This window comes from Crinia signifera, chromosome 4, assembly GCF_055691185.1.
Source record: "Crinia signifera chromosome 4, ASM5569118v1, whole genome shotgun sequence".
In the NCBI taxonomy this organism is placed as follows: Eukaryota; Metazoa; Chordata; class Amphibia; order Anura; family Myobatrachidae; genus Crinia; species Crinia signifera.
This window is the reverse complement of record NC_139220.1, coordinates 338,664,536-338,912,199: the sequence shown is the minus strand read 5'-3', so window position 1 is coordinate 338,912,199 and position 247,664 is coordinate 338,664,536. Positions and strand designations below refer to the sequence as shown.

Below are 247,664 nucleotides of genomic sequence, written 5' to 3'. Positions count from 1 at the left end.
TCAGCTCTCCGGTACAGCACAAACATGAGGCTGGGCCGGGCTGATAAACATGCAGTCACTGGGAGCAGGACAGGAGAGCCCGGTCACCTGTCACTTACATGTCCCCGCATCTCCCAATCATACACTAGACAGCAGCTCTCCGGTACAGCACAAACATGAGGCTGGGCCGGGCTGATAAACATGCAGTCACTGGGAGCAGGACAGGAGAGCCCGGTCACCTGTCACATGTCCCCACATCTCCCAATCACACACTAGACAGCAGCTCTCCGGTACAGCACAAACATGAGGCTGGGCCGGGCTGATAAACATGCAGTCACTGGGAGCAGGACAGGAGAGCCCGGTCACCTGTCACATGTCCCCACATCTCCCAATCACACACTAGACAGCAGCTCTCCGGTACAGCACAAACATGAGGCTGGGCCGGACTGATAAACATGCAGTCACTGGGAGCGGGACAGGAGAGCCCGGTCACCTGTCACTTACATGTCCCCGCATCTCCCAATCACACACTAGACAGCAGCTCTCCGGTACAGCACAAACATGAGGCTGGGCCGGACTGATAAACATGCAGTCACTGGGAGCAGGACAGGAGAGCCCGGTCACCTGTCACATGTCCCCACATCTCCCAATCACACACTAGACAGCAGCTCTCCGGTACAGCACAAACATGAGGCTGGGCCGGGCTGATAAACATGCAGTCACTGGGAGCAGGACAGGAGAGCCCGGTCACCTGTCACTTACATGTCCCCGCATCTCCCAATCACACACTAGACAGCAGCTCTCCGGTACAGCACAAACATGAGGCCGGGCCGGGCTGATAAACATGCAGTCACTGGGAGCAGGACAGGAGAGCCCGGTCACCTGTCACATGTCCCCACATCTCCCAATCACACACTAGACAGCAGCTCTCCGGTACAGCACAAACATGAGGCTGGGCCGGGCTGATAAACATGCAGTCACTGGGAGCAGGACAGGAGAGCCCGGTCACCTGTCACATGTCCCCACATCTCCCAATCACACACTAGACAGCAGCTCTCCGGTACAGCACAAACATGAGGCCGGGCCGGGCTGATAAACATGCAGTCACTGGGAGCGGGACAGGAGAGCCCGGTCACCTGTCACATGTCCCCACATCTCCCAATCACACACTAGACAGCAGCTCTCCGGTACAGCACAAACATGAGGCTGGGCCGGGCTGATAAACATGCAGTCACTGGGAGCAGGACAGGAGAGCCCGGTCACCTGTCACTTACATGTCCCCGCATCTCCCAATCACACACTAGACAGCAGCTCTCCGGTACAGCACAAACATGAGGCTGGGCCGGGCTGATAAACATGCAGTCACTGGGAGCAGGACAGGAGAGCCCGGTCACCCCTCACATGTCCCCGCATCTCCCAATCACACACTAGACAGCAGCTCTCCGGTACAGCACAAACATGAGGCCGGGCCGGGCTGATAAACATTCAGTCACTGGGAGCAGGACAGGAGAGCCCGGTCACCTGTCACATGTCCCCACATCTCCCAATCACACACTAGACAGCAGCTCTCCGGTACAGCACAAACATGAGGCTGGGCCGGGCTGATAAACATGCAGTCACTGGGAGCAGGACAGGAGAGCCCGGTCACCTGTCACATGTCCCCACATCTCCCAATCACACACTAGACAGCAGCTCTCCGGTACAGCACAAACATGAGGCCGGGCCGGGCTGATAAACATGCAGTCACTGGGAGCGGGACAGGAGAGCCCGGTCACCTGTCACATGTCCCCACATCTCCCAATCACACACTAGACAGCAGCTCTCCGGTACAGCACAAACATGAGGCTGGGCCGGGCTGATAAACATGCAGTCACTGGGAGCAGGACAGGAGAGCCCGGTCACCTGTCACTTACATGTCCCCGCATCTCCCAATCACACACTAGACAGCAGCTCTCCGGTACAGCACAAACATGAGGCTGGGCCGGGCTGATAAACATGCAGTCACTGGGAGCAGGACAGGAGAGCCCGGTCACCTGTCACATGTCCCCGCATCTCCCAATCACACACTAGACAGCAGCTCTCCGGTACAGCACAAACATGAGGCTGGGCCGGGCTGATAAACATGTAGTCACTGGGAGCAGGACAGGAGATCCCGGTCACCTGTCACTTACATGTCCCCACATCTCCCAATCACACACTAGACAGCAGCTCTCCGGTACAGCACAAACATGAGGCTGGGCCGGGCTGATAAACATGCAGTCACTGGGAGCAGGACAGGAGAGCCCGGTCACCTGTCACATGTCCCCGCATCTCCCAATCACACACTAGACAGCAGCTCTCCGGTACAGCACAAACATGAGGCTGGGCCGGGCTGATAAACATGCAGTCACTGGGAGCAGGACAGGAGAGCCCGGTCACCTGTCACATGTCCCCGCATCTCCCAATCACACACTAGACAGCAGCTCTCCGGTACAGCACAAACATGAGGCTGGGCCGGGCTGATAAACATGCAGTCACTGGGAGCAGGACAGGAGAGCCCGGTCACCTGTCACATGTCCCCACATCTCCCAATCACACACTAGACAGCAGCTCTCCGGTACAGCACAAACATGAGGCTGGGCCGGGCTGATAAACATGCAGTCACTGGGAGCGGGACAGGAGAGCCCGGTCACCTGTCACATGTCCCCGCATCTCCCAATCACACACTAGACAGCAGCTCTCCGGTACAGCACAAACATGAGGCTGGGCCGGGCTGATAAACATGCAGTCACTGGGAGCAGGACAGGAGAGCCCGGTCACCTGTCACTTACATGTCCCCACATCTCCCAATCACACACTAGACAGCAGCTCTCCGGTACAGCACAAACATGAGGCTGGGCCGGGCTGATAAACATGCAGTCACTGGGAGCAGGACAGGAGAGCCCGGTCATCTGTCACATGTCCCCACATCTCCCAATCACACACTAGACAGCAGCTCTCCGGTACAGCACAAACATGAGGCTGGGCCGGGCTGATAAACAAGCAGTCACTGGGAGCAGGACAGGAGAGCCCGGTCACCTGTCACATGTCCCCACATCTCCCAATCACACACTAGACAGCAGCTCTCCGGTACAGCACAAACATGAGGCTGGGCCGGGCTGATAAACATGCAGTCACTGGGAGCAGGACAGGAGAGCCCGGTCACCTGTCACTTACATGTCCCCACATCTCCCAATCACACACTAGACAGCAGCTCTCCGGTACAGCACAAACATGAGGCTGGGCCGGGCTGATAAACATGCAGTCACTGGGAGCGGGACAGGAGAGCCCGGTCACCTGTCACATGTCCCCGCATCTCCCAATCACACACTAGACAGCAGCTCTCCGGTACAGCACAAACATGAGGCCGGGCCGGACTGATAAACATGCAGTCACTGGGAGCAGGACAGGAGAGCCTGGTCACCTGTCACTTACATGTCCCCACATCTCCCAATCACACACTAGACAGCAGCTCTCCGGTACAGCACAAACATGAGGCCGGGCCGGGCTGATAAACATGCAGTCACTGGGAGCAGGACAGGAGAGCCCGGTCACCTGTCACATGTCCCCGCATCTCCCAATCACACACTAGACAGCAGCTCTCCGGTACAGCACAAACATGAGGCTGGGCCGGGCTGATAAACATGCAGTCACTGGGAGCAGGACAGGAGAGCCCGGTCACCTGTCACTTACATGTCCCCGCATCTCCCAATCACACACTAGACAGCAGCTCTCCGGTACAGCACAAACATGAGGCTGGGCCGGGCTGATAAACATGCAGTCACTGGGAGCGGGACAGGAGAGCCCGGTCACCTGTCACATGTCCCCGCATCTCCCAATCACACACTAGACAGCAGCTCTCCGGTACAGCACAAACATGAGGCTGGGCCGGGCTGATAAACATGCAGTCACTGGGAGCAGGACAGGAGAGCCCGGTCACCTGTCACATGTCCCCGCATCTCCCAATCACACACTAGACAGCAGCTCTCCGGTACAGCACAAACATGAGGCTGGGCCGGGCTGATAAACATGCAGTCACTGGGAGCAGGACAGGAGAGCCCGGTCACCTGTCACATGTCCCCGCATCTCCCAATCACACACTAGACAGCAGCTCTCCGGTACAGCACAAACATGAGGCCGGGCCGGGCTGATAAACATGCAGTCACTGGGAGCAGGACAGGAGAGCCCGGTCACCTGTCACATGTCCCCACATCTCCCAATCACACACTAGACAGCAGCTCTCCGGTACAGCACAAACATGAGGCTGGGCCGGGCTGATAAACATGCAGTCACTGGGAGCAGGACAGGAGAGCCCGGTCACCTGTCACTTACATGTCCCCGCATCTCCCAATCACACACTAGACAGCAGCTCTCCGGTACAGCACAAACATGAGGCTGGGCCGGGCTGATAAACATGCAGTCACTGGGAGCAGGACAGGAGAGCCCGGTCACCTGTCACATGTCCCCACATCTCCCAATCACACACTAGACAGCAGCTCTCCGGTACAGCACAAACATGAGGCTGGGCCGGGCTGATAAACATGCAGTCACTGGGAGCAGGACAGGAGAGCCCGGTCACCTGTCACTTACATGTCCCCGCATCTCCCAATCACACACTAGACAGCAGCTCTCCGGTACAGCACAAACATGAGGCTGGGCCGGGCTGATAAACATGCAGTCACTGGGAGCAGGACAGGAGAGCCCGGTCACCTGTCACTTACATTAGTGTTGCTCTGGGTTACTCCCTGTAATGACACAGGAAGTGACTATTCCACAGGGAGGGGTAATTACTGTACCAAAGGAGCACCTGGCACACCACTGAGGGGTGATGTGACCCCGGTGAAGCGGGCCCCTGATATGGGAGGTGGCACAAAGCGGGGTACCAGTGCAGCAGGCAGCGATCTGAGGTTCCCTGATGTGTCACCTGTAGTTATCAGGGCCGTAAATGCAGATTTCTATGACTCACTGGTTGTTTACCCGCAGTGAGATTATTCCACCCTCAGGGCCATTCCTGTATCTCTCTCTGCCGTGACTAATGTGGATGGGAGCCAGGTAACGTGCTCGATACGCCGGAGTGTCAGATCTGGTTCATACTACCTGTCCTATGTTACCAGGGAAGGCCAAGAACAGAGCTTGTTCTCCCTCACATAGAGGGTCAGGTCGGCTAGTATGGTCTGTTTTGCGTCCCCACAGATGTGTATATTAGTTATATGTACTAACAATGATGTGAGAATAACAGAAGAAGACGCTGTAGGACATGTTAGTGAGGCAGGTGCAATAATCTGTGCTACTTACTAGCAGTCACATCTAGGCGCCGGATCAGATATCCGGGGGTACATTTATTAGGGTCCCTTGTGTACGAGTGAGTGACCGCAATACTCGGAAACGTATATGTAACGATCAGATCAGGTGATCGATCAAATTAACGTATGCCTCCTGTTATGATTATCTGTGCAATCAATGTATGTCTGGTATGTTTGGTAAAATCATGCCGCCTGTGATTATTATGTGGGAGATCAGAACATGTCATGTATTATGTGTGTGGACTATTGGTGACCCAGGGAGTGTAGCCATCTGTGGACTCCTCTGGAGTTAGGATGTAAGATAAGATCTGAGACCCCTCATAAACCAGATTGGGGGGGAGAGCAATAGTGTCCAGCCAACCGGCCAAAGTGGCTCTGGCCCTGCACTAAATGACCTCTTATCACTTGAGGAATGTATAAGATCTACTTCAAAGCAGGGCCAAATTCTTTATGGGAAAGATCTAGGGACCTTCACTAGGCTCAGCAAGGGAATGGTTAAAAATCCCAAGGGTGGGAGGGATGAGGGAGGCTGCAGATAAAACCTCTGTACCTTGGGATAGTCAGTGTCACTACCTGGGGGTCGAGCAAAACAGGCTGTAGGCGACGAGAGATTTCTTGTGGAGGATCCCCCCACGTCAGGATCTGTATTTAAGTGTAAGATAGGTTCTGTCTTTTTTCCCTTTTTATTTTTGAAATTGCATTTAAAACTCGTGTGTACTTTTAAAATCTCTGTAAAATCTTGTAACTGTTTTCTAAAGCTCTGTAGTTTCTAGGAATAAATAATACATATTCTCAGTCCTGGTTCTGTGTTCTTAAGACTCATTAGCCTCAGAAGAGAAAGGCTGGAAAGCGTTACCATTGTTATCTTGTATTGTGTGGTCAGGGGCGAGCCAAGCCGCCCCTTGCGCAGTTTCAGGCGCTAAAATCAGGTTTTGGCTGGTGGCAGTGTACCTCAAGGAAAGGACCCGAGTGTCCTGAGTGAACCCCAGTCACGGCCGGCGCTGCTCAGATTGACGTATCGGAGCAGGCGACCGGTGGGTCCGTGACAGTATAGATTCCTGTTTGCACATACATTAGCGGATTGGGCATAATCAGACCAAAATGCATTTTTGTAATAGACTCCGGTGGCCCTTTAATGCCCTGCATGCTGAGACTTGTGGTTCTCCAAGTCCCTCCATGCAGTGCAGGCTTGTTGGGACTCATAGTTCTACAACAATGCATGATACAGTAGTTCAATTCTATTTTTTACACTGCGATCAGCCCAGTGGACACCAGGGACAGCCCCAGACTTTGGGCTGGGCAGGGTTAATTCTGGAGGGGTGGACCCCTTTATTTGGGGGGTACACACTCCCCCAGGTCCCTGCCTGGCCTGCTTAGCCACAGGGTGAATGTTTTGGCATGGGGAACTAATATAGTCTCCCCCGGCTTGACATTACCCTGCTGGCTGGTTGGGCTTGGTGCTGGTTCTCGAAATACGAGGGACCCCTAGCCATTTTTTCCCCTGTTGTTTTGAAGCCAGGGCCCCATTTTTTTGGACCCTGAATTTCTAAAATTCTAAAAGAGCTTTTTTTAATTATTATTTATTTTCTCTATTTTTACACTAATGCCCCGGGTGGCCTGAAAGGGGCGTGCCCCATTGTATTTGGAAACAGGGCCATTTCAAAAAGCTTGGGGCTGGTTATAGTCAAGGGGGGGGGGATAACACAAAGGTTTTTTTTAAATAGCTGTTTATTTACTTATACACATAGATGTCAACTATGTCGACCAGTAGCATTTATATCTTATTGCATCCCATCAGGGTTTACTGTCCTGTAATCTGGTGGGACTGCCATGCTATGGAATACTATCTTTGTGTGTCCCTCCTATTATCCCTATAGATTGTAAGCTTGCGAGCAGGGCCCTCCTACCTCCATGTCGGTTTGTATCTACCCAGTTTGTTTAATCACTGTTGTTGCCAATTGTAAAGCGCAACAAAATATGCTGCAAAATAAGAAACTGTACTAAATAAATGGTTACCTGTAATCTTGGCAGTGGAATACAAATTACTTCACCATTGGAAAGTACAATTCCTGAGAAATTGACAGCTTTGTAAATAAGCCGCAGTCTCAGACTGGAAACACCCCAGTTACTGTTCGTAGCCATCAAAATGGGTAATCTCAGTAACTTCCCCTCTCACTATGGCCCTTATTCTGGTTCAAGCGGTAACGGCCGCTTGCGGCCGTTCCGCCGATGTTTTCGGTCTGCGCATGTGCAGAGGGCACTCTGCGCATGTGCAGCCGAATTCGCCGTACACGTATTTTGTCCGCCGCAAAGGGGGTGGATAGGGGCGTGAGGGGCTACGAAGCCTCATTTGCATATGCATACGCCCCGCGTTTCATGGGCGTTCCCATGCAAACGCGGGGCGTACGCATGCTAATGAGGCTATGACGCGTGGGTACAGGGCGGGCATCTGACATCGCCGGATGTCAGCTGCCCGCCCCCATACAAGCTTTCACACGGACGATTGTCCGTGTGCTCTAAGCTTGCGTGAGCTGGTGGAGCGTGCGGCCCTGCCTTCGATGGTCGCCGACCATCGAATGCAGGGGGCAGCTCCCACCATGGTGGAGGCGTACGCCCCACCATTTTCATGCGGATCGCCAGCCGTCCGTGTACGGACGGCCGTGGCGATCCGTATTGTGGGCGGGGATTGGTTGGTGCGGCCGGAGCACCGTATGCGGCTCCGGCCGCACCGATCTGAATAAGGGCCTATATACTGTACATGAAAAATAAAGGCAGTGGTGCCCCCTAGTGTATGAAATTAAAACCTCATTCTATGAATTGCTAAAAAAGGAAACATGTAATCTACATAAGTATAATTGAACGATGTGTGTGTGTGTGTGTATGTTTGTGTGTGTATGTGTGTGTGTGTGTGTGTGTGTGTGTGTGTGTGTTCCACGATAACTCACAAATGCATACCTCCCAACTTTCATGCTGTAGAAATAGGGACACTCGCGAGGCAAAGCCATGCCCCCACAGCGGCAAAATGGGGGGTGTCCTTGCAGGAGAAATGCAATTCATAGACCATGCCACCTAACCACCAGGCCACACCCCCAAAATTCAGGTGTGCACCTTCGGCGTATGCGACTGTCCTGTCCAACTCATTTCTACAGTTGAAGGGTATGGAATCAGCACAAACCATTATGCTGGGGGTCTGTGAGCTTTATAACACATTGCTCTTCCCACATCCCCATGAGCCCAACATCGGTTAAGACAAGGTTTGGAATCGATCAACATCAACAAAATCCACCAACAACCAGCCAACATTGACTGCAAGTAAATATGCCCCTAAGTATCCCTGCATCCATCACCGCTGGCCAACCGCCACACATGAGAATTACTGCGGTGATGCATGTGCAGTATTAATGGAGGTCACTCATCCGCACAAACATCGATGATGTCTCCAGAGCGGAATCAGACCTCGGATGTCTTGTTCACTCCCCCATTTCATTCTGCTGTGCAGTGTGGTTGGGGTATGTCTGGACAGGAGGGTATGACCGGCCCCCTGTATAGTGTCTATTAACATGAGGGGGTGGGGGGTGGGGGGGGGGGGAGAAGCTGACACCAAATCTAGTTTTACTACATATAACTCTGAGGTCATCTGCCATCTAGTGGTGACAATATGCAATGCAACTGATTCATACTCAGATTGTGGGTACTACCATGACATGAGTCAGGGCAAATGACATCATTGCCCGCCCACTATCGGCCAGAGGAGGGGGTAGGTGGCCGTCTCCAGGAGACTTGTCTTCTTACTCAGGCTCTTCTGCACCATTCTGGGAGAGTCATGAGAGCTGTATGGTATAGAAGAAACTGCTGGTTACAGGGGAGATATCAGCCACTTGGCGCGTTTATTAGAAGGCCGAACCGCTGATGAATAGTAGTATAATTACATCATTGCCCCGCCCACTATCAGCCAGAGGAGGGGCTAGATGGCCAGGAGACTTGTCGTCTTATTCAGGCTCCTCCGCACCATTCTGGGAGAGTCGGTGAGAGCTGTATGGTATATTAGAAACTGCCGGGTACAGGGGAATATCAGCCACTTGGCGCGTTTATTAGAAGGCCGGACCCCTGATGAATAGTAGTATAATTACATCATTGCCCCGCCCACTATCGGCCAGAGGAGGGGCTAGATGGCCAGGAGACTTGTCGTCTTATTCAGGCTCCTCCGCACCATTCTGGGAGAGTCGGTGAGAGGCCGAAGCGTGCGAGCATAGCAAGCCCACAAAGGTACAATGCAGCTAAAATAAAACAAAATAACCGACACCTACGTGAATTACAGATAAAATACAAAAGGGCATCTAACAACTTCTGCCCACACGAACATCACATCCTGTACACAAACTGGAGGGGATCTAGTCTCTACCATAGTGCTATAGGCGCTGCGTTCCACATAGTTGGAACGCATGACACGCTTCTGCCATGCGTTCCAGGAGCTTGAGGCGCGTGATGCACTTCCACCCATATTGAATAGGGCACTTCCGCCATGCGCCTCATATGGTTGGAACGCATGACATTTTCTCCGTTCCGGCACAGATTAGGGGCAGAGATGAGAAGGCCGCCGTGATGCCAGAAAGGGATTAGAGACACTTCCAGCAGATACGGAATCCACAGAGGTGATACGCACGCCAGTTACAAAAAGCTAATAACGGTGGTTATGTTGATTCAAGATACAAGATACTGAGGACATGATGTGAATGATTCTTATAGAAAGTATCCCGTTATTAGATTTCATAAAAATAAAAGTTTATGATACTTTAACGGCCGTTTCCGGGTTGATGGTGACCACTCCCCTGGGTAAGGGCGGTCCCTGGCCCAGTAGGTATAAAAATGGGTCCAAGGGAAAAGCACATATACACACCTCGGTGTTTGATAGGAGGGGAAATGTCCTGGCACATAAAGATCTACATATGGCGAGCTAGCCCGGGTTTATTACGCCTGTGTATTTCTGGTTGTATTTTAACATCTAGATGTGATACCCAGTTTTTATAGAGTTTTTTTACACAAATAAATTGTTGAAAATATCATCATTGAGAAGTTGCATCGCTGCACGCCGCCTCTGTGCATCGCTGCACGCCGCCTCTGTGCATCGCTGCACGCCGCCTCTGTGCATCGCTGCACGCCGCCTCTGTGCATCGCTGCACGCCGCCTCTGTGCATCGCTGCACGCCGCCTCTGTGCATCGCTGCACGCCGCCTCTGTGCATCGCTGCACGCCGCCTCTGTGCATCGCTGCACGCCGCCTCTGTGCATCGCTGTATGCCGCCTCTGTGCATTGCTATGATGGGATCCGGACAGCGGAGTGACCGTGTTTACAATACCATGGTTGGCCACCGGGAGTCGGCAGCACCTAGTTAGATGCCTATACTTATTTGTCAGTGACGCTAGATTAGCAGGAGGAAGGCAGCGAAGGGAACCTGGTCAACAGTAGCAAACGACTAAAACCTGTGTCGACCTTGCTAGTGTCATCCAGGTTCCTGTCGATGCCTTCCTATACATCATATATGAAGTTTTGTCATAATATTGGCCAATAGTATGAGCCTGCCCACCAAACCTAAAGGAAACCTCTTCAGGTAGGTCTCTAACATGGGGGCAGATGTATTAAGCCTTAACAAGAGATAAATGCCAGGGTGATAAGGAGAGATAAACGCCCAGCCAATCAGCTTCTTACGGACATGTTACAGGCTGTGTTTGAAAAAAGTCAGTAAGGAGCTGATTGGCTGGACATTTATCCAGAGTGTGTGTGTATATTTTGTGAAGAAAGCGGCACTCGACAGACTTAGTATGGTGAAGTAAAAAAGCCTTTAATCCGACGGCGTTTCGGGAAATGAACCCGTTCTCAAGGACATACAAGTGCATAATGATACAAACACAGTATAAATAGTAGATAAATCCCACCCCCAGAGTAATCAGGTAACACCTGAGCTTACCGGTCTCGCCGAAAGCAGCTGCAGTTGATTGCGTCCGGGAGCGAGCACCCGTCCATCATGTCGCAGCAGAATGACGCACCACGCTACAATAACGTGCACACGTCACCCCGCCGTACACCATGCACAGTGTAACCCGCCTCTGAAGCTGATAAAATCTTATCCAGTCGTCGATTGGAAGATGATGGTCCCAATATGTCGACTGATTTGCTGTTTAAACAACTTATAAAGCTCAAGCAACGTGAATGTGATTTTCTCTATCATGCTATCACGCTTTCTGATTATTACAGACTGAAGCAAATTCCACGTGGCTTCCGCATTAAAAATTGCCCCACTATCGGTAAGTATAACATCGGTTTCTGCCGTCGGTGGATGGGAGTCCTCAATAAATGTTCAATGGACTTGATCTTACTGGTAGTGGAGGAGGCAACACGCGAACAGAAAGTTTTTGAGCAAAAAATCCTGAAGTTCGAGACCCTACACAAAGATACCCTGGCAAAAGATGTGGGATCTGATTGGTTGGACCGCATACAAGTCCAAATGGAGAAATACAGAAAAGACCTCGTGACCTTTAAAAGGGAAAAAATGAGGAAGGTCCAGGCGGACTATGATCAAAAACAAGTCTACAATTGGATCAACCCCCTGCAACAGCAGGGCAATGAGAGAGGCAAATTCTTTCGCCATAAACGTAGGGGACCTATTCGACCCCAGGATACTAGCACCTCTCAGAGTGAGAACGAATCCCTCCCGTCAAGTGTGGGTGAAGCAAGCGGCCCTTTAGGGGTCGATCCCCGCATGAAAGTGGTCCCCCCAAGAGAAAGAGGACGAGGAGGGCGGGACAGAACCGCCGACAAAACAAGGTACTGTCCTCCCCGCAAAGTAAAGAACTGATATTTAATTTATCTAAAGTTCCACTCACTACAATTGAAGAGCAGGTGCTGTCATTAGGACTATCTTATATTCCTACTACTAAGATGGATCCTTTTAGATGGCAAGTCGATACGTTCAAATTTAATCGTACTTTAAAATTAAAAGAACATTTTGGGAAACAACCTTCTAACCCAAGGAAAAAGCTTGGGGTTCATTTCCCGAAACGCCGTCGGATTAAAGGCTTTTTTACTTCACCATACTAAGTCTGTCGAGTGCCGCTTCCTTCACAAACTTCTATATTGGAGCCACAGCTGCTACCTAAGAAGGCACCCCAGCATACATTTAACCCCTTCACGACATTTGACGTATATATACGTCATGGCTTCAAACTGTCACTGCGTCTAGAGACGCGGTGACAGTTTGGAAATGTCTGCTGTCCCTGACAGCAGACATCCCCCCCTCGCCGCCCGGGGGGGGCAGGGATGCCCCCACCGGTCGGCGATCGCTGTGATTGGCTGTTCAAATGTGATCAGCCAATCACAGCTATTTCTGTGTTACCGGCGGCTAAGCCGCTCGGTAACACAGGGATCGGCGGTGATCGGTGCTGGCACCGATCACCACCGATCCGCAGCTCTCCCTCCCACCCGCCCGGCAGTCGCTCTCCCTCCCTCCCACCCGCCCGGCAGCTGCTCTCCCTCCGGCAGCCGCTCCCCCTCCCTCGCTCCCTGTCATCAAGAAGCAGCCGCAGCGCTCCCCCCCAGCTCCAACCCCCCCGCATGTAAAAATCTTAAAAATGTATAAAATGAAATCATATATATATATATATATATATACACACATATATATATATATATATATATATATGTATGTATATGTATATATATATATATATGTATATATATATATATGTATATATATATATGTATATATATATATGTATATATATATATATATATATATATATATATGTATATATGTATATATATATATATATATATATATGTATATATATATATGTATGTATATATATATATATATGTATATATATATACACATATATATATATATGTATATATATATATATATGTATATATAGACAGATAGATATTCCAGACATATGACGTATATATACGTCATGGTCGGGAGGTACTTCCCGACCGTTGACGTATATACTGTATACGTCATGGCTTTGAACTGTCACCGCGTCTATAGACGCGGTGACAGTTTGGAGATGTCTGCTGTCCCTGACAGCAGACATCCCCCCTCGCCGCCGATCGCTGCGATTGGCTGTTCAAATGTGAACAGCCAATTGCAGCGTTTTCTGTGTTACCGGCGGCTAAGCCGCTCGGTAACACAGTGATCGGTGGTGATCGGTGCTGTTAAGTACAGCACCGATCACCACCGATCGCCAGCCCCCCCCCCTCCCACCCGGCAGCCCCCCCTCCCACCCACCGGCAGCCGAAGCGCCAGCACCCCTCCCACCCCCCACCAGTCGCAGCGCCAGCCCCCCTCCCCCACCATTCATTCCACCACCAAATATCACTCCTTCCCTTCTGAGTCCTGCCATGCACCCAACTGGTATTTTTTGGTCACATATGAGGCATTGCCGTACTCGGGAGAAATTGGGGCACAGATTTTGGGGTGCTTTGTCTCCTTCATTCCTTGTGAAAATGAAAACTTTTGAGCCAGATCTGCATTTTTGTGTAAAAAAATTTAATTTTTTACACAAAAATGCAGTACTGGCTCAAAATTTTTCGTTTTCACAAGAAATGAAGGAGACAAAGCACCCCAAAATCTGTGCCCCAATTTCTCCCGAGTACGGCAATGCCTCATATGTGACCAAAAAATACCAGTTGGGTGCATGGCAGGACTCAGAAGGGAAGGAGTGATTTTTGGTGGTGGAATGAATGGTGGGTGCTATGTCGCATTAGCAAGACCCCTGAAGCACCCATACAGTGGAACCCCCCCACAAGTGACCCCATTTTGCAAACTACACCCTTTAGGGAATTCATCAAGGGGTATAGTGTACATTTCAAACCCCCAGGGGTTTCACCAATTTTGATACAACTGAGCTGTGAAAATGAAAAATTAAATTTTTAAATTTTCACAGCCCAGTTGTATCAAAATTGGTGAAACCCCTGGGGGTTTGAAATGTACACTATACCCCTAGATGAATTCCCTGAAGGGTGTAGTTTGCAAAATGGGGTCACTTGTGGGGGGCTTCCACTGTATTGGTGCTTTGGGGGTCTTGCTAATGCGACATAGCACCCACCAAAATTCCACCAGAATCTGAGCTGCAAAATCCCAAAATCACTCCTTCCCTTCTGAGTCCTGCCATGCACCCAAATGGTATTTTTTGGTCACATGTGAGGCATTGCCGTACTCGGGAGAAATTGGGGCACAGATTTTGGGGTGCTTTTTCTCCTTCATACCTTCTGAAAATGAAAAATTTTGAGCCAGAACTGCATTTTTGTGTAAAAAAATGTAATTTTTCATTTTCACTGCCCAGTTGTATCAAAATTGGTGAAACCCCTGGGGGTTTGAAATGTACACTATACCCCTAGATGAATTCCCTGAGGGGTGTAGTTTGCAAAATGGGGTCACTTGTGGGGGGGTTCCACTGTATTGGTGCTTCGGGGGTCTTGCTAATGCGACATAGCACCCACCAAAATTCCACCAGAATCTGAGCTGCAAAATCCAAATATCACTCCTTCCCTTCTGAGTCCTGACATTTTTTGGTCACACATGAAGCATTGCCGTACTCGGGAGAAATTGGGGCACATATTTTGGGGTGCTTTTTCTCCTTCATACCTTATGAAAATGACAAATTTTGAGCCAGAACTGCATTTTTGTGTAAAAAAATGTAATTTTTCATTTTCACTGCCCAGTTGTATCAAAATTGGTGAAACCCCTGGGGGTTTGAAATGTACACTATACCCCTAGATGAATTCCCTGAAGGGTGTAGTTTGCAAAATGGGGTCACTTGTGGGGGGGTTCCACTGTATGGGTGCTTCAGGGGTCTAGCTAATGCGACATAGCACCCACCATTCATTCCACCACCAAAAATCACTCCTTCCCTTCTGAGTCCTGCCATGCACCCAAATGGTATTTTTTGGTCACATGTGAGGCATTGCCGTACTCGGGAGAAATAGGGGCACAGATTTTGGGGTGCTTTGTCTCCTTTATTCCTTGTGAAAATGAAAAATTTTGAGCCAGAACTGCATTTTTGTGTAAAAAAATGTAATTTTTCATTTTCACTGCCCAGTTGTATCAAAATTGGTGAAACCCCTGGGGGTTTGAAATGTACACTATACCCCTAGATGAATTCCCTGAAGGGTGTAGTTTGCAAAATGGGGTCACTTGTGGGGGGGTTCCACTGTATGGGTGCTTCAGGGGTCTAGCTAATGCGACATAGCACCCACCATTCATTCCACCACCAAAAATCACTCCTTCCCTTCTGAGTCCTGCCATGCACCCAAATGGTATTTTTTGGTCACATGTGAGGCATTGCCGTACTCGGGAGAAATTGGGGCACAGATTTTGGGGTGCTTTTTCTCCTTCATACCTTCTGAAAATGAAAAATTTTGAGCCAGAACTGCATTTTTGTGTAAAAAAATGTAATTTTTCATTTTCACTGCCCAGTTGTATCAAAATTGGTGAAACCCCTGTGGGTTTGAAATGTACACTATACCCCTAGATGAATTCCCTGAGGGGTGTAGTTTGCAAAATGGGGTCACTTGTGGGGTGGTTCCACTGTATTGGTGCTTCGGGGGTCTTGCTAATGCGACATAGCACCCACCAAAATTCCACCAGAATCTGAGCTGCAAAATCCAAAAATCACTCCTTCCCTTCTGAGTCCTGCCATGCACCCAAATGGTATTTTTTGGTCACATGTGAGGCATTGCCGTACTCGGGAGAAATTGGGGCACAGATTTTGGGGTGCTTTTTCTCCTTCATACCTTCTGAAAATGAAAAATTTTGAGCCAGAACTGCATTTTTGTGTAAAAAAATGTAATTTTTCATTTTCACTGCCCAGTTGTATCAAAATTGGTGAAACCCCTGGGGGTTTGAAATGTACACTATACCCCTAGATGAATTCCCTGAAGGGTGTAGTTTGCAAAATGGGGTCACTTGTGGGGGGGTTCCACTGTATGGGTGCTTCAGGGGTCTAGCTAATGCGACATAGCACCCACCATTCATTCCACCACCAAAAATCACTCCTTCCCTTCTGAGTCCTGCCATGCACCCAAATGGTATTTTTTGGTCACATGTGAGGCATTGCCGTACTCGGGAGAAATTGGGGCACAGATTTTGGGGTGCTTTGTCTCCTTCATTCCTTGTGAAAATGAAAAATTTTGAGCCAGAACTGCATTTTTGTGTAAAAAAATGTAATTTTTCATTTTCACTGCCCAGTTGTATCAAAATTGGTGAAACCCCTGGGGGTTTGAAATGTACACTATACCCCTAGATGAATTCCCTGAGGGGTGTAGTTTGCAAAATGGGGTCACTTGTGGGGGGGTTCCACTGTATTGGTGCTTGGGGGGTCTTGCTAATGCGACATAGCACCCACCAAAATTCCACCAGAATCTGAGCTGCAAAATCCAAAAATCACTCCTTCCCTTCTGAGTCCTGCCATGCACCCAACTGGTATTTTTTGGTCACATGTGAGGCATTGCCGTACTCGGGAGAAATTGGGGCACAGATTTTGGGGTGCTTTGTCTCCTTCATTCCTTGTGAAAATGAAAAATTTTGAGCCAGAACTGCATGTTTGTGTAAAAAAATGTAATTTTCCATTTTCACATCCCAGTTGTACCAAAATTGGTGCAACCCCTGGGGGTTTGAAATGTACACTATACCCCTAGATGAATTCCCTGAGGGGTGTAGATTGCAAAATGGGGTGACTTGTGGGGGAGCTTCCTACCTTTTAGCACTTATGGTGCCTAGAAACCTACATGGTGCCTAAAAAAAAATCTCATAAAAAGGAGGCTCCAAAATCAAGTAGGTGCTCCTTCTATTATGAAGCCTGTGGTTTGGTCAACGTGCACACTAGGGCCACATATAGGATATTTTTGAAAACAAAAGAATTGGGGGAATCAATTTTTAGTCACATTTCTCTAGTAAAATCTACTGTATTCGTTAGAAAAATGTATTAAAATTGAAACTCTGCAAAAAAAAAGAAATTTTGAAATTTCACCTACACTTTGTTTTAATTCCTGTGAAACACCTAAAGGGTTAACAAACTTCCAAAATGCTGTTTTGAATACTGTGAGGGGTGCAGTTTTTGAAATGGCATCATTTATGGGGGTGTCTCACATACAAGTCCCTCAAAGTCACATCAGAACTGAACTGGTCCCTAAAAAAATCAGTGTTTGAAATTTTCTTGAAAATTTGAGAATTTGCTAGTCATATTTGAAGCCTCCTAGTGTCCAAAAAAATGAAAAGGAGGTTGAAATAATGATTGCAACATAAAGTAGACATATGGTCTTTGTTAGTTATTAACTATTTTGAGTGGTATGATTATTTGTCTCACAAGCAGAAAATGTGACATTTTGCATATTGCTAAATTTTCCATTTTTTCACGATATTTTGGTATTTTTCACAAAAAAACACAGACTGTATCGACCCAAATTTACCACTAACTTGAAGTACAATGTGTCACGAGAAAACAATCTCAAAATCACTGGGATAAGTAAAAGCAAAAAAAAGTTATCCCCACTTAAGTGAGACATGTCAGATTTGAAAAAAAGGGCTCTGTCATGAAGGCACAAACTGGCTCTGTCATGAAGGGGTTAAAAGGAATAACATTGAGTGCCGGGCCTCCTACCCATATATATATATATATATATATATATATATATATAGTTCGTGGGTAAGACCGCACTCGCACTATCTCTTAGTGCAACAATCTGGGGTGCCAGACAAGGGGAATGTGTTTTAACACACAACCCCAATTGTAGTCCGGGGGTATCCTCTACAGTTTCTTGCAGGGGATGTCGGGCACTCGCCTTTATAATTCAGACATAAGACTGATTATAAAATCCAATTTGGGTATTTTTATTTCATCCAAAAAAAAGTTTTCAATTAGACAATGGTCATTTTTGTTTGTAAATCCATATATGCCCCGACGTTTCGGTCCATATGGCGGACCTTTATCAAGGAGCCTATAGATATATGGAAAAGAGCATCTTAGAAACCTACAAACAAGGTCCAAAAAATGCCATACAAAACATAATTTATACATACAAAAAAACAAAAAAACTTATAATATAATACATTACTTGGTAATAAAAGGATTACAGCAATCAACGAAGCAGCAGGAGACCCATGGTGAGAGGAGCAGCAGCTACCTCACACTGCCCGGGCCCGGCATTTATACCCTACACATAACGCTAGTTAATGAGGACGCCGCCTCCTAAACAGCTGTAGAGAACTTCCGGCAAAACCGGAAGATCGAGAATCCGGAAGTGTCAACTAGTGACACGCATAGATGGAACGCACAGACTTCCGGGGTTTCCGGCCGCTGTGACGTAGCCATCGCGCGTTGCTGGGTTACATGGACGCTGTGACATAGCCGTAGAAGGCACCAGGAGTAACGTAACGATACAAGGGTTGCTAAGTAACATAAACGCTGTGGCAGAGCCGCAGCAAGCACCAATGGTAGCGCAATTATGCCGGAGGTGTGCGCGCTACAATCTTCTTTTGAGCAGCAGCGGCCTGAATAATTAGTCAACTATTTGTTAAATAAATACACTAGGGTATGCGGGAAATGTGTGGGTGAGCCGGGATCGTAAAGCCTGGCGCTATAGGGCACAATGAGTGACTGCAGAATACTGCAGATAGAGTGAAAAATATTAAAAGAGGTTTTAACATGATATATATAGTAAATACACTATTGCTGTGCCCAAAGCTAACCAGGGTTTAAAATGGAATGTAATAGTCGGATATGCTTTTTATAAAGTATATGGTACTAAGATCTATTTAAATGCCATCTAAAAAATCTTTTAAAGATATAAGACTAGAGACTATCTATCATTATTCCTATTTAATTAGTTTCATAATTATTGTTTTTATTTTTATTTTTATTTTATTTTTATTATTTATTATTTTTTATTTATTATTTATTATTTATTATTATTTTAATCATTCTGGAAGAAATGCTACTAAATGAAAAGAGGGGTCTATAAAGAGTTTCTAGCAATCGCTCAGAGGGTAAACTCGCTATATGCACACATACATGAATGTCCACGTGAAGATGGGCACATACATATAAGTATATGCACGTGACCATCCCAGACGGGACACATACTGTATAGATATTTTTATATTTTCTTAAACACATAGGCTAAACTGATGTAAAAAAATGAATGAAATAAGGTATATCTTTCTCTGACAAAGCACTGCTTAGCAGTGAACGAATCCTTTGAAAAAGTGGAAAAAAAACATTATTAATTTAAAAAAAGGTGGAGAAGGAGAAACAAGGTAGTGGGCTGGGCTGAAGACACTATTAGGAGACTGCCCAAAACATTGTGTGTATTTTTGCCACTAATCAGTTATGTCCAAGAGAGAGAAAAAAAATTTTCAAAAAAGTTTTTCAAAAAATTTTGTTACTTAAGAAAAATGTTCAGGGGGTTGTTCTCATTCAAGCCTCTGGGGGCCAATGTCCCGAGCTGAAAAATCCATCGGCTTTCTTTCTTCTTGAGCATCAGAGTTCGGTCGCCTCCTCGAGGGGGTGGTGGGACCCAATCTATCAAACGACAGCGTAGAGTGGATATCTGGTGATTCGCTTGTAGAAAATGCCTAGGTATTGGCAATTCGGCTTTACCCGTCTCAAATGCCACACGTACAGAATTGCGGTGGTTAGCCATGCGCTCCCTAAACTTACGGGTAGTCATCCCCACGTAAGCAAGACCGCACGGACAATTTAATAGATATATCACGTAGTCCATTTGGCAATGTAACCGGTGCTTGATTTTAATAGCTTTGCCCGAGTGTGGATGTGGAAATGTGGCACCTTGGGCCATACTGTTGCATGTTGTGCAACCGGTGCAGCGAAAACACCCTGGTCTTTTCGTATGTAACCAGGTGGTATTTTCTTTGGTAGTTGGTGTTGCCATTGGTCTCATCAATATTTCCTTAAGGTTTGGGCCCTTCCTGAAGGCCATCATGGGCGGTCCATATCTTTGTAATTTTAGAGTATTATCAGTTGCCAAAATGGGCCAGTGCTTTTTTATGCTCTTTTGAATGTTCTGTGAACCATGGTCATATGTGTTCACAAAGATCATTCTCTGTGATGTTTTTGGTCTTACTGAGGTGTCCATTGCCTGCTGGTCTTTGTTCATATTTCGTCGTGCTTTTAGAAGACATCTGTTGAGTGTAATTTTTGAATATCCTCTCTCGAGAAATCTTGAGGTCATTTCTTGCAGTTGCTCTTCAGTTTTAGAAGGCATGGTGTTATTTCTAATGACCCTCATGTATTGCGAAATAGGCAGGTTCTCTTTTAGGGCCGGGGGGTGCTGGCTTTCCACTGATAATAGTGTGTTACGGTCTGTTGGTTTCCGAAACACACTTGTCTGCAATGCCCCATCAGTTAAAGTTACTGTGATGTCCAGGAAATTAATCTCTCTACTGTCAATTTGGTGGGTCAGTCGAATCGGATGTTCAAGAGCATTCAGGTCTTGTACCATGGTAAGGAATTGATCTTCGGAGCCAGACCAAATTACAAAGATATCATCAATAAAGCGTTTGTAATATCTGATGTATTCTCCGTACTTCGTTAGTATATGAGTGCTCTCGTAGTCGACCATATATAATCCTGCATACGCTGGGGCTAAATTTGAGCCCATGGCGGTACCCGACACCTGGACATAATATTTGTTGTTGTATAGAAAATGATTGCAACTCAAGATCAGGGCTGCCATATCTGGACGTTAGCTCACTTTACACCGTGATCCCGCACTCCGATGGTCTTAGAGTGTTAAAAGAAAAATTAAGCGAAAGATCTGTCCAAGTACCACCAACTGCCTTTTTGTGTGATATGGCAGCCCTGATCTTGAGTTGCAATCATTAAAATAAAAATAAAAACAATAATTATGAAACTAATTAAATAGGAATAATGATAGATAGTCTCTAGTCTTATATCTTTAAAAGATTTTTTAGATGGCATTTAAATAGATCTTAGTACCATATACTTTATAAAAAGCATATCCGACTATTACATTCCATTTTAAACCCTGGTTAGCTTTGGGCACAGCAATAGTGTATTTACTATATATATCATGTTAAAACCTCTTTTAATATTTTTCACTCTATCTGCAGTATTCTGCAGTCACTCATTGTGCCCTATAGCGCCAGGCTTTACGATCCCGGCTCACCCACACATTTCCCGCATACCCTAGTGTATTTATTTAACAAATAGTTGACTAATTATTCAGGCCGCTGCTGCTCAAAAGAAGATTGTAGCGCGCACACCTCCGGCATAATTGCGCTACCATTGGTGCTTGCTGCGGCTCTGCCACAGCGTTTATGTTACTTAGCAACCCTTGTATCGTTACGTTACTCCTGGTGCCTTCTACGGCTATGTCACAGCGTCCATGTAACCCAGCAACGCGCGATGGCTACGTCACAGCGGCCGGAAACCCCGGAAGTCTGTGCGTTCCATCTATGCGTGTCACTAGTTGACACTTCCGGATTCTCGATCTTCCGGTTTTGCCGGAAGTTCTCTACAGCTGTTTAGGAGGCGGCGTCCTCATTAACTAGCGTTATGTGTAGGGTATAAATGCCGGGCCCGGGCAGTGTGAGGTAGCTGCTGCTCCTCTCACCATGGGTCTCCTGCTGCTTCGTTGATTGCTGTAATCCTTTTATTACCAAGTAATGTATTATATTATAAGTTTTTTTGTTTTTTTGTATGTATAAATTATGTTTTGTATGGCATTTTTTGGACCTTGTTTGTAGGTTTCTAAGATGCTCTTTTCCATATATCTATAGGCTCCTTGATAAAGGTCCGCCATATGGACCGAAACGTCGGGGCATATATGGATTTACAAACAAAAATGACCATTGTCTAATTGAAAACTTTTTTTTGGATGAAATAAAAATACCCAAATTGGATTTTATAATCAGTCTTATGTCTGAATTATAAAGGCGAGTGCCCGACATCCCCTGCAAGAAACTGTAGAGGATACCCCCGGACTATATATATATATATATATATATATATATATATATATATATATATATATCCTCCTGATTAGGTGAAACTGTGTCTATTGACTGGAACTAGAGGAACAGGTTATTTAACACTTCTTCAGCTTCTTTTGTTTGACTACACGACACACACGCAGCCTCCATGGTTAGAAAAAGATACAAACTATTCACACAAACGTATAATGGCAGTGAAAACCCAAATCAGGATCTGATTAACATTAATATGGAGGTGAATGAGACGTATAACAATGAACGGTTATGTCACTCTTACCCTCCCCAGAGACACTAAAACCCTGGCAGTAATTATTACTGTCTGTTATTAATATCATTATTATTTATAAGGCGCCACAAGTGTTTTGCAGCGCCGCACAGTACATGTAGCACATACCAGAACAATACATAATAAACAGAATTAAAGATAAGAGTAACTGGGGAACTGTTGCACCTCCATTTGATTTTAACCCACGGTCTGACCATTGGAGCTTCCAGACAGTGTTCCTGCTGTCGCTGAGTCATGCATACACGCAGAGGACTCAGGATGAGAGGATATGGCCGGGTTTAAGGGTCAGATAAAGGCAGAGGAGATTGACACTTCTGCTATTAGCAAATCAATACCAGTTATTAATAACCAGTCAAATTTGGTATGATGTTGTATTGTCCTAAATTTTCTTATTAACGTAAAAAATTAAAAGTTACATTTTTCAGGAGTGCCCCCCCAAAAATGACTTTCAAGTAAGATTCGGAGGTGCTACTTACTGCTTAGATATAAACCTGAAGCAATGGGATGGGTGCACTAAGAGTCTTATAATGAAAATATAACTTTTATTGTTTTTGATAAAAATTTGTGAAATGTTAAAATACATTAAGTGAAGAAAGAATGAAAAAAGTCTGTTACAATATAAGTGGCCACTGCCTATATTCTGTATATTAGGGGTATCCCCTACAGTATATGTGCTTAGTGTCTCCTATTATTACTGTATGTTAATAAATCCTGCCCAGTTACTCAGCGCATCACACTGTTTTATTACTCTAGATAATGTGTGTAACGGTGTCAGTATCTTCCATGACACATTTTAGCAGGATAACAGTATCTATTCATTATTCTATTATCTATCTATTTTCTTTGGCTCTTCAATATGCCATAGGACAGTGGTTCCCAAACTGTGTGCCGCAGCTCCCTGGGGTGCCGTGGGTTGGTGGTTCAGGACCAATTCAAATCATTTATGGCTGGTGCAATAGGCAAAACCACTGCCGGGGGCTTCCAGTCATAAAATATGCGGACAAGTAGAAGGGGATCCTTTCTAAATATATTTATTGACGTTTTTTTATTTGACAAACAAAAATAACAATGTAAGTTGGGCCTGATTCAGACCTGCTCGCTGAGGGCCGATTGTTCGGAGCCCAGCCAGCAGGAACCCGCCGCCCCACTGAACACCCTGCACTTCCCAATATCTGCGCGCGGCTGCGAAGGCGTAGACAGTCATGCGCACATAGGGAAATCATTCACCATCATATTATTGCCCCCTGCTGGCCGCTTGAAGTAAGCCTGGACTTGCTCGTCACTGTGAAGGTCGCGGGGAGAAGAAGGCTGCTGCTGACCTCGGCCGGGAAACGCCTGTGTTTTCTGGGGGACAGGGCCGGCGCTACCCACTCAGCAGCTCCTACAAAGCAGGGAGGCGCCATGCTGAAAAGGCGCTGTCTCCCTCCCTGCTCTGCTAAAGCTGCCTCAGCCCTCACTGTCACTGCCTCCTGCACGCCGCGCGCAGCGCCTGTCTGACAGCGGGCGGCAGTATGGAGAGGCTGAGCAGCTCCCTGCACCGCGCACACACTGTCCTCCTCCTGCGACCTGCCCCCTCTTCCTCACGGACACTTGCTGAGGCATGTAGTGCTGTCTGTGAATGCCTGGATGACATGTCATGTCCGGATCGGCCCACTACACATTGCTCCCTGCACCTGTCAGCTGACAATCAAATGACGAACAGGCAGCAGCGCCGCCTCCCCTTCCTTCCCTCGTCTCAGTGTGCTGTGCCAGTGCCACTGCCAGTCCTCAACACTCCGCCCCCTCTATCTCCTCCCCTCTTCTTCCATCTCCTCCATCTCTCCCCTCCTTTCCCCCTCAGTCACAAGAGGGGTGTAATGGCGTCCTAGGCATCCTGCCTACGCAGATAGAAGAGGAGGGACTGCACAAGAGTTAAACAGCAAAAGAACAGTGAGTCTTTTATTATACATGTTTATAACAATTGTTTTAATAATTGTAGATTTTTTTTAGATTAATTTAGACACTTTTTAAATAATGGGCTGGGTTATGTGCCTAAAGGTGGCCATACACGCTGCAATAGCAGTGTGCGATGTGATGTGCGCTCCTGCGGGCATGCTGCACCTGCTGGGGGATGCCCCCAAACGCCTACAGGATGTCAATCACCCTGAGAGCAGCGTGACGGCTAGCCCCCACTCACTGCCTTTGGTCTATGGCTCATGCATGCGTATTGTGTATGGGGCCTAACGTCTCGTAAGACAGAATACACCGAGGTAGGAGCGTTTCATATACAAAGTGACCCGTAACAATTCCAAAGCACACTTAGGTTAATAGAATGAAAACTTTAGGTAAAAAAAAACTGTTTCATTTCAATAGTGTTCAGATCGTCTCTATGAGGTAATGCTGGTGGGTTCACCCTTCAATATCAGTCATTCCGAATTGTTAATGTTCATTTTGTAGCCCGAGTAACTACTGAATTGATGTAAAAGGCTTAGTGCAGCGGAAATGGAGTGCGGCACACAGCGTTCTACATCATTACAGTCACAACTTCTTCATCGTCATTCACGCCGTGCTGGATGCCGCCGCCTGTCGTCTTTTCTCCTCCTGATGCAGAAGGTCCTGGAATGGGCAGAAAAAAACATCATCCTGCAGGAACATTTTCTATATTTGTATTTTCAAAAATGAAGTGGAGAGTAGGGAGCCAATCAGATCACTGGGAACCAATAACTGCTTGTGATGTCACTCATGGCTTTGTGACTGGGAATATGGTCACTGCATGCAGGAAACTAACTACCAACATGATGTCACTGGTCTGGGACATCGCCGAGACCTCTGTCTCCCCCTATCCCAGCTTAATTAGATCCACATTGTGACCTTTTGGGGCCAACCTGGATCCTCTGATCCACACCCGATGGGCACCTATACATGTGGACCCTTAGTACTTTGGTCTGAGCCAATCCCTGTGTGGTTAGTGTGGTCGCAGGGTGTTATTACTCACAATGAACATGGTGCAGGCCAGCAGCAGGGCTTTCATAGTGACATCCAGGTCCCCCGGACATTGGACAACGTAGTGATCGGAGAGGCTGAATACTTCCTTCTTAAATCCCCGCCACACGCGTGTGATTACACCCAAAGTCACCGATTTATCGGCTGACATCACCTGTAGAAGAAGAGACTCAGTCATCATCCCAGAGGGTCTCACCCCAGACGGCCAGCATCAGAGTCACCACCAGGAATACGATGGACGCCAGCACAGAATGTCTGACCAATGGCAGATTGAACAGAAGAGATAAGGTTAAAATGGGCACCAGGTTTCCTAGAAGTTACACATAGTGTAGTGTGACCATTTGTTTGTGAAAGTAGTAAATGTCTGTGAGACAGAACACTCAGCAGTACAAACATAACTAGGACTATGGGGAAACAGGACACACGAGCGGACCGCAGGACAAACATAACTAGGACTATGGGGAAACAGGATACACGAGCGGACCGCAGGACAAACATAACTAGGACTATGGGGAAACAGGATACAAGAGCGGACCACAGGACAAACATAACTAGGACTATGGGGAAACAGGACACACGAGCGGACCGCAGGACAAACATAACTAGGACTATGGGGAAACAGGATACACGAGCGGACCGCAGGGCAAACATAACTAGGACTATGGGGAAACAGGATACACGAGCGGACCGCAGGACAAACATAACGAGGACTATGGGGAAACAGGACACACGAGCGGACCGCAGGACAAACATAACTAGGACTATGGGGAAACAGGACACACGAGCGGACCGCAGGACAAACATAACTAGGACTATGGGGAAACAGGACACACGAGCGGACCGCAGGACAAACATAACTAGGACTATGGGGAAACAGGACACACGAGCGGACCGCAGGACAAACATAACTAGGACTATGGGGAAACAGGACACACAAGCGGACCGCAGGACAAACATAACTAGGACTATGGGGAAACAGGACACACGAGCGGACCGCAGGGCAAACATAACTAGGACTATGGGGAAACAGGATACACGAGCGGACCGCAGGACAAACATAACTAGGACTATGGGGAAACAGGACACACGAGCGGACCGCAGGACAAACATAACTAGGACTATGGGGAAACAGGACACACGAGCGGACCGCAGGACAAACATAACTAGGACTATGGGGAAACAGGACACACGAGCGGACCGCAGGACAAACATAACTAGGACTATGGGGAAACAGGACACACGAGCGGACCGCAGGACAAACATAACTAGCACTATGGGGAAACAGGATACACGAGCGGACCGCAGGACAAACATAACTAGGACTATGGGGAAACAGGACACACGAGCGGACCGCAGGGCAAACATAACTAGGACTATGGGGAAACAGGACACACGAGCGGACCGCAGGACAAACATAACTAGGACTATGGGGAAACAGGACACACGAGCGGACCGCAGGACAAACATAACTAGGACTATGGGGAAACAGGACACACGAGCGGACCGCAGGACAAACATAACTAGGACTATGGGGAAACAGGACACACGAGCGGACCGCAGGACAAACATAACTAGGACTATGGGGAAACAGGATACACGAGCGGACCGCAGGACAAACATAACTTGGACTATGGGGAAACAGGATACACGAGTGGACCACGGGACAAACATAACTAGGACTATGGGGAAACAGGACACACGAGCGGACCGCAGGGCAAACATAACTAGGACTATGGGGAAACAGGACACACGAGCGGACCGCAGGACAAACATAACTAGGACTATGGGGAAACAGGACACACGAGCGGACCGCAGGACAAACATAACTAGGACTATGGGGAAACAGGACACACGAGCGGACCGCAGGACAAACATAACTAGGACTATGGGGAAACAGGACACACGAGCGGACCGCAGGACAAACATAACTAGGACTATGGGGAAACAGGACACACAAGCGGACCGCAGGACAAACATAACTAGGACTATGGGGAAACAGGACACACGAGCAGACCACAGGACAAACATAACTAGGACTATAGGGAAACAGGACACACGAGCGGACCGCAGGACAAACATAACTAGGACTATGGGGAAACAGGACACACGAGCGGACCGCAGGACAAACATAACTAGGACTATGGGGAAACAGGACACACAAGCGGACCGCAGGACAAACATAATTAGGACTATGAGGAAACAGGACACACGAGCGGACCGCAGGACAAACTTAACTAGGAATATGGGGAAACAGGATACACGAGTGGACCGCAGGACAAACATAACTAGGACTATGGGGAAACAGGATACACGAGCGGACCGCAGGACAAACATAACTTGGACTATGGGGAAACAGGATACACGAGTGGACCACGGGACAAACATAACTAGGACTATGGGGAAACAGGACACACGAGCGGACCGCAGGGCAAACATAACTAGGACTATGGGGAAACAGGACACACGAGCGGACCGCAGGACAAACATAACTAGGACTATGGGGAAACAGGATACACGAGCGGACCGCAGGACAAACATAACTAGGACTATGGGGAAACAGGACACACGAGCGGACCACAGGACAAACATAACTAGGACTATAGGGAAACAGGACACACGAGCGGACCGCAGGACAAACATAACTAGGACTATGGGGAAACAGGACACACGAGTGGACCGCAGGACAAACATAACTAGGACTATGGGGAAATAGGATACACGAGCGGACCACAGGACAAACATAACTAGGACTATGGGGAAACAGGATACACGAGCAGACAGCAGGACAATTAGAAATTTCCTGGAATGATGAGCTCCCTTGAGCCCACCTGAGCATTCAGGCCAGTCACCAATGGTAACATACTGACAAGAACAATACACATAAATAATAAAAGGGAATGTTTAAAATGTCAATGGTGAAATAAATTGGTACAGTGACCTAAATGCTTGGATAGTCACCCGTTTATCCACCCGTACTGGGGAAGTCCGTCCAAATTGTATGGATATGGCATGGAATTGATGGTATCCTTGCGGAATGGGGTTCCTCTCACTTTCAAGGAAAAAGCCGCATTAAGCGGTGAAACGCGTAGGCACTTGCACCTTCAATTTAAATCATCTTGGATACAGAACCCACTGCATTGAACTACTGCCAATACTCCAATCCAGCGGACATCACCCTCGGCAACATTGCACCAGAGGTATCTTCCTTCATTCACTCACCGTGGCTCAGAGATCTTCTGGAGGAACGCCACCTCCTAAGGACCCTAAGTAGTGAGAGGAACCCCATTCCGCAAGGATACCGGCAATTCCATTCCATATCCATACAATTTGGACTGATGTTTCTATGAGACTATAGAGACACAATTTTTTATATCAGGAGATTAGATACAAACTCTTCCACTGAGAGGTGACCATACAGTGATGGCGGCAGGAACACTGACCTGATAGTTGACGTCAGACATAAAACCATTCCCCCATCCTGGATCTTTTACTGTGAGACAGACTTGCTGAAATGCGTTCATGATGGTTAAACTCATCCACTTCTGTTCTATGTAGCCGAGGAGAATCCCAGAGGAGTCCAAGACCTGCAGCTGGTTACACAAGGAGCGGTCACCAAAGATCAGTGTACACCCATGGACACCCCACATCATACAACCTGGTACCTGTATCTGCATATCGCCTGTCCGTACATATTATATCTTACCAGCGACATCCATACGCTCCTCAATAGTGACTGGTCGGAACATGTGTACTGTACACCATGATACGTGTCATAACACCTCACCCTGTAGATGACCAATCCTAGGTATCTGACGTCCGATATCACCAACATCCACCCAGACGGACATACTAGTCCAAACGGCTGAAGCATTGATGCTTATACACTGCTCTAATGGGTAAATAATATATGGGTGCACCCTTATTAATAACTATATACATTATAGTGATAAGAGAACTGGAAGGACATTTCCCAGCAGGTATATTTGGGTTAAGGTTACGACGTACGTGTCTCCATCCCCAGGAAAGGACTGTAGTAGAACTGATGACTATAAAGGGTCTTAGCTTAGTCTAAAAGCTGACACTCATGTATTACACAGCGTCTGTTGCTATTGACTACACACTGGCATTTCAAATTGCAATCAGCCGCAAAACTTGCGTAAAGCAGGAACATTCCGGTATAAAGTGACAGTGTGGCACGCTTGTGAATAAGGGGTCCTGGGTTATGGATGCAAAGTGAGGCAGGACGCCATCCATTTGGGTCTTTGTCAGGGCTAGGGTTTATGCTAAACATCCATCCGCAGCCTGTGTGGGCGAACCCGCTCTGTGAAGGGGGGGGGGGACATTCGGCGGGTGGGGTTTGGCGGATTTGCAAGGCTGCGAATCCACCAGAATTACCCCCTATGTCTGGTGTCTTGCGGTTCCTCACTCACTATAGTCTTACAGCTGCAGCCCTCATATGGCAGAAGCAGGTGGAGGACATTGTAGCCCTGGGTATTGCAGACTTTCACATCCATCCGGGGACCGCAGCATGTCCGTTCCTCCACGCCATGGTATATGGGAACGCCATCGGCATTGAGCAGGTCATAGGTGCAGTGGGACTGGAAGACGCTGGTCCCTGGAATGACAGATGATTATATTCCTCCCCATACATAAATACAGAGCATGGAAGTATCATCTGAGACGCTGGGGTACAGAGCAGGTGACGGGGGACACTGATCAGGGGCGACACTGGGCGTCCCATGGGAAAGTGGGCTGGGGCGGAGGTCAGTGGAGACGGATTTATATTGGCTGGATGAAGACAGGGCGGGCCTATGTAAGTAGGCTCATGTGATGCCAGCCGCCTGCACCCGGCACACTGCATTACCACCTCATCTGCATGGGAACGCCCACGAACCGACACGCCCCCATATGCCAACCTGGATGAGGTACCTTAGAGCAGGCATTCCCAACCACGGTCCTCAGGGCACATCAACAGTGCAGGTTTTCTAGACATCCAGGCTTGAGCACAGGTGACTAGTACCTAAGTGATTCTGATGAAACCATCTGTGCTGAAGCCTGGATATCACTAAAACCTGCACTGCTAGTGTGCCTTGAGGACCGTGGTTGGGAATGCCTGCACTAGTGGTCGGCAAGTATCCCTGTCATTATCATAGCACAGCAGTTATCAGCTGATTGGTTGGTGCATTATCCCTACTTTATCACCCTCCAAGCGTTGCTGCATATGCCCCTTATGTCAGACATGGCACGCCAACGAGATGCCCATTGTAGACAGGGGCGGGCAGTGAGCAGGTGCCCTGAGTGGGGGACGGGGGGTTTTCTGCATCATTTATGTGGACAGTTAGGGGTCAATCCTATGAAATGCAGACGGTGCGATATGTCGCTACCACAGTAACAGCACCTATGTCACACATCGAATTTGCACAAAATTGGACTTTACAGCCGGTAAATTCCGCAATTTGTGACCAGTAGGATTAACCACTAAATCTCCATCTGTGTCACCTGAAGCAGGAAATCTGTGTGTTGCCCCCGGTTACAGCAGCAGGCGGCATTGCACCAATAAGCCCCCCACCAAACTAATCACCTGGATGTGTCACAGTCACCACAATGTGTCCTGAGACCCTCACTCTGTATATGTAGGACTAGGGCCCTGGTCCTGCGTTGCGCGGGTACATGGCTGACCACCGCTTTACCGCCGGCTTTATACACTGAGCTGAGCCGCAAGCGCAGGATCCGTCAATAATAAACGTGATTCACTCAAATCGGTATTACTCGGCTCCCATACGGGTTAGGCCGCTGGGTAATATCCTTCCTCGAGAACTGCGCTACATAATAGTGACAACTGCACAAAAATGCGTCCGGTGGTTTTTGAGACTGGCCGGGCATGCACATGGTACGCAGTACGCAGGTGTGAGCCGTCCTTTTCATCACAGCCAGTGATGGCTCTGCTCGTATGCAAGTTGACAGTCACTGGACATTTGGGGGGTAACGCCAGCATTTTCTAGTAGTGCCCCAGAAAACGCAGACAGCTCTCGGCCATTGGGAGGGACAGGGCCATCTTTAGGGGGGTTTGTGGGGACTGGAGTCCCGGGTCCTGGCAGACAAGGGGGCCCAGGGCTCAGCGGTGTGCATAGGTGGTGATTCCATGGTGCTTCCGGTCCCAAGAACCAAAGGAAAATGTTCAGCACCCACGGGCCGCCCAAACCCCGCCCATGCACTTCCTGTGCTCCTGCTCCTGTGCGGCTGCACAAATTTCAGGCGCGTTGTATACGGGACTGCCGCTGTCCTCCAGGCCTGTCTGTCGGCCTAGAGAGTGCGCTCACTGTACTGTTACATTGTTCTGAATGCGGAAGTGCCAGCCCGGGCAGCAGCATGGGCACCCCCCCACATGCCATGATTACCAGGCCACGGCATTCACCAGACATGGGGACAAGAGTTCAGCATATGAGGAGGACAGGAGTGTGTCTGCCAGCCCAGAGACCTTCACATCCTGAGGGGACCGCTCCCAGGATAGGTCACATAAGTAGGTAAATAGCAATCTTACCTAATATCAGAGGGGTGTAAAATATTTGTGGAGGGAATGGGTGTCTGTATGTGATAGACATAAGGCATATGAGGGGCTGTGGGGTGAATCACATAAAAAATTTAAGGGGAAAAACAAAATTCTAAATCAATGAGTGTGTGCATCCTGTACCTCTCCATCCCCATAAAGTGATATTCGGCTCCTAATGTGCAGCGTAATGTGATATTCGGCTCCTACTGTGCGGTTTAATCTGATATTTGGCTCATACTTTGCGGCGTAATGTGATTTTGGCTCCTACTGTGCGGTATAATCTGTTATTTGGCTCCTACTGTGCGGTATAATCTGTTATTTGGCTCATACTGTGTGGTATAATCTGATATTTGGCTCATACTGTGCGGCGTAATGTGATATTTGAGTCCTACTTAGCGGTATAATGTGATATTTGGGTCCTACTGTGCGGCATAATCTGATATTTGGCTCCTACTGAGTGGTATAATGTGATATTTGGGTCCTACTGTGCGGTATAATCTGTTATTTGGCTCATACTGTGCGGTATAATCTTATATTTGGCTCCTACTGTGCGGTACAATGTGATATTTGGGTCCTACTGTGCGGCATAATCTGATATTTGGCTCCTACTGTGCGGTGTAATCTGATATTTGGCTCATACTGTGCGGCGTAATATGATATTAGCTCCTACTGTGCGGCATAATGTGATATTTGGGTCCTACTGTTCGGTATAATCTGATATTTGGCTCATAATATGCGGCATAATGTGATATTTGGCTCATACTGTGCGGTATAATCTGTTATTTGGCTCATACTGTGCAGTATAATCTGATATTTGTCTCCTACTGTGCGGTGTAATTTGATATTTGGGTCCTACTGTGCGGTATAATGTGATATTTGGCTTCTACTGTGCGGTATAATGTGATATTCGGCTCCTACTGTGCGGTATAATCTGATATTTGGCTCATACTGTGCGGCGTAATGTGATATTTGAGTCCTACTTAGCGGTATAATGTGATATTTGGCTCATACTGTGCGGTATAATCTGATATTTGGCTCATACTGTGTGGTATAATCTGATATTTGGCTCATACTGTGCAGCATAATGTGATATTTGACTCCTACTGAGTGGTATAATGTGATATTTGGGTCCTACTGTGCGGTATAATCTGTTATTTGGCTCATACTGTGCGGTATAATCTTATATTTGGCTCCTACTGTGCGGTACAATGTGATATTTGGGTCCTACTGTGCGGCATAATCTGATATTTGGCTCCTACTGTGCGGTGTAATCTGATATTTGGCTCATACTGTGCGGCGTAATATGATATTAGCTCCTACTGTGCGGCATAATGTGATATTTGGGTCCTACTGTTCGGTATAATCTGATATTTGGCTCATAATATGCGGCATAATGTGATATTTGGCTCATACTGTGCGGTATAATCTGTTATTTGGCTCATACTGTGCAGTATAATCTGATATTTGTCTCCTACTGTGCGGTGTAATTTGATATTTGGGTCCTACTGTGCGGTATAATGTGATATTTGGCTTCTACTGTGCGGTATAATCTGTTATTTGGCTCATACTGTGTGGTATAATCTGATATTTGGCTCATACTGTGCGGCGTAATGTGATATTTGGCTCCTACTGTGCGGTATAATCTGTTATTTGGCTCATACTGTGCAGCATTATCTGATATTTGGCTCCTACTGTGCGGTATAATGTGATATTTGAGTCCTACTGAGCAGTATAATGTAATATTTGGGTCCTACTGTGCGGTATAATCTGATATTTGGTTCATACTGTGCAGCACAATCTGATATTTGGCTCCTACTGTGCGGTATAATGTGATATTTTAGTCCTACTGAGCGGTATAATGTAATATTTGGCTCCTACTGTACAGCATAATGTGATTTTTGGCTCATACTGTGCGGCATAATGTGATATTTGGCTCATACTGTGCGGTATAATCTGATATTTGGCTCATACTGTGCGGTATAATGTGATATTTGGCTCCTACTGTGCGGTATAATGTGATATTTGGGTCCTACTGTGCGGCGTAATCTGATATTTGGCTCCTACTGTGCGGTGTAATCTGATATTTGGGTCCTACTGTGCGGTATAATCTGATATTTGGCTCATACTGTGCAGCATAATCTGATATTTGGCTCCTACTGTGCGGTATAATGTGATATTTGAGTCCTACTGAGCGGTATAATGTGATATTTGGGTCCTACTGTGCGGCATAATGTAATATTTGGGTCCTACTGTACGGCATAATGTGATTTTTGGCTCATACTGTGCGGCAAAATGTGATATTTGGCTCATACTGTGCGTTATAATCTGTTATTTGGCTCATACTGTGCGGTAAAATCTGATATTTGGCTCCTACTGTGCGGTGTAATGTGATATTGGCTCCTACTGTGCGGCATAATGTGATATTTGGGTCCTACTGTTCGGAATAATGGAATATTTGTCTCATACTGTGCGGTATAATCTGTTATTTGACTCATACTGTGCGGTATAATCTGATATTTGGCTCCTACTGTGCGGTGTAATCTGATATTTGGGTCCTACTGTGCGGTATAATTTGTGAGATTTGGGTCCTACTGTGCGGCATATTCTGATATTTGGCTCCTACTGTGTGGTGTAATCTGATATTTGGCTCATACTGTGCGGCGTAATGTGATATTGGCTCCTACTGTGCGGCATAATGTGATATTTGGGTCCTACTGTTCGGAATAATGGAATATTTGGCTCATACTGTGCGGTATAATCTGTTATTTGACTCATACTGTGCGGTATAATCTGATATTTGGCTCCTACTGTGCGGTGTAATCTGATATTTGGGTCCTACTGTGCGGTATAATTTGTGATATTTGGATCCTACTGTGCGGTGTACTCTGTTATTTAGGTCCTACTGTTCGGTATAATCTGATATTTGGCTCCTACTGTGCGGCGTAATCTGATATTTGGGTCTTACTGTGCGGCATAATCTGATATTTGGCTCCTACTGTGCAGCGTAATCTGATATTTGGGTCTTACTGTGCGGCATAATCTGATATTTGGCTCCTACTGTGCGGTGTAATCTGATATTCAGCTCATACTGTGCAGCGTAATGTGATATTGGCTCCTAATGTGCAGCGTTATGTGATATTTGGGTCCTACTGTGCGGTATAATGTGATATTTGGCTCCTACTGTGCGGTGTAATCTGATATTTTGGTCCTACTGTGTGGTATAAAGTGATTTTTGGCTCATACTGTGCGGCATAATCTGTTATTTGGCTCATACTGTGCGGTATAATGTGATATTTGGCTCCTACTATGCGGTATAATCTGATATTTGGCTCCTACTGTGCGGCGTAATGTGATTTTGGCTCCTACTGTGTGGTATAATGTGATATTTGGCTCATACTGTGCGGTATAATCTGTTATTTGGCTCATACTGGCCCTTATTCTGATCGATGCGGATATTCCCGCTTGCGTACAGGCCGCCGATGTTTATCTTCTGCGCATGTGCGGAGGTCACTCTGCGCATGTGCAGGCGATTTCGCCGCACGGATTCTTTATACGCCGCACAGGGGGCGTAGAGGGGCGTGAGGGGCTACTTATCCTCATTACCCTATGCATACGCCCCGCGTTTCATGGGCGTTCCCATGCAAACGCGGGGCGTATGCATGGTAATGAGGCCGTGACGCGTGGGTACGGGGCGGGCATCTGACATCGCCGGATGTCAGCTGCCCGCCCCCATACATGATTTCACACGGACAAGTGTCCGTGTGGTCTTGTGTTGCGGGACCTGGTGGAGCGTGCGGCCCTGCATTCGATGTTCGGCGACCATCGAATGCAGGGGCTGCTCCCACCATGGAGGAGGCGTATCCCCGTCCAATTTCATGCGGATCGCCACATATCCGCGTACGGACGGCAGGTGGCGATCCGTATGGAAGGCGGGGATTCGCCTGCACGGTCGCGGCCGCATATTCTGATCGGGCCGCACCGATCAGAATAAGGGCCACTGTGTGGTATAATCTGATATTTGGATCCTATTGTGCGGTATTATCTGATATTTGGCTTCTATTGTGCGGTGTAATCTGATTTTTGGATCCTACTGTGCGGCATAATGTGATTTTTGGCTCCTATTGTGCGGTGTAATCTGATTTTTGGATCCTATAGTGCGGCATAATGTGATTTTGGGCTCCTACTATGCGGTATAATCTGATATTTGGCTCCTACTGTGTGGTATAATCCAATTTTTGGATCCTACTGTGCGGTATAATGTGATTTTTGGCTCCTACTGTGCGGAGTAATCTGATGTTTGGGTCATACTGTGCGGAGTAATCTGATGTTTGGCTCCAACTGTGCGGTATAATCTGATATTTGGCTCCTACTGTGCGGCGTAATGTAATTTTGGCTCCTACTGTGCGGTATAATGTGATATTTGGCTCATACTTTGCGGTATAATCTGTTATTTGGCTCATACTGTGTGGTATAATCTGAAATTTGGATCCTACTGTGCGGTATTATCTGTTATTTGGCTCATAGTGTGCGGTATAATCTGATATTTGGCTCCTACTGTGCGGCATAATCTGATTTTTGGATCCTACTGTGCGCCATAATGTGATTTTTGGCTCCTATTGTGGGGTGTAATCTGATTTTTGGATCCTACTGTGAGGTATAATGTGATATTAGGCTGCTACTATGCGGTATAATCTGATATTTGGCTCCTACTGTGCGGCATAATCTGATTTTTGGATCCTACTGTGCGGCATAATGTGATTTTTGGCTCCTATTGTGCGGTGTAATCTGATTTTTGGATCCTACTGTGAGGTATAATGTGATATTGGGCTCCTACTATGCGGTATAATCTGATTTTTGGCTCCTACTGTGCGGAGTAATCTGATGTTTGGCTCCTACTGTGCGGTGTAATCTGATATTTGGCTCCTACTGTGCGGCATAATGTGATTTTTGGCTCCTACTGTGCGGCATAATCTGATATTTGGCTCCTACTGTGCGGTATAATGTGATTTTTGGCTCCTACTGTGCGGAGTAATCTGATGTTTGGCTCCTACTGTGCGGTGTAATCTGATATTTGGCTCCTACTGTGCGGCGTAATCTGATGTTTGGCTCCTACTGTGTGGTGTAATCTGATATTTGGCTCCTACTGTGCGGTGTAATCTGATATATGGCTCCTTTGTGCGGTATAATGTGATTTTTTTATTCCTACTGTGCGGTATAATGTGATATTTGGCTCCTACTGTGTGGTATAATGTGATTTTTGTATTCCTACTGTGCGGTATAATGTGATATTTGGCTCCTACTGTGCGGTATAATGTGATTTTTTTGCTCCTACTGCATGGTATAATATGACATATCGCTCCTACTGTGCGGTGTAATCTGATATTTGGCTCCTACTGTGCGGTGTAATCTGATATTTGGCTCCTACTGTGCGGTGTAATCTGATATATGGCTCCTTTGTGCGGTATAATGTGATTTTTTTATTCCTACTGTGCGGTATAATGTGATATTTGGCTCCTACTGTGCGGTATAATGTGATTTTTTTATTCCTACTGTGCGGTATAATGTGATATTTTGCTCCTACCGTGCAGTATAATGTGATTTTTTTATTCCTACTGTGCGGTATAATGTGATATTTGGCTCCTACTGTGCGGTATAATGTGATTTTTTTGCTCCTACTGCATGGTATAATATGACATATCACTCCTACTGTGCGGTGTAATCTGATATTTGGCTCCTACTGTGCGGTGTAATCTGATATTTGGCTCCTACTGTGCGGTGTAATCTGATATATGGCTCCTTTGTGCGGTATAATGTGATTTTTTTATTCCTACTGTGCGGTATAATGTGATATTTGGCTCCTACTGTGCGGTATAATGTGATTTTTTTATTCCTACTGTGCGGTATAATGTGATATTTTGCTCCTACCGTGCAGTATAATGTGATTTTTTTATTCCTACTGTGTGGTATAATATGATATTTGGCTCCTACTGTGCGGTATAATGTGATTTTTTTGCTCCTACTGCATGGTATAATATGACATATCGCTCTTACTGTGCGGTGTAATCTGATATTTGGCTCCTACTGTGCGGTGTAATCTGATATTTGGCTCCTACTGTGCGGCATAATGTGATATTTGGCTCCTACTGTGCGGTATAATGTGATTTTTTTGCTCCTACTAGAGATGGGCAAAACGGATCATTAAGCTGAGCTGGGATCCGCCGGATCTCTCAGTGAAAAAATACGGATCTTTTAGGCGGCTTCTCGGCTCACATAAAAAAAAAAAGAGGGGGAATATACATGACCGAGTAAAAACACTGATCGATGGCTGGGTGCAGAATCACCATCGATGGCAACCATCGATGGCATCTGCACTGATGGCCATCCCTAGCAGCAGCAGCTAATCTTTCTATCACTTGTAGTCACAGCACTGTTCTCAGTCTACAGAGGTAGTACATCTCAGCCACAGGTGGCAGCACTGAGATCAGGAAAATGCATTGTAAAATGAAACGGATCACCTTTTTTTTTTTTTTTTTTGGATCGGCAGCTCATTCGTTCTTGAATGGGATCCGTTCAAAAGATCCGGTTCGTTCGCGAACGACCCATCTCTAGCTCCTACTGCACGGTATAATGTGACATTTCGCTCCTACTGTGCGGTATAATGTGATATTTTGTTCCTACTGTGCGCTATAATGTGATATTTGGCTCCTACTGTGCGGTATAATGTGACATTTCGCTCCTACTGTGCGGTATAATGTGATATTTTGCTCCTACTGTGCGGTATAATGTGATATTTTGCTCCTACTGTGCGGTATAATGTGATATTTTGCTCCTACTGTGCGGTATAATGTTATATTTGCTCCTACTGTGCGGTATAATGTGATATTTGCTCCTACTGTGCGGTATAATGTTATATTTGCTCCTACTGTGCGGTATAATGTTATATTTGCTCCTACTGTGCGGTATGTGATTTTTTTTATTCCTACTGTGCGGTATAATGTGACATTTCGCTCCTACTGTGGTGTATAATGTGACATTTCGCTCCTACTGTGGTGTATAATGTGATATTTTGCTCCTACTGTGCGGCATAATGTGATATTTTGTTCCTACTGTACGGTATAATGTGATTTTAGAGCTGTCCCGTCTGCATGTGCGTCCTGGGAGTTGGGCTGGCAGTTTGCAGGCTGTGCAGTGGCTGAGGTCGGCATTTACACTTTTATTAAGACGTGATTATGCACAAATTTTTACCCACCCCCATTGTAGCTCCTCCTACCTCTGCCCCCCACGGTCCACCTATGCTCCCTGGGAAAGGGGGCCCCTGACAATTGTGTCAGTCCTGGGCCCCACAGTTTCTGATGGCAGCCTTGGGGAGGGAGAGATACTAATGTCATCACTATCAACTACCCCAAGAAGTGGCAGGCCGGGCCGGGGGGCAGAGTGCCCTGTGCACTCAAAGCCCTGGAAAAACGCAATGACAAATGGTTCACTAAAATCGTTATTGTTCAGCTCCCATACGGGATGGGCTGATGGGTAATATACTTAAACCTTCCGCAAGACCTGCGCTGCAAGATAACCACATTCAGACAGACAGACAGACGGACGGACAGACAGATGGATGCGCTTGGAGGACTTACAGGAACTATACTAGTAAGGGTTTTACAGTAACGGTAAGAACTTACGCTTCTGATTAACAAGGAACTGTCTGCCCTGTAATATAAGAGAATCCAGATTACAATACATCATTACATCTCCTCTTATCACTGGTACTACTAGATGTATAATCACCGGTGGTTGGGTTCCCGGCAGTCAGAATACCAACATCAGCAACCCGATAGACTAGAGGGAATCCCGCCCGGTGTGAGCTAAGACACTCTGCAGAACCAAGTCACATCATTGTGCAATAAGAAGGACTATTTAACTATTTAACATATATTAACATAACTCCTTCCCATACCCTAAGGTCAACTGTACCTGTAAACATGTTACCTCAAACCATATTTAATCGATATTTTTTTGTAAGGATATCAATATGCCTATCCCAAGCATGTTTACATTGTACTACTGTATTTGCGCCTACCACCTCTGATGGGAGGCTATTCCACTTATCTACTACTCTTTCTGTGAAGTAATTCTTCCTCAGATTTCCCCTGAATCTTCCTCCCTCTAGTGTCAGTGCATGTCCTCGTGTTCTGCTGCTCCTCTTCCTGTGACTGATGTCTCCCACCTGTACCTTCCTCCCCCCAGTGTCAGTGCATGTCCTCGTGTTCTGCTGCTCCTCTTCCTGTGACGAATGTCTCCCACCTGTACCTCCCTCCCTCTAGTGTCAGTGCATGTCCTCGTGTTCTGTTGCTCCTCTTCCTGTGACTAATGTCTCCCACCTGTACCTTCCTCCCCCTAGTGTCAGTGCATGTCCTCGTGTTCTGCTGCTCCTCTTCCTGTGACTAATGTCTCCCACCTGTACCTTCCTCCCTCTAGTGTCAGTGCGTGTCCTCGTGTTCTGCTGCTCCTCTTCCTGTGAAGAATGTCTCCCACCTGTACCTTCCTCCCTCTAGAGTCAGTGCGTGTCCTCGTGTTCTGTTGCTCCTCTTCCTGTGAAGAATGTCTCCCACCTGTACCTTCCTCCCTCTAGTGTCAGTGCATGTCCTCGTGTTCTGCTGCTCCTCTTCCTGTGAAGAATGTCTCCCACCTGTACCTTCCTCCCTCTAGTGTCAGTGCATGTCCTCGTGTTCTGCTGCTCCTCTTCCTGTGAAGAATGTCTCCCACCTATACCTTCCTCCCTCTAGTGTCAGTGCATGTCCTCGTGTTCTGCTGCTCCTCTTCCTGTGAAGAATGTCTCCCACCTGTACCTTCCTCCCCCCAGTGTCAGTGCATGTCCTCGTGTTCTGCTGCTCCTCTTCCTGTGACGAATGTCTCCCACCTGTACCTTCCTCCCTCTAGTGTCAGTGCATGTCCTCGTGTTCTGCTGCTCCTCTTCCTGTGACGAATGTCTCCCACCTGTACCTTCCTCCCTCTAGTGTCAGTACATGTCCTCGTGTTCTGCTGCTCCTCTTCCTGTGACGAATGTCTCCCACCTGTACCTTCCTCCCTCTAGTGTCAGTGCGTGTCCTCGTGTTCTGTTGCTCCTCTTCCTGTGAGGAATGTCTCCCACCTGTACCTTCCTCCCCCTAGTGTCATTACATGTCCTCGTGTTCTGCTGCTCCTCTTCCTGTGAAGAATGTCTCCCACCTGTACCTTCCTCCCTCTAGTGTCAGTGCGTGTCCTCGTGTTCTGTTGCTCCTCTTCCTGTGAAGAATGTCTCCCACCAGTACCTTCCTCCCTCTAGTGTCAGTGCATGTCCTCGTGTTCTGCTGCTCCTCTTCCTGTGAAGAATGTCTCCCACCTGTACCTTCCTCCCTCTAGTGTCAGTGCATGTCCTCGTGTTCTGCTGCTCCTCTTCCTGTGAAGAATGTCTCCCACCTGTACCTTCCTCCCTCTAGTGTCAGTGCATGTCCTCGTGTTCTGCTGCTCCTCTTCCTGTGAAGAATGTCTCCCACCTATACCTTCCTCCCTCTAGTGTCAGTGCATGTCCTCGTGTTCTGCTGCTCCTCTTCCTGTGAAGAATGTCTCCCACCTGTACCTTCCTCCCCCCAGTGTCAGTGCATGTCCTCGTGTTCTGCTGCTCCTCTTCCTGTGACGAATGTCTCCCACCTGTACCTTCCTCCCTCTAGTGTCAGTGCATGTCCTCGTGTTCTGCTGCTCCTCTTCCTGTGACGAATGTCTCCCACCTGTACCTTCCTCCCTCTAGTGTCAGTACATGTCCTCGTGTTCTGCTGCTCCTCTTCCTGTGACGAATGTCTCCCACCTGTACCTTCCTCCCTCTAGTGTCAGTGCGTGTCCTCGTGTTCTGTTGCTCCTCTTCCTGTGAGGAATGTCTCCCACCTGTACCTTCCTCCCCCTAGTGTCATTACATGTCCTCGTGTTCTGCTGCTCCTCTTCCTGTGAAGAATGTCTCCCACCTGTACCTTCCTCCCTCTAGTGTCAGTGCGTGTCCTCGTGTTCTGTTGCTCCTCTTCCTGTGAAGAATGTCTCCCACCAGTACCTTCCTCCCTCTAGTGTCAGTGCATGTCCTCGTGTTCTGCTGCTCCTCTTCCTGTGAAGAATGTCTCCCACCTGTACCTTCCTCCCTCTAGTGTCAGTGCATGTCCTCGTGTTCTGCTGCTCCTCTTCCTGTGACTAATGTCTCCCACCTGTACCTTCCTCCCTCTAGTGTCAGTGCATGTCCTTGTGTTCTGCTGCTCCTCTTCCTGTGAAGAATGTCTCCCACCTGTACCTTCCTCCCCCTAGTGTCAGTGCCTGTCCTCGTGTTCTGCTGCTCCTCTTCCTGTGACTAATGTCTCCCACCTATACCTTCCTCCCTCTAGTGTCAGTGCATGTCCTCGTGTTCTGCTGCTCCTTTTCCTGTGACTAAAAAGGAGCGAACGGCGAATAGCCAGGAGAGACCATAAACTATAAGTCTGGGCTACCAAGGCCATGAAGTGCTCCCATTGTCTAGCTGTTATCAGGATGGGGGCAGGGAGGTAGCAGGAACAGTATAGGGGGTAGGAAAGAGAGAAACAGGTAGTAGGTGCCTCCCCATGGGAGTAGACCCATACTTAAGGACAGGTATGGGGGAGGATCAGAGAGAGCAAGCAGTGCACGCAGTAAGGATTGTCTTTATCCAGCAAGAACATTCAGAATCCCAGATAGTGAACCAGAAATATTAGGATAAGTATCTGGGGATAGTTATTTGGGGTATATCTTGGGATATTTATTTGCAATTGTATTCCTTCTTATTCTTTTACTTAATTCCATATTAGGCACCCTGCTACCCTGCTACAAACTCCCAATGTCTCTGTAATTTTATGAATTCAATCTTTAATGCAGCAAGAATTTTATCACGTGTTTATATTATGCCGGGTAACATTCCCCTAAGGAATAAACGCACCTAAGTCAATGCACAGTAGTTTAAGGCCAAACAATAAGTACTTATGGATTTATTATTATACTTGCTGCAGCCTTTAGAAAAACAGCAAAGAATTAGGCCCAAAGAATTCAGGCAAGTTGCAAACAATGTCCCCTTTCCCCCCTCCCCCTAATTAAATTACTGAGGGCATGTTTACATAGCATAGCATGCAGAGATCATGACAATACCTTCACCTACCCGCCCACCAGGCAGAGCATACATTGGCTGCCCAGCAATGTAAAACATATTATTTTTATTATAGTATTATTTATATGGCGCCACAAGTGTTTTGCAGCGCCGTACAAACATGAAATGTATGATTACAGAGCTGAGTTATTTCAGATCACATGTATAGGGGAATTACATAGTTTTAAGTAACATAATATAATATTGTGCAGCACTGTTATTAGGATATGGCAAAGCATAAGTTTACATAGGCAGAATGCAAATATGGGAACACATGGTTTTGTTTTTGAAGTCAATATAAGGCAATATAAGGCAAGAAAATTCATTATGTGGTGCAATTTTCAGCGTGCAAGGCATCATAGGGGTATAATAGACAGTATTATAAATATGTTGCTGAATGGGGGAATGATAAATGGTAACAGGTTACATTAAGCTGCAGTCAGTAATATAATATGGTGTCACATACAAATTAGTAAATTCATTGTTACATGCGTGTATGTACAATAAGAATAGTAGTACAGGAGATCAATAAGTGAATTCATTACGGTTGTGCATAAGCATTTTACTTCATATTAGACTTTTATATCTTTGGCAGATCCAAACTTACTGTTATTTCATGAAAAGCGCTGGGTTAATCTGCTGCTGTATACAAAATCTGTTGCTGTTAGAATTTTGTTAAGTCAATTCATGTACAAGAAATAATGAATATAATTAGGGCACAGGGGTGGAACCATAGTTCTCACAGCAACTAATGCGGGGTACACACCAGGACGACCCGCTCACGATGCACATCGTGAGCGGGTCGTCAGTGTCTCGTCCGACCCGCTCACGATGACGCGGGAGGGCACGACCCGCTCACGATGTGCACCGTGAGCGGGTCCGATCCGATGGCGACCCGCACCCGGTTCTATGGTCGTCATTGAGATCCTACCTGCAGCAGGTAGGATCTCAATAACGACCGACCGACCCGCGGGACCGCGCATCGGATCGGAATCGCTCCACACCAGGTCAGAAAAGGGCCCAATCAGCACACAATCTACATCCGATTGATCGGAATTGGATCTAGATTGTGCTGATCGGGCCCTAGTCGTCCTGGTGTGTACCTAGCATAAGATTGTAAGTTAAGTTTTTAAGGGGTACATGCTTGGCCTTAGCAGGGCAGTAATACTGCTGATGCTGGGTGCAAAGTAGATGGGCCCTTTAACAGATTATACATTAAAAAAATAAAATGGGTGCACAGTACAGGTAACCGCTCAGTGCACGTTAGCTTGCCAATTAGGCGGAATGTGCTGGAAATTCGTAAAAGGAATAAGCAAAGCAGAATAATCACAGTAAAATGAAAGTCATTTTGTGTAACATGGGTGGTAAACAGCTTAGTAAAATGTCTAATGCCAACGGGGCTTCATGGGATGTTACAAATTTCCATGGGGGTAGCTATTCAGTCACTTGTATAGAGGCTCCTCTTCCTGTGAAGAATGTCTCCCACCTGTACCTTCCTCCCCCTAGTGTCAGTGCGTGTCCTCGTGTTCTGCTGCTCCTCTTCCTGCGAAGAATGTCTCCCACCTGTACCTTCCTCCCTCTAGTGTCAGTGCATGTCCTTGTGTTCTGCTGCTCCTCTTCCTGTGACTAATGTCTCCCACCTGTACCTTCCTCCCTCTAGTGTCAGTGCATGTCCTCGTGTTCTGCTGCTCCTCTTCCTGTGAAGAATGTCTCCCACCTGTACCTTCCTCCCTCTAGTGTCAGTGCATGTCCTCGTGTTCTGCTGCTCCTCTTCCTGTGAAGAATGTCTCCCACCTGTACCTTCCTCCCCCTAGTGTCAGTGCATGTCCTCGTGTTCTGCTGCTCCTCTTCCTGTGACTAAAAAGGAGCGAACGGCGAATAGCCAGGAGAGACCATAAACTATAACCTTCACCTACCCGCCCACCAGGCAGAGCATACATTGGCTGCCCAGCAATGTAAAACATATTATTATTATTATTATTATAGTATTATTTATATGGCGCCACAAGTGTTTTGCAGCGCCGTACAAACATGAAATGTATGATTACAGAGCTGAGTTATTTCAGATCACATGTATAGGGGAATTACATAGTTTTAAGTAACATAATATAATATTGTGCAGCACTGTTATTAGGATATGGCAAAGCATAAGTTTACATAGGCAGAATGCAAATATGGGAACACATGGTTTTGTTTTTGAAGTCAATATAAGGCAATATAAGGCAAGAAAATTAATTATGCAGTGCAATTTTCAGCGTGCAAGGCATCATAGGGGTATAATAGACAGTATTATAAAGATGTTGCTGAATGGGGGAATGATAAATGGTAACAGGTTACATTAAGCTGCAGTCAGTAATATAATATGGTGTCACATACAAATTAGTAAATTCATTGTTACATGCGTGTATGTACAATAAGAATAGTAGTACAGGAGATCAATAAGTGAATTCATTACGGTTGTGCATAAGCATTTTACTTCATATTAGACTTTTATATCTTTGGCAGATCCAAACTTACCGTTATTCATGAAAAGCGCTGGGTTAATCTGCTGCTGTATACAAAATCTGTTGCTGTTAGAATTTTGTTAAGTCAATTCATGTACAAGAAATAATGAATATAATTAGGGCACAGGGGTGGAACCATAGTTCTCACAGCAACTAAGATTGTAAGTTAAGTTTTTAAGGGGTACATGCTTGGCCTTAGCAGGGCAGTAATACTGCTGATGCTGGGTGCAAAGTAGATGGGCCCTTTAACAGATTATACATTAAAAAAATAAAATGGGTGCACAGTACAGGTAACCGCTCAGTGCACGTTAGCTTGCCAATTAGGCGGAATGTGCTGTAAATTCGTAAAAGGAATAAGCAAAGCAGAATAATCACAGTAAAATGAAAGTCATTTTGTGTAACATGGGTGGTAAACAGCTTAGTAAAATGTCTAATGCCAACGGGGCTTCATGGGATGTTACAAATTTCCATGGGGGTAGCTATTCTGTCACTTGTATAGAGGCTCCTCTTCCTGTGAAGAATGTCTCCCACCTGTACCTTCCTCCCCCTAGTGTCAGTGCATGTCCCCGTGTTCTGCTGCTCCTCTTCCTGTGACTAATGTCTCCCACCTGTACCTTCCTCCCTCTAGTGTCAGTGCGTGTCCTCGTGTTCTGCTGCTCCTCTTCCTGTGACAAATGTCTCCCACCTGTACCTCCCTCCCTCTAGTGTCAGTGCATGTCCTCGTGTTCTGCTGCTCCTCTTCCTGTGAAGAATGTCTCCCACCTGTACCTTCCTCCCTCTAGTGTCAGTGCATGTCCTCGTGTTCTGCTGCTCCTCTTCCTGTGAAGAATGTCTCCCACCTGTACCTTCCTCCCTCTAGTGTCAGTGCGTGTCCTCGTGTTCTGCTGCTCCTCTTCCTGTGACTAATGTCTCCCACCTGTACCTTCCTCCCTCTAGTGTCAGTGCGTGTCCTCGTGTTCTGCTGCTCCTCTTCCTGTGACTAATGTCTCCCACCTGTACCTTCCTCCCCCTAGTGTCAGTGCATGTCCCCGTGTTCTGCTGCTCCTCTTCCTGTGACTAATGTCTCCCACCTGCACCTTCCTCCCCCCAGTGTCAGTGCATGTCCTCGTGTTCTGCTGCTCCTCTTCCTGTGACTAATGTCTCCCACCTGTACCTTCCTCCCTCTAGTGTCAGTGCATGTCCTCGTGTTCTGCTGCTCCTCTTCCTGTGACTAATGTCTCCCACCTGTACCTTCCTCCCTCTAGTGTCAGTGCATGTCCTCGTGTTCTGCTGCTCCTCTTCCTGTGAAGAATGTCTCCCACCTGTACCTTCCTCCCCCTAGTGTCAGTGCGTGTCCTCGTGTTCTGCTGCTCCTCTTCCTGCGAAGAATGTCTCCCACCTGTACCTTCCTCCCTCTAGTGTCAGTGCGTGTCCTCGTGTTCTGCTGCTCCTCTTCCTGCAAAGAATGTCTCCCACCTGTACCTTCCTCCCTCTAGTGTCAGTGCGTGTCCTCGTGTTCTGCTGCTCCTCTTCCTGTGACTGATGTCTCCCACCTGTACCTTCTTCCCCCTAGTGTCAGTGCATGTCCTCGTGTTCTGCTGCTCCTCTTCCTGTGACTAATGTCTCCCACCTGTACATTCCTCCCTCTAGTGTCAGTGCATGTCCTCGTGTTCTGCTGCTCCTCTTTCTGTGAAGAATGTCTCCCACCTGCACCTTCCTTCCTCTAGTGTCAGTGCGTGTCCTCGTGTTCTGCTGCTCCTCTTTCTGTGAAGAATGTCTCCCACCTGTACCTCTCTCCCCCTAGTGTCAGTGCATGTCCTCGTGTTCTGCTGCTCCTCTTCCTGTGAAGAATGTCTCCCACCTGTACCTTCCTCCCTCTAGTGTCAGTGCATGTCCTCGTGTTCTGCTGCTCCTCTTCCTGTGATGAATGTCTCCCACCTGTACCTTCCTCCCCCCAGTGTCAGTGCATGTCCTCGTGTTCTGCTGCTCCTCTTCCTGTGACTGATGTCTCCCACCTTTACCTTCCTCCCTCTAGTGTCAGTGCATGTCCTCGTGTTCTGTTGCTCCTCTTCCTGTGAAGAATGTCTCCCACCTGTACCTTCCTCCCTCTAGTGTCAGTGCATGTCCTCGTGTTCTGCAGCTCTTCTTCCTGTGACTAATGTCTCCCACCTGTACCTTCCTCCCTCTAGTGTCAGTGGATGTCCTCGTGTTCTGTTGCTCCTCTTCCTGTGACTAATGTCTCCCACCTGTACCTTCCTCCCCCTAGTGTCAGTGCGTGTCCTCGTGTTCTGCTGCTCCTCTTCCTGTGAAGAATGTCTCCCACCTGTACCTTCCTCCCTCTAGTGTCAGTGCATGTCCTCGTGTTCTGCTGCTCCTCTTCCTGTGAAGAATGTCTCCCACCTGTACCTTCCTCCCTCTAGTGTCAGTGCATGTCCTCGTGTTCTGCTGCTCCTCTTCCTGTGAAGAAAGTCTCCCACCTGTACCTTCCACCCCCTAGTGTTAGTGCATGTCCCCGTGTTCTGTTGCTCCTCTTCCTGTGAAGAATGTCTCCCACCTGTACCTTCCTCCCTCTAGTGTCAGTGCCTGTCATCGTGTTCTGCTGCTCCTCTTCCTGTGACTAATGTCTCCCACCTGTACCTTCCTCCCCCTAGTGTCAGTGCATGTCCTCGTGTTCTGTTGCTCCACTTCCTGTGAAGAATGTCTCCCACCTGTACCTTCCTCCCTCTACTGTCAGTGCGTGTCCTCGTGTTCTGCTGCTCCTCTTCCTGTGACTAATGTCTCACACCTGTACCTTCCTCCTCCTAGTGTCAGTGCATGTCCTCGTGTTCTGCTGCTCCTCTTCCTGTGACTAATGTCTCCCACCTGTACCTTGTTAAAACCAGGGTTGCCAACTTGCAAATTGAGGAGACTTTCATTACCCGTTCGGGGGCGGGGCTTGACCGTGACATCATTAAGCCCCGCCCCCATTACGGGAAACAGTCTAAATTACTGATCTCCATGGAGGGGGCGGGGCTAAAATGACACAAGTGTGTCATTTTCGCTCCGCCCCCTCCTCTGAGACCTGCGGATTGCGGCATTTAAATGCCGCGATCGGGGGGCTCAGTGGGGATCCCCCTGATTCTGGGAGGGTTGCCCACCCTTCCGGGGGACCGGGAGGGGGACCCGCTTTTCGGGATACTCCCGGTAATTCTGGGAGGGTCGGCAACCCTGGTTAAAACCCTTGATATATTTGAAAGTTTCTATCATGTCCCCCCTTTCCCTTCTCTGCTCTAAAGTATACATGTTAAGATCTTTTAGTCTTTCCTGGTACGTTTTGTGATGTAGGCCATGCACCATTTTAGTTGCCCCTCTTTGTACAGTCTCTAATGTATTTATATCCTTCTGGAGATATGGCCTCCAGAACTGAACACAATACTCTTGGTGAGGTCGTACCAATGACCTATACAGTGGCATTATTACTTCTTTCTTTCTACTGCTGATACCTCTCCCTATGCAACCAAGCATCTGACTTGCCTTCTTCATTGCTTTGTTACATTGCCTACCTGCTTTTAAGTCCCCTGAAATAGTGACACCTAGATCCCTCTCTTCCTCAGTAGTTTCCATTATAGTGCCATTTATACTATATTTAGTCTTTGGATTTCTGAGACCCAAGTGCATGATTTTGCATTTTTGGCATTAAACTGTAGTTGCCATGCTCTTTACCATTCCTCTAGTCTACCTAGATCCTCAATCACTTGTTTTACCCCTCCTGGTGTGTCTACCCTGTTTCATAACTTTGTGTCATCTGCAAAAAGGCACATTTTACCCTCAATTCCATTTGCAATATCACCAATAACGATATTAAAAAGCACCGGTCCAAGTACAGATCCCTGGGGTACTCCACTTGTAACCTTTCCCTCCTTTGACTGTACTCCGTTTACTACAACTCTCTGTTTTCTGTCCTGCAACCACGCTCTTATCCATTCAACTATCTTAGAATCCAATCCCAAGCTTTCAAGTTTATTTAACAGTCTGCGATGTGGGACAGTGTCAAAAGCCTTACTAAAGTCTAGATAAGCTACATCTACAGCCCCACCTCGATCTATTACTTTAGTCACCCAGTCAAAAAAGTCAATAAGATTTGTTTGACATGATCTTCCCCCAGTAAACCCATTCTGTTTGGGATCCTGTAAATTGCTGGTTTTGAGATATTCTACAACTCTTTGTTTTAAGAGTGTTTCCATCAATTTCCCTACTACTGATGTAAGGATCACTGGTCGATAGTTGCTTACCTCTTCCTTGCTTCCACTTTTGTGCAATGACTACATTTGCTGTTTTCCAGTCCTCTGGGATTACTCCAGTAGCTAGTGACTGGTTGAATAATTCTGTTATTGGTTTTACCAGCTCCCCTTTAAGCTCTTTTAGTATCCTTGGATGTATCCCATCTGGCCCCATTGATTTATCCACTTTCAGTTTTGAGAGTTCTGTGAGGACTTTCTTCTCTGTAAATGTACTTGTCTCTCCCTCAGTTTTCTGACTATACTTGCAACTTAACTGTGGCCCCTTCCCCTCTCTTTCAGCAGTGAATACTGAGCAGAAATAAATATTTATTTAAAATGCTGGATGTTCCCATGGTCCAGCACCATCACTGCCCCTGGCCCACCCTCCCTGCAATGAACAGCCCTACTGTGTGTAAATATCGGGTAACACTGTGTTACATAATATGAACAGCTAAGTGGTATAACATGAATAAGAGCATTATTGTGTGGTATAATATGAATAAGAGCAGTATTGTGTGGTATAATATGAATAAGAGCATTATTGTGTGGTATAATATGAATAAGAGCATTATTGTGTGGTATAATATGAATAAAAGCATTATTGTGTGGTATAATATGAATAAGGGGCATTGCTGTGTGGTGTAACATGAATAAGAGAACATGAATACGAGCATTAATGTGTGGTATGATATGAATAAGAGCATTATTGTGTGATATAATATGAATAAGGGGCCTTGCTGTGTGGTATAATGTGAAAAGGGGCATCATTGTGGGCATTACATGAATAAGGGGCACAATTGCTTGGCATTACATATGTTGTGGAGACTCCTATATGGCATAATGTGAACTGTGAGTGTTATGTGGTGTAATGTGAGTAGCGAGTGCTATTGTGTGGCATGACTAATCTCTGCAGAACGTCATGTTCATATCCCAGCTACATCTCATATCTTCAGAGCATCACTCTCATATTCTACCCTCTTCTGTCCTCTGCAGAGCATCATTCTCATACCCAGGCTATGCCTGATCTCTGCAGAGCCTCACTTTTATATCCCGCCCATGCCTGATTCTGATCTGCAGAGTACACTATCATATGCTACCCCTGTCTGATCTCTGCACAGCATCACTGTTATATTCCACCATCTGATTTCTGCAGAGCATCAATCTCATATCCCACCCATGCCTGATATCTGCAGAGTATTTCTCTCATACAGTGCCCCTGTCTGATCTCTGCACAGCATCACTTTCATGTCTATTTCTTGAACGATAGCTAAACATCCATTTCCTGCATGTTCTCTGCAGAGCATCACACCAAGTAGAAAGACACTTAACAGCAGTCTCACCTGAACCAGATGCTCCAAACCAGGGGGTGTAATCGCAACCCTGGCCATGGTTACCTGCAACACATACATATGTACTAAGCCTCTATATATAGCAGCGTCCCCATACACCAGTGGAGAAATATACCAATATTGTCCTTCTCAGCCAATCCCACGTGTGACTGGGAACTAACATACTGTAAGCGGATGGGAAATAAGGGGTGAGAACTCGGCTAATTTACCAAGCTGCGGAGTTCCCAGGATGTATATTGACCAACGCTGAAGAGTTGCACGGATCAGTGGGATCAGTCAGATCAGTGCGATCAGTAAGATTACTCAGATCTGAGCGATCAGTCAGATCTCAGCATTCAGTCAGATCTGAGCATTCAGTCAGATCTGAGCAATCAGTCAGATCTGTGCATTCAGTCAGATCTGTGCGATCAGTCAGATCCATGCGATCAGTCATATCCGAGCGATCAGTCAGGTCCGTCAGATCAGTGCAAACAGTCAGATCCGTGCGATCAGTCAGATCCGTGCAATCAGACAGATCCATGCAATCAGTCAGATCAGTGCAATCAGTCAGATCAGTGCAATCAGTCAGATCTGTGCAATCAGTCAGATCCGTAAAATCAGTCAGATCCTTGCAATCAGTCAGAACCGTGCAATCAGTCAGATCAGTGCGATCAGACAGATCAGTGCGATCAGTCAGAACTCTGCGATCAGTCAGATCTCTGCGATCAGTCAGATCTGTGCGATCAGTCAGATCAGTGCGATCAGTCAGAACAGTGCGATCAGTGCAATCAGTCAGATCTGAGCGATCAGTCAGATCTGAGCAATCAGTCAGATCTGAGCAATCAGTCAGATCCGAGCATTCAGTCAGATCCGTGCAATCAGTCAGATCCGTGCAATCAGTCAGATCCGTGCTATCAGATCCGTGCGATCAGTCAGATCCGTGCGATCAGTCAGTTCCGTGCGATCAGTCAGATCCGTGCGATCAGTCAGTTCCGTGCGATCAGTCAGATCCGTGCGATAAGTCAGATCAGTCAGATCCGTGCGATCAGTCAGATCCGTGCGATCAGTCAGATGAGTGCGATCAGTCAGATCTGAGCGATCAGTCAGATCTGAGCAATCAGTCAGATCCGAGCATTTAGTCAGATCCGTGCGATCAGTCAGATCCGTGTGATCAGTCAGATCCGAGCGATCAGTCAGATGCGTTACATCAGTGCAATCAGTCAGATCCGTGCAATCAGTCAGATCCGTGGGATCAGTCAGATCAGTGCGATCAGTCAGATCAGTGAGAGCAGTTAGATCCGTGCGATCAGTCAGATCCGTGCGATCAGTCAGATCCGTGCGATCAGTCAGATCCGTGCGATCAGTCAGATCCGAGCTATCACTCAGTTCCGATCTATCAGTCAGTTCCGAGCTATCAGTCAGATCTGTGCATTCAGTCAGATCTTTGCATTCAGTCAGATCTGTGCATTCAGTCAGATCTGTGCGATCAGTCAGATCTGTGCGATCAGTCAGATCAGTGCGATCAGTCAGTTCCGTGCGATCAGTCAGATCCGTGCGAGCAGTCAGATCCGTGCGATCAGTCAGATCCGTGCGATCAGTCAGATCTGTGCGATGCTTCTTAAATAATTTTTTTATAACAAGTATCGGGCTCCAACAGCCAGCGGTGTCATGCCACCCAGTACAGACACTACTACACCATGCCATATATACACACAGCCCAGCACAGACACTACTACACCATGCCATATATTCACACAGCCCAGTCCAGACACTACTGCACCATGCCATATACACACAAATCCCAGTACATACACTACTACACCATGCCATATATACACACAGCCCAGTACAGACACTACTGCAACATGCCATATACACACACAGCCCAGTACAGACACTACTACGCCATGCCATATACACACACAGCCCAGTACATACACTACTACACCATGCCATATACACACAGCCCAGTACATACAGTACTACACCATGCCATATATACACACACAGCCCAGTACAGACACTACTACACCATGCCATATATACACACAGCCCAGTACAGACACTACTACACCATGCCATATATACACACAGCCCAGTACATACACTAGTACACCATGCCATATATACACACACAGCCCAGTACAGACACTACTACACCATGCCATATACACACAGCCCAGTACATACACTACTACACCATGCCATATATACACACAGCCCAGTACATACACTACTACACTATGCCATATACACACAGCCCAGTACATACAGTACTACACCATGCCATATATACACACACAGCCCAGTACAGACACTACTACACCATGCCATATATACACACAGCCCAGTACAGACACTACTACACCATGCCATATATACACACAGCCCAGAACATACATTACTACACCATGCCATATACACACACAGTCCAGTACAGACACTACTACACCGTGCCGTATATACACACACAGCCCAGCACACTACTACACCATGCCATATATACACAGCCCAGTATAGACACTACTACACCATGCCATATATACACACAGCCCAGTACATACATTACTACAACATGCCATATATATATATATATATATATATATATATATATATATATATATATATATATATATATATATATCTATATATATATATATATATATATATATATATATATATATATATATCTATCTATATATATATATATATATACACACAGCCCAGTACAGATACTACTACACCATACCATATATACATACACACAGCCCAGTACAGACACTACTACACCATGCCATATATACACACAGCCCAGTACAGACACTACTACACCATGCCATATATACACACACAGCCCAGTACAGACACTACTACACCATGCCATATATACACACAGCCCAGTACAGACACTACTGCACCATGCCATATACACACACAGCCCAGTACATACACTACTACACCATGCCATATATACACACACAGCCCAGTACAGACACTACTACACCATGCCATATATACACACAGCCCAGTACATACACTACTACACCATGCCATATATACACACAGCCCAGTACAGACACTACTACACAATGCCATATATACACACAGCCCAGTACAGACACTACTACACCATGCCATATATACACACACAGCCCAGTACAGACACTACTACACCATGCCATATATACACACAGCCCAGTACAGACACTACTACACAATGCCATATATACACACAGCCCAGTACATACACTACTACACCATGCCATATATACACACACAGCCCAGTACATACACTACTACACCATGCCATATATACACACACAGCCCAGTACAGACACTGCTACACCATGTCATATACACACACAGCCCAGTACATACACTACTACACCATGCCATATACACACACAGCCCAGTACATACACTACTACACCATGCCATATATACACACAGCCCAGTACATACACTACTACACCATGCCATATATACACACACAGCCCAGTACAGACACAACTACACCATGCCATATATACACACAGCCCAGTACATACACTACTACACCATGCCATATATACACACAGCCCAGTACATACACTACTACACCATGCCATATATACACACACAGCCCAGTACATACACTACTACACCATGCCATATATACACACAGCCCAGTACATACACTACTACACCATGCCATATATACACATAGCCCAGTACATACATTACTACACCATACCATATATACACACACAGCCCAGTACAGACACTACTACACCATGTCAGATACACACACACAGCCCAGTACAGACACTACTACACCATGCCATATATACACACACAGCCCAGTACAGACACTACTACACCATGCCATATATACACACACAGCCCAGTACAGGCACTACTACACCATGCCATATATACACACACAGCCCAGTACATACACTACTACACCATGTCAGATATACACACACAGCCCAGTACATACACTACTACACCATGCCATATATACACACACAGCCCAGTACAGACACTACTACACCATGCCATATATACACACACAGCCCAGTACAGACACTACTACACCATGTCATATATATATACACACAGCCCAGTACAGACACTACTACACAATGCCATATATACACACAGCTCAGTACAGACACTACTACACCATATCATATATACACACAGCCCAGTACAGACACCACTACACCATGCCATATATACACACAGCCCAGTACAGACACTACTACACAATGCCATATATACACACAGCCCGGTACATACACTACTACACCATGCCATATATACACACAGCCCAGTACAGACACTACTACACCATGCCATATATACACACACAGCCCAGTACATACACTACTATACCATGCCATATATACACACACAGCCCAGTACATACACTACTACACCATGCCATATATACACACAGCCCAGTACAGACACTACTACACCATGTCATATATACACACAGCTCATTACAGACACTACTACACCATGCCATATATACACACAGCCCAGTACAGACACTGCTACACAATGCCATATATACACACAGCCCAGTACAGCCACTACCACACCATGCCATATATACACACAGCCCAGTACATACATTGATATTGCATATAATATCTCTCCGTGTGACGTGTTACCTCAGCTTTGTGTCTCTGGCTGTCTGCTTTTCCTTGTTCCCTCTTCCTGTAGCTGTCACCTGTATGTCTCCTGTGCACTCTGTGCTTCTTTTCTCTGCTTTCCAGCAACAGTCTCTGTTACACAAGGAAGTGATTGTCCTGTGAGTCAGGTGTCAGATCTCTGATGTCACCATACCACTGTGTTTGCTACCTACACAGCACACACATACCTCCCAACTTTTGATCCGAGGAAATAGGGACACTCGCGCGGCGAAGCCGCGCGAGCGTCCGAAAAGGGGGCGGGGCGTATGCAAATGAAGGCGCGGCTTATGCTAATTAGCCGCGACCTCATTTTCATATGAGAATAGACGCTGTGCGCATGCGCACAGCGTCTATTCTACTGGATTGGGGGGTCTCCCAACTGCCACCCCCCCGCAGCGGGACAATGCCTGCCGCGGGTGGGACAGAGGGACAGGACCCGAAAATCGGGACTGTCCCTCTAAAATCGTGACAGTTGGGAGGTATGCACACATACCTACACACACTGCACGTCTACCTACATATAGTACATACACTGTATACCTACCTACATACACAGCACACATACCTGCACGCACTACACATCTACCTACATACACTGCACACTATCCTACCAATAGTACATACACTGCATACCTACATATAGTACATACCCTGCACACCTACTTATATACACTGCACACCTACCTACACTGCATAACTACCTACATATAGTACACACCTATCTATATACACTGAATATCTACTTATATACACTGCACACCTACCTATATACACTGAATATCTACTTATATACACTGCACACCTACCTACATACACTGCACACCTACCTACATGTGGTACATACCCTGCACACCTACCTACATACACTGCACACCTACTTATGTACACTGCACGCCTACCTACATAAACTGCTCACCTACCTAAATACAGTACATACCCTGCACACCTACCTACATACACTACACACCTACCTACATGCACTGCACACCTACCTACAGTGCATAACTACCTATATATAGTACATACCCTGCACACCTACCTATATACACTGCATATCTACTTATATACACTGCACACCTACCTACATACCCTGCACACCTACCTACATACACTGCACACCTACCTACAGTGCATAACTACCTATATATAGTACATACCCTGCACACCTACCTATATACACTGCATATCTACTTATATACACTGCACACCTACCTACATACCCTGCACACCTACCTACATACACTGCACACCTACCTATATACACTGCACGCCTACCTACATACCATACATACCCTGCACACCGACCTACATACACTGCACACCTTCCTCCATATAGTACATACACTGCACACCTACCTACATACACTGCACACCTACCTACACTGCATACCTTAGGCTTACCACCCGTCCGAGATTACTCCGGACAGTCCGGTAATTTAGACCGGCGTCCGGAGTCCAGACGGGTGGCTTCCCCGGACTATACATAGTCCCTCTCTGCCTGCCCCGGCCGCCCGACTCCTTCTGCTTGTTTATGAGGTGCCACACTGCCACAGGTGTTTTGTTTAGGTTGTTGGGGAATGGATGCAGCCATAATGTTGACACCTGACAATCATTTACAATTTAGGCTTTTAAAATGTTGACAACAACTTGACATTAGTATTAGGGTTAGGCTACAGGTCAGGAGGAGAGGGTTAGGCAAATAGTATACATATATTGAGGTATATTATATTCAATGCTGCGGGTGAGCTGTGACTAGGGTTACCACCCATCTGGGATTACTCCGGACAGTCCAGTAATTCAGGCCGGAGTCCGGACGGGTGGCTGTCCCGGACTATACAATGTCTGGGATTCGGGCAGCCCTGGCAGCAGCAGCTGCAGCGATGTCCGGGTGATGGGAGGAGAGTCTGCGGCTAAGAGGAAGCTCCGGGGGGTTAGCGCGGGTGGCGGGAGGGACAGGTATGGTCTGGGCTGGCTTGGTCACATCACCCCGGGGTCCAGCAGACCAGGCAGACAGGGGGTCCCTCCAAGGTATGAAAAGTCGCCGGCAGGGTCCCTCCAGCGCATGGGAAGTAACCGGCGGTGTCTCGTCGGTCACTTCCGATGCGTTGGAGGGACCTGGCCGGCGACTTCCTATACCCTGGACCTGGAGGGACCCCCTGCCTGCCTGGACTGCTGACCCCGGGGTGATTTGATACTGCCGGACCCCGGGGGTCAGGGCTGGCGCTAGCAGGGAGGCGCCGTGCTGGAGAGGCGCCTGAGCCTCTAAGTTGGCAACAAGCATTAATTAAACTCTCCCTTGGCAACAAGCATTGAATACACTCCCTTGGTAATAGGTATTTGTTCCCTCCCTTGGCAATAGGCATTTGCACCCCCCCCCCCCCCCTGGCAACATGCATTTGCACTCCCCAGTGGCATCGAGCATGGCATGAAGGCCCTGGCATCAAGCATTAAACCACTATCAATTAACATGTAGGTAAGTGCCACTTATATGGCATAATATCTAATAGGCATCACAGTGTGTGGCGTAATGAGCATCACAGTGTTTGGGATAATGGGCCTTATTCTAGTTCACTCTTAGAGACAAATTCCTTCTCAAATGGACAAAACCATGTGCACTGCAGGTGGGGCAGGTGTTACTTGTGCAGAGAGAGTTAGATTTGGGTGGGGTTTTACTTCAAAGTGAGATCTATATTGCAGTGTAAAAATAAAGCAGTCAGTATTTACCCTGCACAGAAACAAAATAACTCACCCAAATCTAATTCTATCTGCACCTGTTACATCTGCCCCCCTGCAGTGCACATGGTTTTGTCCATCTGAGAAGGAATTTGCCTCTAAGAGTGAACTTGAATAAGGCCCAATGTGTAATGGGCATTACGGTGTTTGTCATAACATGTAATGGGCATTGCAGTGTGGCATAATGTCAGTGCTGCAAGAGAGGCCCCCCCCCCTGGAACATTGTACGCATGCGCGCATATGTAAGTGGCGGGGGGCGTGGCCTGTACAGGTCCACTGCCCCCCGCCACAGCAGATTCCCTATGGAGGGGAGGGGCGGGGAGCGCATTGCGTGTCTCTCCTTCACTCCCTCCCCTCCCTTAGCAGCAGCAGCGGTGCGGAGGCAGTGGCGCGGAGGTGGCGGCGGGGGGAGGCAGCGGCTGGAGCGGGAGAGACCAGTCTGCAGCAAGCCAGCAACCAACGGTGAGTTGTGCTGTTCTGCAGCTGGCAATGTGGGGGGCATATCTGGCACTGTGGGGGGGCATACCTAGCACTGTGGGGGCATATTTGGCACTGTGGGGGCATATCTGGCACTGGGGGCATATCTGGCACTGTGTGGGCATATATGGCACTGTGGGGGGCATACCTGGCACTGTGGGGGGGCATATTTGGCACTGTGGGGGCATATCTGGCACTGTGGGGGCATATATGGTACTGTCTGGCACAGTGGGGGCATATGGCTGGCACTGGGGGCATATGTGTGGCACTGTATGGGAATATCTGACACTGGGGGCATATCTGGCACTGTGGGGGGCATATCTGGCATTGTGGGTGCATACCTAGCACTGTGGGGGCATAACTGGCACTGGGCATATCTGGCGCATATGTGTTGCACTGTGGGGGGCATATCTGGCACTGTGAGATGCAAATCTGGTACTGTGGGGGCATACCTAGCAATGTGGGGGCATACCTGGCACTGGGGGCATATCTGGCACTGTGGGGGCATATCTGGTACTGGCTGGCACTGTGGGGGCATATGGCTGGCACTGGGGGCATATGTGTGGCACTGTGTGGGCATGTGTGGCACTGTGGTGGGCATATCTGTGGCACTGTGGTGGGCATATGTGTGGCACTGTGGGGGGGCATATACAGTGGTTCAAGTATGGCGGCCATAACAAATGCCCCCAAAAGTAGTCAATGCACATGTGCGCATATGTAAGTGGCGGGGGCCGTGGTATCCGCCGCCCCGCCACTGCTGAAAGCGTTCAGAGGGGAGTGGAGCGCATCGCGCGTCTCTCCTTCCCCTCCCTGTGTCACTGTGACACAGACGCCTGCTCACCAATCAGAGCTCGCTGGGTGGCAGCCAGTCAGGAGCCAGCCCGCGAGATAGATGGCGGGGCAGGAGAGACTGAAGATGCGCTCCGCTCCCCTCCCCTGGGAAGAAGCAGGCAGCGGCGGCGGGGGACGAGAGTACCTGACCTAACAGTGAGTTGCTGCTGAATACTGTGGGGGCATTTATATGTGGCACTGTGGGGGCATATGTTTGGCACTGTTGGGGCATATCTGGCACTGGGGGCATATGTGTGGCACTGGGGGGCATATGATATATGGCACTGTGGGGCATATGATATCTGGCACTGTGGGCATATCTGTTGCACTGTGGGGCATATGATATCTGGCACTGGGGGCATACTGTATGTGTTGCACTGTGTGGCATATGATATCTGGCACAGGGGGCATATGATATCTGGCACTTTGGGGGCATATGCTATCTGGCACTGTGGGGGCATATGTGTGGCACTGTGGGGGTATATTAGTAATGGGCATCAGTTGTGCGGTGCAATGAGCATTATGGTGTGGGGCATAATGTGAAAAGGGCATTATGGCATGGGTCATATGTATTGGGTGTGTGACGCGTAACAGGCATTACTATGTAAATTATGGCCGTGTGCCTTTGGCGTGCAATATTCTAGCCACTCCCCTAGTGTCATATGGCCATGCCCCTAACCACACCCCCTAACCACACCCATTTTTCGACGCGCGCACTGTACCACTAAGTCGTTTTTCCTACTTGCACCACTGTGGGTTAGTGACGAGGCCCGAATCTAAAACAGATCTTAATGAGACTGACATCTAATCCACATGAGCAATTTCAGACCCCACTTGGCTACATAGACAAAAGCCAGGCTGTTACCATTGACCGGCTGTATCACCTGAAGCTCAGTGCTAACAGGTTTCACTTTTCCACATCCTCAATCTGGAAAGCCTATTGCCATTAAATGCCGGCTTCATTGTTTGAGGGACCACGTGGTTTACATGTTTAATTGCCCATGTGGTCTCACGTATGTAGGCATGATCACGAGAACATTTTGTGGGGGAATGGGGAATCACAGAAGAGCATCATTGATTTTATTATTTTTTTTGTTCATTTCCTTTTTTATTTTTTTAACTTTTCTCTTTGTATCATTTTTCATGTATTTCTTTTTTGAGATTGCGATCAACGGGGGAGCTTTTACCTGATCACTGGGCATTTACCTGATCAGCAATCAGGTCTGAATCGGGTGATATGGCTGCTTCCAACACAAAACACATGGGTAGCTAACACAACCTTGCAATATAACAAGTCAGCGGGAGAGGTGTAGTGCTGCTTCCTATGGGGTGGTTCTGGTGTCAGACCAGGTGAGCTGCACCCGTATAACCTTTGACCTGCACTCACCTGTGGGGATCTAGTCAAAGCAATTAAATGCACAATGACTCCGTTACCGAATCAGGCTGCATAAGATATCACTGGCCAATGGCATCTCCTCATACAGAAGATTGCAGCAGTGGAAGAGAAAGTTGGAGATAATATTCATATTTCCCCACTAAAGCTCACGGTCCATATGTTATGTAGGGTACACACCAGGACAACCACCGTCGTCCACGACCGATAGACGACCATGGAACGATTTCCCTTGGACTTCCCGGGACCTCCCAGGCAGTCCCCAGCAAACGATTAGCAAAAATTGTGTTTTTTTGCGGAACGATCTAGATCCGATCCCGATGCGCCCGCGATGGTCGTTAAGACGGTCGGATCGCTGGTTTTTGTTTTTTTGCAAGAACACATGCGACCGTCGTCAGATTGGCCTTTGAAATTTGAATGAAGGGGCTGGACTAGCAGAGGGGGAGGACTAGCAGAGGGGGATAGAAATAGCAGCAGCCATTTTAAACCAGTGTATTTCTGCTTTGTTACTAGTGAGGCTTGGTTTATACCTGCTGAACGCTGGACATAGCTATTCACACATTACTTTGTTTTGCCTGCCATTACAAAGTGTCTTTTAACCCTGCACTATGGAGAATGCAGTGATGGGTAGTCACCAGCAACATTACCTGCTCTATTATGCAGTGCTGAAGCTCAGGAGTCAGAGGGCCCAGCGCAGGAGAGCAAGATCATGCTGGACAAAGCAGTGGCTACTGCAGCGTCAGACTCGTTCGCACATGCCACTGCTCAGGGACATCAGGGAAAATAACCCAGACGATTTCCGGAACTTTTTGAGGATGGATGATGCCACATTCCAGGAATTGCTGTGTCTGGTGACTCCCCACATCGAGAAGCAGGATACCAAGTATCGCGTGGCTATCCCTGCTGAGGAACGGCTGGTGGTCACCCTGAGGTTTCTGGCGACAGGACGGTCTCTTGCTGACCTGAAGTTTGGATCCCTCATCTGCCCACAAGCTTTGGGCCTCATCATCCCGGAGACCTGCAAAGCCATTGTGAAGGTGCTGCAGTACCAGTATTGCAAGGTAAGGATGAAAAATACACTGTACACTTTATTGTGCAAACAAAATTTTTTTATTTATAATTTAGGCCTAGGATAGAAACAGGTTTTTTAGGCCTTTCATATGTAAAACATGTAAAATAGTAAATAGATTTATTGTGTCAACACAAATATATTATAATACCATATAAAAGATATTGTACAAAAAACACACTATATATAAACATTTAAGTATGTATGACCCAGTTTAAACTTTCCCAATAAGTACGGGCTACTGTGTGGTAGAGGATGTCTGCTGCAGATATGTAAAGGCTGCGGCCCACATGGCGCATGGCGCAGATGCAATGGTCCCGGCCCCATTGATGTGCGCCATACGCCATGTGAGCAGTGGCCATCACATACCTGCAGCTGAGACCATGTCTGCCGCACAGTACCCCATACTATTGGCAAAGAAAAAAGGGCAATAAATGGAGTTTGCTCTGCAGATTGAGGAGAATCCTGTTCTCCCTCTGGTAATGCAGGTACAGGTAGCAGCATATACGTAGAAAAAAAAAAGACACTCTGGTAACTTATGAAACAGGCCCTTGTGTGGCAGAGGATGTCTGCTGCAGATATGTAAAGGCTGCGGCCCACATGGCGCATGGCGCAGATGCAATGGTCCCGGCCCCATTGATGCGCGCCATACGCCATGTGAGCAGTGGCCATCACATACCTGCAGCTGAGACCATGTCGATGGTAAATGATAAATTAGCCTATTTTTTAAGACAGATCCTCTAAAACAGGAGACTCCGGATCTTCTATCAGTAAAGAACTGTAGAATTGACGGTATTGGGGGGGTTGAGAAGGCTGTGTAGGTGTTGACTGGGTATGTGTTGGAATTGTGCTCGACTGGCCTGGCAGGCGGAGTAGGTGGTACGGTGGCAGGCGGAGTAGGCACTGGTGATTCTAATGACAGTGGTGTGTCTGGTGCACTACCCATGCCAACTATATTAGTGCCACTGTTGAGATACCCTAAACTGCCATTATACACCAACTCCATGCATAACTTTTCAAAAGTAAGTTGCTGGTCTGGAGCCATGTTGCGAACACACTCTGCCACATAAGTGAAGTAGTTGTCATGTTTGTCCGGGTTTCTTTGCAGGACTCCCTGTGCCCGCATCATAAATTCTTCATGTGCTGATGCTTCTCCTTTTTTTCCTTTGCCACGCATTTTTTTTGCACGGGGGAGTGGTGGAGTGGGTTCCAGGGTGGGTGGCGGAGTGTGTGCCGGAGTAGGAGCTTCGCTCGATGTGCATGCATTATCAGATAGCGCAGACAGGTCGGGGGTTGGAGGTGGGTCGTCAGCAAGCTGTAAAAAAATTGAACAACACGTTTACTAATCAATTCTATTTACTTCTAATTTCAGTTCCCTACCAGCGTGAATGAATGGAAAGTCATCGCAGAGGAGCGATGGAACTTTTCAAATTGCGGTGGAGCCATTGATGGCAAACATGTCCGCATAGCCCAGCCTATCAATAGTGGTTCCTACAACTTTAATTACAAGGGCTATTTTAGCATTGTACTAATTGCTGTGGTGAATGCGAACTATGAGTTTATCTTCCTGGATGTAGGAAGGAATGGCCGTGCATCGGATGGTGGCACTTTCAAGGACACAAAGTTCTACGAAAGGCTCATAGCGAACACCCTTCACTTGCCGTCTGTCCAGGAAACTAAACAGGGGCTTAACTTTGTGTTTGTGGCAGACGAGGCTTTTGGCCTGCACGAGCATGTCATGAAGCCATATGCGCAAAGGGGCCTGAACCATGACAAAAGGATCTTCAACTACAGGCTATCCAGGGAACGGCGTGTTGTGGAAAATGCTTTTGGCATCCTGGCTAGCCGGTTTCGCATTTTCCACACTGCCATTAACCTGAGGGTGTACAAAATTGACTGGGTTGTCACGGCGTGCTGTGTCCTGCACAATTTGCTCCGCAGAAAAGCCACACAGCAAAGGGCTACAGGCACAGCACTCCAAGAAGACCAAGATCTGCCAGAGGAGGTAGTGCAGATATCCGCCTTGCAAACCACAACACTTCACAGGGAGTGCACGAGCCAAACAGGTGAGGGAAGAGTATATGGCCTACTTTAATGGGGAGGGGGCTGTGGATTGGCAGGAGGAATCAATTTAGATAGCCAAAAAAATAGACTCACCAATGCAGACTGCGAATTATCCTCCTCCTGCGCCGTGACTTCTTGTTTTTCGTGTTCAACCATCAGGACTACTCCTGTCCTCATTGACTCCTGGCTGAGGGTGAACGTCAACCTGTCGTAGTACCATAGCGATGTTTGATACATCTCGTCGACTCCAGCACCAGACTTCTTTGCAGCCTCCACCTTCTTGTGTTCCTTTAAGAAAACCGTGCGCAGATTCTGGATGCGTTTCCGCACCCATTCTACATTGGCCTCTGGATGAAATGGGAGACTGTAGCAAACAAGTCCTCCAAGGCTTGGTTTCTTTTCATTTTATTTGAATACTCCTTGGACTTTGTTCGCCACAGGCATTCGTGTGAACGATACTTCTCGATAAACCATTCTAAAAATTCTTGTTCTTTTGCGTTGGACATTGGGACTGTAAAAAGATAAAACCATTTTAGTTGTTATAGTTTAGCCATGTTTTGTTTCATATTTAAATTTTTATAGTTATAGTTACCAGTTTACCTAGTTCTTATGTTTTAAGTATTTAAAATGTTAATAAACTTTTATGAAAACCACTATACATTTTATTGTGCAGATTGCTATTCACACAAACAGGTGAATGGGGCCTAGCAGAGAGGAGTGCACGGAATACTGCAATGGTGGACAATGGTTATATCTATATGTATATATCTATATATACACAAACACACACACAGGTGAATGGGGCCTAGCAGAGAGGAGTGCATGGAATACTGCAATGGTGGACAATGGTTATATGTATACTCACACTCATGTGGCCCACCCGAGCAAACAGTGACATGGTCGGGTGCACGGTTGCCAAACCAGTGCTCTATACACACTATATACATTGGTGGCAACAGTGGGCATGCATAGGAGAGCATTGGGAGTGCAAACATACCAGGTTGTTGTTCTGGGAGATGAGACAAGAAGGAGAGTCCAACTGCTGCGCCAGCACTGTTTGCTATGTGGAAAAACATGGCGCCGGGGGGAGTGTTTAGGAAATGCCACTCAAATAGGCTGGATCAAACGACGGACGCACCGACGGACGGCCGACGGAGGCGGCAAAAAACACTCACGATCTGCATGCGATTGACGGTCGGTCGGCCTGGGATTGACGGATCCTACCTGCAGCAAGTAGGACCAAAGATGTGACCAAACGAGTGGCGTGTATGCGCATCGGATCGGAATCGGATCAAATAAATGACAATAATGCACAAAAGTACATACAATCTGCATACAACCGGTCGGAATTGGATCTAAATTGTCAGAATCGGGCCCTAGTCATCCTGGTGTGTACCCAGCATTAGAGAAAGAGACGTTACAACTCTAAAACAAAGTAGATGATTTAGATAACTGTTTGTGCGCAATAAAAATACCTTGCACATTGTCCCAGTGTAGATCGGTCCTTTTCGGTCCAAGTAGGCATTCATGTGGTTAAAAATTTTTTTTAAAATCCCCTTACCATATGGACTGAAGCGAACCCATGTATACACATGGGTTCACTTCCCCCAACTGCCGGGCTTCCAGGTGATTTCTGTAACTTTGAGAGCAGTAAGACAGAAACAACTAATGGGAGAGCAGCACTAGAAAACCATTAAAAAGATTGGATTGTTTTCACAATAACATTTTTAATTTAAAAATGTAAACACTGATTAAAGCAAGAGTATTGCACATATATTTGTCTAAGAATAGGACAATAATGGAAACATGTTCCTATTATACCTATAGGACCTCAAATAGTTCCATGAAAGCCATATTGAACATTGGAAATGGTATATTACCAGCCCATTGTGGAAGCGTGGTATTAGCCACCTGGCAACAGTCTCCATATGTGCAGTATGTTGTGGTATTGCGCTCTTACGCAAAATAGCTAGCTGTTATCCACTGAGGAGAGAGTGCTGGTGGCCGGCATCAGCAGCTGGTGTACAGTATGTCCTGTCACATGGTGTAATATGAGTCAGGTGTCTGGCATCAGCAGGTGGTGTACAGTATGTCCTGTCACATGGTGTAATATGAGTCAGGTGTCTGGCATCGGCAGGTGGTGTACAGTATGTCTTGTCATATGGTGTAATACGAGTCAGGTGTCTGGCATCGGCAGCTGGTGTACAGTATGTCCTGTCATATGGTGTAATATGAGTCAGGTGTCTGGCATCGGCAGGTGGTGTACAGTATGTCCTGTCACATGGTGTAATATGAGTCAGGTATCTGGCATCAGCAGGTGGTGTACAGTATGTCCTGTCATATGGTGTAATATGAGTCAGGTGTCTGGCATCGGCAGGTGGTGTATAGTATGTCCTGTCACATGGTGTAATATGAGTCAGGTGTCTGGCATCAGCAGGTGGTGTACAGTATGTCCTGTCATATGGTGTAATATTAATCAGGTGTCTGGCGTCAGCAGCTGGTGTACAGTATGTCCTGTCATATGGGGTAATATGAGTCAGGTGTCTGGCGTCAGCAGCTGGTGTACAGTATGTCCTGTCACATGGTGTAATATGAGTCAGGTGTCTGGCATCAGCAGCTGGTGTACAGTATGTCCTGTCATATGGTGTAATATGAGTCAGGTGTCTGGCATCAGCAGCTGGTGTACAGTATGTCCTGTCATATGGTGTAATATGAGTCAGGTGTCTGGCATCGGCAGGTGGTGTACAGTATGTCCTGTCATATAATGTAATATGAGTCAGGTGTCTGGCATCGGCAGGTGGTGTACAGTATGTCCTGTCACATGGTGTAATATGAGTCAGGTGTCTGGCGTCAGCAGGTGGTGTACAGTATGTCCTGTCACATGGTGTAATATGAGTCAGGTGTCCGGCATTAGCAGCTGGTGTACAGTATGTCCTGTCATATAATGTAATATGAGTCAGGTGTCTGGCATCGGCAGGTGGTCTACAGTATGTTCTGTCAGATAATGTAATATGAGTCAGGTGTCTGGCATCAGTAGGTGGTGTACAGTATGTCCTGTCACATGGTGTAATATGAGTCAGGTGTCTGGCATCAGTAGGTGGTGTACAGTATGTCCTGTCAAATGGTGTAATATGAGTCCGGTGTCTGGCATCAGCAGCTGGTGTACAGTATGTCCTGTCATATGGTGTAATATGAGTAAGGTGTCTGGCATCGGCAGGTGGTGTATAGTATGTCCTGTCACATGGTGTAATATGAGTCAGGTGTCTGGCATCGGCAGGTGGTGTACAGTATGTCTTGTCATATGGTGTAATACGAGTCAGGTGTCTGGCATCGGCAGCTGGTGTACAGTATGTCCTGTCATATGGTGTAATATGAGTCAGGTGTCTGGCATCGGCAGGTGGTGTACAGTATGTCCTGTCACATGGTGTAATATGAGTCAGGTATCTGGCATCAGCAGGTGGTGTACAGTATGTCCTGTCATATGGTGTAATATGAGTCAGGTGTCTGGCATCGGCAGGTGGTGTATAGTATGTCCTGTCACATGGTGTAATATGAGTCAGGTGTCTGGCATCAGCAGGTGGTGTACAGTATGTCCTGTCATATGGTGTAATATTAATCAGGTGTCTGGCGTCAGCAGCTGGTGTACAGTATGTCCTGTCATATGGGGTAATATGAGTCAGGTGTCTGGCGTCAGCAGCTGGTGTACAGTATGTCCTGTCACATGGTGTAATATGAGTCAGGTGTCTGGCATCAGCAGCTGGTGTACAGTATGTCCTGTCATATGGTGTAATATGAGTCAGGTGTCTGGCATCAGCAGCTGGTGTACAGTATGTCCTGTCATATGGTGTAATATGAGTCAGGTGTCTGGCATCGGCAGGTGGTGTACAGTATGTCCTGTCATATAATGTAATATGAGTCAGGTGTCTGGCATCGGCAGGTGGTGTACAGTATGTCCTGTCACATGGTGTAATATGAGTCAGGTGTCTGGCGTCAGCAGGTGGTGTACAGTATGTCCTGTCACATGGTGTAATATGAGTCAGGTGTCCGGCATTAGCAGCTGGTGTACAGTATGTCCTGTCATATAATGTAATATGAGTCAGGTGTCTGGCATCGGCAGGTGGTCTACAGTATGTTCTGTCAGATAATGTAATATGAGTCAGGTGTCTGGCATCAGTAGGTGGTGTACAGTATGTCCTGTCACATGGTGTAATATGAGTCAGGTGTCTGGCATCAGTAGGTGGTGTACAGTATGTCCTGTCAAATGGTGTAATATGAGTCCGGTGTCTGGCATCAGCAGCTGGTGTACAGTATGTCCTGTCATATGGTGTAATATGAGTAAGGTGTCTGGCATCGGCAGGTGGTGTATAGTATGTCCTGTCACATGGTGTAATATGAGTCAGGTGTCTGGCATCAGCAGGTGGTGTACAGTATGTCCTTTCATATGGTGTAATATGAGTCAGGTGTCTGGCGTCAGCAGCTGGTGTACAGTATGTCCTGTCATATGGGGTAATATGAGTCAGGTGTCTGGCATCAGCAGCTGGTGTACAGTATGTACTGTCATATGGTGTAATATGAGTCAGGTATCTGGCATCGGCAGGTGGTGTACAGTATGTCCTGTCATATAATGTAATATGAGTCAGGTGTCTGGCATTGGCAGGTGGTGTACAGTATGTCCTGTCACATGGTGTAATATGAGTCAGGTGTCTGGCATCAGCAGGTGGTGTACAGTATGTCCTGTCAAATGGTATAATATGAGTCCGGTGTCTGGCATCAGCAGCTGGTGTACAGTATGTCCGGTCATATGGTGTAATATGAGTAAGGTGTCTGACATCGGCAGGTGGTGTACAGTATGTCCTGTCACATGGTGTAATATGAGTCAGGTGTCTGGCGTCAGCAGGTGGTGTACAGTATGTCCTGTCACATGGTGTAATATGAGTCAGGTGTCCGGCATTAGCAGCTGGTGTACAGTATGTCCTGTCATATAATGTAATATGAGTCAGGTGTCTGGCATTAGCAGGTGGTGTACAGTATGTCCTGTCACATGGTGTAATATGAGTCAGCCGTCTGGCGTCAGCAGCTGGTGTACAGTATGTCCTGTCATATTGTGTAATATGAGTCAGGTGTCTGGCGTCAGCAGGTGGTGTACAGTATGTCCTGTCATATGGTGTAATATGAGTCAATTGTCTGGCGTAAGCAGCTGTTGTACAGTATGTCCTGTCATATAATGTAATATGAGTCAGGTGTCTGGCGTCAGCAGCTGGTGTAAAGTATGTCCTGTCATATTGTGTAATATGAGTCAGGTGTCTGGCATCAGCAGGTGGTGTACAGTATGTCCTGTCACATGGTGTAATATGAGTCAGGTGTCTGGCATCAGCAGCTGATGTACAGTATGTCCTGTCATATGGTGTAATATGAGTCAGGTGTCTGGCATCAGCAGCTGGTGTACAGTATGTCCTGTCATATGGTGTAATATGAGTAAGGTGTCTGGCATCGGCAGGTGGTGTACAGTATGTCCTATCACATGGTGTAATATTAGTCAGGTGTCTGACATCAGCAGGTGGTGTACAGTATGTCCTGTCATATGGTGTAATATGAGTCAGGTGTCTGGCATCAGCAGGTGGTGTACAGTATGTCCTGTCACATTGTGTAATATGAGTCAGGTGTCTGGCATCAGCAGCTGATGTACAGTATGTCCTGTCATATGGTGTAATATGAGTCAGGTGTCTGGCATCAGCAGGTGGTGTACAGTATGTCCTGTCATATGGTGTAATATGAGTCAGGTGTATGGCGTCGGCAGGTGGTGTACAGTATGTCCTGTCATATGTTGTAATATGAGTCAGGTGTCTGGCATCAGCAGCTGGTGTACAGTATGTCCTGTCATATGGTGTAATATGAGTAAGGTGTCTGGCATCGGCAGGTGGTGTACAGTATGTCCTATCACATGGTGTAATATGAGTCAGGTGTCTGACATCAGCAGGTGGTGTACAGTATGTCCTGTCATATGGTGTAATATGAGTCAGGTGTCTGGCATCAGCAGGTGGTGTACAGTATGTCCTGTCATATTGTGTAATATGAGTCAGGTGCCTGGCATCTGCAGCTGATGTACAGTATGTCCTGTCATATGGTGTAATATGAGTAAGGTGTCTGGCATCGGCAGGTGGTGTACAGTATGTCCTGTCACATGGTGTAATATGAGTCATGTGTCTGGCATCAGCAGGTGGTGTATAGTATGTCCTGTCATATGGTGTAATATGAGTCAGGTATCTGGCATCAGCAGGTGGTGTACAGTATGTCCTGTCACATGGTTTAATATTAGTAAGGTGTCTGGCATCGGCAGGTGGTGTACAGTATGTCCTGTCACATGGTGTAGTTTGAGTCAGGGGTCTGGCATCAGCAGGTGGTGTACAGTATGTCCTGTCATATGGTGTAATATGAGTCAGGTGTCTGGCGTCAGCAGGTGGTGTACAGTATGTCCTGTCATATGGTGTAATATGAGTCAGGTGTCTGGTATTGGCAGGTGGTGTACAGTATGTCCTGTCATATGGTGTAATATGAGTCAGGTGTCTGGCATCAGCAGGTGGTGTACAGTATGTCCTTCTCCTTGGCTGTGACCCTGGTGCCCAACTGGGGTGAGACCCTCCTACTTCTATCTTCTCCCTGGCAGTGACCCTGGTGCCCAGCTGGGGTGAGACCCTCCTACCTCTATCTCCATCTATCTTCTCCATGGCGATGACCCTGGTGCCCAGCTTGGGTGAGACCCTCCTTCTTCTATCTTCTCCCTGGCAGTGACCCTGGTGCCCAGCAGAGGTGAGACCCTCCTACCTCTATCTCCTTCTATCTTCTCCCTGGCAGTGACCCTGGTGCCCAGCTGGGGTGAGACCCTCCTACCTCTATCTCCTTCTATCTTCTCCCTGGCAGTGACCCTGGTGCCCAGCTGGGGTGAGACCCTCCTACTTCTATCTTCTCCCTGGTGGTGACCCTGGTGCCCAGCTCGGGTGAGACCCTCCTACTTCTATCTTCTCCCTGGTGGTGACCTTGGTGCCCAGCTGGGGTGAGACCCTCCTACTTCTATCTTCTCCCTGGTGGTGACCCTGGTGCCCAGCTGGGGTGAGACCCTCCTACCTCTATCTCCATCTATCTTGTCCCTGGCGGTGACCCTGGTGCCCAGCTGGGGTGAGACCCTCCTACTTCTATCTTCTCCCTGGTGGTGACCCAGGTGCCCAGCTGGGGTGAGACCCTCCTACCTCTATCTCCATCTATCTTGTCCCTGGCAGTGACCCTGGTGCCCAGCTGGGGTGAGACCCTCCTACTTCTATCTTCTCCCTGGTGGTGACCCTGGTGCCCAGCTGGGGTGAGACCCTCCTACTTCTATCTTCTCCCTGGTGGTGACCTTGGTGCCCAGCTGGGGTGAAATCCTCCTACTTCTATCTTCTCCCTGGTGGTGACCCAGGTGCCCAGCTGGGGTGAGACCCTCCTACCTCTATCTCCATCTATCTTGTCCCTGGCGGTGACCCTGGTGCCCAGCTGGGATGAGACCCTCTAGGATGATGATTATTTCTCTCACAGGTGATGTCAGCCGCTAAATCGGTCACGTTGGGTGTAATCACACGCGTGTGGCAGGGATTCCAGAAGGAAACAGTAGCTCCACCAATAACTATGTTGTACAGTTCCCGGAGGACCTGGATGTCACTATGAAAGCCCTGCTGCTGGCCTGCATCATGTTCATTGTGAGTGTCAGGGGTGTATGTACTAAAGGTTCTACATGGAGGGGGGCAAGAACTAAAGGGGTTCTTAGACCAGCGACATTTCCACCACAGGTAGGTATTCTGTCTCCTGCACCCCTGACCATATTTCTGCAGCCAATCAGATCCCTGGTAATGCCAATAGCTGATGCCATAAACGTGGGTATAATATCCTCAGAGTCTTACCCCAGAGTAGGGGCATCCTCCTGCCCACAGCTGGCACCACAAGGAGACATTTCAGTTGCCCAATCCTAGACCAGACCAGTAGGACCTAGGATATTACCTGGTGCTGGTGTTACTGGTTCCTAGTGAGCTGATTGGCTTCTCACATGGCATTCCATTATACATGGTGCAGGACGTTCCGGTCATAGGAGATTCCATTTCTGTCTCTTGCAGGACCTTCTGGACCAAGGATATCTGCATACACCTGTCATCTGCGCTCACATCTGAATATCCTGATGAGATGGCTCTGCTCTGGGCAGATATTAAATATAAAAATCAATTTTTCTCTTCTTTATTGTTTGTGTGTACTGCACCCATACTATATTGTCAGAAGTTCCATGTGTTATTGTTTGGCCTCCATGCAGTGTTATACAAGATGCGCATTAAAATGAAGATATTAAAAAAAAAAAAAATTATCTTCTTTATTGTTTGTGTTTACTGCACCCAAACGATACTGTCAGAAGTTCTGTGTCTGATTGTTCTGCCTCCACACAGTGTTATACAAGCCCTGTCCTCAAAAACAAGAAAATAAAAAACTATTTTGCCCTTATTTAAATTTAATTAAAAAATGGAGAACAAAATGTTTAAAGGACCAAATTCTCCCACACCAGCTGCTGCCATCATTCATGGTGATGACTTCAAATTTACTACTAATGCCATCGCTGATGCTCAGCCTCAAACCGGGCAAGGAGAGTTACCCCAAAAAATTTATAAAAAAAATACCTCCAACAGGAATAAAAAGAAAGTTAGTTCCTCCTGTAGCTGAAAGAATTAATATTGACAGAATGCCATTCACATCACACAGTGGCAAGGAAAGACTTCGGCCTTGCCCTCTATTTCTGAGTCAGACTTGGGATTTTGCAGCTGTCAGTGAGGCATCTCATGCGTCTGACAATAAAAGTCCTTGTCATTCCGCTTTCCTTAGTGAGAAAACAGGGCGAACCAGTCTGCAAAACAAACTGTGCGTCTAGGAACAGAAATGTCACAAAGCACTGAGGGGAGTCAACGTGTGTCCTTGAGTCCTACTTGTGAGCCCATTCTCTCAGCGAAGCCGCCTTCCACCCCCTCTAGTTACAGCAAGAGGATGAGGGGTTGACTTGTGTAGCAGACGATGGCACTATGAGGATGAGGATGTTGTGTGTAAGTGAGGCACAAGTGGAACCATCTGTTGGGCATCATAAGACTGCCATTGTTATGCCTGGTCATAGGACCAACAAATGCTCATCTTATGTGTGGAATTATTTCCAATAAGATCCCATTATAGGGAATGAGGTCCAATAGGACACATATTTGATTCACCTTGATTATAAGGAACCAATTCCAGTAAGGTGTATATTTGATCCCCCTCCAATTAACTTTTTTTTTTTTTTTATTATTGTTTTCGGTACAAAAATTACAATTAAAACATCCACATAAAACATATACAATGGTGTTACAGTTGCTTAACATTCGGGATATATAACAGTCGGGGTTTCCACATCTTAAGCTTTCTTATCTACCCCTTTGTATTCACCTTAACATACAACACATAACATTACTGTCCTGCTCCCCTATTTCTTATTACCCTTGTCCGGTGCCTATTCTAATAATTATTTAATCTGCTCATACTAACCTTGTCCTTATCCTACCTTTCTTTTACTCATCTAATATTCATATACTATCCACTCTATAATCGTTGTCCAGAGAGGGGTTCCTTCTTTTAGCCGAGTCTTTGGGCTGGAGATCACTGCCCACGGAAATATTTATTTATTATTATTAATTGCTGATAATATATATATATATATATATATATATATATATTTTTTTTTTTTTTAAAGTGTGAATTATAAACTTTATTCCTTATTTCGTGCTAGTCAAGTGTCCTGTTCTCATTCTTATTCCTCACTTCTCTTGTGCCTATCTTCGTTGATTATGAGGTTCATTACCTCCAGATTTTTTAACTTGTGAAGTGTATCTCATATATTTTAATTATATTTGTACTCGCTCTGTGTCTATGTGTTTTTCCACCCATTTACTCCAAATCTTGTTAAATTTTCCTAGCGTGTTTCTATTTATGTGAACGTTTTTTTTGTGCGCCACTGTGTAGTTTACTAGTGACTTTCAGCCCTCGGGTACCGGCCCTTTTTTTGCCATCCATTCTCTCGCTATCATCACTTTAGCCAGAGAACACAGGTTGGCAATTAAGATTTTTTTCATCTCTATCAATTCCTCTCTCTCTGATTATATTCAGTAGACAGCACCTGGGCGTTAGGACGTGTTCCTTTATACCAGTGGTAGCCAACCCTAGCCCTCGAGAGCTACCAACAGTTCACATTTTACAGACAACCTAGCTGCTGCACAGCTGCACTCATTAATCACTGACACATTCTAAAAGATCCACAGATGGAGCTTATTAGCTCACTTGTGATTCTGTGAGGAGACCTGCAAAACATGCGCTGCTGGTAGCTCTCGAGGACTAGGGTTGGCTAGCCCAGCTTTATACCAATCTCTGCCAAGGCCCTTTTGACCTTGATCCAAAATTCCTGTATTACCCAACAATCCCATAGCAAGTGAAAGAATGTTCCTGGTACTATATTACATTTGGGGCATCTATCCAATGCTATTGCTTTAAATTTAACCATCCTCCCTGTGGTCATGTAGGACCTGTGTAAGATGTACAATTGTGTTTGTTGTACTTTTATAGAGTTCGTTATTTTAGGTATTATAGCCAGAGCCGAGGTCCATTCCTCCAAATCAATATCCCCTACATCCTCTACCCATTTACCCTTCAGATTAAGTAGACCGTCATCATTTTTGATTTGGAGCAGGCGATTATATATTTTAGAGATCTTATTAGTTTTCCCGGCCCCTGTAAATATTGTCTTTACTGGAGACACTTCAAATTCCGGGATGTCACCTTTAAATTGTATCTAAAAAGGTAGGAGGAGGGTACCTGGAATTCCTCCTGCAGTTGGCAAAAGGATTTGATTACCTTGTTTACATATAGCTGATTTATAGCGCCTATGAACTTTAAATCACAATTGACCTTCAGTCCAAAATGTAAGACAGTCCTTCAAACGTGTACACCATTTGAATGAAAATAAACAAATGGAAATAGTCCCTGTCTCTATCCTATGTATGTGTGCTCTTTGGAGACCAGCCAGCAAGTGACACCTTACTGGAATTGGTTCCTTATAATCAAGGTGAATCAAATATGTGTCCTATTGGACCTCATTCCCTATAATGGGATCTTATTCTTTTTATCTAATCACAGAAGGGCACACATTCTACTATACAGTCCATTCATTATCATTAAATTGGGTGTCTCAATGAATCAGACTGTGAATTCTTGTGGGCCAAGATAGGCATTTATACCGTAAAGAAAACCCCTGATGAAGTCTCTAACCGAGATGAAACGCGTCGGGTACTGATCACAAGCTCTTGAAAATAAAAGGAAAAATACAAGAAGCTACAAGTGTATTTTTTTTTTCATATTTTATATGTTTAACTCATTTTATTAATTTGAATTACTGTAAGGACATCACACATTTAGGGCGCTGAAGACACTATTGTGGAGATATATATATATATATATATATATATATATATATATATATATATATATAGAGAGAGAGAGAGAGAGAGAGAGAGAGAGAAAGAGAGAGTTTGATTAGCGCTAATTGAGACAATGAATGCAGCACAAATGACTCCTCGCTCATGTACAGGGCAGATTTCACCAAAGTCCACTCTTATTGGCTGCTGCTCCCTTCGTAAGGTAACACATCCAGGGTCAGGATAAACAATTCTATGAAGAACAGAAGGAGATGGCGCTTCATGGTGCAGGTTACCAATTCAGCCACGTCTGGGACCAGTCAGCCAGGGAGACACGAGGAGGAGGATGCACACCAGGGCAGGTAAGTGGCGAGCGTCACATACCCATACCTCCTTATCTATGCAGCAGGAAACCTGGGACCCCTGAAATTTGGGGCATGGCCAAATGGCTAAGGATACTGTAACCTGCAACAATCTATGACCACGGTGGAAGGAGAGAAGTCCACAGATCAGTTGTGAAACTATCACTAAGTAGCTGCCATCTAGTGGTGACATTGTATATTGCGCCTGTCATACATTTACATAGAGGGACAGAGTTGTCTGATTCATCACACCGCATGCATCTGCTCTCTCCATCCACATACTGTACACTGAGTGCTGCAGTCACGCTTTATTACCAGTAACAAACATAAAACACATGTATATCTCTATATAAAGTCTTCTCGCTCGCCCCGCAGGGACACACGGGCCGGAGTGCAGAGGTGACGGATGTGGGTCTCAGTCCTCTTTTCTTCTACCCTCATGCAACAGGAGATCCTGGAAGATACAGAAATACAAGCATCTATCCCAGTTTATGTATAATCTCCCCTCCGGCATTGTCTGCCTTAGGGTGGCACATAGCAATACTTGTGATGTCACAGTAATGTTTGTGATGTCACCAATTCCTAGAGAGCTAATGAAAGATTGAAAAGAGCAAGAGGTTACAGGCCAGTACCTCCATCTGACCTTTCTTGAGCTGGTCACTGACAGTCACAGAGAGGAGCTGGTCACTGACAGTCACAGAGAGGAGCTGGTCACTGACAGTCACAGATATGAGCTGGTCACTGACAGTCACAGAGAGGAGCTGCACACTGGCAGTACCAGAGAGGAACTGGTCACTGGCAGTACCAGAGATGAGCTGGTCACTGGCAGTCCCAGATAGGAGCTGGTCACTGGCAGTACCAGATAGGAGCTGGTCACTGGCAGTACCAGATAGGAGCTGGTCACTGGCAGTACCAGATAGGAGCTGGTCACTGGCAGTACCATATAGGAGCTGGTCACTGGCAGTACCAGATAGGAGCTGGTCACTGGCAGTACCAGATAGGAGCTGGTCACTGGCAGTCCCAAAGAGAAGCTGGTCACTGGCAGTCCAAGAGAGAAGCTGGTCACTGGCAGTCCCAGAGAGAAGCTGGTCACTGGCAGTCCCGGAGAGAAGCTGGTCACTGGCAATCTCAAAGATGAGCAGGTCACTGTCAGTCCCATAGAGGAGCTCATTTCTGGCAGCCCCAGAGAGGAGCTGGTCCCTGACAGTCCCAGAGAGGAGCTCATCCCTGGCAGCCCAAGAGAGGAGCTGGTCCCTGGCAGTCCCAGAGAGGAGCTGGTCCCTGACAGTCACAGAGAGGAGCTGGTCCCTGACAGTCCCAGAGAGGAGCTGGTCCCTGGCAATCCCAGAGAGGAGCTGGTCACTGACGGTCTCAGAGAGAAGCTCATCCCTGGCAGCCCCGGAGAGGAGCTGGTCCCTGGCAGTCCCAGAGAGGAGCTGGTCCTTGGCAGACACAGAGAGGAGCTGGATACTGGCAGTTCCAGAGAGGAGCTGGTCACTGGCAGTCCCAGAGAAGAGCTGATCCCTGGCAGTCCCAGACAGGAGCTGTTCCCTCGCAGCCCCAGAGAGGAGCAGGTCACTGGCAGTCCTAGATAGGAGCTGGTCACTGGCAGTCCCATATAGGAGCTGGTCACTGGCAGTCCCATATAGGAGCTGGTCATTGGCAGTCCCATATAGGAGCTGGTCACTGACAGTCACAGAGAGGAGCTGGTCTCTGGCAGTTCCAGATAGGAGCTGGTCTCTGGCAGTCCCATATAGGAGCTGGTCACTGGCAGTCCCATATAGGAGCTGGTCACTGACAGTCCCATATAGGAGCTGGTCCCTGGCAGTCCCAGAGAGGAGCTGGTCCCTGGCAGTCCCAGAGAGGAGCTGGTCCCTGGCAGTCCCAGAGAGGAGCTGGTCCCTGGCAGTCCCAGAGAGGAGCTGGTCCCTGGCAGTCCCAGAGAGGAGCTGGTCCCTGGCAGTCCCAGAGAGGAGCTGGTCCCTGGCAGTCCCAGAGAGGAGCTGGACACTGGCAGTCCCAGAGAGGAGCTGGTCCCTGGCAGTCCCAGAGAGGAGCTGGTCACTGGCAGTCCCAGAGAGGAGCTGGTCCCTGGCAGTCCCAGAGAGGAGCTGGTCCCTGGCAGTCCCAGAGAGGAGCTGGTCCCTGGCAGTCCCAGAGAGGAGCTGGTCCCTGGCAGTCCCAGAGAGGAGCTGGACACTGGCAGTCCCAGAGAGGAGCTGGTCCCTGGCAGTCCCAGAGAGGAGCTGGTCCCTGGCAGTCCCACAGAGGAGCTGGACACTGGCAGTCCCAGAGAGGAGCTGGTCCCTGGCAGTCCCACAGAGGAGCTGGACACTGGCAGTCCCAGAGAGGAGCTGGTCCCTGGCAGTCCCAGAGAGGAGCTGGTCCCTGGCAGTCCCAGAGAGGAGCTGGTCCCTGGCAGTCCCACAGAGGAGCTGGACACTGGCAGTCCCAGAGAGGAGCTGGTCCCTGGCAGTCCCAGAGAGGAGCTGGTCCCTGGCAGTCCCAGAGAGGAGCTGGTCCCTGGCAGTCCCACAGAGGAGCTGGACACTGGCAGTCCCAGAGAGGAGCTGGTCCCTGGCAGTCCCAGAGAGGAGCTGGTCCCTGGCAGTTCCAGATAGGAGCTGTTCCCTTGCAGTCCCATATAGGAGCTGGTCACCGGCAGTCCCAGATAGGAGCTGGTCCCTGGCAGGACATGGGCAGTGTGATTTCCTATGTACTTGTCACAAGTTGGGTTGAGGACGTCATGGTGACTGGGGTGGTCCACAGATGCCGATTGGAAACAAGAATGATCCTGCAGTTGAGACAGCGAGTGACAGGTTCTGCCGGACCGAACCCGGAGGAGAATCAGGATTTGGTTGGAACTGATGGAGCTGTGATTGGACTGGAACCAGAGGAGATAACAGGAATCTGGTGGAACTGTAGGGCTGCTGAAGGTAATGGGGAACGGTGCCAGAAGTCTCTGATGTTGACCACTAAGAAACATGTAGGGAAACTCAGGAGATCGGATAGACCAGATGGTACACCGTTGGTGACTTGGGAACCACAGGGATGGAGTTACAGGTGATCAGCTAGAACCGAAGCTGGAGATTGGCTGGAACTGATATAGCTTCGATGGTGAGTCATTGGCATGATGATAGTGAGTTGGAACTCACAGGGAATAGCTGGAAAGCTGAAGAGAGTCCCTGGAGATCGCATGGTTCTGATGAGCTTATACTGTAGCAGAGGAAACTGCAGGGAGTCCGGCTGTGCGGAGAATGGTAAAGTTCTGGTCTGATATACAGTACAGGATATCACAGGAGCAGATCCAAGGCTACTACTAGGCTGTACACTGACCGGACAGAGACCAGAACTGGTTCCTGCAGCCACTGGATTGCCCTCAGCAAAAGGATCCGCTGGATAACAATAGCGTCTGGTAGATACTTACTGGAGTACAGACGTGGCTAATATATGGCTCAAGTCTGGGTTTGTTGGCCACCAGCCAATGATAGTTCGGGAAAACCCCCATGCTGGACCATCATTGGCTGGTGGGCGGGCCTAAGTCCCGGTCTGGAGGTGGAGCCCCAGATGTAAACAGAAGACCGGACCGTGATTACAGTGCTGCAGGGCTCCCGAACAAGCGCTGAAGATGTCCGGTGAGTATGTTTTCTCTCCACAGGTTCCCCAGTGGATTCTACTGGACAAGGGGACCGATCCTTCGTGGCAACATACAGTAGGTGAGTATGGATGAATGGGCTCCGTGTGTAATAATGTTTTACTGTCAGTGTGTGTGTATTTATTTAACTATTTGTGCTACAGTGGGACTACAAGTCCCAGCGGGCCCTTTATTGCCCCTCATGCTGGGACTTGTGGTTCTCCAAGTCCCTGCATGTGGTGCAGGCTTGCTGGGACTCATAGTTCCACAGCAGTATACAATAGTTTTTCTATATTTTTACACCATTCATCAGCTCGATGCCCACCGCCCAGGGGCATCGTGGACAGCCCCGGGCTTCAGCATGGGCAGGTAAGTTCTGGAGGGGGGGACCCCTTCTTTGGGGGGGTCCCCGCTTCCCCAGGACCCCTGCCCATGCTGACCGGTCAGGGGATGAATGCTTTGCTGGTTCTTGAAATACGGGGGGACCCCTAGTCATTTTGTCCCCACCTTGAGCCTGGTGCTGGTTTTATAAAATCCAGGGGACCCCTACTTGTTAGTTCCTGTGATTTTATGAAACCAGGACCGGCTCTTTCAGCCCGGGGCTGGTTATGCTTAGGAGGGGGGACCCCACACGTGTTTTTTTTTTTTAACCCTTTTTTTGGACAGAACCATGCACAGATCACAATGATCTGTGCATGGTTCTGTCAAATTCGCCAGCTAGAACCAGGTCTAATTCTTTTACGATTTTTGGTAACCTTTACCAAAAATTGCACCCTATTACATGTGCGAGTTAGATGCTTTCCAATGGGAAAACATCTGGATGCGTATAGAAGTGTGACTAAAAATCGCCACTTCAAAATGTGCGATTTCGCAGCAAAAAGTGCGATTTTCGGGAAATGCCCGAAAATGGCCGTTTTTGGGGAAAAAAAAACGCAAAAAAAAAAAATCGCACCCTATTACATTTCGTACCTGGTGTCTGCTAGCAACGTTGCTTAATTCGATCTCTGATTCCTTGAGCAGAGAATTTAACCCCCTGCCTTGCACTGATTGGGAAACAGAAAAACCAGGAATGGATTCAGGAAGCTACAATCAGAGGTAACAGGAGAAAAGGTACCCATACCTCCCAACTTTGTGGTCGCCGGACCCGGGACACTGCTGATGCACGCGCCGAAATTTTCGGGGGGCGTGGCCTAATTTCGTGGACGTGGCCTATACTCGCAGCTCTCCCGCGAGGCCACGCCCCCATTTTGCTGCTATGGGGGCATGACCCATGCCCCCAGCCCCCTGCCTGCGGGAATAGACGCTGTACGTATGCGCACAGCGTTTATTCCCCGCTGCTTAGCAGCCGACAGGGGGGACTCCCAACAGCCCCCCCTAACCGCGGGACACTGTCGCCCGCGGGTGGGACAGCTGGACAGGCCCTAATAATCGGGACTGTCCCGCTAAAATAGGGACTGTTGGGAGGTATGGGTACCCAAGGGGTTATAGTCTGAAGTCTTGCAGTGCACTACATCTCCCAGGCCTGGAATCAGAGCGAAGAGGTGAACAGGCACCCGAGGGGTTACAGTCTGAAGTCTTGCAGTGCACTACATCTCCCAGGCCTGGAATCAGAGCGAAGAGGTGAACAGGCACCCGAGGGGTTACAGTCTGAAGTCTTGCAGTGCACTACATCTCCCAGGCCTGCAATCAGAGCGAATAAGAGAACAGGCATCCGAGGGGTTACAGTCTGAAGTCTTGCAGTGCACTACATCTCCCAGGCCTGCAATCAGAGCGAACAGGAGAACAGGCACCCGAGGGGTTACATTCTGAAGTCTTGCAGTGCACTACATCACCCAGGCCTGCAATCAGAGCGAACATTAGAACACGAACCCGAGGGGTTACAGTCTGAAGTCTTGCAGTGCACTACATCTCCCAGGCCTGCAATCAGAGCGAACAGGAGAACAGGCACCCGAGGGGTTACAGTCTGATGTCTTGCAGTGCACTACATCTCCCAGGCCTGCAATCAGAGCGAACAGGAGAACAGGCACCGAGGGGTTACAGTCTGAAGTCATGCAGTGCACTACATCTCCCAGGCCTGCAATCAGAGCGAACAGGAGAACAGGCACCGAGGGGTTACAGTCTGAAGTCTTGCGGTGCACTACATCTCCCAGGCCTGCAATCAGAGCTAACAGGAGAACAGGCACCCGAGGGGTTGCAGTCTGATGTCTTGCAGTGCACTACATCTCCCAGGCCTGCAATCAGAGCGAACAGGAGAACAGGCACCCGAGGGGTTACATTCTGAAGTCTTGCAGTGCACTACATCTCCCAGGCCTGCAATCAGAGCGAACAGGAGAACAGGCACCCGAGGGGTTACAGTCTGAAGTCTTGCAGTGCACTACACCTCCCAGGCCTGCAATCAGAGCGAACAGGAGAACAGGCACCGAGGGGTTACAGTCTGAAGTCTTGCAGTGCACTACAACTCCCAGGCCTGCAATCAGAGCTAACAGGAGAACAGGCACCCGAGGGGTTACAGTCTGATGTCTTGCAGTGCACTACATCTCCCAGGCCTGCAATCAGAGCGAACAGGAGAACAGGCACCGAGGGGTTACAGTCTGAAGTCTTGCAGTGCACTACATCTCCCAGGCCTGCAATCAGAGCGAATAGGAGAACAGGCACCCGAGGGGTTACAGTCTGAAGTCTTGCAGTGTACTACAACTCCCAGGCCTGCAATCAGAGCGAATAGGAGAACAGGCACCCGAGGGGTTACAGTCTGAAGTCTTGCAGTGCACTACATCTCCCAGGCCTGCAATCAGAGCGAAGAGGAGAACAGGCACCCGAGGGGTTACAGTCTGAAGTCTTGCAGTGCACTACATATCCCAGGCCTGCAATCAGAGCGAATAGGAGAACAGGCACCCGAGGGGTTACAGTCTGAAGTCTTGCAGTGCACTACATCTCCCAGGCCTGCAATCAGAGCGAACAGGAGAACAAGCACCCGAGGGGTTACAGTCTGCAGTCTTGCAGTGCACTACATCTCCCAGGCCTGCAATCAGAGCGAACAGGAGAACAGGCACCCGAGGGGTTACAGTCGGAAGTCTTGCAGTGCACTACATCTCCCAGGCCTGCAATCAGAGCGAACAGGAGAACAGGCACCCGAGGGGTTACAGTCTGAAGTCTTGCAGTGCACTACATCTCCCAGGCCTGCAATCAGAGCGAACAGGAGAACAGGCACCCGAGGGGTTACAGTCTGAAGTCTTGCAGTGCACTACATCTCCCAGGCCTGCAATCAGAGTGAACGGGAGAACAGGCACCCGAGGGGTTACAGTCGGAAGTCTTGCAGTGCACTACATCTCCCAGGCCTGCAATCAGAGCGAACAGGAGAACAGGTACCCGAGGGGTTACATTCTGAAGTCTTGCAGTGCACTACATCTCCCAGGCCTGCACTCAGAGCGAACAGGAGAACAGGCACCCGAGGGGTTACAGTCTGAAGTCTTGCAGTGCACTACATCTCCCAGGCCTGCAATCAGAGCGAACAGGAGAACAGGCACCCGAGGGGTTACAGTCGGAAGTCTTGCAGTGCACTACATCTCCCAGGCCTGCAATCAGAGCGAACGGGAGAACAGGCACCCGAGGGGTTACAGTCGGAAGTCTTGCAGTGCACTACAACTCCCAGGCCTGCAATCAGAGCGAACAGGAGAACAGGCACCGAGGGGTTACAGTCTGAAGTCATGCAGTGCACTACATCTCCCAGGCCTGCAATCAGAGTGAACGGGAGAACAGGCACCCGAGGGGTTACAGTCGGAAGTCTTGCAGTGCACTACATCTCCCAGGCCTGCAATCAGAGCGAACAGGAGAACAGGTACCCGAGGGGTTACATTCTGAAGTCTTGCAGTGCACTACATCTCCCAGGCCTGCACTCAGAGCGAACAGGAGAACAGGCACCCGAGGGGTTACAGTCTGAAGTCTTGCAGTGCACTACATCTCCCAGGCCTGCAATCAGAGCGAACAGGAGAACAGGCACCCGAGGGGTTACAGTCTGAAGTCTTGCAGTGCACTACATCTCCCAGGCCTGCAATCAGAGCGAACGGGAGAACAGGCACCCGAGGGGTTACAGTCGGAAGTCTTGCAGTGCACTACAACTCCCAGGCCTGCAATCAGAGCTAACAGGAGAACAGGCACCCGAGGGGTTACAGTCTGATGTCTTGCAGTGCACTACATCTCCCAGGCCTGCAATCAGAGCGAACAGGAGAACAGGCACCGAGGGGTTACAGTCTGAAGTCATGCAGTGCACTACATCTCCCAGGCCTGCAATCAGAGCGAACAGGAGAACAGGCACCCGTGGGGTTACAGTCGGAAGTCTTGCAGTGCACTACATCTCCCAGGCCTGCAATCAGAGCGAACGGGAGAACAGGCACCCGAGGGGTTACAGTCGGAAGTCTTGCAGTGCACTACAACTCCCAGGCCTGCAATCAGAGCTAACAGGAGAACAGGCACCCGAGGGGTTACAGTCTGATGTCTTGCAGTGCACTACATCTCCCAGGCCTGCAATCAGAGCGAACAGGAGAACAGGCACCGAGGGGTTACAGTCTGAAGTCATGCAGTGCACTACATCTCCCAGGCCTGCAATCAGAGCGAACAGGAGAACAGGCACCCGTGGGGTTACAGTCGGAAGTCTTGCAGTGCACTACAACTCCCAGGCCTGCAATCAGAGCTAACAGGAGAACAGGCACCCGAGGGGTTACAGTCTGATGTCTTGCAGTGCACTACATCTCCCAGGCCTGCAATCAGAGCGAACAGGAGAACAGGCACCGAGGGGTTACAGTCTGAAGTCATGCAGTGCACTACATCTCCCAGGCCTGCAATCAGAGTGAACGGGAGAACAGGCACCCGAGGGGTTACAGTCGGAAGTCTTGCAGTGCACTACATCTCCCAGGCCTGCAATCAGAGCGAACAGGAGAACAGGTACCCGAGGGGTTACATTCTGAAGTCTTGCAGTGCACTACATCTCCCAGGCCTGCACTCAGAGCGAACAGGAGAACAGGCACCCGAGGGGTTACAGTCTGAAGTCTTGCAGTGCACTACATCTCCCAGGCCTGCAATCAGAGCGAACGGGAGAACAGGCACCCGAGGGGTTACAGTCGGAAGTCTTGCAGTGCACTACAACTCCCAGGCCTGCAATCAGAGCTAACAGGAGAACAGGCACCCGAGGGGTTACAGTCTGATGTCTTGCAGTGCACTACATCTCCCAGGCCTGCAATCAGAGCGAACAGGAGAACAGGCACCGAGGGGTTATAGTCTGAAGTCATGCAGTGCACTACATCTCCCAGGCCTGCAATCAGAGCGAACAGGAGAACAGGCACCCGTGGGGTTACAGTCGGAAGTCTTGCAGTGCACTACAACTCCCAGGCCTGCAATCAGAGCTAACAGGAGAACAGGCACCCAAGGGGTTACAGTCTGATGTCTTGCAGTGCACTACATCTCCCAGGCCTGCAATCAGAGCGAACAGGAGAACAGGCACCGAGGGGTTACAGTCTGAAGTCATGCAGTGCACTACATCTCCCAGGCCTGCAATCAGAGCGAACAGGAGAACAGGCACCCGTGGGGTTACAGTCGGAAGTCTTGCAGTGCACTACAACTCCCAGGCCTGCAATCAGAGCTAACAGGAGAACAGGCACCGAGGGGTTACAGTCTGATGTCTTGCAGTGCACTACATCTCCCAGGCCTGCAATCAGAGCGAACAGGAGAACAGGCACCGAGGGGTTACAGTCTGAAGTCATGCAGTGCACTACATCTCCCAGGCCTGCAATCAGAGTGAACGGGAGAACAGGCACCCGAGGGGTTACAGTCGGAAGTCTTGCAGTGCACTACATCTCCCAGGCCTGCAATCAGAGCGAACAGGAGAACAGGTACCCGAGGGGTTACATTCTGAAGTCTTGCAGTGCACTACATCTCCCAGGCCTGCACTCAGAGCGAACAGGAGAACAGGCACCCGAGGGGTTACAGTCTGAAGTCTTGCAGTGCACTACATCTCCCAGTCCTGCAATCAGAGCGAACAGGAGAACAGGCACCCGAGGGGTTACAGTCTGAAGTCTTGCAGTGCACTACATCTCCCAGGCCTGCAATCAGAGCGAACGGGAGAACAGGCACCCGAGGGGTTACAGTCGGAAGTCTTGCAGTGCACTACAACTCCCAGGCCTGCAATCAGATCTAACAGGAGAACAGGCACCCGAGGGGTTACAGTCTGATGTCTTGCAGTGCACTACATCTCCCAGGCCTGCAATCAGAGCGAACAGGAGAACAGGCACCGAGGGGTTACAGTCTGAAGTCATGCAGTGCACTACATCTCCCAGGCCTGCAATCAGAGCGAACAGGAGAACAGGCACCCGTGGGGTTACAGTCGGAAGTCTTGCAGTGCACTACAACTCCCAGGCCTGCAATCAGAGCTAACAGGAGAACAGGCACCCGAGGGGTTACAGTCTGATGTCTTGCAGTGCACTACATCTCCCAGGCCTGCAATCAGAGCGAACAGGAGAACAGGCACCGAGGGGTTACAGTCTGAAGTCATGCAGTGCACTACATCTCCCAGGCCTGCAATCAGAGCGAACAGGAGAACAGGCACCCGAGGGGTTACAGTCTGAAGTCATGCAGTGCACTACATCTCCCAGGCCTGCAATCAGAGCGAACAGGAGAACAGGCACCCGTGGGGTTACAGTCTGAAGTCATGCAGTGCACTACAACTCCCAGGCCTGCAATCAGAGCGAATAGGAGAACAGGCACCCGAGGGGTTACATTCTGAAGTCTTGCAGTGCACTACATCTCCCAGGCCTGCAATCAGAGCGAACAGGAGAACAGGCACCCGAGGGGTTACAGTCTGAAGTCTTGCAGTGCACTACATCTCCCAGGCCTGCAATCAGAGCGAACGGGAGAACAGGCACCCGAGGGGTTACAGTCGGAAGTCTTGCAGTGCACTACAACTCCCAGGCCTGCAATCAGAGCTAACAGGAGAACAGGCACCCGAGGGGTTACAGTCTGATGTCTTGCAGTGCACTACATCTCCCAGGCCTGCAATCAGAGCGAACAGGAGAACAGGCACCGAGGGGTTACAGTCTGAAGTCATGCAGTGCACTACATCTCCCAGGCCTGCAATCAGAGCGAACAGGAGAACAGGCACCCGAGGGGTTACAGTCTGAAGTCATGCAGTGCACTACATCTCCCAGGCCTGCAATCAGAGCGAACAGGAGAACAGGCACCCGTGGGGTTACAGTCTGAAGTCATGCAGTGCACTACATCTCCCAGGCCTGCAATCAGAGCGAACAGGAGAACAGGCACCGAGGGGTTACAGTCTGAAGTCATGCAGTGCACTACAACTCCCAGGCCTGCAATCAGAGCGAACAGGAGAACAGGCACCCGAGGGGTTACAGTCTGATGTCTTGCAGTGCACTACATCTCCCAGGCCTGCAATCAGAGCGAACAGGAGAACAGGCACCCGAGGGGTTACAGTCTGAAGTCATGCAGTGCACTACATCTCCCAGGCCTGCAATCAGAGCGAACAGGAGAACAGGCACCCGAGGGGTTACAGTCTGAAGTCATGCAGTGCACTACATCTCCCAGGCCTGCAATCAGAGCGAACAGGAGAACAGGCACCGAGGGGTTACAGTCTGAAGTCATGCAGTGCACTACAACTCCCAGGCCTGCAATCAGAGCGAACAGGAGAACAGGCACCGAGGGGTTACAGTCTGAAGTCATGCAGTGCACTACAACTCCCAGGCCTGCAATCAGAGCGAACAGGAGAACAGGCACCGAGGGGTTACAGTCTGAAGTCATGCAGTGCACTACAACTCCCAGGCCTGCAATCAGAGCGAACAGGAGAACAGGCACCGAGGGGTTACAGTCTGATGTCTTGCAGTGCACTACATCTCCCAGGCCTGCAATCAGAGCGAACAGGAGAACAGGCACCGAGGGGTTACAGTCTGAAGTCATGCAGTGCACTACAACTCCCAGGCCTGCAATCAGAGCGAACAGGAGAACAGGCACCGAGGGGTTACAGTCTGAAGTCATGCAGTGCACTACAACTCCCAGGCCTGCAATCAGAGCGAACAGGAGAACAGGCACCCGAGGGGTTACAGTCTGAAGTCATGCAGTGCACTACAACTCCCAGGCCTGCAATCAGAGCGAAGAGGAGAACAGGCACCCGAGGGGTTACAGTCTGAAGTCTTGCAGTGCACTACATCTCCCAGGCCTGCAATCAGAGCTAACAGGAGAACAGGCACCCGAGGGGTTACAGTCTGATGTCTTGCAGTGCACTACATCTCCCAGGCCTGCAATCAGAGCTAACAGGAGAACAGGCACCCGAGGGGTTACAGTCTGAAGTCTTGCAGTGCACTACATCTCCCAGGCCTGCAATCAGAGCGAACAGGAGAACAGGCACCGAGGGGTTACAGTCTGAAGTCTTGCAGTGCACTACATCTCCCAGGCCTGCAATCAGAGCGAACAGGAGAACAGGCACCGAGGGGTTACAGTCTGATGTCTTGCAGTGCACTACATCTCCCAGGCCTGCAATCAGAGCGAACAGGAGAACAGGCACCGAGGGGTTACAGTCTGAAGTCATGCAGTGCACTACATCTCCCAGGCCTGCAATCAGAGCTAACAGGAGAACAGGCACCCGAGGGGTTACAGTCTGATGTCTTGCAGTGCACTACATCTCCCAGGCCTGCAATCAGAGCGAACAGGAGAACAGGCACCGAGGGGTTACAGTCTGAAGTCATGCAGTGCACTACATCTCCCAGGCCTGCAATCAGAGCGAACAGGAGAACAGGCACCGAGGGGTTACAGTCTGAAGTCATGCAGTGCACTACAACTCCCAGGCCTGCAATCAGAGCGAACAGGAGAACAGGCACCGAGGGGTTACAGTCTGAAGTCATGCAGTGCACTACAACTCCCAGGCCTGCAATCAGAGCGAACAGGAGAACAGGCACCGAGGGGTTACAGTCTGAAGTCATGCAGTGCACTACAACTCCCAGGCCTGCAATCAGAGCGAACAGGAGAACAGGCACCGAGGGGTTACAGTCTGAAGTCTTGCAGTGCACTACATCTCCCAGGCCTGCAATCAGAGCGAACAGGAGAACAGGCACCGAGGGGTTACAGTCTGATGTCTTGCAGTGCACTACATCTCCCAGGCCTGCAATCAGAGCGAACAGGAGAACAGGCACCGAGGGGTTACAGTCTGAAGTCATGCAGTGCACTACAACTCCCAGGCCTGCAATCAGAGCGAACAGGAGAACAGGCACCGAGGGGTTACAGTCTGAAGTCATGCAGTGCACTACATCTCCCAGGCCTGCAATCAGAGCGAACAGGAGAACAGGCACCGAGGGGTTACAGTCTGAAGTCATGCAGTGCACTACAACTCCCAGGCCTGCAATCAGAGCGAACAGGAGAACAGGCACCGAGGGGTTACAGTCTGAAGTCATGCAGTGCACTACAACTCCCAGGCCTGCAATCAGAGCGAACAGGAGAACAGGCACCGAGGGGTTACAGTCTGAAGTCATGCAGTGCACTACAACTCCCAGGCCTGCAATCAGAGCGAACAGGAGAACAGGCACCGAGGGGTTACAGTCTGAAGTCTTGCAGTGCACTACATCTCCCAGGCCTGCAATCAGAGCGAACAGGAGAACAGGCACCGAGGGGTTACAGTCTGATGTCTTGCAGTGCACTACATCTCCCAGGCCTGCGAACAGGAGAACAGGCACCGAGGGGTTACAGTCTGAAGTCATGCAGTGCACTACAACTCCCAGGCCTGCAATCAGAGCGAACAGGAGAACAGGCACCCGAGGGGTTACAGTCTGAAGTCATGCAGTGCACTACAACTCCCAGGCCTGCAATCAGAGCGAAGAGGAGAACAGGCACCCGAGGGGTTACAGTCTGAAGTCTTGCAGTGCACTACATCTCCCAGGCCTGCAATCAGAGCTAACAGGAGAACAGGCACCCGAGGGGTTACAGTCTGATGTCTTGCAGTGCACTACATCTCCCAGGCCTGCAATCAGAGCGAACAGGAGAACAGGCACCGAGGGGTTACAGTCTGAAGTCATGCAGTGCACTACATCTCCCAGGCCTGCAATCAGAGTGAACGGGAGAACAGGCACCCGAGGGGTTACAGTCGGAAGTCTTGCAGTGCACTACATCTCCCAGGCCTGCAATCAGAGCGAACAGGAGAACAGGTACCCGAGGGGTTACATTCTGAAGTCTTGCAGTGCACTACATCTCCCAGGCCTGCACTCAGAGCGAACAGGAGAACAGGCACCCGAGGGGTTACAGTCTGAAGTCTTGCAGTGCACTACATCTCCCAGGCCTGCAATCAGAGCGAACAGGAGAACAGGCACCCGAGGGGTTACAGTCTGAAGTCTTGCAGTGCACTACATCTCCCAGGCCTGCAATCAGAGCGAATGGGAGAACAGGCACCCGAGGGGTTACAGTCGGAAGTCTTGCAGTGCACTACAACTCCCAGGCCTGCAATCAGAGCTAACAGGAGAACAGGCACCCGAGGGGTTACAGTCTGATGTCTTGCAGTGCACTACATCTCCCAGGCCTGCAATCAGAGCGAAAAGGAGAACAGGCACCGAGGGGTTACAGTCTGAAGTCATGCAGTGCACTACATCTCCCAGGCCTGCAATCAGAGCGAACAGGAGAACAGGCACCGAGGGGTTACAGTCTGAAGTCATGCAGTGCACTACATCTCCCAGGCCTGCAATCAGAGCGAACAGGAGAACAGGCACCGAGGGGTTACAGTCTGAAGTCTTGCAGTGCACTACATCTCCCAGGCCTGCAATCAGAGCGAACAGGAGAACAGGCACCGAGGGGTTACAGTCTGAAGTCATGCAGTGCACTACATCTCCCAGGCCTGCAATCAGAGCGAACAGGAGAACAGGCACCCGTGGGGTTACAGTCGGAAGTCTTGCAGTGCACTACAACTCCCAGGCCTGCAATCAGAGCTAACAGGAGAACAGGCACCCGAGGGGTTACAGTCTGATGTCTTGCAGTGCACTACATCTCCCAGGCCTGCAATCAGAGCGAACAGGAGAACAGGCACCGAGGGGTTACAGTCTGAAGTCATGCAGTGCACTACATCTCCCAGGCCTGCAATCAGAGCGAACAGGAGAACAGGCACCCGAGGGGTTACAGTCTGAAGTCATGCAGTGCACTACATCTCCCAGGCCTGCAATCAGAGCGAACAGGAGAACAGGCACCCGTGGGGTTACAGTCTGAAGTCATGCAGTGCACTACATCTCCCAGGCCTGCAATCAGAGCGAACAGGAGAACAGGCACCGAGGGGTTACAGTCTGAAGTCATGCAGTGCACTACAACTCCCAGGCCTGCAATCAGAGCGAACAGGAGAACAGGCACCCGAGGGGTTACAGTCTGATGTCTTGCAGTGCACTACATCTCCCAGGCCTGCAATCAGAGCGAACAGGAGAACAGGCACCCGAGGGGTTACAGTCTGAAGTCATGCAGTGCACTACATCTCCCAGGCCTGCAATCAGAGCGAACAGGAGAACAGGCACCCGAGGGGTTACAGTCTGAAGTCATGCAGTGCACTACATCTCCCAGGCCTGCAATCAGAGCGAACAGGAGAACAGGCACCGAGGGGTTACAGTCTGAAGTCATGCAGTGCACTACAACTCCCAGGCCTGCAATCAGAGCGAACAGGAGAACAGGCACCGAGGGGTTACAGTCTGAAGTCATGCAGTGCACTACAACTCCCAGGCCTGCAATCAGAGCGAACAGGAGAACAGGCACCGAGGGGTTACAGTCTGAAGTCATGCAGTGCACTACAACTCCCAGGCCTGCAATCAGAGCGAACAGGAGAACAGGCACCGAGGGGTTACAGTCTGATGTCTTGCAGTGCACTACATCTCCCAGGCCTGCAATCAGAGCGAACAGGAGAACAGGCACCGAGGGGTTACAGTCTGAAGTCATGCAGTGCACTACAACTCCCAGGCCTGCAATCAGAGCGAACAGGAGAACAGGCACCGAGGGGTTACAGTCTGAAGTCATGCAGTGCACTACAACTCCCAGGCCTGCAATCAGAGCGAACAGGAGAACAGGCACCCGAGGGGTTACAGTCTGAAGTCATGCAGTGCACTACAACTCCCAGGCCTGCAATCAGAGCGAAGAGGAGAACAGGCACCCGAGGGGTTACAGTCTGAAGTCTTGCAGTGCACTACATCTCCCAGGCCTGCAATCAGAGCTAACAGGAGAACAGGCACCCGAGGGGTTACAGTCTGATGTCTTGCAGTGCACTACATCTCCCAGGCCTGCAATCAGAGCTAACAGGAGAACAGGCACCCGAGGGGTTACAGTCTGAAGTCTTGCAGTGCACTACATCTCCCAGGCCTGCAATCAGAGCGAACAGGAGAACAGGCACCGAGGGGTTACAGTCTGAAGTCTTGCAGTGCACTACATCTCCCAGGCCTGCAATCAGAGCGAACAGGAGAACAGGCACCGAGGGGTTACAGTCTGATGTCTTGCAGTGCACTACATCTCCCAGGCCTGCAATCAGAGCGAACAGGAGAACAGGCACCGAGGGGTTACAGTCTGAAGTCATGCAGTGCACTACATCTCCCAGGCCTGCAATCAGAGCTAACAGGAGAACAGGCACCCGAGGGGTTACAGTCTGATGTCTTGCAGTGCACTACATCTCCCAGGCCTGCAATCAGAGCGAACAGGAGAACAGGCACCGAGGGGTTACAGTCTGAAGTCATGCAGTGCACTACATCTCCCAGGCCTGCAATCAGAGCGAACAGGAGAACAGGCACCGAGGGGTTACAGTCTGAAGTCATGCAGTGCACTACAACTCCCAGGCCTGCAATCAGAGCGAACAGGAGAACAGGCACCGAGGGGTTACAGTCTGAAGTCATGCAGTGCACTACAACTCCCAGGCCTGCAATCAGAGCGAACAGGAGAACAGGCACCGAGGGGTTACAGTCTGAAGTCATGCAGTGCACTACAACTCCCAGGCCTGCAATCAGAGCGAACAGGAGAACAGGCACCGAGGGGTTACAGTCTGAAGTCTTGCAGTGCACTACATCTCCCAGGCCTGCAATCAGAGCGAACAGGAGAACAGGCACCGAGGGGTTACAGTCTGATGTCTTGCAGTGCACTACATCTCCCAGGCCTGCAATCAGAGCGAACAGGAGAACAGGCACCGAGGGGTTACAGTCTGAAGTCATGCAGTGCACTACAACTCCCAGGCCTGCAATCAGAGCGAACAGGAGAACAGGCACCGAGGGGTTACAGTCTGAAGTCATGCAGTGCACTACATCTCCCAGGCCTGCAATCAGAGCGAACAGGAGAACAGGCACCGAGGGGTTACAGTCTGAAGTCATGCAGTGCACTACAACTCCCAGGCCTGCAATCAGAGCGAACAGGAGAACAGGCACCGAGGGGTTACAGTCTGAAGTCATGCAGTGCACTACAACTCCCAGGCCTGCAATCAGAGCGAACAGGAGAACAGGCACCGAGGGGTTACAGTCTGAAGTCATGCAGTGCACTACAACTCCCAGGCCTGCAATCAGAGCGAAGAGGAGAACAGGCACCCGAGGGGTTACAGTCTGAAGTCTTGCAGTGCACTACATCTCCCAGGCCTGCAATCAGAGCTAACAGGAGAACAGGCACCCGAGGGGTTACAGTCTGATGTCTTGCAGTGCACTACATCTCCCAGGCCTGCAATCAGAGCGAACAGGAGAACAGGCACCCGAGGGGTTACAGTCTGAAGTCTTGCAGTGCACTACATCTCCCAGGCCTGCAATCAGAGCGAACAGGAGAACAGGCACCGAGGGGTTACAGTCTGAAGTCTTGCAGTGCACTACATCTCCCAGGCCTGCAATCAGAGCGAACAGGAGAACAGGCACCGAGGGGTTACAGTCTGAAGTCATGCAGTGCACTACAACTCCCAGGCCTGCAATCAGAGCGAACAGGAGAACAGGCACCGAGGGGTTACAGTCTGAAGTCATGCAGTGCACTACAACTCCCAGGCCTGCAATCAGAGCGAACAGGAGAACAAGCACCCGAGGGGTTACAGTCTGAAGTCATGCAGTGCACTACAACTCCCAGGCCTGCAATCAGAGCGAAGAGGAGAACAGGCACTGAGGGGTTACAGTCTGAAGTCTTGCAGTGCACTACATCTCCCAGGCCTGCAATCAGAGCTAACAGGAGAACAGGCACCCGAGGGGTTACAGTCTGATGTCTTGCAGTGCACTACATCTCCCAGGCCTGCAATCAGAGCGAACAGGAGAACAGGCACCCGAGGGGTTACAGTCTGAAGTCTTGCAGTGCACTACATCTCCCAGGCCTGCAATCAGAGCGAACAGGAGAACAGGCACCGAGGGGTTACAGTCTGAAGTCTTGCAGTGCACTACATCTCCCAGGCCTGCAATCAGAGCGAACAGGAGAACAGGCACCCGAGGGGTTACAGTCTGAAGTCTTGCAGTGCACTACATCTCCCAGGCCTGCAATCAGAGCTAACAGGAGAACAGGCACCGAGGGGTTACAGTCTGAAGTCTTGCAGTGCACTACATCTCCCAGGCCTGCAATCAGAGCGAACAGGAGAACAGGCACCCGAGGGGTTACAGTCTGAAGTCATGCAGTGCACTACAACTCCCAGGCCTGCAATCAGAGCGAACAGGAGAACAGGCACCCGAGGGGTTACAGTCTGAAGTCATGCAGTGCACTACAACTCCCAGGCCTGCAATCAGAGCGAAGAGGAGAACAGGCACTGAGGGGTTACAGTCTGAAGTCTTGCAGTGCACTACATCTCCCAGGCCTGCAATCAGAGCGAACAGGAGAACAGGCACCCGAGGGGTTACAGTCTGAAGTCTTGCAGTGCACACACAATTAGTTTGTAATCCTGGTCTCACAGCAATGACCTTCTAGCGAGTCAGATTGGACCTCCTGTTATCTCTGAGTCTTGCATACGTGCATCAGGCTCAGGATGAGAGAGTCCGTCTCTGTGCTATAGGGTCAGGAGAGATAGAGTAATGGCACTTCTGCTGTTGGGGAAACTGTGGGAGAACTGCCCTGTTATGCTGACATTGCAATGCAAACCTTCTTGCCGGCTACTTATATGCTGATCTATACTTTTCTTGTGGCATAACAATTGACCAGACTGCTTTTTCCTTTGTGCAATGGTGTGAGACAGGTGCTCTGCGATATAGGAACTTATTATCTAGTGGTCTGCTGCATAGCAAGATTTTGGTCATTGGAATTTCGATAAATAGAAACGGAGCATTTTGGTGTGATATACAAAATCTATGTGTACAGTAAATCATTTTGTATCAATGTCTCATTAACCAAGAATGTAATAATGTCACGGTATATTAGTAATCCCTCACTGTTACTATAATTATATATGTGGAAAGTGACCTTTTGAGACCAGGAGCATATACTGATGTGATTTGGGATTTTTCTGACATTAGAAACTCTTAGCAGGCACTGCCTGATAGAGTACACTTTCAGAATAATTATTCCAAAAATCTGACACATCATTATAAACGCTCAGTAGCAGTCACGATCAAATATGCAGTCTAAGGAGGGAAATTTTCCCCGTTAAATGATTTAAAAAACCTTCAGACGATCCCTAGCACAAACAGCAAATAGCTTTGCTAGACTTATCACAACAACCATATATTTTGTACTGATACAGAACTGAAACTCGCCATTTGCACAGCAATTCTTACAAGCTCACTGCAAATTTAAGCACTAAACAGCAATTAGCTGCGCTGAACAATTATACAGTTCCTGTTCAGATACAAGATTGATTCTTAATTAAATTCTTGCATAGCCTAAATCTTAAAAGCTCACTGCAAAATCTAAGTGTATCCTTATCTGCACAGATTCGGATTGTCTGTTTGTTTGTTTGTTTTTTCTGTGTATGTATGTCTAACTTATCTTATCTGAATACATTAAAAGTTAAGTTTTAATAAAAACAGAATACAAAGAGTGCCCCACAAAAAGAGTCTACTTTTCTCTCTTTCCAATAGTGCACTACATCTCCCAGGCCTGCAATCAGAGCAGCAGTGGGCGCACACTGACAAAATAGCAAATAGAGCCATCCTCATCTACCCTTTAATAGGAGCCAGCGCTAATCCCCTACTGTATCGCATTGCAGCTGAGAACAATAGTCCTTGGCTCACCGTGGCTATCCAGGCTGGCTGGGGGGGGGGCTCCGTCTGTAACAGGGCAGGTGCTCAGAATATAATAAGAGACAGGATCCTGATAGTACCTAGGAGAGGTGAGTGCACACTCAGCACTTACTCTCATACTCACAATGAATATGGTGCAGGCCAGCAGCATGGCTTTCATACTGACATCCAGGTCATGTGGGAATCGGACAATGTAGTTATCAGTGGGGTTGAATACTTCCCTACTGAATCCCCGCCAGACACGTGTGATGACGCCCAGAGCGACGGATTTATCGGCTGACACCACCTGTAGGTACAGAAGGGACACAATCGTCAACCCCGATGGTCTCACCGAACAGCTCCCTACACAGAATGAGGCTACATACAAAGCCATATTCCCCATAACATCATCCAGGGATTGCCACATGGATCGGGCAGTCAGCGGACAAGACATAGTGTATACACAGTCAGATGTGCCGCTGCCTCTTCAGATCCCATATAACGAAGGGGTAATATGCCAGACTGACCGCCATCCCGATATGGACAATCTCAGCTCGGACTTTATACATACCCTAATTCACTCACCAACCCCCCCCCCGTACGCTACCCCTATTCCCCTTCCTACTGCAGCCTAACCCTATGTCCCTTCTTACTGCAGCCTGACCCTATGTCCCTTCTTACTGCAGCCTAACCCTATGTCCCTTCTTACTGCAGCCTGACCCTATGTCCCTTCTTACTGCAGCCTAACCCTATGTCCCTTCTTACTGCAGCCTAACCCTATGTCCCTTCTTACTGCAGCCTGACCCTATGTCCCTTCTTACTGCAGCCTGACCCTATGTCCCTTCTTACTGCAGCCGGACCCTATGTCCCTTCTTACTGCAGCCTGACCCTATGTCCCTTCTTACTGCAGCCTACTCCTGTGTCCCTTCTTACTGCAGCCTGACCCTATGTCCCTTCTTACTGCAGCCTGACCCTATGTCCCTTCTTACTGCAGCCGGACCCTATGTCCCTTCTTACTGCAGCCTGACCCTATGTCCCTTCTTACTGCAGCCTAACCCTATGTCCCTTCTTACTGCAGCCTAACCCTATGTCCCTTCTTACTGCAGCCTAACCCTATGTCCCTACTTACTGCAGCCTACTCCTGTGTCCCTTCTTACTGCAGCCTGACCCTATGTCCCTTCTTACTGCAGCCTGACCCTATGTCCCTTCTTACTGCAGCCTGACCCTATGTCCCTTCTTACTGCAGCCTAACCCTATGTCCCTACTTACTGCAGCCTAACCCTATGTCCCTTCTTACTGCAGCCTGACCCTATGTCCCTTCTTACTGCAGCCTGACCCTATGTCCCTTCTTACTGCAGCCGGACCCTATGTCCCTTCTTACTGCAGCCTGACCCTATGTCCCTACTTACTGCAGCCTACTCCTGTGTCCCTTCTTACTGCAGCCTGACCCTATGTCCCTTCTTACTGCAGCCTGACCCTATGTCCCTTCTTACTGCAGCCTGACCCTATGTCCCTTCTTACTGCAGCCTGACCCTATGTCCCTTCTTACTGCAGCCTGACCCTATGTCCCTTCTTACTGCAGCCTGACCCTATGTCCCTTCTTACTGCAGCCTGACCCTATGTCCCATCTTACTGCAGCCTAACCCTATGTCCCTTCCTACTGCAGCCTAACCCTATGTCCCTTCTTACTGCAGCCTGACCCTATGTCCCTTCTTACTGCAGCCTGACCCTATGTCCCTTCTTACTGCGGCCTAACCCTATGTCCCTTCTTACTGCAGCCTAACCCTATGTCCCTTCTTACTGCAGCCTAACCCTATGTCCCTTCTTACTGCAGCCTAACCCTATGTCCCTTCTTACTGCAGCCTAACCCTATGTCCCTTCTTACTGCAGCCTGACCCTATGTCCCTTCTTACTGCAGCCTAACCCTATGTCCCTTCTTACTGCAGCCTAACCCTATGTCCCTTCTTACTGCAGCCTAACCCTATGTCCCTTCTTACTGCAGCCTAACCCTATGTCCCTTCTTACTGCAGCCTGACCCTATGTCCCTTCTTACTGCAGCCTGACCCTATGTCCCTTCTTACTGCAGCCTAACCCTATGTCCCTACTTACTGCAGCCTGACCCTATGTCCCTTCTTACTGCAGCCTAACCCTATGTCCCTTCTTACTGCAGCCTAACCCTATGTCCCTTCTTACTGCAGCCTAACCCTATGTCCCTTCTTACTGCAGCCTGACCCTATGTCCCTTCTTACTGCAGCCTGACCCTATGTCCCTTCTTACTGCAGCCTGACCCTATGTCCCTTCTTACTGCAGCCTGACCCTATGTCCCTTCTTACTGCAGCCTAACCCTACGTCCCTTCTTACTGCAGCCTAACCCTATGTCCCTTCTTACTGCAGCCTGACCCTATGTCCCTTCTTACTGCAGACTGACCCTATGTCCCTTCCTACTGCAGCCTGACCCTATGTCCCTTCTTACTGCGGCCTGACCCTATGTCCCTTCTTACTGCAGCCTGACCCTATGTCCCTTCTTACTGCAGCCTGACCCTATGTCCCTTCTTACTGCAGCCTAACCCTATGTCCCTTCTTACTGCAGCCTAACCCTATGTCCCTTCTTACTGCAGCCTGACCCTATGTCCCTTCTTACTGCAGCCTAACCCTATGTCCCTTCTTACTGCAGCCTAACCCTATGTCCCTACTTACTGCAGCCTGACCCTATGTCCCTTCTTACTGCAGCCTGACCCTATGTCCCTACTTACTGCAGCCTAACCCTATGTCCCTTCTTACTGCAGCCTAACCCTATGTCCCTTCTTACTGCTGCCTAACCCTATGTCCCTTCTTACTGCAGCCTAACCCTATGTCCCTTCTTACTGCAGCCTGACCCTATGTCCCTTCTTACTGCAGCCTAACCCCATGTCCCTACTTACTGCAGCCTAACCCTATGTCCCTTCTTACTGCAGCCTGACCCTATGTCCCTTCTTACTGCAGCCTAACCCTATGTCCCTTCTTACTGCAGCCTAACCCTATGTCCCTTCTTACTGCAGCCTGACCCTATGTCCCTTCTTACTGCAGCATAACCCTATGTCCCTTCCTACTGCAGCCTGACCCTATGTCCCTTCTTACTACAGCCTAACCCTATGTTCCTTCTTACTGCAGCCTAACCCTATGTCCCTTCTTACTGCAGCCTAACCCTATGTCCCTTCTTACTGCAGCCTGACCCTATGTCCCTTCTTACTGCAGCCTAACCCTATGTCCCTTCTTACTGCGGCCTAACCCTATGTCCCTACTTACTACAGCCTAACCCTATGTCCCTTCTTACTGCAGCCTGACCCCATGTCCCTTCTTACTGCAGCCTGACCCTATGTCCCTTCTTACTGCAGCCTGACCCTATGTCCCTACTTACTGCAGCCTAACCCTATGTCCCTTCTTACTACAGCCTGACCCTATGTCCCTTCTTACTGCAGCCTGACCCTATGTCCCTTCTTACTGCAGCCTGACCCTATGTCTCTTCTTACTGCAGCCTTGCCCTATGTCCCTACTTACTGCAGCCTGACCCTATGTCCCTACTTACTGCAGCCTGACCCTATGTCCCTACTTACTGCAGCCTAACCCTATGTCCCTTCTTACTGCATCCTGACCTTATGTCCCTTCTTACTGCGGCCTAACCCCATGTCCCTTCTTACTGCAGCCTGACCCCATGTCCCTTCTTACTGCAGCCTGACCCTATGTCCCTTCTTACTGCAGCCTAACCCTATGTCCCTTCTTACTGCAGCCTAACCCTATGTCCCTTCTTACTGCAGCCTGACCCTATGTCCCTTCTTACTGCAGCCTAACCCTATGTCCCTTCTTACTGCAGCCTGACCCTATGTCCCTTCTTACTGCAGCCTAACCCTATGTCCCTTCTTACTGCAGCCTAACCCTATGTCCCTACTTACTGCAGCCTAACCCTATGTCCCTTCTTACTGCAGCCTGACCCTATGTCCCTACTTACTGCGGCCTGACCCTATGTCCCTTCTTACTGCAGCCTAACCCCATGTCCCTTCTTACTGCAGCCTGACCCTATGTCCCTTCTTACTGCAGCCTAACCCTATGTCCCTTCTTACTGCAGCATAACCCTATGTCCCTTCTTACTGCAGCCTAACCCTATGTCCCTTCTTACTGCGGCCTAACCCTATGTCCCTTCTTACTGCGGCCTGACCCTATGTCCCCTTCTTACTGCAGCCTGACCCTATGTCCCTTCTTACTGCAGCCTAACCCTCTGTCCCTTCTTACTGCAGCCTGACCCTATGTCCCTTCTTACTGCAGCCTGACCCTATGTCCCTTCTTACTGCAGCCTAACCCTATGTCCCTTCTTACTGCAGCCTGACCCTATGTCCCTTCTTACTGCAGCCTGACCCTATGTCCCTTCTTACTGCAGCCTGACCCTATGTCCCTTCTTACTGCGGCCTAACCCTATGTCCCGTCTTACTGCAGCCTAACCCTATGTCCCTTCTTACTGCAGCCTAACCCTATGTCCCGTCTTACTGCAGCCTTGCCCTATGTCCCTTCTTACTGCAGCCTGACCCTATGTCCCTACTTACTGCAGCCTAACCCTATGTCCCTTCTTACTGCAGCCTGACCCTATGTCCCTACTTACTGCAGCCTGACCCTATGTCCCTTCTTACTACAGCCTGACCCTATGTCCCTTCTTACTGCAGCCTAACCCTATGTCCCTTCTTACTGCAGCCTAACCCTATGTCCCTTCTTACTGCAGCCTGACCCTATGTCCCTTCTTACTGCAGCCTAACCCTATGTCCCTACTTACTGCAGCCTAACCCTATGTCCCTTCTTACTGCAGCCTAACCCTATGTCCCTTCTTACTGCAGCCTAGCCCTATGTCCCTTCTTACTGCAGCCTGACCCTATGTCCCTTCTTACTGCAGCCTGACCCTATGTCCCTTCTTACTGCAGCCTGACCCTATGTCCCTTCTTACTGCAGCCTAACCCTATGTCCCTTCTTACTGCAGCCTAACCCTATGTCCCTTCTTACTGCAGCCTACTCCTGTGTCCCTTCTTACTGCAGCCTGACCCTATGTCCCTTCTTACTACAGCCTGACCCTATGTCCCTTCTTACTGCAGCCTAACCCTATGTCCCTTCTTACTGCAGCCTGACCCTATGTCCCTTCTTACTGCAGCCTGACCCTATGTCCCTTCTTACTGCAGCCTGACCCTATGTCCCTTCTTACTGCAGCCTGACCCTATGTCCCTTCTTACTGCAGCCTGACCCTATGTCCCTTCTTACTGCAGCCTAACCCTATGTCCCTTCTTACTGCAGCCTTGCCCTATGTCCCTACTTACTGCAGCCTGACCCTATGTCCCTTCTTACTGCAGCCTAACCCTATGTCCCTTCTTACTGCAGCCTTGCCCTATGTCCCTTCTTACTGCAGCCTTGCCCTATGTCCCTACTTACTGCAGCCTAACCCTATGTCCCTTCTTACTGCAGCCTGACCCTATGTCCCTACTTACTGCAGCCTGACCCTATGTCCCTTCTTACTACAGCCTGACCCTATGTCCCTTCTTACTGCAGCCTAACCCTATGTCCCTTCTTACTGCAGCCTGACCCTATGTCCCTTCTTACTGCAGCCTGACCCTATGTCCCTTCTTACTGCAGCCTGACCCTATGTCCCTTCTTACTGCAGCATAACCCTATGTCCCTTCTTACTGCAGCCTAACCCTATGTCCCTTCTTACTGCAGCCTAACCCTATGTCCCTTCTTACTGCAGCATAACCCTATGTCCCTTCTTACTGCAGCCTGACCCTATGTCCCTTCTTACTGCAGCCTAACCCTACGTCCCTTCTTACTGCGGCCTAACCCTATGTCCCTTCTTACTGCAGCCTAACCCTATGTCCCTTCTTACTGCTGCCTAACCCTATGTCCCTTCTTACTGCAGCCTAACCCAATGTCCCTTCTTACTGCAGCCTAACCCTATGTCCCTTCTTACTGCAGCCTGACCCTATGTCCCTTCTTACTGCAGCCTAACCCTATGTCCCTTCTTACTGCAGCCTTGCCCTATGTCCCTACTTACTGCAGCCTGACCCTATGTCCCTTCTTACTGCAGCCTAACCCTATGTCCCTTCTTACTGCAGCCTGACCCTATGTCCCTTCTTACTGCAGCCTAACCCTATGTCCCTTCTTACTGCAGCCTGACCCTATGTCCCTTCTTACTGCAGCCTAACCCTATGTCCCTTCTTACTGCAGCCTAACCCTATGTCCCTTCTTACTGCAGCCTAACCCTATGTCCCTTCTTACTGCAGCCTAACCCTATGTCCCTACTTACTGCAGCCTAACCCTATGTCCCTTCTTACTGCAGCCTAACCCTATGTCCCTTCTTACTGCAGCCTGACCCTATGTCCCTTCTTACTGCAGCCTGACCCTATGTCCCTTCTTACTGCAGCCTGACCCTATGTCCCTTCTTACTGCAGCCTAACCCTATGTCCCTTCTTACTGCAACCTGACCCTATGTCCCTTCTTACTGCAACCTGACCCTATGTCCCATCTTACTGCAGCCTGACCCTATGTCCCTTCTTACTGCAGCCTGACCCTATGTCCCTTCTTACTGCAGCCTAACCCTATGTCCCTTCTTACTGCAGCCTAACCCTATGTCCCTTCTTACTGCAACCTGACCCTATGTCCATACTTACTGCAGCCTAACCCTATGTCCCTTCTTACTGCAGCCTAACCCTATGTCCCTACTTACTGCAGCCTGACCCTATGTCCCTTCTTACTGCAGCCTAACCCTATGTCCCTTCTTACTGCAGCCTAACCCTATGTCCCTTCTTACTGCAACCTGACCCTATGTCCCTTCTTACTGCAGCCTGACCCTATGTCCCTTCTTACTGCAGCCTGACCCTATGTCCCTTCTTACTGCAGCCTAACCCTATGTCCCTTCTTACTGCAGCCTAACCCTATGTCCCTTCTTACTACAGCCTAACCCTATGTCCCTTCTTACTACAGCCTAACCCTATGTCCCTTCTTACTGCAGCCTAACCCTATGTCCCTTCTTACTGCAGCCTGACCCTATGTCCCTTCTTACTGCAGACTGACCCTATGTCCCTTCTTACTACAGCCTAACCCTATGTCCCTTCTTACTGCAGCCTAACCCTATGTCCCTTCTTACTGCAGCCTAACCCTATGTCCCTTCTTACTGCAGCCTGACCCTATGTCCCTTCTTACTGCAGCCTAACCCTATGTCCCTTCTTACTGCAGCCTGACCCTATGTCCCTACTTACTGCAGCCTAACCCTATGTCCCTTCTTACTGCAGCATAACCCTATGTCCCTTCTTACTGCAGCCTAACCCTATGTCCCTTCTTACTGCAGACTGACCCTATGTCCCTTCTTACTACAGCCTAACCCTATGTCCCTACTTACTGCAGCCTAACCCTATGTCCCTTCTTACTACAGCCTAACCCTATGTCCCTTCTTACTGCAGCCTAACCCTATGTCCCTACTTACTGCAGCCTAACCCTATGTCCCTTCTTACTGCAGCCTGACCCTATGTCCCTACTTACTGCAGCCTGACCCTATGTCCCTTCTTACTACAGCCTGACCCTATGTCCCTTCTTACTGCAGCCTAACCCTATGTCCCTTCTTACTGCAGCCTGACCCTATGTCCCTTCTTTTTTTTTTTTTTTTTTTTTTTTTTTATTCAACATTTTTTTATTTTGATTTTTCATCTGGACATATACATAAACACACAGCAAAACAAACAAAAAAAATAAATAAACAAAAAAAAACAAAGGAGAAAAAAAAAAAAAAAAAAAAAAAAGAAAAGAAAACCCCTGTACATGCAACTAAACCAAAGGATGATTAGGGCAGAAAACATTTGATTCAGTCATTTCCATAATCCCTTATACAATTCTTTTTGTCCTTACAATGTTCAATTTGACATTCACATTTTACTAATTTTTGTCCTTATGTTTTCTATGGAGAGACATGGGGTCAGTATTCTAACCCCTTCCCTTTATTCCCCCTTACACCCCCCCCCCCTCCCTTATTAATTACTTCCCTTTTTTTCTATACCCTCCCTCCATTAGATATGTGATTCCCATGTGACCCTTCAGCGCATTTACTATATGCGTGTGTATTTGGTGGTTTTTTTTTTTTTTTTTTTTTTATGTGTTACTTGTATTACTTGTATAGTTCTTGTGTTTTTATATTCCCTATTCTTGTGTATCTATTGTGTTTTTGTGATTCGTGAAGTGAACTTTGATTAGGTTAGTTTTATTTCCCTTCCCCCCTCCCTCTCTTCCCTCTTCTATTTCTGACCCCATCTCTCTCCAACCGCAACCACAAGGAGATCGACCCTATTCATCCCCACAAAAAAAAAAAAAAAAACCCCTTCTTTCGCCCTCCTTTTTTACTTAGGCTATACATCCTAACTTTATATCGTTTTAACCAGCTTTTAATTTAGCTTTTTATTTGTCTCTATCCTTATTTTACCACTAGTCATCAATAAAGATTCTACATTAACTTTTACATTCTTTAAGAAAGAAGCACAGACAATTCAGTCGATACATACTTTTTACCTTATATCTATCCATATGATCCCCTTTCAAATATTTAATCGAGACTTAAGTTGTACCATCCCCCCTTCCCAATCCGACCACACACCATCTCCCCCACTTCTCATTAAATTTATGAATGGCCCCCCTAATTTTAAACATATGTCGCTCGTGACGCACCATATCATTGACTAATGCTCGCCATTTATTAATGTTTGGAGTTTCTGCTGTAAACCAATTTCTGGCTATTATCACCTTGGCCATTGTAGTGAGGCACAGCACATATTTGTACATAATTTTTGAATATGTTTCCTCTATCCCACTTCCGAAGAGGCACAATAATGGGTCTATCTCTGGTAGCATTGGAGCTGTGGTCCGCACATCTCTCCAAACATCATTCCAGAATTCATATATATTAGGGCATTCCCATATCATGTGCCAAAATCCCGTATTTTCTTTTCGGCACCTAGGGCAATCAGAATTTTCTCTGAGACCTGCTTTCACAAGGGATGCCGGTGTCCAATATACCCTATGTAATATAAAGAAGGATATCTGCCTAAATCTAATACATGGAGTTGTGTTTACCATGGATTCCAAGATCTGGTTCCACACCTCCCCCGTGACCGGACCAAGATCCATTTCCCATTTTATCCTCAGTTTTTTTATTTGATCTGACTCATCTTTATCGTTCAACACCGCATATATTGCTGACATCTTTCCCTTTCGCCCTAACCTCAATAACAATTTCTTTATTGGAGAATCCAAAATTACCGGTGGCCCTTCAGGGAACTGGGCTGTCACCGCATGCCTCAGCTGAAAATACCTAAATAATGCCCTATTTGGTACTCCAAATTCATCTTTTAGTTGCTGGAATGTTTTAATCCTATTTTCACTGAATATCTGACCCAATTCCAGCACCCCATAACTGACCCATATATTGTCCTCTGATAATTTCTGTAGTTCCGGGTATCTATTATTGAACCAGATTGGTGTTGATCCATCCCTAGCCGACCAATTATATAGGGAGTGAGCGAGTTTCCATATCATTAACGCTTGTCTAAGTATGTGCGGAAACCTACCCGGTGATAAGCCAGCTAATAGAAATTGGAGAGGGGAAAAGGGAACAGAGGAGAATCTTTTCACCTGTTCAGCAATGAAACCCATCATTGTTATATCCAAAGTACCTTTGTCCCTTCTTACTGCAGCCTTGCCCTATGTCCCTACTTACTGCAGCCTGACCCTATGTCCCTTCTTACTGCAGCCTAACCCTATGTCCCTTCTTACTGCAGCCTTGCCCTATGTCCCTTCTTACTGCAGCCTGACCCTATGTCCCTTCTTACTGCAGCCTAACCCTATGTCCCTTCTTACTGCAGCCTGACCCTATGTCCCTTCTTACTGCAGCCTGACCCTATGTCCCTTCTTACTGCAGCCTGACCCTATGTCCCTTCTTACTGCAGCCTAACCCTATGTCCCTTCTTACTGCAGCCTAACCCTATGTCCCTTCTTACTGCAGCCTAACCCTATGTCCCTTCTTACTGCAGCCTAACCCTATGTCCCTTCTTACTGCAGCCTGACCCTATGTCCCTTCTTACTGCAGCCTGACCCTATGTCCCTTCTTACTGCAGCCTAACCCTATGTCCCTTCTTACTGCAGCCTGACCCTATGTCCCTACTTACTGCAGCCTAACCCTATGTCCCTTCTTACTGCGGCCTAACCCTATGTCCCTACTTACTGCAGCCTGACCCTATGTCCCTTCTTACTGCAGCATAACCCTATGTCCCTTCTTACTGCGGCCTAACCCTATGTCCCTTCTTACTGCAGCCTGACCCTATGTCCCTACTTACTGCAGCCTGACCCTATGTCCCTTCTTACTGCAGCCTAACCCTATGTCCCTTCTTACTGCAGCCTAACCCTATGTCCCTACTTACTGCAGCCTAACCCTATGTCCCTTCTTACTGCGGCCTAACCCTATGTCCCTACTTACTGCAGCCTGACCCTATGTCCCTTCTTACTGCAGCCTAACCCAATGTCCCTTCTTACTGCAGCCTAACCCTATGTCCCTTCTTACTGCAGCCTGACCCTATGTCCCTACTTACTGCAGCCTGACCCTATGTCCCTTCTTACTGCGGCCTAACCCTATGTCCCTTCCTACTGCGGCCTAACCCTATGTCCCTTCTTACTACAGCCTGACCCTATGTCCCTTCTTACTACAGCCTGACCCTATGTCCCTTCCCTGCCTGGCAGTGCATTCAGTGGCCCTGACCAATATTTGGGCAGGGGGTGCACGGTCCTGTATACCAGGTCATTATTATATGCACAAGTCACAGAAGTAGGTGGACTGACCTGATAGTTGGCATCAGACATGAAATCTGACCCCCATCCGGGTCCTTTGATCTTGAGACAGATCTGTTGAGAGGGGTTCAGGATGTTGAAGGACGTAGTAAAACTTGTCAGATTCTTCTCTATGTACCCGAGGAGATTCCCTGAGGAGCCGGAGACCTGCAACTGATACACATGGGAGCTTACAGGTCATTACACAGCACACGGGCCCTTATTCTGGTTCACGCAGAAAGGCAGATTCCTTCTCTATGTACACGAGGAGATTCCCTGAGGAGCCGGGGACCTGCAACTGATACACATGGGAGCTCTCAGCACAGGTCGTTACACAGCACATGGGCCCTTATTCTGGTTCACGCAGGAAGGCAGATTCCTTCTCTATGTACCCGAGGAGATTCCCTGAGGAGCCGGAGACCTGCAACTGATAGACCTCTCTCTGCTCCTCTCTTGGCCTATCTCAGTGGACTACCTCTCCCACCCACATCCAAGGACACTCCCTCGATCTCGTCTTCTCTCGCTCTTGTTCCCTTACTGACTACACTATCTCGGCTTTTCCTCTTTCTGACCATCACCTCATCTCCTTCTCCCTCACTGCTTCCCCCTCTCCCACCCCCCCTCCCAAGCGCATTGTCTCACGGCATAACGTCAACACACTTGATCTTGCTGCCTTCTCAAATACGCTGTGTCCTCTTCTCGCCCCAATCACCGCCTCCCTCTATAATGACTCCCTATCTTCGGCATTGGACTCTGCCTGCCCTCCCTCCTCTATCCCCCTTCGATGCTCCAACCCCCAACCGTGGCACTCGCCTATCACCCGATTCCTTAAAAAGTGCTCTCGCATTATCGATTATCTCCATTTCAAATTCATTCTTTCCTCCTTCAGCTCTGCCCTTGCTCTGGCCAAGGAATCCTACTTTAAGTCCCTCATCCTTTCCCAATCATCCAATCCCCGCAGGCTCTTCGCCACCTTCAACTCCTTGCTCTCCCCCCCTCCTCCAGCTCTTCCGTCCTCCATCGTAGCCGCTGATTTTGCTACCTACTTTTCAACCAAAATCTCCTCTCTCAGGACTGCCATCACTGCTGCCATGACCTCACCCTCTCCCTCCTCCCCTCCTACATCCCCACTCCCCTCCTTCCAACCCCTGTCCTCATTTTACCCCACCACTGCTGCTGAAGTCCACTCTATCCTTCAATCCGCTTCTCCCTCCACCTGCCCGCTCGATCCTATCCCCTCCAATATTATCCGTCGTCTCAGTCCGTCAGTCTGCTCTCACCTGGCTCACCTCTTTAATCTTTCCCTATCCTCTGGGATCTTCCCTTCCTCCTTCAAACACGCTCTTGTCTCCCCAATTCTCAAAAAAACAAATCTGGACCCCAACTCTCCATCCAACTACAGGCCCATCTCCCTCCTCCCTTTTGCCTCCAAGCTCCTAGAACGTCTGACCTATAATCGTCTCCTAAGCCACCTTACTGCTAACTCCATTCTAGACCCCCTCCAATCCGGGTTCCGCCCTTTACATTCCACTGAAACTGCCCTGACCAAAGTCACTAACGATCTACTATCGGCTAAATCCAAAGGCCTCTTCTCTATCCTCATCCAGCTTGATCTGTCCGCAGCCTTTGACACTGTTGACCACCCTCTCCTGCTCAACACCCTCCGCTCCTTTGGCATCACTGGCACGGTATTCTCCTGGTTCACCTCATACCTCTCCGATCGCTCCTTCTCTGTCTCCACTCCGAGCTCCTCCTCTCCTACTACCCCGCAGCCAGTCGGTGTTCCCCAAGGGTCTGTCCTTGGCCCTCTCCTCTTCTCCCTCTACACCACCTCTCTGGGCACCCTCATCAGCTCCTATGGTTTTCATTACCACCTTTATGCTGATGATACCCTAATCTATCTCTCTTCCCCCGACCTATCCCCATCACTCCTGTCCAAGGTCTCCGAATGCCTCACGGCCATCTCAGCCTGGATGACCCAACGCTTCCTGAAGCTAAACATGGCTAAAACTGAACTTCTAATCTTCCATCCCCCGAACATCCCCTCTTCTCCCGCTATCTCCATCAGTATTGGTGAAACCGAGATCACCTCCACCGACCAAACGCGCTGCCTCGTGTCATCATTGACTCCTCCCTCTATTTCACCCCCCACATTCGTGCTCTCTCACAGTCTTGCCGCTTTCACCTACGCAACATCTCACGCATCAGACCATTCCTCTCCACTGACGGGACCAAAATTCTCATTCACTCTCTTGTCATCTCCCGCCTTGACTACTGCAACATCCTTCTCTCTGAGCTACCTCTCACCCGCCTCGCACCTCTCCAATCCATTCTTAACGCTGCTGCTAGGCTCATCTTCCTCTCCCGCCGCTCTACCTCCGCCTCCCCCCTCTGTTTATCTCTTCATTGGCTCCCCATTTCTGAGTTCTCTTTAAACTCCTCACCACCACCTACAAGGCTCTCTCCTCCTCCACCGCTCCTTACCTCTCTTCACTGATCTCTATCCACACTCCCTCCCGTACTCTTCGCTCCATCGCTGACCGCCGACTGACCTCTCACCTAATCACCTCCTCCCACTCCCGTGTCCAAGATTTCTCTCGGGCTGCCCCCCTGCACTGGAACAACCTCCCGTCACCCATCAGGCTTTCTGATTCCCTTACCTCCTTCAAGCGCTCCCTCAAAACCCACTTTTTTCGACTAGCCTATCCCTCCTCCTAACCTCTTTTGATCCTCCTATCCTGCCTCCGTTCCCCTCCGTTCCTACTTATCCTATTGTATTTCGTTCGTCCACCCACCTATTTTTAGTCTGGTAACTCTTATGAGCAGGGCCCTCCTTCCTCACGTACTCACCCTACCTCTTTACCTCACCTGTCCTCCTGTCCTGTTCTTCCCTTCCTCTACTTCATCTTCAGTCTCCTTGACAATTTCCACACCTACTTCTGAACTGATGCTGATTTTAGTTCTACCAGCTATACCCCTATTTATACTGTATTTTTCAACACACCCTGTACGTTACCTCGTAATTTTTTGTTTGCTATGTACGGCGCTGCGGACACTTTGCGGCGCCTTATAAATAAACGTACTACTACTACAACGGATACACATGGAGCTCTCACCACAGGTCGTTACACAGCACATGGGCCCTTATTCTGGTTCACGCAGAAAGGCAGATTCCTTCTCAAATGGCCAAAACCATGTGCACTGCAGGTGGGGCAGATGTAACGTGCAGGTCTCAATCAAGGGAAATTCGTAAAAAATAGGTGTATTCGTATCAAGAAATACACTTATTTTTTACAAATTCGTATTTTCGGGAATTACTTGAAGTACGAATGTATACGCCAATGAAAGAATACGAATCACCATTCAAAAGAACGGCGATTCCTAATTTACCATATTGGCCATATTGAAAATTAGCGGTAAACGGACGCTAATAATATCAGCCGAATACGCCAAGGAATATATAAATAATTGAAAAAAACTGCATGGGGTTGGAGGAGTCCCCCCCCCCCCGAATAGCGCTTTTGGCTGCCTAGCGGCTCCTGATTGGCTGCTAGGCGCCCAATATAAAAAGTCTCCCCCCGGCTATAAACGTTTCCTGAAAACTCATCTCTTCAGGCAGCTTATCAAATTCCAGAACCAGTCTCTGAACCTTGCATTCTGGTGGAATCGATGCAATAAAGAATACAGTATCTATCCTTATGTATCAATGCCTATTTCCCTATAGATTGTAAGCTTGCGAGCAGGGCCCTCCTACATTTTGACTGTCTGTAAATACCCTGTTTTGTTGTATCACTGTCTGCTATTGTAAAGCGCAACGGAATATGCTGCGCTATATAAGAAACTGTTAATAAATAATAAATAAATAATACAGCGCTGGCTGGTTGGGGCTGGTTCTCAAAATACGGGGGACCCCTACTCGTTTTGTCCCCCGTATTTTGGGAACCAGGTCCGGTTCTGGTGCTGGTTGTAAATAATCAGTGAAATCCTATGCAGATGTATCCCTGATCTTTTTTTTTTCTTCTAAACAACCAGGACGGCTAAAACAGCCATATGCATTCGTATTAAGCATACAAATTTTTTTATTTTTGGTAAATCCCCCCCCCCCCCCCATGTTTTACAGCTTAATATTAACGACGTACTGTGGTGGTCCAGGCACAGAAGTCCGATGGCACAAGAAGGTTTAGGACATTGTGCCCCTGCGTATTATATATCCTGACGTCCATCCTCGGGCCACAACAATCACGTTGCTCCGCTCCTTGATACATGAGGACCCCATCAGGGCTGAGCAGTTCATACGTACAGCGGTAATCCAGCAGACTGCGCTCTGTAACACCAATAGCAGATAATGAGGCCCTGTGCACTTAGCGGCTCCTCCCTGTGCGCTGATCTGCCCCCTGTCTGTACTGTGACGCCCTGTGCCCTGACCCGCCTCCTGTCTGTTCTGTGACACCCTGTGCTCTGACCCGCCTCCTGTCTGTTCTGTGACACCTTGTGCTTTGAGCCGCCTCCTGTCTGTACTGTGACGCCCGGTGCGCTGACCTGGCTCCTCCCTGTGCGCTAACCCGCCACCTGTCTGTATTGTGACCCCCATCCTGTCTGTACTGTGACCCCCTGTACTTTGACCCCCCTCCTGTCTGTACTGTGACGCCCTGTGCGCTGACCTGACTCCTGTCTGTACTGTGACCCCCCCCTCCTGTCTGTACTGTGATGCTCTGTGCGCTGACTCGCCCCCTTTCTGTACTGTGACGGCCTGTGCTCTGACCTGACTCCTGTCTGTAATGTGACCCCCCTCCCCTCCTGTCTGCACTGTGACGCCCTGTGCGCTGACCCGCCCCCTGTCTGTACTGTGACGCCCTGTGCACTGATCTGACTCCTGTCTGTACTGTGACCCCCCTCCCCTCCTGTCTGTACTGTGACGCACTGTGCGCTGACCCCCATCCTGTCTGTACTGTGACCCCCTGTGCTCTGACCCACCTCCTCTCTTTACTGTGACCTGACTCCTGTCTGTACTGTGACCCCTCTCCCCTCCTGTCTGTACTGTGACGCCCTGTGCGCTAACCCCCATCCTGTCTGTACTGTGACCCCCTGTGCGCTGACCCCCCTCCTGTCTGTACTGTGACACCCTGCACCGCCTCCTGTCTGCATACCTCCCAACTGTCACGATTCCGTCGGGACAGTCCCGATTTTCGGGTCCTGTCCCGACGTCCCACCCGCGGCAGGCATTGTCCCGCTGCGGGGGGTGACAGTTGGGAGACCCCCCAATCTAGTAGAATAGACGCTGTGCGCATGCGCACAGCGTCTATTCTCGTATGAAAATGAGGTCGCGGCTAATTAGCATAAGCCACACCCTCATTTGCATACGCCCCGCCCCCTTTTCGGGCGCTCGCGCGGATTCGCCGCGCGAGTGTCCCTATTTCCTCCGGCCAGAAGTTGGGAGGTATGTGTCTGTACTGTGACCCCCCTCCTGTCTGTACTGTGATGCCCTGTGCGCTGACCTTCCTCCTGTCTGTACTGTGACCCCCCTCCTCTCTGTACTGTGACCCCCTTTGCGCTGACCCGCCTCCTGTTTGTACTGTGACCCCCTGTGCTCTTACCTGACTCCTGTCTGCACTGTGACTCCCTGTGCGCTGACCCACCTCCTGTCTGTACTGTGACTCCCTGTTCTCTGACCCACCCTCTGTCTGTACTGTGACCCCCCTCCCCTCCTGTCTACTGTGACGCCCTGTGCGCTGACCCGCCTCCTGTCTGTACTGTGACGCCCTGTGCGCTGACCCACCTCCTGTCTGTACTGTGACTCCCTGTTCTCTGACCCACCCCCTGTCTGTACTGTGACCCCCCTCCCCTCCTGTCTACTGTGCCGCCCTGTGCGCTGACCCGCCTCCTGTCTGTACTGTGACGCCCTGTGCGCTGACCTGACTCTGTCTGCACTGTGAAGCCCTGTACGCTGACCCGCCTCCTTTCTGTACTGTGACGCCCTGTGTGCTGACCCGCCTCCTGTCTGTACTGTGACGCCCTGTGCACTGACCCGCCTCCTGTCTGTACTGTGATGCCCTGTGCTCTGACCCCCCTCCTGTCTGTACTGTGACGCCCTGTGCGCTGACCCGCCTCCTATCTGTACTGTGACGCCCTGTGCTCTGACCCCTCTCCTGTCTGTACTGTGACGCCCTGTGCGCTGACCTGACTCCTGTCTGTACTGTGACCCCCTATGCCGCCTCCTGTCTGTACTGTGACGCCCTGTGCGCTGACCCCCCTCCTGCCTGTACTGTGACGCCCTGTGCACTGACCCGCCTCATGTCTGTACTGTGACGCCCTGTGCTCTGCCCCCCTCCTGTCTGTACTGTGACGCCCTGTGCGCTGACCTGACTCCTGTCTGTACTGTGACGCCCTGTGCGCTGACCTGACTCCTGTCTGTACTGTGACGCCCTGTGCGCTGACCCGCCTCCTGTCTGTACTGTGACGCCCTGTGCACTGACCCGCCTCCTGTCTGTACTGTGACGCCCTGTGCACTGACCCGCCTCCTGTCTGTACTGTGACGCCCTGTGCTCTGACCTGCCTCCTGTCTGTACTGTGACGCCCTGTGCTCTGCCCCCCTCCTGTCTGTACTGTGACGCCCTGTGCGCTGACCTGACTCCTGTCTGTACTGTGACGCCCTGTGCGCTGACCTGACTCCTGTCTGTACTGTGACCCCCTGTGCCGCCTCCTGTCTGTACTGTGATGCCCTGTGCACTGACCCGCCTCCTGTCTGTACTGTGACGCCCTGTGCGCTGACCCACCTCCTGTCTGTACTGTGACGCCCTGTGCGCTGACCTGACTCCTGCCTGTACTGTGACGCCCTGTGCGCTGACCTGACTCCTGTCTGTACTGTGACGCCCTGTGCGCTGACCTGACTCCTGTCTGTACTGTGACGCCCTGTGCGCTGACCCGCCTCCTGTCTGTACTGTGACGCCCTGTGCGCTGACCTGACTCCTGTCTGTACTGTGACTCCCTGTTCTCTGACCCACCCCCTGTCTGTACTGTGACCCCCCTCCCCTCCTGTCTGTACTGTGACGCCCTGTGCGCTGACCCGCCTCCTGTCTGTACTGTGACGCCCTGTGCGCTGACCCACCTCCTGTCTGTACTGTGACTCCCTGTTCTCTGACCCGCCTCCTGTCTGTACTGTGACGCCCTGTACGCTGACCTGACTCCTGTCTGTACTGTGACGCCCTGTGCCGCCTCCTGTCTGTACTGTGACGCCCTGTGCGCTGACCCGCCTCCTTTCTGTACTGTGACGCCCTGTGTGCTGACCCGCCTCCTGTCTGTACTGTGACGCCCTGTGCACTGACCCGCCTCCTGTCTGTACTGTGATGCCCTGTGCTCTGACCCGCCTCCTATCTGTACTGTGACGCCCTGTGCGCTGACCCGCCTCCTATCTGTACTGTGACGCCCTGTGCTCTGACCCCTCTCCTGTCTGTACTGTGACGCCCTGTGCGCTGACCTGACTCCTGTCTGTACTGTGACCCCCTATGCCGCCTCCTGTCTGTACTGTGACGCCCTGTGCACTGACCCCCCTCCTGCCTGTACTGTGACGCCCTGTGCACTGACCCGCCTCATGTCTGTACTGTGACGCCCTGTGCTCTGCCCCGCCTCCTGTCTGTACTGTGACGCCCTGTGCGCTGACCTGACTCCTGTCTGTACTGTGACGCCCTGTGCGCTGACCTGACTCCTGTCTGTACTGTGACCCCCTGTGCCGCCTCCTGTCTGTACTGTGACGCCCTGTGCTCTGACCTGCCTCCTGTCTGTACTGTGACGCCCTGTGCACTGACCCCCCTCCTGCCTGTACTGTGACGCCCTGTGCGCTGACCCGCCTCCTGTCTGTACTGTGATGCCCTGTGCGCTGACCTGACTCCTGTCTGTACTGTGACGCCCTGTGCGCTGACCTGACTCCTGTCTGTACTGTGACCCCCTGTGCCGCCTCCTGTCTGTACTGTGATGCCCTGTGCACTGACCCGCCTCCTGTCTGTACTGTGACGCCCTGTGCGCTGACCCACCTCCTGTCTGTACTGTGACGCCCTGTGCGCTGACCTGACTCCTGCCTGTACTGTGACGCCCTGTGCGCTGACCTGACTCCTGTCTGTACTGTGACGCCCTGTGCGCTGACCTGACTCCTGTCTGTACTGTGACGCCCTGTGCGCTGACCCGCCTCCTGTCTGTACTGTGACGCCCTGTGCGCTGACCTGACTCCTGTCTGTACTGTGACTCCCTGTTCTCTGACCCACCCCCTGTCTGTACTGTGACCCCCCTCCCCTCCTGTCTGTACTGTGACGCCCTGTGCGCTGACCCGCCTCCTGTCTGTACTGTGACGCCCTGTGCGCTGACCCACCTCCTGTCTGTACTGTGACTCCCTGTTCTCTGACCCGCCTCCTGTCTGTACTGTGACGCCCTGTACGCTGACCTGACTCCTGTCTGTACTGTGACGCCCTGTGCCGCCTCCTGTCTGTACTGTGACGCCCTGTGCGCTGACCCGCCTCCTTTCTGTACTGTGACGCCCTGTGTGCTGACCCGCCTCCTGTCTGTACTGTGACGCCCTGTGCACTGACCCGCCTCCTGTCTGTACTGTGATGCCCTGTGCTCTGACCCGCCTCCTATCTGTACTGTGACGCCCTGTGCGCTGACCCGCCTCCTATCTGTACTGTGACGCCCTGTGCTCTGACCCCTCTCCTGTCTGTACTGTGACGCCCTGTGCGCTGACCTGACTCCTGTCTGTACTGTGACCCCCTATGCCGCCTCCTGTCTGTACTGTGACGCCCTGTGCACTGACCCCCCTCCTGCCTGTACTGTGACGCCCTGTGCACTGACCCGCCTCATGTCTGTACTGTGACGCCCTGTGCTCTGCCCCGCCTCCTGTCTGTACTGTGACGCCCTGTGCGCTGACCTGACTCCTGTCTGTACTGTGACGCCCTGTGCGCTGACCTGACTCCTGTCTGTACTGTGACGCCCTGTGCGCTGACCTGACTCCTGTCTGTACTGTGACCCCCTGTGCCGCCTCCTGTCTGTACTGTGACGCCCTGTGCGCTGACCTGACTCCTGTCTGTACTGTGACGCCCTGTGCGCTGACCCGCCTCCTGTCTGTACTGTGACGCCCTGTGCTCTGACCCGCCTCCTGTCTGTACTGTGACGCCCTGTGCTCTGACCTGACTCCTGTCTGTACTGTGACGCCCTGTGCTCTGACCTGACTCCTGTCTGTACTGTGACGCCCTGTGCGCTGACCTGACTCTGTCTGTACTGTGACGCCCTGTGCACTGACCCGCCTCCTGTCTGTACTGTGACGCCCTGTGCACTGACCCGCCTCCTGTCTGTACTGTGACGCCCTGTGCTCTGACCTGCCTCCTGTCTGTACTGTGACGCCCTGTGCTCTGACCCGCCTCCTGTCTGTACTGTGACCCCCTGTGCGCTGACCCGCCTCCTGTCTGTACTGTGACGCCCTGTGCGCTGACCTGACTCCTGTCTGTACTGTGACGCCCTGTGCGCTGACCTGACTCCTGTCTGTACTGTGACGCCCTGTGCGCTGACCTGACTCCTGTCTGTACTGTGACGCCCTGTGCGCTGACCGGACTCCTGTCTGTACTGTGACCCCCTGTGCCGCCTCCTGTCTGTACTGTGACCCCCTGTGCGCTGACCCGCTTCCTGTCTGTACTGTGACGCCCTGTGCGCTGACCTGACTCCTGTCTGTACTGTGACCCCCTGTGCGCTGACCCGCTTCCTGTCTGTACTGTGACGCCCTGTGCGCTGACCTGACTCCTGTCTGTACTGTGACGCCCTGTGCGCTGACCTGACTCCTGTCTGTACTGTGACGCCCTGTGCGCTGACCTGACTCCTGTCTGTACTGTGACGCCCTGTGCGCTGACCCGACTCCTGTCTGTACTGTGACGCCCTGTGCTCTGACCTGACTCCTGTCTGTACTGTGACGCCCTGTGCGCTGACCTGACTCCTGTCTGTACTGTGACACCCTGTGCGCTGACCCCCCTCCTGTCTGTACTGTGACACCCTGTGCGCTGACCCGCCTCCTGTCTGTACTGTGACCCCCTTTGCGTTGACCCACCACCTGTTTGTACTGTGAAGCCCTGTGCGCTGACCTGACTCCTGTCTGTACTGTGAAGCCCTGTGCGCTGACCTGACTCCTGTCTGTAATGTGACGCCCTGTGCTCTGACCCGCCTCCTGTCTGTACTGTGACGCCCTGTGCACTGACCTGACTCCTGTCTGTACTGTGACGCCCTGTGCGCTGACCTGACTCCTGCCTGTACTGTGACCCCCTGTGCACTGACCTGACTCCTGTCTGTACTGTGACGCCCTGTGCGCTGACCTGACTCCTGTCTGTACTGTGACGCCCTGTGCGCTGACCGGACTCCTGTCTGTACTGTGACCCCCTGTGCCACCTCCTGTCTGTACTGTGACCCCCTGTGCGCTGACCCGCTTCCTGTCTGTACTGTGACGCCCTGTGCGCTGACCTGACTCCTGTCTGTACTGTGACCCCCTGTGCGCTGACCCGCTTCCTGTCTGTACTGTGACGCCCTGTGCGCTGACCTGACTCCTGTCTGTACTGTGACGCCCTGTGCGCTGACCCGACTCCTGTCTGTACTGTGACGCCCTGTGCTCTGACCTGACTCCTGTCTGTACTGTGACGCCCTGTGCGCTGACCTGACTCCTGTCTGTACTGTGACCCCCTGTGCGCGGACCTGACTCCTGTCTGTACTGTGACGCCCTGTGCGCTGACCTGACTCCTGTCTGTACTGTGACGCCCTGTGCACTGACCCGCCTCCTGTCTGTACTGTGACGCCCTGTGCGCTGACCTGACTCCTGTCTGTACTGTGACGCCCTGTGCTCTGACCCGCCTCCTGTCTGTACTGTGACGCCCTGTGCGCTGACCTGACTCCTGTCTGTACTGTGACGCCCTGTGCGCTGACCTGCCTCCTGTCTGTACTGTGACGCCCTGTGCACTGACCTGACTCCTGTCTGTACTGTGACGCCCTGTGCACTGACCTGACTCCTGCCTGTACTGTGACGCCCTGTGCGCTGACCCGCCTCCTGTCTGTACTGTGACGCCCTGTGCTCTGACCTGACTCCTGTCTGTACTGTGACGCCCTGTGCACTGACCCGCATCCTGTCTGTACTGTGACGCCCTGTGCGCTGACCTGACTCCTGTCTGTACTGTGACGCCCTGTGCTCTGACCCGCCTCCTGTCTGTACTGTGACGCCCTGTGCGCTGACCCACCTCCTGTCTGTACTGTGACGCCCTGTGCTCTGACCTGACTCCTGTCTGTACTGTGACGCCCTGTGCGCTGACCTGACTCCTGCCTGTACTGTGACGCCCTGTGCGCTGACCTGACTCCTGTCTGTACTGTGACGCCCTGTGCACTGACCTGACTCCTGTCTGTACTGTGACGCCCTGTGCTCTGACCTGACTCCTGTCTGTACTGTGACCCCCTGTGCCGCCCCCTATCTGTACTGTGACCCCCTGTGCGCTGACCTGACTCCTGTCTGTACTGTGACGCCCTGTGCGCTGACCGGACTCCTGTCTGTACTGTGACCCCCTGTGCCGCCTCCTGTCTGTACTGTGACGCCCTGTGCTCTGACCTGACTCCTGTCTGTACTGTGACGCCCTGTGCACTGAGCTGACTCCTGTCTGTACTGTGACGCCCTGTGTGCTGACCTGACTCCTGTCTGTACTGTGACACCCTGTGCGCTGACCCCCCTCCTGTCTGTACTGTGACGCCCTGTGCTCTGACCCGCCTCCTGTCTGTACTGTGACCCCCTTTGCGTTGACCCACCACCTGTTTGTACTGTGAAGCCCTGTGCGCTGACCCGCCTCCTGTCTGTACTGTGACCCCCTGTGCGCTGACCTGACTCCTGTCTGTACTGTGACGCCCTGTGCCGCCTCCTGCCTGTACTGTGACGCCCTGTGCGCTGACCTGACTCCTGTCTGTACTGTGACCCCCTGTTCCGCCCCCTGTCTGTACTGTGACGCCCTGTGCGCTGACCTGACTCCTGTCTGTACTGTGACCCCCTGTGCGCGGACCTGACTCCTGTCTGTACTGTGACGCCCTGTGCGCTGACCTGACTCCTGTCTGTACTGTGACGCCCTGTGCTCTGACCCACCTCCTCTCTTTACTGTGACCTGACTCCTGTCTGTACTGTGACCCCCCTCCCCTCCTGTCTGTACTGTGACCCCCTGTGTGCTGACCCCCCTCCTGTCTGTACTGTGACCCCCCTCCTGTCTGTACTGTGACGCCCTGTGCGCTGACCTTCCTCCTGTCTGTACTGTGACGCCCTGTGCGCTGACCCGCCTCCTGTCTGTACTGTGACGCCCTGTGCGCTGACCCGTCTCCTGTCTGTACTGTGACGCCCTGTGCGCTGACCCGCCTCCTGTCTGTACTGTGACCCCCTGTGCTCTGACCTGACTCCTGTCTGTACTGTGACGCCCTGTGCGCTGACCTGACTCCTGTCTGTACTGTGACGCCCTGTGCGCTGACCTGACTCCTGTCTGTACTGTGACGCCCTGTGCGCTGACCCGCCTCCTGTCTGTACTGTGACGCCCTGTGCGCTGACCTGACTCCTGTCTGTACTGTGACGCCCTGTGCGCTGACCCGCCTCCTGTCTGTACTGTGACGCCCTTTGCGCTGACCTGACTCCTGTCTGTACTGTGACGCCCTGTGCGCTGACCCGCCTCCTGTCTGTACTGTGACGCCCTGTGCGCTGACCTGACTCCTGTCTGTACTGTGACGCCCTGTGCGCTGACCCGCCTCCTGTCTGTACTGTGACGCCCTGTGCTCTGACCTGACTCCTGTCTGTACTGTGACGCCCTGTGCGCTGACCCGCCTCCTGTCTGTACTGTGACGCCCTGTGCACTGACCCGCCTCCTGTCTGTACTGTGACGCCCTGTGCACTGACCCGCCTCCTGTCTGTACTGTGACGCCCTGTGCTCTGACCTGCCTCCTGTCTGTACTGTGACGCCCTGTGCTCTGACCTGCCTCCTGTCTGTACTGTGACGCCCTGTGCTCTGACCTGCCTCCTGTCTGTACTGTGACGCCCTGTGCTCTGACCCGCCTCCTGTCTGTACTGTGACGCCCTGTGCGCTGACCTGACTCCTGTCTGTACTGTGACGCCCTGTGCGCTGACCTGACTCCTGTCTGTACTGTGACGCCCTGTGCGCTGACCGGACTCCTGTCTGTACTGTGACCCCCTGTGCCGCCTCCTGTCTGTACTGTGACCCCCTGTGCGCTGACCCGCTTCCTGTCTGTACTGTGACGCCCTGTGCTCTGACCTGACTCCTGTCTGTACTGTGACGCCCTGTGCTCTGACCTGACTCCTGTCTGTACTGTGACGCCCTGTGCACTGACCCGCCTCCTGTCTGTACTGTGACGCCCTGTGCTCTGACCTGCCTCCTGTCTGTACTGTGACGCCCTGTGCTCTGACCCGCCTCCTGTCTGTACTGTGACGCCCTGTGCGCTGACCTGACTCCTGTCTGTACTGTGACGCCCTGTGCGCTGACCTGACTCCTGTCTGTACTGTGACGCCCTGTGCGCTGACCGGACTCCTGTCTGTACTGTGACCCCCTGTGCCGCCTCCTGTCTGTACTGTGACCCCCTGTGCGCTGACCCGCTTCCTGTCTGTACTGTGACGCCCTGTGCGCTGACCTGACTCCTGTCTGTACTGTGACCCCCTGTGCGCTGACCCGCTTCCTGTCTGTACTGTGACGCCCTGTGCGCTGACCTGACTCCTGTCTGTACTGTGACGCCCTGTGCGCTGACCCGACTCCTGTCTGTACTGTGACGCCCTGTGCTCTGACCTGACTCCTGTCTGTACTGTGACGCCCTGTGCGCTGACCTGACTCCTGTCTGTACTGTGACACCCTGTGCGCTGACCCCCCTCCTGTCTGTACTGTGACACCCTGTGCGCTGACCCGCCTCCTGTCTGTACTGTGACCCCCTTTGCGTTGACCCACCACCTGTTTGTACTGTGACGCCCTGTGCGCTGACCCGCCTCCTATCTGTACTGTGACGCCCTGTGCTCTGACCCCTCTCCTGTCTGTACTGTGACGCCCTGTGCGCTGACCTGACTCCTGTCTGTACTGTGACCCCCTATGCCGCCTCCTGTCTGTACTGTGACGCCCTGTGCGCTGACCCGCCTCATGTCTGTACTGTGACGCCCTGTGCTCTGCCCCCCTCCTGTCTGTACTGTGACGCCCTGTGCGCTGACCTGACTCCTGTCTGTACTGTGACGCCCTGTGCGCTGACCTGACTCCTGTCTGTACTGTGACGCCCTGTGCGCTGACCCGCCTCCTGTCTGTACTGTGACGCCCTGTGCACTGACCCGCCTCCTGTCTGTACTGTGACGCCCTGTGCACTGACCCGCCTCCTGTCTGTACTGTGACGCCCTGTGCTCTGACCTGCCTCCTGTCTGTACTGTGACGCCCTGTGCTCTGCCCCCCTCCTGTCTGTACTGTGACGCCCTGTGCGCTGACCTGACTCCTGTCTGTACTGTGACGCCCTGTGCGCTGACCTGACTCCTGTCTGTACTGTGACCCCCTGTGCCGCCTCCTGTCTGTACTGTGATGCCCTGTGCACTGACCCGCCTCCTGTCTGTACTGTGACGCCCTGTGCGCTGACCCACCTCCTGTCTGTACTGTGACGCCCTGTGCGCTGACCTGACTCCTGCCTGTACTGTGACGCCCTGTGCGCTGACCTGACTCCTGTCTGTACTGTGACGCCCTGTGCGCTGACCTGACTCCTGTCTGTACTGTGACGCCCTGTGCGCTGACCCGCCTCCTGTCTGTACTGTGACGCCCTGTGCGCTGACCTGACTCCTGTCTGTACTGTGACTCCCTGTTCTCTGACCCACCCCCTGTCTGTACTGTGACCCCCCTCCCCTCCTGTCTGTACTGTGACGCCCTGTGCGCTGACCCGCCTCCTGTCTGTACTGTGACGCCCTGTGCGCTGACCCACCTCCTGTCTGTACTGTGACTCCCTGTTCTCTGACCCGCCTCCTGTCTGTACTGTGACGCCCTGTACGCTGACCTGACTCCTGTCTGTACTGTGACGCCCTGTGCCGCCTCCTGTCTGTACTGTGACGCCCTGTGCGCTGACCCGCCTCCTTTCTGTACTGTGACGCCCTGTGTGCTGACCCGCCTCCTGTCTGTACTGTGACGCCCTGTGCACTGACCCGCCTCCTGTCTGTACTGTGATGCCCTGTGCTCTGACCCGCCTCCTATCTGTACTGTGACGCCCTGTGCGCTGACCCGCCTCCTATCTGTACTGTGACGCCCTGTGCTCTGACCCCTCTCCTGTCTGTACTGTGACGCCCTGTGCGCTGACCTGACTCCTGTCTGTACTGTGACCCCCTATGCCGCCTCCTGTCTGTACTGTGACGCCCTGTGCACTGACCCCCCTCCTGCCTGTACTGTGACGCCCTGTGCACTGACCCGCCTCATGTCTGTACTGTGACGCCCTGTGCTCTGCCCCGCCTCCTGTCTGTACTGTGACGCCCTGTGCGCTGACCTGACTCCTGTCTGTACTGTGACGCCCTGTGCGCTGACCTGACTCCTGTCTGTACTGTGACCCCCTGTGCCGCCTCCTGTCTGTACTGTGACGCCCTGTGCTCTGACCTGCCTCCTGTCTGTACTGTGACGCCCTGTGCACTGACCCCCCTCCTGCCTGTACTGTGACGCCCTGTGCGCTGACCCGCCTCCTGTCTGTACTGTGATGCCCTGTGCGCTGACCTGACTCCTGTCTGTACTGTGACGCCCTGTGCGCTGACCTGACTCCTGTCTGTACTGTGACCCCCTGTGCCGCCTCCTGTCTGTACTGTGATGCCCTGTGCACTGACCCGCCTCCTGTCTGTACTGTGACGCCCTGTGCGCTGACCCACCTCCTGTCTGTACTGTGACGCCCTGTGCGCTGACCTGACTCCTGTCTGTACTGTGACGCCCTGTGCGCTGACCTGACTCCTGCCTGTACTGTGACGCCCTGTGCGCTGACCTGACTCCTGTCTGTACTGTGACGCCCTGTGCGCTGACCCGCCTCCTGTCTGTACTGTGACGCCCTGTGCGCTGACCTGACTCCTGTCTGTACTGTGACTCCCTGTTCTCTGACCCACCCCCTGTCTGTACTGTGACCCCCCTCCCCTCCTGTCTGTACTGTGACGCCCTGTGCGCTGACCCGCCTCCTGTCTGTACTGTGACGCCCTGTGCGCTGACCCACCTCCTGTCTGTACTGTGACTCCCTGTTCTCTGACCCGCCTCCTGTCTGTACTGTGACGCCCTGTACGCTGACCTGACTCCTGTCTGTACTGTGACGCCCTGTGCCGCCTCCTGTCTGTACTGTGACGCCCTGTGCGCTGACCCGCCTCCTTTCTGTACTGTGACGCCCTGTGTGCTGACCCGCCTCCTGTCTGTACTGTGACGCCCTGTGCACTGACCCGCCTCCTGTCTGTACTGTGATGCCCTGTGCTCTGACCCGCCTCCTATCTGTACTGTGACGCCCTGTGCGCTGACCCGCCTCCTATCTGTACTGTGACGCCCTGTGCTCTGACCCCTCTCCTGTCTGTACTGTGACGCCCTGTGCGCTGACCTGACTCCTGTCTGTACTGTGACCCCCTATGCCGCCTCCTGTCTGTACTGTGACGCCCTGTGCACTGACCCCCCTCCTGCCTGTACTGTGACGCCCTGTGCACTGACCCGCCTCATGTCTGTACTGTGACGCCCTGTGCTCTGCCCCGCCTCCTGTCTGTACTGTGACGCCCTGTGCGCTGACCTGACTCCTGTCTGTACTGTGACGCCCTGTGCGCTGACCTGACTCCTGTCTGTACTGTGACGCCCTGTGCGCTGACCTGACTCCTGTCTGTACTGTGACCCCCTGTGCCGCCTCCTGTCTGTACTGTGACGCCCTGTGCGCTGACCTGACTCCTGTCTGTACTGTGACGCCCTGTGCGCTGACCCGCCTCCTGTCTGTACTGTGACGCCCTGTGCTCTGACCCGCCTCCTGTCTGTACTGTGACGCCCTGTGCTCTGACCTGACTCCTGTCTGTACTGTGACGCCCTGTGCTCTGACCTGACTCCTGTCTGTACTGTGACGCCCTGTGCGCTGACCTGACTCTGTCTGTACTGTGACGCCCTGTGCACTGACCCGCCTCCTGTCTGTACTGTGACGCCCTGTGCACTGACCCGCCTCCTGTCTGTACTGTGACGCCCTGTGCTCTGACCTGCCTCCTGTCTGTACTGTGACGCCCTGTGCTCTGACCCGCCTCCTGTCTGTACTGTGACCCCCTGTGCGCTGACCCGCCTCCTGTCTGTACTGTGACGCCCTGTGCGCTGACCTGACTCCTGTCTGTACTGTGACGCCCTGTGCGCTGACCTGACTCCTGTCTGTACTGTGACGCCCTGTGCGCTGACCTGACTCCTGTCTGTACTGTGACGCCCTGTGCGCTGACCTGACTCCTGTCTGTACTGTGACGCCCTGTGCGCTGACCTGACTCCTGTCTGTACTGTGACGCCCTGTGCGCTGACCTGACTCCTGTCTGTACTGTGACGCCCTGTGCGCTGACCCGACTCCTGTCTGTACTGTGACGCCCTGTGCTCTGACCTGACTCCTGTCTGTACTGTGACGCCCTGTGCGCTGACCTGACTCCTGTCTGTACTGTGACCCCCTGTGCGCTGACCCGCTTCCTGTCTGTACTGTGACGCCCTGTGCGCTGACCTGACTCCTGTCTGTACTGTGACGCCCTGTGCGCTGACCTGACTCCTGTCTGTACTGTGACGCCCTGTGCGCTGACCTGACTCCTGTCTGTACTGTGACGCCCTGTGCGCTGACCCGACTCCTGTCTGTACTGTGACGCCCTGTGCTCTGACCTGACTCCTGTCTGTACTGTGACGCCCTGTGCGCTGACCTGACTCCTGTCTGTACTGTGACACCCTGTGCGCTGACCCCCCTCCTGTCTGTACTGTGACACCCTGTGCGCTGACCCGCCTCCTGTCTGTACTGTGACCCCCTTTGCGTTGACCCACCACCTGTTTGTACTGTGAAGCCCTGTGCGCTGACCTGACTCCTGTCTGTACTGTGAAGCCCTGTGCGCTGACCTGACTCCTGTCTGTAATGTGACGCCCTGTGCTCTGACCCGCCTCCTGTCTGTACTGTGACGCCCTGTGCACTGACCTGACTCCTGTCTGTACTGTGACGCCCTGTGCGCTGACCTGACTCCTGCCTGTACTGTGACCCCCTGTGCACTGACCTGACTCCTGTCTGTACTGTGACGCCCTGTGCGCTGACCTGACTCCTGTCTGTACTGTGACGCCCTGTGCGCTGACCGGACTCCTGTCTGTACTGTGACCCCCTGTGCCGCCTCCTGTCTGTACTGTGACGCCCTGTGCGCTGACCCGACTCCTGTCTGTACTGTGACGCCCTGTGCTCTGACCTGACTCCTGTCTGTACTGTGACGCCCTGTGCGCTGACCTGACTCCTGTCTGTACTGTGACCCCCTGTGCGCGGACCTGACTCCTGTCTGTACTGTGACGCCCTGTGCGCTGACCTGACTCCTGTCTGTACTGTGACGCCCTGTGCGCTGACCCACCTCCTGTCTGTACTGTGACGCCCTGTGCACTGACCCGCCTCCTGTCTGTACTGTGACGCCCTGTGCGCTGACCTGACTCCTGTCTGTACTGTGACGCCCTGTGCTCTGACCCGCCTCCTGTCTGTACTGTGACGCCCTGTGCGCTGACCTGACTCCTGCCTGTACTGTGACGCCCTGTGCGCTGACCCGCCTCCTGTCTGTACTGTGACGCCCTGTGCTCTGACCTGACTCCTGTCTGTACTGTGACGCCCTGTGCACTGACCCGCATCCTGTCTGTACTGTGACGCCCTGTGCGCTGACCTGACTCCTGTCTGTACTGTGACGCCCTGTGCTCTGACCCGCCTCCTGTCTGTACTGTGACGCCCTGTGCGCTGACCCACCTCCTGTCTGTACTGTGACGCCCTGTGCTCTGACCTGACTCCTGTCTGTACTGTGACGCCCTGTGCGCTGACCTGACTCCTGCCTGTACTGTGACGCCCTGTGCGCTGACCTGACTCCTGTCTGTACTGTGACGCCCTGTGCACTGACCTGACTCCTGTCTGTACTGTGACGCCCTGTGCTCTGACCTGACTCCTGTCTGTACTGTGACCCCCTGTGCCGCCCCCTATCTGTACTGTGACCCCCTGTGCGCTGACCTGACTCCTGTCTGTACTGTGACGCCCTGTGCGCTGACCGGACTCCTGTCTGTACTGTGACCCCCTGTGCCGCCTCCTGTCTGTACTGTGACGCCCTGTGCTCTGACCTGACTCCTGTCTGTACTGTGACGCCCTGTGCACTGAGCTGACTCCTGTCTGTACTGTGACGCCCTGTGTGCTGACCTGACTCCTGTCTGTACTGTGACACCCTGTGCGCTGACCCCCCTCCTGTCTGTACTGTGACACCCTGTGCGCTGACCCACCTCCTGTCTGTACTGTGACGCCCTGTGCTCTGACCCGCCTCCTGTCTGTACTGTGACCCCCTTTGCGTTGACCCACCACCTGTTTGTACTGTGAAGCCCTGTGCGCTGACCCGCCTCCTGTCTGTACTGTGACCCCCTGTGCGCTGACCTGACTCCTGTCTGTACTGTGACGCCCTGTGACGCCTCCTGCCTGTACTGTGACGCCCTGTGCGCTGACCTGACTCCTGTCTGTACTGTGACCCCCTGTTCCGCCCCCTGTCTGTACTGTGACGCCCTGTGCGCTGACCTGACTCCTGTCTGTACTGTGACCCCCTGTGCGCGGACCTGACTCCTGTCTGTACTGTGACGCCCTGTGCGCTGACCTGACTCCTGTCTGTACTGTGACGCCCTGTGCTCTGACCCACCTCCTCTCTTTACTGTGACCTGACTCCTGTCTGTACTGTGACCCCCCTCCCCTCCTGTCTGTACTGTGACCCCCTGTGTGCTGACCCCCCTCCTGTCTGTACTGTGACCCCCCTCCTGTCTGTACTGTGACGCCCTGTGCGCTGACCTTCCTCCTGTCTGTACTGTGACGCCCTGTGCGCTGACCCGCCTCCTGTCTGTACTGTGACGCCCTGTGCGCTGACCCGTCTCCTGTCTGTACTGTGACGCCCTGTGCGCTGACCCGCCTCCTGTCTGTACTGTGACCCCCTGTGCTCTGACCTGACTCCTGTCTGTACTGTGACGCCCTGTGCGCTGACCTGACTCCTGTCTGTACTGTGACGCCCTGTGCGCTGACCTGACTCCTGTCTGTACTGTGACGCCCTGTGCGCTGACCCGCCTCCTGTCTGTACTGTGACGCCCTGTGCGCTGACCTGACTCCTGTCTGTACTGTGACGCCCTGTGCGCTGACCCGCCTCCTGTCTGTACTGTGACGCCCTTTGCGCTGACCTGACTCCTGTCTGTACTGTGACGCCCTGTGCGCTGACCCGCCTCCTGTCTGTACTGTGACGCCCTGTGCGCTGACCTGACTCCTGTCTGTACTGTGACGCCCTGTGCGCTGACCCGCCTCCTGTCTGTACTGTGACGCCCTGTGCTCTGACCTGACTCCTGTCTGTACTGTGACGCCCTGTGCGCTGACCCGCCTCCTGTCTGTACTGTGACGCCCTGTGCACTGACCCGCCTCCTGTCTGTACTGTGACGCCCTGTGCACTGACCCGCCTCCTGTCTGTACTGTGACGCCCTGTGCTCTGACCTGCCTCCTGTCTGTACTGTGACGCCCTGTGCTCTGACCCGCCTCCTGTCTGTACTGTGACGCCCTGTGCGCTGACCTGACTCTGTCTGTACTGTGACGCCCTGTGCACTGACCCGCCTCCTGTCTGTACTGTGACGCCCTGTGCACTGACCCGCCTCCTGTCTGTACTGTGACGCCCTGTGCTCTGACCTGCCTCCTGTCTGTACTGTGACGCCCTGTGCTCTGACCCGCCTCCTGTCTGTACTGTGACGCCCTGTGCGCTGACCTGACTCCTGTCTGTACTGTGACGCCCTGTGCGCTGACCTGACTCCTGTCTGTACTGTGACGCCCTGTGCGCTGACCGGACTCCTGTCTGTACTGTGACCCCCTGTGCCGCCTCCTGTCTGTACTGTGACCCCCTGTGCGCTGACCCGCTTCCTGTCTGTACTGTGACGCCCTGTGCTCTGACCTGACTCCTGTCTGTACTGTGACGCCCTGTGCTCTGACCTGACTCCTGTCTGTACTGTGACGCCCTGTGCACTGACCCGCCTCCTGTCTGTACTGTGACGCCCTGTGCTCTGACCTGCCTCCTGTCTGTACTGTGACGCCCTGTGCTCTGACCCGCCTCCTGTCTGTACTGTGACGCCCTGTGCGCTGACCTGACTCCTGTCTGTACTGTGACGCCCTGTGCGCTGACCTGACTCCTGTCTGTACTGTGACGCCCTGTGCGCTGACCGGACTCCTGTCTGTACTGTGACCCCCTGTGCCGCCTCCTGTCTGTACTGTGACCCCCTGTGCGCTGACCCGCTTCCTGTCTGTACTGTGACGCCCTGTGCGCTGACCTGACTCCTGTCTGTACTGTGACCCCCTGTGCGCTGACCCGCTTCCTGTCTGTACTGTGACGCCCTGTGCGCTGACCTGACTCCTGTCTGTACTGTGACGCCCTGTGCGCTGACCCGACTCCTGTCTGTACTGTGACGCCCTGTGCTCTGACCTGACTCCTGTCTGTACTGTGACGCCCTGTGCGCTGACCTGACTCCTGTCTGTACTGTGACACCCTGTGCGCTGACCCCCCTCCTGTCTGTACTGTGACACCCTGTGCGCTGACCCGCCTCCTGTCTGTACTGTGACCCCCTTTGCGTTGACCCACCACCTGTTTGTACTGTGAAGCCCTGTGCGCTGACCCGCCTCCTGTCTGTACTGTGAAGCCCTGTGCGCTGACCTGACTCCTGCCTGTACTGTGACGCCCTGTGCGCTGACCTGACTCCTGTCTGTAATGTGACGCCCTGTGCTCTGACCCGCCTCCTGTCTGTACTGTGACGCCCTGTGCACTGACCTGACTCCTGCCTGTACTGTGACGCCCTGTGCGCTGACCTGACTCCTGTCTGTACTGTGACGCCCTGTGCGCTGACCTGACTCCTGCCTGTACTGTGACCCCCTGTGCACTGACCTGACTCCTGTCTGTACTGTGACGCCCTGTGCGCTGACCTGACTCCTGTCTGTACTGTGACGCCCTGTGCGCTGACCGGACTCCTGTCTGTACTGTGACCCCCTGTGCCGCCTCCTGTCTGTACTGTGACCCCCTGTGCGCTGACCCGCTTCCTGTCTGTACTGTGACGCCCTGTGCGCTGACCTGACTCCTGTCTGTACTGTGACCCCCTGTGCGCTGACCCGCTTCCTGTCTGTACTGTGACGCCCTGTGCGCTGACCCGACTCCTGTCTGTACTGTGACGCCCTGTGCTCTGACCTGACTCCTGTCTGTACTGTGACGCCCTGTGCGCTGACCTGACTCCTGTCTGTACTGTGACCCCCTGTTCCGCCCCCTGTCTGTACTGTGACGCCCTGTGCGCTGACCTGACTCCTGTCTGTACTGTGACCCCCTGTGCGCGGACCTGACTCCTGTCTGTACTGTGACGCCCTGTGCGCTGACCTGACTCCTGTCTGTACTGTGACGCCCTGTGCGCTGACCCACCTCCTGTCTGTACTGTGACGCCCTGTGCGCTGACCTGACTCCTGTCTGTACTGTGACGCCCTGTGCTCTGACCCGCCTCCTGTCTGTACTGTGACGCCCTGTGCGCTGACCTGACTCCTGTCTGTACTGTGACCCCCTGTGCGCGGACCTGACTCCTGTCTGTACTGTGACGCCCTGTGCGCTGACCTGACTCCTGTCTGTACTGTGACGCCCTGTGCTCTGACCCGCCTCCTGTCTGTACTGTGACGCCCTGTGCGCTGACCTGACTCCTGCCTGTACTGTGACGCCCTGTGCGCTGACCCGCCTCCTGTCTGTACTGTGACGCCCTGTGCTCTGACCTGACTCCTGTCTGTACTGTGACGCCCTGTGCACTGACCCGCATCCTGTCTGTACTGTGACGCCCTGTGCGCTGACCTGACTCCTGTCTGTACTGTGACGCCCTGTGCTCTGACCCGCCTCCTGTCTGTACTGTGACGCCCTGTGCGCTGACCCGCCTCCTGTCTGTACTGTGACGCCCTGTGCTCTGACCTGACTCCTGTCTGTACTGTGACGCCCTGTGCGCTGACCTGACTCCTGCCTGTACTGTGACGCCCTGTGCGCTGACCTGACTCCTGTCTGTACTGTGACGCCCTGTGCGCTGACCTGACTCCTGTCTGTACTGTGACGCCCTGTGCACTGACCTGACTCCTGTCTGTACTGTGACGCCCTGTGCTCTGACCTGACTCCTGTCTGTACTGTGACCCCCTGTGCCGCCCCCTATCTGTACTGTGACCCCCTGTGCGCTGACCTGACTCCTGTCTGTACTGTGACGCCCTGTGCGCTGACCTGACTCCTGTCTGTACTGTGACGCCCTGTGCGCTGACCCGACTCCTGTCTGTACTGTGACGCCCTGTGCACTGAGCTGACTCCTGTCTGTACTGTGACGCCCTGTGTGCTGACCTGACTCCTGTCTGTACTGTGACACCCTGTGCGCTGACCCCCCTCCTGTCTGTACTGTGACACCCTGTGCGCTGACCCACCTCCTGTCTGTACTGTGACGCCCTGTGCTCTGACCCGCCTCCTGTCTGTACTGTGACCCCCTTTGCGTTGACCCACCACCTGTTTGTACTGTGAAGCCCTGTGCGCTGACCCGCCTCCTGTCTGTACTGTGACCCCCTGTGCGCTGACCTGACTCCTGTCTGTACTGTGACGCCCTGTGCCGCCTCCTGCCTGTACTGTGACGCCCTGTGCGCTGACCTGACTCCTGTCTGTACTGTGACCCCCTGTTCCGCCCCCTGTCTGTACTGTGACGCCCTGTGCGCTGACCTGACTCCTGTCTGTACTGTGACCCCCTGTGCGCGGACCTGACTCCTGTCTGTACTGTGACGCCCTGTGCGCTGACCCGACTCCTGTCTGTACTGTGACGCCCTGTGCTCTGACCTGACTCCTGTCTGTACTGTGACGCCCTGTGCGCTGACCTGACTCCTGTCTGTACTGTGACACCCTGTGCGCTGACCCCCCTCCTGTCTGTACTGTGACACCCTGTGCGCTGACCCGCCTCCTGTCTGTACTGTGACCCCCTTTGCGTTGACCCACCACCTGTTTGTACTGTGAAGCCCTGTGCGCTGACCCGCCTCCTGTCTGTACTGTGACGCCCTGTGCGCTGACCTGACTCCTGTCTGTAATGTGACGCCCTGTGCTCTGACCCGCCTCCTGTCTGTACTGTGACGCCCTGTGCACTGACCTGACTCCTGCCTGTACTGTGACGCCCTGTGCGCTGACCTGACTCCTGTCTGTACTGTGACGCCCTGTGCGCTGACCTGACTCCTGCCTGTACTGTGACCCCCTGTGCACTGACCTGACTCCTGTCTGTACTGTGACGCCCTGTGCGCTGACCTGACTCCTGTCTGTACTGTGACGCCCTGTGCGCTGACCGGACTCCTGTCTGTACTGTGACCCCCTGTGCCGCCTCCTGTCTGTACTGTGACCCCCTGTGCGCTGACCCGCTTCCTGTCTGTACTGTGACGCCCTGTGCGCTGACCTGACTCCTGTCTGTACTGTGACCCCCTGTGCGCTGACCCGCTTCCTGTCTGTACTGTGACGCCCTGTGCGCTGACCCGACTCCTGTCTGTACTGTGACGCCCTGTGCTCTGACCTGACTCCTGTCTGTACTGTGACGCCCTGTGCGCTGACCTGACTCCTGTCTGTACTGTGACCCCCTGTTCCGCCCCCTGTCTGTACTGTGACGCCCTGTGCGCTGACCTGACTCCTGTCTGTACTGTGACCCCCTGTGCGCGGACCTGACTCCTGTCTGTACTGTGACGCCCTGTGCGCTGACCTGACTCCTGTCTGTACTGTGACGCCCTGTGCGCTGACCCACCTCCTGTCTGTACTGTGACGCCCTGTGCGCTGACCTGACTCCTGTCTGTACTGTGACGCCCTGTGCTCTGACCCGCCTCCTGTCTGTACTGTGACGCCCTGTGCGCTGACCTGACTCCTGTCTGTACTGTGACCCCCTGTGCGCGGACCTGACTCCTGTCTGTACTGTGACGCCCTGTGCGCTGACCTGACTCCTGTCTGTACTGTGACGCCCTGTGCTCTGACCCGCCTCCTGTCTGTACTGTGACGCCCTGTGCGCTGACCTGACTCCTGCCTGTACTGTGACGCCCTGTGCGCTGACCCGCCTCCTGTCTGTACTGTGACGCCCTGTGCTCTGACCTGACTCCTGTCTGTACTGTGACGCCCTGTGCACTGACCCGCATCCTGTCTGTACTGTGACGCCCTGTGCGCTGACCTGACTCCTGTCTGTACTGTGACGCCCTGTGCTCTGACCCGCCTCCTGTCTGTACTGTGACGCCCTGTGCGCTGACCCACCTTCTGTCTGTACTGTGACGCCCTGTGCTCTGACCTGACTCCTGTCTGTACTGTGACGCCCTGTGCGCTGACCTGACTCCTGCCTGTACTGTGACGCCCTGTGCGCTGACCTGACTCCTGTCTGTACTGTGACGCCCTGTGCGCTGACCTGACTCCTGTCTGTACTGTGACGCCCTGTGCACTGACCTGACTCCTGTCTGTACTGTGACGCCCTGTGCACTGACCCGCCTCCTGTCTGTACTGTGACGCCCTGTGCTCTGACCTGACTCCTGTCTGTACTGTGACCCCCTGTGCCGCCCCCTATCTGTACTGTGACCCCCTGTGCGCTGACCTGACTCCTGTCTGTACTGTGACGCCCTGTGCGCTGACCTGACTCCTGTCTGTACTGTGACGCCCTGTGCGCTGACCCGACTCCTGTCTGTACTGTGACGCCCTGTGCACTGAGCTGACTCCTGTCTGTACTGTGACGCCCTGTGTGCTGACCTGACTCCTGTCTGTACTGTGACACCCTGTGCGCTGACCCCCCTCCTGTCTGTACTGTGACACCCTGTGCGCTGACCCACCTCCTGTCTGTACTGTGACGCCCTGTGCTCTGACCCGCCTCCTGTCTGTACTGTGACCCCCTTTGCGTTGACCCACCACCTGTTTGTACTGTGAAGCCCTGTGCGCTGACCCGCCTCCTGTCTGTACTGTGACCCCCTGTGCGCTGACCTGACTCCTGTCTGTACTGTGACGCCCTGTGCCGCCTCCTGCCTGTACTGTGACGCCCTGTGCGCTGACCTGACTCCTGTCTGTACTGTGACCCCCTGTTCCGCCCCCTGTCTGTACTGTGACGCCCTGTGCGCTGACCTGACTCCTGTCTGTACTGTGACCCCCTGTGCGCGGACCTGACTCCTGTCTGTACTGTGACGCCCTGTGCGCTGACCTGACTCCTGTCTGTACTGTGACGCCCTGTGCTCTGACCCACCTCCTCTCTTTACTGTGACCTGACTCCTGTCTGTACTGTGACCCCCCTCCCCTCCTGTCTGTACTGTGACCCCCTGTGTGCTGACCCCCCTCCTGTCTGTACTGTGACCCCCCTCCTGTCTGTACTGTGACGCCCTGTGCGCTGACCTTCCTCCTGTCTGTACTGTGACGCCCTGTGCGCTGACCCGCCTCCTGTCTGTACTGTGACGCCCTGTGCGCTGACCCGTCTCCTGTCTGTACTGTGACACCCTGTGCTCTGACCTGACTCCTGTCTGTACTGTGACGCCCTGTGCGCTGACCTGACTCCTGTCTGTACTGTGACCCCCTGTGCGCTGACCCGCTTCCTGTCTGTACTGTGACGCCCTGTGCGCTGACCTGACTCCTGTCTGTACTGTGACGCCCTGTGCGCTGACCCGACTCCTGTCTGTACTGTGACGCCCTGTGCTCTGACCTGACTCCTGTCTGTACTGTGACGCCCTGTGCGCTGACCTGACTCCTGTCTGTACTGTGACCCCCTGTTCCGCCCCCTGTCTGTACTGTGACGCCCTGTGCGCTGACCTGACTCCTGTCTGTACTGTGACCCCCTGTGCGCGGACCTGACTCCTGTCTGTACTGTGACGCCCTGTGCGCTGACCTGACTCCTGTCTGTACTGTGACGCCCTGTGCTCTGACCTGACTCCTGTCTGTACTGTGACGCCCTGTGCGCTGACCTGACTCCTGTCTGTACTGTGACCCCCTGTTCCGCCCCCTGTCTGTACTGTGACGCCCTGTGCGCTGACCTGACTCCTGTCTGTACTGTGACGCCCTGTGCTCTGACCTGACTCCTGTCTGTACTGTGACGCCCTGTGCGCTGACCTGACTCCTGCCTGTACTGTGACGCCCTGTGCGCTGACCCGCCTCCTGTCTGTACTGTGACGCCCTGTGCGCTGACCTGACTCCTGCCTGTACTGTGACGCCCTGTGCGCTGACCCGCCTCCTGTCTGTACTGTGACGCCCTGTGCTCTGACCTGACTCCTGTCTGTACTGTGACGCCCTGTGCACTGACCCGCATCCTGTCTGTACTGTGACGCCCTGTGCGCTGACCTGACTCCTGTCTGTACTGTGACGCCCTGTGCTCTGACCCGCCTCCTGTCTGTACTGTGACGCCCTGTGCGCTGACCCACCTCCTGTCTGTACTGTGACGCCCTGTGCTCTGACCTGACTCCTGTCTGTACTGTGACGCCCTGTGCGCTGACCTGACTCCTGTCTGTACTGTGACGCCCTGTGCGCTGACCTGACTCCTGTCTGTACTGTGACGCCCTGTGCACTGACCTGACTCCTGTCTGTACTGTGACGCCCTGTGCTCTGACCTGACTCCTGTCTGTACTGTGACCCCCTGTGCCGCCCCCTATCTGTACTGTGACCCCCTGTGCGCTGACCTGACTCCTGTCTGTACTGTGACGCCCTGTGCGCTGACCTGACTCCTGTCTGTACTGTGACGCCCTGTGCGCTGACCGGACTCCTGTCTGTACTGTGACCCCCTGTGCCGCCTCCTGTCTGTACTGTGACGCCCTGTGCGCTGACCCGACTCCTGTCTGTACTGTGACGCCCTGTGCACTGAGCTGACTCCTGTCTGTACTGTGACGCCCTGTGCTCTGACCCGCCTCCTGTCTGTACTGTGACGCCCTGTGCGCTGACCTGACTCCTGTCTGTACTGTGACACCCTGTGCGCTGACCCCCCTCCTGTCTGTACTGTGACACCCTGTGCGCTGACCCACCTCCTGTCTGTACTGTGACGCCCTGTGCTCTGACCCGCCTCCTGTCTGTACTGTGACCCCCTTTGCGTTGACCCACCACCTGTTTGTACTGTGAAGCCCTGTGCGCTGACCCGCCTCCTGTCTGTACTGTGACCCCCTGTGCGCTGACCTGACTCCTGTCTGTACTGTGACGCCCTGTGCCGCCTCCTGCCTGTACTGTGACGCCCTGTGCGCTGACCTGACTCCTGTCTGTACTGTGACCCCCTGTTCTGCCCCCTGTCTGTACTGTGACGCCCTGTGCGCTGACTTGACTCCTGTCTGTACTGTGACCCCCTGTGCGCGGACCTGACTCCTGTCTGTACTGTGACGCCCTGTGCGCTGACCTGACTCCTGTCTGTACTGTGACGCCCTGTGCTCTGACCCACCTCCTCTCTTTACTGTGACCTGACTCCTGTCTGTACTGTGACCCCCCTCCCCTCCTGTCTGTACTGTGACCCCCTGTGTGCTGACCCCCCTCCTGTCTGTACTGTGACCCCCCTCCTGTCTGTACTGTGACGCCCTGTGCGCTGACCTTCCTCCTGTCTGTACTGTGACGCCCTGTGCGCTGACCCGCCTCCTGTCTGTACTGTGACGCCCTGTGCGCTGACCCGTCTCCTGTCTGTACTGTGACGCCCTGTGCGCTGACCCGCCTCCTGTCTGTACTGTGACCCCCTGTGCTCTGACCTGACTCCTGTCTGTACTGTGACGCCCTGTGCGCTGACCCGCCTCCTGTCTGTACTGTGACGCCCTGTGCGCTGACCCGCCTCCTGTCTGTACTGTGACGCCCTGTGCGCTGACCCGCCTCCTGTCTGTACTGTGACCCCCTTTGCGTTGACCTGACTCTGTCTGTACTGTGACGCTCTGTGCGCTGAGCTGCCTCCTGTTTGTACTGTGACCCCCTGTGCGCTGACCTTCCTCCTGTCTGTACTGTGATGCCCTGTGCGCTGACCCGCCTCCTGTCTGTACTGTGACGCCCTGTGCGCTGACCTTCCTCCTGTCTGTACTGTGACCCCCTTTGCGTTGACCTGACTCTGTCTGTACTGTGACGCTCTGTGCGCTGACCCGCCTCCTGTCTGTACTGTGACCCCCTGACCTGCCTCCTGTCTGTACTGTGACCCCCTGACCCGCCTCCTGTCTGTACTGTGACACTCTGTGCGCTGACCTGACTCCTGTCTGTACTGTGACGCCCTGTGCGCTGACCTGACTCCTGTCTGTACTGTGACCCCCTGTGCTCTGACCTGACTCCTGTCTGTACTGTGACGCCCTGTGCTCTGACCCGCCTCCTGTCTGTACTGTGACACCCTGTGCGCTGACCCGCCTCCTGTTTGTACTGTGACGCCCTGTGCGCTGACCTGACTCCTGTCTGTACTGTGACGCCCTGTGCGCTGACCTGACTCCTGTCTGTACTGTGACGCCCTGTGCGCTGACCTTCCTCCTGTCTGTACTGTGACGCCCTGTGCGCTGACCCGCCTCCTGTCTGTACTGTGACCCCCTTTGCGTTGACCTGACTCTGTCTGTACTGTGACGCCCTGTGCGCTGACCTGACTCCTGTCTGTACTGTGACGCTCTGTACGCTGACCCGCCTCCTGTCTGTACTGTGACGCCCTGTGCACTGAGCTGACTCCTGTCTGTACTGTGACGCCCTGTGCGCTGACCTGACTCCTGTCTGTACTGTGACCCCCTGTGCCGCCTCCTGTCTGTACTGTGACGCCCTGTGCGCTGACCTGACTCCTGTCTGTACTGTGACGCCCTGTGCGCTGACCCGCCTCCTGTCTGTACTGTGACGCCCTGTGCTCTGACCCCCCTCCTGTCTGTACTGTGACGCCCTGTGCTCTGACTGCCTCCTGTCTGTACTGTGACCCCCTGTGCACTGAGCTGACTCCTGTCTGTACTGTGACGCCCTGTGCGCTGACCTGACTCCTGTCTGTACTGTGACGCCCTGTGCACTGACCTGACTCCTGTCTGTACTGTGACGCCCTGTGCTCTGACCTGACTCCTGTCTGTACTGTGACGCCCTGTGCGCTGACCCGCCTCCTGTCTGTACTGTGACCCCCTGTGCACTGAGCTGCCTCCTGTCTGTACTGTGACACTCTGTGCGCTGACCCGCCTCCTGTCTGTACTGTGACGCCCTGTGCGCTGACCCGCCTCCTGTCTGTACTGTGACGCCCTGTGCTCTGACCCCCCTCCTGTCTGTACTGTGACGCCCTGTGCTCTGACTGCCTCCTGTCTGTACTGTGACGCCCTGTGCACTGAGCTGACTCCTGTCTGTACTGTGACGCCCTGTGCGCTGACCTGACTCCTGTCTGTACTGTGACCCCCTGTGCGCTGACCCGTCTCCTGTCTGTACGTTGACGCCCTGTGCGCTGACCCACCTCCTGTCTGTACTGTGACGCCCTGTGCACTGAGCTGACTCCTGTCTGTACTGTGACGCCCTGTGCGCTGACCCGCCTCCTGTCTGTACTGTGACGCCCTGTGCGCTGACATGACTCCTGTCTGTACTGTGACGCCCTGTGCGCTGAGCCGCCTCCTGTTTGTACTGTGACCCCCTGTGCGCTGACCTGACTCCTGTTTGTACTGTGACCCCCTGTGCGCTGACCTGACTCCTGTCTGTACTGTGACGCCCTGTGCTCTGACCCGCCTCCTGTCTGTACTGTGACGCCCTGTGCCGCCTCCTGTCTGTACTGTGACGCCCTGTGCGCTGACCCGCCTCCTGTCTGTACTGTGACGCCCTGTGCGCTGACCCGCCTCCTGTCTGTACTGTGACGCCCTGTGCACTGAGCTGACTCCTGTCTGTACTGTGACGCCCTGTGCTCTGACCTGACTCCTGTCTGTACTGTGACGCCCTGTGCGCTGACCTGACTCCTGTCTGTACTGTGACGCCCTGTGCACTGACCCACCTCCTGTCTGTACTGTGACACCCTGACCCGCCTCCTGTCTGTACTGTGAAGCCCTGTGCGCTGACCCATCTCCTGTCTGTACTGTGACGCCCTGTGCACTGAGCTGACTCCTGTCTGTACTGTGACGCCCTGTGCGCTGACCCGCTTCCTGTCTGTACTGTGACGCCCTGTGCGCTGACCCGCTTCCTGTCTGTACTGTGACGCCCTGTGCACTGAGCTGACTCCTGTCTGTACTGTGACGCCCTGTGCGCTGACCTGACTCCTGTCTGTACTGTGACGCCCTGTGCTCTGACCCGCCTCCTGTCTGTACTGTGACGCCCTGTGCACTGAGCTGACTCCTGTCTGTACTGTGACGCCCTGTGCGCTGACCCGCTTCCTGTCTGTACTGTGACGCCCTGTGCACTGAGCTGACTCCTGTCTGTACTGTGGCGCCCTGTGCGCTGACCTGACTCCTGTCTGTACTGTGACGCCCTGTGCTCTGACCCCCCTCCTGTCTGTACTGTGACGCCCTGTGCGCTGACCCGCCTCCTGTCTGTACTGTGACACCCTGTGCGCTGACCCGCCTCCTGTCTGTACTGTGACGCCCTGTGCGCTGACCTGCCTCCTGTCTGTACTGTGACGCCCTGTCCGCTGACCTGACTCCTGTCTGTACTGTGACACCCTGTGCACTGAGCTGCCTCCTGTCTGTACTGTGACGCCCTGTGCACTGAGCTGACTCCTGTCTGTACTGTGACGCCCTGTGCTCTGACCCCCCTCCTGTCTGTACTGTGACGCCCTGTGCGCTGACCCGCCTCCTGTCTGTACTGTGACACCCTGTGCGCTGACCTGACTCCTGTCTGCACTGTGACGCCCTGTGCTCTGACCTGCCTCCTGTCTGTACTGTGACGCACTGTGCGCTGACCTGACTCCTGTCTGTACTGTGACGCCCTGTGCGCTGACCCGCCTCCTGTCTGTACTGTGACACCCTGTGCGCTGACCCGCCTCCTGTCTGTACTGTGACACCCTGTGCGCTGACCCGCCTCCTGTCTGTACTGTGACGCCCTGTGCGCTGACCCGCCTCCTGTCTGTACTGTGACGCCCTGTGCGCTGACCTGACTCCTGTCTGTACTGTGACGCCCTGTGCTCTGACCCACCTCCTCTCTTTACTGTGACCTGACTCCTGTCTGTACTGTGACCCCCCTCCCCTCCTGTCTGTACTGTGACCCCCTGTGTGCTGACCCCCCTCCTGTCTGTACTGTGACCCCCCTCCTGTCTGTACTGTGACGCCCTGTGCGCTGACCTGCCTCCTGTCTGTACTGTGACGCCCTGTGCGCTGACCTGACTCCTGTCTGTACTGTGACCCCCTGTGCGTTGACCCACCACCTGTTTGTACTGTGAAGCCCTGTGCGCTGACCCGCCTCCTGTCTGTACTGTGACGCCCTGTGCGCTGAGCCGCCTCCTGTTTGTACTGTGACCCCCTGTGCGCTGACCTGACTCCTGTCTGTACTGTGACGCCCTGTTCCGCCTCCTGCCTGTACTGTGACGCCCTGTGTGCTGACCTGACTCTGTCTGCACTGTGACGCCCTGTACGCTGACCCGCCTCCTGTCTGTACTGTGACGCCCTGTGCGCTGACCCGCTTCCTGTCTGTACTGTGACGCCCTGTGCACTGAGCTGACTCCTGTCTGTACTGTGACGCCCTGTGCTCTGACCCCCCTCCTGTCTGTACTGTGACGCCCTGTGCGCTGACCCGCCTCCTGTCTGTACTGTGACACGCTGTGCGCTGACCCGCCTCCTGTCTGTACTGTGACGCCCTGTGCCGCCTCCTGCCTGTACTGTGACGCCCTGTGCGCTGACCTGACTCTGTCTGCACTGTGACGCCCTGTACGCTGACCCGCCTCCTGTCTGTACTGTGACGCCCTGTGCGCTGACCCGCCTCCTGTCTGTACTGTGAAGCCCTGTGCGCTGACCCATCTCCTGTCTGTACTGTGACGCCCTGTGCACTGAGCTGACTCCTGTCTGTACTGTGACGCCCTGTGCGCTGACCTGACTCCTGTCTGTACCGTGACGCCCTGTGCGCTGACCCGCCTCCTGTCTGTACTGTGACGCCCTGTGCGCTGACCCGCCTCCTGTCTGTACTGTGACGCCCTGTGCGCTGACCTTCCTCCTGTCTGTACTGTGACGCCCTGTGCGCTGACCTTCCTCCTGTCTGTACTGTGACGCCCTGTGCGCTGACCCGCCTCCTGTTTGTACTGTGAAGCCCTGTGCGCTGACCCGCCTCCTGTCTGTACTGTGACGCCCTGTGCGCTGAGCCGCATCCTGTTTGTACTGTGACCCCCTGTGCGCTGACCTGACTCCTGTCTGTACTGTGACGCCCTGTGCCGCCTCCTGCCTGTACTGTGACGCCCTGTGCGCTGACCTGACTCTGTCTGCACTGTGACGCCCTGTACGCTGACCCGCCTCCTGTCTGTACTGTGACGCCCTGTGCGCTGACCCGCTTCCTGTCTGTACTGTGACGCCCTGTGCACTGAGCTGACTCCTGTCTGTACTGTGACGCCCTGTGCTCTTGCCCGCCTCCTGTCTGTACTGTGACGCCCTGTGCTCTGACCCCCCTCCTGTCTGTACTGTGACGCCCTGTGCGCTGACCCGCCTCCTGTCTGTACTGTGACACCCTGTGCGCTGACCCGCCTCCTGTCTGTACTCTGACGCCCTGTACGCTGACCCGCCTCCTGTCTGTACTGTGACACCCTGTGCTCTGACCCACCTCCTCTCTTTACTGTGACCTGACTCCTGTCTGTACTGTGACCCCCCTCCCCTCCTGTCTGTACTGTGACCCCCTGTGTGCTGACCCCCCTCCTGTCTGTACTGTGACCCCCCTCCTGTCTGTACTGTGACGCCCTGTGCGCTGACCTGCCTCCTGTCTGTACTGTGACGCCCTGTGCGCTGACCTTCCTCATGTCTGTACTGTGACCCCCTTTGCGTTGACCCACCACCTGTTTGTACTGTGAAGCCCTGTGCGCTGACCCGCCTCCTGTCTGTACTGTGACGCCCTGTGCGCTGAGCCGCCTCCTGTTTGTACTGTGACCCCCTGTGCGCTGACCTGACTCCTGTCTGTACTGTGACGCCCTGTGCCGCCTCCTGCTTGTACTGTGACGCCCTGTGCGCTGACCTGACTCTGTCTGCACTGTGACGCCCTGTGCGCTGACCCGCCTCCTGTCTGTACTGTGACGCCCTGTGCGCTGACCCGCCTCCTGTCTGTACTGTGACGCCCTGTGCGCTGACCCGCCTCCTGTCTGTACTTTGACGCCCTGTGCACTGAGCTGACTCCTGTCTGTACTGTGACGCCCTGTGCACTGACCTGACTCCTGTCTGTACTGTGACGCCCTGTGCGCTGACCTGACTCCTGTCTGTACTGTGACGCCCTGTGCACTGAGCTGACTCCTGTCTGTACTGTGACGCCCTGTGCGCTGACCTGACTCCTGTCTGTACTGTGACGCCCTGTGCACTGAGCTGACTCCTGTCTGTACTGTGAAGCCCTGTGCGCTGACCCGCCTCCTGTCTGTACTGTGACGCCCTGTGCGCTGACCCGCCTCCTGTCTGTACTGTGACGCCCTGTGCGCTGACCCGCCTCCTGTCTGTACTGTGACGCCCTGTGCACTGAGCTGACTCCTGTCTGTACTGTGACGCCCTGTGCACTGACCCGCCTCCTGTCTGTACTGTGACGCCCTGTGCGCTGACCCGCCTCCTGTCTGTACTGTGACGCCCTGTGCACTGAGCTGACTCCTGTCTGTACTGTGACGCCCTGTGCACTGACCTGACTCCTGTCTGTACTGTGACGCCCTGTGCGCTGACCTGACTCCTGTCTGTACTGTGACGCCCTGTGCACTGAGCTGACTCCTGTCTGTACTGTGAAGCCCTGTGCGCTGACCCGCCTCCTGTCTGTACTGTGACGCCCTGTGCGCTGACCTGACTCCTGTCTGTACTGTGACGCCCTGTGCGCTGACCTGACTCCTGTCTGTACTGTGACGCCCTGTGCGCTGACCCGCCTCCTGTCTGTACTGTGACGCCCTGTGCTCTGACCCCCCTCCTGTCTGTACTGTGACGCCCTGTGCACTGAGCTGACTCCTGTCTGTACTGTGACGCCCTGTGCGCTGACCCACCTCCTGTCTGTACTGTGACGCCCTGTGCGCTGACCTGACTCCTGTCTGTACTGTGACGCCCTGTGCGCTGACCTGACTCCTGTCTGTACTGTGACGCCCTGTGCGCTGACCTGACTCCTGTCTGTACTGTGACGCCCTGTGCGCTGAGCCGCCTCCTGTTTGTACTGTGACCCCCTGTGCGCTGACCTGACTCCTGTCTGTACTGTAACGCCCTGTGCACTGACCCACCTCCTGTCTGTACTGTGACACCCTGACCTGCCTCCTGTCTGTACTGTGACGCCCTGTGCGCTGACCTGCCTCCTATCTGTACTGTGACCCCTCTTGTCTGTACTGTGACACACTGCACCCTGATCCGCCTCCTGTCTGTACTGTGACGCCCTGTGCACTGAGCTGACTCCTGTCTGTACTGTGACGCCCTGTGCGCTGACCCGCTTCCTGTCTGTACTGTGACGCCCTGTGCACTGAGCTGACTCCTGTCTGTACTGTGACGCCCTGTGCGCTGACCTGCCTCCTATCTGTACTGTGACCCCTCTTGTCTGTACTGTGACACACTGCACCCTGATCCGCCTCCTGTCTGTACTGTGACGCCCTGTGCACTGAGCTGACTCCTGTCTGTACTGTGACGCCCTGTGCGCTGACCCGCCTCCTGTCTGTACTGTGACGCCCTGTGCGCTGACCCGCCTCCAGTCTGTACTGTGACGCCCTGTGCGCTGACCTGACTCCTGTCTGTACTGTGACGCCCTGTGCTCTGACCCCCCTCCTGTCTGTACTGGGACGCCCTGTGCGCTGACCCGCCTCCTGTCTGTACTGTGACACCCTGTGCGCTGAGCCGCCTCCTGTCTGTACTGTGACGCCCTGTGCGCTGACCTGCCTCCTGTCTGTACTGTGACACCCTGTGCGCTGACCCGCCTCCTGTCTGTACTGTGACGCCCTGTGCGCTGACCCGCCTCCTGTCTGTACTGTGACGCCCTGTGCGCTGACCTGACTCCTGTCTGTACTGTGACACCCTGTGCACTGAGCTGACTCCTGTCTGTACTGTGACGCCCTGTGCGCTGACCCGCTTCCTGTCTGTACTGTGACGCCCTGTGCACTGAGCTGACTCCTGTCTGTACTGTGACGCCCTGTGCTCTGACCCCCCTCCTGTCTGTACTGTGACGCCCTGTGCGCTGACCCGCCTCCTGTCTGTACTGTGACACCCTGTGCGCTGACCCGCCTCCTGTCTGTACTGTGACGCCCTGTACGCTGACCCGCCTCCTGTCTGTACTGTGACACCCTGTGCGCTGACCCGCCTCCTGTCTGTACTGTGACACCCTGTGCGCTGACCCGCCTCCTGTCTGTACTGTGACGCCCTGTGCGCTGACCCGCCTCCTGTCTGTACTGTGACGCCCTGTGCGCTGACCTGACTCCTGTCTGTACTGTGACGCCCTGTGCTCTGACCCACCTCCTCTCTTTACTGTGACCTGACTCCTGTCTGTACTGTGACCCCCCTCCCCTCCTGTCTGTACTGTGACCCCCTGTGTGCTGACCCCCCTCCTGTCTGTACTGTGACCCCCCTCCTGTCTGTACTGTGACGCCCTGTGCGCTGACCTGCCTCCTGTCTGTACTGTGACGCCCTGTGCGCTGACCCGCCTCCTGTTTGTACTGTGACGCCCTTTGCGCTGAGCCGCCTCCTGTTTGTACTGTGACCCCCTGTGCGCTGACCTGACTCCTGTCTGTACTGTGACGCCCTGTGCCGCCTCCTGCCTGTACTGTGACGCCCTGTGTGCTGACCTGACTCTGTCTGCACTGTGACGCCCTGTACGCTGACCCATCTCCTGTCTGTACTGTGACGCCCTGTGCGCTGACCCGCTTCCTGTCTGTACTGTGACGCCCTGTGCACTGAGCTGACTCCTGTCTGTACTGTGATGTCCTGTACGCTGACCCGCCTCCTGTCTGTACTGTGACGCCCTGTGCTCTGACCCCCCTCCTGTCTGTACTGTGACGCCCTGTGCGCTGACCCGCCTCCTGTCTGTACTGTGACGCCCTGTGCGCTGACCCGCCTCCTGTCTGTACTGTGACGCCCTGTGCGCTGACCTGACTCCTGTCTGTACTGTGACGCCCTGTGCTCTGACCCGCCTCCTGTCTGTACTGTGACACCCTGTGCTCTGACCCACCTCCTCTCTTTACTGTGACCTGACTCCTGTCTGTACTGTGACCCCCCTCCCCTCCTGTCTGTACTGTGACCCCCTGTGTGCTGACCCCCCTCCTGTCTGTACTGTGACCCCCCCTCCTGTCTGTACTGTGACGCCCTGTGCGCTGACCCGCCTCCTGTCTGTACTGTGACGCCCTGTGCGCTGACCTTCCTCCTGTCTGTACTGTGACCCCCTTTGCGTTGACCCACCACCTGTTTGTACTGTGACGCCCTGTGCGCTGAGCCGCCTCCTGTTTGTACTGTGACCCCCTGTGCGCTGACCTGACTCCTGTCTGTACTGTGACGCCCTGTGCCGCCTCCTGCCTGTACTGTGACGCCCTGTGCGCTGACCTGACTCTGTCTGCACTGTGACGCCCTGTACGCTGACCCGCCTCCTGTCTGTACTGTGACGCCCTGTGCGCTGACCCGCCTCCTGTCTGTACTGTGAAGCCCTGTGCGCTGACCCATCTCCTGTCTGTACTGTGACGCCCTGTGCGCTGACCTGACTCCTGTCTGTACTGTGACGCCCTGTGCTCTGACCCGCCTCCTGTCTGTACTGTGACGCCCTGTGCGCTGACCTGACTCCTGTCTGTACTGTGACGCCCTGTGCACTGACCCGCCTCCTGTCTGTACTGTGACGCCCTGTACGCTGACCCGCCTCCTGTCTGTACTGTGACGCCCTGTGCGCTGACCCGCCTCCTGTCTGTACTGTGAAGCCCTGTGCGCTGACCCGCCTCCTGTCTGTACTGTGACGCCCTGTGCGCTGACCTGCCTCCTGTCTGTACTGTGACACCCTGTGCGCTGACCCGCCTCCTGTCTGTACTGTGACGCCCTGTGCGCTGACCTGACTCCTGTCTGTACTGTGACGCCCTGTGCGCTGACCCGCTTCCTGTCTGTACTGTGACGCCCTGTGCACTGAGCTGACTCCTGTCTGTACTGTGACGCCCTGTGCTCTGACCCCCCTCCTGTCTGTACTGTGACGCCCTGTGCGCTGACCCGCCTCCTGTCTGTACTGTGATGCCCTGTGCGCTGACCCGCCTCCTGTCTGTACTGTGACACCCTGTGCGCTGACCCGCCTCCTGTTTGTACTGTGACGCCCTGTACGCTGACCCGCCTCCTGTCTGTACTGTGACACCCTGTGCGCTGACCCGCCTCCTGTCTGTACTGTGACACCCTGTGCGCTGACCCGCCTCCTGTCTGTACTGTGACGCCCTGTGCGCTGACCCGCCTCCTGTCTGTATTGTGACGCCCTGTGGGCTGACCTGCCTCCTGTCTGTACTGTGACGCCCTGTGCTCTGACCCACCTCCTCTCTTTACTGTGACCTGACTCCTGTCTGTACTGTGACCCCCCTCCCCTCCTGTCTGTACTGTGACCCCCTGTGTGCTGACCCCCCTCCTGTCTGTACTGTGACCCCCCTCCTGTCTGTACTGTGACGCCCTGTGCGCTGACCCGCCTCCTGTCTGTACTGTGACGCCCTGTGCGCTGACCTTCCTCCTGTCTGTACTGTGACCCCCTTTGCGTTGACCCACCACCTGTTTGTACTGTGAAGCCCTGTGCGCTGACCCGCCTCCTGTCTGTACTGTGACGCCCTGTGCGCTGTGCCGCCTCCTGTTTGTACTGTGACCCCCTGTGCGCTGACCTGACTCCTGTCTGTACTGTGACGCCCTGTGACGCCTCCTGTCTGCACTGTGACGCCCTGTGCGCTGACCCATCTCCTGTCTGTACTGTGACGCCCTGTGCGCTGACCCGCCTCCTGTCTGTACTGTGACGCCCTGTGCGCTGACCCGCCTCCTGTCTGTACTGTGAAGCCCTGTGCGCTGACCCATCTCCTGTCTGTACTGTGACGCCCTGTGCACTGAGCTGACTCCTGTCTGTACTGTGACGCCCTGTGCGCTGACTTGACTCCTGTCTGTACTGTGACCCCCTGTGCCGCCTCCTGTCTGTACTGTGACGCCCTGTGCGCTGACCTGACTCCTGTCTGTACTGTGACGCCCTGTGCTCTGACCCCCCTCCTGTCTGTACTGTGAAGCCCTGTGCACTGAGCTGACTCCTGTCTGTACTGTGACGCCCTGTGCGCTGACCCGCCTCCTGTCTGTACTGTGACACCCTGTGCGCTGACCCGCCTCCTGTCTGTACTGTGACGCCCTGTGCGCTGACCCGCTTCCTGTCTGTACTGTGACGCCCTGTGCACTGAGCTGACTCCTGTCTGTACTGTGACGCCCTGTGCTCTGACCCCCCTCCTGTCTGTACTGTGACGCCCTGTGCGCTGACCCGCCTCCTGTCTGTACTGTGACACGCTGTGCGCTGACCCGCCTCCTGTCTGTACTGTGACGCCCTGTGCCGCCTCCTGCCTGTACTGTGACGCCCTGTGCGCTGACCTGACTCTGTCTGCACTGTGACGCCCTGTGCGCTGACCTGACTCCTGTCTGTACTGTGACGCCCTGTGCCGCCTCCTGTCTGTACTGTGACGCCCTGTGCGCTGACCTGCCTCCTGTCTGTACTGTGACACCCTGTGCGCTGACCTGACTCCTGTCTGTACTGTGACCCCCTGTGCGCTGACCCGCCTCCTGTCTGTACTGTGACGCCCTGTGCGCTGACCCGCCTCCTGTCTGTACTGTGACGCCCTGTGCGCTGACCTGACTCCTGTCTGTACTGTGACACCCTGTGCACTGAGCTGACTCCTGTCTGTACTGTGACGCCCTGTGCGCTGACCCGCTTCCTGTCTGTACTGTGACGCCCTGTGCACTGAGCTGACTCCTGTCTGTACTGTGACGCCCTGTGCGCTGACCCGCCTCCTGTCTGTACTGTGACACCCTGTGCGCTGACCCGCCTCCTGTTTGTACTGTGACGCCCTGTACGCTGACCCGCCTCCTGTCTGTACTGTGACACCCTGTGCGCTGACCCGCCTCCTGTCTGTACTGTGACACCCTGTGCGCTGACCCGCCTCCTGTCTGTACTGTGACGCCCTGTGCGCTGACCTGACTCCTGTCTGTACTGTGACGCCCTGTGCTCTGACCTGACTCCTGTCTGTACTGTGACGCCCTGTGCACTGACCCGCCTCCTCTCTTTACTGTGACCTGACTCCTGTCTGTACTGTGACCCCCCTCCCCTCCTGTCTGTACTGTGACCCCCTGTGTGCTGACCCCCCTCCTGTCTGTACTGTGACCCCCCTCCTGTCTGTACTGTGACGCCCTGTGCGCTGACCCGCCTCCTGTCTGTACTGTGACGCCCTGTGCGCTGACCTTCCTCCTGTCTGTACTGTGACCCCCTTTGCGTTGACCCACCACCTGTTTGTACTGTGAAGCCCTGTGCGCTGACCCGCCTCCTGTCTGTACTGTGACGCCCTGTGCGCTGAGCCGCCTCCTGCCTGTACTGTGACGCCCTGTGCGCTGACCTGACTCTGTCTGCACTGTGACGCCCTGTGCGCTGACCCATCTCCTGTCTGTACTGTGACGCCCTGTGCGCTGACCCGCCTCCTGTCTGTACTGTGACGCCCTGTGCGCTGACCCGCCTCCTGTCTGTACTGTGAAGCCCTGTGCGCTGACCCATCTCCTGTCTGTACTGTGACGCCCTGTGCACTGAGCTGACTCCTGTCTGTACTGTGACGCCCTGTGCGCTGACCTGACTCCTGTCTGTACTGTGACGCCCTGTGCGCTGACCTGACTCCTGTCTGTACTGTGACCCCCTGTGCCGCCTCCTGTCTGTACTGTGACGCCCTGTGCGCTGACCCGCCTCCTGTCTGTACTGTGACGCCCTGTGCGCTGACCCGCCTCCTGTCTGTACTGTGAAGCCCTGTGCGCTGACCCATCTCCTGTCTGTACTGTGACGCCCTGTGCACTGAGCTGACTCCTGTCTGTACTGTGACGCCCTGTGCGCTGACCTGACTCCTGTCTGTACTGTGACGCCCTGTGCGCTGACCCGCCTCCTGTCTGTACTGTGACGCCCTGTGCGCTGACCTGACACCCTGTGCGCTGACCCGCCTCCTGTCTGTACTGTGACGCCCTGTACGCTGACCCGCCTCCTGTTTGTACTGTGACACCCTGTGCGCTGACCCGCCTCCTGTTTGTACTGTGACACCCTGTGCGCTGACCCGCCTCCTGTCTGTACTGTGACACTCTGTGCGCTGACCCGCCTCCTGTCTGTACTGTGACGCCCTGTGCGCTGACCCGCCTCCTGTCTGTACTGTGACGCCCTGTGTGCTGACCCGACTCCTGTCTGTACTGTGACGCCCTGTACGCTGACCCGCCTCCTGTCTGTACTGTGACACTCTGTGCGCTGACCCGCCTCCTGTCTGTACTGTGACGCCCTGTGCGCTGACCCGCCTCCTGTCTGTACTGTGACGCCCTGTGCTCTGACCCGCCTCCTGTCTGTACTGTGACGCCCTGTGCACTGACCCGCCTCCTGTCTGTACGTTGACGCCCTGTGCGCTGACCTGACTCCTGTCTGTACTGTGACCCCCTGTGCACTGAGCTGACTCCTGTCTGTACTGTGACGCCCTGTGCGCTGAGCTGACTTCTGTCTGTACTGTGACGCCCTGTGCGCTGACCCGCCTCCTGTCTGTACTGTGACCCCCTGTGCGCTGACCTGACTCCTGTCTGTACTGTGACACCCTGTGCGCTGACCTGACTCCTGTCTGTACTGTGACACCCTGTGCACTGACCCGCCTCCTGTCTGTACTGTGACACCCTGTGCGCTGAGCTGACTCCTGTCTGTACTGTGACGCCCTGTGCTCTGACCTGACTCCTGTCTGTACTGTGACGCCCTATGCGCTGACCCGCCTCCTGTCTGTACTGTGACGCCCTGTGCTCTGACCCCCCTCCTGTCTGTACTGTGACGCCCTGTGCACTGAGCTGACTCCTGTCTGTACTGTGACGCCCTGTGCTCTGACCCGCCTCCTGTCTGTACTGTGACGCCCTGTGCTCTGACCCCCCTCCTGTCTGTACTGTGACGCCCTGTGCACTGAGCTGACTCCTGTCTGTACTGTGACGCCCTGTGCGCTGACCCGCCTCCTGTCTGTACTGTGACGCCCTGTGCGCTGACCCGACTCCTGTCTGTACTGTGACGCCCTGTGCGCTGACCTGACTCCTGTCTGTACTAAGACGCCCTGTGCGCTGAGCTGACTCCTGTCTGTACTGTGACGCCCTGTGCGCTGACCCGCCTCCTGTCTGTACTGTGACGCCCTGTGCGCTGACCTGACTCCTGTCTGTACTGTGACCCCCTGTGCGCTGACCTGACTCCTGTCTGCACTGTGACGCCCTGTGCTCTGACCTGACTCCTGTCTGCACTGTGACGCCCTGTGCTCTGACCTGACTCCTGTCTGTACTGTGACGCCCTGTGCTCTGACCTGCCTCCTGTCTGTACTGTGACGCACTGTGCGCTGACCTGACTCCTGTCTGTACTGTGACGCCCTGTGCACTGACCCACCTCCTGTCTGTACTGTGACGCCCTGTGCACTGACCCGCCTCCTGTCTGTACTGTGACGCCCTGTGCGCTGACCTGACTCCTGTCTGTACTGTGACGCCCTGTGCGCTGACCCGCCTCCTGTCTGTACTGTGACGCCCTGTGCTCTGAACCCCCTCCTGTCTGTACTGTGACGCCCTGTGCTATGACCCCCCTCTTGTCTGTACTGTGACCTGACTCCTGTCTGTACTGTGACGCCCTGTGCGCTGACCTGACTCCTGTCTGTACTGTGACGCACTGTGCGCTGACCTGACTCCTGTCTGTACTGTGACGCCCTGTGCACTGACCCACCTCCTGTCTGTACTGTGACGCCCTGTGCGCTGACCTGACTCCTGTCTGTACTGTGACGCCCTGTGCGCTGACCTGACTCCTGTCTGTACTGTGACCCCCTGTGCCGCCTCCTGTCTGTACTGTGACGCCCTGTGCGCTGACCTGACTCCTGTCTGTACTGTGACGCCCTGTGCTCTGACCCCCCTCCTGTCTGTACTGTGAAGCCCTGTGCACTGAGCTGACTCCTGTCTGTACTGTGACGCCCTGTGCGCTGACCCGCCTCCTGTCTGTACTGTGACGCCCTGTACGCTGACCCGCCTCCTGTCTGTACTGTGACGCCCTGTGTGCTGACCCGCCTCCTGTCTGTACTGTGACGCCCTGTGCGCTGACCCGCCTCCTGTCTGTACTGTGACGCCCTGTGCGCTGACCTGACACCCTGTGCGCTGACCCGCCTCCTGTCTGTACTGTGACGCCCTGTACGCTGACCCGCCTCCTGTTTGTACTGTGACACCCTGTGCGCTGACCCGCCTCCTGTTTGTACTGTGACACCCTGTGCGCTGACCCGCCTCCTGTCTGTACTGTGACACTCTGTGCGCTGACCCGCCTCCTGTCTGTACTGTGACGCCCTGTGCGCTGACCCGCCTCCTGTCTGTACTGTGACGCCCTGTGTGCTGACCCGACTCCTGTCTGTACTGTGACGCCCTGTACGCTGACCCGCCTCCTGTCTGTACTGTGACACTCTGTGCGCTGACCCGCCTCCTGTCTGTACTGTGACGCCCTGTGCGCTGACCCGCCTCCTGTCTGTACTGTGACGCCCTGTGCTCTGACCCGCCTCCTGTCTGTACTGTGACGCCCTGTGCACTGACCCGCCTCCTGTCTGTACGTTGACGCCCTGTGCGCTGACCTGACTCCTGTCTGTACTGTGACCCCCTGTGCACTGAGCTGACTCCTGTCTGTACTGTGACGCCCTGTGCGCTGAGCTGACTTCTGTCTGTACTGTGACGCCCTGTGCGCTGACCCGCCTCCTGTCTGTACTGTGACCCCCTGTGCGCTGACCTGACTCCTGTCTGTACTGTGACACCCTGTGCGCTGACCTGACTCCTGTCTGTACTGTGACACCCTGTGCACTGACCCGCCTCCTGTCTGTACTGTGACACCCTGTGCGCTGAGCTGACTCCTGTCTGTACTGTGACGCCCTGTGCTCTGACCTGACTCCTGTCTGTACTGTGACGCCCTATGCGCTGACCCGCCTCCTGTCTGTACTGTGACGCCCTGTGCTCTGACCCCCCTCCTGTCTGTACTGTGACGCCCTGTGCACTGAGCTGACTCCTGTCTGTACTGTGACGCCCTGTGCTCTGACCCGCCTCCTGTCTGTACTGTGACGCCCTGTGCTCTGACCCCCCTCCTGTCTGTACTGTGACGCCCTGTGCACTGAGCTGACTCCTGTCTGTACTGTGACGCCCTGTGCGCTGACCCGCCTCCTGTCTGTACTGTGACGCCCTGTGCGCTGACCCGACTCCTGTCTGTACTGTGACGCCCTGTGCGCTGACCTGACTCCTGTCTGTACTAAGACGCCCTGTGCGCTGAGCTGACTCCTGTCTGTACTGTGACGCCCTGTGCGCTGACCCGCCTCCTGTCTGTACTGTGACGCCCTGTGCGCTGACCTGACTCCTGTCTGTACTGTGACCCCCTGTGCGCTGACCTGACTCCTGTCTGCACTGTGACGCCCTGTGCTCTGACCTGACTCCTGTCTGCACTGTGACGCCCTGTGCTCTGACCTGACTCCTGTCTGTACTGTGACGCCCTGTGCTCTGACCTGCCTCCTGTCTGTACTGTGACGCACTGTGCGCTGACCTGACTCCTGTCTGTACTGTGACGCCCTGTGCACTGACCCACCTCCTGTCTGTACTGTGACGCCCTGTGCACTGACCCGCCTCCTGTCTGTACTGTGACGCCCTGTGCGCTGACCTGACTCCTGTCTGTACTGTGACGCCCTGTGCGCTGACCCGCCTCCTGTCTGTACTGTGACGCCCTGTGCTCTGAACCCCCTCCTGTCTGTACTGTGACGCCCTGTGCTATGACCCCCCTCTTGTCTGTACTGTGACCTGACTCCTGTCTGTACTGTGACGCCCTGTGCGCTGACCTGACTCCTGTCTGTACTGTGACGCACTGTGCGCTGACCTGACTCCTGTCTGTACTGTGACGCCCTGTGCACTGACCCACCTCCTGTCTGTACTGTGACGCCCTGTGCACTGACCCGCCTCCTGTCTGTACTGTGACGCCCTGTGCGCTGACCTGACTCCTGTCTGTACTGTGACGCCCTGTGCGCTGACCCGCCTCCTGTCTGTACTGTGACGCCCTGTGCTCTGAACCCCCTCCTGTCTGTACTGTGACGCCCTGTGCTATGACCCCCCTCCTGTCTGTACTGTGACCTGACTCCTGTCTGTACTGTGACGCCCTGTGCGCTGACCTGACTCCTGTCTGTACTGTGACGCCCTGTGCTCTGACCTGACTCCTGTCTGTACTGTGACGCCCTGTGCGCTGACCCGCCTCCTGTCTGTACTGTGACGCCCTGTGCGCTGACCTGTTTCCTGTCTGTACTGTGACGCCCTGTGCGCTGACCCGCCTCCAGTCTGTACTGTGACGCCCTGTGCGCTGACCTGACTCCTGTCTGTACTGTGACGCCCTGTGCACTGACCTGACTCCTGTCTGTACTGTGACGCCCTGTGCGCTGACCCGCCTCCTGTCTGTACTGTGACGCTCTGTGCGCTGACCCGCCTCCTGTCTGTACTGTGACGCCCTGTGCTCTGAACCCCCTCCTGTCTGTACTGTGACGCCCTGTGCTCTGACCCGCCTCCTGTCTGTACTGTGACGCCCTGTGCTCTGAACCCCCTCCTGTCTGTACTGTGACACCCTGTGCGCTGACCCGCCTCCTATCTGTACTGTGACGCCCTGTGCTCTGACCCCCCTCCTGTCTGTACTGTGACGCCCTGTGCGCTGACCCGCCTCATGTCTGTACTGTGACGCCCTGTGCGCTGACCCGCCTCCTGTCTGTACTGTGACACCCTGTGCGCTGACCCGCCTCCTGTCTGTACTGTGACGCCCTGTACACTGACCCGCCTCCTGTCTGTACTGTGACGCCCTGTACGCTGACCCGCCTCCTGTCTGTACTGTGACGCCCTGTGCGCTGACCCACCTCCTGTCTGTACTGTGACACCCTGACCTGCCTCCTGTCTGTACTGTGACCCCTCTTGTCTGTACTGTGACACACTGCACCCTGATCCGCCTCCTGTCTGGTCACGTATGGTGGGACGTCTTCTGTGGTCACCTGTATTGTGCACTACCGGCCCTGTGGCGCTGGTATAATGTAACACTGATATGTCTGCCCCTGTTCTGTGGTCACTTGTATTGTGCACTACCGGCCCTGTGACGCTGGTATTATGTAACACTGATATGTCTGCCCCTGTTCTGTGGTCGCCTGTATTGTGCACTACCGGCCCTGTGGCGCTGGTATAATGTAACACTGATATGTCTGCCCCTGTTCTGTGGTCACCTGTATTGTGCACTACCGGCCCTGTGGCGATGGTATTATGTAACACTGATATGACTGCCCCTGTTCTGTGGTCGCCTGTATTGTGCACTACCGGCCCTGTGGCGCTGGTATTATGTAACACTGATATGACTGCCCCTGTTCTGTGGTCGCCTGTATTCAGGGCCGGTGCAAGGCACCGGAGCGCCCCAGGCGAGTCGGGCTGGGGGCGCCCCGGTGCCGGGGGGGGGGGGTAGGGGTGGGGGGGGGGGGTAGGGGTAGGGGTACCTGTCGTTCGGCGCTCTCTCTAATCAAATCTGGCGGCGGAGGCAGCGGGGGTCCCTGCAGTCTATTAAAAATCACGAGCGCTATCCGCCGGGCTATGCGGAAGCGCTTCTAGTGTGAAAACTCTGGCAGCACGCTGATTGGCTGAGATCAGCGTGCGCCGTGCTGCCAGAGTTTTCACATTAGAAGCGCTTCCGCATAGCCCGGCGGATAGCGCTCGTGATTTTTAATAGGCTGCAGGGACCCCCGCTGCCTCCGCCGCCAGGTTTAAATAGACAGGTACAGGTACCCGGGCGGCATTTTCCGCCCTCCAGTGGCCGGCGCCCTAGGCAAATGCCTAGGTTTGCCTAGTGGTGGCGCCGGCCCTGCCTGTATTGTGCACTACCGGCCCTGTGGCGCTGGTATTATGTAACACTGATATGTCTGCCCCTGTTCTGTGGTCACCTGTATTGTGCACTACCGGTCCTGTGACGCTGGTGTTATGTAACACTGATATGTCTGCCCCTGTTCTCTGGTCACCTGTATTGTGCACTACCGGCCCTGTGGCGCTGGTGTTATGTAACACTGATATGTCTGCCCCTGTTCTGTGGTCACCTGTATTGTGCACTGCCGGCCCTGTGGCGCTGGTATTATGTTACACTGATATGTCTGCCCCTGTTCTGTGGTCACCTGTATTGTGCACTACCGGCCCTGTGGCGCTGGTATTATGTAACACTGATATGTCTGCCCCTGTTCTGTGGTCACCTGTATTGTGCACTACCGGCCCTGTGGCGCTGGTATTATGTAACACTGATATGTCTGCCCCTGTTCTGTGGTCACCTGTATTGTGCACTATCGGCCCTGTGGCGCTGGTATTATGTAACACTGATATGTCTGCCCCTGTTCTGTGGTCACCTGTATTGTGCACTACCGGCCCTGTGGCGCTGGTATTATGTAACACTGATATGTCTGCCCCTGTTCTGTGGTTACCTGTATTGTGCACTACCGGCCCTGTGGCGCTGGTATTATGTAATACTGATATGTCTGCCCCTGTTCTGTGGTCACCTGTATTGTGCACTACCGGCCCTGTGGCGCTGGTATTATGTAACACTGATATGTCTGCCCCTGTTCTGTGGTCACCTGTATTGTACACTACCGGCCCTGTGGTGCTGGTATTATGTAACACTGATACGTCTGCCCCTGTTCTGTGGTCACCTGTATTGTACACTACCGGCCCTGTGACGCTGGTATTATGTAACACTGATATGTCTGCCCCTGTTCTGTGGTCACCTGTATTGTGCACTACCGGCCCTGTGGCGCTGGTATTATGTAACACTGATATGTCTGCCCCTGTTCTATGGTCACCTGTATTGTGCACTACCGGCCCTGTGGCGCTGGTATTATGTAACACTGATATGTCTGCTCCTGTTCTGTGGTCACCTGTATTGTGCACTACCGGCCCTGTGGCGCTGGTATTATGTAACACTGATATGTCTGCCCCTGTTCTGTGGTCACCTGTATTGTGCACTACCGGCCCTGTGACGATGGTATTATGTAACACTGATATGTCTGCCCCTGATCTGTGGTCACCTGTATTGTGCACTACCGGCCCTGTGGCGCTGGTATTATGTAACACTGATATGTCTGCCCCTGTTCTGTGGTCACCTGTATTGTGCACTACCGGCCCTGTGGCGCTGGTATTATGTAACACTGATATGTCTGCCCCTGTTCTGTGGTCACCTGTATTGTGCACTACCGGCCCTGTGGCGCTGGTATTATGTAACACTGATATGTCTGCCCCTGTTCTGTGGTCACCTGTATTGTGCACTACCGGCCCTGTGGCGCTGGTATTATGTAACACTGATATGTCTGCCCCTGTTCTGTGGTCACCTGTATTGTACACTACCGGCCCTGTGGCGCTGGTATTATGTAACACTGATATGTCTGCCCCTGTTCTATGGTCACCTGTATTGTGCACTACCGGCCCTGTGGCGCTGGTATTATGTAACACTGATATGTCTGCTCCTGTTCTGTGGTCACCTGTATTGTGCACTACCGGCCCTGTGGCGCTGGTATTATGTAACACTGATATGTCTGCCCCTGTTCTGTGGTCACCTGTATTGTGCACTACCGGCCCTGTGACGATGGTATTATGTAACACTGATATGTCTGCCCCTGATCTGTGGTCACCTGTATTGTGCACTACCGGCCCTGTGGCGCTGGTATTATGTAACACTGATATGTCTGCCCCTGTTCTGTGGTTACCTGTATTGTGCACTACCGGCCCTGTGGAGCTGGTATTATGTAACACTGATATGTCTGCCCCTGTTCTGTGGTCACCTGTATTGTGCACTACCGGCCCTGTGGCGCTGGTATTATGTAACACTGATATGTCTGCCCCTGTTCTGTGGTCACCTGTATTGTGCACTACCGGCCCTGTGGCGCTGGTATTATGTAACACTGATATGTCTGCCCCTGTTCTGTGGTCACCTGTATTGTGCACTACCGGCCCTGTGACGATGGTATTATGTAACACTGATATGTCTGCCCCTGATCTGTGGTCACCTGTATTGTGCACTACCGGCCCTGTGGCGCTGGTATTATGTAACACTGATATGTCTGCCCCTGTTCTGTGGTTACCTGTATTGTGCACTACCGGCCCTGTGGCGCTGGTATTATGTAACACTGATATGTCTGCCCCTGTTCTGTGGTCACCTGTATTGTGCACTACCGGCCCTGTGGCGCTGGTATTATGTAACACTGATATGTCTGCCCCTGTTCTATGGTCACCTGTATTGTGCACTACCGGCCCTGTGGCGCTGGTATTATGTAACACTGATATGTCTGCTCCTGTTCTGTGGTCACCTGTATTGTGCACTACCGGCCCTGTGGCGCTGGTATTATGTAACACTGATATGTCTGCCCCTGTTCTGTGGTCACCTGTATTGTGCACTACCGGCCCTGTGACGATGGTATTATGTAACACTGATATGTCTGCCCCTGATCTGTGGTCACCTGTATTGTGCACTACCGGCCCTGTGGCGCTGGTATTATGTAACACTGATATGTCTGCCCCTGTTCTGTGGTCACCTGTATTGTGCACTACCGGCCCTGTGGCGCTGGTATTATGTAACACTGATATGTCTGCCCCTGTTCTGTGGTCACCTGTATTGTGCACTACCGGCCCTGTGGCGCTGGTATTATGTAACACTGATATGTCTGCCCCTGTTCTGTGGTCACCTGTATTGTGCACTACCGGCCCTGTGGCGCTGGTATTATGTAACACTGATATGTCTGCCCCTGTTCTGTGGTCACCTGTATTGTACACTACCGGCCCTGTGGCGCTGGTATTATGTAACACTGATATGTCTGCCCCTGTTCTATGGTCACCTGTATTGTGCACTACCGGCCCTGTGGCGCTGGTATTATGTAACACTGATATGTCTGCTCCTGTTCTGTGGTCACCTGTATTGTGCACTACCGGCCCTGTGGCGCTGGTATTATGTAACACTGATATGTCTGCCCCTGTTCTGTGGTCACCTGTATTGTGCACTACCGGCCCTGTGACGATGGTATTATGTAACACTGATATGTCTGCCCCTGATCTGTGGTCACCTGTATTGTGCACTACCGGCCCTGTGGCGCTGGTATTATGTAACACTGATATGTCTGCCCCTGTTCTGTGGTTACCTGTATTGTGCACTACCGGCCCTGTGGCGCTGGTATTATGTAACACTGATATGTCTGCCCCTGTTCTGTGGTCACCTGTATTGTGCACTACCGGCCCTGTGGCGCTGGTATTATGTAACACTGATATGTCTGCCCCTGTTCTGTGGTCACCTGTATTGTGCACTACCGGCCCTGTGGCGCTGGTATTATGTAACACTGATATGTCTGCCCCTGTTCTGTGGTCACCTGTATTGTGCACTACCGGCCCTGTGGCGCTGGTATTATGTAACACTGATATGTCTGCCCCTGTTCTGTGGTCACCTCTATTGTGCACTACCGGCCCTGTGATGCTGGTATTATGTAACACTGATATGTCTGCCCCTGTTCTGTGGTCACCTGTATTGTGCACTACCGGCCCTGTGGCGCTGGTATTATGTAACACTGATATGTCTGCCCCTGTTCTGTGGTCACCTGTATTGTGCACTACCGGCCCTGTGGTGCTGGTATTATGTAACACTGATATGTCTGACCCTGTTCTGTGGTCACCTGTCTTGTGCACTACCGGCCCTGTGGCGCTGGTATTATGTAACACTGATATGTCTGCCCCTGTTCTGTGGTCACCTGTATTGTGCACTACCGGCCCTGTGGCGCTGGTATTATGTAACACTGATATGTCTGCCCCTGTTCTGTGGTCACCTGTATTGTGCACTACCGGCCCTGTGGCGCTGGTGTTATGTAACACTGATATGTCTGCCCCTGTTCTGTGGTCACCTGTATTGTGCACTACCGGCCCTGTGGCGCTGGTATTATGTAACACTGATATGTCTGCCCCTGTTCTGTGGTCACTTGTATTGTACACTACCGGCCCTGTGGCGCTGGTATTATGTAACACGGATATGTCTGCCCCTGTTCTGTGGTCACCTGTATTGTGCACGATCGGCCCTGTGGCGCTGGTATTATGTAACACTGATATGTCTGCCCCTGTTCTGTGGTCACCTGTATTGTGCACTACCGGCCCTGTGGCGCTGGTATTATGTAACACTGATATGTCTGCCCCTGTTCTGTGGTCACTTGTATTGTACACTACCGGCCCTGTGGCGCTGGTATTATGTAACACGGATATGTCTGCCCCTGTTCTGTGGTCACCTGTATTGTGCACGACCGGCCCTGTGGCGCTGGTATTATGTAACACTGATATGTCTGCCCCTGTTCTGTGGTCACCTGTATTGTGCACTACCGGCCCTGTGACGCTGGTATTATGTAACACTGAACACTGATATGTCTGCCCCTGTTCTGTGGTCACCTGTATTGTACACTACCGGCCCTGTGGCGCTGGTATTATGTAACACGGATATGTCTGCCCCTGTTCTGTGGTCACCTGTATTGTACACTACCGGCCCTGTGGCGCTGGTATTATGTAACACTGATATGTCTGCCCCTGTTCTGTGTGACCCCATAATTATAATATAATATTGACCCTGACCTCTGACCCTACACCGCCGCTTTATACGCCTACATTACGCTGCCAGTCTGATATATAGCTATTCCTGTACAATACTGTGATATATATACATCTCTCCTGAGCACTGTACATAGGCTGTCACTTATAATATTCCGGGAAGCACTTACGTGTCTGATTAACATGGAACTGGCCGACCTGTAAAGAGACAAAAACATCAATATAACCATTGTTATCACCAATATTACCATCATTCTCATCCTAACCACTATCATTCCCACACTATACTCAACACCACTATTACCTCCATCATTATCACTACTATTACCACCAACATTCTCACACTAACCATTACACTAACCATTTTCCTTACCACCACTAATACCACCAACATTATTACTGCTATTACCACCAACATTCTCACACTAATCATTATCCTTACCACCAACATTATTACTACTATTACCACCAACATTCTCACACTAATCATTATCCTTACCACCAACATTATTACTACTATTACCACCAACATTCTCACACTAACCGTTATCCTTACCACCAACATTATTACTACTATTACCACCAACATTCTCACACTAACCGTTATCCTTACCACCAACATTATTACTACTATTACCACCAACATTCTCACACTAACCATTATCCTTACCACCAACATTATTACTACTATTACCACCAACATTATCACACTAACCATTATCCTTACCACCAACATTATTACTACTATTTCCACCAACATTCTCACACTAACCGTTATCCTTACCACCAACATTATTACTGCTATTACCACCAACATTCTCACACTAACCATTATCCTTACCACCAACATTATTACTGCTATTACCACCAACATTCTCACACTAACCATTATCCTTACCACCAACATTATTACTACTATTACCACCAACATTCTCACACTAACCATTATCCTTACCACCAACATTATTACTACTATTACCACCAACATTCTCACACTAACCATTACCCTTACCACCACTGATACCACAAACATTATTACTACTATTACCACCAACATTCTCACACTAACCGTTATCCTTACCACCAACATTATTACTACTATTACCACCAACATTCTCACACTAACCATTATCCTTACCACCAACATTATTACTACTATTTCCACCAACATTCTCACACTAACCGTTATCCTTACCACCAACATTATTACTGCTATTACCACCAACATTCTCACACTAACCATTAACCTTACCACCAACATTATTACTACTATTACCACCAACATTCTCACACTAACCATTACACTAACCATTATCCTTACCACCACTGATACCACAAACATTATTACTACTATTACCACCAACATTCTCACACTAACCGTTATCCTTACCACCAACATTATTACTACTATTACCACCAACATTCTCACACTAACCGTTATCCTTACCACCAACATTATTACTGCTATTACCACCAACATTCTCACACTAACCGTTATCCTTACCACCAACATTATTACTGCTATTTCCACCAACATTCTCACACTAACCATTATCCTTACCACCAACATTATTACTACTATTACCACCAACATTCTCACACTAACCATTATCCTTACCACCAACATTATTACTACTATTACCACCAACATTCTCACACTAACCGTTATCCTTACCACCAACATTATTACTACTATTACCACCAACATTCTCACACTAACCATTACACTAACCATTATCCTTACCACCACTGATACCACCAACATTATTACTACTACTATTACCACCAACATTCCCACACTAACCGTTATCCTTACCACCAACATTATTACTACTATTACCACCAACATTCTCACACTAACCATTATCCTTACCACCAACATTATTACTGCTATTACCTCCAACATTCTCACACTAACCGTTATCCTTACCACCAACATTATTACTACTACTATTACCACCAACATTCTCACACTAACCGTTATCCTTACCACCAACATTATTACTACTATTACCACCAACATTCTCACACTAACCGTTATCCTTACCACCAACATGATTACTACTATTTCCACCAACATAGTCACACTAACCATTACACTAACCATTATCCTTACCACCACTGATACCACCAACATTATTAGGTACTTATGTAGTATCTGGGCGCCCGATTTAGAAATCGGGTCGGATCGGGCACATCGCATCGCATCGCATACTACCAAATCAGATGCGATGCGATGCGATGGACCCGATTTTTCCATAGGATTCAATGTTAAAATGGACTGAGTCCATTTTAACATGGAATTCAATGGGAAAAGGGGTCCTTTTCATACCCCTACTATCCAAGTGGGCATGGAGTTGGATATAAACCTGTGGCGAGCGTTGCGAGCCACCGAGCCCGAAGCGTTGCGAGCGTAGCGAGCCCTGCGAGGGGACACAGAATACCGTCCCCTTGCGGGGCTCGCTTCGCTCGCCACGCTTCGGGCTCGGTGGCTCGCTACGCTCGCCACAGGTTTATATCCAACTCCATGCTCACTTGGATAGTAGGGGTATGAAAAGGACCCCTTTTCCCATTGAATTCCATGTTAAAATGGACTCAGTCCATTTTAACATTGAATCCTATGGAAAAATCGGGCCATCGCATCGCATGCAATATGGTCGTATGCGATGCGATGCGATATCGCATCGCATCACATCTGATTGTATGCCTTAAGTTAAGGCATACAATCAAAAAATCGGGCGCCCAGATAATACATAAGTACCCATTATTACTACTATTACCACCAACATTCTCACACTAACCGTTATCCTTACCACACACATTATTACTACTATTTCCATCAACATTCTCACACTAACCGTTATCCTTACCACCAACATTATTACTGCTATTACCACCAACATTCTCACACTAACCTTTATCCTTAGCACCAACATTATTACTACTATTACCACCAACATTCTCACACTAACCATTATCCTTACCACCAACATTATTACTACTATTACCACCAACATTCTCACACTAACCGTTATCCTTACCACCAACATTATTACTACTATTACCACCAACATTCTCACACTAACCATTATCCTTACCACCAACATTATTACTACTATTACCACCAACATTCTCACACTAACCATTATCCTTACCACCAACATTATTACTACTATTTCCACCAACATTCTCACACTAACCGTTATCCTTACCACCAACATTATTACTGCTATTACCACCAACATTCTCACACTAACCATTATCCTTACCACCAACATTATTACTGCTATTACCACCAACATTCTCACACTAACCATTATCCTTACCACCAACATTATTACTACTATTACCACCAACATTCTCACACTTACCATTACACTAACCATTATCCTTACCACCACTGATACCACAAACATTATTACTACTATTACCACCAACATTCTCACACTAACCATTATCCTTACCACCAACATTATTACTACTATTACCACCAACATTCTCACACTAACCATTATCCTTACCACCAACATTATTACTACTATTACCACCAACATTCTCACACTAACCATTATCCTTACCACCAACATTATTACTGCTATTACCACCAACATTCTCACACTAACCGTTATCCTTACCACCAACATTATTACTGCTATTACCACCAACATTCTCACACTAACCGTTATCCTTACCACCAACATTATTACTGCTATTACCACCAACATTCTCACACTAACCATTATCCTTACCACCAACATTATTACTGCTATTACCACCAACATTCTCACACTAACCATTATCCTTACCACCAACATTATTACTACAATTACCACCAACATTCTCACACTAACCATTATCCTTACCACCAACATTATTACTACTATTACCACCAACATTCTCACACTAACCATTACACTAACCATTATCCTTACCACCACTGATACCACAAACATTATTACTACTATTTCCACCAACATTCTCACACTAACCGTTATCCTTACCACCAACATTATTACTACTATTACCACCAACATTCTCACACTAACCGTTATCCTTACCACCAACATTATTACTGCTATTACCACCAACATTCTCACACTAACCGTTATCCTTACCACCAACATTATTACTGCTATTTCCACCAACATTCTCACACTAACCATTATCCTTACCACCAACATTATTACTACTACCACCAACATTCTCACACTAACCATTATCCTTACCACCAACATTATTACTACTATTACCACCAACATTCTCACACTAACCGTTATCCTTACCACCAACATTATTACTACTATTACCACCAACATTCTCACACTAACCGTTATCCTTACCACCAACATTATTACTACTATTACCACCAACATTCTCACACTAACCATTATCCTTACCACCAACATTATTACTACTATTACCACCAACATTATCACACTAACCATTATCCTTACCACCAACATTATTACTACTATTACCACCAACATTCTCACACTAACCATTACACTAACCATTATCCTTACCACCACTGATACCACCAACATTATTACTACTACTATTACCACCAACATTCCCACACTAACCGTTATCCTTACCACCAACATTATTACTACTATTACCACCAACATTCTCACACTAACCATTATCCTTACCACCAACATTTATTACTACTATTACCTCCAACATTCTCACACTAACCGTTATCCTTACCACCAACATTATTACTACTACTATTACCACCAACATTCTCACACTAACCGTTATCCTTACCACCAACATTATTACTACTATTACCACCAACATTCTCACACTAACCGTTATCCTTACCACCAACATGATTACTACTATTACCACCAACATACTCACACTAACCATTACACTAACCATTATCCATACCACCACTGATACCACCAACATTATTAGGTACTTATGTAGTATCTGGGCGCCCAATTTAGAAATCAGGTCGGATCGGGCACATCGCATCGCATCGCATCGCATCGCTTACTACCAAATCAGATGCGATGCGATGCGATGCGATGCGATGGACCCGATTTTTCCATAGGATTCAATGTTAAAATGGACTGAGTCCATTTTAACATTGGAATTCAATGGGAAAAGGGGTCCTTTTCATACCCCTACTATCCAAGTGGGCATGGAGTTGGATATAAACCTGTGGCGAGCGTTGCGAGCCACCGAACCCGAAGCGTGGCTAGCGTAGCGAGCCCTGCGAGGGGACACAGAATACCGTCCCCTTGCGGGGCTCGCTTCGCTCGCCACGCTTCGGGCTCGGTGGCTCGCTACGCTCGCCACAGGTTTATATCCAACTCCATGCCCACTTGGATAGTAGGGGTATGAAAAGGACCCCTTTTCCCATTGAATTCCATGTTAAAATGGACTCAGTCCATTTTAACATTGAATCCTATGGAAAAATCGGGTCATCGCATCGCATGCAATATGGTCGTATGCGATGCGATGCGATATCGCATCGCATCACATCTGATTGTATGCCTTAAGTTAAGGCATACAATCAAAAAATCGGGCGCCCAGATAATACATAAGTACCCATTATTACTACTATTACCACCAACATTCTCACACTAACCGTTATCCTTACCACACACATTATTACTACTATTTCCACCAACATTCTCACACTAACCGTTATCCTTACCACCAACATTATTACTGCTATTACCACCAACATTCTCACACTAACCATTATCCTTAGCACCAACATTATTACTACTATTACCACCAACATTCTCACACTAACCATTATCCTTACCACCAACATTATTACTACTATTACCACCAACATTCTCACACTAACCATTATCCTTACCACCAACATTATTACTACTATTACCACCAACATTCTCACACTAACCATTATCCTTACCACCAACATTATTACTACTATTACCACCAACATTCTCACACTAACCATTATCCTTACCACCAACATTATTACTGCTATTACCACCAACATTCTCACACTAACCGTTATCCTTACCACCAACATTATTACTGCTATTACCACCAACATTCTCACACTAACCGTTATCCTTACCACCAACATTATTACTGCTATTACCACCAACATTCTCACACTAACCATTATCCTTACCACCAACATTATTACTGCTATTACCACCAACATTCTCACACTAACCATTATCCTTACCACCAACATTATTACTACAATTACCACCAACATTCTCACACTAACCATTATCCTTACCACCAACATTATTACTACTATTACCACCAACATTCTCACACTAACCATTACACTAACCATTATCCTTACCACCACTGATACCACAAACATTATTACTACTATTTCCACCAACATTCTCACACTAACCGTTATCCTTACCACCAACATTATTACTACTATTACCACCAACATTCTCACACTAACCGTTATCCTTACCACCAACATTATTACTGCTATTACCACCAACATTCTCACACTAACCGTTATCCTTACCACCAACATTATTACTGCTATTTCCACCAACATTCTCACACTAACCATTATCCTTACCACCAACATTATTACTACTACCACCAACATTCTCACACTAACCATTATCCTTACCACCAACATTATTACTACTATTACCACCAACATTCTCACACTAACCGTTATCCTTACCACCAACATTATTACTACTATTACCACCAACATTCTCACACTAACCATTACACTAACCATTATCCTTACCACCACTGATACCACCAACATTATTACTACTACTATTACCACCAACATTCCCACACTAACCGTTATCCTTACCACCAACATTATTACTACTATTACCACCAACATTCTCACACTAACCATTATCCTTACCACCAACATTTATTACTACTATTACCTCCAACATTCTCACACTAACCGTTATCCTTACCACCAACATTATTACTACTACTATTACCACCAACATTCTCACACTAACCGTTATCCTTACCACCAACATTATTACTACTATTACCACCAACATTCTCACACTAACCGTTATCCTTACCACCAACATGATTACTACTATTACCACCAACATACTCACACTAACCATTACACTAACCATTATCCATACCACCACTGATACCACCAACATTATTAGGTACTTATGTAGTATCTGGGCGCCCAATTTAGAAATCAGGTCGGATCGGGCACATCGCATCGCATCGCATCGCTTACTACCAAATCAGATGCGATGCGATGCGATGCGATGGACCCGATTTTTCCATAGGATTCAATGTTAAAATGGACTGAGTCCATTTTAACATTGGAATTCAATGGGAAAAGGGGTCCTTTTCATACCCCTACTATCCAAGTGGGCATGGAGTTGGATATAAACCTGTGGCGAGCGTTGCGAGCCACCGAACCCGAAGCGTGGCTAGCGTAGCGAGCCCTGCGAGGGGACACAGAATACCGTCCCCTTGCGGGGCTCGCTTCGCTCGCCACGCTTCGGGCTCGGTGGCTCGCTACGCTCGCCACAGGTTTATATCCAACTCCATGCCCACTTGGATAGTAGGGGTATGAAAAGGACCCCTTTTCCCATTGAATTCCATGTTAAAATGGACTCAGTCCATTTTAACATTGAATCCTATGGAAAAATCGGGTCATCGCATCGCATGCAATATGGTCGTATGCGATGCGATGCGATATCGCATCGCATCACATCTGATTGTATGCCTTAAGTTAAGGCATACAATCAAAAAATCGGGCGCCCAGATAATACATAAGTACCCATTATTACTACTATTACCACCAACATTCTCACACTAACCGTTATCCTTACCACACACATTATTACTACTATTTCCACCAACATTCTCACACTAACCGTTATCCTTACCACCAACATTATTACTGCTATTACCACCAACATTCTCACACTAACCATTATCCTTAGCACCAACATTATTACTACTATTACCACCAACATTCTCACACTAACCATTATCCTTACCACCAACATTATTACTACTATTACCACCAACATTCTCACACTAACCGTTATCCTTACCACCAACATTATTACTACTATTACCACCAACATTCTCACACTAACCGTTATCCTTACCACCAACATTATTACTACTATTACCACCAACATTCTCACACTAACCATTATCCTTACCACCAACATTATTACTACTATTACCACCAACATTCTCACAATAACCATTATCCTTACCACCAACATTATTACTACTATTTCCACCAACATTCTCACACTAACCGTTATCCTTACCACCAACATTATTACTGCTATTACCACCAACATTCTCACACTAACCATTATCCTTACCACCAACATTATTACTACTATTACCACCAACATTCTCACACTAACCATTATCCTTACCACCAACATTATTACTACTATTACCACCAACATTCTCACACTAACCATTATCCTTACCACCAACATTATTACTACTATTACCACCAACATTCTCACACTAACCATTATCCTTACCACCAACATTATTACTGCTATTACCACCAACATTCTCACACTAACCGTTATCCTTACCACCATTATTACTGCTATTACCACCAACATTCTCACACTAACCGTTATCCTTACCACCAACATTATTACTGCTATTACCACCAACATTCTCACACTAACCATTATCCTTACCACCAACATTATTACTGCTATTACCACCAACATTCTCACACTAACCATTATCCTTACCACCAACATTATTACTACAATTACCACCAACATTCTCACACTAACCATTATCCTTACCACCAACATTATTACTACTATTACCACCAACATTCTCACACTAACCATTACACTAACCATTATCCTTACCACCACTGATACCACAAACATTATTACTACTATTTCCACCAACATTCTCACACTAACCGTTATCCTTACCACCAACATTATTACTACTATTACCACCAACATTCTCACACTAACCGTTATCCTTACCACCAACATTATTACTGCTATTACCACCAACATTCTCACACTAACCGTTATCCTTACCACCAACATTATTACTGCTATTTCCACCAACATTCTCACACTAACCATTATCCTTACCACCAACATTATTACTACTACCACCAACATTCTCACACTAACCATTATCCTTACCACCAACATTATTACTACTATTACCACCAACATTCTCACACTAACCGTTATCCTTACCACCAACATTATTACTACTATTACCACCAACATTCTCACACTAACCATTACACTAACCATTATCCTTACCACCACTGATACCACCAACATTATTACTACTACTATTACCACCAACATTCCCACACTAACCGTTATCCTTACCACCAACATTATTACTACTATTACCACCAACATTCTCACACTAACCATTATCCTTACCACCAACATTTATTACTACTATTACCTCCAACATTCTCACACTAACCGTTATCCTTACCACCAACATTATTACTACTACTATTACCACCAACATTCTCACACTAACCGTTATCCTTACCACCAACATTATTACTACTATTACCACCAACATTCTCACACTAACCGTTATCCTTACCACCAACATGATTACTACTATTACCACCAACATACTCACACTAACCATTACACTAACCATTATCCATACCACCACTGATACCACCAACATTATTAGGTACTTATGTAGTATCTGGGCGCCCAATTTAGAAATCAGAAAAAATGAAAATACAATGCAGCGCTATCCCTCTTCTAATAAAAAATTTCTAAAAAGATCTTCAGTGTTGATTGAAGCTATTCCATCAAGATGAGAACCGTAAAGATCCCTACTGACCTCTAAACGGGTCCCTATGTTCACGTAAGGGTATCTTTATGGTCCTTTTCAATCAATTAAACACTGGTACATCAGCTAAAACCTCTTCAGGCACTGGATAGATATCCGTTACTGACCTGTATATAAGGCCCTATTTTCATGTAAAGGTATCTTTATCCCCGGTTTCATAAAACTTCAACATATAGTCTCCACCAATCACCTGGACATCCCACAGGTCATATGGGTATACACTCACCTCAAATTGAGGCCCTATGTTCGCCAAAAGGTATCTTTGTTTGTTCACCCAGCAATCAAGGATATCATCAGACCACGATCCTCCATAAAAGGTATTTATTCACGGTAAAACAAACAATAAAAGCGAGTATTAAAAACTACACACAGATGTGTGAGACCAAAAATGTCACACTTCCTCCCTGCATCCGGAACAGGGTAAGACAGTGTTTGTATGATGTCAACAACAAAACAAAAGTGGTCTCACCATCAAGTGTGTCCCCTCCTTCTCCTCACCAACGCGTTTCAGGCCCAGTATGGCCCTTTTTCAAGGTGTGAGGGGTATCTGGTCAAGGATGGTATTTATACCTGTCCTGCCATTCTTAGTAAAAAACATCATAAAAAACAGGAACGGAGTAGGGGAGTACTCCTCCACACTTCCTATTCCTAAATACCTAACTAATATAACAAAAGGATTCTCTCTATAGGATTTACACATTGCTAACATAAATTACATTCAGCAAGGCACATGATTATTTTTCATAGGGTAGTAAACGCTATATGGCGTTACACCCTTTTACTAGTACAGTCCATGTTTTTCATACTTGTCAGCGGCACCTGTAAGCGCTGATTGCCGCACTGATGTATACTTCCGCTTTCGCGTGTTACAGCCAGACGCTCTCCGCTGTATACACGCTAACAAGATAGAAAAGTTCCTCCTGTGGCTTGTCGGACATCGCGCTTCCTCCTTTTGGAACGCATCCTGACTTCCTTGTGGAGCGCATCGTTTACTTCTGGTCCGGGCGCCATTTTATTTATGACATTCAGATAGGAAATGATGTTATTCGGAAATGTCTTCATTTATGTGCTGTTCCATTTTGTAGCCCGCAGTATACGATCCAGAACGACAAATACAAACATATACACAGAGATATTAGTATTTATGTACTCTACAAGAATTTAATGTTACAATTTATAGGAAACATTTAACCTCAAAACCTATATTTAACCCATTGGGTTCTATTGTTCTGTGTGAATATATTTTTCTCATTTCTGTGCAAGCCAAACGTTTTTCTTTATCGTTTACACGCCAATTATCTTTAATTATACAAATGCCACAAAAAGAAAGGAGATGTTTAGTGTCACAATTATGAATATTTTTAAAATGCATTGACACATTGTGCGTCTCTGTCCCCTTCTTGATATTCCTTACATGCTCGGCCATACGGACCTTGAGCATTCTAATAGTTTTACCTATATACTGCTTGTGGCATGTACACTCAATTATGTAAACACAAAATTTACTATTGCAGGTGATAAAATCCTCTATCGCGTGTACTTCCTTAGTTTGCGTACATCTATATTGTGTTACCACCTTGCTGTCCCCCTTACAAGCCCGACACATAGAACAAGTGCCACAACGGTAAAATCCTTTAGATTTTATATAGTTTAGAGGAGATGGTGTATTTATGGCACTTTTTACCAACAAGTTTTTGAGGTTATTGGCTTTCCTATACACAAAATGTGGATTTTTATCAATGAACTGCTTAAGAATAGGGTCACTGGTCAATATGCCCCAGTGCTTCCTAATAATTTTTTCCACTAGTTTAGACTGACTGGTGTATTTTGTAATAAAATTAATACCTCTGTCAATTTTTTTCTCTTTTACAACTATAAGTGCCTCATCCGTATTAGCTGTATAATTTTGGACTGATTTGAGGCCTTTTTCCCTCGCTTTCTTGATGGTCTCAGATTGGTACCCTTTGTTTTCAAATTGTTTTTCCATTTTATCAGCATGTAAATCGTATATTGCTGTCTCAGTACAATTTCTACCAATCCTTTGAAATTGACCATTTGGTATGCTGCGTAACCAATTAATATGATGGTTACTGTTGTAATTAATGAAAGAATTACAATCAGTAGCCTTCTCGTAGTTCCTGGTTTTTATCGTCCCCTCTTCAGCATAAATGTATAAATCCAAAAAATTTACATGGTCTTGACTCCTTTCAAAGGTCAACTTAATATTCATACAATTATCATTAAGGGCATCACAAAAACCGTTCAAGGATACATCGTCACCCCTCCAGACAAATAATATGTCGTCGATGTACCTTTTCCAGGACACCAGGCTGGCACCGAGCAGTGGGTCATTAAAGATGTTAAGTTCCTCCCACCTTGCCATAAACAAATTGGCATAGCTCGGTGCCAGCCTGGTGCCCATTGCAGTGCCAGTAAGCTGCAGGTAAAACTCTCCATCGAACCAGAAGTAATTATTATTAAGAATTAACGATATCCCTTCCAGTATAAAATTCTTTTTCTCAGTAGGAGTCCCATCCTTATCTAAAAAATACTCAACAGCATTAAGTCCCGCTGTATGATCAATGATTGTATACAACGATGTTACATCAGATGTTACAAGTGTATATCCTGCTTGCCATTGTATACTCTTAAGCATTTCCAAAGTAGCTGGGGTGTCCTTAAGATACGAGGCAGTTTTTTGCACCAAGGGTTGCAGTAAGGTGTCAAGATAGTGGGACAAATTTGAAAGGACAGAATTAGTTCCCGCTACTATAGGGCGTCCCGGGGGGTCCACCATACTTTTATGTATTTTAGGTAGTATGTATACTACCGGTATTGACGGACTTTCAATTGAAATATATTCTTTAATTTTCTCCTCAAGAACCCCTTTAAGTGAATATAGATTAAGAAATACTTCAAGTTTTTTGCTTACAGCTGCCGTAGGGTTACCCCTAAGTTTTTTATAAGTTTTGGTATCCACCAGTTGCCTGTATATTTCTTTATTATAGTCCTGGATATTTAAAATGACTATGGATATTTAAAATGACTATGCTTTTTATAAAGGCGGGAGCATAGTCATTTTAAATATCCAGGACTATAATAAAGAAATATACAGGCAACTGGTGGATACCAAAACTTATAAAAAACTTAGGGGTAACCCTACGGCAGCTGTAAGCAAAAAACTTGAAGTATGGTGGACCCCCCGGGACGCCCTATAGTAGCGGGAACTAATTCTGTCCTTTCAAATTTGTCCCACTATCTTGACACCTTACTGCAACCCTTGGTGCAAAAAACTGCCTCGTATCTTAAGGACACCCCAGCTACTTTGGAAATGCTTAAGAGTATACAATGGCAAGCAGGATATACACTTGTAACATCTGATGTAACATCGTTGTATACAATCATTGATCATACAGCGGGACTTAATGCTGTTGAGTATTTTTTAGATAAGGATGGGACTCCTACTGAGAAAAAGAATTTTATACTGGAAGGGATATCGTTAATTCTTAATAATAATTACTTCTGGTTCGATGGAGAGTTTTACCTGCAGCTTACTGGCACTGCAATGGGCACCAGGCTGGCACCGAGCTATGCCAATTTGTTTATGGCAAGGTGGGAGGAACTTAACATCTTTAATGACCCACTGCTCGGTGCCAGCCTGGTGTCCTGGAAAAGGTACATCGACGACATATTATTTGTCTGGAGGGGTGACGATGTATCCTTGAACGGTTTTTGTGATGCCCTTAATGATAATTGTATGAATATTAAGTTGACCTTTGAAAGGAGTCAAGACCATGTAAATTTTTTGGATTTATACATTTATGCTGAAGAGGGGACGATAAAAACCAGGAACTACGAGAAGGCTACTGATTGTAATTCTTTCATTAATTACAACAGTAACCATCATATTAATTGGTTACGCAGCATACCAAATGGTCAATTTCAAAGGATTGGTAGAAATTGTACTGAGACAGCAATATACGATTTACATGCTGATAAAATGGAAAAACAATTTGAAAACAAAGGGTACCAATCTGAGACCATCAAGAAAGCGAGGGAAAAAGGCCTCAAATCAGTCCAAAATTATACAGCTAATACGGATGAGGCACTTATAGTTGTAAAAGAGAAAAAAATTGACAGAGGTATTAATTTTATTACAAAATACACCAGTCAGTCTAAACTAGTGGAAAAAATTATTAGGAAGCACTGGGGCATATTGACCAGTGACCCTATTCTTAAGCAGTTCATTGATAAAAATCCACATTTTGTGTATAGGAAAGCCAATAACCTCAAAAACTTGTTGGTAAAAAGTGCCATAAATACACCATCTCCTCTAAACTATATAAAATCTAAAGGATTTTACCGTTGTGGCACTTGTTCTATGTGTCGGGCTTGTAAGGGGGACAGCAAGGTGGTAACACAATATAGATGTACGCAAACTAAGGAAGTACACGCGATAGAGGATTTTATCACCTGCAATAGTAAATTTTGTGTTTACATAATTGAGTGTACATGCCACAAGCAGTATATAGGTAAAACTATTAGAATGCTCAAGGTCCGTATGGCCGAGCATGTAAGGAATATCAAGAAGGGGACAGAGACGCACAATGTGTCAATGCATTTTAAAAATATTCATAATTGTGACACTAAACATCTCCTTTCTTTTTGTGGCATTTGTATAATTAAAGATAATTGGCGTGTAAACGATAAAGAAAAACGTTTGGCTTGCACAGAAATGAGAAAAATATATTCACACAGAACAATAGAACCCAATGGGTTAAATATAGGTTTTGAGGTTAAATGTTTCCTATAAATTGTAACATTAAATTCTTGTAGAGTACATAAATACTAATATCTCTGTGTATATGTTTGTATTTGTCGTTCTGGATCGTATACTGCGGGCTACAAAATGGAACAGCACATAAATGAAGACATTTCCGAATAACATCATTTCCTATCTGAATGTCATAAATAAAATGGCGCCCGGACCAGAAGTAAACGATGCGCTCCACAAGGAAGTCAGGATGCGTTCCAAAAGGAGGAAGCGCGATGTCCGACAAGCCACAGGAGGAACTTTTCTATCTTGTTAGCGTGTATACAGCGGAGAGCGTCTGGCTGTAACACGCGAAAGCGGAAGTATACATCAGTGCGGCAATCAGCGCTTACAGGTGCCGCTGACAAGTATGAAAAACATGGACTGTACTAGTAAAAGGGTGTAACGCCATATAGCGTTTACTACCCTATGAAAAATAATCATGTGCCTTGCTGAATGTAATTTATGTTAGCAATGTGTAAATCCTATAGAGAGAATCCTTTTGTTATATTAGTTAGGTATTTAGGAATAGGAAGTGTGGAGGAGTACTCCCCTACTCCGTTCCTGTTTTTTATGATGTTTTTTACTAAGAATGGCAGGACAGGTATAAATACCATCCTTGACCAGATACCCCTCACACCTTGAAAAAGGGCCATACTGGGCCTGAAACGCGTTGGTGAGGAGAAGGAGGGGACACACTTGATGGTGAGACCACTTTTGTTTTGTTGTTGACATCATACAAACACTGTCTTACCCTGTTCCGGATGCAGGGAGGAAGTGTGACATTTTTGGTCTCACACATCTGTGTGTAGTTTTTAATACTCGCTTTTATTGTTTGTTTTACCGTGAATAAATACCTTTTATGGAGGATCGTGGTCTGATGATATCCTTGATTGCTGGGTGAACAAACAAAGATACCTTTTGGCGAACATAGGGCCTCAATTTGAGGTGAGTGTATACCCATATGACCTGTGGGATGTCCAGGTGATTGGTGGAGACTATATGTTGAAGTTTTATGAAACCGGGGATAAAGATACCTTTACATGAAAATAGGGCCTTATATACAGGTCAGTAACGGATATCTATCCAGTGCCTGAAGAGGTTTTAGCTGATGTACCAGTGTTTAATTGATTGAAAAGGACCATAAAGATACCCTTACGTGAACATAGGGACCCGTTTAGAGGTCAGTAGGGATCTTTACGGTTCTCATCTTGATGGAATAGCTTCAATCAACACTGAAGATCTTTTTAGAAATTTTTTATTAGAAGAGGGATAGCGCTGCATTGTATTTTCATTTTTTCTGGTGTATTGGAGTGAGTGGGAGTGTAGTGACCCACAGAATTTACATATAGCTGCAATCCTGTGCGCAGACATTCTCCTGTCAAATTTCTATTTGTGCAATTTAGAAATCAGGTCGGATCGGGCACATCGCATCGCATCGCATCGCATCGCTTACTACCAAATCAGATGCGATGCGATGCGATGCGATGGACCCGATTTTTCCATAGGATTCAATGTTAAAATGGACTGAGTCCATTTTAACATTGGAATTCAATGGGAAAAGGGGTCCTTTTCATACCCCTACTATCCAAGTGGGCATGGAGTTGGATATAAACCTGTGGCGAGCGTTGCGAGCCACCGAGCCCGAAGCGTGGCGAGCGTAGCGAGCCCTGCGAGGGGACACAGAATACCGTCCCCTTGCGGGGCTCGCTTCGCTCGCCACGCTTCGGGCTCGGTGGCTCGCTACGCTCGCCACAGGTTTATATCCAACTCCATGCCCAAATGGATAGTAGGGGTATGAAAAGGACCCCTTTTCCCATTGAATTCCATGTTAAAATGGACTCAGTCCATTTTAACATTGAATCCTATGGAAAAATCGGGCCATCGCATCGCATGCAATTTGGTCGTATGCGATGCGATGCGATATCGCATCGCATCACATCTGATTGTATGCCTTAAGTTAAGGCATACAATCAAAAAATCGGGTGCCCAGATAATACATAAGTACCCATTATTACTACTATTACCACCAACATTCTCACACTAACCGTTATCCTTACCACCAACATTATTACTACTATTTCCACCAACATTCTCACACTAACCGTTATCCTTACCACCAACATTATTACTGCTATTACCACCAACATTCTCACACTAACCATTATCCTTAGCACCAACATTATTACTACTATTACCACCAACATTCTCACACTAACCATTATCCTTACCACCAACATTATTACTACTATTACCACCAACATTCTCACACTAACCGTTATCCTTACCACCAACATTATTACTACTATTACCACCAACATTCTCACACTAACCGTTATCCTTACCACCAACATTATTACTACTATTACCACCAACATTCTCACACTAACCATTATCCTTACCACCAACATTATTACTACTATTACCACCAACATTATCACACTAACCATTATCCTTACCACCAACATTATTACTACTATTTCCACCAACATTCTCACACTAACCGTTATCCTTACCACCAACATTATTACTGCTATTACCACCAACATTCTCACACTAACCATTATCCTTACCACCAACATTATTACTACTATTACCACCAACATTCTCACACTAACCATTATCCTTACCACCAACATTATTACTACTATTACCACCAACATTCTCACACTAACCATTATCCTTACCACCAACATTATTACTACTATTACCACCAACATTCTCACACTAACCATTACACTAACCATTATCCTTACCACCACTGATACCACAAACATTATTACTACTATTACCACCAACATTCTCACACTAACCGTTATCCTTACCACCCACATTATTACTACTATTACCACCAACATTCTCACACTAACCGTTATCCTTACCACCAACATTATTACTGCTATTACCACCAACATTCTCACACTAACCGTTATCCTTACCACCAACATTATTACTGCTATTACCACCAACATTCTCACACTAACCGTTATCCTTACCACCAACATTATTACTACTATTACCACCAACATTCTCCCACTAACCATTACACTAACCATTATCCTTACCACCACCACTGATACCACCAACAATATTACTACTACTATTACCACCAACATTCCCACACTAACCGTTATCCTTACCACCAACATTATTACTACTATTACCACCAACATTCTCACACTAACCATTATCCTTACCACCAACATTATTACTACTATTACCACCAACATTCTCACACTAACCGTTATCCTTACCACCAACATTATTACTGCTATTACCACCACTAATTCCACCAACACTCACACACTAACCTTTATCCTTACCACCACTAATACCACCAACACTCACACACTAACCGTTATCCTTACCACCACTAATACCACCAACACTCACACACTAACCGTTATCCTTACCACCACTAATACCACCAACACTCACACACTAACCATTATCCTTACCACCACTCATACCACCAACACTCACACACTAACCGTTATCCTTACCACCACTAATACCACCAACACTCACACACTAACCGTTATCCTTACCATCACTAATACCACCAACACTCACACACTAACCGTTATCCTTACCACCACTAATACCACCAACACTCACACACTAACCGTTATCCTTACCATCACTAATACCACCAACACTCACACACTAACCGTTATCCTTACCACCACTAATACCACCAACACTCACACACTAACCGTTATCCTTACCACCACTAATACCACCAACATTCTCACACACTAACCATTATCCTTACCACCAACATTATTACTGCTATTACCACCAACACTCACACACTAACCGTTATCCTTTCCACCACTCTTACCACCAACACTCACACACTAACCGTTATCCTTACCACCACTAATACCACCAACATTATCACACTAACCGTTATCCTTACCACCACTAATACCACCATCATTATTACTACTAAAAAACTAATAGCAGCGCTTCTACTACAAGAAAGGGCAAAAAAGCCAGGTTTGATAATGGCAAAACTTTACTTTAAGATATAAATTACTAAAAGCATAAAAGTAATATCATAAAATAAATCTAAAAAAAAACGGTCTCACATTCCGGTACCATTTGGGGGGTAATATGTGCCAAATAATTTCTTTGGTGAGTGGGTCAATTCACTTTACCATTCAGTATGGTGAATGCTTCCAATGGAGGCCTGCCTGCAACCCACCCACCGCAGTGATGGGTATGCCCTCCTGGAGCAGCAGGTCAGCACAAACACCCCCCCCCCCCGCACTGCATGAGCAGGTCTGCCCCCTTCTCGCTGGAGCAGTGGGTATGCCCGCCCCCACCCGGATCGGCTGGACTGCACCCGCTTAAGAAGTGGAGGGTCTACCGAAGTCGCTGATCCAGTGGAGGGGGGTGCAGACATACCCGCTGCTCCGGGGAGTTTCAGGCATACCCGCTGCTCCAGCGAGGGGGGGCATATATATACTTTCCAAAATAGAGGCGTCACTCCGGGACTTGTGAAAGTAAATATGATTTATTAGCTTCTAGGTGGTCAACGGCGTTTCGGGAGTTAACCCTTCGTCAGGACCAGAATACAGTCAAACGACGGGCCGTTTCGGGGCTCAACCCCTTCCTCAAGAGACTTACAAAACAAGTACATATTTATATATATATATATATATATATATATATATATATATATATATATATATATATATATATATATATATATATGTGCGTGTGGTTTATTTTTCTTTTAAATGAAGCTTATTATACTGATGTTATTGAGAAATATATGTCACAGTGTGTGATGTCATTGTGATTAACCGTTAGTTATTACGACTCTTGTGTCTTAACATAGGCTAACGATATACAGGTTTTTCATTCAACACTAAAATGACATTTTAGAGAGTTCATAAAACCTGAGACACTTTAATGAGATATATCTTAGGAATATCAACAGGTTGAAGTTTTATCCAAGGTTCGTAATAAGTCCGAACAAGAGACGTTTTGCTCAGATATTGAACCTCATTGTTCTGTAATTCAGAAATGATTTCTTACCAGATAAACATCGCAGCCTACCCTAAAACTTGCAGTAACTAATAGGAAACAGTAATAATAAGGAGACAGATCCAATACAAAAATGCAATTTGGATAAATCAACTACAAAAGGCATTAAAGCTAAAATAAAAAAAATAAGCATTAAAATAGCTGGTTTAAGGGAAAATGGTCCCCTTGTATTAATGATACAGAAAGGTGGCCCCATGATGATTGATTATTCGGATAAATGGTGTAACATCACTAGGATCAGGCATCCTAAAAACCCAGATATGTGGGGGCCACCGGAGGGCTCATTTGATCCTGTAAAACCAGCCAGATTACGTGATACACTTTTAGTAGAGTTGCTGATCAAAATGCTAAACTAACCTTGGTTACTCCCCCACCATATAACAGGGTTGCCGACCCTCCCGGAATTCCCGGGAGTCTCCCGAAAATCGGGTCCCCCTCCCGGCCCCCCAGGAAGGGAGGGCAACCCTCCCGGAATCTGGGGGACCCCCCTGAGCCCCCCGAATCACGGCATATACATGCCGCAATCCGCGGGTCTCAGAGGAGGGGGCGGAGCTAAATGGCACAATCGTGTCATTTTAGCCCCGCCCCCTCCATGGAGATCAGTCATTTCGCCTAGTTCCCGTAATGGGGACGGGGCTTAATGACGTCACAGTCAAGCCCCGCCCCCCATCGGGTAAGGAAAGTCTCCTCACCGGGCTTCTCCCGGAGAGGAGCATTTAAAAGTCGGCAACCCTGCCATATAATGTAATGAATTCAAAATCAGTGGATTGTTTAGAGGAAGAAGATGAGGATTGGCTCACTTCTCCTTACAGACAATTAACACAGCAGTTACATGTTTTGCAAGCCGCAGCTCCCAGTGCCCCAAATGTAACGACTTCTCCTCCAGTTACACTCCAAAGCACAGCGAGTAGTCCCAAAATTAGAACTCCACAGAGGACTCCGTGGACACGTGACACGGAGGCCCTCTTGGACCACAGAAAGGTTATCTGATACCAAGAACAGCAGGATATTGGAGACAGACTTAGAGATTTAAATAATCTAAAAACTAAATTCGATGACTACAGGTTTCTACATATATAACGCCTCTCGGGGAAGTTGCACTTCCTGGGGACGTGAAAGCTGCAAACGAGTATGTTCCAAGTGTACACTACATGGAAACCTGCAGAAATCAGAGCAATGGTTTCAGAAATGCCTGACATGCAATTATGTCCCCGTAATTGGTTAACTAAATTGCAATGGTTGCAAAAATCTCAAAAAGCCACTTATGATGACATATGGACATTACTAGAATGCGCATTACCAGAAAAATAGTTCGATGGATGGAAAGCAGAGGAACTAAAAGAAAAATGTTCAGAATTAGTGGGTGAGATGTAATAGGATGAGAGATTCAGAAAGTGAGAGATTTGGGAAGAAATCTCCGTTTTCTTAAAGCGGCAATCATTTACACTGTAATACCAGTTTGATTTTGCAGTGTAAATGATTGCCGCTTTAAAAAAACGGAGATTTCTCCCCAAATGTCTCACTTTCTGAATCTCTCATCCTATTAAATCTCACCCACTATATCATGACACCGCAATCGGTCAGAAAACCTATAAAAAACGATTTAGTAGCCTTAAGAAAAGCTTTAAATTCTTGGGTGTTAAAAACATTAGACAAAGGTCAAAGTTTACGGAAATTGGTAGAAATAAGACAAAAAAAAAGATGAAGATGTACAAGATTACGGTGTATGTTTTAAGGGGAAACGATCATCTGTCAGACCAGACTTAGGTCGACAGTCATTAGGTCGACTGGCCCCAAGGTCGACAGGGTTAAAGGTCAACATGGGCCAAGGTTGACCTGGATTTAGGTCGACATGAGTTTTTCACTGTTTTTTGAGCCGACATGTGCCAACAGACGGTATTTCATGCCCTACCCTAGGGCATGGTGGGAGAATATAATAGTGTTTCCGAGCGTAGCGAGGCACCGTGACCGAAGCATTGCAAGCAAAGTTAGCGATGCGAGGGGCTGCGGTTCAACTCCAACTGTGTCCATGTCGACTGTGTTGACATTCGGGTAAAAAACAGTGAAAAACTCATGTCGAACTAATGACTGTCGACCTTGGCCCCTGTCGATCTTTAACCCTGTCGACCTTGGGGCCAGTCGACCTTCCGGGGTCGACCTAATGACTGTAGACCTAAGTCTGGTTTGACATATGTACCAATTCCGTTTTAAGGATGGTATCCAGAAGTATACTGATTGGGTTCATGATAATGACCAGGACTTCACTAGAACAGATTTAGTTACATTTGTAGATGGCTTACACAAGGAAGTCAGAGAAGAAATCATCTTGTCAGCACCTGAACTAGTAGCAATAGGACAGAGAGCGTATGAAGTACTAGTTAAACGAAAGGAAAAGATTGAGAAAAAGGACAAGGTTAAACGTATGGCACTTACTAATGTAAGACAGGAGCCACAGGGAAATACTAGTTTCAAACTGTTCCAGTATCAACCATACAGGTATCGCCCCTAGGAGTACCAGACAGTACACCACCCTATCCTCCCACAGGTGTTATTTATATAGCAACACCCCAAGTCTATTCTGGACCTAAAGGTAGAGGTCAAGGCAGAGGTTACTTTCCGAAACCTAAAGTACAGCCAAATCACCAGAGATTCATTCCAGCAGTTCCCTACCAGGTCCAAGAACAAGTAAATTGATGTTTCCATTGTGGACAGTCTGGACATATGGCCATAGTATGTCCACACAACACTACATAGGAAATTGTGGAGTGTGGGGAACAGAACACTGAATGCAGACCTGATCTTGAAATCGAATTGTCTATAACAAGAGTGAACCTTATGTTTCCATAAGTATCGATGGAACTGAAATTCCCGCGTTGTCGATACTGGCGCTACTAGATCCCTGCTGAATGTATCCGTAGAGAAACTTCCCACCTCAGGTGATGTGATCTCTATGGTTGGGGTAAGTAATTCTATTATGTCCGCCCCTGTCACAGAGGAAATACCAGTATCAATAGGTAACACACGTGTACTGCATTCTTTTGTTCTCTCACCACACTCCCCTTGTAGCCTTTTAGGCCGTGACTTACTTTGTAAACTCGGAGCAACAATTACACTTCGCCCCACTGGGGTAGTGGTAGACATACCGGACACACATTTGCAAATAGGCTTAGATCTCTTGTACATGCCACTTTTACAAAGGGAAGATCAAGGTACTGAGACTCTTCCATTGCACTGAATACATCCAGATGTATGGGTTACTGACGGAAGTACACAAGGTCTGATGCAGGTACCACCTGTAAGGATTCGTAGGGATTTGACTGTCCCTGTTCCACGGTTACCACAATGGGCCTTATTCTGGTCGGTGCGGCCGGATCCGATTATGCGGCCAGGACCGTGCGTGCGAAACCCCGCCTTCCATACGGATCGCCAACTCCGTCCGTACGCGGTAAGAAGCTGGCCGAACGGACCGCACGTGTATTTTACACGGAATACGCCTCCTCCATCTAAGGGAACCTCCCCCATCATTCGATGGTCGCAGACCATCGAATGCAGGACCGAGTGCTCCACCAGCTCCCGCAACCTCAGACCACATGGACATTTTTCCGTGCAAAAGCAGGGATCTGGGCGGGCAGCTGACATCCGGCGATGTCATATGTCCGCCCCCTACACGTGCGTCATGGCCGCATTACCATACCTACGCCCAGCGTTTGCATGGGAACGCCCGTGAAACGCGGGGCGTATGCATATGGTAATGAGCACAAATAGCCCTTCACGCCCCTCTCCACCCCCTGTTCGGAGTGTTCACATTTCATGCGGGATTTGGCCGTACACCCCGCTCGCACATGCGCAGACACAAAACATCGGCGGCCCGAACGCACGCGGATATATCCGCACCAACCAGAATAAGGGCCAATATCCTCTGTTGCCACAGGCAACCGAGGGTATTAGACCAGTCATAGCACAATTGTGCGCTGAAGGTACTTTGGTTCGGTGTCAAAGTGAAGCAAATTCGCCTCTGTTTCCAGTGCCCAAACTGCTCAAACCCAGTGAATTAACTCCTTCATGGAGAATCATTGTTGATCTAAGAGCAATTAACAGCACCATAATACCTTCAGCGCCAATTGTTCCTAATCCTGCCACAAACTTGTCCAGTGTTCCACCTACTGCAGAGGTATACACGGTCATTGATTTGGCATCAGCATTCTACTCAGTACCCATACACCCAGATGATCAATGGTTGTTTGCTTTCACCTATGAAGGGAAGCAATACACCTGGACAAGATTACCTATGGGAATGTCAGATTCACCATCTTGCTTTTCACTAGCCCTCAGACAGAAATTGGATGAATGGGTTGCTCCCAAGGGCTCCGTGCTCATCCAATATGTGGATGATCTGTTATTGTGCGGCACTGACTATGAGACTCTTGAAACTGATTCTGTGTCTTTGCTTAATAACTTAGCTAAAATGGGCCGGAAAGTCGATAAAAAAGAAATTACAATGGTGTAAATCACATGTGGACTACCTGGGACATTGTCTCAGTAAGGGAACCAGACACATCACAGACAAACGACGAACGGTCATACAACATCAAACTTTTCCAAAAACACTTAGACAGCTCAGGGCCTTTCTTGGTCTAGTTGGCTATTGCAGACAGTGGATTCCAGGATACTCACATGTCATACAACCAATACAGGACTTCGTTAAAGGACATGACAGTACAAAGTACACTTTTACCAAACAAGACTTAACGTCTGTTTGTTTTGAGGCTTTCTCTAAAATTAAGCAAGCCCTCATTAGTGCTCCAGCACTAGGGCTACCTGATTATACAAAGCCATATCAAGTTTTTTTGTGTGGAACAGGCCTGTACTGTACTATAGCATCTAAGTACTAGACGCACCCCTCAGACGCCCCCTTTGTTAGCGGTGTGCCAGGCTGTCTATTTCTCTGTGGAACTACAAGTGCCACAATGACCTGTCAGCGCTGGGCTGGCGCAGAGTCACTACGCTGACAATGTAGTTCAAGCTGCCGCCGTTAACTACAAAAGTAAGGCAGCCGTTGGACTACACTGATAACGTAACTTAGAGAAGTAAGGCAGCCGTTGGGTGTACAGCTGTCAGGATTCAAACATAGCGTAGCGTAGAGCTGCCGCCATAACACTACACAAGTAAGGCAGCCTATGAGCGATGCTGATAACGTAGCTTAGAGAAGTAAGGCAGCCGTTGGGTGTACAGCTGCCAGGATTCATATGTAGAGCTGCCCCCATTAAACTACACAAGTACCGGTATTTGCTGATCCTGGTGGATCAGTTTTCAAATTGGACGGAAGCTTTCCCTACAAGTAAAAATAATGCTCCAACTGTAGTTAAGTGTTTGGCTAAGGAAGTAATTCCAATATTTGGAGTTATGCAAGTTCTTTCCTCAGATAGAGGTACTCATTTTGAAAACCACCTAATGACACAAGTTTCAGACATGTTGGGTATAAAACAACAATTACAAACCGCATACAGCCCAGAATCGAGTGGACTTGTAGATAGAACAAATCAGACTATTAAACGATATTTAAAATGACATCCGGATATGGCACTTGGGTAGATAACCTTCCTGTTGTTTTAACTACTCACAATCTTTGCCCTGGAGATTACGTACTGCTCAGAAACAACACTCCCAGAACAGCTTTGAGTCCACGCTGGAAAGGACCATATCAAGTTATTTTAATTACTCCAACTGCCGTAAAGGTAGAGGGGAAAAGGAGCTGGGTGTACCCCTCACATTGTAAGTAGGCCAGATTGTAACCCTATTCTGCCTCCGGGGTCTGCAGCAAGAAATCCAAACTTAGGAGGAACCACTCATAACAGAGTGAACACAGCAGCACCGTACACTCCACCCCTAACTAGGTCCAAAGCAAGGACTCAGCTGACCAATGCATTACAGTGCTCTCATTGGCCATAGGCCAGACTTCAGATTGTGGGCGCTAATTATAGGCTCTGGGTGCTTGACAATGCTCATTCTTTATTTAGTTGATATAATAATACAAAGGCAAGCAGATAACGATTTTGGCAAGGTCACACAAACACGATTTAAAAGAATGAATTCAACATTGCTTGATAATGAGGATAATTCCTTAATTCTCTCGCATGGTCTAGTAGCACAATATGCTAATGCTTCGAACTGCTGGGTTTGTACACCTCCACCAGTTTCAGCAAAAAGTATGGTATGGCTGGCACTTTCACTAAATCTGACACAAATTAGGAGTTTTCTATGTCCACAAGGTACGATAGATGATTACAAAAACAGAAGCCCTCATTTTCTTGTGTCTGGAATATTGGGTACTCCTACAGACTGTATAAACAAAACCCTTACATATAAGCAAACATTGCCGTATAACTATGTTATCTCAGAGGAAAACAAAAAGCTTCATGTAAATCATACGACAAGTAGGAGATGTGAGAATTATTACAAAGACCCACATTGGAACCAGAATCAGACTTCTAATGACAATACTTTTCCTCTAACTCTTATAGGAGGAACTATAGTGATTAGCTGTAACTATGAAACTTACACCTGCAATTATTTACTGCATCCAGATCTGTTAGCATTATTTCATGACTGTGCCAATAACAGTGATTGTGCAGTGGCGTAGCTACTGTACGGCAGCCACCGCGGTTGCATGGGGGAGGAAGCTCCAGTGGGGTGCCGCTGGTGCTCATCAGGTGGCAGAAGCCGAGAGGGTGGCGGGAGAGCCGCCCGTGCCGCCGCCGCTTTCCAGGTCCGGCACCGCAGATATTGTCCTCCTGGCTCCGTCTCCTGCAGTTCTAATGAAAAATTACACGACAAAATGGCTGCCCCCATACAGCTGACAGGTTTTTAGGAATGTTAGCGAAGGTGGCGGCATGCGGGAGGGGTAAGGGCGGTGCATAAATTTACTTGGGTGGGAGGACTATGGGGGGGGTGGCGGCGATAGCAATATCGTCGGGGGGGGGGTGCAAAAATGTTCGTTAGCCACTGTGAGTGTGGGTGCTATTGATCTGTAAGATGTAGTGGTAAATACTTATGGGGAGATTCACCGTTAACCCTACCCCCAGATGTATATTATATATGTGGTAATAGAGCATATAGATGGTTACCTGTTAAAGCTAATGGTACATGTTTCATTGGTAAATTGGTTCCAGATATTAGCATACATGCTGATAATACAATATTCCCTAATTATACTGTTCAGCCTCACCAAATAGGAAAAAGACACTAGCAGCTTACGAAAAGCTAAAGATTTAGTTTATCAAGATCCTATGCAAAGGTTTGGTTGGTTGCTGACATTAACTGGACAACAAGTTATTACTATCCTTTTATTGCCAATCTATCAACTTATTGACAATATTACTGAAATGTATGATGAAACGTTTCGGTTTATTGGAGAAGAACTTTAACTATAAAGACAGAAGTTATTCAGCATAGATTGGTTATCGATTATTCAGCTTTTATTCAAAGACAAAACGGACTCAGAAAAGATTTCTAATTGCTGCAATAGGAGGGACTGATAAGATGGGAGTTTTATTTATTGCTATATGAACATTTGATTCCAGCATTCAGAATTCATTTCCAAGGGCTTCGTCAAAGGACTATTCTATTCCTGTCAAAGACTAACCTATGACGGACTAAAGATAACACAGTATACATTGCGTTACAACAGTGGAAACCTATTACCTCAGCAGACTGGAGAAAGGAGAAACGTGCAGAAGACTTGTCATCCATATACTGTATGAATAGTTAGAGTAATCCCTTATATGTAAAACCCCTTTTCTGAATGTGCCCTTAGTTAGCGGTTACTGGCGGTAACTAGGGGGGACTAGGACTTCACCATCATCTGACAGCACCTTGTAGCTAGATGCTCGGATGTCTGTATCCTGAAAAATAAACTAAGTCACATACATTGCAAGGGAACCCTGGTCTGATGGTTTCTATTGATTCATCATTACCAACACTATTATCACCAAAATCATCACCACCACTATTATCACCACCACTATTACCAGGAGCATTATCATCCTAACTATTCTCACCACCACTATTACCACCAACATCACCATCACTTTCACCAACACCACTACCATCAATACCACCACTATTATCACCAACACCATCCGAAGCATTGCGAGCGATGCAAGCGGCTGCTATTTTTTCATCTGTCTACATTCTATGGGTGACATTCTATGGGATGAGATAAATGCGCATTTTTTTATCTCGCACCACATCGCCGCTCTTCGCACTTTTTGAAATCACATTTTTTGGTAATAATTCGCATATTTAATGGGATGCGATTTGGAGGCTGAAAAGTGCGATTTTATGACACAAAAAAGTGTGATTTCTTCCGTCGGTCATGTGCGAGTTTTGGACCAACCGGAGTGCGATTTACAAGACTGTCTCCGCATGACTAAGAACCCCCTAACCTATTGGCCCACCTCTGTCCCCTCCATTATGCATCACACCCCCTATATAAAGGGGCACTGGCCAGGGGCGGATTTAGGGATGAGGGCGCCCCTAGGCACAACAATAATGTTTACTAAGTAGGACAGTTTATAGGAGCAGTATCTGCATGTCCTATCCATTTTTACTCTATTTAAGATGGAATATAGTACAGTACAGTGGATATTTTGCAGTTATTGGTACATTTTGGGCTGACAGTACTATCACAGGCATCCAAGTGCCGCCCCCAAACATGTGCCGCCCCTAGGCCGGTGCCTCACGTGCCTAATGGGAAATTCGGCTCTGGCACTGGCGCCATTTCACTCTTTGATAGGAAGTAAGGAGCATGGAGAGGAGCAGTGGCAGTGTGAGCAGAGGAAGAGGTGTTGGTGGCAGAGTGAGCAGTGGCAGAGTGAGCAGTGGCAGAGTGAGCAGTGGCAGAGGAAGCAGTGGCAGAGGGAGCAGTGGCAGAGGGAGCAGTGGCAGAGGGAGCAGAGGAAGAGGAAGCAGAGGAAGAGGGAGCAGAGGAAGAGGGAGCAGTGGCAGAGGGAGCAGTGGCAGAGGGAGCAGTGGCAGAGGGAGAAGTGGCAGAGGAGGCAGTGGCAGCAGCCAGCCAAGTGGGAGAGGCAGCAGAGGACTGCTGAGGTCGTCCTCCATTACAGGGAGTGGCAGCAGTGTGGCAGGCAGCATGGCCACAGCAAGGCCAGCCCCAGACCAGGCCCTGGCGGACCAGCCCCAGCAGGAGGAGGTGGAGGATCCGCTGGCATCCCCATCCTATACCCAGGAGCTATTTCATACCCCAGAGCAGCTGCAGGATGGCCACATGTCAGAGGTGGAGGAAGATGGAGGTGAGGAGGAGGAAGACACTGGCATGGAGGAGGAGGGGTACATGGCTGAAGTAGAAAATGAGGAGGAGGAGGTAGAAGCTGGCCGCACAAAAAGTGGCCGAAAGGTAAGATTCTCCCACGAGGATAATGCTGCGCTTGTCCGGGCTATCATACCCGTGTTTGACCGGTTACTGGGGAAAAGTCACCACAAGACCACTGCACAGCGGAAAAGGGCTATGTGGAAGGACATCACCCAGGCGGTGAACGCTGTAAGTCAGCACAAGCGACTGGTCAGAAATGTCAAGAAGAGATTCAATGACATCAAGAGACAGCTCAAAAGTAAAATGGCCATGGGGTTGGAGGAGGCCACCAAGACTGGCAGAGGAAGCCCCACCACTGTCTGCTACACGTCCTATGAGGTCAAGCTCAAAAGAATCATACCCCCTGAGGTCCTGCCTGGCATGCATGTCGCGGATACCGATAGGCCGCCAACGCCATCCAGAGCTGGTAAGTGTGACCACATGCAATCTTAAACATACATGGCAATGTTTTCAAACTGTAATGTTCACTTGTATTGTTATGCTAAGTAAAGTGCTGCTGTGGAACTACATAGCCCAGCAAGGTCAAGCACAATAAATTGCCTGCTCCTACTTTCAAATTGGTCATAATGCTGGGCCTTGTAGTTCCACAACTGCTGATATTGATCAACACTTTAACATTATTTCTAGCAGCTTAACATGTATGTGGCCCAAAAAACATTGGTGTACTGGTGGTTTAGCTGCCGTGCCTACATACCACAGATTATCCACCAGTTATAATGTGTCAAATAGTTTAATAATAATCTAACAAAAAATTCAGGTGAAAAACATATGTCAAATAGGGGGAAATTTACTAAAGGAAATTTGTAAAAAAAATAGGTGTATTTGTATCCAAAAATACACTTATTTTTGAAATTTACTATCCCGAAAATACGGCAATTCGTAGTCGTATTGATGTGCTATCAATACGAATACGAATTCCCGTATTTTCGGGATAGTAAATGTCAAAAATAAGTGTATTTCTGGATACAAATACACCTATTTTTTACAAATTTCCTTTAGTAAATTTCCCCCATAATGTGGGGACTTAATAATGTAGTCCTTAACCATAGGAAGTATTGTCCAGTAATGTAATTTCAATGCATATTTGGCATAAATGCTTATCCATTGCAAGGTACATAATGGCTGCCCATCTTTCCTTTCACAGATTGTCCGTCCTGAAGTGCTCACGCATCACAGAAAAGAAGGCCCGTTGGTGCAGAATCTGTGGAAGCAGGTAAAGGAACAAAAAACACGCCATTACACATACAGTACACACACCCATATCACATCAAAAATATCTCACACTACATTCATCTCCTGCTGCTACATTGCAACGGGAATGAATGTAATCTGACAATAGCCATCTCACTTATTATTAATGTCAATGTTACATGCAGTATCGGGGTACATGTGTAAGTACATAACACCCCTAGGTATGTGCGTCCAGCATCTCAAGCCCTTTCTAAAACAGTACTGAAGAGAGAATGGCCTATATATGCATCAGTACTTACCTCTTCATCTGTATCCACAGGTACTGTACAACTAGAAACACAACCAACAGATTCCTCTATGATGATGTTGGACGAAATGGACATCATTCTCGAACCCGTGGAGACCTTTGCGGCAGAGGAGGAAATACAGACGGCATCACAGAGTGATCTTCCCCCAAGTGGGGTGACTCCCAACCCACCCCCACCCACAAACACACCCCATACAGCAACTTCTGCTTCACAAGTAGCTAACTCCTTGGTAAATTTCAAGGAGAAACAAATAGAATTTATGGCCTCCCAAAGCCTGCAAATAGGGAACATCCAGGGGTACATGCGTCACACTCATGTGCGCATTGCTAATAGCATTGACACCCGTTTTGCAGATCTTACTTCTGCTGTAAGGGAACAGAATAGCCATATTGGCAGCCTTGCGCAAAGTATAGCTGCACTAAGCCAATCATGCACAGCGCAGACCAATGCCTTAATAGGTATGCAGGCCCAAATCGAGCAGCTGGAAGGCAATGTCGGAGGTGGCGCAGCATCAACTCTCAGTAGTGTATCTAGCACCCCAATAAGTGGCTCCCCCACTTCCCCACCCCGTCGGAGTATTAGGACCCGGGGTGGCCTGGGTGCAGCTTCAAGAAGTGGTTTAGGGTGGCCTGATGGTGGGAGAAAATAATTCATATTTTTGATACATTTTTAGTTTGCATCTAATATGCAATACATCTTGTTACATCCCCCGACAGTTCGAATATTTGAGTGACAAAAATGCAGGTTGTTTATGACATACTATACTGCAGTAAAAATGTCTAACCGCATACCATTTTGTCTGTGTATTATTTTTAAAACAATTGTTGTGTGAAATATGACATAGTGTAATGGTATATGACAATGGGATTGCTGAAAAGTAGTGTTGGGTAACTCCTGGCCCGTCAAAGGTTGTGGAACTACATATTCCAGCAAGCTCTGGCACTCATTGTTTGGACTGTAATGGTTATAGTGTGTCAGGGCATGCTGGCACGTGTAGTTCCACAACACCAGGTGAGCCATGTTTTAGAGCAAAATTAATTCATACATGTTACAAATGTACTTACAAGGTTGATTACAGCAAGGGATAGGTCAGCACCACCAGCAGCATCCGTTGGGCTCTGTGTATTAGGCTAAATGTGGGTGGAAACAGATGGTATTGGTAAATAATTTGTTTATGAGTACACTTACAGCAAAGGTACATGTTGGAATACAGGGCACATGTGCTTACCAGAAAAGTATCGGCTGATGATGTGTGTGCGCACCAGATTCCCCCTCTGCGTACCCCTCACTACCCGAGGTGTGGTAGGTTGGGCTTCCTGCACGACTGCTGCATGTTCCTCCTCCACATAGGCAGGTTGGGACAGGGCTATGTTATGCAGCATGCAGCAAGCCTGGACGATCATCACTACTTTGGCAGGGTGGTAAAGCAGTGTACCCGATGACCGGTCAAAACACCGGAATCTACTTTTCAATACGCCAAATGTGCGCTCCACCACATTGCGGGTTGCAATATGGGCTTCATTATACCGGTGCTGTGCAGGGCCATTGGGGAGCACAATGGTGTCATGAGCCAGGAAACACACCCATATCCTGAGTCACCTAAAACACAGATAGGAAGTGATTGCCTTATATGGTAATGTATGTGCATTGTGCAAACAGGAGACACTGGGACAAGAGCAATATGCTTGTGAAACTGGAAACACACACATTTGAGCAGGTACAAATAAGGACAGACAGGGTAATATGTAAAAATGTACTTACCAAGTAGCCAGCCCTCTGGCATTTGTTGTTGGGTAAATCGGTTCCAGAGGGCTGAGTGCCTCAGAATATAGGCGTCATGGCAGTTCCCAGGAAAGCCTGCAACAACACTCAGGATTTTGAGATGAGCATCACATACCACCTGAACGTTCAAAGAGTGCCACCCACGCCTATTGACATAGACATATCCCCGCACGTGCGGTGCCCTAATCCCAATGTGTGTGCAGTCTATAGCTCCCAGCACGCGAGGGAATGCTGAGAGTCTATAGAAAGCCACCTTGTGGTCCTGCCACTCCAACTCAGAACTGGGGAATCTGATGTATGTCCGCCACAACTTCTTTAAAGCAAGTAACACTTGAGTAAAATGCTTAGAGAAAGTGGGCTGTGATACCCCCAAGGACCATGAGGTCACAGACTGAGTGGAGCCTGTGGCCAAATAGTAGAGGGTACACATTAATTTCTGCAGCTCAGACACTGCATAGTTGCCTCCCCCAAAAGGGTTCAAATCATCTCTCACCTGTTCATATAAGTCCAACAGGTTATTGCGGTTCAGCCTAAACATCCCCACAACCTGTTGATCCGAGAGGGAGTCCAGGTACAGCCGAGCACGATACATATGTGGGGTACGCAGAAGTCGGGGGGCTACCTGGATCTGGTGTGCAGCTTCCTCCCTCCTGCGCAGCTCCTCCAAATGGGCCACATCACAGATAAGCAACTCCAAACCACTCTGCAAAATCTCCATGTCTCAAACCCTCACAGGTGTCCTTAATGATGTTGGGGTTTATGTAGGGGTGTTTCTGAGTGAAATTGAGGGCACCTGTGCTGAAATTAACCATTTGTGCACTTGACCAAAGTGAGTTCTGGGCCAAATCGCCCAACAGAACCTGGTCTTAAAAAAGTGCGACACCTTAAAAGTGCGATTTGCGAAAACGCATCGCATTAAATAAGTGATTTCTATACTTTTCTGTACGAAAACATCTGGATGCGATAAAAATGCGATTTTTTCTCACACTTTTGGTCCGCATGCGTTATTGCACATAATATGCGATATCCGTCCCTTAGTGCATCCTATTAAATATTAGATTTTAAGGAAAAATGCGATGTCGCCTTTTTTTTTACTAATATTCGCCAAAAAAACACAAATCTCATCCCATAGAATGTCACCCTATATGTCTGTATTTTGACCTTGTCGGGATTTTAAATGTTGGTATTTTCACCGTCAGTCAGTCAATAGGTATTTCAAACCGAATCCCCGGTATGATATCTGCAGATATAAATCCTGTACTGTGCAGAGCATCACTCACACATACAATACCTTTATACAGACCGTCTCACCTGAACCAAATACTCCAAACCTGGAGGTGTAACTGGATATCTCTGCATGGTTACCTGCAACACATAGATATGTTACTATAGACACTACTACACAATGCCATATATACACACAGCCCAGTACATACATTACTACACCGTGCCATATATACATACAGCCCAGTACAGACACTACTACACCATGCCATATATACACACACAGCCCAGTACATACACTACTACACCATGCCATATATACACACACACAGCCCAGTACAGACACTACTACACCATGCCATATATACACACAGCCCAGTACATACACTACTACAACATGCCATATATACACACACAGCCCAGTACATACACTACTACACCATGCCATATATACACACAGCCCAGTACATACATTACTACACCGTGCCATATATACATACAGCCCAGTACAGACACTACTACACCATGCCATATATACACACACAGCCCAGTACAGACACTACTACACCATGCCATATATACACACAGCCCAGTACATACACTACTACACCATGCCATATATACACACAGCCCAGTACATACACTACTACACCATGCCATATATACACACACAGCCCAGTACAGACACTACTACACCGTGCCATATATACACACACAGCCCAGTACATACACTACTACACCATGCCATATATACACACATCCCAGTACAGACACTACTACCCCATGCCATATATACACACACAGCCCAGTACTGACACTACTACACCATGCCATATATACACACACAGCCCAGTACTGACACTACTACACCATGCCATATATACACACACAGCCCAGTACTGACACTACTACACCATGCCATATATACACACACAGCCCAGTATAGACACTACTACACCATGCCATATATACACACAGCCCAGTACAGACACTACTACACCATGCCATATATACACACAGCCCAGTACATACACTACTACACCATGCCATATACACACACAGCCCAGTACAGACACTACTACACCATGCCATATACACACACAGCCCAGTACATACACTACTACACCATGCCATATATACACACACAGCCCAGTACATACACTACTACACCATGCCATATACACACACACAGCCCAGTACATACACTACTACACCATGCCATATATACACACAGCCCAGTACAGACACTACTACACCATGCCATATATACACACAGCCCAGTACATACACTACTACACCATGCCATATACACACAGCCCAGTACAGACACTACTACACCATGCCATATATACACACACAGCCCAGTACAAACACTACTACACCATGCCATATATACACACAGCCCAGTACATACACTACTACACCATGCCATATATACACACACAGCCCAGTACATACACTACTACACCATGCCATATACACACACAGCCCAGTACATACATTACTACACCATGCCATATACACAGCCCAGTACATACACTACTACACCATGCCATATTCACAGCCCAGTACATACACTACTATACCATGCCATATACACACGCAGCCCAGTACATACACTACTACACCATGCCAAATACACACAGTCCAGTACATACACTACTACACCATGCCATATTTACACACACAGCCCAGTACATACACTACTACACCATGCCATATATACACACACAGCCCAGAACAGACACTTCTACACCATGCCATATACACAGCCCAGTACATACAGTACCACACCATGCCATATATACACACACAGCCCACTACAGACACTACCACACCATGCCATATATATACACACAGCCCAGTACAGACACTACTACACCATGCCATATATACACACACACACAGAGCCCAGTACATACACTACAACACCAAGCCATATACACACACAGCCCAGTACAGACACTACTACACCATGTCATATATACACACAGCCCAGTACAGACACTACCACACCATGCCATATATACACACACACAGAGCCCAGTACATAAACTACTACACCATGCCATATACACACACAGCCCAGTACAGACACTACTACACCATGCCATATATACACACAGCCCAGTACATACACCACTACACCATGCCATATACACACACACACAGCCCAGTACAGACACTACTACACCATTCCATATATACACACACAGCCCAGTACAAACACTACTACATCATGTCATATACACACACAGCCCAGTACATACACTACTACACCATGCCATATACACACACAGCCCAGTACATACACTACTACACCATGCTATATACACACACAGCCCAGTACAGACACTACCACACCATGCCATATATACACACACAGAGCCCAGTACATACACTACTACACCATGCCATATACACACAGCCCAGTACATACACTACTACACCATGTCATATACACACAGCCCAGTACAGACACTACTACACCATGCCATATACACACACAGCCCAGTACATACACTACTACACCATGCCATATATACACACACAGCCCAGTACATACACTACTACACCATGCCATATATACACACACAGCCCAGTACAGACACTACTGCACCATGCCATATATACACACAGCCCAGTACATACTGTACACTACTACACCGTGCCATATACACACACAGCCCAGTACATACACTACCACACCATGTCATATATACACACACAGCCCAGTACATACACTACTACACCATGCCATATATACACACAGCCCAGTACATACACTACTACACCATGCCATATATACACACAGCCCAGTACATACACTACAACACCATGTCATATATACACACACAGCCCAGTACATACACTTCTACACCATGCCATATATACACACAGCCCAGTACAGACACTACTACACCATGCCATATATACATACACAGCCCAGTACAGACACTACTACACCATGCCATACACACACAGCCCAGTACATACACTACTACACCATGCCATATACATACCTCCCAACTGTCACGATTTTAGAGGGACAGTCCCGATTTTCGGGTCCTGTCCCGCTGTCCCACCCGCGGCAGGCATTGTCCCGCTGCGGGGGTGGCAGTTGGGAGACCCCCCCAATCTAGTAGAATAGACGCTGTGCGCATGCGCACAGCGTCTATTCTTGTATGAAAATGAGGTCGCGGCTAATTAGCATAAACCTCATTTGCATACACCCCGCCCCCTGTTCGGACGCTTGCGCGGCTTCGCCGCGCGAGTGTCCCTATTTCTTCAGATCAAAAGTTGGGAGGTATGCATATATACACACAGCCCAGTACATACACTACTACACCATGCCATATATACACACACAGCCCAGTACAGACACTACTACACCATTCCATATATACACAGCCCAGTACATACACTACTATACCATGCCATATATACACACACAGCCCAGTACATACACTACTACACCATGCCATATATACACACAGCCCAGTACATACACTACTACACCATGCCATATGTACACACAGCCCAGTACAGACACTACTACACCATGCCATATATACACACAGCCCAGTACAGACACTACTACACCATGCCATATATACACACAGCCCAGTACAGACACTACTACACCATGCCATATATACACACAGCCCAGTACATACACACTACTACACCATGCTATATATATATATATATATATATATATATATATATACACAGCCCAGTACATACACTACTACACCATGTCATATACACACACACAGCCCAGTACATACACTACTACACCATGCCATATACACACAGCCCAGTACAGACACTACTACACCATGCCATATACACATACACACACAGCCCAGTACATACACTACTACACCTTGCCATATATACACACATCCCAGTACAGACACTACTACACCATGCCATATACACACACACACACACACACACAGCCCAGTACATACACTACCACACCATGTCATATATACACACACAGCCCAGTACATACACTACTACACCATGCCATATACACACACAGCCCAGTACAGACACTACTACACCATGCCATATACACACACAGCCCAGTACAGACACTACTACACCATGCCATATACACACAGCCCAGTACAGACACTACTACACCATGCCATATACACACACACACACACACAGCCCAGTACATACACTACTACACCATGCCATATATACACACATCCCAGTACAGACACTACTACACCATGCCATATATACACACACAGCCCAGTACATACACTACTACACCATGCCATATACACACACAGCCCAGTACATACACTACCACACCATGTCATATATACACACACAGCCCAGTACATACACTACTACACCATGCCATATACACACACAGCCCAGTACAGACACTACTACACCATGCCATATACACACACAGCCCAGTACATACACTACCACACCATGTCATATATACACACACAGCCCAGTACATACACTACTACACCATGCCATATATACACACAGACCAGTACAGACACTACTACACCATGCCATATACACACACAGCCCAGTACATACACTACTTCACCATGTCATATATACACACACAGCCCAGTACATACACTACTACACCATGCCATATACACACACAGCCCAGTACAGACACTACTACACCATGCCATATACACACAGCCCAGTACAGACACTACTACACCATGCCATATATACACACACAGCCCAGTACAGACACTACTATACCATGCCATATATACACACACAGCCCAGTACAGACACTACTACACCATGCCATATATACACACAGCCCAGTACATACACTACTATACCATGCCATATATACACACAGCCCAGTACATACACTACTACACCATGCCATATATATATACACAGCCCAGTACAGACACTGCTACACCATGCCATATATACACACAGCCCAGTACAGACACTACTACACCATGCCATATATACACATACAGCCCAGTACATACACTACTACACCATGCCATATATACACACACAGCCCAGTACAGACACTACTACACCATGCCATATATACACACAGCCCAGTACATACAGTACTGCACCATGTCATATACACACACAGCCCAGTACATACACTACTACACCATGCCATATATACACACATCCCAGTACAGACACTACTACACCATGCCATATATACACACACAGCCCAGTACATACACTACTACACCATGCCATATACACACACAGCCCAGTACATACACTACCACACCATGTCATATATACACACACAGCCCAGTACATACACTACTACACCATGCCATATACACACACAGCCCAGTACAGACACTACTACACCATGCCATATACACACACAGCCCAGTACATACACTACCACACCATGTCATATATACACACACAGCCCAGTACATACACTACTACACCATGCCATATATACACACAGACCAGTACAGACACTACTACACCATGCCATATACACACACAGCCCAGTACATACACTACTTCACCATGTCATATATACACACACAGCCCAGTACATACACTACTACACCATGCCATATACACACACAGCCCAGTACAGACACTACTACACCATGCCATATACACACAGCCCAGTACAGACACTACTACACCATGCCATATATACACACACAGCCCAGTACAGACACTACTACACCATGCCATATATACACACAGCCCAGTACATACACTACTATACCATGCCATATATACACACAGCCCAGTACATACACTACTACACCATGCCATATATATATACACAGCCCAGTACAGACACTGCTACACCATGCCATATATACACACAGCCCAGTACAGACACTACTACACCATGCCATATATACACATACAGCCCAGTACATACACTACTACACCATGCCATATATACACACACAGCCCAGTACAGACACTACTACACCATGCCATATATACACACAGCCCAGTACATACAGTACTGCACCATGTCATATACACACACAGCCCAGTACATACACTACTACACCATGCCATATATACACACAGCCCAGTACATACACTACTGCACCATGCCATATATACATACACAGCCCAGTACAGACACTGCTACACCATGCCATATATACACACAGACCAGTACATACACTACTACACCATGCCTTATATACACACAGCCCAGTACAGACACTACTACACCATGCCATATATACACACACACAGCCCAGTACAGACACTACTACACCATGCCATATATACACACAGCCCAGTACATACACTACTACACCATGCCAGATATACACACAGCCTAGTACATACACTACTACACCATGCCATATATACACACAGCCCTGTACAGACACTACTACACCATGCTATATATACACACAGCCCAGTACATACACTACTACACCATGTCATATACACACACACAGCCCAGTACATACACTACTACACCATGCCATATATACACACACAGCCCAGTACATACACTACTACACCATGCCATATACACACACAGCCCAGTACAGCCACTACTACACCATGCCATATATATACACAGCCCAGTACAGACACTACTACACCATGCCATATACACACACACAGCCCAGTACAGACACTACTACACCATGCCATATATACACACACAGCCCAGTACATACAGTACTGCACCATGTCATATACACACACAGCCCAGTACATACACTACTACACCATGCCATATATACACACAGCCCAGTACATACACTACTGCACCATGCCATATATACATACACAGCCCAGTACAGACACTGCTACACCATGCCATATATACACACAGACCAGTACATACACTACTACACCATGCCTTATATACACACAGCCCAGTACAGACACTACTACACCATGCCATATATACACACACACAGCCCAGTACAGACACTACTACACCATGCCATATATACACACAGCCCAGTACATACACTACTACACCATGCCAGATATACACACAGCCCAGTACATACACTACTACACCATGCCATATATACACACAGCCCTGTACAGACACTACTACACCATGCTATATATACACACAGCCCAGTACATACACTACTACACCATGTCATATACACACACACAGCCCAGTACATACACTACTACACCATGCCATATATACACACACAGCCCAGTACATACACTACTACACCATGCCATATACACACACAGCCCAGTACAGCCACTACTACACCATGCCATATATATACACAGTCCAGTGCACCCACTACTACACCATGCCATATATATATATATATATATATATATATATATATATATATATATATATATATATATATATATATATATATATAGCAAGCAGGTGGGGTGTGCTGCAGCACAAAAACGGAGACTGGTCAGCGTGGATAGAAGTAAAGAATTTTTACTCAATTACATCAGACATCCCTATACCGACGTTTCGGGGTCCCGTGCGCCCCGTTTTCAAGGAAAAAAGAGATACACACACACACACACACATCCCAGTACATACACTACTACATACTACTTTTTGCTCTCTCCTGCCTGTCGCTGTCTCTCCTTCCTGTCGCTGTCTCTCTTGCCTGTCGCTGTCTCCCGCAGTTGGAGGGTTACACATAGCAGGAAATGATAATCATATCACAGTGCATCTGGGAAGTGTCAGGATGCGGAATCTCAGTATTGCCAACTGTGATGTAATACAACGTTTATGAAAGATTTATCCGTCGCTGGTATAGATGTCACAAGATTCTGCAATAAACTGTAAGTTTCTGTTACAGGACAGAACACGAGACTGGCGCTCTCCTGTCATTTTTGGTGAAGTCAACGGTGGAATGTTAGTAGGTTAGGGGCTAGAGGGTGACAGGCTTGGGGTGTGGGTGTGTTAGGGGGAAGAGGGTGACAGGCTGGTGGTGTGGGTGTGTTAGGGGATAGAGGGTGACAGGCTGGTTGTGTGGGTGTGTTAGGGGCTAGAGGGTGACATGATGGTGGTGTGGGTGTGTTAGGGGATAGATGGTGACAGGCTCGGGGTGTGGGTGTGTTAGGGGGTAGAGGGTGACAGGCTGGTGGTGTGGGTGTGTTAGGGGATAGATGGTGACAGGCTCGGGGTGTGGGTGTGTTAGGGGGTAGAGGGTGACAGGCTGGTGGTGTGGGTGTGTTAGGGGGTAGAGGGTGACAGGCTGGTGGTGTGGGTGTGTTAGGGGGTAGAGGGTGACAGGCTGGTGGTGTGGGTGTGTTAGGGGGAAGAGGGTGACAGGATGGTGGTGTGGGTGTGTTAGGGGGTAGAGGGTGGCAGGCTGGTGGTGTGGGTGTGTTAGGGGGTAGAGGGTGACAGGCTGGTGGTGTGGGTGTGTTAGGGGGAAGAGGGTGACAGGCTGGTGGTGTGGGTGTGTTAGGTGGTAGAGGGTGACAGGCTGGTGGTGTGGGTGTGTTAGGGGGTAGAGGGTGACAGGCTGGTGGTGTGGGCGTGTTAGGTGGTAGAGGGTGACAGGCTGGTGGTGTGGGTGTGTAAGGGGGTAGAGGGTGACAGGCTGGTGGTGTGGGTGTGTTAGGGGGTAGAGTCTGGCAGGCTGGAGGTGTGGGGGTGTTATGGGGTAGAGGGTGGCAGGCTGGAGGTGTGGGGGTGTGTTAGGGGGTAGAGGGTGGCAGGCTGGTGGTGTGGGTGTGTTAGGGGTAAAGGCTGGCAGGCTGGAGGTTTGGGGGTGTTATGGGGTAGAGGGTGGCAGGCTGGTGGTATGTGGTGTGTTAGGGGGTAGAGGGTGGAAGGCTGGTGGTGTGGGTGTTTTAGGGGGTAGAGGGTGGCAGCCTGGTGGTGTGGGTGTGTTATGGGGTAGAGAGTGGCAGGCTGGTGGTGTGGGTGTGTTAGGGGTAGAGGCTGGCAGGCTGGTGGTGTGTGTGTGTTATGGGGTAGAGAGTGGCAGGCTGGAGGTGTGGGGGTGTTAGGGGGTAGAGGGTGGCAGGCTGGTGGTGTTGGAGGGTAGCAGGCTGGTGGTGTGGGTGTGTTAGGGGGTAGAGGGTGACAGGCTGGTGGTGTGGGCGTGTTAGGTGGTAGAGGGTGACAGGCTGGTGGTGTGGGTGTGTTAGGGGGTAGAGTCTGGCAGGCTGGAGGTGTGGGGGTGTTATGGGGTAGAGGGTGGCAGGCTGGAGGTGTGGGGGTGTGTTAGGGGGTAGAGGGTGGCAGGCTGGTGGTGTGGATGTGTTATGGGGTAGAGGGTGGAAGCCAGGAGGTGTGGGGGTGTGTTAGGGGGTAGAGGGTGGCAGGCTGGTGGTGTGGGGGTCTGTTAATGGTTAGAGGGTGGCAGGCTCGTGGTATGTGGTGTGTTAGGGGGTAGAGGGTGGAAGGCTGGTGGTGTGGGTGTTTTAGGGGGTATAGGGTGGCAGGCTGGTGGTGTGGGTGTGTTATGGGGTAGAGAGTGGCAGGCTGAAGGTGTGGGGGTGTTAGGGGGTAGAGGGTGGCAGGCTGGTGGTGTTGGAGGGTAGAGGGTGGCAGGCTGGTGATGTTGGAGGGTAGAGGGTGGCAGGCTGGAGGTGTGGGGGTGTGTTAGGGGTAGAGGGTGGCAGGCTGGAGGTGTGGGGGTGATAGGGGGTACAGGGTGGGGCTTTGTTAGGGGGTAGAGGGTGGCAGGCTGGTGGTGTGTATGGGTAGAGGGTGGCAGGCTGGTGGTGTGGGTGTGTTAGGGGGTTGAGGGTGGCAGGCTGGAGGTGTGGGGGTGTGTTAGGGGGTAGAGGGTGGCAGGCTGGTGGTGTGTGGGGGTAGAGGGTGACAGCATGGTGGTGTGGGTGTGTTAGGGGGTAGAGGTTGGCAGGCTGGAGGTGTGGGGATGTTAGGGGGTAGAGGGTGGCAGGCTGGGGCTTTGTTAGGGGGTAGAGTGTGGCAGGCTGGAGGTGCGGGGGTGTGTTAGGGGGTAGAGAGTGGCAGGCTGGTGGTGTGGGGGTGTGTTAGGGGGTAGAGGGTGGCAGGCTGGAGGTTTTGGGGTGTTATGGGGTAGAGTGTGGCAGGCTGGAGGTGTGGGGGTGTTAGGGGGTAGAGGGTGGCAGGCTGGTGGTTTGGGTATGTTAGGGGGTAGAGGGTGACAGGCTGGTGCTGTGGGTGTGTTAGGGGAAGAGGCTGGCAGGCAGGTGGTGTGGATGTGTTATGGGGTAGAGGGTGGAAGCCAGGAGGTGTGGGGGTGTGTTAGGGGGTAGAGGGTGGCAGGCTGGTGGTGTGGGGGTCTGTTAGGGGTTAGAGGGTGGCAAGCTGGTGGTATGTGGTGTGTTAGGGGGTAGAGGGTGGAAGGCTGGTGGTGTGGGTGTTTTAGGGGGTAGAGGGTGTCAGGCTGGTGGTGTGGGTGTGTTATGGGTAGAGAGTGGCAGCTGGAGGTGTGGGGGTGTTAGGGGGTAGAGGGTGGCAGGCTGGTGGTGTTGGAGGGTAGAGGGTGGCAGGCTGGTGGTGTTGGAGGGTAGAGGGTGGCAGGCTGGAGGTGTGGAGGTGTGGGGGGTGTTAGGGGTAGAGGGTGGCAGGCTGGAGGTGTGGGGGTGATAGGGGGTACAGGGTAGGGCTTTGTTAGGGGGTAGAGGGTGGCAGGCTGGTGGTGTGTGTGGGTATAGGGTGGCAGGCTGGTGGTGTGGGTGTGTTAGGGGGTAGAGGGTGGCAGGATGGAGGTGTGGGGGTGTGTTAGGGGGTAGAGGTTGGCAGGCTGGTGGTGTGTGGGGGTAGAGGGTGACAGCATGGTGGTGTGGGGGTGTTAGGGGGTAGAGGGTGGCAGGCTGGGGCTTTGTTAGGGGGTAGAGTGTGGCTGGCTGGAGGTGTGGTGGTGTGTTAGGGGGTAGAGAGTGGCAGGCTGGTGGTGTGGGGGTGTGTTAGGGGGTAGAGGGTGGCAGGCTGGAGGTTCTGGGGTGTTATGGGGTAGAGTGTGGCAGGCTGGAAGTGTGGGGGTGTTAGGGGGTAGAGGGTGGCAGGCTGGTGGTTTGGGTATGTTAGGGGGTAGAGGTTGGCAGGCTGGTGGTGTGGGTATGTTGGGGGGTCGAGGGTTGCAGGCTGGTGGTGTGGGTGTGTTAGGGGGTAGAGGGTGGCAGGCTGGAGGTGTGGGGGTGTAAGGGGGTAGAGGGTGGCAGGCTGGTGGTTTGGGTATGTTAGGGGGTTACCGATTAACCGTCAACCGAAGCGTGGCGAGCGCAGCGAGCCCCGCGAGGGGACGTGGATGCCTGTGAAGCCCGCGAAGGGACGCGTTTACCTGCGTGCGCTCGCCACACTATTCTATTCTCAACTCCACGCCGACCTGGATAGTGGGGGTATGAAAAGGTCGGAGGACGCGTACCGCCGCCCCTCACGGGCTCGCTGCGCTCGCCACGCTTCGGGTTCACGTTGATCGTGGGGTGGCGTTAACAATTGTGGGGGCCATTTCACACTTCAGGGTGCCTATTTGTCCTCTGTGGGCCATTTAACATTGTTTCCTATGGAAAAATCGGGTCCATTGAGGCATTGAACAGGAAAATCGGGTCAATTGAGACATTTAACATTGTTCCCTATGGGAAATCGCGGGCATCGCGTCGGTCGCATCGCACCCGTTTTTTTAGTGCATGCGATGCCCGCCGTGATAAGTAAAGAGTACCTTAAAATAATACAAAATATATAGAATGTGATAGGAAAAAATAAGATCTCAAAAAAGAGAATAAAAGGTGAAGGCTGGCGGCGGCTGCGCGGGCCACATGACGAGGTCTGTCGGGCCGGATTTGGCCCGCGGGCCTTTTGTTTGACACCCGTGGCTTACTACATCTAATGCCGTGTACACACGGGGGCAATAAGGGCTAAAATCGCTGGGAATATAGTCGGAGGCGACCATATTGCCAGTGATGGAAGTGTGCCCCGGCGATAAATCGCCTGGGGGCGCGCTCCAGTTTTCTGCCCCATTGCAATCGCTGGTCGCAGGAGCTTGCTCCTGCGACCAGCTAATTTCCTCTGCAGAGGAAAAGGTGCAGAGGTTCCTTTTCATCAGCGACCATCTCTAGTCGCTGATGAAAAGGAGACACTGGGCAATATATTGCTCAGCCATATATTGCTAGCAATATATCTCCCCCCCGTGTGTACGCACTTTGAGAGCCAGCTAACCTGGAGCTACCCCTGGCTTCTCCAATGGCACTCAGGTGTCAGCAATCCCTCCTAATGCTGACCCATCTATGCCTCTCTCAACTGCACAACACTTTTGTTGGTAAGCTGCTCAATCAGAGGTGATGTCACTCAGGTGCCAAAAGGGAGGGGTAATTCTGGTTAGGAATACAACATTTGGTATCCCAATTGCACACTGATGGGAATGCAGCATTAGAGGCAGCGGGAATGCAGCATTAGAGGCAGCGGGAATGCAGCATTAGAGGCAGCGGGAATGCAGCATTAGAGGCAGCGGGAATGCAGCATTAGAGGCAGCGGGAATGCAGCATTAGAGGCAGCGGGAATGCAGCATTAGAGGCAGCGGGAATGCAGCATTAGAGGCAGCGGGAATGCAGCATTAGAGGCAGTGGGAATGCAGCATTAGAGGCATTGGGAATGCAGCATTAGAGGCGGCGGGAGTGCAGCATTAGAGGCATTGGGAATGCAGCATTAGAGGCGGCGGGAGTGTAGCATTAGAGGCGGCGGGAATGCAGCATTAGAGGTGGCGGGAATGCAGCATTAGAGGCAGCGGGAATGCAGCATTAGAGGCAGCGGGAATGCAGCATTAGAGGCAGTGAGAATGCCTTTTAAACGGTATTTAAACTCCAGGCAGTCCCAGTGCCTGATGAGAACTAGTAGTTCCCACTTTGCGCATATGTAATGAGCGGCTCATTATTATGCTCCGCACTCATGACACATGTGCAAAGTGGGAACTACTAGTTCTCATCAGGCACAGGGACTGCCTGGACCCCGTATGGACCCCCGCTGCCTCCCCACTGCCCTGCATCCCCGGCCTGGATCCCCGTGCAGGTCAGTACAAAGGGAGGGGAGATGGGGGCACAGGGGGTTAGGCACTCTTTACACTTGGGGGGGGGGGGTTAGGCACTCTTTACACTTGGGGGGTAGGCACTCTTTACACTGGGGGGGGGTTAGGCACTCTTTACACTTGGGGGGGGTTGGCACTCTTTACACTTGGGGGGGTTAGGCTCTCTTTACACTTGGGGGGGAGGGATTAGGCACTCTTTACACTTGGGGGGTAGGCACTCTTTACACTTGGGGGGTAGGCACTCTTTACATTTTAAATGGTTCACTGCAATGGGAATGGTACTTAAACGGTATTTAAAATGGTAATCTGCTGCAGTGGGAATGCTAATACCGTTTTAAATACCGTTTAAAAATACCAGTACTTAAAACGTGTCTGCAGTGGGAAAGCAGCATAATAATTATGTAGTTATGTTTCACTCAGTGTGCAATTGGGATACCAAATGTTTTTTTCCTAGACAGAATTGCCCCTCCCTTTTGGCACCTGAGTGACAGACCTCTGATTGAGCAGATTACCAACAAAAGTGTTGTGCAATTCTGTAAGTTAATAAACTGTCAAATATTTTTTTTCTTGGGGGGGGGGGGGGTTCAAACTTTTCCTCACATGAGATGAGGGTCCTGTGCGAGTGACAACATCTCTGTCTCTATAACACAGCACTGACATAACATAGCCATAACACAGCACCGACATAACATAGCCATACCACGGCACCGACATAACATAGCCATAACACAGCACCGGCATAACATAGCCATAACACAGCACAGACCGAACATAGCCATAATACAGCACCGATATAACATAGCCATACCACGGCACCGACATAACATAGACATAACACAGCACCAGCATAACATAGCCATAACACAGCACCGACATAACATAACCATAATACAGCACCGACATAACATAGCCATACCACGGCACCGACATAACATAGCCATAACACAGCACCAGCATAACATAGCCATAACACAGCACCGACATAACATAACCATAATACAGCACCGACATAACATAGCCAACACAGCACCAACATAACATAGCCAATACACAGCACCAACATAACATAGCCAACACACAGCACCAACATAAACACACAGCACCAACATAACATAGCCATAACACAGCACCAACATAACATAACCATAATACAGCACCGACATAACATAGCCATAACACAGCACCGACATAACATAGCCATACCACGGCACCGACATAACATAGCCATAACACAGCACCGGCATAACATAGCCATAACACAGCACCAGCATAACTTAGCCATAACACAGCACCGACATAACATGGCCATAACACAGCACAGACCGAACATAGCCATAACACAGCACCGACATAACATAGCCATACCACGGCACCGACATAACATAGCCATAACACAGCACCAGCATAACATAGCCATAACACAGCACCGACATAACATAACCATAATACAGCACCGACATAACATAGCCAACACAGCACCGACATAACATAGCCAATACACAGCACCAACATAACATAGCCAACACACAGCACCAACATAAACACACAGCACCAACATAACATAGCCATAACACAGCACCAACATAACATAACCATAATACAGCACCGACATAACATAGCCATAACACAGCACCGACATAACATAGCCATAACACAGCACCGACATAACATAGCCATAACACAGCACCAGCATAACATAGCCATACCACGGCACCGACATAACATAGCCATAATACAGCACCGACATAACATAGCCATACCACGGCACCGACATAACATAGCCATAACACAGCACCGACATAACATAGCCATACCACGGCACCGACATAACATAGCCATAACACAGCACCGACATAAACACACAGCACCGACATAACATAGCCATACCACGGCACCGACATAACATAGCCATAACACAGCACCGGCATAACATAGCCATAACACAGCACAGACCGAACATAGCCATAACACAGCACCGATATAACATAGCCATACCACGGCACCGACATAACATAGCCATAACACAGCACCAGCATAACATAGCCATAACACAGCACCGACATAACATAACCATAATACAGCACCGACATAACATAGCCATACCACGGCACCGACATAACATAGCCATAACACAGCACCAGCATAACATAGCCATAACACAGCACCGACATAACATAACCATAATACAGCACCGACATAACATAGCCAACACAGCACCAACATAACATAGCCAATACACAGCACCAACATAACATAGCCAACACACAGCACCAACATAAACACACAGCACCAACATAACATAGCCATAACACAGCACCTACATAACATAACCATAATACAGCACCGACATAACATAGCCATAACACAGCACCGACGTACATAGCCATACCACGGCACCGACATAACATAGCCATAACACAGCACCGGCATAACATAGCCATAACACAGCACCAGCATAACTTAGCCATAACACAGCACCGACATAACATGGCCATAACACAGCACAGACCGAACATAGCCATAACACAGCACCGACATAACATAGCCATACCACGGCACCGACATAACATAGCCATAACACAGCACCAGCATAACATAGCCATAACACAGCACCGACATAACATAACCATAATACAGCACCGACATAACATAGCCAACACAGCACCAACATAACATAGCCAATACACAGCACCAACATAACATAGCCAACACACAGCACCAACATAAACACACAGCACCAAAATAACATAGCCATAACACAGCACCAACATAACATAACCATAATACAGCACCGACATAACATAGCCATAACACAGCACCGACATAACATAGCCATAACACAGCACCGACATAACATAGCCATAACACAGCACCAGCATAACATAGCCATACCACGGCACCGACATAACATAGCCATAATACAGCACCGACATAACATAGCCATACCACGGCACCGACATAACATAGCCATAACACAGCACCGACATAACATAGCCATACCACGGCACCGACATAACATAGCCATAACACAGCACCGACATAAACACACAGCACCGACATAACATAGCCATAACACAGCACCAGCATAACTTAGCCATACCACAGCACCGACATAACATGGCCATAACACAGCACAGACCGAACATAGCCATAATACAGCACCGATATAACATAGCCATACCACGGCACCGACATAACATAGCCATAACACAGCACCAGCATAACATAGCCATAACACAGCACCGACATAACATAACCATAATACAGCACCGACATAACATAGCCAACACAGCACTAACATAACATAGCCAACACACAGCAACAACATAAACACACAGCACCAACATAACATAGCCATAACACAGCACCAACATAACATAACCATAATACAGCACTGTAACGATCAGATCAGGTGATCGATCAAATTAACGTATGCCTCCTGTTATGATTATCTGTCCGGTCAATGTATGTCTGGTATGTTTGGTAAAATCATGCCGCCTGTGATTATTATGTGGGAGATCAGAACATGTCATGTATTATGTGTATAAACTGTAGGTGACCCTGGTTTGAGTTTGAGGCCTGTATTCCCTCAGTGTGACATCTGTGGACTCCTCCGGAGTTAGGATGTAAGATAAGATCTGAGCCCCTCATAAACCATGGTCCAGAAGAAGAGGTTAGAGTTTGTCCCCTTCCTTCACATCTCTTATCAGTGGGTCTGCTATGCAAGGAAGGAGGATCAATCACTTTGAAAACAGCAGACTGTCAAAGATACATTGCCAGGGACCTTCCACACTCCTTCAGCATGGAAAGAGTGGAATCCCAAGGGTGGGAGGGATGAGGGAGCCTGCAAGGTATAACTAAGACTCTTCTCCCTATAGTCAGTGTCACTACCTGGGAGTCTAGCAAGCAGGCTGTAGGCGACGAGAGATTTCTTGTGGAGAACCCCCCCACTTCAGGATGGTAAGATACGGTTCTGTCTTTTTTTCCTTTTATTTTATTTCTGAAATTTGCATTTAAAACTTGTGTGTACTTTTAAAATCATTGTAAAATCTTGTAACTATTTTCTAAAGCTCTGTAGTATTTCTAGGAATAAATAATACATATTCCCAGTTCTGGTTCTGTGTTCCTAAGACTCATTAGCCTCAGAAGGGAAAGGCTGGAAAACGTTACCATTGTTATCTTGTATTGTGTGGTCAGGGGCGAGCCAAGCCGCCCCTTGCGCAGTTTCAGGCGCTAAAATCAGGTTTTGGCTGGTGGCAGTGTACCTCAAGGAAAGGACCCGAGTGTCCTGAGTGAACCCCAGTCGCGGCCGGAGCTGCTCAGATTGACGTATCGGAGCAGGCGACCGGTGGGTCCGTGACATTTGGTGGCAAGCGGTGGGGTGGAGAATTCATTTTTCTCTTTAAGAACTTAAGTGAGTGTGGGTAGAATTTTGTGAGAAATACCCACATCACCAGAATCAGAACTCAGAGCTTTACTATAGTTTTAAAAGTCACACAGTGGATGCAATTTCTGTTCCCTCCCTTCTCTTGTTTTTCTTTCCTATCATTTTATTTGACAAGTGTGAGACTCAGGATGGCTGATTACCAGCAGATGAGGAGAGATGACCTGGTGGTCGTGTGTGTTCGGAGGAATATCCCTTGGTCTGGCCAGAGTAGAAAACGTATGATTCAGGCACTAGTGGATGCCGATCGGACTCTAGCTGCTGGAGGAAACCAGTCCATGGACAATCCTACCCCAGGGGCTCAGTCAGCACTGGACAGTACAAACGATTCCGCGCCAGGGTCAAACACTTCTGCTGGACCCAGCAAGTCTACACTGCCGAGCGACCTTCTAGCTGTTATCAGGCAAATTAAGAATGTGAACCCCGTATTCGCTTTGCAGCTGGTGCAGTTCTGCCAAGGCATTGTCGACAGAGAGGCTGCGGAGCGCAAAGCCACTGTGGACAGAGAGGCTGCGGAGCGCAAAGCCGTACGAGAGGCTGAGGAGCGCAAAGCCGTACGAGAGGCTGCAGAGCGTCAGGCTGAGCGTGAACACCAGTTGGTGCTGGGGAGGCTCAGAGGCCTGATCGCTGTTGGTGAACCAGTGGAGGATGATACAGGGCATCATGATGGCGAACCTTTACGTGAGACTTTATCTGCCGTGGCTACTGAGTTAGCAGGAGATGGGCTTCGTACTGAACTTTTACTGTCTGCGGAAGTAAATAATGTGTTGGATCATGATGTGGACTCTGTTATCAATCATGGGGAGCCTAACAAGGGACAGAGGTCCCAAATCACCGCTGACGCGAATTTCACCGGACCGCGTCATGCACAGTTCCCTGTCTTGGAAGCAGACAGAGGAAGCCAAGTGAGTGTAAGCTTGGTTGTGAGTAATGAGCTGGCCCTGGACACTACAACCGATGCTCAGAGAGGTGACATCTCTGCTAGCACCAGGGAGACTGTAGGATGTGTGGCAGTCAGGGAGACTGCAGAGTACCAATCCCCTACAGCACCAGAAGAGCCCAGTGGGTATATTGACCCAGTGGAGGATGATGATATGTTTACCCTACTGAGCACAGAGGAACTAACGGAAGAATGCCAGCTGCAAGGTATCTCCTGCCACAACCATACTCGTGGGGAGATGATCACGCAGCTCACCCAGGCCAGGGACGATGAGTGCAATGCCTTTAGCCAGTATCGTGCAGCATTTCGTTTCTGGGGTCCATCCGCGTCTCCTTGGGTGCTGCTGAGAGAACTGGGACAATGTTACAAATTTGCGCAGCAGGAGGTCGATGCTTGGAGAAAGCTGGATACCCCATTTTGGGGAGATCAGTGCCGCCGGATAGGTGTGGAGTGGCGTCGCCTAGAACAGCTGCTGTTACCAGCTCTGAAAGCAAAGTCCCAGTTTAAACGGTTGAGAGAAGCAGAAGCTGAGGATGTCAGCAGCTTGCTCTCACCAGGGGTGCCCCACCAGGGCAAGGTGCCTCTGCCTACTACAGCAGTCATGGAGCCTGCTCAGGAGACCTCACATCACAAGGCCCAGTTTAAACTGCTGGAAGATGTGAGCAGCATGTTCCCACCCGTTGCTCCAGATTTGTTGCCGGAAGAGGCTGGCTGCATAGTGAAAGTATGCAGGGGAGAGACTATGTCGGAAATAGGAATGGGACTTTCTGACTGTATGCACACAAGTATGTGTGGGACTACTGATGTGGGACTTTTATTAACTCCACACATATCTGTCGCTAACCCTTCTGAACCATATGATGCATCTCAGGTAGTATGTAACCATGCTGAACATTGCAATGTTGTTATTTTGTGTGAAGCCCCTGGGATGATCTGTGATAGTGCCGTACCTTCGGTGGAGGTGGAGGGTGAGTTAGAGACAGGTATAGTGGGTAATCCTTGCCAGTTTGTGGGGTTAAATGAATGCCCTAATCTAGTTGGGAATGAGACACCCTCACTCACCAGTGGTAGGAGTGCTGCTGGTGATGTCATTAAGGTTGCTGTGCCAGACGTTAACCCTGTTCTTCCAGTGATGTCTGGTTGTGACATAGTGCCAGGGGTCGCTAACTGCAGAAATGGGACAGATCTGAGTTGGTTGCAGGCAGAGCATGTACCTGCCAATAAGTTACTGGTGACAACATGCTCAGATAACCCCATTCCTGCTCAGAGACAATGGGATCCAGATATAGCGGGTTTGCCACGGTGCAATTGTAAGCCAGCAGGATGGGTCCCATGTGTTGTGGAAGATGCACAGGCTAATTTGCAGGTATTGCAGGATGTCTCCCCAGGTTATGATATTGATGTTACTGTTGATAATGTGATGTCTTGCGCTACTGTGGGAAATGTGGTACCAGGTATAATAAGTGACCCGGTGGGTCCTGTGTGCACTGTAGACCTGTCAGATAGGGAGAGAGTGTCCCTTACTGCAGCTTTCCCCCCAAACCCCCCTCCTTACTGTAGCCACACAAACACAGATACAGGAACACAGCAGGGGTTACCTCCAGACACTGAGAACCCTCCAGAGAGTGCATTTTTCCAGCATCACTGGATAACGGATGCCTCTCCTGAGAACCTCAGTGGCACCACCCCAGCCACAGAACCTGCGGGTCTGGGAGGGAAGGTCAGGCTCAGGAAGGTGTCCTGGACGGCCATGGAAAGCTTGGCTTTCCACGCAGAACTGAGAATCAACCCTGCACAGGCTGCCCCATACCTGGGAAGTGGGAAAGATACCCCTGGGTACAGTGAAAGGGTTGTTTTAGGAATAGAGCCAGTGGCTAGTAGGGAAGCTGCTGTGTGTAACCAGAAGGGTGGGAGGGCCCGTGAAGCACAGGTAAACTCAGCTATATTAACCTCAGGAAAGCTGAGCTGGGATGTTCCCAAGGCAGGGGACAAGGACCTGCTGGTATTCCCCCTTGCAGAAACATGCCCCCCTTCACAATTCACACACACAGACACAGAGAGCGAATCTCCTCACAAAAGGATGAGGTGTGAGGTGTTGAGTGAGTGGACCTTCCCCCCAGTGAAGGGGAGGGGGGTCAGGCAGCTCAGGAGAGGTGCTGGGAAGACATTTTTAAGTCTGTATATAGTGCGGGGAGAGTGCCCCACACCTGTGGTATAGTTAAACGTGCCGAGTTACGAGTCCCAGGGGGATGGCCGTTTGGGGTGTGGCGGAATGGTCTGGTACTGATCTCAGTGAGTAAGGCCAAACTGCCAGCTGCAGGGGAGAATCCGTGTCCAGGAGTCCGACGCACAGCTGTGGTGGGCTGTGTCAATACCAGCCGGGAAGGGCACAGCTCCCACTATATCAGTGTGCTCACAGACTATGGGTTCGAGGACACCTGTGTGCTTTTAGTTTGCAATCTCCTGCGAGAGGGACAGGGACTATGCCCATTGCCCACCCTAGCCACGGCTATGGCGTCAGGTGGTGCCATGACAGACGTCAAGTATAGTGAAGTGTTAGTACAGATCCCGCAGAATCAGTGGCAGTCTGTCTCAGCACAGAGACCACTGCTACCTGTCCAGGTGATGTAGTTAATAGCGCACTGATGAGACGGTGACGTGGGTCACCGCCTCTGTGCGCCATTTTTTAAAGGGGGAGGTGTAACGATCAGATCAGGTGATCGATCAAATTAACGTATGCCTCCTGTTATGATTATCTGTCCGGTCAATGTATGTCTGGTATGTTTGGTAAAATCATGCCGCCTGTGATTATTATGTGGGAGATCAGAACATGTCATGTATTATGTGTATAAACTGTAGGTGACCCTGGTTTGAGTTTGAGGCCTGTATTCCCTCAGTGTGACATCTGTGGACTCCTCCGGAGTTAGGATGTAAGATAAGATCTGAGCCCCTCATAAACCATGGTCCAGAAGAAGAGGTTAGAGTTTGTCCCCTTCCTTCACATCTCTTATCAGTGGGTCTGCTATGCAAGGAAGGAGGATCAATCACTTTGAAAACAGCAGACTGTCAAAGATACATTGCCAGGGACCTTCCACACTCCTTCAGCATGGAAAGAGTGGAATCCCAAGGGTGGGAGGGATGAGGGAGTCTGCAAGGTATAACTAAGATTCTTCTCCCTATAGTCAGTGTCACTACCTGGGGGTCTAGCAAGCAGGCTGTAGGCGACGAGAGATTTCTTGTGGAGAACCCCCCCACTTCAGGATTGTAAGATACGGTTCTGTCTTTTTTCCCTTTTTATTTTATTTCTGAAATTTGCATTTAAAACTTGTGTGTACTTTTAAAATCATTGTAATGTCTTGTAACCATTTTGTTTAAAGCTCTGTAGTATGTCTAGGAATAAATAATACATATTCCCAGTTCTGGTTCTGTGTTCCTAAGACTCATTATCCTCAGAAGAGAAAGGCTGGAAAACGTTACCATTGTTATCTTGTATTGTATGGTCAGGGGCGAGCCAAGCCGCCCCTTGCGCAGTTTCAGGCGCTAAAATCAGGTTTTGGCTGGTGGCAGTGTACCTCAAGGAAAGGACCCGAGTGTCCTGAGTGAACCCCAGTCACGGCCGGAGCTGCTCAGATTGACGTATCGGAGCAGGCGACCGGTGGGTCCGTGACAAGCACCGACATAACATCGCCATACCACGGCACCGACATAACATAGCCATAATACAGCACCGACATAACAAAGCCATAACACAGCACCGACATAACATAGCCATACCACAGAACCGACATAACATAGCCATAACACAGCACCGACATAACATAGCCATAACACAGCACCGACATAAACACACAGCACCGACATAAAATAGCCTTAACACAGCTCCAACATAACCACACAGCACCAATATAACATAGCCTTAACACAGCACCGACATAACAACACAGCACCAATATAACATAGCCTTAACACAGCACCAACATAAACATACAGCACAGGAAGAACATAGACATAACACAGCACCAACATAAGACGGCACAGATAGAATACGGCACAGATATAACAGGGCACAGATATAATAGGGCACAGACGTAACAAGGCACAGACGTAACAAGGTACAGATGTAACACGACACAGACATAACAAGGCACAGATGTAACACAGCACAGATCTAACAGGGCACAGATCTAACAGGGCACAGATATAACATGGCACAGACCATACTTGCCTACTTTTGAAAACTAGTTTCAGTGAGATTATAGCTGGTAATAGAATTTTGCACATCGCCCCGTTGAGGGGGAATGTCATGCTCCTCCCAAAGGGCCTGTCTAGTTCCATATATGGAGAGATTGTGAACGTGGCACCTAGAAGTGTGGGTGTGTCCTGCTAAATCAACTTATACCAAATTACTTATATCCAAATGTAGATGAGCCCCAAAGCAGTTAGTAAGAGATACTATACTTGGTAATGTGCTGGGAAATGGTGCTGATGATTCAGTGTCAATGTATCTATCTCTCATTCCTTTTCCCCAAATAATGTAATAGTGTAATGTGGGCTAGGTGACATGAGGGAGATTGCTAGACTAATGAGGGAGAGAGGGAGATTGCTGCTGTGTCCGAGAGTCTCCTGCAGAATGCAGGAGGTGAGGTAACTATGATGTAACAGTGTAATGTGGGCTAGGTGACATGAGGGAGATTGCTAGACTAATGAGGGAGAGAGGGAGATTGCTGTTATGTCAGGGAGTCTCCTGCAGAATGCAGGAGGGGAGGTAACTATGATGTAACAGTGTAATGTGGGCTAGGTGACATGAGGGAGATTGCTAGACTAATGAGGGAGAGAGGGAGATTGCTACTATGTCAGGGAGTCTCCAGCAGAATGCAGGATTGGAGGTAACTATGATGTAACAGTGTAATGTGGGCTAGGTGACATGAGGGAGATTGCTAGACTAATGAGGGAGAGAGGGAGATTGCTGCTATGTCAGGGAGTCTCCTGCAGAATGCAGGAGGGTAGGTACCTATGATGTAACAGTGTAATGTGGGCTAGGTGACATGAGGGAGATTGGTAGACTAATGAGGGAGAGAGGGAGATTGCTGCTATGTCAGGGAGTCTCCTGCAGAATGCAGGAGGGGAGGTAACTATGATGTAACAGTGTAATGTGGGCTAGGTGACATGAGGGAGATTGCTAGACTAATGAGGGAGAGAGGGAGATTTCTGCTATGTCAGGGAGTCTCCTGCAGAATGCAGGAGGGGAGGTAACTATGATGTAACAGTGTAATGTGGGCTAGGTGACATGAGGGAGATTGCTAGACTAATGAGTGAAAGAGGGAGATTGCTGCTATGTCAGGGAGTCTCCTGCAGAATGTAGGAGGGGAGGTAACTATGATGTAACAGTGTAATGTGTGCTAGATGACATGAGGGAGATTGCTAGACTAATGAGTGAAAGAGGGAGATTTCTGCTATGTTAGGGAGTCTCCTGCAGAATGCAGGAGGGGAGGTAACTATGATGTAACAGTGTAATGTGGGCTAGGTGACATGAGGGAGATTGCTAGACTAATGAGGGAGAGAGGGAGATTGCTGCTATGTCAGGGAGTCTCCTGCAGAATGCAGGAGGGGAGGTAACTATGATGTAACAGTGTAATGTGGGCTAGGTGACATGAGGGAGATTGCTAGACTAATGAGTGAAAGAGGGAGATTTCTGCTATGTCAGGGAGTCTCCTGCAGAATGCAGGAGGGGAGGTAACTATGATGTAACAGTGTAATGTGGGCTAGGTGACATGAGGGAGATTGCTAGACTAATGAGTGAAAGAGGGAGATTGCTGCTATGTCAGGGAGTCTCCTGCAGAATGTAGGAGGGGAGGTAACTATAATGTAACAGTGTAATGTGGGCTAGGTGACATGAGGGAGATTGCTAGAATAATGAGGGAGAGAGGGAGATTGCTGCTATGTCAGGGAGTCTCCTGCAGAATACAGGAGGGGAGGTTACTATGATGTAACAGTGTAATGTGGGCTAGGTGACATGAGGGAGATTGCTAGACTAATGAGGGAGAGAGGGAGATTGCTGCAATGTCAGGGAGTCTCCTGCAGAATGTAGGAGGGGAGGTAACTATGATGTAACAGTGTAATGTGGGCTAGGTGATATGAGGGAGATTGCTAGACTAATGAGGGAGAGAGGGAGATTGCTGCTATGTCAGGGAGTCTCCTGCAGAATGCAGGGGGGGAGGTAACTATGATGTAACAGTGTAATGTGGGCTAGGTGACATGAGGGAGATTGCTAGACTAATGAGGGATAGAGGGAGATTGCTGCTATGTCAGGGAGTCTCCTGCAGAATGCAGGAAGGGAGGCAGCTATGGCACAGATGTAACAGTGTAATGTGGGCTAGATGACATGATGGAGATTGCTAGACTAATGAGGGAGAGAGGGGGATTGCTGCTATGTCAGGGAGTCTCCTGCAGAATGCAGGAGGGGAGGTAACTATCATGTAACAGTGTAATGTGGGCTAGGTGACATGAGGGAGATAGCTAGACTAATGAGGGAGAGAGGGTGATTGCTGCTATGTCAGGGAGTCTCCTGCAGAATGCAGGAGGGGGAGGTAACTATGATGTAACAGTGTAATGTGGGCTAGGTGACATGGGGGAGATTGCTAGACTAATGAGGGAGAGAGGGAGATTGCTGCTATGTCAGGGAGTCTCCTGCAGAATGCAGGATGGGAGGTTACTATGATGTAACAGTGTAATGTGGGCTAGGTGACATGAGGGAGATTGCTAGACTAATGAGGGATAGAGGGAGATTGCTGCTATGTCAGGGAGTCTCCTGCAGAATGCAGGAAAGGAGGCAGCTATGGCACAGATGTAACACGGCACAGATGTAACATGGCACAGATGTAACACGGCACAGATGTAACATGGCACAGACGTAACACGGCACAGATGTAACACGGCACAGACCTAAGAAGGCACAGATGTAACAAGGCACAGATGTAACACGGCACAGATGTAACACGGCACAGATGTAACACGGCACAGACCTAACAAGGCACAGATGTAACACGGCACAGATGTAACACGGCACAGATGTAACATGGCACAGACGTAACATGGCACAGACGTAACACTGCACAGATGTAACACGGCACAGACGTAACATGGCACAGACGTAACAAGGCACAGACGTAACACGGCACAGATGTAACACGGCACAGATGTAACACGGCACAGACCTAACAAGGCACAGATGTAACACGGCACAGATGTAACACGGCACAGACGTAACACGGCACAGACCTAACAAGGCACAGACGTAACAAGGCACAGACGTAACACGGCACAGATGTAACACGGCACAGATGTAACACGGCACAGACCTAACAAGGCACAGACGTAACAAGGCACAGACGTAATACGGCACAGACGTAACACGGCACAGACGTAACACGGCACAGACGTAACACGGCACAGACGTAACACGGCACAGACGTAAACCACAATAGCCGTTTATTACAGTTTGACCCTGGCAATGGAATCACTACAGTAAGTTATGTGCAATGTGTTCCTCTGCCTGCTGAGACATACTGTATTGTGTAACAACTATTAAACATGTATGTTACACATTGCACAGTACACAGAACCCTAATACATCAGCATCTACAGTACTGTATGTAGCACCCTGTAGAAAGGATCTAATTGGTTTCCCATAGCAACATCCCATGTGACATATGAACTCCCATCTTCGTAAATGTCCCCAGTAGTGTTTTGTAGTAACTATTTCTATCTGATTATATTGATGATAAGTAGAAAATCGCCCCCTCCTCATGAACTACCCCAACCCTACCTTACCTCTGCACTTACTACCACCCAGGGCTATTTTTCAGCAGGCTCCAGCAGGAACTGAGGCCCTTATTCTAGTTCACTTCTTTCTGACAAAATATTTCTTAGATGGACAAAAACCATGTGCACTGCAGGTGAGGCAGATGTAACTTGTGCAGAGATAATTAGATTTGGGTGGGGTTTTACACCTGCCTCACCTGCAGTGCACATGGTTTTGTCCATCTAAGAAATATTTTGTCAGAAAAAGTGAACTAGAATAAGGGCCTTAGTTCCTGCTGGAGCCTGCTGAAAAATAGCCCTGCTACCACCGTATCTGTAACCCTGCACATTTTGCCACGTCTGTGGCCAAGACCCGCAGATCTACCTGTCTGCGGTCTCAGTGCTCCTCCTGCAAATGGAAAATCTCACTCACAAAATGTCCGCCCCCTTACAGCAGACAGTCTCTGAGGATGCTAGTTATGGCTAAGTTATGTCGGTGCTGTGTTATGGCTATGTTTTGTTGGTGCTGTGTGTTGGCTATGTTATGTTGGTGCTGTGTTATGGCTGTGTTATGTTGGTGCTGTGTTATGGCTATGTTTTGTTGGTGCTGTGTGTTGGCTATGTTATGTCGGTGCTGTGTTATGGCTATGTTATGTCGGTGCTGTGTTATGGCCATGTTATGTTGGTGCTGTGTGTTTATGTCGGTGCTGTGTTATGGCTATGTTATGTTGGTGCTGTGTTATGGCTATGTTATTTTGGTGCTATGTTATGTTGGTGCTGTGTTGGCTATGTTATGTCGGTGCTGTGTTATGGCTATGTTATGTCGGTGCTGTGTTATGGCTATGTTATGTTGGTGCTGTGTGTTTATGTCGGTGCTGTGTGTTGGCTATGTTATGTTAGTGCTGTTTTATGGCTATGTTATGTTGGTGCTGTGTTATGGCTATGTTATGTTGGTGCTGTGTGCTTATGTCGGTGCTGTGTGTTGGCTATGTTATGTCGGTGCTGTGTGTTTATGTCGGTGCTGTGTGTTGGCTATGTTATGTTGGTGCTGTGTGCTTATGTCGGTGCTGTGTGTTGGCTATGTTATGTTGGTGCTGTGTTATGGCTATGTTATGTTGGTGCTGTGTTATGGCTATGTTATGTAGGTCCTGTGTGCTTATGTCGGTGCTGTGTTGGCTATGTTATGTCGGTGCTGTGTGTTTATGTTGGTGCTGTGTTATGGCTATGTTATGTTGGTGCTTTGTGTTGGCTATGGTATGTCGGTGCTTGTGGTTATGTCGGTGCTGTGTGTTGGCTATGTTATGTCAGTGCTGTGTGCTTATGTCGGTGCTGTGTGTTTATGTTGGTGCTGTGTTATGGCTATGTTATGTTGGTGCTTTGTGTTGGCTATGTTATGTTGGTGCTGTGTGTTGGTTATATTATGTTGGTGCTGTGTGTTGGCTATGTTGGTGCTGTGTTATGGCTATGTTATGTTGGTGCTGTGTGTTTATGTTGGTGCTGTGTATTGTCTATGTTATGTTGGTGCTTTGTGTTGGCTATGTTATGTTGGTTATGTTATGTTGGTGCTGTGTGTTGGCTATGTTATGTTGGTGCTGTGTGTTTATGTTGGTGCTGTGTGTTGGCTATGTTATGTCGGTGCTATGTGTTGGCTATGTTATGTTGGTGCTTTGTGTTGGCTATGTTATGTCGGTGCTGTGTGTTGGCTATGTTATGTCGGTGCTGTGTGTTTATGTTGGTGCTATGTGTTGGCTATGTTATGTTGGTGCTTTGTGTTGGCTATGTTATGTTGGTGCTGTGTGTTGGCTATATTATGTTGGTGCTGTGTGTTGGCTATGTTATGTCGGTGCTGTGTGTTTATGTTGGTGCTGAGTGTTGGCTATGTTATGTCGGTGCTGTGTGTTGGCTATGTTTTGTCGGTGCTGTGTGTTTATGTTGGTGCTGTGTGTTGGCTATGTTATGTTGGTGCTTTGTGTTGGCTATGTTATGTTGGTGCTGTGTGTTGGCTATGTTATGTTGGTGCTGTGTGTTTATGTTGGTGCTTTGTGTTGGCTATGTTATGTCGGTGCTGTGTGTTGGCTATGTTATGTCGGTGCTGTGTGCTTATGTCGGTGCTGTGTGTTGGCTATGTTATATCGGTGCTGTGTGTTTATGTTGGTGCTGTGTGTTGGCTATGTTATGTCGGTGCTGTGTGTTTATGTTGGTGCTGAGTGTTGGCTATGGTATGTCGGCGCTGTGTGTTGGCTATGTTATGTCGGTGCTGTGTGTTTATGTTGGTGCTGTGTGTTGGCTATGTTATGTTGCTGTGTGTTTATGTTGGTGCTGAGTGTTGGCTATGGTATGTCGGTGCTGTGTGTTGGCTATGTTATGTCGGTGCTGTGTCTTTATGTCGGTGATGTGTGTTATGAATTTTAAAATACCGGGATACTATAGTGTAACTGACCTGACATTTGTTGCATTTGACTAACACCTCTTGCTGGAGGGGGAGGATTGTCGGGTCACAATTGTGGGGTAGTGTTCAGGATGGAGACATGTTTGTGTAACCCTATGTAATCAGTATACAGTAGCTTTGTTTATGAAGGGTCCAGTTAGAAAGGGTCAATGTAAAACCAGTAGTAGCATTATACCTGCATTAAACCAAAGGAAAATGGAAGGCAAACAAGCAACCATCATTACTACAGCAGGACGGCATTACAAGCACAACCCTGAGGATCATTATGTGGCCTCTCCTCACCTTTACCATGAGAACACCTCACAAGGCCTGCCGTCCTGACCTATGAGATCACCAGGACTGTTCCCGGGCCTACCCCTCATGGTGAGCAGGGGGCTGTGTGGGGGGGGGGAGAGCACCGGGGCTGTTCCAAGGCCTACCCCTCATGGTGAGCAGGGGGCTGCGGGGAGAGCACCGGGGCTCTTCCCGGGCCTACCCCTCATGGTGAGCTGGGGGCTGTGGGGCTGTGGGGCTGTGGGGAGAGAGCACCAGGACTGTTCCCGGGCCTACACCTCATGGTGAGCTGGGGGCTGTGGGAGGAGAGCAGCAGGACTGTTCCCGGGCCTACACCTCATGGTGAGCAGGGGGCTGTGGGAGGAGAGCACCAGGACTGTTCCCAGGCCTACCCCTCATGGTGAGCAGGGGGCTGTGGGAGGAGAGCACCAGGACTGTTCCCAGGCCTACACCTCATGGTGAGCTGGGGGCTGTGGGGGGGAGAGCAACCAGGACTGTTCCCAGGCCTAACCCTCATGGTGAGTAGGGGGCTGTGGGAGGAGAGCACAAGGGTTATTCCCGGGCCTACCCCTCATGGTGAGCAGGGGCTGTGGGGAGAGAACACCAGGACTGTTCCCGGGCCTACCACTCATGGTGAGCTGGGGGCTGTGGGGGGGGGAGCACCAGGACTGTTCCCAGGCCTAACCCTTATGGTGAGCAGGAAGCTGTGGGGGGAGAGCACCAGGACTGTTCCCAGGCCTCCCCCTCATGGTGAGCAGGGGGGCTGTGGGAGAAGAGCACCGGGGCTGTTCCCGGGCCTTTTCCTCCTGATGAGCAGGGGGCTGTGGGAAGAAGGTACCAGGACTGTTCCCAGCCCTACCCCTCATGGTGAGCAGGGAGATGTGGGAGGAGAGCTCCAGGACTGTTCCCAGGCCTACCCCTCATGGTGAGCAGGGGGCTGTGGGAGGAGAGCACCTCCTCCCACAGGGCCTACCCCTCATGGTGAGCTGGGGGCTGTGGGGAGAGAGCACCTGGGCTGTTCCCAGGCCTACCCCTCATGGTGAGCTGGGGGCTGTGGGAGAAGAACACCAGGACTGTTCCCAGGCCTACCCCTCATGGTGAGCAGGTGGCTGTGGGGGGAGAGCACCAGGACTGTTCCCAGGCCTACCCCTCATGGTGAGCTGGGGACTGTGGGGGAGAGTACCAGGACTGTTCCCAGGCCTACCCCTCAGGGTGAGCTGGGGGCTGTGGGGGGAGAGCACCAGGGCTGTTCCCAGGCCTACCCCTCATGGTGAGCTGGGGGCTGTGGGGGAGAGTACCAGGACTGTTCCCAGGCCTACCCCTCAGGGTGAGCTGGGGGCTGTGGTGTAGAGTACCAGGACTGTTCCCAGGCCTACCTCTCATGGTGAGCTGGGGGCTGTGGGGGGAGAGCACCAGGGCTGTTCCCAGGCCTACCCCTCATGGTGAGCTGGGGGCTGTGGGGAGAGAGCACCGGGGCTGTTCTCAGGCCTACCCCTCATGGTGAGCTGGGGGCTGTGGGGAGAGAGCACCAGGGCTGTTCCCAGGCCTATCCCTCATGGTGAGCAGGTGGCTATGTGGGGAGAGCACCAGGACTGTTCCCAGGCCTACCACTCATGGTGAGCAGGGGGCTGTGGGATGAGAGCACAAAGACTGTTCCCAGGCCTACCCCTCATGGTGAGCAGGGAGCTGTGGGAGGGGGGGGGAGCAGCAGGACTGTTCCCAGGCCTACCCCTCATGGTGAGCAGGTGGCTATGGGGGGAGAGCACCAGGACTGTTCCCAGGCCTACCCCTCATGGTGAGCTGGGGGCTGTGAGAGGGAGAGCACCGGGGCTGTTCCCAGGCCTTCCCCTCATGGTGAGCAGGGGGCTGTGGAAGGGGATCACAGGGCTGATCCCAAGACTACCCCTCATGGTGAGCAGGTGGCTGTGGGGGGGAGGGGAAGCACCAGCTCTGTTCCCAGGCCTACCCCTCATGGTGAGCAGGGAGCTGTGTGGGGGGGGGAGCAGCAGGACTGTTCCCAGGACTACCCCTCATGGTGAGCTGGGGGCTGTGGGGGGACAGTACCAGGACCAGCCTAAAGTTCGGTGACCGGTATGGGTGTGGGAGTCCGCAAAACCCGCCGGAGGGGCTGGAATGCGGACAGCGTGGAATGGACATTGTATGCTGGGGGAGGTTAGACGGATCGTATCTCTGCGTGGATCCGATATGCGGCATTTCTCCTCCAGATGTCACAGCAGCGGGCGCTACAGAATCAGTGCGGCTGTGACGACTATATTCTGAGCTCAGCTGTGTGATAGTGCAGCCTGCATGTGCGGAGAGTGGCTGGAGCCCAGGCTGCAGGAAGGAGACCAGAGCCAGCCACCCACGCCGCAACTACCTCCATCCCGCCCGGCTCCCCGATGTGTTGGTCAGAGGCCACTGACTACCAGAAGGGAACCAGTATAACATCATGTGAGGGGGGATTATGTGTATGTTGGGAACAGTCCGTGTAAGTAGGGTGCATAATGGGAGTAGAGGATTATAGGGTGCACTGGGTGGAATAGGGTTTCTGTGGCTGGGATAGAGGGATATGGGGGTATATGTCGGGAGCAGGAACTGAAGTGCGGGATTGTCTTTTCACACTAAACCCTTGTTGCTCATTATACACTGGGTGACCCTGGTTTAACCTTCTTATAACCCGGGTTGGTCGACCTGGTTCTTCAGTTTGGTGCTTTCAAATCGCACCTCGATCCGACAATAACTCTGCCTAGAGCAATGTGTACAAGTGGCACTACTATGTGGTGTGATGTGAATAATGGACACTACTGTGTCACTATTATGGGGGAAATTTACTAAGAATAAAAATACGATATATTGTTTTCGTATTCTTAATACGAATGACTACGACTGCATACAACTGTTTCAGCCATATGCAAAGTCGTATTCCGGAGGGGAATGTACAAAGCAGTCAGATACGACTGCATTGTAACCCTCCGATGGCGTAATGATTCGTATTAGCGGACATATATACGGCCACTAATACGAATTCGTACAGGCAGTTTGCACGGATCAGTCCGATCCATCATATCAGTCAGATCCATCATATCAGTCAGATCCATCATATCAGTCAGATCCGTCGTATCAGTCAGATCCATCATATCAGTCCGATCCATCATATCAGTCAGATCCATCATATCAGTCCGATCCATCATATCAGTCCGATCCATCATATCAGTCCGATCCATCATATCAGTCCGATCCATCACATCAGTCCGATCCATCACATCAGTCCGATCCATCACATCAGTCCGATCCATCACATCAGTCCGATCCATCACATCAGTCAGATCCATCATATAAGTCAGATCCATCATATCAGTCAGATCCGTCGTATCAGTCAGATCCATCATATCAGTCCGATCCATCATATCAGTCAGATCCATCATATCAGTCCGATCCATCATATCAGTCCGATCCATCATATCAGTCCGATCCATCATATCAGTCCGATCCATCACATCAGTCCGATCCATCACATCAGTCCGATCCATCACATCAGTCCGATCCATCACATCAGTCAGATCCATCATATAAGTCAGATCCATCATATCAGTCCGATCCATCATATCAGGTCAGATCCATCATATCAGTCAGATCCATCATATCAGTCAGATCCATCATATCAGTCCGATCCATCATATCAGTCCGATCCATCATATCAGTCAGATCCATCATATCAGTCAGATCCATCATATCAGTCCGATCCATCACATCAGTCCGATCCATCACATCAGTCCGATCCATCACATCAGTCCGATCCATCACATCAGTCCGATCCATCACATCAGTCCGATCCATCACATCAGTCCGATCCATCACATCAGTCAGATCCATCATATCAGTCCGATCCATCATATCAGTCAGATCCATCATATCAGTCAGATCCGTGCAGGCTGCAGAGTGTAAAAAAAAATTAGAAAAATAAATAAATACACGGCTGTAACCAGCACCAGGCTGACAGAGCCGGGGCTGGTAATAAAAAAAAAAAAAAACAGGAAACCTGGCAAATAGGGGTTCCCCGTTTTTTTTAAACCAGCCCCAGGCTCCAGGGCCAGGGCTGGTTCCCAAAATACGGGTGACAAAATGACTAGGGGGTCCCCCGTATTTTAAGAACCAGCCCCAGGCCCAACCAGCCAGCAGGGTAATGCCACAGCCGGGGGACACTTATTTTATAAGGTCCCACGGCCAAAGCCTTCAGCCCTCTGACCGGTCAGCCTGGCCAGGGGTCCTGGGGCAGGGCCGGATTATAATGGGGGCACAAGGGGTCAGTGCCCCTTTTTTTTAACTAAAGGTTTTGTGCATGGGAGTGGGGTAGTGCTGCAGCTTCACCTATCTGACAATGATTAATGGTGCTGAGCATTGGGAGCCAAGTGTGCAGTGCATGACTAAGTCTCATGACACTTTGCACCAGAGGGCAGAGGCTGAGACGTTTGTGCTGAGCTCTGATTGGTGGAGCTCATTACATGCTTCTCAGGCCCATGGATAACAGCAGCAGCAGCCTAGTCATGGGAGGGTTTTTAATCAGAGGCAGCACTGGGACTGTGAGGTCTCCTACAGAGTAAGTTGCAGAGGGACAAACACAGGCTTTTCATGTGGTATGTATGTATGTATGTATGTATGTGTGTGTGTGTTTGTGTGTGTATGTATATATATATATATATATATATATATATATATATATATATATATATATATATATCCCCAGTTACCCATTGTTGACCAAGTTTATACTGCCTTTACTCTGTGTTTTGACAGTGTAATATTCCCCCATGCAGTATGCGGCCAGTAATGACAAGTGCAAGGGGGCCCCCCTGTCTAAAGTGCCCCGGGCCCCCCGAAGGCTTAATCTGGCACTGCCCTGGGGGAGTAGGGACCCCCCCAATAAAGGGGTCCCCCTCCACCCCCGGGCTTACCTGACCAGGCTGAAGCCTGGTGCTGTCCCCGGTGACCCTGGGCTGTGGTCACTGGGCTGATGAACTGTTGTAAAAAATAAGAATAAACTATTGTTTAATACTGTGGAACTATGAGTCCCAGCAAGCCTCCCCCGCATGTTGGGACTTGGAGAACCACAAGTCCCAGCATGCGGGGCCTTAAAGGGCCCGCTGGCACTTGTAGTTCCACAGTATTAAAAATAGTCAAATAAACACACTGACACAAGAATAATAAAACTTGAATACATCCAAAGCCCACACATACTGATACTTACCTATCTTGAGCCCGTAGGTAGGTCCCGGGGTCCGGGGCTCCAAGGGTCCAGGGTCCAGAGCCTTGGTTCCTGGCTCCGGGGCTGCAGAGTCCGGGGTCCGGGGCCTTGGTTGCTGGGTCTGGGGCTGCACAGTCCGGCGTCCGGGGCCTTGGTTCCTGGGTCTGGGGCTGCACAGTCCGGGGCCAGCATGGACAGCACTGTCTTATTGGGACCCTCCTGTACACTGCAATCACCCCATTCTACGGGTAACCGATACCTTGTTCGGGTGTGTCAAGGTCTTAGGGGATACAGCATACCTCCCAACTGTCACGATTACAGCGGGAAAGTCCCGATTTTTGGGTCCTGTCCCGCTGTCCCACCCACGGCAGGCATTGTGCCGCTGCGGGGGGTGGCAGTTGGGAGACCCCCCAATCTAATAGAATAGACGCTGTGCGCATGCGCACAGCGTCTATTCTCGTATGAAAATGAGGTTGCGGCTAATTAGCATAAGCCGCACCCTCATTTGCATACGCCCCGCATCCTTCGCCGCGCGAGTGTCCCTTTTTCATCAGCACAGAAGTTGGGAGGTATGATACAGATACACCAATCTGAGCAGCACCGCCTGTGACGTGGGGTCACTTTGGAGAAACGGGGTCATACGTACAGTACTACAATTTAAGGCAACTTTGGCCCTTTCCTTCATATACAATTAATATAGAAGAATTGATAATGTGTCCACAATAAGCACAGAATCAGAACATGTAAATGATATAATTCCAGTGACGTATTATTAGTAATATACACACATTATGGTATAATCTCAAATGTAAATAAAATAATATGATTCAGAAGCCGAACGTATACACAATATATCAGTCTGCTGCGAGGCGATGTCACAGGTCAGGAAGTCTGGTGCATCAGGGGCCGCGCGGCGCAGAGATGCACAGAGTCAGCAGTCGGGCAGAGCGTACACACAGGGAAATTTATTAAACAATTTCACTCACTGGGGTAATTCAGACCTGATCGCACAGCATTGAATGTGCAGCTAAGACGCCACCCACTAGAGTGAAATCCCCAGACGCCTACTTATGGTCAATCACCTCGACAATGGCTAACGACGGTAAACAGTAGCAAGAATCCATTGCTGGCGTGCGTCGCGCAGTTCATCGATAATCAGCCACCATGCGATCAGGTCTGAATTACTCCTATTGTATCACGCACTGAGGCTTTAGCACCACCTGCTGGCCACAGGTGAGAATTACGTTCTAGCAAATCTCATTTACTGACTTCGCCACTGAGGGGCCGATTCTTCCCTGTCCCCGATGGTGGAGGCTTATGCACAGTCATAAATGCGCATGTGCAGGTCCCGCGGCGAGTTCTTCTGGCAAATTTCTCATTCACCAGTGCACTCGGCACCCGACATTTCATGGACCAGTAACCCTTGTACACAGCACATAGTGTAGCTGCAGCCCAGAGCCGCATATAGGGCGGCAGTAACCCTTGTACACAGCACATAGTGTAGCTGCAGCCCAGAGCCCCATATAGAGCGGCAGTAACCCTTGTACACAGGATGTAGCGTACCTGCAGCACAGAACCCCCTATAGAGTATCAGTAACCCTTGTACACAGCACATAGTGTAGCTGCAGCCCAGAGCCCCATATAGAGCGGCAGTAACCCTTGTACACAGCACATAGTGTAGCTGCAGCCCAGAGCCCCATATAGAGCGGCAGTAACCCTTGTACACAGCACACTGGGAGCTGTAGTTTGTAGTGCGGTGCCAGACAAAGGTGTCGATAGCACTTCCTGCTGTGTGAGTTTCAGGGCAGGCAGTACCCAGGGGCAGGGCCGGCGCCACGACTAGGCAGGTCTAGTCACTGGAGGGCGGTAATGAGCCACCGAGGAGAGGTACCATAGAAAGCTTGGACTTGGAGCAGGGAGCAGGTAAGACAGTCAGTGCTTCTTCCCTCTCCCCTCCCCATCCCGCCCGTGATCAAAGCTGCATTCCCCCCTCCTCCCCGCACACGGTATCGCCCGCACACCCCCCGCCCCCCTGGAGAGCGGGCACCTGCCGCAGCATCTCCCTGGACACCGTAACGGCTGCTGTATCGCTCGCAAAACACCCCCCCCCGGAGAGCAGGCGCCCGTCGCAGTGTCGCCCGCAAACACCCCCCCCCCCCCAGAGCGCGCAACGGGCGGCGGATTTGCCTGGGGCTGGGAGAGGCTTGCACCGGCCCTGCCCAGGGGTAAACACTAGGTAATATTTGTGGGCACAGTGTAATGGGCACTACAACAAAGGGTATTACGTATGTGTAAGGGGCACTATAACGGAGGGTATAATGTGTAAGGGGCACTACAACAAAGAGTATAATGTGTAAGGGGCACTATAAAGGAGGGTATAATGTGTAAGGGGCACTACAACAAAGGGTATAATGTGTAAGGGGCACTATAACGGAGGGTATAATGTGTAAGGGGCACTATAACGGAGGGTATAATGTGTAAGGGGCACTACAACAAAGGGTATAATGTGTAAGGGGCACTATAACGGAGGGTATAATGTGTAAGGGGCACTATAACGGAGGGTATAATGTGTAAGGGGCACTATAACGGAGGGTATAATGTGTAAGGGGCACTACCACTGGCCTTTTCCTATGAGACCACATTCCCATTTTTTCAGGGATGTTGGACCATTTGTAGACAACAAGAAGATAGACGGCCATTAGGTCGACACCATTAGTTCGACAACTCAATAGGTCGACATGCTTTTAGGTCGACATACCATTAGGTCAACATGTTATTAGGTCGACATGTCATTAGGTCGACATACCATTAGGTCGACATGTCATTAGGTCGAATGTCATAAGGTCGACACTGCCATTAGGTTGTCAGTGTCTAGGTCGACAGACAAAAGGTCGACATGGTTTTTTTCACTATTTTTTGGCCAAAATGTCGACACAGTCGACATGGACACAGTTTGAAGTGAACCGCAGCCCCTCGCTTCGCTTGCGATGCTTCGGGCTCAGTGCCTCGCTGCGCTCGGCACACTATTTTATTCTCCCACCACGCCCTAGTGGATGGAAGGGCATGAAATACCGCCTGTCGGCACATGTCGGCTCAAAAAACAGTGAAAAAAAACCATGTCGACCTTTTGACTGTCGACCTAGACACTGTCGACCTAATGGCAGTGTCGACCTAATGACATGTCGACCTAATGACATGTCGACCTAATGGTATGTCGACCTAAAAGCATGTCGACATATTGAGTTGTCGACCTAATGGCTGTCTATCTACTTGTTGTCTACAAATAGTCCGGATACCTTTTTTCAGGCGTGTGCCTCTGTGTTCGCAGAAGCATTTATCCCTTGCCAAAAGATGTTGCCTTAGGCCATCCCTGGTAATTATATAATAACATGTTATTACCTGGGAGTCATACCTGTCAGATTATTACACTGCGGCCGGGGAATCCCCTGCCCTCGTTACAGACCGCTGCTCACAGGGATTGGAAGAGATTGGGGACTGGGGGAATGAGTCTCCATGTATAGAGATGTCAGGCCCTCAATATGCTGACTCAGAGCAGCTGGGGGCTGGGGCGGTGGTGGCAGTGCCAGTGCTAACGGAAGCTCCACATGGATTATTAATCATGTAATAAGTAGCACTTATCCTGGCGCTCTAACGTATAACTACATCTGTCTGATCCGGGGAATGGTCAATTACTCTGCGCTCAACCCCATTAACGGGATATAACACCCCCTCCCCCTCCCGGCTGGATCAATAATGTCAGCGTGGGCGATCTGTGGCGGACCACCTGACGGGATATAACACCCCTCCCCCTCCCGGCTGGATCAATAATGTCAGCGTGGGCGATCTGTGGCGGACCACCTGACGGGATATAACACCCCTCCCCCTCCCGGCTGGATCAATAATGTCAGCGTGGGCGATCTGTGGCGGACCACCTGACGGGATATAACACCCCCTCCCCCTCCCGGCTGGATCAATGATGTCAGCGTGGGCGATCTGTGGCGGACCACCTGACAGGATATAACACCCCCTCCCGGCTGGATCAATGATGTCAGCGTGGGCGATCTGTGGCGGACCACCTGATGGGATATAACACCCCCTCCCGGCTGGATCAATGATGTCAGTGTGGGCGATCTGTGGCGGACCACCTGACGGGATATAACACCCCCTCCCGGCTGGATCAATGATGTCAGCGTGGGCGATCTGTGGCGGACCACCTGACGGGATATAACACCCCCTCCCGGCTAGATCAATGATGTCAGCGTGGGTGATCTGTGGCGGACCACCTGACGGGATATAACACCCCCTCCCGGCTGGATCAATGATGTCAGCATAGGTGATCTGTGGCGGACCACCTGATGGGATATAACACCCCTCCCCTTTCCGGCTGGATCAATAATGTCAGTGTGGGCGATCTGTGGCGGACCACCTGACGGGATATAACACTCCCTCCGGCTGGATCAATGATGTCAGCGTGGGCGATCTGTGGCGGACCACCTGACGGGATACAATACCCCCTCCCCCTCCCGGCTGGATCAATGATGTCAGCGTGGGCGATCTGTGGCGGACCACCTGACAGGATATAACACCCCCTCCCCCTCCCGGCTGGATCAATGATGTCAGCGTGGGTGATCTGTGGCGGACCACCTGACGGGATATAACACCCCCTCCCCCTCCCGGCTGGATTAATGATGTCAGCGTGGGCGATCTGTGGCGGACCACCTGATTGGATATAACACCCCCACCCCCTCCCGGCTGGTTCAATGATGTCAGCGTGGGTGATCTGTGGCGGACCACCTGACGGGATATAACACCCCCTCCCGCCTGGATCAATGATGTCAGCGTGGGCGATCTGTGGCGGACCAGCTGACGGGATATAACACCCCCTCCCGGCTAGATGAATGATGTCAGCGTGGGCGATCTGTGGCGGACCACCTGACGGGATATAACACCCCCTCCCCCTCCCGGCTGGATCAATAATGTCAGCGTGGGCGATCTGTGGCGGACCACCTGAAGGGATATAACACCCCCTCCCCCTCCCGGCTGGATCAATAATGTCAGTGTGGGCGATCTGTGGCGGGCCACCTGATGGGATATAACTCCCCCTCCCAGCTGGATCAATGATGTCAGTGTGGGCGATCTGTGGCGGACCACCTGAAGGGATATAACACCCCTCCCCCTCCCGGCTGGATCAATAATGTCAGTGTGGGCGATCTGTGGCGGGCCACCTGATGGGATATAACTCCCCCTCCCAGCTGGATCATTGATGTCAGTGTGGGCGATCTGTGGCGGACCACCTGATGTGATATAACACCCCCACCCCCTCCCGGCTGGATCAATAATGTCAGTGTGGGCGATCTGTGGCGGACCACCTGACGGGATATAACTCCCCCTCCCGGCTGGATTAATGATGTCAGCGTGGGCGATCTGTGGCGGACCACCTGATGGGATATAAACACCCCCTCCCCCCTCCTGGCTGGATCAATGATGTCAGCGTGGGCGATCTGTGGCGGACCACCTGACGGGATATAACCACCCCCTCCCGGCTGGATCAATGATGTCAGCGTGGGCGATCTGTGGCGGACCAACTGACGGGATATAACACCCCCTCCCCCTTCCGGCTGGATCAATGATGTCAGCGTGGGCGATCTGTGGTGGACCACCTGACGGGATATAACACCCCCTCCCGGCTAGATCAATGATGTCAGCGTGGGTGATCTGTGGCGGACCACCTGACGGGATATAACACCCCTCCCGGCTAGATCAATGATGTCAGCGTGGGTGATCTGTGGCGGACCACCTGACGGGATATAACACCCCCTCCCGGCTGGATCAATGATGTCAGCATAGGTGATCTGTGGCGGACCACCTGATGGGATATAACACCCCTCCCCTTTCCGGCTGGATCAATAATGTCAGTGTGGGCGATCTGTGGCGGACCACCTGACGGGATATAACACTCCCTCCCGGCTGGATCAATGATGTCAGCGTGGGCGATCTGTGGCGGACCACCTGACGGGATACAACACCCCCTCCTCCCCTCCGGCTGGATCAATGATGTCAGCGTGGGCGATCTGTGGCGGACCACCTGACAGGATATAACACCCCCTCCCCCTCCCGGCTGGATCAATGATGTCAGCGTGGGTGATCTGTGGCGGACCACCTGACGGGATATAACACCCCCTCCCCCTCCCGGCTGGATTAATGATGTCAGCGTGGGCGATCTGTGGCGGACCACCTGATTGGATATAACACCCCCACCCCCTCCCGGCTGGTTCAATGATGTCAGCGTGGGCGATCTGTGGCGGACCACCTGACGGGATATAACACCCCCTCCCCCTTCCGGCTGGATCAATGATGTCAGCGTGGGCGATCTGTGGCGGACCACCTGACGGGATATAACACCCCCTCCCGGTTAGATCAATGATGTCAGCGTGGGTGATCTGTGGCGGACCACCTGACGGGATATAACACCCCCTCCCGCCTGGATCAATGATGTCAGCGTGGGCGATCTGTGGCGGACCAGCTGACGGGATATAACACCCCCTCCCGGCTAGATCAATGATGTCAGCGTGGGCGATCTGTGGCGGACCACCTGACGGGATATAACACCCCCTCCCCCTCCCGGCTGGATCAATAATGTCAGCGTGGGCGATCTGTGGCGGACCACCTGACGGGATATAACACCCCCTCCCGGCTGGATCAATGATGTCAGCGTGGGCGATCTGTGGCGGACCACCTGAAGGGATATAACACCCCCTCCCCCTCCCGGCTGGATCAATAATGTCAGTGTGGGCGATCTGTGGCGGACCACCTGATGGGATATAACTCCCCCTCCCAGCTGGATCAATGATGTCAGTGTGGGCAATCTGTGGCGGACCACCTGATGTGATATAACACCCCCACCCCCTCCCGGCTGGATCAATAATGTCAGTGTGGGCGATCTGTGGCGGACCACCTGACGGGATATAACTCCCCCTCCCGGCTGGATTAATGATGTCAGCGTGGGAGATCTGTGGCGGACCACCTGATGGGATATAACACCCCCTCCCCCTCCTGGCTGGATCAATGATGTCAGCGTGGGCGATCTGTGGCGGACCAACTGACGGGATATAACACCCCCTCCCCCTTCCGGCTGGATCAATGATGTCAGCGTGGGCGATCTGTGGTGGACCACCTGACGGGATATAACACCCCCTCCCGGCTAGATCAATGATGTCAGCGTGGGTGATCTGTGGCGGACCACCTGACGGGATATAACACCCCCTCCTGGCTGGATCAATGATGTCAGCGTGGGAGATCTGTGGCGGACCACCTGACGGGATTTACCACCCCCTCCTGGCTAGATCAATGATGTCAGCGTGGGTGATCTGTGGCGGACCACCTGACAAGATATAACACCCCCTCCCCCTCCCGGCTGGATCAATGATGTCAGCGTGGGCGATCTGTGGCGGACCACCTGACGGGATATAACACCCCCTCCCGGCTGGATCAATAATGTCAGCGTGGGCGATCTGTGGCGGACCACCTGACGGGATATAACACCCCCTCCCAGCTGGATCAATAATGTCAGCGTGGGCGATCTGTGGCGGACCACCTGACGGGATATAACACCCCCTCCCGGCTGGATCAATAATGTCAGCGTGGGCGATCTGTGGCACAACCACCTGACGGGATATAACACCCCCTCCCCCTCCCGGCTGGATCAATGATGTCAGCGTGGGCGATCTTTGGCGGACCACCTTACGGGATATAACACCCCCTCCCGGCTGGATCAATGATGTCAGCGTGGGCGATCTGTGGCGGACCACCTGACGGTATATAACACTCACTCCCCCTCCCGGCTGGATCAATGATGTCAGCGTGGGCGATCTGTGGCGGACCACCTGACGGTATATAACACTCACTCCCCCTCCCGGCTGGATCAATGATGTCAGCGTGGGCGATCTGTGGCGGACCACCTGACGGGATACAACACCCCCTTCCCCTCCTGGCTGGATCAATGATGTCAGCGTGGGCGATCTGTGGCGGACCACCTGACGGTATATAACACTCACTCCCCCTCCCGGCTGGATCAATGATGTCAGCGTGGGTGATCTGTGGCGGACCACCTGACGGGATATAACACCCACTCCCGGCTGGATTAATGATATCAGCGTGGGCGATCTGTGGCGGACCACCTGATGGGATATAACACCCCTCCCCCTCCCGGCTGGATCAATGATGTCAGCGTGGGCGATCTGTGGCGGACCACCTGACGGGATATAACACCCCCTCCCCCTCCCGGCTGGATCAATGATGTCAGCGTGGGCGATCTGTGGTGGACCACCTGAAGGGATATAACACCCCCTCCCCCTTCCGGCTGGATCAATGATATCAGCGTGGGCGATCTGTGGTGGACCACCTGACGGGATATAACACCCCCTCCCGGCTAGATCAATGATTTAAGCGTGGGTGATCTGTGGCGGACCACCTGACGGCAGGGCCGGTGCAAGCCTCCCCCCCGCCCCAGGCAAATCCTCCGCCCGCCGCACCCCCGCGTGCTTCGGGGGGGGCGATACTGCGGCAGGCAACCGCACTCGGGGGGGGGGGATTTGCGGGCGATACTGAAGCAGCCGTCCGCACTCCAGGGGGGTGGGGGGGTGGTTGTGATGCGGGCAATACTGCTGCCGCAGCAGCCCCCATGTCCAGGGGGGGAGGGCAGCGTTGATTCAGAGGTGGGATGGGGGGGGGTGGGGGAAGAGGGAAACCCTCTGTCTTACCTGCTACCCGCTCCCAGCTTTCTATGGTACCTCTATTGTACCTCTCCTCGGCGGCTCATTACCGCCCTCCAGTGGCCGGCGCCCTAGGCAAATGCCTAGTCCTGCCTAGTGGTGGCGCCGGCCCTGCCTGACGGGATATAACAAACCCTCCCGGCTAGATCAATGATGTCAGCGTGGGTGATCTGTAGCGGACCACCTGACGGGATATAACACCCCCTCCCGGCTGGATCAATGATGTCAGCGTGGGCGATCTGTGGCGGACCACCTGACGGGATATAACACCCCCTCCCGGCTGGATCAATAATGTCAGCATGGGCGATCTGTGGCGGACCACCTGACGGGATATAACACCCCCTCCCGGCTGGATCAATAATGTCAGCGTGGGCGATCTGTGGCAGACCACCTGACGGGATATAACACCCCCTCCTCCTCCCGGCTGGATCAATAATGTCAGCGTGGGCGATCTGTGGCGGACCACCTGACGGGATATAACACCCCCTCCCGGCTGGATCAATGATGTCAGCGTGGGCGATCTGCGGCTGACCACCTGACGGGATATAACACCCCCTCCCCCTCCCGGCTGGATCAATAATGTCAGCGTGGGCGATCTGTGGCGGACCACCTGACGGGATATAACACCCCCTCCCGGCTAGATCAATGATGTCAGCGTGGGTGATCTGTGGTGGACCACCTGACGGGATATAACACCCCCTCCCGGCTGGATCAATGATGTCAGCGTGGGCGATCTGTGGCGGACCACCTGACGGGATATAACACCCCCTCCCGGCTGGATCAATAATGTCAGCGTGGGCGATCTGTGGCGGACCACCTGACGGGATATAACACCCCCTCCCGGCTGGATCAATAATCTCAGTGTGGGCGATCTGTGGCGGACCACCTGACGGGATATAACAGCCCCTCCCGGCTGGATCAATAATGTCAGCGTGGGCGATCTGTGGCGGACCACCTGACGGGATATAACACCCCCTCCCGGCTGGATCAATAATGTCAGCGTGGCCGATCTGTGGCGGACCACCTGATGGGATATAACACCCCCTCCCCCTCCCGGCTGGATCAATAATGTCAGTGTGGGCGATCTGTGGCGGACCACCTGATGTGATATAACACCCCCTCCCCCTCCCGGCTGGATCAATGATGTCAGCATGGGCGATCTGTGGTGGACCACCTGACGGGATATAACACCCCCTCCCCCTCCCGACTGGATCAATGATGTCAGCGTGGGGGATCTGTGGCGGACCACCTGATGTGATATAACACCCCCTCCCCCTCCCGGCTGGATCAATGATGTCAGCGTGGGCGATCTGTGGCGGACCACCTGACGGGCTATAACACCCCCTCCCCCTCCCGGCTGGATCAATGATGTCAGCGTGGGGGATCTGTGGCGGACCACCTGATGGGATATAACACCCCCACCCCCTCCCGGCTGGATCAATAATGTCAGTGTGGGCGATCTGTGGCAGACCACCTGACGGGATATAAAACCCCCTCCCCCTCCCGGCTGGATCAATAATGTCAGCGTGGGCGATCTGTGGCGGACCACCTGACGGGATATAACACCCCCTCCCGGCTGGATCAATAATGTCAGCGTGGGCGATCTGTGGCGGACCACCTGATGGGATATAACACCCCCTCCCCCTCCCGGCTGGATCAATAATGTCAGCGTGGGCGATCTGTGGCGGACCACCTGACGGGATATAACACCCCCTCCCGGCTGGATCAATGTCAGCGTGGGCGATCTGTGGGGGACCACCTGACGGGATATAACACCCCCCTCCCCCTCCCGGCTGGATCAATGATGTCAGCGTGGGCGATCTGTGGCGGACCACCTGACGGGATATAACACTCACTCCCCCTCCCGGCTGGATCAATGATGTCAGCGTGGGCGATCTGTGGCGGACCACCTGACGGTATATAACACTCACTCCCCCTCCCGGCTGGATCAATGATGTCAGCGTGGGCGATCTGTGGCGGACCACCTGACGGGATACAACACCCCCTCCCCCTCCCGGCTGGATCAATGATGTCAGCGTGGGCGATCTGAGGCGGACCACCTGATGGGATATAACACCCCTCCCCCTCCCGGCTGGATCAATGATGTCAGCGTGGGCGATCTGTGGTGGACCACCTGACGGTATATAACACTCACTCCCCCTCCCGGCTGGATCAATGATGTCAGCGTGGGTGATCTGTGGCGGACCACCTGACGGGATATAACACCCCCTCCCGGCTGGATCAATAATGTCAGTGTGGGCGATCTGTGGCAGACCACCTGACGGGATATAACACCCCATCCCCCTCCCGGCTGGATCAATGATGTCAGCGTGGGCGATCTGTGGCGGACCACCTGACGGGATATAACACCCCCTCCCCCTCCCGGCTGGATCAATGATGTCAGCGTGGGCGATCTGTGGCGGACCACCTGACGGTATATAACACTCACTCCCCCTCCCGGCTGGATCAATGATGTCAGCGTGGGTGATCTGTGGCGGACCACCTTACGGGATATAACACCCCCTCCCGGCTGGATCAATAATGTCAGTGTGGGCGATCTGTGGCGGACCACCTGAAGGGATATAACACCCCCTCCCCCTCCCGGCTGGATCAATGATGTCAGCGTGGGCGATCTGTGGCGGACCACCTGATGGGATATAACACCCCTCCCCCTCCCGGCTGGATCAATGATGTCAGCGTGGGCGATCTGTGGCGGACCACCTGACGGTATATAACACTCACTCCCCCTCCCAGCTGGATCAATGATGTCAGCGTGGGTGATCTGTGGCGGACCACCTGACGGGATATAACATCCCCTCCCCCTCCCGGCTGGATCAATAATGTCAATGTGGGCGATCTGTGGCGGACCACCTGACGGGATATAACACCCCCTCCCCCTCCCGGCTGGATCAATGATGTCAGCGTGGGCGATCTGTGGCGGACCACCTGATGGGATATAACACCCCCTCCTGGCTGGATCAATGTCAGCGTGGGCGATCTGTGGCGGACCACCTGACAGGATATAACACCCCCTCCCCCTCCCGGCTGGATCAATGATGTCAGTGTGGGCGATCTGTGGCGGACCACCTGACGGGATATAACACCCCCTCCCGGCTGGATCAATGATGTCAGCGTGGGCGATCTGTGGCGGACCACCTGACGGGATATAACACCCCCTCCCCCTCCCGGCTGGATCAATGATGTCAGCGTGGGCGATCTGTGGCGGACCACCTGACGGGATATAACACCCCCTCCCGGCTGGATCAATGATGTCAGCGTGGGTGATCTGTGGCGGACCACCTGACGGGATATAACACCCCCTCCCGGCTGGATCAATAATGTCAGTGTGGGCGATCTGTGGCAGACCACCTGACGGGATATAACACCCACTCCCCCTCCCGGCTGGATCAATGATGTCAGCGTGGGCGATCTGTGGCGGACCACCTGACGGGATATAACACCCCCTCCCGGCTGGATCAATGATGTCAGCGTGGGCGATCTGTGGCGGACCACCTGACGGTATATAACACTCACTCCCCCTCCCGGCTGGATCAATGATGTCAGCGTGGGTGATCTGTGGCGGACCACCTTACGGGATATAACACCCCCTCCCGGCTGGATCAATAATGTCAGTGTGGGCGATCTGTGGCGGACCACCTGAAGGGATATAACACCCCCTCCCCCTCCCGGCTGGATCAATGATGTCAGCGTGGGCGATCTGTGGCGGACCACCTGATGGGATATAACACCCCTCCCCCTCCCGGCTGGATCAATGATGTCAGCGTGGGCGATCTGTGGCGGACCACCTGACGGTATATAACACTCACTCCCCCTCCCAGCTGGATCAATGATGTCAGCGTGGGTGATCTGTGGCGGACCACCTGACGGGATATAACACCCCCTCCCCCTCCCGGCTGGATCAATAATGTCAATGTGGGCGATCTGTGGCGGACCACCTGACGGGATATAACACCCCCTCCCCCTCCCGGGCTGGATCAATAATGTCAATGTGGGTGATCTGTGGCGGACCACCTGACGGGATATAACACCCCCTCCCCCTCCCGGCTGGATCAATGATGTCAGCGTGGGCGATCTGTGGCGGACCACCTGATGGGATATAACACCCCCTCCTGGCTGGATCAATGTCAGCGTGGGCGATCTGTGGCGGACCACCTGACAGGATATAACACCCCCTCCCCCTCCCGGCTGGATCAATGATGTCAGCGTGGGCGATCTGTGGTGGACCACCTGACGGGATATAACACCCCCTCCCGGCTAGATCAATGATGTCAGCGTGGGTGATCTGTGGTGGACCACCTGACGGGATATAACACCCCCTCCCGTGCTGGATCAATGATGTCAGCGTGGGCGATCTGTGGCGGACCACCTGACGGGATATAACACCCCCCTCCCCCTCCCGGCTGGATCAATGATGTCAGCGTGGGCGATCTGTGGCGGACCACCTGATGGGATATAACACCCCTCCCCCTCCCGGCTGGATCAATGATGTCAGCGTGGGCGATCTGTGGCGGACCGCCTGACGGTATATAACACTCACTCCCCCTCCCGGCTGGATCAATGATGTCAGCGTGGGTGATCTGTGGCGGACCACCTGACGGGATATAACACCCCCTCCCGGCTGGATCAATAATGTCAGTGTGGGCGATCTGTGGCAGACCACCTGACGGGATATAACACCCCATCCCCCTTCCAGGTTGGATCAATGATGTCAGCGTGGGCGATCTGTGGCGGACCACCTGACGGGATATAACACCCCCTTCCCCTCCCGGCTGGATCAATGATGTCAGCGTGGGCGATCTGTGGCGGACCACCTGACGGTATATAACACTCACTCCCCCTCCCGGCTGGATCAATGATGTCAGCGTGGGTGATCTGTGGCGGACCACCTGAAGGGATATAACACCCCCTCCCGGCTGGATCAATAATGTCAGTGTGGGCGATCTGTGGCGGACCACCTGAAGGGATATAACACCCCCTCCCCCTCCCGGCTGGATCAATGATGTCAGCGTGGGCGATCTGTGGCGGACCACCTGATGGTATATAACACCCCTCCCCCTCCCGGCTGGATCAATGATGTCAGCGTGGGCGATCTGTGGCGGACCACCTGACGGTATATAACACTCACTCCCCCTCCCAGCTGGATCAATGATGTCAGCGTGGGTGATCTGTGGCGGACCACCTGACGGGATATAACACCCCCTCCCCCCTCCCGGCTGGATCAATAATGTCAATGTGGGCGATCTGTGGCGGACCACCTGACGGGATATAACACCCCCTCCCCCTCCCGGCTGGATCAATGATGTCAGCGTGGGCGATCTGTGGCGGACCAGCTGATGGGATATAACACCCCCTCCTGGCTGGATCAATGATGTCAGCGTGGGCGATCTGTGGCAGACCACCTGACGGGATATAACACCCCATCCCCCTCCCGGCTGGATCAATAATGACAGCGTGGGCGATCTGTGGCGGACCACCTGACAGGATATAACACCCCCTCCCCCTCCCCGCTGGATCAATGATGTCAGTGTGGGCGATCTGTGGCGGACCACCTGACGGGATATAACACCCCCTCCCGGCTGGATCAATGATGTCAGCGTGGGCGATCTGTGGCGGACCACCTGAAGGGATATAACACCCCCTCCCCCTCCCGGCTGGATCAATGATGTCAGCGTGGGCGATCTGTGGCGGACCACCTGACGGGATATAACACCCCCTCCCCCTCCCGGCTGGATCAATGATGTCAGCGTGGGTGATCTGTGGCGGACCACCTGACGGGATATAACACCCCCTCCCGGCTGGATCAATAATGTCAGTGTGGGCGATCTGTGGCAGACCACCTGACGGGATATAACACCCCATCCCCCTCCCGGCTGGATCAATAATGTCAGCGTGGGCGATCTGTGGCGGACCACCTGACGGGATATAACACCCCCTCCCCCTCCCGGCTGGATCAATAATGTCAGCGTGGGCGATCTGTGGCGGACCACCTGACGGGATATAACACCCCCTCCCGGCTGGATCAATGATGTCAGCGTGGGCGATCTGTGGCGGACCACCTGAAGGGATATAACACCCCCTCCCCCTCCCGGCTGGATCAATAATGTCAGTGTGGGCGATCTGTGGCGGACCACCTGATGGGATATAACTCCCCCTCCCAGCTGGATCAATGATGTCAGTGTGGGCGATCTGTGGCGGACCACCTGATGTGATATAACACCCCCACCCCCTCCCGGCTGGATCAATAATGTCAGTGTGGGCGATCTGTGGCGGACCACCTGACGGGATATAACTCCCCCTCCCGGCTGGATTAATGATGTCAGCGTGGGCGATCTGTGGCGGACCACCTGATGGGATATAACACCCCCTCCCCCTCCTGGCTGGATCAATGATGTCAGCGTGGGCGATCTGTGGCGGACCAACTGACGGGATATAACACCCCCTCCCCCTTCCGGCTGGATCAATGATGTCAGCGTGGGCAATCTGTGGTGGACCACCTGACGGGATATAACACCCCCTCCCGGCTAGATCAATGATGTCAGCGTGGGTGATCTGTGGCGGACCACCTGACGGGATATAACACCCCCTCCTGGCTGGATCAATGATGTCAGCGTGGGAGATCTGTGGCGGACCACCTGACGGGATTTACCACCCCCTCCTGGCTAGATCAATGATGTCAGCGTGGGTGATCTGTGGCGGACCACCTGACAAGATATAACACCCCCTCCCCCTCCCGGCTGGATCAATGATGTCAGCGTGGGCGATCTGTGGCGGACCACCTGACGGGATATAACACCCCCTCCCGGCTGGATCAATAATGTCAGCGTGGGCGATCTGTGGCGGACCACCTGACGGGATATAACACCCCCTCCCAGCTGGATCAATAATGTCAGCGTGGGCGATCTGTGGCGGACCACCTGACGGGATATAACACCCCCTCCCGGCTGGATCAATAATGTCAGCGTGGGCGATCTGTGGCACAACCACCTGACGGGATATAACACCCCCTCCCCCTCCCGGCTGGATCAATGATGTCAGCGTGAGCGATCTTTGGCGGACCACCTTACGGGATATAACACCCCCTCCCGGCTGGATCAATGATGTCAGCGTGGGCGATCTGTGGCGGACCACCTGACGGTATATAACACTCACTCCCCCTCCCGGCTGGATCAATGATGTCAGCGTGGGCGATCTGTGGCGGACCACCTGACGGTATATAACACTCACTCCCCCTCCCGGCTGGATCAATGATGTCAGCGTGGGCGATCTGTGGCGGACCACCTGACGGGGATACAACACCCCCTTCCCCTCCTGGCTGGATCAATGATGTCAGCGTGGGCGATCTGTGGCGGACCACCTGACGGTATATAACACTCACTCCCCCTCCCGGCTGGATCAATGATGTCAGCGTGGGTGATCTGTGGCGGACCACCTGACGGGATATAACACCCCCTCCCGGCTGGATTAATGATATCAGTGTGGGCGATCTGTGGCGGACCACCTGATGGGATATAACACCCCTCCCCCTCCCGGCTGGATCAATGATGTCAGCGTGGGCGATCTGTGGCGGACCACCTGACGGGATATAACACCCCCTCCCCCTCCCGGCTGGATCAATGATGTCAGCGTGGGCGATCTGTGGTGGACCACCTGAAGGGATATAACACCCCCTCCCCCTTCTGGCTGGATCAATGATATCAGCGTGGGCGATCTGTGGTGGACCACCTGACGGGATATAACACCCCCTCCCGGCTAGATCAATGATTTAAGCGTGGGTGATCTGTGGCGGACCACCTGACGGGATATAACACCCCCTCCCGGCTAGATCAATGATGTCAGCGTGGGTGATCTGTAGCGGATCACCTGACGGGATATAACACCCCCTCCCGGCTGGATCAATGATGTCAGCGTGGGCGATCTGTGGCGGACCACCTGACGGGATATAACACCCCCTCCCCCTCCCGGCTGGATCAATAATGTCAGCATGGGCGATCTGTGGCGGACCACCTGACGGGATATAACACCCCCTCCCGGCTGGATCAATAATGTCAGCGTGGGCGATCTGTGGCAGACCACCTGACGGGATATAACACCCCCTCCTCCTCCCGGCTGGATCAATAATGTCAGCGTGGGCGATCTGTGGCGGACCACCTGACGGGATATAACACCCCCTCCCGGCTGGATCAATGATGTCAGCGTGGGCGATCTGCGGCCGGACCACCTGACGGGATATAACACCCCCCTCCCCCTCCCGGCTGGATCAATAATGTCAGCGTGGGCGATCTGTGGCGGACCACCTGACGGGATATAACACCCCCTCCCGGCTAGATCAATGATGTCAGCGTGGGTGATCTGTGGTGGACCACCTGACGGGATATAACACCCCCTCCCGGCTGGATCAATGATGTCAGCGTGGGCGATCTGTGGCGGACCACCTGACGGGATATAACACCCCCTCCCGGCTGGATCAATAATGTCAGCGTGGGCGATCTGTGGCGGACCACCTGACGGGATATAACACCCCCTCCCGGCTGGATCAATAATCTCAGTGTGGGCGATCTGTGGCGGACCACCTGACGGGATATAACAGCCCCTCCCGGCTGGATCAATAATGTCAGCGTGGGCGATCTGTGGCGGACCACCTGACGGGATATAACACCCCCTCCCGGCTGGATCAATAATGTCAGCGTGGCCGATCTGTGGCGGACCACCTGATGGGATATAACACCCCCTCCCCCTCCCGGCTGGATCAATAATGTCAGTGTGGGCGATCTGTGGCGGACCACCTGATGTGATATAACACCCCCTCCCCCTCCCGGCTGGATCAATGATGTCAGCATGGGCGATCTGTGGTGGACCACCTGACGGGATATAACACCCCCTCCCCCTCCCGACTGGATCAATGATGTCAGCGTGGGCGATCTGTGGCGGACCACCTGACGGGCTATAACACCCCCTCCCCCTCCTGGCTGGATCAATGATGTCAGCGTGGGGGATCTGTGGCGGACCACCTGATGGGATATAACACCCCCACCCCCTCCCGGCTGGATCAATAATGTCAGTGTGGGCGATCTGTGGCAGACCACCTAACGGGATATAAAACCCCCTCCCCCTCCCGGCTGGATCAATAATGTCAGCGTGGGCGATCTGTGGCGGACCACCTGACGGGATATAACACCCCTCCCGGCTGGATCAATAATGTCAGCGTGGGCGATCTGTGGCGGACCACCTGATGGGATATAACACCCCTCCCCCTCCCGGCTGGATCAATAATGTCAGCATGGGCGATCTGTGGCGGACCACCTGACGGGATATAACACCCCCTCCCGGCTGGATCAATGTCAGCGTGGGCGATCTGTGGGGACCACCTGACGGGATATAACACTCACTCCCCCTCCCGGCTGGATCAATGATGTCAGCGTGGGCGATCTGTGGCGGACCACCTGACGGTATATAACACTCACTCCCCCTCCCGGCTGGATCAATGATGTCAGCGTGGGCGATCTGTGGCGGACCACCTGACGGGATACAACACCCCCTCCCGGCTGGATCAATGATGTCAGCGTGGGCGATCTGAGGCGGACCACCTGATGGGATATAGCACCCCTCCCGGCTGGATCAATGATGTCAGCGTGGGCGATCTGTGGTGGACCACCTGACGGTATATAACACTCACTCCCCCTCCCGGCTGGATCAATGATGTCAGCGTGGGTGATCTGTGGCGGACCACCTGACGGGATATAACACCCCCTCCCGGCTGGATCAATAATGTCAGTGTGGGCGATCTGTGGCAGACCACCTGACGGGATATAACACCCCATCCCCCTCCCGGCTGGATCAATGATGTCAGCGTGGGCGATCTGTGGCGGACCACCTGACGGGATATAACACCCCCTCCCCCTCCCGGCTGGATCAATGATGTCAGCGTGGGCGATCTGTGGCGGACCACCTGACGGTATATAACACTCACTCCCCCTCCCCGGCTGGATCAATGATGTCAGCGTGGGTGATCTGTGGCGGACCACCTTACGGGATATAACACCCCCTCCCGGCTGGATCAATAATGTCAGTGTGGGCGATCTGTGGCGGACCACCTGATGGGATATAACACCCCTCCCCCTCCCGGCTGGATCAATGATGTCAGCGTGGGCGATCTGTGGCGGACCACCTGACGGTATATAACACTCACTCCCCCTCCCAGCTGGATCAATGATGTCAGCGTGGGTGATCTGTGGCGGACCACCTGACGGGATATAACACCCCCTCCCCCTCCCGGCTGGATCAATGATGTCAGCGTGGGCGATCTGTGGCGGACCACCTGATGGGATATAACACCCCCTCCTGGCTGGATCAATAATGTCAATGTGGGCGATCTGTGGCGGACCACCTGACGGGATATAACACCCCCTCCCCCTCCCGGCTGGATCAATGATGTCAGCGTGGGCGATCTGTGGCGGACCACCTGATGGGATATAACACCCCCTCCTGGCTGGATCAATGTCAGCGTGGGCGATCTGTGGCGGACCACCTGACAGGATATAACACCCCCTCCCCCTCCCGGCTGGATCAATGATGTCAGTGTGGGCGATCTGTGGCGGACCACCTGACGGGATATAACACCCCCTCCCGGCTGGATCAATGATGTCAGCGTGGGCGATCTGTGGCGGACCACCTGACGGGATATAACACCCCCTCCCCTTCCCGGCTGGATCAATGATGTCAGCGTGGGCGATCTGTGGCGGACCACCTGACGGGATATAACACCCCCTCCCGGCTAGATCAATGATGTCAGCGTGGGTGATCTGTGGTGGACCACCTGACGGGATATAACACCCCTCCCGGCTGGATCAATGATGTCAGCGTGGGCGATCTGTGGCGGACCACCTGACGGGATATAACACCCCCTCCCGGCTGGATCAATAATGTCAGCGTGGGCGATCTGTGGCGGACCACCTGACGGGATATAACACCCCCTCCCGGCTGGATCAATAATCTCAGTGTGGGCGATCTGTGGCGGACCACCTGACGGGATATAACAGCCCCTCCCGGCTGGATCAATAATGTCAGCGTGGGCGATCTGTGGCGGACCACCTGACGGGATATAACACCCCCTCCCGGCTGGATCAATAATGTCAGCGTGGCCGATCTGTGGCGGACCACCTGATGGGATATAACACCCCCTCCCCCTCCCGGCTGGATCAATAATGTCAGTGTGGGCGATCTGTGGCGGACCACCTGATGTGATATAACACCCCCTCCCCCCTCCCGGCTGGATCAATGATGTCAGCATGGGCGATCTGTGGTGGACCACCTGACGGGATATAACACCCCCTCCCCCTCCCGACTGGATCAATGATGTCAGCGTGGGCGATCTGTGGCGGACCACCTGACGGGCTATAACACCCCCTCCCCCTCCTGGCTGGATCAATGATGTCAGCGTGGGGGATCTGTGGCGGACCACCTGATGGGATATAACACCCCCACCCCCTCCCGGCTGGATCAATAATGTCAGTGTGGGCGATCTGTGGCAGACCACCTAACGGGATATAAAACCCCCTCCCCCTCCCGGCTGGATCAATAATGTCAGCGTGGGCGATCTGTGGCGGACCACCTGACGGGATATAACACCCCCTCCCGGCTGGATCAATAATGTCAGCGTGGTGCGATCTGTGGCGGACCACCTGATGGGATATAACACCCCCTCCCCCTCCCGGCTGGATCAATAATGTCAGCGTGGGCGATCTGTGGCGGACCACCTGACGGGATATAACACCCCCTCCCGGCTGGATCAATGTCAGCGTGGGCGATCTGTGGGGGACCACCTGACGGGATATAACACTCACTCCCCCTCCCGGCTGGATCAATGATGTCAGCGTGGGCGATCTGTGGA

General features: G+C 50.8%; 2 protein-coding genes and 1 long non-coding RNA gene across 3 annotated transcripts; all 3 read right to left on the bottom strand.

Annotated features, from left to right (window-relative positions):
* Window positions 1–23,232: 23,232 nt before the first annotated feature.
* Window positions 23,233–56,299, bottom strand: LOC146076059 (phospholipid scramblase 3-like). Its single transcript, XM_083185877.1, has 8 exons — window positions 56,254–56,299; window positions 56,045–56,158; window positions 51,393–51,446; window positions 39,823–39,850; window positions 30,027–30,211; window positions 29,037–29,186; window positions 25,589–25,750; window positions 23,233–25,209 (listed from the first exon to the last, which is right to left on the bottom strand). Exons 3-8 carry the CDS (start codon window positions 51,438–51,440, stop codon window positions 25,153–25,155), a joined length of 630 nt encoding a protein of 209 aa, XP_083042003.1. The 5' UTR covers window positions 51,441–51,446; window positions 56,045–56,158; window positions 56,254–56,299; the 3' UTR covers window positions 23,233–25,152.
* Window positions 56,300–75,047: 18,748 nt separating this feature from the next.
* LOC146076061 (phospholipid scramblase 3-like) lies at window positions 75,048–200,499 on the bottom strand. The gene is made up of 7 exons (XM_083185880.1): window positions 200,416–200,499; window positions 192,951–193,004; window positions 159,439–159,466; window positions 111,277–111,461; window positions 107,150–107,311; window positions 96,417–96,578; window positions 75,048–76,943 (listed from the first exon to the last, which is right to left on the bottom strand). The coding sequence occupies exons 2-7, from the start codon at window positions 192,996–192,998 to the stop codon at window positions 76,905–76,907; spliced, it is 624 nt and encodes a 207-aa protein (XP_083042006.1). The 5' UTR covers window positions 192,999–193,004; window positions 200,416–200,499; the 3' UTR covers window positions 75,048–76,904.
* LOC146076062 (uncharacterized) lies at window positions 189,360–192,936 on the bottom strand. The gene is made up of 5 exons (XR_014473685.1): window positions 191,619–192,936; window positions 191,086–191,456; window positions 190,922–190,987; window positions 189,849–189,953; window positions 189,360–189,559 (listed from the first exon to the last, which is right to left on the bottom strand). It is a non-coding gene; the product is annotated as an uncharacterized LOC146076062 (long non-coding RNA).
* Window positions 200,500–247,664: the final 47,165 nt, after the last annotated feature.

Bases quoted from the DNA above. Each gene is read 5' to 3' on its own strand.
- LOC146076059 (XM_083185877.1), bottom strand. From the start codon at position 51,440: ATGGCCAGGGTTGCGATTACACCCCCTGGTTTGGAGCATCTGGTTCAG. The intron at 30,212-39,822 runs GTAAGTTCTTAC...CTGTCATTCCAG, and splicing joins GTTCCTTGTTAATCAGAAGC to GGACCAGCGTCTTCCAGTCC. The intron at 25,210-25,588 runs GTGAGTAATAAC...TGCCCATTCCAG, and splicing joins TGGCCTGCACCATGTTCATT to GACCTTCTGCATCAGGAGGA.
- LOC146076061 (XM_083185880.1), bottom strand. From the start codon at position 192,998: ATGCAGAGATATCCAGTTACACCTCCAGGTTTGGAGTATTTGGTTCAG. The intron at 96,579-107,149 runs GTCAGTCCACCT...CTGTACCTACAG, and splicing joins TGTCTGATGCCAACTATCAG to GTGGTGTCAGCCGATAAATC. The intron at 76,944-96,416 runs GTGAGTATGAGA...TGTATCTTCCAG, and splicing joins TGGCCTGCACCATATTCATT to GATCTCCTGTTGCATGAGGG.